This window comes from Ambystoma mexicanum, chromosome 2p, assembly GCF_040938575.1.
Source record: "Ambystoma mexicanum isolate Mex_15411 chromosome 2p, UKY_AmexF1_1, whole genome shotgun sequence".
NCBI classification, from domain to species: domain Eukaryota; kingdom Metazoa; phylum Chordata; class Amphibia; order Caudata; family Ambystomatidae; genus Ambystoma; species Ambystoma mexicanum.
Window position 1 is genome coordinate 921348099 of NC_090923.1, and position 288358 is coordinate 921636456.

The window sequence follows — 288358 nt, forward strand, 5'->3', positions numbered from 1 at the left end:
CCTTCATATGAAAAGTGTCCATCATTTGTTCATATAATTCTAGGTGTTCCCAGACAGAATACTTAGCATTTTTTATGATATGGAGTTATAACACTCCTAATGGCCTTGATCTGCCTAAGCGGATCTTTTTGCATAGCTCTCTTAATTTTGTTTGCCTTCTTGGTCCTAGTCACCCGAGTCCACTCGTCCTTAGACTCAGAGGCACTGCTACTGGAGGTGGCTTCTTAATCCTCCAGGCACTCCCTGATTCTGCGAGCTTGAGAAGGGCTTGCAGAATGTCGGGCCTAGTTCCCCTATTCCTGTGGTGCTCAGAAGAGTCTTCTGACTCTGCCCTGCTCCCAGGACTGGTGGAGTACCATCCCCCCCAACCCAGACTGCCCTAACTGGGTAGAGGTCTTCAGGATACTCTTTTTGGGCTTTATTTCCTGGAGTTCCCCACCAAATATAACCATGTGATCTTTTGGAAGGCAGTATTTCTGTGGACCCAATTCCCTGAATCTCCCCTAATAGGAGTCTTCCTGGTCAGAGATATCAGCCCTAAAATTTGGGGATCTGTACAGGGACACCCGTCCATCAATTTCTGGGGGGCGCTGATCTGTCAATCCCATTTTAACAACCCTATTGAGTTCTACCATCCCCATGGCCCCAGGTTCATATGAGCCAGTAGACATGACAGTGTTCATGGTATTGAAGGGGTTTGAGTCCCTGAGTACAGGTGTCCTTATGTTATGATCAGGAGTTGCTCTGTCCCTCTCTACCTTTTCTTTTTCAGCCCCTATTCCCTGGTGATAAGCACAAATCTGAGCCTTTTGTTCATCTATCAAGGCCTTACTGGTCTCAATGATTCAGTCTTGTATTGCTACTTGCTGGTGGAGACCATCATTCTTTTCAGAGAGAGCCTCATTGTCTCTCTGCAGTTCCTGCATGGTCTGGGAATACTGGGACAATTACTGCTGCAGGAGGCTCACCTCCTGAGTTTTAGCATCTTTGGTCTGGGTGTCCTCTTCCAGAGCATCCTCCACCCGTCTGGCGTGCCCCAGTATCTTCCCATACTCTGTCTTTAATTCATTGAGCCCCTGGAGGGCCAGCTTTCTTCCCTCTAACTCAGTTTTTAATTGGCTTACTTCCTGGCCTAAGGCGTCTCTCTCCTGAATTAGGGTGCTCCTCTGATCAGCCAGGCCGTCCCTTTGTTTTTTGATGGCATTGGATTTCTGGCGCTCCTCATCAAATTCCATTTGAGCATGTAGGTCTCTCATAATTAATGTATTATTTTCCTTTTTCAAGGTTTCCATCTGGTTTTGTAGGGTAACTATCTGTTCTGTGCAGGCTCTATTATAACTTAATTGTTGAACCAGTTTCTGTTGGCTCTGATGCCGAGAGTCAACCCTTTCCTGACACTCCTCTTTTAGTGCCTGGAATTGAGTGTCTTGCTCTGCATTCTCTTCTTCTAGGAGAGCCAGATCTTCTTTTAATTTTGTGACATAATGTTTAGATTCTGCCTCCAATTCTTGGCTCTTCTGTAGCCTTTGTTCTGCCGAGTCTAGATCATTCTGCATTCTGTCTTGTGATTCAATTTGATTCTGTGCCAAAACTATGTTTTCAGCGTGCTTTTCCCGTATCACTCCTATGTGGAGGTATAGTTAGGCCGCAATTCTGGCAATTTTGCTTTGTTCCTCTTTCATTTTTGGGGCCATGTAAAATTCACTAAGAGCTTGGTGTAGTGGGCCATTGTCCTGCCATGTATCCAGGTCCATGGCAGTGACCTGTTCTGTGATTTCCTGCAGCCAGACATGTTCATTCTGTTCTGGCCACTCACCCCTGACAAACAGCGTGTGCAGGTGGTGCTCCCTAGCCATTTTGATTTCCACTGGGCTCACCATTTAGAGAATGTTCTTTGTTTATTAATTATTTTGGGGTTGATTTACTTTTACATACCGGCCTGGTCTTGGAATATTTTTTGGGAGACGCTTGTACAGTGTAGCACAGTACACCAACCAAGCAAGGTGTCAATACCCTGCAGGTTAGTCTGCTGTGCCAGACTGTCACGGGTGGTAATCAAACTCAAAATCATGGCATGAGCCCCCAAATCTGTTAAGTGTTTCAATCAGGCGATTCACTCTTGTCTCAGCCTAGCATGCAGCGCACAACCAAAATGCTTATTTTGAGATATATATATATATATACACACACACACATGTTCAATATTTGAGTGATATACCACTCATATCACATCCCTTTTCAAATACCCTGGGTCACGATGGACCAGGAATCAGGCTGGTCGGTAAAGGTAATATTTATTTATTTAAAATTCAAATCAAACTTATACTTTTTAATAGAAAGCAGCAATCACCTATGTGGTAACAATAACAGATAAAGTAGGTAATGCACTTAAATTCACTCTTTAGCAACAAAGATAGAAAACACCAGAGAATAGAACACTTTTGGCTTGTTTGGAAAGATAGCACTTAAGTTAAAATGTCCCCCTGCAATATTCCTCAACCCACAAATAAGCAATTCTAAAGAGATATAAGGAAGCAGTGGGTAATCAGGAATGAGGAACAATAAACAAAATTCGAATCCAACTTTCCCTCCCCAAACAAGAGAAAAAAACGGATTTGAAACCCTACAGTTTAAAATGACGGAAATGGCTGAATAAAACACTGAAAATGTGCAAACATCCCTAAATCAGTACAAATTCCTATATTAGCAACATTGGAAAGACACTAGCAATCATAAGCAATAGTTTGAGCAAAAGTAAACAATTTGAATTTGAACGGAAGGTTGAAAATAATTCACAATAAAAATAACACATGTAAAACTTTGCAAAAATGTTGATTCCCACCTAAAATTAACTAGACGGTTTTGAATAGTGCGGTTTCTTGGGTTGGGATGTAGCTATAGGTCTTGGGTATAATCCATAGTTGAAATGAGGTCTCTAGCTATTAAATTGAGGGAGCTATGCAATGTAGGCGTTTTTAGAAAAATTGGGTAGTGAAAACAGAAAAGCAACTCAGTTTGGACAAGAAAATATTGACTATAGTTTTACTCTAGACTAGAGCATGCAGGCTAGAATACCAAAGAGGGACACAGTAAGCTCTGCAGTTGATTCATGACTTCAACCCCAGATCCCCAGCGCCCACCCTGGTGGAACCAGTCGGATCACTCAAAATAGGATTGATAATTTAGGATTTGCACAAGATAAAAATGACTAAAGAAATGGCGCTTAGCAAGATAAATCAAGACAGGGTTGCAATAAGCATTCTGACAATGTTACAAGTTATTAAGCTAAGGATAGGATGGTTTAGAGATTGGGATAGGACAAGGCAAGGCAAGGTACACGGATCTGGTCTAACAAAGGACAGCTGGGCAAATCTGGAGGAACAGAATCAGCTGGCCCACTCTGGTCACCGGACTGCACTGGGCTGGCACTTCTGGTTACTGGATACTACAGATCAGCGGGGTGGCAAGTTTCAACAGGCATGTATTTAGTAGCAGCAAGCCAGGCTGGATCAAGATGCCTCCCTTGGGTTTTTGGGATTTTTAAAATTTGAGGCCTAGCTGAAAAGACGTTCAGCAATGCATAGGCCTTGGCTTTGCAATGAAAATCTGGAATCAGGATCAAACAGGATGAAGAAATCTGGAACAGGACGCCACGCAGGAATTCAGGAGGAAAGTCAGGAATCAGTGTGTACCCTGTGTGCTGTCAGGTGCCCTTATTTATCCTGCCAGATGACATCACTACAGTATATGGTAGGGGCAGGCTTACTACCCCCACCCATAATGCAAGGATTGGGCAAGGTAGAAGTCTTCTCCTAGCTCTTCGATGATTGGATCACAGAAAAAGGATGTCATGTTTATGGGGTTATTTTTACAATGTCTAGAAACCTGCCCTAGCTACTGGAAACAAAATCCGATTTTGCCACAAACACCAATTGATGCATTTGCAACCTATGAGAAAATCAGATACACATGTTACATATTTTGTGTGTCACATTTCAATCAAAATCCCAAGTCTGCGGGACCTGGTTTTGCCTTTCTGCTACATTTAGGCAATTTTCACCATGAAAGATTTGGAGTAAAATGTTGTACCCAGATGCGCATTTACCCCTGGGATGTGTGTACAAAATGTTATGTTCGCAACATCAATACTTTCCCTTTAACCTGTCATTCTTTACAACTTCTGTCCCTTATGCAGTAATGAGTTCTACCAAGTTTTTACAGAAAGAGCATAAAATTAGAATTAGAACTACCAACTTGTCATATTTTTCCTAATTCTTGCTGTAAAGTTAAACGTCTTTTAAAGTTCAGTTACAAAATAACCTTTAAAACCAAATGTCACTTGATCAGTTTTTTTTTCCTTTCCCCTCACTGCAGGCAACTGTCAATTCCTTTGAAGCAGGATGAGGGGCCTCTCTCTTGATTGAAGGTTTTATTCCCCTCCTCCCCCACACTTGACAGATGAGAGTCTCAGCCTGCTATCGTCCCAGCCTGGAGCACAGACAAGTGTCTGATGAGCTGGGGAAGTTCCTTTGTCCCAGTGCATTCAAAGTCTTCCAGCTAGCAATTAGCGCTTTCCTGTTCCAGAAGTTTATGAGGTGTGACCCTTTCCCAGGTCTAGCAACTGGCAGAGCAAGTTTTTTTATATAGTTTGCCAACTTAGCCTATAGGTTTTAACATCTTGACTTAAACCTATGGAATCAGAACAGTTTATAGGTGTACATTTACCATCAACAAATCCTTATACATTTCTAAATAAGCAGGCCTTCACACAACAATTTACTTTTAAACAGGCTATTTTCTCTCTTCAGTCAGTAAAAACACATTTTACTATTTCTTTAAATTCGGTTTTCATCTCCAGCAAATACACACTTTCTGCAGCTATATTTCTTTTCTTGAGTACTGGGGTTGTTTTGCAGCAGGGATACATTTAACATGCATCTATTTAGGGTCTCTGAACAGCTGATTCTTGATACTTTTGCAAAGAAAATAGACTAATTTCCCGTGTAAAATGAAAACAAAGCCCCTGGTTCATTCTTCAAAGATACTTTTGACAGGATCTGTCATTGAAATGAGGCCAGGTTCCTCTGAGGCACAAGGGATGATGCTGGGCATTGCAGGGCCTTTTTAATCATGGTGGTTCAGGGTAAATGGATGGATTTAGCACCAAAGAGCACTTTTAAAGGTTGACAAAGGTGTCATTTTAAAGAGGCATTTTGGGTTTTAAGCAAAATAATACTGCCTCTTTCACTTCGCGCCATGTTAAATGTTGCAGAGCACACTGGCACCTTCCTGCAGTGAGTACTCTGTTCCACCCCACCTGAAATGTGTGTGGCAGGGTGGTGCAGCCATTTTCTGTTCATTGCAAAAATGCAGTTTAGAGATCTTGGCGCGCACAGGAGTCAGCGCAGCCATTTTGCTGTTTCTTGCCCAATGCAGCAAAGTGATGTATAATAGCACAGCTGAGTGGGTCAAAATATTCCACAGGTTGAACGAGGAGAACAACAAAGAACCAAGGGGAGGCGAACAACAAGAGGGAGTGTAGAGTACTGGAGAGGTTAGAGGATGAGAACAATGAAGAGAAGGGATGACTACAAGGGAGGTTGGAGAAGAGAGGTGTGGAGGGAGTATAAAAGAGCATGAAGGAGAACACCAAAGAGGAGGAGAAAAATAAGACTATGTTGGAACAGGTGAAGAGCAGGAAGGAGGAGGTGAAGGAAAAGACCAAGAGCAAGAGTGAGAGCACGAGTCAGAACACCAGAGGAGAGGAGTGAAAAGAACTGTTGCGGAAGACAGCTTCTTAGTTAGAGGAGTGGTGGAGCGATTACAAGTAAAACAGGTAAACGGTGGGATGTTCCTTGGAGGTACAAGCCAGTCACATTAAGACAGAGACAACGCAGGTCTATCTGTTGACGGGGAGAAGTTGGTAGAAGAACAAGCATGTTGTGGAAGAGCGAGGTAGTCAGAAGAAAGATAGCCTGAGGGACTGAGTTGGAGACAGATCTCCAGGTGTGAGTGAGCATCAGTTTGGGGGGGTTGTGAGGCGAGCTTGGCTTATAAGATCAGGCCCCTGAGACAGGGAAACACTGTAGGACCTGACGGGATACCTAGAGAACATCCTGGCTGGCCTACCTACTATCTGGGAGATGCTGCGGACTTTAATGTGGCTAAGCCTGGAAGTTGAAGAAAATTGTTTTATATGTGGGAAGCTACCCATACTGTGGCCACAGAAGGAGACCCACTGGGGACGTCATCCAATAGTTTTGCCTAAAAGACTGAGCGCCAATCAACAGACATAGAAAAACGTTTGTGTAAAACTCATCCGAATCAAGAAGAGTTTGTTTTGGTTTAACATTTCAACCCCTACATTTATGCTAGCCATCCTTTGAACATAGTGTTGAATAAAACTCCTTTGAACCAGATCCATGATTTGCAACCTCATTGAGTCCACATGGCTTTGTGGCAAATGAATTGGCTTTCAACCTAGTTGTGGTTCAGCAGTCACTGCCATGTGATTGTCAGCAGGAAAGAATGACTTCTTACTCTCTGAGAGGGCAAACAGATCAATTAATTATATAATATCCATAAGCTGAGCATCTGGGTGCTGCACTGCTTCTTGCTATGTGGCAGTCATTTGCCAACCACATAGAACATACATACCATGCTCGCCAATTGATGCTTGGGCAATTGCAAGTCAAGACTATACGAGTCTTGAAGACACCTCATTTTAACGGAATGCTTACTCTTGATATAGGAACACCTTTAAAGTCTTGTAAACTGTTGCTGTAAGGCTCTACAAACCTCTGCCTTCCCAAAAGAAAACATTACAAGCTCTCAGCTTAAAAATCGAAAAAGGGTCAAAGCCATATCCTATGAAGAAAATACCGGTCTTGGTCTTATAAGACCCACAAGAAGGATTTAACACAAAGAAACACACATTGCAATATTAATAAAGCATTTATTTAAAGTGTATATAGCACAGGCTTAAAAATAAAATATTTCCCGCTCTGGCCTGATTCAATCAGATAATATTTATAACACCAGTTTGCTGTACAGCTCGGTCTCTTCCAGTGCCTAGTCATCTCCTTCTTCTTCATCCTCCTCCTCCTCTTCCTCGAGCTCCTCTGCTGCGGCCAGGGCTTCTTCCTGGGCAGCCTTGAGGGCCTGCTCCTCCTCCACAGTGGGATCACTAGCTTCAGTGATCTCCGGCCCACTTGGGTACTCCAGCTGCACAGGTGGTGGCAAAGGCGGGCTGTAATTTTCTGGGTTGTATTTCAGGCCCCAGCCATAGTAGACATTCTCAAATTTCCTGAGAACACAAGGAGAGAAATGGGAAAAACCATGCGTGTAAGCATATTTAAATAAAGGAATAAGCAGCCAAGAATAATAGTACCAGTTATGTGATGAGTATTCCACACTGGCCATTGAAGTGTCCATCCATGACGAATAATGATATACAAACCGAAGAACAACAGCGCGACCAATGGGTTCTGACTAGATCCCAAAGCACAAGAGCCACACTAGAGATACTAACAACACACAACAAAGATGCATATCTACTGCTAGGGTATGGTTAGGATGCAGGGTTCAAATGCCCATCTTGCGTGATGCAGGAACATTTAAAAAAAATCAAATAATAGTAACTAATGTGACTAAACAAGGCTTAGCATCTAAACTGAGCTTTAAAAGTCATGTAGAGAAAAGAGCTCAGGCTACCCACCTTCAGCTCCATCTACTGATGGCCAGAAGATACACTGCAAGCAGTTGTACAGTAATTGGTTATTTCTCACGTTAATGGGGGTCTAGGGGGATATGCTCTTCTGATGGGTGTTCCTAAATCTGTCCCAGTACCTCTGCAGACGCATACGGCAGAGAAGCTGGTGGCAGGGAATAGGGACGTTCGATCATTCCTTCCCTAGTTTGATTTTGCTGCATTGGCTCCGATTGGAATGATGCATCTACTTCAAGAAAGTAATATGTATTACTCATAAAACAATGAAGAGGAGAACACATCTGTATTTCGCTGAAAAGTTTCCAATCTCTAGCGGCATGTGCACGACTCGCAGTGCGAATATTTTAAGACTGGGGATTCCAAAAGCGAAAAAAAAAACTTGTTAACAAGGTTTGTCCTATTTGGTTGAACTCGCTGCCCTTGCAGAGCACTTTCCTATTCTGGAACAAGAAGTGGCCTCCTGCTATGGTAGATTGTATATCAGTTCATGCATAACATACGTGGATATTGTCTTACGAATAGCTTTTACCTGGGGTAATAGTTTTAAAGCTGTTGACATTTTTTTAAGGTATTGTACGCATTGTGAGATATGTGTCAAGTGAGTTTTAGGGTAGTTTTGCATTTTGCTCGGCACTTGTTTAGCCTTTTGATTACGCTTGTGCCTAGAAAAACTTCTAAAAAATTAACTAGCATTAAAAGGGTACTGCGCAGGCAAGCCGTGTGGGATTCGATTAATAATCCATACTGAGAGGGGTTGGTCTGGGTGGTGGGACTCTGACGCTAGCTCCAAAAGTGTGAAGGGGCACATGGCAGAAACTTGCTTGGTTGCTCAGTGCGATGGCAGGGAGTTGGGTTCACTCTAGGGGAATTGAGGGCAATGTGGAAAACACCATGATTCACAGCACCACATATATATGATGGAATCTATGGGAGCCACAGGTTGCCAAATGCATGAATTTGCTGAAACAAACGTACAATACTAAAGCTATAGTTAAGGTGAGGTCTTTTACATAATGGTTCATAAGTGCACTTAGGCCATGGCATATTAATTTGCACCATGTAAAATACACTTCCTTCCCTGGAACCAATCCCTGCCCAGTGACGCCCCATCCCCCTCCCTTACGTCTAGCCTTTTCAGCCCAACACCTCACCGTTCATCACAGCTGAATGTGCCCCATGAACTGAAAATTGTATGTATTTATTTATTTCATGAAATTCCTATAGCGCTGCACATACACAACATAACATACAATTGTATGAAGCATATAAGTACAATACCAATGAAAGGAAATGGCAAATATGTTGAAATTAATTTTTCACAATATATTAACAGTTGGAAAAGACTGGTCCAGAAGGTGATCTTTCAGACGTTTTGGAATAAGAGTGGAATAAGCTTGTATGTTCAAGAGTAACTCATTCTACAATTTAGGTGCAAATAACAGCGAACGGGAGACATAGCGCAAGGATGATGCAGAGTAAATAACATGGATCAATTAGAAGAGCAGAGTTGTCTAGCAGGCTGATACGGTGAAATAAGGCCTGGCAAATAAACCGGAACAAGACCAATAACACACTTCAAAATGTTAACTAGTCCCTGCTATTCTAAATAGTATGCCAGTGATGAATGGTAGGTTGTAACTACTACTGTTACATCTCCCTCGCCGGCCAGGATCATCTAATGTATTCCTGCAAAACCTACTGGTGTACAGTGTTTCATTGCTTCATTGCTTCCCCAAGCTAAGTCTCTGCTCAAATACCCAAAATAAAAAAAATTAAGTTCTGAAGTAGAGATTAGAGCACAGCTCTTACACAAAAGCTTACAGCGCAACACCATAGTTCTACTGATTTTCTAAAACTGCAATTTAAGAATGTAAGAAATCTGGTTTTAGCATAAAGCAAGTATTTAGAGATGTTTCATTTTGCAGTGTGGGATCAAAGATTGGGCTCATCATAAATTAAAAAAGTGAAATCCAGCCAAGTTTCCACGATAACACAAATTCATTGCATGCACATTTTTTTATCATATATTTGTCCATCTTTAAAATTAGAATTTACTTTTCGGTGGGTAGACAAGCTCGGTGTTAATGTGCTGTTCAAGGCAGAGGCGGCTGCGGCTGCTCCATTAAGGTGGACTACTACAGCCCTGCCACATCCGCATGGCGCTGCTTCAGAAGAGGATTCTTCAGTCACAGGAAGATCATTAAGGAATCATTCTCCTTTGTGCTAGTTGTAAGGAGTCAGCAGCAAGAGTCAGACACAAAGATTGTATGTTTTTGGGTAAAGACTTATTAAATAATAAAAGGGTTGGACAAGTCCTCTCTGTCCTATGTCTAAGAGGGATTTCCCTACGTCAGAAGAAACTAATGGAATTGTCAAGCAGTCCGGACTATAGAGTTAGTCATTGTTGTGAACGCAAACACTACCTTTGTCCCTACAACTAATATTCTAAGATAAATGTGAAGGGATGTATTTTCTCCAAATAAAAAGTATTCATAGTATTTTCACCAAAACAGAAAGGTTCTCAGCTTCACTGATGTTTAAGTCATAAAGAAAATAGTGTTCGAAATACAAAGTTCCAAGGCTAAGGAGTGCACTCCTTTCCATAGACTTCTAATGGGGCCTCATTACGAGTCAGCCGGTCCGGAAATAACGGTGGCGGTAAACCCGCCGCCACTATTGTTTCCGGACCCGCTGATCGAGTTCTGCAGGCGGGAGGTGTCACTCCCGCCAGGTCTGACCTGGCGGGTTTAACACCACCCGCCTGCAGGCGGACGTGGAAACACCGGCACCATCACGAGATAGTGCCGGTGGTTCCACTTCCCCATTCCCATTGAGTCCTATGGAACTCAATGGGAATGGGGATTTACCAAATTCCGCCTCCGGAATTCCCGGGTCACCGGGGTCATAATGCCCCGGTAATTCATTGTCCTTTAGCGCGATGTTTGTTCTATTAGGTTGTGATACGTGTGCCAGCTATAAGCTGCAACTATTGCATTAGAGTACAGATAGCATCTGAGGAAGGACACAAAGCTGGTAGGTGTTCGGTTATTTGACCACCCATTGACTGCTATTAGGGAGAATTCTCATTTCTGTGTTAATTCCTTTCAACCTTAGAGAACCCCAGTTCTTTCGCTGGACTGTAGGACTTTTTGATTTTAACCCTGGAGTGAGTGAGACCTTTTCTCACTCTCTCATGTGTTTTAACCTGATTTGGATTATGTGTTTCTACTGTTCTTGGAGTCTGGCAAACTCCATAGGCATCTACGGTTTGTATGGTGACACACAGCACCTTCAGTGCAGTGTCACTGAGAATTCCTTTAGATTTCTCATAAGGTTTAAATACCTTTTCTTGTGTGAACTACCGTTCCCAAGAATAGTAAAGTGAAATTGACTTTACTTAACTTTTCTCTTTGTGTGTCCAGCACACATCATCTTATGTGGAGTGCTGGGGGGCTACCCAATAGCCCCTTATCCTACATTCTCATGTAACATTTTTATGTTACACTCACTACTTTAAATGGCTAATGGCAGGGGTTTATTTTTCCTACCATTGTGCTTTTCTACCGCAGGCTGAACCCTCAGCTGCAGTACAGGACCCGAAGCTGCCTCTGGCCAACCACTGCCAGAAAACCCCCCAGATGGAAGACAAGAGCCAGATAAGATTCATTGGACTAAAAACGGTGAAGATGGGAGTAAGAGGAGGCAACAGAGTACTAAAGCTACGACAGGAAGAAGCAAGACTCGTCTGTCGTTATAGATGTGTTAAGAATGGCCTTAAAAGTGATCATGACTTTAATGTGTTTTTGTGAAAGTATCTACTTTACCACATGCCCTTCACCCACCTCCTCCTGCGACTTTGCAAACACCATCCGGCAGGACAATGCCACCCTCAACAATACCCAACTGTACAATTAACTTGATTGACACTAGCTTAAGGGTAACTACCCGACTCCCAATGGGACACAGCCACCACATGCCAACATCGGACCCAAACAATAATTTCACATTCTACCCCCAATATGCCCATTTGGCCTTGGAAGATTATGGAGCCATCATGGCTCGCCTCCAGCAGACCGTATTTCCAGTAAAAGGCGCCACGACAGTGCACAAATGCGTGAGAACATTGACTAAAATTGACACACAATTGAATTAAGACTTGACATCCACACATATAGGCACGCCACAGATACTAACGGGCATAAAATTACATTAACACAACTACAAGTCCCAGGTCCACCACACCACACCAGGCGCATGTGCAGAATCCAATATGGTATTCCCTCCGCACATGCGCACCAGGGCACTACTCACCATATGCGCACCCGTATTTGACCTAAAGCTACGGCACACAACCATACGGACAACTACGGAAACAGACCGCACAACACGGAGATCAAGGTAAGATTTAGCACCGGACACTGGAACCTTAGGAGCCCCCTCCGACATCCTCCTCCCCATTTCGGCCAGCAATAGCCGTCAGACTTATTCGAGCTCACTACTCATAAAATAGGCGGACCCCGAGTCACCTTCAGTCTTCTGCTGGACCCCGCTTCTCAAATCCCACTCAACAGAGCCGTAATGGGTTAACGGCGCCGGTAAAGGTGCCAGAGCCATCAACCCCTTACCGCCTCATTACGAGTCTGTTTGCGGGAACCTGCCAAGGATGCCTGGTTTTACCAGGCGGCCTTAGCGAGTCCCGCGAGCAGACCAGGGTGTTAACAACAGGCCCATTATTAACATGCCCGTTGTTAGCACCCTGCCCATTCTAATTGAGCCCTATGGGGGCTCGAATGGGAATGGGTTCCTTGAATGAGGAATTACCGGGCCCTCCAAGGTCGGAATGGCCCGGTAATTCCTCATTCAAGGAACCCGGACCCGGTACCCGGTAAGGGGGTAGCCATGCCGCTAATAGCAGCATGGTTACCTCCTACCTTGTAAGGACCCCCAATGACTGCAACTATGCGTTAGCGTTTTTGTAACCCAAGCCATGCAGCTAGTATCACGCATCAGTCATCTGTGTCCTTTTGAAACTCTGTCAAGTATTTGATTTTTTGGGAATACTACAATAAACCAAATTCCAAACTTGATGTCAAGGAAGCATGGGACCAGTCAGTGAGCCACGGCCAACAGATGCCCGTGCCTCAAGTACTGCAGGAAGGAGCTAGTGTCAGTAAGCACCCAGGAGCACCATGGAGCCAGTGAGCCATATTGCTGTTGACCGCAGACGTACGGAAAGGAAGACCTGAACTGCTTTTCCCAGCTGTACAGAGAGGAGATGTCATGGTGTTACGCAGCATAAATCCACATTACGAGAAAAGTGACTGCGTGCATTCTTAAAGATTCTGAGATGCCTGTGAGTATAGAGCTGCAAGGACCATGTGGGGTACCTGCTATGTAGGATTAAAGCCCTATCACATGAATTCATTTAGTTTATTTTATGGGGCGGTTTAGTGCTTCCCAGTGCACTTGGCAGCCTTTGAAAATGAGTGATGCGTCACATTCTTTTTATTGGCCTACACGAATTGCAACGAGAACTGACCCTACAGTGCCCCATAGTGAAAAGTATGGCACATTTAATATTGTATCATGCCTCCTATGTATGCTTCCTGCACCAGGAGATGCACAACTAATGTGGGGTGCACAACCAAAGAGCGCCAGAGCCGAGACGGATTAGCAGCATGTTATACAAGTGACGAGGAGGTACGAGGAGCAAGCATTTGCAGAAATCCATTTGCAGAATCCCGTTATGGCAATTCGAGGATGTGCAGAAAGTTAATGTGATTATAATGCACTGGCCACAGGAGGTGGGAGTGGCCAATGGGGATCTCCCCGCTAAGATTGCCACTGACTTACTTACCCATTTTGTTTGGGGCTGGCTACTACTCATATCCGACGTCCAGTCCATCCGAGACTCTGACTCTCCATTGACCAACACAGGATCTGTGTTACTGCTCTGCTGCTGGCCTGGCCTGCTGCATCACACTTGCTTGGTTAATTCTTGCACGTGCAATGTCGGTCTTGCAGGGATTTTGAGAGCAGGGACTGAGGCTGAGCAGATCCTCAGCCATAAAAAACACGAGCTGGCTGGCTGCTCCACCCGCTCCATCAACTTTGTTGTGTTTATTTAGTTGCCGAACTGGCGCCAGGGTCTGCTTCCAAGACACACATAGTGAAATTGTGCTCCCAGCCCTTGATTAGTTGCGGCGAGCTGCCGGCAGGGAGGGGGAGCAGTGCCAGTATGACTTGACTTTTTTTATAACGTGTGCCTGTTTCAGCTGAAAAAACACCTTTTTTAAAATATGCAATGTGTTCTGTGTGTGTCCTAGCCAGCTTGTTTCCCCCTCCAGTCTGGGCACCAGACACCCCCCACCCTAAAACCCTCCCCTTAAGTTTCCTGCCACCGGCCCCATTCAGCAAGTTGGGTAACACGTGGGGCTGCCTCCCAGGATGGGGAGGATGGGGAGAATGGGGCCCGGGCCAAATGTCCCATTTGCCCACCCATTAAGATGTCACTGCCCCCAGGGAAAGTGGTTCATTTAAAACCCTACCGGATCCGCAAAGCTAGAAAAAGAATAGTCATAGCAGATGGAGAATATGCTACAATCTCACATCATTGAAACATCTCAGAGCCCTTTATCCTCTCCCATAGTACTTGTTGCCAAGCCAGAGCAATCGTGGAGGTTTATTTCAGAAGGGTGAACGCAGTGCCCCAATTCAACAGTTACCCTATGCCAAGATAAGACAATCTAATTGATTGAACGTGAACTGATGCTTTCCTCTCCACAAATGATCTGACAAAGGGATACTGCCGAGTTCCTGTTAATCCAGAGGACAAAGAGAAAACAACTTTCTCCACCTCTATTGGACTATTCAAGTTCAAAGTATTACCTTTTGGACTACACAGGGCCCCCGGCCACCTTTCAAGGGTTAATGGACCAAGTCCTCTAGCCTTACTCTTCTTTCTGCAGGACTTGTATTCATGATATAATCATTCATAGTAGGACATGGGACGAGCACCTACATCCCCTAAACCTAGTTACCAGCCAGAGACTTGAGAAAAGCCGGGCTCACAACAAATCCCCAAAAATGTCACTTGGCACAATTCGCTGTCAAGTATCTTGTATTTTTTGTGGGTAATGGGCTAGTTCAACCCGAGCGTGAGAAGGTTAAAGCTGTCCAGGAAACTCCAGTGGCCAGAAACAAGAAAGATCTAAGAGCATTTTGGGGTTTATTGCAGTATTATAGACGATTCATCCCCAGTTATTCTTCCATCACGTCTTGCCTCACTGATAAACTTAAGAATGTAGAACCCCAAAAGATAAAATGGGGAGATGAAGACCAACGAGGTTTTGATAAACTCACAAATATTCTGTGCAGTGAACCAGTGTTGAAGGAGGCAGATTTCAACAAAGAGTTAATTTTACAGACAGAAGCTTCACATATTGGTTTGTAGCCTGTCCTTGTACAAGATCATGGTTTTGAACAGACAATTCTTTTTATCAGTAGGAAACTATACACCTGTGAAAATAATTACCCCACCATTGAGCTGGAGGCCCTAGCTATAAAGTGGGCAGTGTCATACGTCAAATACTACCTCACTGGCAGGAAATTTAGATTGGAGGCTCATCCATTAGGATGGATGAGCCTGCGCAAAGACACCATTGCACGGGTCATGCACTGGTTGTTAGATATGCAGCCCTACTGTTTCACGGTAGAACACCACAAAGGAAGAGGACAGGGACATGTAGACTTCCTTTCCCGTTTCTCCAAAAAGTTCTGTGAGAACCAGCAGCATTAGGGGAAGGGGATGTGAGGAATTCAATGGTGTCATCACTCCTTTCCCAGCAGTGACCTCTCCCCATGTGGCCATGGGACGGTAGCCGCCACTTGATCCTCACCCCGGGGTGAATATATGAGGGAGGATCAAATGGGGGGAGACAGCCCTTGGGAGGGAGCCATGACATCATTGGTATCCCCCTTCTTTTGAGGATACCCCTGCCATTCCCCATGCATTGATGGCATGTTGTCCGATCTCCCGTCACCCACCTAGGAAACATCCTGAAAACACCTTACCAAACTCCACATATCAGTCATCAAGAACTAACTTGCCTTTTAAAATCACTAAGAACACTTTTTCAGACTCTGTATTATAATATTAATAATAATATAGCATTTTTATAGCGCTATGAACCCTCAGGTATCTGAGCGCTGCTTCATTCCCCATAGTGTAGGGTGCTGATTTATTGACCTCGGAAGGATGAAAGGCTGAGTTTGGCCCTGCCGGGATTCGAAACTGCATTGGCAGGCTCTGCACAGATGTCAAAGCGAGCGCTCTACTCGCTGTGCTATCTGACCGGCTATGTATATTCATCAAAAACTCATTTGCCTTTTAACATCATTGAGAATACTCTTCCAGACTTTAAACATAAGTTATCAGAAACAGACTAGCATCATAAGTCCAAGAATACTGGGACGAAAAAGATGAACTGAGTAATGAGGATCATGGAAATTCAAGAGCACATGCTGCGCTCTAGTGGTTGGAGGAACAAACGTGAGGCCAGGAAATTTAAACCGGAGAAACAGATGACAAGTGAACGCTGGCTGGAGAACGCTGCTTTTCTCGGTGCTGTCTGAGATACTGTGGGGCTAGAAGAGACTCAGTTGAGCCCACTAGCTCACTGACACAAATGCATGGAGCAGATTGCTGCGGCGAGTATGCGGCGAGGACGTCAGAAGCAGGCGGAAGGCTTCTGGGCGTTTGCCGGTACTTGGAAGCAATCTCCACTTCACATAAACCTGGGAAGACACAGAATAGACGAGCGGGAATCGCGAGACACGGAGAAGCCGAAAACCAGAAACAGCAAGATGGAGTGGAGCACTGCAGGGCTGCCACAGGCTCAAAGCAGAAGAACCAATGTATGCCAACAAGAACCAGTGAGTACACCAAAGAGAAGCAGGGATACAGGGGCGTATAAGCAACGCTGTCAAAAATGAATAATCCGTAACGAAACAAGTAAATAAATACCTTGTCAAAGGCCAAGCGGAACAAGCATAAGAGGCTATGAGGTTTGTGAGTGTATGCAGTACACCTGTGAGAGAATCCCTGGCAGATTCAAGGGAAGACAAAACACAAAGCAAGTCTAAGAGACTGTCGAGTTTGTGAGTGTGCACAGAGCACACATGAGACAAGTCCTAGCAGGAGACTATACCAGGCATATTAAGAGGTGCAAGAATACATATAAGAAAAGCCCTGGCAGGAGAGAACACCAGGTGAATGCAAGTTACAAGTGTGTGTGCATATAAAAGCACTGGCAGCATAGTATACCAGACATTGTCAAGTTTAACCGTGTTTGTAATATACTTTACCCAAGGAAATACTGATAAGGATACATCAGGACTAGCTGTGAGAACATATTAAAGAGGAGAAAAAAACTGGCAGGAGAGTACACCAGATATCCTAACAAGATAAAGAAGAACAGCCAAGTTGATTTGTGTACCAGTTGTGATGTTGATCAAGCAAAACTTAAGGAACTGATATTCTTGAAAATAAAACAGAAGAGAAATCCAGTGGAAGGGAATCGCCCTCTGGAACAATAAACTATCTTCTGAAACTTGCATTGGAGTTAAGCCTTTTCCTTTTTGAACATTTACACACTACTGAAGGCCAAAGACATTTTCCCTTTTCACCTTAGAGTTAATCTTTAGAGTGCAGGGCCAGAATTGTTCTTTGGACACAGGACGGTTTTACTTTGGACATTCTGACATTGACAGACCCTTAGTTTTGGAAACGCCTTTTAGAGCAAGGACAGAGGTATTTTACAATCCCTTTTTAATTTTAATAAAAGTTTTTGATCAAAACCATGACCCCCCTTGTGTCCGAGATCCTCATTACGAGTATGGAGGTAAAAACAGAGTAATTACCGGCATGGTGGTAATAGCGCGTCCGTGCACCCTTGATGCCGCTAACAGCGGCTGATTACGAGTGCGCAAGGAAATGCGAACCTCCATGCCGGTAATGGCTGCACCGCTATGCCGCTAAAGGCCCTCCAACCCGCCGATAGCGCCATCACTGGAACTGCCGATACCGCCTCCGCCAAGAAGCAACCCTTTAATAACGTCCCGGTAATAACATCATGCTAATACCGGGCTCATAATACCGGACCCGGAAGTAACGTCATCGCGTCGAACGGGAAATGCACCAGCGGCCATCTTTAAAAACACAATCCATTGCAATCCTCTCAATCCAGCCGTGCTACGGAGGAGAGAGCAGGGCCATACCATCCAGCATGTCCAAGGCTACCCGCAAAACTACCCCCCGCCTGCGCAAGAAGCACTTCTCCGACGAGGAGCTAAACATGCTGGCTGATACTCTTGCAGCCCATGCAGATGAGGTTTTCGCAAACAACCTCAAAAAGAAATATGGGAGGAGGTTGCGCGTAAGGTGTCAGCGGTTGGCACCACCCTCCGCACAGTCAAAGACTGTAAAAAACGATGGGATGACCTACGTCTCTGGGTCCGTAACATCCTGGCATCCAATCGCAGGGAGGCCATGGCCACAGGCGGGGGTGCCCACTCACCAGTAAAATTGATGCACTGGAAAGAGACCTGCAGCACCACAATACATAAGGAGTACATAGAGGGCTTTGGTGAAATGGAGACGGTGCAGCGACATCGGGAGATGGAGGTGAGTGACCCCGCAAACCCCAGTAGGCCAAACCATGACGTAGTACATCAGATGTGAAAGTGAGCCAAGCCAATGCATGGCCCATTATACAAACATATACAGATCCATGTCCAGATGGAGTCCCAAACCCTGGCACAATGAAATGCATGCTGCGTGCCAATCCCATTACCAACAGACACCCAACACACAGGGACCATTCTCATGTCACACATCACACAAACCACAATACAATGGTATGCCACCTGGTACATATCAGTGCCGAATGGAGAGGCCACGGCTTATGCCAATACGCCCCCCCCCCCCTTTGAAAGTACCCTGGTGACACACCTATAAGAATGCAATGCATGAGAAAATAAATACTGTACAGCACCAACTCATGCATCTTGCATGTAACACCATCACTGATGCCCTGCATCTCTTGTTCCCCCACAGGCACTGATGCAGAAGGTGAAGGGCAGGACCCTGCCCCAAGGGCATCAACATCCAGGGCCAGACTACAGGGCACTGGGCCTACCACCTCCGGGCAGCACCATGTGCCACAGTGCAGCCCAGGGCACCTGTACAGGCCAGGCCATCTGACAAGGCGATAACAGCAGCGGACGAGACTGCTAATACTGAGCTGGCAACAACTGCTGAAGGCGAGGCTGATGGCACGCAGTCCGCTGCCACCAGTTCAGTGGGTGAGGCAGCAGCCACAGCCCCCCTCAGTGATGTGGATGTGCACGCGGAGGAATACAAGGACATTGATGGCACCATCCATGTCGAATGTCCCCACACACCAAGCCCCTCGTCCACCCCCCACGACTCCACACAGGGCACACCATCCAGCCCCATGCAGGAACTAGCGGTTCAACTGCGGAGTCCGCATCTGACAAGCATCTCGGATCCAGCCCTGAAATGGCCCACCCAGCCGCAGCACCCTCCACCTCCACATCCCCCACTGACATGGAGGCACGCCTGTCGAGGGTAGAGGCCCGTCAGGACTCCATGATCGAGCTGGTGCGACAGTATGTGGCCGAGGGTGAGTAAAGACGCCGTGAGATCCAGGCGGTGAATGCTGGAACCATTGTGGCCCTCAATTCGAGTGCCATAATTATACGTGACAGTTTGGGGGCGGTCACACAGGTCCTAAACAGGATGCTGGAACACATGCAGAACCAACAACCTGCATCGGCGGTGCAAAACCCATCCACCTCCACCCCATCGACCACACCTGCAAGCTCGACTCCCTCAATCCCTGTGCGGATGACGAGGTGCACAGAAATACTGCCCCCCGACACAAAAAAGTCCAGAAATAGCCGGTCCAACCACATTGCGTGTGAGATGACAATGGGTGAGGGGGGAGGTGGTGTTGGTGGTGTTGAGGGGATTAAGGGGTGTATAGGATGTTTGGGGAGGGTATGGGGTGTTTAGGGGGTATGGGGTGCTTTGGTGTGTTGGGGAGGGGGGGGGGTGTGTGAGTGGTGGTGGGGGAAGCCCTACATTGTTATTTTTCTTAATACACCTGTTGTATTCAAAATCATTTCATGCCTGGACATTGTTTATTTTGTGCGTGTTCATTCTATTCATGACAGCGCACAGTGCCCAACTCCCCACACACACTGTGTCCATGTCCACACGGTCCCAGTGCTTAGTGTAGTACTGACACATAACCATCAACGTCCCTGTGGTTCAGAAGTAATCGTCAATCAGTGATTGGCGTACAGCACAGCCATCTTGTGCATCACGTACTGCCAGGGGTACTGCTTCTCCTCATTCATCCTCACCCGGTGCATGTATGTCAATGTCAGGTGGCAGTGGTACGTTTCTCTGGATGCACATGTTGTGCAGCATGACACAGACCATGGTGATCTTTGCCACCTTTTCAGGGCCATAAAGGAGTGATCCACCAGACCTGCTTAGGCAGCGGAACTGTGCCTTCAACAGGCCAAAGATCTGCTCAATCACAACACGGGTATGGGTATGAACCCGATTGTAATCCTCTTCGTGCCCGTTATGCGGGTTCCGTCCAGGGCTAAGTAGCCACGGCTTCAAGGGATAGCCTCCATCACCTGCATGGGAGCACAAAGAGGTATGTGTAAGTCAATCTGAGCTGACACCTTTAGGATTAACGGTCATAGCTGCAGCTATTTGGTGTTGACATGCACATGTCCCTGGATGTATGCACACAGGTTCATTTGATGCATTGTGTACCAAACAATGGTCTACTAGTGTGGATTGCGTTGTATAGATGATGCAGGGCGTTCACTTGCATGCTGATGTAATGTCTTGCCACCCATTACTGCAGTGTATGCTACTCTGTACCTAATCACACTAGCGGCATTGGCACAGTTGTAATCATGTTTAGTCATGCTTCGCTTGACATACCCATGGTGGCCTGCTTGTGCGTTTGGCATGTTGTCATTGATGTGCGGCATTGGTCTTATGTATGGCATTGATGTGTCATGTTCAGGTTGGGATGTTCAAGATAACAGTGTTTAGCTCCGAGTGCATTGTCCACTTACCACCCAAACCCACCCAGGTGGAGTATGTACCCCCCCAATCCCACCCAGGTGGAGTATGCATCCTCCCCCCGCATCCCACCCAGGTGGAGTATGCATCCACCACCAATCCCACCCAGGCTGAGTATGCACCCCCACACCTCACAACCTCAATGCACTGCCATGGCCCAGTCAGGCAACTTAACGGGATAGCAGGCACGTCGTCCGGCATGTCGCTCCACGTAGCGGGGAGTTACGCAGCACCATGGCATCATGTGTGGATCCGGGATATCGTGCGCAACTATGTGTGATGCTGGAGTCACATGCCATCTGCACATTGATGGAATGGTATTGCTTGCGATTGGGGTACACCACCTCATTGGCATGAGGGGCCACCAATCCTACATGGGTGCAGTCGAGGGCACCAACGCAATTGGGCATGCCTGCCAGTGCATGGGACCCTACTTTGGTGTCAGCGAGCTCCTGGCCAGTCCGTGGTAGGGAAATGTGGATGCTTGTATGCTTCAGGAGGGCATCAAGCACTTGGGTCAGCATGCAGGCCAGAGTAGTTGTGATATGCCATGCAGCTGCCCCACTGTGTGCTGGTAGGTGCCTGTGGCCAGGAAGTGGGGCACAGGCACCACCTTTAGTAGAGGGGGGATGGCAGTGCGGATTTCTATCAGGCTGACGATGTCGTCGTGAATCATGTCCACTATGGTGGTGATGGTGACACGGTCCAATCGGTACAGGGTGTGGATCTACTCGGGGGTTAGATTGAATGGACTGGGTCTTATGCGAGGGATTGGTGGCTGCCTACGTGGTACCACTGGCTGGGCCTGTCTCACCCTCCTTCTCCTCCTGTATCTCCTCTGTGCTGCCTGTAGTTGTAGTTGTTGTTGTTGCTGTTGTTGTAGCAGTACAGGCATGTCCTCCAGCCCCATGATTGCAACAGCTGGTGGGATCATTTTGGTGTAGGAAGGAGTGTGGTGTGTGGGTATACTCCCTTTGTACTGGGACAGGCTCCATTGACTCCACCTGTGGTGATTGAGTGCACCTGTGGCAGTTTCCTGCACTGCAGGTTGCTATTTACGGGTGGTCCGCGATGCCTGTATTGCCGCCATCGTGCAGGCCCTAATTACCGCCTTCGGGATGCCGGTAAGTGCATGCCCGCGTAACTTGTGATGTCCTCCTGTTAGCGGCATCCCGGTATTGGCGCCGCGAAGGGGCGTGTGTACGCGCGCATGCCGGTAAGAAGGGACACAGTATGGGCGGTGGCGGTATTGGCGGGTTGTCAGCTCGTAATGGCCTGGACCCGTTGAAGACGATGCCGGTAATGCCATTCCGCCTTCCTTTTTTCATTACCTCCATATTCGTAATGAGGCCCTGAGTCTCATTCCTGTCTCCTCACAAAACACGATGACAGTTCCAATCACACCACAGATATTCCATTGATAGCAACCTGTAACAAGTCAAGATGGATCAAATTCAAGATAATTACTCCCGAGAACTTGACCAACACTGACAGGCATTAAAACCCACCAGCTACAAAGACAATGTTCTCCTTCCATTGTGAAGATCATCAGTGGTAAAGCACACTTCTAATCATCAACATATTCCTCAGAGAATAACCCCTTCCCAGATGCTCTGAAAACAGAACAGATTTTTCCCCTGGTGAAGAAACCCATGCTCGACTCGGATGGCCGTGCCAACTTTTGCCCCATAATGAATGTACTCTTCATCAGCAAAGTGACTAAGAAGACCATTACCTTCCAGATCCTGAAAGGCATCACTCAACATAATCTACATGACTGTCAATCTAGTTTCCGACCACAATGCAGCATTCTGACTGCCACCATCCAAGTTATCTAGGAAGCTCTACATATCCTGGAAAAAGGAGACCCCTACTTACTCATTCTATTTTACCTCTGTGAGAAACCTGAGGGTATTCTCCCAAGTAGACCTCGGGAAACCCTTATTCAGGTGGCCAGGGAAGGCTGGAGCTCTCAGATCCCAACCATGGGGTGGACGAGCAAGGGAGGATCTCCTGGGCAGGGGAGCCGAGGGTTATGCTCGGGGAAATTCCCCAGGTATGATATGATAGTTTATTTATATAGCGCCTATACACAATGTGTTTCAAAGCAAGGGAGGGAACAAGGGAAAATACAATTACATTCTTACAGGCCATGAACAGTAAGGATGACAAATTAACTATTGTACTCGGCCTGACAACATTTCAGATAGTGCAAGAGCTAAGACATAGATAAGGAACGAAGGGGGAGAGTGGGAAGGAAATGGAAACAGACAGGTGAATACCGTACTAGGCTTGATGACATTTCTGGTAGAGCCAGAGAAAAACAAGAGGTGAGGGAGAGGGGTGCGGAAAGGTAGGGGAGGAACAAAACAAGCGACTATCATACTAGTCCTGATGACATTTCAGATAGTGCTGGAGGGGTGGGGGGGGAGGGAAAAACCAATAAGGGGAGGGGGGAGGAGACAAACGAGGTTGCTATCATACTAGGTCCAGGAACAATTCTGATAGAGTAAGTGCATAGAAGAAAGTAAGGGGAGGAGATAGGAAAAGGGAGAAGGGAAAGGAGGAGAGAACAGAGAGTTAGCAGTCAAAAGAGTGGAGAAGCAAGAGCGAAGAGTGAATACAATTGCAGAAGTTAGTAGTAATACATAATGTTGCAAGCCAGGATAGAAGATGAAGATGGGAACAGCATGATTCAGGGCCACCATGAGTACAGGATGCAAAGGAAGTCCAGCATGAGAGTTGAGAAAGGGTGACGCGCCGTGAATGAATGAAGTCCATAAAAGTCAAATCCAGCATTGGCCACAAGACGGTGATGGTGAAACCAGAATTTAACAGGACAGACTCCTGCAGAAGTAGGCTTGGGTGGAGTGAGGGGGGAGTGGGGTAGAGAATCAAGCAAAACAGGCAACACCTGTGTGCGAGAATGGTGGGGGCACAAGGGAATATCACAGGGGGACCAGAGGGGGTGGGGATGGCCTGTGGGGACAGAGGGAGTAACACATGTTGGTGCATGCTTACCTGCTGTCTGAGCAGGGTTTGGGCCTTGGGTCCTCCTGGTCCGAACAGGATTTGCCCTTTTATTCTTCTGCCCTTCGCTTCAGATGCCCGGGTGAGAGACGCCCTTGATCTAATATTTAAGAGCAGGAAGGAAGAGGCGGGGCTAAGAATGTGGGTGGTGCTTAGGCCAGGTGACCTAGATCCACTTGCACCTGCTCCCCATCTGCAAAGGAAAAGAGGCTGGAGGGCTCCTTAAGTAGGGAAAAAGAGCGGCAAGCAGGAAGGCACCAGGAGGGCGGGGCTTGCTAAGTGGTGAAAAAGAGCGGCAAGCAGGAAGGCACCAGGTGGGCGGGGCTTGCTAAGTGGTGAAAAAGAGCGGCAGGCGGGAAGGCACTAGGTGGGTGGGGCTTAGGCCAGGTGACCTAGATCCACTTGCACCTGCTCCCCATCTGCAAAGGAAAAGAGGCTGAAGGGCTCCTTAAGCAGGGAAAAAAAGCGACAAGCAGGAAGGCACCAGGTGGGCGGGGCTTGCTAAGTGGTGAAAAAGAGCGGCAAGCAGGAAGGCACCAGGTGGGCGGGGCTTGCTAAGTGGTGAAAAAGAGCGGCAGGCAGGAAGGCACCAGGTGGGCGGGGCTCAGGCCAGGTGACCTAGATCAACTTGCACCTGCTCCCCATCTGCACTGAGACGAGGTACTACATCGCGGAAGACAGAGAGGAGGATGAAGTCCCTGAGATTTTCTTTGGGTATTCTACATCTACCTCCCTTCCACCAGAAGAAGCTCCCATAATAAAACCCAACCACCCCTACACCTCTGGTAAACCAACTATGAGCACAGACCCCATTAGACTTGAAAACTAAATCTCCCAGAATTCGGGTAATTCCCATCTGTCTCATAAATCCTAGCAATCTCACCCTTCTAAGTTCATCAGACCCCTTGGTACAAAAGCTATAATTCCATGCAACACCTTTTCCACATCCTACCACGCAGAACATCTAGAAACTCTACCTCTCCCCTTTTCCGACACCAACACTTTCTCCCAATGTAGAAAACAACGGACTAACCCTAAACCTGTTAACCTGATATGTCCCAACCCAAGGGTCAGGCAAAGTCAAGCAATTGATCTGAATGACACACACCTGACAGCACTTTCCGGTTTATAGTGATTGTTTTGACTACAAAAGTTTCGAATGCAAAAGTTTCAACAAAAAAATGCATCATAAAAATGCATTTTTTGTTGTTTTTTGGTCCCCCTAACCCTTTTTGTACCCCTTAACACCCATTTTAGTAAAAAAAAAAAAAAACAAAAAAAAAAAAAAGTTACCTGCAAAAAATATTTATTTTTTCGATGCATTATTTTTTGAAACTTTTGCATTTGAAACTATTTTTTTCGAAACAATGCCTGGATACCCCCTTTCCTTTACCCACAGGGATAAAAGGTGGAGCACAAGAGCACAGAATGAGCAAAGCAGACCGCACAAGGTAAGAGCTGACTAAACACGGAAGTTCAAGAGGATTAGAAAGACGGCGCAGACCGAGAGAGAGAGAGTAGACCTTGCCCTTTCCGACCAAGGCCTGTGGAACCTCTGCAGAGAGAAAGATAAGTCTGCAAACAATAGCTAACGTGTATTGCAACAGATGTGCCTGGGAAGTGAAACCCTCCTCCGCTGATTATCAAGCTGGGGTGAGGCACTGTTCTCGGTGGTACAAACTTTGACTCCAAGACATCAGACTACCAAGTAGTTCATCACAGCCGGTGAGTCGAGGGAAGTGTCGATAAACTGAACTGTGTTGAATGAAAAGTAACCAAAGGCTAAATTGAACTTTGAAAAATAAGCAATACTAGGAGGTGGAAAACTAGCAGCAGAGAAGTCTGGGACCACGTGTGTGCTTACGCAGGAAACTCTAGGCGATTACCCAACGGTATAGACTACCGTAACCAGAAGGCCTTGGGAAGAGGCGAAGAAAGGTTCAAAGTGGTCATACAGGAGTCTTGTAAAATCCTCTACCGTCGAAGGTCTTTGACCGGCAAATGATTGCGAAAGCTAAGGGAAGAGAATCCCACACGATGAAAATGAGTACATGAACCCTATATCGAAGAGGCTAGCAAGTGTGAACACGGCGGAGGGATGCTAACAAGAGGGGATGAAATCTGAAGTCCCATGAACATCGTGTTGACAGGAGTGAACCCAGCGGAGGGAAGTCCACAGTGCATTGTTTGAAAAGACATTAAGACTTGTGAGTGTAAGAGTCTAAAGTTCTATGAACAGTAAGTTGACAAGAGTGAACTAAAGAGGGATGCTAAAGAGAAGGGCCAAAGTCTAAAGTCCTGTGATGAATTGTCTGTAACAGTCCCAGAAGTGGCAAGCCGACAACGAGGGGCAAAGCCCGAAAACCTGAACTGGTTAAAAAGACATTGAGAAAGCGAGAAGTATTGCAAGACAAGGGGAAGGGAATCATCCCCCCATGTCATCTAGCATCCAAGCCCGGCCAAGGGAGATCCAGGGGTGGAAAACATCACCCAAAGTTCACTGAGAAAGGAACTGTCTTGCTAATTTGTTGAATATGTCTGAGGGGTCAGCGCCCAGAAGAGGGGGTGCCAGGGGTGAAGCCATCACCCAAAGTGTTTGTAGAACAGAACTTTGTATTTGTTTGTTGAGAGTAACAGGCCTCGAAGGCAAGCGACTATTTTATTACTAAGAGACTTAACCATTAGAAAACCTGATAGCTGATACAGTGCTGTTAGCACGTGCTGGGAAGGCTCGAGCATGTGCTGTGCTCCAAAGTCCCACCTTGTCCCATGCAAAAAACGTGGAGGAGGGAGACCTCAAGGCAATTGCATCCTGACTTATTATATGAACACCTTGTCCTTTATTTTGAATACCCTATCCCACACACTTTCTGTAATTAGTTGTAAGGAATTGGCAATAGGTTTTTCTTTGTATATGCTTTTTACTTTGACAAGACACCACAAAGGACTGCCTCAATTTTCATTTGATGGTCGATGCTTGCTCCCATCTTAAATTTAGGTTTAGTTTAGGAGTTTTCTACCCTGCATTTATAGTTCAATGAACACCCTTGAACTGTGATCACTTATTCTGTCTTTAGTGTTGTCACCATGAGTTCCTTACACCTCTCTGCTGCCTTGGATATTGTTCATTAGGAAGCCCTCCAACCTCAACATCCTCGCCATTTGCATGGGCTTCAATGGAACAGCCCTGCAGTGGTACAACTCATACCTTTCCAACAGAGATAAACTTGTCCAGATGGGTCCCAACAGATGTCAGCATTGCAAAATAACCTGTGGCGGTCCACAAGGCTCCATCCTGTCCCCTGTCATCTTCAACCTCTACATGAAATCTCTGGGGTGGGAGTGGGGACTCCTCGACAACACAGATATCAAGATGCACCAATAGGCAGATGACCCACAGCTTTGTCTAAAGACCAGTAGCATCAACGGCATCCATCAACTCAAAACACAGTGTATCCCTTATCCATGCCTGGCTATTAGTCACCTACCCGAAGTTCAACCCGAAAAAGACCAAATTCATTCTCCTTGGAAATCCACCAAGCATGCACAAGCCCAGAACTGGGTGACTAACATGACGCTCAATGGATTCATGCCTCAACTCTCAACCAGTGCAAAATCTCATGGCAGTACAATTGACTGTGATCCCTCATTCATAAAACACATCGGCAAGAAGGCTAAAGGAGCATAGCACAAGCTTGCACAACTCCACAAAGTCAAGCCTTTCATCCCTGCCCAGAGTTTCAGAAATGTTCCCCAAACTCTGGTCCACCTGGATGGTGGCAATGCCCTACTCACAGGAGTCCCAGATGGCACCCCAACCCCACAGAAAGCTGTCCAGCCCACAACAGTAGACCTCATCACAGGATAGAAAATAATTGAATACATCACCCACTGGCTACTTCTTCAAGGATCCATAATGTTCAAGACACCTTGCAACACTTACAAAGCAGTCCCAAAGAAAACACTGCGGCCAGCTCCCACAACCCATCTATCTGTAGAGGTCAGCACACCACCAGACGCACAATATTACCAGATCAGAAACAAAGAACTGCAAGAGGAACAAAACAGGCCTTTTTATGCTACCACCCTGTCTCTGGAACACATTACCAGTAAAGATAAGACTGTCATCCTCCACACTATGCTTCAGGAAGGGCCTGAAGACCCCACTATTCAATGAACATCTTGTCAGTCTCTGCTCACTCTACTGAACTCTAATTCTACCCCTCTCGAGCTCCCTCTAATCTGCTGCCTCTAGCCATCCCAGCTCCTGTGCCACCCCTACAACCGTACTTGTAACCTCCTAGGGGTGCCCCCCACATATAGCGCTCTGTTACTTCCCAGATAGATTTGGGCTTTATAAATGTCATACATACAATAAGTGAAACATTACAATTAAAAAAAAATAAGTGGATTAAAACAAGTTTTTAAAAAGGGTTAAGCTTACTATGAAAGTACAAATCGACAAACTTTGTGAATGCCAAGGTTACAGTACAAAGACTCTAAATGAGTATTCCCCTAATAAAATGTCCATTACACTTCAAATCCAACATCAACTCACACTACATCCCTGCTTCCCAACACTCACTTTGAATATTAGCTAACCATATCAATGCTCTAGTCAAAGTGAGTGTTGCAAAACAGTGATGTGGTGCAAAGAACAAGTTACTTACCCACGATAATGTTCTTTCGACTGGATGTTTCTCTCACGTATTCCTTATCTTTGATATTTCCAATATCCAGCTTGCTGCCTCAGAAACAATTTTCAGCAGAGGGTGCTGTGCATCATTGTCCCTCGGAGGCCTCCGTCTCCACGTCAACGTCACTGCAGGTATATGTAGCACGCGCAGCGCCCGTTGGCCTCAGTTCCGTTTTGACGACTGGAGTTTTACCTTGTGTTTGACAGTTACTCCCCCTGAGAGAGCGTAGACTGCAACCGCAAGGGAAGTTCTACTGTGGGGTAGTTTGGGAGGGGCAATAAGGACTACGTGGGAGGAACATCCAGTTGAAAGAACGTTACCGTGGTAAGTAACTTGTTCTTCGAAATGGATTGTGTCCTCCCACGTAGTCCTCATGTTTGATACACTCCAAAAGCAGTTTACATAATTTGTAGGAGGGAGTAGAAATGAATGTGGTTATGTATGCACAACACTGCTTTTCCAAAAGCAGAATCTTGGCATGTGGAGGAGTCTAAACTGTAGTGTTTAGTAAAGGTGTGCACAGATGACCATGTGGCAGCTGCACATATATCCTTTATCGGAACTCCCCTTTGCAATGCAGACAAAGTTGCATCTTAGATGTTCTGGAGTGTCTTTACCTGCCAGTTTGTAACATTTCTATATAGTTAGTATAATCTGTCTAGATATAGTTTTCTTAGTGATGACCAGTCCCAATTTGTGACCCAATTTGTGCCCTGAATAGCCCATGGATAACTGGTCATCCTGCTGCAATGTTGCCAATCTGGAGATGTAAAAGCTCAGTGCACGTCTAGGGTCAAGCCTGTGAAGTCTTTCTTCCTCCTTCGCCGGATGTGGTGGAGGATAAAAAGATGGTAATGTTATCTTCTGAGTAATGTGAAACTCAGAAACTATTTTGGGGCGAAACATAGGCGTCACTTTTAGTACCACTCTGTCTTTATGAAAGACAGTATGAGGAGGCTTGCAGGATAAAGCCTGTAGCTCACTCACCGTTCGGGCTGATGTAATTGCCACTAAGAAGACCGTTTCCAGAGTTAGAAGTCTTAATGGAAAAGAATGTAGAGGCTCGAAAGGAGCTCCCATCAAGTATTTTAACACTAAGTTGAGATCCCACAGTGGGACTTGAAACGGGATTGGAGGGAAAACATTAGTGAGTCCCTTTAAAAACGGTACTATTAAAGGAATCTTTTTTTTTTGAAAATTTGGTTTTATTGGAGTTTTACAATTATGACATAATTCAGAAAATAATGTAAACATTGATATATATCAAAGTGAGGTCACAACTTTCCCCCCCCCCACCCCACCTCCCACACCCTAAAGTAGGAGACTTTCTCCAAAGTGCGCTTAAAAATAGAAAGCGCTGCCAGATATCCCTTGATGGTACCGATCTGGAGCCCTAGATTTGCCAGACGTAATAGAAAGGATAACACCATTGGTGTATTGCATGTGAAAGGGTCAACATTCTTATCTGTACACCAGCTGCAGAATTTATTCCAGCGGCAGTGGCATAAAGATTTGGTTGCTGGCCTTCTGGTCGAAAGCAAAATCTCAATTACGTCGTCCGGGAGCTCCCAATCCTTGTATCTCAGCCTCTCAGAAACCAAGCGTGAAGGCTGAGAGGCCTGATATCCAGATGGAGAACCAGACCCTCCTCTCGCGAGAGAAGATTCTCTCTTTGTGACAGACGTATCAGAGGGCAGATGGACATGTCCAGAAGGCCCGGGTACCACGTCCTCCTGGCCCAGTCCGGGGCAATTAGGATCATGGATTTCCTGAACCTTCTCAACCTCTGGATTATCTGAGGAATGACAGGGATTGAAGGAAACGCATATAGGAGTGGAAACTCCCAGTCCATCATGAACACATATCCTAGAGCTCTTCTCGGGGGGAACTCGCTTGAGCAGTACAGTTTGCACTTCCAGTTGGAACCAGTCGCAAACAGATCAACTTGAGGGGTTCCCCAAAGGGTAAATATCTCTTGAATGACTTCCTGAGCTAGTTCCCACTCTTGGGAGACTGTGCCTGCTCAGAGCATCCGCCGTCATGTTCTTCTCTCCGGCTAGGTGAACTGCTGACAGAGGGATTCCTTCTTGTACTGCCCAGAACCAGAGCTGCATTGCCTCTCTGCACAGTGGTAGTTACCCTACACCTCCTCTCTTGTTGAGGTAGTACATGGCCACTGTATTGTCTGTCATTATCAGGAGATTCGTTCCCTAAACAGATGGCAGGAAGGCCTTCAGCGCCAGTCTGATTGCCCACAGCTCTAACAGGTTGATATGTAGTTTGAACTCTGATGGAGACCAACGACCGCTGATGATCAAGTCGTTGGTATGGGCTCCTCACCCTGTGAGTGAGGTGTCTGTCACTACTGTTATCTCCGGCCACGGTTGCCAAAAGGTTCTCCTTTCAAGATGTTCTCCCGATAGGCCCACCACTGAAGATCCAGTGAGACTCTCCTCGGGATTTGAAGGAGGTCTGACATCATTCCTGAGATTGTGACCACTGGGTCCTGAGAGCCCATTGGAGCGATCTCATTCTCAGTCGAGCCTCTGGCACCAGAAAAATGCAGGTTTCCATGAGCTCGAGCAACCCTAGAAAATCGAAGGCCGGTAGATGCCAGGCATTCTGGAATTTGGTCACCATCTGCAGAATGTCTTGAGCCCTCACCTCTGGAAATTGAAGAGTGGGATTTAAAGTAGTCTGATCATGGGAGAGGTGTATACGTTTTTTCAATTGAAGTAGGCATTATGGCAGTCATCACAGGAGCCAAAAACGTCAAAATTGTCGATGGCCTCAACAAATGCGTTGATGGCTTTGACGATAGCGTTGATGGCTTCAACAATTGTGCCGAAGGGATTGACAGATGTGGCACCGAGGAGGTTGACACTCGAGGCGTTGATGGCTTCTCAATTGGTATCGCCGCCAATGGCGTTGATGTCGCACTTTTCGGTCCTGTAATAGAGGTTTCCTTCACCGTTGATGATGTCGATTTTTTAGGATTTAAGGAGACTTTTTCTCAACTCGAGGGATGAGATCGCTCTCGAGGAGACTTGTGGCTGGCGCTGAAGATGCACAACTCTTGTGCTTCCAAGGTCTTTCGACTGGAGCACCGCCTCTAGGTGTTGTCGAGGGGGGCAAGGCCGTGTTCTCGAAAACCTTTAGCATACAGAGTTTAAACTCCTCCCACTGTGCCGCGGTACTAGATTTGGAAGTGACCCATTCAGGTGAACTGGACGACGATTTGGATGGCAACCTATGGTGCCTCTTTTTTCAATGCCTCGAAGTCGAGGAGTGGTGCGAACCACTTCTCGATCGGCAACGTTTAGACAACTTTCGACAAGGAGAAGTTGTTCTCGACTCATCTGATGTCTTTTGTCTAGATGGAGTAGAGGGGGATTTTTTAGGCTTACCTGTCGCCATCTTCCCTCTACACGCTCTCAAGGCTTTGGCCATCATAAACAGGCAGTCCTCGCACTCCGAACACAGAGGATTTGACCCCAACACCACAGGCAGATCCTGTGTGGGTCAGTCACGGACATATTTGCACTGCAGTCACAGCATTTCTTGAAGCCGGATCGAGGAGTGGACCACGCCAAAGACAAAGCCATTTTGAGTCGAAACTCCAAGTGATGATGATGAAATTTTGAAGATTTCGAAAGTATTCCTGTCAGGAACTATGCGTTACGCATCCGATTTGAAGCGCGGAAAAACAGAACTGAGGCCAACTGGTGCTACGTGTGCCACATATTCCTGTGGTGACATCGAGAATGAGGCCTCGGAGGGACATCGACTCAACAGGCATTGGTGCACAGCGTCCTCTGCTGAAAATGTTTTCCGAGACAGCAAGGTGGATATTGGAAATATCAAAGATAAGGAATACGTCGGAAGACACAATCCATTTGAAATAAGGTTTAATTGGGGGTTAATGGACTTTGTTCGTATCAGAGAAATACATTACTTAGACTGATTGATTGTACCTTAAAGCTGTCATTCCCAACGTCGACTTCTTTTTATATGCATAACTTTTTCCCACTGATAACTTTTATGAGAAAGTGGTATATTCTTTAGCACAGAACTTCTCATGTTAATAGTGATTTTGATGGCCAATATATATTGCCTTGCATAATGTGTGATGGCGGATGGGTATAATTATTCCAGCAATGGAGTTGTGAAAGGGCAATATGTGTGCAGGGGAATCATTTTACAAATAACCATAACTTCTGTTGTGGCTCGATGTGTTCTGCTGGGCTCTTACAGTTTACACTGGGCAAATAATGCCTTTGATTGGTGCATACATTTGTTTTTCTACGCAGATATATCACACAGCTCTTTTCAGCAGTGAATCGAAAAGCAGAATTTATCCCACAGCATTTAGCGGAGTACACCTTCCACTTTCTCTCCTGTGGTTCGGGTAAAATGCTGCTGTCAGTATGGCAGACCATTTCTCTTTAGTGCCCTCATTAAAATAAGTCATTTCGTTACTTGTATCCAGGATACTGTGATAGAATACTTACTTCCCACTAGAGAAGGCGTAAGCACCAGGCCACAGATTGGATCGGAGAGTCGCTATAGCATATTGAGGAATTAGATGAGTAGAGAGCTGTGTTGTCCATGGAGGAGTGTGGTTAATCTCTGAAAGCAACAAACACATGCTTAAATAATTGTAGAAAAATCAGAGAAAGGCCCAGAAACACACAGTCAGAAGTTAGATGTCCAATTAGCAATTGTTATCTCTACCAACATCAAATGTCTAAGCATTCCTAATTTTGGCAGATAGGAGACCTGGGGGACAATGAGAGGAAAAATGTTCTGTGTGATCTACAACATGGTAACATTGAAAAGATGAGATTAGAGAACATATGGCCTGTGGTTTCATACTCAGAAAGTAGGTCACTTACCCCTCCGACTGAAAAAACAGTGTCACCCAATCCCACAACCAAACAAATATGCAAATGGTCAAACACCGGCAACGACACACACACACACACACACACACCGACACACACACACACACACACACACCGACACACACACACACACACACACCGACACACACACACACACACACAGACACACACACACACACACACACACACACACACACACACACACACAGACACACACACACACACACACACACACTTTATTAATGCATCTTGCACCAGAGATGTGTTTTCCCATATGCCAAGTGTGAGAAGACTGAAGGTGTCTCCCTAGCTAGTCCCCAGGGATCTGTCATTCAGGTGGTCAGGACACGGCCAACGCTATTGGATCCAGTTCCTGGGGGTGGACCAGTGAGGGGGGTAGGTTCTCGGGGAGTGGACGTGGGACACCGACGGGTGAGACGTGGTAACCCCCTTTGTTCAACACCTTTTCCCCATCCTACCATGTAGGACATTCAAAATGCCTGCCACCCCCCCCACCCATTCCGACACAAACACTTTCTCACGACACACCATAGAACAGACTAACACAAAACTGTTTACCCAAAAGGTCCCGATACAAGGGTCAGGCAAATTCAGGTAGTTGATCAGAATCTCACACACCTGACGGTCCTTTCCCTTCCCCAAAGGGCTAAAAGGTGGAGCAATATAGCACAGTATGAGCAAGGCAGACCACACGACAAGACAGCTATCCAGACCCAGCAGTTCAAGAGGAGGAGAAAGGCAGCAAACACCAAGAGGCTGACGAGGAGAGACACGACCTTGTCCTCTTTGACAAAACCCTGCAAAACCTGCCGATTTAACAATCATAAGGCTTAGGACAATAGCCCAAGTGTGCTGCAGCAGATGTCAACGGTACACAAAGCGTGTCAACGCTGATAAGCGGGAGAGGGAAATTCCTGCTACCGTGGTACCGGCCTTGACTCCAGTTAAGAGGATAGCCAAGCGGTTTATCACAGCCGGTGAGTCGAGAGGAAAGCAGATAAGAGCCAGGCTGTGATGAGTGAAAGACACAAAGTGGCAAGTTGAACTAAGTTCAAAGAACTGTAAAAGTGTTAATAAACACCCTTGAACTGTGATCACTTGTGTCTGTCTTTACTGTTGCCACCATGAGTTCCTTAGATAAGACGGTACCCCGTTTGCACTTTGGAAAGCATTTCTGTGGTTCAAAAATGCATTGAATAAGTCTGTTTTTTGGGCTAGGGATCTTTTTGCACTACTGCAAATTCTGTACAAATCTGCACTTGTACTGGGGGTAATACCGACCTAGGTCGTGCTGTGTGGGGACTTCCTGGGGTCTATTTCCAGCCTCTACACTTCGTAGTGACTAGATGAAATAAATCTGCAACCGGTGTTGGAATTTGTGACACAGTACGATCTGTCTAAAATATTCCAAAACACACACACGCTCTCCAGTAGTGAACATCAAACTACACATCCCAGAATCCCAAGAAGCATGTTTCTCCCCTATTCCACCAGGTTCCTGGAGGTGCTATAACTGACCCTGAGAGAGGTAGGCATTAGGGAGCTGCCATGTAGTTTATAGCAGTACTATTCACAGCTTACTTCACTTCTGGAGATTGGGGTAGGTCAGACTTCTGGCCTCATACCCTGAATGGGTTGTTGGAGCTCGTCAGCAGCTTGTCAGAAGCGAAGAGCATCCACATCAGAGTTTCCTTTTTAAGATGGACAGGGGACAATCGTCCTTTAAGCTAGGAGTCATAATCTAGTCTTGATTTTTCTGAAAGGAGCATTCTTTTGTTTTACTGCACATGAATGATGGTAAACATATTTTCAGTTTCTGTTCTATATGGATTGTGCTTGCAATTATCGAGCTGTTATGGAGGGCCATTATAATTTCAACTTAATTGCCATAGAGTGTCTATTGTCTAACTCATCATATTTTCTTTGGTGTGTGGGTGAGGTGGTTGTCTGCTTTCCACATGTCCAATGAGCAGAGCTAGTATGACATTACTCCCAGTTTTCGCACAAAGAGTGAGCGGCAAGGATTTACGGTTGGATGCAACAACCATCCCCTGTGAAGCTTAGCAGTTTATCAGGACTGTGTGCTTCAGTGCCAAGGGCACTGAATGTAGTTGTATTCCATTGCCACCTTGGAGCCTTAGCTTCCACGTGTGCATCGCCTATGTACCACAGGAGGTGGGCCTGACGATTCAAGTCATAGTTGAGCTGGTTGCTCATCAGCTTCTCACCAGATTGTAATCCAATGAAGTACTTCTCTGTTGGGTGTCAACATCTAACTCTGCTCTGAACAAGCTTGGTTGATTGGGTTATATATAAAATTGAGGCATCTTAGCTTTCATGTGAGAGTCTTGATGGTTGCAGGTTGGACCTGGAAAACCGGAATATCGTTTTCCCCATTCTCTACACCTCCTCTACCCACCAATGCTTCCAGTGTCAGTCTTCACTTACGCAGAACAGAACTACGATTATAAGATTGAATGCCATTTCTATAAAGATAGTTTATTTACATGCTTATGATGGAATGAATCGAAAAGGTTACTGTTCTATCCTGCACCATTATGAAACATACATTAAAAAACGGACATTGAATGTAGCTCTGCTTTTTCAAGTCGGTGGTACCCTTTAAGTCCTAGTATTCTTCAACTTTGGCAGTGTACTGATACATGAATTTCCATTCTCCTTCTGTAATAACGTCCTTGCTTGAACATTGGATCTGTGCTGCTGTGCAATGTTCCAAGCGCCTTCATTTCACTCTCGCTGACCCCATAATTCAGTGTGGACTTTCAGTTTCTATGTTGTTCGACTTCGACTCTCACTAATCTTTTTTTATGCCATATTTGCTGCAGCGTGTTTATTTTATTCATTTGTTTTATTCAAATGTTATATAAAGTGCCAGTTTGCAGTGAAAATGCTACAAAGTTTGTTTAGGATAGCACAGTCGGAATTCAATATAATATTTCAGCTCTGTGGATTTCACATGCATTGTCTTGTATGCAGGTTCCATTGGCACTGCTGCTAATAGTGGTGCGTCTTATCTTTAGTGCAAATATCTTTATGTTTTCTTTTGGGTTGCAGTATCGTATCGTAATCCTCCTATAGCGGACTAGGAGGGCTGGCTGAGGTGCTAAAACTCGCAGTATCTAAACGTGCTTACTTACGCTATATGCAGGAGAGGCAGTGAACTCTCAAAAAGCGTTGTTTTTGAAAAATAACGTTTCTTTTGTCTTTCGAAAACTTCAAAACATATCCAATTATCCAGAGATCAGTTGGTAAGTGGTTCCAAAGTTTAATTGCATAGACTGTTCTTGATCTGCCATATACTCTGGATTTGTGTACATGAGGGGCAAACACGGAATACTCATAGGAAGATCGTAATGGGCGACTAGCTGTATACCATTTTAGTTGTTTCTTTAGATAAATGGGGGCATTTCCCTACAGAGCTTTGTGGGCAATGGTAAGCAATTTCAAAGATATTCTAGATTTTATAGGAAGCCAGTAAAGAGGTTTGACAGCTTGAGAAATGTGGCCATGTTTAGTGAGGTTCAAGACTATCTGAGCTGCAGTGTTTTGAAGTAGCTGTAGGGAATATATAGATGGTTTGGTAGCTCCTGCAAAGAGGGCATTGCAGTCATTTAATCCTGATCCCACAATGGCACTAGCAATAGTTGCACAGTGGTGCTATGATAATAAAAGTCTCAGCTGCCTTAGTAGCATAAGATGAAAATTGGTTGATCGCAGGATATGAGACACTTGTGAAGCCACGGGAGCTCAGAATCAAGGAAGACTGCAACAATCTTGTCAGCTTTTGCAGGTTTAATCTTGTGTCTGCCTAAGATGAATTCTGGATAGCATTCCAATATTTTAGGATAGCTTTTAGGTCTACTGACAATCGTGGCTCTTTTCTTTCTTTATTTAGGCCCAGCCAATTATCAAACATCCATGTTTCAATGCTTTTAAAGATATGTTGCATTTTAGTTTGATTGGATTGGAGGTCTCCTTCCAGCTTGATAATGATCCGAGAGTCACCAGCATCATTTTGGAATTCAACACCTAATTCTGATAAAATGTCATGAAGCGGTTTAAGATAAAGGTTAAATAAAATTGGAGAAATACAGGCTCTTTGTGGGACGACTAACTCAACTGGCCTCAACTGTAATTGGGTCAGACGATATATTATCCAGTTTTATCTGAGATGTTCTGTTGCTGAGAAAGGAAGCCAACCAAGAGATGGCTTTATTTGAGGCACCTGTGATTTTTTTAAACCGCTGTAAAAAAATTGAGTGGTCTAAAGTGCTGAATGTTGCTGATAAATCTAACATCATCAGCAGACCTGCAGATCCCTGGTCCATAATATAAAGAAGAGAGTCTTTAATATCTATGTGGGCCTGTTCTCTGCCTCTTTGTCGACGGAATGCAGAATGATGGTCGCCAATATAGGCCTAGATTCCTGGAAGGTCACCTTATCCAGTATTTTAAGCAAGAGTGGGGGCATTCAAGATGGGACGGGTCGTTGTTACAATCCTTGGGATCCATGTTGGTCTTTTTTAATAAGGGGGGGCGTAACTCGCATTTGTTTTAGATTGTCTGAAACCAGTCCATCACACAATGATGCATTAGTAAATCTTGTGATTGATGGGCATATTAAATCTACACAGTATTTTATGACGGTCCATGGGCAAGGGTCTCCTGCGCAGTTAGTAGGGCAAAAACTAAGAATGATTGATTTAGTATCTTATGGGAAAAGTGGGTTAAAATCAAAGGAGTGCTCTAAATTGGGATCAGATTTAGTAAGTGTGAATGTGGGATCTATAATCGTGTCCTGTCTGGTATGACCTTGTGTCAATCTTTTCTGAGATAAAGTTTCTGTTTTTAGTAATTTTACTAGCAAAATTGGCTTAGATCTGATTGTACCAGAGTGAAGAATACCTTCCCATATTCGCATCGGTGGTGGATTTCTGCTGGTTCTCTTAAAGTTGCCAGTTCCATTTTAGAATTTGCTGCAGAGTCATCTCTCTAATTTAAGCATAAGACTGCTTGTTTGATTAGGATTCCTCCTCCATTTTCGTTTCAGTTTGCACACTTCATGTATTAGAAGGTTAGCTGTAAAATATTTGTTTTTTAGGCTTTCCATTTGGACTTTGTTACAAGTGGTGCTGCTTGATTAGTGAGTTGGGAAAGGTATCAAAGTACTTATTTGCAATATTGTGTTGGCTTCATCTTTAATCTGGGTATTAAATTAAAGAAGTCTGTCTCTTAAAGAGTGTGTGTTGTAAAACTCTTTGTGTTTTTGTAGGAAATGTATATGGTACCATTACAAGACGGGGAAGGCAATAGGGCCAGCGCCCGTTGATGGAGAACCAGCGCATAGCCTGATCAATCAACTGGTAATATCTTATAATTAGACAGTGCATTGTGGGTAATCACCCAGTACACGGTCACTGGTAATTACACATTTAACATTTCCTTCTCAAGGTTTCTTCATATACCCACTGCAAGGGAGCCTGTAAAAGTGATAATGACAGACTGCAATCAGAGCCCTTTAATCACAGGGTCCATGCCAACATTAAATTGGCTTGGCCATATTAGATGAACTTACCTAAAATAGAGCACAAAACAATTATCTGAATACCACACATGAGACTAAATCAGGCACCATTGTGTAATTTTGGTTCCAGTGGCCATTAATTAGTGGGTGACAGAAAAGTAGAGTTGTAGAAAAATTCTCAAGACCTACACTGGGAGTTCTTTCGTCAATCAAGATATGGGTCCATGGACTGATCTTCGCTTATGTCATGACCAAGCAACCGATCAATGGATAACTCAAAAATAGGTGGAAGTTCAATTTTCACTATATTTTGGTTATGAGGAGGATCAGGCGTAACTGTAGTCACAGTGATCTGGTTAGGCACTTACAACAAGCACGCTGGTATCTTACCATACTCTTCACCTTTTGTTTAGGACAGTGCTCATCTGTCCTCGCCACTCTCCATTGGTTCAGAACTGCCCCACTGCTCCTCTGGGCAGGCCAAACAGTAACTCTTAGTCACTGGTCTTTTTTAATATCCTAAACACTTTTGTTCTTGGATCTGTGTATTAGATGGCTGCTGTTGAAGTTGTCAGAGTCATGCATTGGTCATTCATGACCAGTCTACCAGGTACCCACAACCTAGATTTGTCAGACAGCAGTCAGGCATCAGACACTGCAGCAAGTGATGGACCCTGGGGTACTTAAGCCATCCGCTTCATCTCAGAGACTGGCCCTTGCAACTTAGGGCTTAAGCAGAGAGCATGCCTGATAATTAAATATATCAAGCTTAGCACAGGACCTTGAGCTTTTCATTGTGCAGGCCAGACGATGGCAGGGTCGGCAACTGGACTGACTCAAAATTACTAAAGCTACCAGTACTTTTTTCTATCGATTAGGGAAACCGCGCCTTTTCTAATTCAGCGTTTTCATTTAGATAGTATAGCGCCAGTTTCCAGCAACCTCACAGCTACAAGAACATGGCACAATTCTGGGCTATTCGACCAGGACACACATGAACATTGGAGATCAAATAATTGCCTTGAAAAAGACCAATGTGGTCAAAACACGTGCCGGCATAGTTTTGGTTTATCAATGACCATGGAATAAATACTGACATTATAACTTACACATGTGGATCAGTACTGATATGTTATATTGCAAATAACAGCACCTGTACATGGAACAATCCTATGATCTGTTTTGCTATACTAGGCAGGGGTAGCCTAGAGTTCCATAGTCTGCTAAAAGATTTCATCCACCATTTTCTCACCGAAGCCACAGCGCCTGGTTTCCCCAAATTTATTTTTCCTTGCGCTATATCCTCTGAACCAGCTTAGAAGAGCCATTCTGGCCCAGTGCTGAAAAGTGTGTACTGTTTGCATCTTCCACCCAGGCTTGCTCCTCTTCTTTCTCCTCTGCTGGTCTTTGCCACCCTCCACGTTTTGTATGTCTGCCTTCTCCTCTTGATAATTCCCCTCTCCTTATTAGTTTCTTTCCCTCTTCTGCTATTCCGTACTCAAGATCTCCACCCCCTAACTCCATATGGTCCCTGTTCAACTCTTTTACTTCTTTTATCTCTAGCCTCCCTTCTCCTTCCTTCCTTCCTTCCTCCCTTCCTTCCTTCCTTCCGCCTGCCCGTATCCTCCTCTTAAGTCTCTCTCCATTGCCAGTTTTCTTGCTTTTCTCTCCCCATGCTCTGAAGCATTCTCCTAACTCCCTCCCCTGCGTTCTGCATTCTGTGGGTACCACTTGTATTTTCTAGGTGTACATGTAATTGGAATCATAAAAGGGAGAGCCTACAGCAGCTGTGTATTATTCAGGAGGTGGTTTTCAGATTAGGAATGCCTGTGACTGCCATAAATTCCACCATGTGAATCTCCTTCTGCTGTGGACCAATGAGAGTCTGAGCCTTGGAATTAGATAGCATCTCCTCTTGGTTTGCTCAACTCCAGGATAGTGACGCAGCAGTACCTGGTTGATCCAATCTTCTCTTGTGATGAGGTGTTGCCTGCTCTCCCTTATTCTTGAGCGGCTAACTCACGAACCCTCCCACTTAACTGGTTTGGTTGTTGCTCAAACTGGTTTCCATAACTGTTGACCCATTGCTTGCAGTGCCCTTTGACCATGGGCTTGCAGAGCCGGGCTAAAGGATTTTGCCTTCTTGTCTGCACCTAACATCTTATATATCCTAGTGGGTATTAAAAGAACTCATGAATGCCACAACAAATTAGGTAAGGGATGAGGCGGAGGCACTGGTGGATCCCCGGTACACAGGGACCATCAACATGGAGGGGATAGCAGTTCCTGGTGCCAGGGTCTCAAACCACACCCCTTGCCTCTTCGATGTGACCTTGTCACAATTGTCTATGATGTTACAATATTTCCTAAACTTCAGGGTTTATCACTTAAAGGAATGTAAGTCAAAGGAACTGATGCAGTAATGTATTGGGAAATTGGAAAACAAGTAGGAATGTGTTACAACCTGTGTGTGGCAGTGCTGTTTAAAGTATTGCAAGCGCATGTCACAGGGTTAATCTCCTTGATGAGCAAGTTACCAAAAGTGTCAGACTGCTGTCAAGATCTATTTCATATGCAAATCTTCCTGTACACCTTCTAAAAGAAGGCAGATCATGTGCAAAGGCAGGCGGCGTTGACACAATTTCCAATATAAAAGTATAAAAAAGGAGCAATGACGATTTACCGTGTTTTTACTTCTTTTTGCCCTTCGTAGTGAAAATGATCAGAATTGCACTGGGACTGGGGCTTTTTTCCCTTAAGTGTATATGAAACTCGTCCCCTCTGTGCAATTTCCAAGGTTTTAGAAAATGACCTCTTACGTTTTCATTAAAATCCAGCCATCTATCTCTACTTTCACATGTGCATTTCTGCTGGCTCATGCTAAGAGCTCCCTGGTTCGTGCCTAGGTTTCCCTTGGTGTCCACATCTAGATCAGCGAATACCATGACCTAGTCTGACAAACAGTATTACAAATCCCCCTAGCGAAGTTGATCACTTACACATTTCTGCTTGCCAACCGTTCTGTCCATGGCCCTGCTCTCATTTTATGGAAACTTATTAAGGGATTACAATAGATCAGGAATATCTTCACATATGGATCAAGAAACGCATACCTGTATCCTAGGAGTGAAAGGCTAGATCAGGTAGATGAATCTTCAGAGAGAGGACCTAGAAGATGGACTAAACTCATGCTCCAAAAAACCAGGCGGCGAGATTGGGGTGTCTGCACCTTCAGAGAGAAAGGCCTGGAAATAGAGTACAGGAAGCATACGAAGAGGCCAGTGGAAGAAGATGCCTGCATCCCCCGGGGCAGAGGCCAGGAAATAAGAGATAGGTTGCATTCACTAAAGGAGAGGGCAATAGATGGGTATATGAAATTTCTGCGAGAGGTGTATCGACATATGTACAACTTGTAGATGGCATATATACATTCTACGATATGCAGGGAAGGAGCCCAAAAGACAAAGTATCTGTATCCTCGAGAGAATGGCACAATGATGGGGGATTTGTATCCCCTGAGGGAAGGGAAAACAGTGTGACGAAGTCACATGTAAGGGACCACTTAGGGAGACCAAGTGTCAGGGGTGCCCAAAAATGCTGTGAGACACTACCCAGTAAAGGTAAAAGGAGGATCTCTTAAGGATCCCCACTCCCAACATCCTGTGCCAGATTAAATTCCAAATAAATTAGGATAGGAGTAGTGGCTGAGGTTGCATTTAGAGGTAAAAAAAAAAAAACAAGTGGAGCAGACACCTGCAGCCACAAGCTGTTCCCTGGCAGAGCATATGCCCTTAATTTCTTTAGACACAGAGGTTTAGTGCTCTCTACTATCTGACAGGCTGCCAAATTGGAGTGGGTGTGCATGGCCATTTAGCCAGCTGATCCCGTAGAACAGCAACAGTGGTACAGAAATGCGGACACATGATTCCCCACATTTCGGTGGCCTAAGTCCCACAAACATCCCTTATATGCTTGCATAGGCAGAGGATGCTTACCAGTGGCATCAAGGCCAGTCACTGTGTGCAGAGACGGAGGATGGGACCACAGTACCTCAACCCCACTCCTACCTTATCATAAGAGATTGGACCAGGGCGTTAAGCTTTCAGTCCGTACCATGAAATCTAATCATCCAGTTAATGGGGTAGATGGATGAATGACACTTAAAGAGAAGGATAGAAGGTAAAATATATGAAAGGGAGGAGTGGAAATCGTGGTAGGGACAATCCCATCAGCTTCAGAGAAAAGGGACATTTGTGAACCAACCAAAGAGAATATGAAGTCATCGATGTCAGGTGTACCCCTATAAAGGGAGATAGAAAGAGCAGTAATTGGTACAGGCAACAAGTCGAGAGCAGGAGAGGAGGCGAATGCACCCAACTGTTTGAGAGAAAAAACATCCAAGGAAGGGGAAAAAGCAGTAGTCTGCTGATGGCTTTAGCTTGGACCCTGACAAAGGACAGAGAACAAGGAGTAGTAGTTGCACCAAGCCTACTTGGATAATTTATCAGACCCTGGCAGGAGCAGGAGATCAGAAGGGAAATGGTAGAGCCTGTTAAGGGTTCAAGCTCAAAAGGGCAACACACATCCGTTGGGTGATGAATTCAGCCCGACAACAACTCTGCAAAGGTGGAAGAAATATTTTCTGGTAAGCTAACGGAAATATCCTGGCAAAGGGGATGGCCTTCTTGTTGGTAAGGTCATTCCCCAAGGCAAAGGGGAGTGGGAAGTACTTGCTTGATACACCAAAGAGCTTTTGAAGACAATCGAAGGCCCCAATCGAGCCAAGAACAGAGCCAAGAGGAAATGAGGAATAAGCATGCCAGGTACTATAACCCTGGGACTGTGAGTAAATCAAGAAGCAAGCTGGGCTCTATATCCCTGAGACTTTGAATTTTAGGGTAGGAAGCCTGGACCTGGCCAATAAATCCTTTAAGGTAGACCCTTGTACATGCTTTGTTCACCACCCTGGCACCTTTGAGGTGATTGCGCACCGCCCCCCCCCCCCTTCCATGAGTTTCAGTACTCACCAAGGTCCCTTGTTAACGTTAATTAATGGACATTAACCTCATCGTAGGACTCATGGGAAACTAAGATCATAAAACAGACTGAAGATGGGGAGAGTCTCAGAAAAATGAACCTGTATCTCAGAAGGACTAGAGAAACTCTGAACGACTATTAACCTACTCACCTTATGTGTGTTCAATCCAGGATTCTGCACTGTTTACATTAGCAAGACATATAAGCCATCCTGTAGTGCTGGGGGAGGGGGTTGGGGGGAGGGGTAGGTTAAACACTCAGAATCATAGATGTTTATCCAACCCAAAGCCCAATAACATTGACCCTAATAAAGATTAACTACAATCTCTGTCACAAGTAAGCTGTTGATCTTACCTTGTCAAATCGGAAAGGAGCCAAGAGATAAGGTATCTTCATGCTTAGAAGTCAAGGCCTGTAGAAGGCCTGTTGCATTCTCAAAGAGCACAAAAAAGGTAGTGATTAAGAGAGAGACGGAGAGAAGAGCAAGAAAAATATGTTTGCGATAGATAGGCTAACTGCATTCTCATAGAAAGGGGTAATGAAATGGGATACCTGCATCCTCAGATAGAGGGGTCAGTAGAGGTGGTCCCACTTCTGGCTCTGGTTCATCAGGCTCTTCCCCTTTCTCTTCTTCTTCTCCCTCCTCTTCTTCTGCCTCCTCTTCAGACTTTTGGGATGGGTTGAACCAGACGCAACGGCCCTACAAACAGTGAATGGCAACTTTCAACAGTATTCAGGACACACCCGTCTTTCTCTTGCATGTTGGTCTTTCTCTAGATTTAGTCAGGGTATCCACATTTATGTTTCTGCCGATACTTTATCTGTTGGTCTACATTTTTCTTTTAAGCAATGTTTTTAACAAATTGTGCTTCATGACAACTCTGTTTAATTCCCTATACCCAATCTTGCAACACTAATAAAAAGATGGAAACCTACTGTCACATATTTCACTAGATGACCACTTTAAGGTTAAGTGCTGTGACAAGGTCAAAGCTAGGGAATAGGGATTGGACTACCCGGGGAGCAAGGGCCTACCACCCAATCCACAATGGCCCAGAAGCAGTATGTGGACCCCGAGCACCTCCATCCCATCGCCAGCCTATGTGGCGAAGACCCCTGCCAGATTATGGGATCTTCTAGTGATGTGACCAAGGAGGTCAGATTATCTCCCCAAGCTAGGGAAGGTTCGCCCCTGGGGTGGCATTGCAGGATCTCCTGGTCACCCTCACTCAGCCCCTGTCCTAAGGCAAAGGTCCGTCACATGGCAAGAAATAAGGAACTATTCCTTTTAGGAAAACGCAGGTTCTGCACCTGGCGACAATAAATTGAAAGGCAATAGTTATTCCCTCATTCTTGATGGTTAGTGCCTCAGATATTCAGGGAATCTCCAACAGATAAGAGCGGCTCACACAAACATAAAAGACATACAGAGAGGGCTGACAGGACCTGGTTCGCAGGCCTCACCAATGTCCAAGACCAAATAGGCTAGGCTGTGTGATGTAACAAAGTCACAGGGCTAACCTTACATCCTGCCCACTGTGGGGCATTGCAGACAAAGCCCACAGGATTCTCCTCAAAGACCCTACCAGAGAATCCCTCCAATTCAGAGCCAGAACTATTCCTGAACCCCCAAAAAGAGAAACTAGTTAGGAACTACCACATCCTAAATAAACAGGAGGGTAGGGACTGCAACTCCCAGGATGCATCACGTTTAGAGCTCAAAAGCAGATTCTGTAATGTCTACCAGGGATTCAGAGGAAGATACGCTATGGGAAAACACTAGCACATTCAGAGAGACCTCTTAAGTAAAAAGTAGCAGATTCTCACAGGGAACTCACTCCATTCTGCCCCTCCAAGCAGCCGTGCTTTTGAATGGAAAAAGTCTTGCTCCCTCCCTTGCGGCTGCAGCATTTAAGGTTAAGGAGAAAAATGTTTCCTTACCGAATCCAAAATGAAAAAAAATTTTGTAATGCCCATGGAAATGACCTTTTAAACACCAGAAACCAACAAAAGGAAGCTCTGTGCATGGGGTATCCAAGAGGCAAGAGGCAAGAGAGGAGCGGAGCAGAGCAGCAGGCAAACACCAGCTCCTGCACTGGAAACAAACTAAAACAAATCCAAAATGGTGGAAAACCTTTTATACGCTTCTTTTTCCTGGCTTGGAATAGGAAACCAATGATCTAATTTATTTAAAGGTTTGTCTCAGCCAGTAGAAGGATGTTGAGGGCTTTACAACTGAGGCTATGATCCAGAGGTAGTGTTTTTAGGAATGGGCGTAGAGGAGATGAGTTTGCTGGGGAAGCTAGAGTGCACCAGAGCAGGGGATCCCCTTGAGCCCAAAACAGGGGTGTGCTCTTTTGAAGGAAAGAAGAATCCCAATAACAGAAGAGAGATGTGCTCCAATGATCGGAGAAGAGCCCCTTCAACCCCACAAGAGGAGTGTGCTCCAGCGAGGGGGTGAAGAGCCCCTGGAACCCCAGAATAGGGATGTGTTACAGTGAGGAAGAGTTGAGGGGGGGAGGAGAGACCCAAAAGCCAAGGGGTGACCAAAATGAAGGGGTGTAGGTTTGGGACAATTGGCCAAGGGAGGAAGCCTTAAATCCTGAGAGAGGTGGAGTGGCCTTGTGGTCCCCACAAGAAAGGATAGGAACTGAGCTCTAGAAATCACTAAGCAAGTGAGCTTCTTGTCTGAAACTTCCTGTAAGCCTTTTTATTTGCTGGCCTTCATATATAATCAAGTTCAAGTGTTTACCAAACAACTTTCATGTAGCTGCCACCTTGAACCAATTTCCATGCAATAGTCTTATGTTTTTCTTTTAATAAAATTCTTTAAATTATTCCTGTATCACTAGTTGTGTGTCCCAGTGACTTGCTCCACAAGCCTGCTCAAAAGGTTTAGACATACAGAGCCAGTCTGCACATTTCGGGCCACAAGCCAGCGTACCTTCCAGTAAACTCCTTGGCTTGACTCCCTCGCTACCCAAGGTCGATCCTGCATATTTGCCCCCCCCCACTACAAAATTCACCAGCCACTGCTGGAGAGACCACAGATGAGGATTATGTTTCGAATACAAAGGGGCTGGGAGTGATTTAGCTCCTGCTTGTGGTCTAGAAGAGCCTGGGTAGTGTATGGGAGCGAGGGGTCCTCAGGCCCCCTCGCGTTGTACGCTCCTCAGTACAAGGCTTGGACCACGTGCCTCTGGTAGTGGGATTGCCCCTTGCCCTTATGTAAAGTTAACCATGGTTGACTGCTGCATAGATGGGACTACTGAGCAGGACACAGGCATCCATCTTTTGTGCCCCCTTTCGACTCCATCTTGGGTTAACAGGCCTCACTGCGATAGTACAGCAATGCTCAGCTCCCCTTCCACCGCAGCAGCCAAGGACAGAGACAGACACACACACACACACACACACACATACATACACACACACACACACACACACACACACACACACACACGAGACGGGCAGGCAGCTGGCTGGCCCCCACCCTTGCACTCCCCCTGCGAAGGAAAGCTCTGTGCTTCTATTCTCACGCTGAAGTTGGTGAAAGTTGCAACAATCAATATGCTACAGTTTTCTTCCTCTGAGATCACTGTTCGTCTGAGAACCGGCATGTGAACCAGGATGAGCTAAGCACTTTCTGCTCGATTCTTCCTCATAAACGTGCAAGCCACCCACCCCCATTAGAACAATTTATTGCCATCCTGACCCTGCACCCCCTGTAAGGTATTTCTTTCAAGTGCCAGACCCTCGCCTGTGCTGCAAAACCCACCCAATACACTCCTTACTGACCTTAAGCATTTTTATTACTATATATGTTTTAATTGTACTAATGAGTTTGAAACCTAGGAAAAGATGCGAAACATAGCCTGATTCTTCTACATGCACAATAAGGTCAAGGCCTCCAATTAACACCACGAAAGACGCAATTGTACTGACAATAATCATTGTGTGTGACTTATATAGAAATGTGACAAGTAGCATAAAATGTTTTAAATAATGTGTTATTTAGTGTGTAACATATTAGCTTAGGTAGTGACCACAGTGACCGGACCCTGACTTGCGTGGAGCACAAGATGTTTGACGTCCGTCATCTCGTCAGCCACTCAGCCAACCAGGAGGAAGAGATGACACCCACACCTACAGCACCACACCGCCTGGCCAATCGGGTCCATTTAGCATTTTTTGTTAGAGTTACTTTAATTAATATAAATATAAGTGTGATGTAATGAGAGGCTGAAGGGTTTTTTGGGTTATTTCCTAGCTGGAGAAATAAACCATCCTTTGAACTCTTGCAGCCGGGTCTCAGTGCCTCTTTCCAGTGTCAGCTATTTTATTTTCTCTCACAAGTAGTAAGCCGGGGAAAGGCACCTACAGTAGTTTGACACCAACAGTACCAAGAGCTACTTTTGGCTCCCAGGCTACCTGATGCTGAACAAACACACCAATGTGAATTTAAATCTGGGCGCTTGAGGCGAGCTATAAACAAACATTAAGACACATCTATACAACATTTAGAGCATAATGGGTAATCCATAATGGACAAAATTATATTTTTGCATTTAATGTGGAAGTTAGATTTGCGGAACGCCATCTACTAGCTCGTGGTTCTCCAGTGGTAGATCCTGGTCACTGGCTAATGCTGGATACACAGGAGCTGCTTTTAGCCCCTGCCTATCAAATCTTGATTTTGATCACTGGAGGAGGAATGTGTAATGGACATAGAAGAGAAAGGCATGAAGAGCAAAGCGAGAGAGTGGAGGGGAAGTTCAAGTACAGATGATGAAGGTGGAGTAACATCAAATAAAGAGAAAGGAGTAACATCAAAGGAGAGGGGAAGAGATTGAGGAGAGGGCATGGTACAAGAAGAGACAGAGAGAAATAAAGTTGGGAGGTGGAACACTGAAGGAAAGTTGAAGGAGAGGAGGTGGGGGAGAAACAACTAAAGAGGAAAGAGAGGAGGTCGAAAAAGGATACCGAGAGAGAAAATTAAGTGGAAGGCCAATCTCCATTTAGAGTGAAGGAGGGGAACCCTACAGAAGAGAAAGTTAGGAATGTTTGAGGAAAAGGAGAGACAGAGAAAAGGTGGTGTACAAAAAATTAATCAAAGGAGGCTGGCGGAAACCTGGAGAAGGAGAGAAGGGAAGCAAGTCTTATATAAAAGGCCCAGGGACTCAAGCTCCTTAAGTCCTGGCCCAGGAGGGTGCTCCAATGCCAGTGAAAAGAGGCCAGATCAAGGCTCAGATTTAATCTAGAGACAAGAGGTTGGGGGAAACAACCACGTGCATAGCTGTAAGATGAAAGGTTGCTTTATTAAGATCAAACAATGGGTGAAAAGGCCGGAGTAAGCTGGGTCCATCTGTGCATGCCTCGTCTGACCCCTTATCCTTGTCATACAATTTAAGAATGATGGTTGGTGATGGCTGGTGGCAAAGTGTCATGCGCCTCTCTGTGGCGCCTGTGGCCCAGATTACGTCTAGGCGACCATTAGCTGTTCCACCACGCTCTGTGCGCAACGTGAGTTGCGGTCTAGTGTTTCACCGCTGCCATTGCCATAGCTCTTAAGCCATGCCTGCACCAGCATTCGGCACGGTGCAATCTATGCAATTAGTTTCCCTGCAGCCTTTTGGTTGGCAAAAGGTAGTTTTCCTTTCAGTTCCACTGTTGGGAACTTTTCTCCCTTTGTCTCTCTCTCGCACGGTGCCCTGCTCCCTGCAGGTGCATCCGTGCCCTTTGTCTTCATTTCCACTCTCTATCCTTTGCTTTGCACTTCGGTGCTGTGGCGCAGTGCTTTCACTTACCTTCTCATTCACCGCAGGATTTCCCGCATCCACTCTTTACACTTCCCTAATCTCACTGCTGTTCTGGCTTACCCCATGTATGCTTTGATCTTTCCGATTGTGGAGTCCCGTCTACTCGCTCTACTCGTATACACTTTCTCTGGATTCTTCACAGTTGAGCCTCAGAGGGGCTTTGGATCTTGTTGTTGCTACAACTCTAAGCCATAGGAGCCCATCTTCCAACAGAACCATTTGGAGGAGTCGTGTCCAGGAGTTATTTCTACCACTCAGAACCTGCTGCTTATTAGGGTTTTTGCGCCTTTGTGAGGCTTTTTCCCCCTGAAATCCCTCCCGGGAAAGGAGTCACAGGTGTGCTGTTGTGGAGGATTTCACTGTGGCTTCCTCTGGGGTTCGACACATTCTTCATAAAAACAATAAATTAAAAAAAAGGATTACCATGCCCTGCGGACCCCAGATACCAACCAGCTCGGAATCCAGTCTCTCAGGTGAGGATGAGGAGAGTTAGGGTTCAGGGGACAAACAGTCCAATGGGGCTGACAGTTTGCAACGCCCAAATCCAGAAATGGCTACTGCAATAACTGGTAGCTACTGTCCAGAATCTATCTCTGGAAGTGCAGAACCTAAAAACGGAAAACATGTTGTGACAAATGGTATCGACTCGAGATCCCCGACACGTCGACCTGCCACCCATGGCTCTACCGACAGGCAAGTTCGATGGAACCCCAAGAAAGCTTAATGAGTTCCTGGATACTTTCAGTATTCATTTCACCTTCCGGGCAAATACCTACACCACCGACCATGTCAGAGTAGGGTTTGCCATCTCAAACATGACAGGAAACGCTCTGGCTTGGGCAACTCCTCTGGTCACCAGTTCCAGCCCGGTGTTACAGGACTATGGGGCTTTCATTGCGCAACATAAGCATGCTTTTGAGAGGCCCGAGATCACATTCAGCCTGCGAAGACCTTTTGGACGTCCGACAGGGGCAGTCGGACGTTCTTTCATACATTACTTCTTTCAAGAGGTTAGCCACTGAGACTGGGTGGCCCGAGCAATCTCGGTTCGTCATATTTCAGCACATACTCAGAGAGGAGATCAAAGAGGAGTTGACCAGGACTACTCCTCTTGCTTCCCTCGCCGAACTACTGTCAGCAGCACTCCAGATTGAATACAGATTGCAAGAAAGACAATACGAAAGGCGACGCCTACAAAACGCTGCTCTGGTTACGGAACCTCCTCCTCCTATGGCCTCTACCTCATCGCAGAGAGATGAACCAATGCAGATAGGAACTGCCCGACCCTCTTTAACACCAGAAGAGCAGAAACGCAGAAGAGAGAAGGGCTTATGCGCTTATTGCGAATCAGACAAACACCTGATTCGGGACTGCACACAGATCCCACCACAACACTTGGGAAATGAGAGCCCTCGGTCCTAGGAAGGACAGGCCACAGAGGGGTCGCATCCAGTCCCTATGTTTCTCTCTCAATCAGTCCAAAACACACCCCGGAGGATTCCAGACTGATGGTGCTTAATGCACTGCTCACCTTAGACCAACGCAAGATTGAAGCCTTGGCCATTTTAGATTGGAGGGCCGCAGTAAACTTTGTGGACACAATCTGGGCAGACAAGATGGGCCTACGCAGAATCAACCGCAAGGAAGACCAAAACGTCAAAGGAGTCGCCAGTAGCCCTCTTAGTTCTGGACCTATAACACAAACCACGGAAGACCTAAAGGTAACCATCCAACATCACGAGGAAAACATTATGTTTGATATAATACATGCAGCACATTTTCCAAAGATACTAGGAATCACATGGTTGCGGATGCACAACCCCCGGATCGACTGGTCCACTAACCAATTAGGTTTGACTCTCCGTTTTGTAAAAAGAACTGTCTCCATGGGATATCCTATCAAGAGGTGCACACTCTTCCGTCCATCATCAATACTACTATTGGGGTGCATACGATCCTGTTTCATCTTTCGAACTTCGATGTAGACTTTTCAGACAAAACACAGTTGGAGTTACCTCCCCAACGACCAGAAGACTGCTCAATCGACCTGGCACCAAACGCCTTGGTGCCCTTTTGGAGGATGTTTTCATTGTATCAGGTCGAGAAGAAAGCCCTCCGATCCCATCTGGACGACAACTTGTACAACTGACTCATTCAACCCTCTAAGTCCCCAGCAGGTGCTCCCCTTTTCTTCATACTAAAAAAGGGATTCACTCGATCTCAGGCCTTCTATCGATTTTCGAGGGTTAAACAAGGTTACCATCAGGGATCTCTACCCGATGCCTCATCACGGACATCCTCGAGGCAGTGCAGGGAGACAAAATATTCTCCAAGTTAGATCTTCGCAGTGCATACCACCTGTTAAGGCTCCGTTCTGGCGATGAGTGGAAAACGGCATTTAGAACACCTTTTAGGTTGTACGAATACAGTGTGATGCCGTTCGGCTTAGTGAGTGTCCCAGCCGTTTTTCAACGGTTTATGGACCGCATCTTTTCAGACCTTATGTACATCTCGGTCATAATCTGTCTGGATGACATCCTAGTATTCTCTCGGAATCTCCAAGACCACAAACACCATCTCACCGAGGTCCTGAATTGGCTGAAGACCCAACATCTCCTAGCTAAGAAAGAAAGGTGCATTTTCACAGTAGATACCATACCCTCCCTTGGCCTCATACTGTCTCAAGGCGACGTACAGATGGAAAACAAGAAAACCGAGGTGATACTCAACTGGACCGCTCCCACCTCGGTAAAAGAAGTGCAGAGGTTTCTGGGACTATCCAAATTTATAGGCGTTTTATTCCCATGTTCTGAGGTGGTCCTGCCCATAAAACACTTGTTAAAGAAATCCTCTATGCCCTTCCTCTGGAGCCTTCAAGCGCTTCAACAGCCTGAAGGAGCTGTTCTACAGCGCTCCTATTTTAGAGCATCCCGATCAAAGGAAACCATTCATTCTTGAGACCGACGCCTCTGCCACCACAATAGAAGCAGTCCTGTTGCAAGAACAAGACCAGGAGGAACATCCCATTGCCTATCTCTCGCGTACTCTCACAGAGAGCAAACGGAATTACTCTGTGATAGAAAGGGAACGCTTAGCTATGAAGCTAGCCTGTGAGGAGTGGCAGCATTTGTTGCAAGGAGGTCTGCACCCTTTCACCATACGGACTGAACATAAGAATTTCCCGTTGCTACAATCAATGGACTGTGTCAATTCACGTCAGCCCCGATGAGCCCATTTTTCGTGCAATAGGACTTCTGGATTACATACTTCCCTGGCAGTCAAAACACATTAGCAGACGCTCTGTCTCGTAAAACAGTCCTTCAGTCGCAATCCTCCCTCCAACCAGAAAGGTTCTTCGCTAGGAACAAAATCATTGCTCACATTTCATCATTTCTACAAGTTAAGGAGGTACCTCCAGATGCAGGAACAACACTCATCAAGTGGGAAGGCCTCTTGTTTCATGAACATCGGCTTTACGTATCCACAGTCTCCCTCCGAAAAAAATAGTATTGGCATGGTGTCACGACCACAAGACGGCTGGACACAGAGGTCAAGCCGGTACCCTGGACTTGCTTAGGCGATCATTTTATTGGCCTGGACTAATGGCAGATGTCAAAAGACATGTGCAGTCTTGTAAAGTGTGTGCTAGGAGTAAACATGTCACATCCAGACACATCGGTCTGCTCGAACAGGGACCCGTGCCTACTCGCCCTTGGAGTCGCATAACAACAGACTTTATTGTCGACCTACCAAAGTCCCAATAATGCACATGCATCATGGTAACAGTGGATACTCTGTCCAAGTTAGCACACTTCTAACCCCTACCTGGACTCCCCACGGCCGCAAGCATGGCGGAGGTGTTCATTAAAGATGTGTTCTGCCTCCAAGGCATGCCGAATAAGATTAAATCTGACAGGGTAGCCAATACCCAAATAGGCTTTAGAAATCGATGTGTACCAACCTGTGTATCGAACAAGCCCCATCATCTGGGTTCCACCCCCAAATCAATGGGCAAACTGAACGATTGAACAGCACTTTGGAGCAGTATCGCTGATGCTACATCAACTGGGAACAAGACAACTGGGTGGCTCTGTTACCCACAGCAGAGTTCGCTTTTAATAACTCCTGCAATACAGCCACCGGTCTTACCCCATTCTACTGTACATACAGACAACATCCCAACACTGTGCTTCTGTTGACCTCAGTACAGTCCAATCTACCGGCCATCGAAGGCACCCTATCCCAATTGTCAGAAGCACACAAGACCACCAAGCTTTGCCAAGAAGACAGCCAGAAGGCATATAAGATCCAAGCCGACCGACACCGCCGGAAGGTACCTGAATGGAACGTGGGCTCCAGGGTATGGCTCTCTACCAAGTACTAGCAGCGCTGGGCGCGTTCCGTCCAAATGATACCCCCCCCCGGTACATCGGACCTTACACCATTCTTGCCAAGATCAATCCTGTGATGTTTCGGCTGAAATTGCCCCTAGCCTTCAACACATCCATCCAGTATTTCATTCCTCTCTCCTCAAGGAGGCAGCCCAAGACCATGGTCATCGACCTTACCTGTTGTGAACACCGACCTTTCCTGAAGTGGAGCATGAGGTATCCCAGATCTGCGATTCCCGCTAGGTCGCTTGAAGTATCTGGTCCATTGAAAAGGGTACTCTAGATCAGAGGATTCATGGGAACCTACATCACATATTTTGGCACCAGACCTCCTTAGGAAATTCCATCGGGCACATCCGGGGAAGCCGGGTGGCACCCGATATGGGAGGGGGCATACTGTCATGCATACTGTCATGCGCCTCTCTCCGTGGTGCCTGTGGCCCATAGTACCTCTAGGCGGCTATTAGCCATTCCACCACGCTCTGTGCGCAACGTGAGTTGCGGTCTAGTGTTTCACTGCTGCCATTGCCATAACTCTTGAGCCACACCTGCACCAGCGTTCGGCGCGTTGCAACCTATGCGGTTAGTTTCCCTGCAGCCTTTTGGTTACCAAATGCTAGTTTTCCTTTCAGTTCCACTGTTGGGAACTTTTCTCCCTTCTGTCTCTCTAGCACAGCGCCTGCTCCCTGCAGATGCGTCTGTGCCCTTTGTCTTAATTTCCGACTCTCTCTCCTTTGCTTTGCGCTTCGGTGCTATGCCGCAGTGCTTTCACTTACCTTCTCATTCGCCGCAAGATTTCCTGCGGTCCTCTCTTTACACTTCCCTAATCTCAGTGCAGTTCTGGCTTACCCCGTGTATGCTTTGATCTTTCTGATTGTGGAGTCCCATCTCCTCGCTCTACTCTTATGGATACACTCTCTGGATTCTTCACAGTTGAGCCTCAGAGGGGCTTTCGATCTCTTTTTTGCTACAACGCTAAACCATAGGAGCCCATCTTCCAACGGAACCATTTGGAGGAGTCATGTCCAGGAGTTATACCTACCACTCAGAACCTGCTATAATATGGTTTCTAATTCCATCACTGTTGATTCTTGGAAAAATAATCACCGTTGAGATCAGACTATAAACAAAAAGAGACCTTCACGTTTCTCTTGGCCTTGACAGTTCCTATGTCGACCATTCCTGATGCTACAGTTTGTTTCTGACACTGAGGGACAAGTTACATGCCACTGTGTGACGGTGCTATGGCTTAATAAACGTTCAGCTAAGATGTATACTAGTATATTTTAGAAGAACTTCAATATGCTGTGAAACAGAAGATAGACAATGTGTCCGAGGCTATGTGCATACTTCAGACCACAGCACAGGATACCGGCTGACTTGACACAGCTGATCATCCTTCATATTCTTGTGGGAGGAGTACCACTGAGAAGGGAAATGGTGTCAAATTCCATTTGTGACAAACCTCATTGTAGAATGAAACATGCAAAGTATTAACAGTAGAAAGGTACATTTTCTAAATGCACCAAGTGAGTGCCATTATTTACATGTGCCTCTATTGTTATGCTTTTGTGGTCTTTTGTAACTAATGGCCATAATGTCAGTAGACTATGTTTTAATAATAACACATGTATAAACATTCTTTTATTGGTAAATTCGTGTTGCCATGGCATAGGTGGCTTGTGACTCATTTGTCTTGTGAAGACACAAGGGCTGACTAACTTTGATACCACAATCATCAGCTGCACCAACCAATCCAAGCTCTATTTTGGTCTTGCATGCCTTGAGGTTTCTCCTGGATTGTCCTACCGAGGACCTGATAGAGCCAAATAAAAGGATTTCAAATAATGGAAACTGTTGATTCCTTCTTTGTTCACCCCCTACCTCTTTGAGTACCTAAACGATGGATTTTTATGTTGACGATACCCGTCTTGCTGACCAAGGCACAGGGTACATTAGGGTGCTAACTGTTCAGTTTTTGGTTTGGTCATCAACTTCTCAGACATGATTTGGTGTCATCAACCCTATCTGGACACTACTGTCATCAGGCTGTGCTGTCCCGTACCAAGAAAGTAAACCATTTGCAGAGCCATAATTATAGCCTAAATCAGAGATACAACCAAAGAGGTTTGCCTGGCCTATTGACAGGGAACATAGGCTCTGCTCACAAACCTGATAAGAGGAGAAAATGTATGCAGGCATGGAATTTTCCTGTAGGAAACGTTGGCCACAGAGGTGGTGAATGTGGACCTGCTGGGTCTTGTGCACAGTAAGTCACTGATTAGCTCCAACTGTAAACACTGGTTCTGCTTCACTGCCAAAAATGAAAGCCTGCTCCCGCATTAGACGTCCGAGACTGTACAGGCTTATTTTGAACCCACTTCTTGAAGGGATACATTACAAAAACGGTAGCATTTATGCTCACCTTCAATTACATAAGACCCTTTTCTATCAAGGGAGTCTCTGAATTTAGGATGGCAACGACAATATTGTATTTGCAAGCCAGCAACAGTGCCATATATTAGTTCTCTGGTTGAAACACTGAAGTGAAAACCCCTATTCAAGAGTGAAAACAATTCACTGTGGAAAGCTAGATGTTAAAATAGGTCTTTTGAAAAATATAAAGACTTGGCATTTACTGGTTCGTAGAGGTCAGATGCAGCACAGAAAACAGCTACCATCTGGGTGATCGATCCTTACAATCCTTCATGATGGCCATCCCTTGCCTCCAGATTCTCCTTGACCTCTCAGCTGTATTTAACATAGTAGACCACCAGACATTCACCGATAATCTACATCACTGCATGAGTACCAGTGAGATCATCCTCAGCTGGTTCAAATCCCACCTTTGTAATTGCCAGCAGTCTGTAGAAATGGATTCCTCCAGATCACCAACTCTACCCATCACGTGTGGAATCCTGCAATGATCCATCCTCTCTTTAGTGATCATCAATATTTACATGTAACGACTTGGCCCTCTTTGTATCAGGGGTCCTCCGTTCCCCCTGTATAAAAATTGTAACCAAAAAGGAGCACATCGGGCAACAACGCTGTTTATTACAGCTGGGAGAGGGCAAATCAAACAAAACAGTAGACTGGAACTGATTGATGAGAGCCGACATCTGGGCATATAGTGAACATTAGTTTTATACTACAAATACAAGACATTTGAAACAGTTGTAGTTCAGAATGTTCACATTTTTCATGTTTCCCAAGAAACTCATTGGGTAAACTACATCATATCCTTAGGGCTTAACGTATGTTAGTAGAATGTGATTGGAGCAAATAGATAAACCGTATACCGACTCATCGCCTCCCCATGTGGCGCCATTGCTTCTCACCCTTCCCGGGAACAGTTTGCAATTAGTAAAATAACATTTGTGCTGACTGCCAGGACATTATTATTCTGCCATTGGTCAGCACCATTGTGAGAGGAACACAAGACACCCAGCTTCTGGTGGGAAGGAAGACATTCACATGGCTCCTTGCTGGATAACAGCCTTTGCAAACCTTGTGGTGGATACTCTGAAGGCTGGCCACCTTTCAGGGACATGAGGAAACTTACGTTTGATTGATCCTCCCAGGAACGCCACTCTGTTCAGCTTCCCATACCCATATCCACCTGCTGACAGGCACTCGTAGCTATGTGAATGATTCTCTGGCTTAGGTCCACTTCCCCGCTACCCCCAAGTGCCCGTAGGCTTGGCTTGCCGCCCTGTCATTACATCACTCAGTGTTGTCTTAGCTGCTTCAGTCTGCCCGTGACGCACAGCAGGAGCCCCGTCCTCCTCCTCCCCGACCCATAGAGGGCAGAGCAGGTTTCCCGGGCGAGGCCCAACCTGGGGGCATCCCTGCTAAATGTGTTTACCTGGTATTTTTTCCACATCTCGTAATAATATACAAAAGCTCTCTGGGCTGATAGCATACACAATGCAACCCTACCCCCGCATTTCCCTGTGTGGCCTTCTTTCATGGCGTAACTGCAGTTCATGTCTCTCCCCCCTTGGCGGTGCCCCATTCCTTCATGCTTACTTCATTAAGTAGCATGTCTCCCCCCCAATCTGGCAATGAATTAGCACCTTTAATACACCATCCTCGCTCCAGACAACATCCACATCCATCAATACGCAGATTACACACATCTCTACCTCCAAGATAACCTCCATCAAAGATATCCACAGAGTCCAGGCCTGCCTCCCATTGATCCAGTCGTGGATGTCCAGCGCTTGCCTGAAGGTCACCCCATCCAAGAATGAATTCCTACTCATGACAACAACACAGACATCAAGACCCGACTCTCTGCTATGCACGTCTAGGGCTTCACACCTCAGCTAGCCACACGTGGCAAGTCCATTGGGTTTGCTATCAACCGATACTTCTTCTTCAAACAGCACATAGCAAGGAAGACACAAGCAGCTTGGTACAAACTCTCTCTCCTGCAGAAAATCAAGCCCTTTATCCCAATAAACAACTTCAGATCTGCTGTCAATGCCTTGGTACTCTTACCGGAATGGTGGAAAGGCGACTTGCGGCGACTACTGTGGCACCCCTGAGATGTGTCCTGCATGCTGCAGCCCGACTCAAAGGATTCCTCAAAATCGACCACAAAACCCCCACACTAATTTGGTACTATTTTATTGGGCATGAGATATTTTGCCATGCAACTTTTCTAGGAAACTCGTATAATATGCAATCTGAATTTGTAAAGCATGCGACCACCTCCAAAGAGTCATAGTGGTGTACAGTTTCAGCTCACCACCCAACAATGTTAAGCAGGGAAGAGCAGAAACTGACGTTATTGTGACAAACATGCTATCATTTGGGGCCAGGAGCAGACTTGTAATAAATGGTGGGCTTTGGAGAGAAAACGCACCAACCATAAACAACCATCACCTAAGGTTCGCAGAAATAAATCTGGTGCAGGGTGGAAGGAGCAAAAGGTTTTTTTAAAATATATTTTTTAAAACTTTTTAAAAGGTGGGCCCATCTGACAAAACACCCAGTGGACTATGCACAGAGATTGAAAGGTTAAGGCTTCACAGACCAGAGGAGATACAGACCCATCGATTCAAATGAAAGAAAGTTTGAGCTGCCACCTTCTATACAAATTGGAGCCATCGTGATAAACGACTGAAGGAGGAAATAATATACTCCTTTAAAGTAGTGTAGAAGGGATGAGAAGATGGCATCTACCAAGGAGACATTGTGGCTACATACAACCGAGATCAAATTTCAGTGGAGAAGCCGGAGCTGATAAAAACATGATTTCAAAACAGCCCAGACCAGGGGCCACTTATCTAGAGCGTGTCTAGAATAACACCCAAGTAATGGACTTGGGTCACAGAGGGTTAGGGTGACAGTCAATACCATAGAACCATAGCAGGCAAATGGGTCGCCCAAATGGATGCATTTGAAAGTTTTTATATATCCATTTTGTCTTCATACACAGGGAAATATGTAAAACTGAAGGTTTGCATATTTAAGTACAATAGCATCCATCCATCCATCCCTTCCCCTATTTTTACCCACACTGTGGCCTTAATTCATGCATTATTTGTGCCAAAAAAAACGGGATTTTTTGTGCCATTCTGCCTGCAAATCCCCATTTGTTAAACAGGGATTTGCGGGCAGAATGGCATACAAATCCCGTTTTTTCGGCGCAAATAATCCATGAATCAGGGCTCATATGTCTTCCAGCAGCCCATTATCCCCGTTTTCCTTGCTCCCATCAATGACTAAGCTGAACCTGCACTGGTTACCTGGCTACCCTCTGATCTCGAGCCCGGGTCCCCTCCCCGCCAGTTGCACACCTACACTGCCCCCCTGGCAACCCTTGCACTCAGGGACTGTTTCTGTATCCTTACAGCCCCTACCAGCACTTGGCACCAGCTGGCTGCACTTTTATTTATTGTCTTTATTTCTTTTATTGTTATCTTATGTATTGCACTCCCCCTTTCCCACTCCCCTGAACTTGTGCGATCTCAATGTCACCTGGCCTAGTAAGATCGTTGTCTCAGTCTTCCCTCTGTCCCCCCTCCCTTGCCTCGCTGTGCCTTGAAACACTAGTGTATAGGCGCGTTATAAATATCATACTACTTGCAGTAATTCTTGAATATTTTCCTGCACCAAGTTAGTGGTACAGGTCGTGAGTCCACCGCCTTTGCCATGTGGTCTTTTTGTGCGCACCAACTGCAAGGCGCTTTTTTTTTTTTCTCCTTTTTTTTATCTCTCTCTCTCTCTCTCCCTCTCTCTCTCTCTTCCACATTTTTAGAATCTGCTTCTCAACAACTACCAAAGCGCTGTCAATCCATCGTCCATGACCATAGGTTATCTCGCTCCCATTTATTTTTGACAAAATTATAACCTGGATAAGGTCTCTAGGGAAGTTTACATTAGATATCATATTCAGTCTATCCAATAGCTCTGACCAAAAGTCTGCGACTCTTGAACAACTCCCTAACAAATATGCTAGTGTTCCTTTTTCTGGACCACACCCCCAACAGATAACGCTATCCAATAAACCAAGTTTATGCATTCTAACTAGAGTCCAATCTAGATATCCCAATATCTTTTTTTCTTATAAGTCACGTTAAATGCATTTCTCAATACTCTCCCATTGCGCTATAGAAATATCACATTCCAGCTCTGTTGACCAAAAAGACTGCAGCCTATCCTGTGTTTTAAACATCATTGCCTCACCCCATTGCTTGTAGTCCATCTCCCAAAATAAGCCACTCAAGGAGTCTTTTTAGAACAGCCAGACAAGTATAGAGTCTGTGGCTCAGTGGACCAATGCATCCACTACAGGGGTCTTTCTTGGACCTCATGGTCACATGTTCAAATCCCGGCGGCAAGTCCACTCAGCCTTCATCCTTCCGAGGTCAGCAAAATGAGTACCATTAAGTTGGGTAAGAATAAACATCTGTTATTAGCACCAAGATGCCTCTTAGAGGGTGAATGTGCCCTTGCTTATAGAAAGGCGTACAAACAGGGTGGAGAGCAGTTTATGTCCTGCTATACACCTCTGGGAGATTGTACAAATGTCTTGGTTGGGGGGGGGGGGGGCATATCTCGCAACACAAACATAGGGAAGATTATTTGAATCATTAACGGTGCCTATGTCACTAGCACTTTCCCTCTGGAAGAACTAAGCTTTCCCTTCCTTAGACAGTGGTGGTGTGTCACAGTTATATGACTGCCCAACAAGGCTATGAACCTTAGATGATGTTTCCCTACATGATTGTATATTTAAAAAATATAGTTGGGGATAGATATATATATATAGATATATAGATATATATATATATATATATATATATATATATATACACACACTGCGGCTTGACCCTCAGCTGAAGGGACTTCATCAAGGTTTCTAAATAAACGGAGGGGGGGGTTACTTTCAGACTGGGATTTACCCAGAATATTCTTTATTCCACCCTCAACTGAATACATGTACCAAAAGATATAAAACTCTAGTTTGAGAAGAGAACTTAATCAACTGTTATTCTGTCTAACAAATGCTAATAAAAAGATGTTACAAAAAAAACCCTCTAGTTTGGCTGGGTATGATAGGATCTAGATTGTCAGTTTCTATAAACATAGCTCACAAAGGTACTGCTCGTTTTCATTCACTCTAAGATTAATTATTTGTTCTCTCTCGCTCTTAAGGAAAGTAAATGGTAAATGAGGATATTGCTCATTGGGTTTTTGCTCAGGGGCGGTTCCATTTTCAGGGCTACACCTTTTACACCAATGTTAACAATAACAAGCGTGTACCCATTACAAAGGGTTAATGGGTGGCAACTAGCTTGTAAAGGTATTTCAGATATTCCTATTAACTAACACTATACTAACTTAGATTAAAGGGCACCCTAGAAAAGTAAGGAACTAGGCCAATGGATTTAATTGAAGCATGTTTCCTTTGGCATAACCTCTGAAGGGCATATAGGAGCTCTACCTAAAAACATCAGGTGGCACCCAAAAGGATCACAGGGCTGCCCAATGGCTAACACCTTCCAGCTACCCATGATCTTTAAAAGAAATGACTCGCAAAGCGCGCTCTTCCATGAATTAGCAGTTACTATGATAAGTGAGGTGTCAGGCTGACACTGTGTGATAATAAATAACTGATACTCATTGCCTCTGTTTGTTCACATTCATGTGTATTTACACCTCACTTCTCACAGTAACTTTGCTAATTCATGGAAGAGCGCGCTTTGCGAGTCATTTCTTTTAAAGATTTTTAAAGACATTACCGGGTACGAGTAGACATGGTTTTTGACCTCTGCAGCACAGCCCAATTCCAACAATTATTCCAAGACGTGCAGAGCGCACACATAGGGTCTTTGCCTACTCCTTTCTTTTGTGCAGCTACCCATGATGACTGTTTTCCTCCTAATGAACCTAAGAGCTCAGAATATATCGCTTGTCCAAGATCACAAGGTGCTGCTTGCTGCATTTAAGAACAATGTACGCACATATGCGAGCACCAGTACATCACTTGTACGTAAAATGCAACACGAAGCAATACATTTTGTCATAATGTTGTTGTAAAAGAGTCGAGGATTGACGGATATTGTTCTGTGGCCTAGATCAACTGCTACATGTTTAGTTATTCGTGTTTTTCGAGGTTTCTTGAATTAATGATGCAGTACTCCACTTTGCATTGCATTTTTACTCAATCGCTGCCATGTTTCATGTCAACATTGTGTCAGGCAGTACCATAATTACCAAACCATAAGTGACATGTGCTTTAGGGTTTTGGAGATGCTTATTCTTATTGCTGCTGTAACCTATGAAATGCACAGTTTATTTTGATCAAGTTTCCAACCAATTGTCGTACATTTTTGCCCAAGATCAAAGGACTGCTTCAGAATACTTGTCTTGATCAAAACTTTGTGGGCAATGCTAAAATATTGTGGCTAAATATAAAATCATTTTGCTGACTTCGTTTTCGATAAATATTTAAGAAATGGTGCAGAGGAATAGTGAAACATGGATTGAATGATATTTATACCAATTTTGAAAAAAAATATTACTGCTTGTGATTGGATAATACAGGAGCCACACTTTAAATTCAAGTTAGAACGTGAAGGAGAACGGAGAGCAAGAGCAGATGGAAGACGAAGAACCAGAGAGAAAACTGAGGAGGAGGGGGTGCAGGAGTAAAAGGCAAAGTATGAGGAGGTGGAGAAGCAAGAACAGGAGGAGGATGAGGGCAAAAGCGGGCAGTGGCATGGACCAGGAACTGGTCACCTTCAGTGCATCACAGTGATCCAGTGCCCAGCGAGAGAATCCAGGCCATGGTAGAGGGTCTGTTGAGTAGAGTAACCCCCTCCCACTCCCTACCTGTTCCCTTAAATTGTTCCATGCACAGTTTACAGCAACTATGCCTGTTTTGTTCCCTGATATGTAGTATGCTCATTCTCTGTAACAAGCGCCAGGATCTCTCTGGGCTGATGTGCGCTCTACAGATATGAATAAATAAATAACTGAGCACAGCGGTTGGTAGGGACCAGTTGGAGGTATTAGGGAGGTGTTGGGGCAAGTGGGCCGCTCTATGCCCTTCGCTATCCATACCAAAAAGAGTGGGGTTCACACTCGCATCACAGCGGGCAAGCAAGTATCCAAAAGGTGGATATTACATGATTTTTTAATTGAGCAACATGCCGCGACTCTAAAAATAATGCATATGTAAGGAATCCTAAACAAGTGCACAAGCAAGGATTCCAAAATGGTGGCCTAGAATGAAACAGCGGACGTTACATCACTCTGAAACGGAGGACATGCCATGATTTAGTGCCTCAATAACATGATCGGTTTCTGAAATTGGTACCGATACAGTGGTTGTGAAAAGCGGCGACATGCAATGGTTCTGAAACTGGGGTACATGGAATGATCCAGAAACTGGGACAACATGGATTTCTTTCAAAACTGGAAGGCATGCCATCTTTCTTAAACTAGTGAACGGGCCATGATTCTGAAATTGCGGGAACATGAAATGATCCTCGGAATAGGGACTAAGCAATCATTCTAAAACTGCAGGGCATCTCTAGAATGAAGCCAGTAGCTATGCTACGATACAAATGAGCCTGCTGTCATTCCGAAGATAAGCTGCACAGGTGGGAACTGGCACACGTGCGAGGGCTCCAACACAGGAGCGCGTGTCACACTTCTGAAACTAGGAGACATGCCATGTTTAATCAGATTCATGCTGCTGTGCACCAACATGTATCCAATCATCTTTCTTTTGTGAGGTAATGGTTGCATGTAAAACATGTAAAAGAAGGTTTCTTATTCCTGGACATTTTGGATTGGCTGCTAGAGAACTAGAGTCCCAGACGACTACAACTGCAAGTTAAAGAGTTAGGCCTCCGCCTTTACTGCCAGAAATTTCCCAAAGAAAACTCAGTTGGCAGCATGTCTAGTGCACTCTAAATGGAGGTATAGGTCTGCAGTATTGCAGACTATACATATTAACTAGATGTAGCTGATTACCTTTAGCTAATTATCTTAGTAAGACTGGGAAAGGTCCATCAGAACTGCGTGCTGAATGGAGCACCTTTAAAACAGATGGCAGTGAGCCATGTTAATTAAGTGCTCACCTGGTTTATTAATCTTAGGAGAAATGCAGACTGTCATACTTTCTTTAATTATGGTTCAGGTCATTTTTATTACAGTTTAACCCTGATAAATTCACTTGTTTTTTGCTTTATGTGTGTAATTTTATTTTATGGTAAGTTATGTTCTTCGATGTATTATTATTATTTTTTTTTTAAAACAACAAAAAATATATGGAGGTATTGAAACAAAGTCTTGGGTTCGTCTGTTAGTTAGGGGGGAAAAAGGTCCCCCACTTGGAAAAGTAATAAACGTCTCAAAGCCCCCTTCCACGGGTAAGGTTGTCGACTTCCCTTAGTGGTGGAGCGAATATGGTAACCCTTAACTATTTCTAAAGAACAAAGGGTTTCAGATTTTCCCGCCAGATTCAAGGCTCATAGGCCGCAAAGGGCAACCTCTACCAGGCCTCGTGAGATGCATAAAGCTGGGTGATAAGAAAAACGAGGAGAGCCATGTAAGGTGTGCCCTAAAGCGCACCCCGTGAAAGGTAATGCAGCCCCTATGCGTGACACTTTTAGTGCTTTCTACTTAGCAGACATCTGTAGAGTAGCAACGTGAAAATCATTCCTACTTTTTATGTTGCTTTTCATTTTGTTTAAGGACATACAATGATATAGTTCAAATCGATCCATCTTAATAAATCATTAACGGGAAAACATTCGAACAAACCGAGGAAGACATGTACATGAGGGGCAAGATCGAAGCTACACAGCATCACAATAATAGCAATTATTTGTGTCTCTCGCACTTAATCCACCTGCGCCCATTCGCTTTCCTTCCTGGAGCAGTTAAACTTCACAATCCGGCTCTATGCATGTCCCCCATAGCGCACGAGGGCTTACAGGTGTACAGGGCGGAGGCAAGTTTGTTCCTACTTTTTGCAACCATTACTACTTGACTTCGATGATAATACTCATACCCAAGCGGGTTAGCCCACACTAGGCAATCACCATTTAAGTTTCCCCCTCGTATACCACTCTTCTGCTGAGGATACTCCTGTGCACTCTGTTCTAAGCTTATTGCATTTCTGACAGGATTTCATTGACCAATGGTTGTGCACCACTAATGGCTGTGTCCCACTGTGTAAGGATGCTAGATTGGACGACTGGTCTGTTGGACTCTGTGTTGTATGGAGTGACTCGCTAATGTACAAAATAGGCTGGGGTCACAGGGAGGTAGAGGGGCTTTGCATTCAGTCACCCATGGGTCCTTGCAGGAGTGTCTTTACTGGGGTTGGAGAAAAAGAAAAAGCATGGTATTGCAGGAGATGGTTTTAAAATACATGACATTATAATGATTTCTTACAACTATAGCCCTTACCTGCGGGTGGATATGCTGCACATGATGCACCCAGTTGGAAAGTCCATCTATCATCTCCACGGGAGGGATACCCTCGAATTCTGTATTTTCTTCGTAGCTGTCCCGGGCAGCTCCTTCCTCCTCTTCTGCTTCCTCTTCACCAAACTGATAGAATCCCAGCGGGCTGACCTGAGTGCCAGCAGAGATCCGAGCAATTTGAGCCCGCAGGTAGTTACTCTCGTTTCCTGGGAAAGGAGGATAACTCACGATGGGGGCATCAAGCCGACCAGTGAAAAACTTCTTTATTTTCCTTGCCGTGGTGATGTGGGCTGGCAACACTAGCGGGAGTCTCACCCAGGGTTTCCCTGGCTCGCTGCAGACCATATAGGTATACTTGTTCGCACCTGTCCGATTGTCCTCCTTCGGGATGGCTGGCGGGGGTTTGAATGTGGATTTGGGGGGGCCCGGGTCGTGCTCCTCCCCCTCTTCCTCCTCTTCCTCCTTGATGTCCATGGTGTCCTGTTCATTCTCTTCGGTCTCTTCCTCCTGATCCAGATCGTCCTCGCCCTCCCGGAACTCCACCTCAGCGACAATGTAGTTGGCTTCAATACCGAAGATCTTTCCCCAAAACCTGCACTTTTGGATGGGTTGAGTGTCAATAAGCTGCTTAAGGGCAAGGAATATGTGGTATGTCTCTTCCCTGCTTAGGCCCACTCCACCTTGCTCAAAGAAGAAGGCTAGCTCCATCACGTTTGGGAGGGGCGTCTCCAGCTGCCAAGAGAAACATAGCGAGTTAGCAATGCACTACAGACAGATAAGATTGAAGAGCCTAAGGCGTCATAGTTTAGTAGTAAAAAATATTCTGTCATGAGATGCGCCTTCTATAATTTATGGGAAGCTACATTTATTACTTTTACACAATCTGGGGACCTGGACAAAAACCATCACTCCACCTATTGTTTGGGGGACGTTGCCACGTTGTAAACTACTTCAGGAGAAGCACCTATGATTGCACCTCAAAGAAGTCTCAATGTTTTATTGGCCAATTCAGAAATCAAAGCAGGCTTGTGACTGACGGCTAAAGCAGACCACTACAAAGTACAGAAAAGCAGCACAGGTTAGTTGTTTTAGGGCCTTGGACTGAAAAGGTTTGGTGAATAACAACATTTTGCAGAAAGATTCAGAAGGACAGAGATACTATGTTGAAATACATTCATCACTTTTAAAACAAAAAATTCAAGCAGGATAGACAATTTTAAAACATGTACGGGGCTGCAACACGCAGTTCACCAGATGTTTTGGAGTACAACTGCCATAATCCCTTACCATGGACTTTAATAGATATGGCTGGTTAGAATTGCAGTCCAAACCATTTGAGGAGGCAAAGGCTGCAGACCCCTGCTCTACACAAACCTCTTTTCTTTCCGATTCGAACAGATGGGGACAGGGACTGTTCCTAAATGGTCAATTTTGTCCACAAAAAGGACAGGTGCAGTACCCTCCAAAACAGAAAAAGAAAGAAAAAAAATACACGCTACCAATCCTCATTAAGTCACTGGAACCATGAGCCTTTATCACTGGCCTCTCCAGGACATCCGGCTCAGCTTGAGATGCCCTGCAACCACAGCAGAGATATTTTCAATAGGATTAATGATTAGAGGGGTTGCACACAGTGTATGAGATCACCTGAAGGGTGAAACACTTAATTGGCCTTTGTATCCTCTCCAACTAAATTGCAGTACTAAATGTTCCAGCAAAGTAATGGTGGTTTTAAAGAGGCTTGAAAAAACCTGTTCGCCTGAAATGTGAAAGTAGATTAGGCCATTTGAGCCAAGTCTCACATGCCGTCACTGGAAGTTCACCACCAGTTCAGAGTCACATGAGCAAGGGATTGTGGGTATGAAAATCAGCACAAATGCAACCCATTTGCTACAGAAAATTGTATTTGTCTTACAGGGCACTGCTATTTTAAACATAGTTTAATCAATCTAAGACAGACATTTCTCGAGGCTGCAGATGCCGCAAATACCGATTTTATTTAACATGTTTAAAAAATCTCAAACTTGCCAGTCCGAGGGGAAAAGGAAAATAACCAAATATGTTTACACTTGCACGCGTTTTCATGGGTTGGATGTTAGCATCATTCTGCTTCCTATTTGTAAAATGCAATCCTAAAGAGAACGTGATCATGCTCTTACAATAGGGCGGCCATTTTTGAATGGTTTAGATATCATCTTTCCAATCCATTCTATTTCTACCTTTAAGATATGATGTGCATTTCCCTCATTTTTCAATGCGTACATTTTACATACATTTATCATATTAAAAATACCGGCAGCTTTTGTTCAAGATACAAATTCTAATCTAAATGAATATGAATCTGCCATGTAATCAATTCAAAAAGAATTTTTATTACATTATTCGTGTGTCCCCTGCCAGAATGTCGCCATCACATGGAGGGGGTGTTTTTGTACAGGAATGGCAAGGGGGATGCAGATAAGCTCTGCGGGGATAGTAGGATTTTTACAGACTTAGTAAGAGACCAAAGGACCAGGCTGCAGGGTTCACATCCATTTGTTATTTTCTGTGTGTATTGTGTAAGGGTACTCACAGAAGAAAAAGATAATTGGATTTAATCCGAGTGCACTCCTTTCCAAGAAGGACATTTTGAAAGACAAAACAGTGCATATTCTCGGTCAAAGGAACTATAAAAAAGGCAATTATTTAATTGTGCTAACTTGGTAAAACGCATCTTTAAATGTTGCCATAGTCACTTCTAATGATCACTTGGGAGTATATACTGTAGCCAGAATACGAATGTTGTGATTGGCTTTCTGAGCAAAGCCCATTATCAAAACATAGACTAACCATGTAAATGATTTCCTAATAGGTTATCATTCTAAGATGGACATTCTGGAACACTAAGTCTCAAGGTTCGGCCTGGGTTCAAGAAGGGTGCCAGGACATATGTTGAACTTTATTGGTGGATTTGTTACGAGAAGGGCCTATGTAAAGGAAAATGGGCTCTTCCCTAACAAAACAATGGTCAGGATGTGTTTTCCCCTGATGGGATTGGGTCCCTTTTCCTTCTTCAGGTTTCAGTTACTTCCAGGTCTCTTGTGCAAGTGTCCAGTTGCATAACCCTTCAAGGTGACCTGAACTCTCCTTCTTGATATGATCTAGATGCAAGGTGTCCGGAGACCCGTACCACATGACTCACTCTGGCGTCAGGTTGGGTAAGTTGTTATTCCTTCCTCCACCTCCCTGATGATTTTACCATAATATCCCTAGGGCTGACCAGGCCCACCAAAACCTTCCTTCTAGGCTATCTTAGACAAGGTTCACTCTCTTCACTCTGACCTACTTTCACAACTTGCTGTTCTTATATCTGGCCACCTCTCAGGATGTTACCACCTCGCCTACACCAGTCTCTCTGCCTGCCATCACTACCGCCATCTCCCTTATGGAGTTTTTCTCCTCTGGTGTATTCTCTCCTCTGCTTCTCTCCTTAATGTTACGCTTCCAACATCCTCTGTCCCCTTCACCTCGATCTTGTTCTGTTCTGTTCCTTCCTCTACCTAATCTGGGTCATCACACATTCAAAACATGACTTCAGATAATATCACCACCACAAAAGCAATTCTTCAGGACAATGAAAACTCTCACCCCATCAAGATTAAATAGTGTTCTGGTCAAAACACCAAAAACTATAAAACTATCCCAACAATTGTTATCCCCCACTCATGATCCTACATCTTGTGAGTCAAGTTTGTACGTTTTGGCCATCCTTACATTTGCACTACTCCCCTTTCCTGCTCTCCTTCGCTCCGTTTGCTTTTCACAACACAGATAACGACCTGGCTCCCCACCCTGCGTGGGGTCATACATCTCCTCTAAATGGACAACGCTTAGTGTTTTAAGAGCACTCATGTGGTGATATGCATAGTATAAATAAATAATTACACAACATAATTTCCAGTCTTTGATGTTACCTCCTCCTGCACTCCGATTCCTACCACCACCTGTTTAATTTCATCCAGTGTTAAGATGTTATCACCTCCTCCTGCAACTGTCCTACTGCTGATATTACCACCTCCTCTTTGGCTCTCTCCACCTCCTGCTGTCCACTCTTTCTCTCTGATGTTACCCACTCCTACTTTACCCTCTCAGCACATCCTTCTGCTCTCCACTACTGCTAGCTCTCCACTCTCCTCCATCTAACCTGTTTCTGCTTCTTCCACCACTCTGCAGTCTTCTCCCTCCATCTCTCCCTCTCCCTCTCCCTCTCCCTCTCTCTCCCTCTCTCTCCTTCTCTCTCCTTCTCTCTCCTTCTCTCTCCCTCTCATATATATATTGCCCCCGAAACTCACACTGAGCAATTGAGGCTGCGTGCTTATGTACTATGCCCTCACGCCTCTCTGGGTGGAACTTTCAGTGAGGATCTGCACCTGTGTCTTGCAAGTGGGTGAATGATGGGTTTGGCTGTCGTCCCCGAGAGCACCTGTGATGTTGGACCAAACCTTTAATTGGCCCGTCCCCCATTTTGAAAGTTAGTTTTCCTCTCTGATCTTACCTTGTGCTACCTATGCCGAGCCAAAGTCTCCTGTGCTTTCAGCGTGTGGATTACGGACTGAAAACACACTGGAAAAACTTTGTAACCACTATGTTTGTGTTCCCACCTTAAGAATAGAGTGAAGCTGAAACACTGAATTCCCAACTGAGACTCTTTTGCCCAGTAACAATGCTCCTGTAACTTCACTTGTGTAATAAAGATGCAAGTTCAACGCAGTATAATGGAACACACTTATCAGCTGCAAGAGTAGCCCTGTAAAAGGGGAGGTGGCTCTCTCATCAGATCTATTAAATAAAATCCTTAATAAAACAAATGCAGGAGCATAGGCAAGTATAACCAAATGTAGTGGTAGAACAAGAACGCAGTAACTAATCCTTAAAAACTTGCTTTTTCTTAAAAATGTGTTAGCATTTTATGTGCGGCAAAGGCCACTCTGGCTAGTGATTTAGTGCAGAGTCTGCATTCCGAGGCCAGCGCTGTCAGAAGAACACAGTGGTTGTTATTTTTCAAGGTCACAGATTAAAGCTCACAGGTTTCGCCAACGAATGGGTACTGCATGACCATTTTATAATTCAAAATCATTTATGAAATACAATTTTCTAACGTAGACAATAAGAACGACAGCTGTTTCAGATTGCCCCGTAGGACATCTTCGCTGGTTACAGTGTTCCCGATATGCAACAATTGTATGGTAATATGTCCATGGTTCAAGACTCTGATGGTGTCATGCTGGAAGCCCATTCTCATGGGAAACAGGATGAGGCGACCAAGGCAGTTGAAGTTCTACTGCTCATCTCAAATGTTTCAATTCCTTAAATGTGCTGTGGGAATTGTGGATGGATTGTGATGTCACAGGGTATAATTAAGGGCGGTGTGGGAAGGTATGTAGACCCAATGATTGATCGCATGCATGTTTTTCTATAAGGGTTAGAAGTGTGAAGTCCATTCAGTTCTGTGCCGGGAAAATTTTTCATGTTGCACGATGGCAAATGCAAATTACTTTGTTTTTGTATAAAAGTTCTTAGTTAGGGACGTTTCTTTGACAGTGCATTTTCATGCAGTTCTGTTCCACAATCTGCTTGAATTTGCTGTCCCAGCTGCGTCTGGAGCCCTGAATAAAACTGTGTTACTTTTTGCACCGGCATACACTCCTTTATTGATTGCTTTTGTAATGTTCTCATGATTTTTACGATACACTTCCATAAGGTTTTCTTAGCATTTGGTAAGTTGTGGATATTCAACACTTTATATGCATTTTGCATGTCCTATGAACTCTTTAAAATAACGTATGTGAAGCTGCAACAGTATCCAAATAAACCCATTCTACCCTCTTCGAGTTAAGAGAAATGATTTCACTTAGAGGGAAATTTGTCTTTTTCCATGTTGTAACCGTGGGCCTGCTCAGAGGGAGCTTCTCTCTCTCTTAATTGAGGATGAAGTGTAATATGACCCCCCTACAACATTTCACAAAGGGTTTGGCCAGGATCAAGAATGACCTGCTTTAATTCTCTGACAGACTGGGAGGACTCCAGGCCCTCAGGACTGGCCTGTACCCTGGCACTGTGATTGTTCCCTGCTATGTGACAAGAACCAAGGTAGGGTAACCATGGTCCTCCCTAAACCACCTCAGAATCAATATCCACAAGCCCACCTGGAACCTGGCTCCCAGAGTCACTACCTTGGAGAGACAGGGGACTTCATCACAACTCCTAGTTTACTCTTTTGAAAAAAACTCTATAATAAAGGAGAAGGGTGGCCAAATGCACCAATGATGTTTTCTGGCTGCTTTGCATAAAATCCAAGTGCATTTTAGCAACATAATATAACAGATCAGATTAGGGTTGTATGCTTAAATTACTAATAACATAATGCACATTGAGATTGGTGCTCATTTATTTTTTCACAATACTCACACTTACATTAAAGTGTGAACCATACATACTCATTCAGTCAGCCTCAGGTGTTGAATGTAAGAATAAAATGGCGGCAAGGTGTTATAGGGCTATACTGCTTCTCAATGTATATGTGCTTGGAAGCCTTGTACATTTTTGGGAGAGGGGTAGAGAATGGAATTAAGGGTGTCTGGTGTTGGTATCCCACAGGGTCCCCTTTGCTGCCCAGGAAGACCCAGGACGAATTCAGCTGCTGTTCGTTCTTTGGCCACGCCCCCACTAAATTAAATCTTGTGGAGACTCCCGCCAGGGCTGAAGTCTGCCAGGGGATTAAGGGCGCTGGTGGTATTGGCGTACCGCAAGGTGTTCACGGCCTAAGGGGTTGCCCAAGGAGCATCGGACTGGCTCGGTGGGAATTCTGACATAGAGCCAAGAACGCACAGAGATTGGGTATTGTTAGGGGCTGGGGTGTTTGCCGCCTCGAAGTTTGGCCCGGTCCCTGCTGAAGAACTGCCAGAGGCTCTAAAATGGAGGAAGCGACGGAGCTTCCATCTACCCCCCTCCCCTTACCCCCTCTTACTCAGCAAGTCTTCTCTCCTCTCCAACCTCCTAGCCCACTCAGGCCCAAAGCAACCCAAAAGATTGGAGCCAAGATGAAAAGGGGGTGGCAGTGCTCCTTGCTCCCGTGGCCGCTGTGGACACTACTTTTCCTCTGGGAGGAATTACCAAGGAAATAACCTTCGAGAATTCCAGAGACCCATTGCCTCACTGCTCTGATGGGGGCTCCAATAGGCACGGTTGTCCAGGCTGATATTTATGGGGTGTGTGGGGGACCCTTAACATCATGGTTAACCCCACCAACGCGAGATTTGGGTAAAATGGGGAATGCACCAATCTAGTCGAAATTGCGTCTAATATGAGTTTGCCTACCATGGCAGGGATTCCAGCCTGCATAGACATGGTTGCCAGTCCTGATATATTGGGAATCAGAACTGAGAAGTTGCCCCCTGGCATAGCCACACCTTTTGGGCCCTGTGATCTACTGGCTCCCCGTTTGGAACTTACTGTGTTTGCTGGCATGTCATTAAGGCCTTTGCTTGGGACCACTTGCCTGGCTCCTGACTCAGTTTGTCCTGGCCCCCACTGTAGCCCATCTCCCTTCTACTCTCACACTCCATGCCTCGGGAACTAATGGTTGTAGACACTCAAGAGATCAATGAGGAAAAGCTTTCCCCCGGCTCCACTTGGAGCAAGACCATGTTCGAAGTGCACTCGGGTGCCAGTTCTTTTCTTCGTCTAACTCCCCTCTGGGCTCCCAAGCCTTTGATCCAAGGGACTCTGACTCCCCCCCCCCCCAAATCACCACTTACGGAGGCCCATACTGTTAGGGGTTGCTCTTGTGAACATGTTCTTTCTGAACTGGCAGTTACAAATAAAAAATTCTTCTAGATCTAATTGAGGCCCAGGGGAGGGGAGAAGTTGGGAGGTACGGAGGGAGAGGGTCCATCAGGGTATCTCATGGGCATTGCTACTGTTGTTGTGGAGCCTCATTCTTTGTGTCCTCGTCCGATCATTTCTCTTGGTGCCCCCATTGTTCCAACGCAAACGAGGCAGCCCCAGGCTGAACAGCCACCAAAACCAAATGCACCTCGAGAGCTTCCTAGGGCCTACTCACCAGGGTTTAAGTCCCCTTCACTGTGGCCCATGCCCCTAGCATTGGGAGTATTAATTGCCCCATTGAGAGGGCAGCCACAGTCCGAAAGTACCACTCTGGGAAGCGTTCGCCTAAGGATGGGGGGGGCGTAAAGGTCCACCGTGTTTCTTCATGGGGTGCCCCTAGATAGGCGAGAACAGAAGGACGCCCTTTTGAATAAACGTCTCTACTGGTTCCATTCTTCTGGGCATAATGCATTTGTGACTAGGGATGCCATGGTGGGGTGTCTTAGATTGACCAGCATCAGCTGCATCCTCAGTGAACTAGTGGACATAAATGTCACTTGGGGGATATTTTAAATGACCCAGCAAAGTTGGCAAATTCTAACCAACTGGAGGAGACAAGCTGTTCACCTGTAAATTACAATGTGTGCCATGTTCATGCATTTGCAGTACAGAGCTGGGGTTTGGAGCATAAAGGGCCCTCCTGCCTGCCGAGCAGGTCCAAGCTGCAAATCTGCAAATCTGCCTGCATTCAATTTTCATCTGGGTGGAGATGCTGGAATGCCTATGGGTTCCACCTGTGTTTTGCACCAGTGCAAACCAGGCGAAATCCATACAGATTCATCTTAATGCAGTCCACCATGCACGGACCGGATAGGTAGTATTAATAATTGTTGCTGGGAAAGAGTGTAAAAGAAAGCACAGAAACTAGGGTTTGCCCTGACTTCCATGCCTTAAGTACAAGCACACCCCTTCCCAAAAAAATAATTAAAATTGCACAGCGAGAATGGCGGACATGCAAGTGTTAGCAGTACAGTAGGTCAGACGGAGGAGATGCAACAAGAGGTGACATTTGTGCAAGATTCTTTTATTCAAATATAAGAAAAGGCATAGATATCCATAACTCTAAGGGAAACTCTGAGGGAAATCCCTACCCAACAAACAAACTAACTATGGTGCTCATCGTCAGGGATGTCCAAAGCAAAAGTCTATCTCCCGTCCAGAACTATCCTACACTATCCCTACTACTAGTTTATGCAAACCTAAACGAAAAAGAGGTCCAGGAGAATGACTTTCTTCTCCTGAATGGGCTCCTAGAGCCTTAATAGTACTATTCATAGGATGACTTCTAGTTCTGTCTTGTATCAGTTTTCTTAGTTCTCCAACCCTCTTTGCTTTCCTTTGTTGTCTTTTCTGAAACGTTCCAGGTTTCCAAAAACAACAAGTTATCCCGTGTTCCTCCTCTGGGTCTAGCACCAGTTCTTAAAGTCTCTATGTTTTAGACTATGGACAGGATGACTCTTACAAGGTGTTAATGCTCGGGTTTTATTGTTCTGTGAAGGCATTATTCTGATCTCTGCTAAGTTTCCAACAAGTCCTAATATCAGGTTTCTTACTTTCACTTGTTCGACAAGTGTTATCACTTATGTAATGTACATAAGCCCTCTCTGTTGTGGGCGTGGATGGTCTTGCCGGTATTCACAATGCTCAAAAGTAACAGTCTGATAGTTGTTTTTACAATCCTCACTCGCTTCTTTCTCTCAAGAGTATACATGGCTGCTGAGACAAGTATGATTACTCCTGTCACAATCTTCCTTCTCTGGAACCACTGGGACGGGTAGGATTAGTCCATTCACAATCTTCTTTTTCTTGATAGTATTCGTAATGACTAGGACAAGTATGATTAGTCTTGTCACAAACTTTCTTCCTCTGGATAGTATTTCTAGCTACTGGGATGAGTACGATAAGTCCCTTCACAATGGTTGCCCTTATGCCGGCCTGCCTTCCACCTGGGTCTCCCGCCATTCCTGTTACATTTTACTTCAGGGGCAGACATTGTCGGTTGCTACATAGGGGCCGGGCTTCCCTCTGCTGGCTGCAGCCTGCTCCAGTGGTTTCTTCTTCTCTGCGTGTGCGGCTCCACTGAGCCTTTCGTGGTATGGTCTTGGCACTGTTGCTGGACGGCTTGGTCCACCCCTCCTGGGTTGTGCCTCTGCCTCCAGGGCCTCTCGGTACGGCCTTGGCACAGTTTCTGGACGGGCTGGTCCACCCCACCTGGGTTGTGCCACCACCACTAAAACCTCCCTGTAAGGTCTCAGCACTGTTGCTGGACTGCCTGGTCCACCCAACCTTGGTCGTGGCACCACTCTGGGACCTCCTTCCGCACATCAGATGCCTCCTTGCAGTGGCTGCGTCTCCATCTGCTGGCTCCCAGCATCTCGCCTCTCCGACTTGCATCCTCTAATGTAGCTTTCCCAGGTCCTGGGTCTCACTTTCATCAGTCCGTCTTCTCTTTTTATGTCAGAATGCTCGGTCCTCCCCAGCGTGACAGAGTAGTCTTCATTCTCGTTCTCATGAGAACTAGTAACTCTGTACATACTCTTCTTCAGCCCAGTATGGTTGGCTGCCAACAACTGCGTCTTCTTTATGCTTCCCAGACGCTTATTCTTCACTGTATGATTGTTACATAAAGGCGTGTTTTTAGGTATGACACAATAGCAAATAGAAACAGATTTAATCAAACTAGGATGCTTAGTGGAGGATGTGATTAATCCCTCAAGAGGGGTTTTAGGGAGTTCTGTGACAAACCAGGAGTCCTTTGCCCCAAAAGGAGAGTCTCTCCCTGTGAGATCACGCTTTCTGCCACTCCTAGGGGGATTGCTGCGTAGCAGGCAAACCTCCCTAGTCTCACAGGGAAGGGCTCCCCTCTGAGGAAAAGTGACGAGAACCTGTGAATCGTCACAACAGTCACGCTCCTGGCAGTAAATGACCACTTGCTTTTTATAATAAACTCTACAGTAGAAAAGTCTTTATACAAAAGGATAAAGAGGAAACACTATTAAAGATTCACAATCAAGAAGAAAAGGAAACACTTTGAGCTGGAATTCGACCACGTAAACGACTGACAGTAAATCAGAAAGCCAGTCTATTTGATTATTTTAGAGTGTAAAAAGTAGACAGTATGAGCATTATTTGCAGTCCAGAACAAAAAGTCCTTTTAACGTCTCATCTCTTATATATGAAAGGTTTTGTTTACTTCAAAACAAAATGTTTACTTCCAAAGCTTTACCCATTAGAAATGTGCTGCTAAAAAAAAAAAAGAATCTTTGTGAAACCCTGTTTTCACCCCTAGAGCTGATGTTGTTCAGGAAAAGGATACTTGCATTGTTCCGAGGACTAACTATTCATTTATTTACCTTTCTTTACATTTTTAAGCAGCCTTTCAGTCACTTTTCCTTAGCAATTGGTCAGCTGGTGCAGGTGGATCTGGGTCAGGTTAACTCTGCCCCACTCAATCACTGTTGGCGCCTACTTGTTTTGTCAAACTTTTTACTGAATCTTTCTGTGAATACCTTCCAGCCTTCTTTTGCAATTGGTCAGCTGGTGCAAATGGATCTAAGTAACGTGACCGCTGCCTCACTCACCTGTTTAGTTAGCCCTTTCCCTTCATTTTCTAGATCAGCAGGTGTCCCTCACCCATGTTGTGTCTGAAGGATAGAGCTGATGAAGAAAATGGCAAATCCTGTTTGGTCCCGTCAGGGTCTGGAAAGGGCCAAAGGCCAGTTATCTTGCCCATTGTAGACCAGGTAATGATCATCATGTGTCTCCTCTCACTGCAAGCCATTCCTCTCCTCTCCAGGCATTGCACAGCCAAAAACCCAAAGCAGTCACAGACAACTACCTTTGCAAACCTCGTCAATACGCCCTTGCATCACACACCTACTATTCGCATCCACCCTGTTTTGATGGTTAACGCTCTCTCAGCAGTCACACATGCCACTGACATCGTCCATCTCATAACCAACAATGAACTTGATGCACTATTTATTAGCAAAATGTGGTTTACACCTCCCCGCTAGATCTTCGACATCACCTACCCCACGGCTACTGTATCAAACATACTGACCACACAGGAACAACTGGAGGTGGGCAGTCATCCAGAAGACTGACTGGCTCTGCATCGTACTCCTGACACCCACACACAGCCCCTTAGAATTCCTCTCATGCCAGTTGCCCATCTTAAACAATGACTGAATTACATTCCACCTTATTTAAAGGCCACCCCAGGTCAGTGATGACTTCATCTGTGGTCTCTCCTACCTTCTCGCCTCGCCTACTCTAATAACATCCTCCTCGGAGACGTCAACATCTCTGAGTCTCAACCAGCAAAACATCTACCTGACTGACATCATGGACCTTAAAACAGATAGTACTATCCCCCAAGCATGTTAACTGATGCACTCTGTACTTCGTCTCATGTTTGAACCACCTCCCCCTCGACTGTACCAACCATGTCTCAACCCACTTTGTAATATCACACACAAAGCTGCCACACAAAGGCAAAACCAAATGACCCATTGAGAGCCACTCCTTCAAGAATTACATGCTAGACCCACAAGAGGTAACCTTTACATTCTCCCCTCTGTCCCCAACAGGGAATGCCTCAGCCCTTTTGGATACATTCACAAACTTCCCCAAAGAACTAGTGAACACCCACGATCCCCTAAAGTTTAGGTGTGCCATAATCAATCTGTCTGAACCCTGGTAGACACGCGAGTTTCCCGCCAACATATGCTCAATCGGCTCCCTTAAACAATGGTGGCGCAAGGACAGCAGCCCAGGGGATATCTCATCCCTCAAATCCCTCTGCAGCTAACTAAGAACTAAGACACAGGATCTCTGAGGCCAAGTCGACTTATTACACCTCCACCATTGAGGCAGCATCTAACAGGAGTAAAGCCGTATTCAAAGTAGTCAAGCACTGCGCCATGCCCACACCTGTACTTGATGTGCCAACTTGATAGTGGAAATGTGATGGAATCAATACCTTCTTAATTGACAAAATTGATGAGATCGGGGGCCTCAAAGGGAAAAATACTTTTACAAAAAGGCCTTCTAGTGGCTGGGGGGATAACTTGAAGGTGAAGTAGCAGTAGTAGTAGTAGTGCGTCATTAGTATAGCGCCTTACACCATTAGTATGGTCACAACGCTGTAGGTTGAACTCCCTTGGGGGACTGGAGGCTGGGTATGGGAAGAAATTCGAGGAGGTGCTAGTATGCATGTGTGCATATGCGCCAGTGCTTAAGATAGGAGTGATCGCCAATTCCCTGCTAGCCACCCATGTCGAGCTGACATGTGGATCGGTGGTTATAAGTGGTGTAGAGTGGGTATGCGATGGCGGGATAGAAGTTGTGTGCATCTTCGTATCAGATTGTTGTTGACGGTAGCTGCATTCTTATGGCAGAGGTGCTGTGCAAAGTGCTTCAAGTGGTGTATGATGGCAGAAGCATGCGGGTCTGCGACCATGCCTTCGGGTAGTTTCTCTACGCATGGAGAGTAGGAGGTTAAACGCATGGTCTACATTTTAAGCAGTGATCCAGAATTAGTATGATGGTTAAACTCTAAATCAACATGCTTTAATGTAAGGCCAACATGCTCCTACGATCAATGGGAAGGTTACCATCAACATTCTTCTAGATTCAATATCTGGCTATATTCTACATTCAAGATTCCAACCTTAGCTAATCTTCTTCATTTTACCTAGCATCAATATCCATATTAGATTGTACAATTAACTTAGATTCCATAAAGGACTATTTTGCATTCACCTAATTCAATGTAATGGCTACATTATGAGTTCACCTAGAAGTAATATAGTGGCTGCATTCCACAAGGATCTTGTATGAAGTGATGGCTACTTTACACAGGTATCTAAAATCAATGCCTTGGCCGTATTCCTCATTCACCTCGATTCGAGCCTGGCTGCCTTCTGCAATCTGCAAAGACCTGGGAACAGAGACGCCTTTTTTTTTCATTTTATTTTATTTTTTATTTAAAGCACTTGCCCCGGGCCCCCACAAGACTGTTTGACCTGAATTTACCGCCTTCCAGCTTTTCTATGGACTGGTGTCCTCCGGCCCTCCTAGCCGAGTGCTTCCTATAAGTATAAGTCCAAATACCACGCAGGCAGCCAAGATGAGAGCAGCTCCCTGGGGGGTGCTGTCTGATGGAGAACACTGTTAGAATGTCCTTGGTGAGTCCATTTAAATATTTGTTCCTCACCTTGGCGAGGTTTAGGCAATATGTTTCTCCCAAACTTCTCTTTGCTTGTTCGAACTTGCATTGATTTAATTTACATTTTTGTGAATAGTATTACTTAATGCCTTTTAGCATCCGTGAAGGAAACACAGAACTAAAGAGGGATCCCTTTCTTTTATAGGGGTCATTTATTTCACCCTGATGAAGGCGGCTATCACGAACACTTACAAGTGGCATTTATCGACTGAAATTGTGTTACATTTCTGCCGCCGAAACGCATATTGAGCAAGGGGGTATTCATGAAATAATATTAAGGTTGACAAGTTTGGATTCTTGAAAAGACTGTCAACATTCACCTATTTGTTTCACCCTGCAGCGTTGGCACCAAGGGTTTTTTGGTGTAAATAACCAATAAATACCATTGCTTACTAGCAAGCATACAACATAGGATGTTCATGCCAACCAGTTTGTAGGACCTTTGCGAGTTGGACTACATGGTGGCATATCCGGTCTATAGAATTTCTATTCCAATGAGTAGATGTAAAACTAAATCACACTCCAGATTCTATGTATACTCTCTGTGATTTGTGCAACAGTGGATTTTTCTTCCTGGTGAAGCCCTATGAGTAAAACTAGGGTTTTCTTGTGATTGAACGTTTGAAAACTTTAATTGTCATGTTTTCGGAATCGTGTCTAATCAGAGACCGTTTCTTTCACATATGTCCAAAAAATGTTTTATTTATTATTTTTTGGTTTATGCATTATGTTTACTTGTGTATAGTAATTTTCTGTCACAACAACAATTCCTTGGTACACTAGATTCAATTTAGAAATTATTTCACCTTCGCGGTACCTATACATACCTTTGATTGTTCTTTGTCTTATATGGGAATGAACCTTGCTCAGAAGCAATCACACCTCTAGGAGTGTTAATAATAGATTTCTTCTCAACTATGTATTATATTTTCAAATATATGTATATCTGCCCCTCCCTGTGTGTTTCTTTTTGGATGAATTTTCTGGCTGTCTTTGATTCATTCAATAGGTAATACTGAGGGTCCCCAATTTGGTCTGGAAAAAATATGACCAACACAGGGAAGACCTCCCCGGTAGCAGTACTCCCCTCTCTTTGGTTTGCTTAATCTAAAGAAGCCAGTTCTCATTGTTCAACAAACTTAAATGGCACATGTTAGGATATTTTACGGGCTGCTGCTGAGGCTCTAACACTTTCGGAAGATTGCTCAATGTGTTAAGCACTCACTGCAGAGGTCTGTGTTCATATGCAAGATTACAAATTCCAGCAAGTTGATAAACCAACCCTTTGTTTTGTAGCACAACCGGTGCTATTATCAGCAATAGAAGTGCACCAGAAAGCAGTTGCTATAAAAAGTAACATAACATCAGCGCAGAGAAGGTCTAGAAATTGGTATGTCCAAATTTGGAGTTGTAAAACCTAGGAAGCCACCTCCATTGATGAGCACAAAGTTTCAGTCCGAGAGGCGATTAGGTGGAATCAAAGCGTTCATGCATGTATCCTGGCTTTGCCAGCAGACAATACAGTTATCCTAGACTAATCATCTTACAGCACTAACATTACTGTGCTGTCTTCTGTGAAAAGGGTTGCCATCTCACATGCTGGTGGCATGGTTACGCCCATTACCTGATCTTTCCGTTTATGCGGGCCATTTCAGTAGAAAGGGTTCTAGACAAAAGAGAACGGTCCAGATATTGCAGGCCTCTGGAAAGCATATTCTAAGGTCTGCTCATTTGACACAAAAAATCGTTTTGCTTTTCTGTATGCACATTTATGACTGACAATTTGACAAGCCTGTATTTTTTTTAAAGCTTTCAAATACAAAAGAGAACCCAAGATGGAATCTTTTAAGATGACATCAATTAGTATGGTGGTACTTATATACGTCCCTTGACGATGGAGACAATGAAGCTAGAATCATTCCCATTTTGCATAATAAACTTTTTATAACATTTTGTTTTTAAAAATTGTCTTGTTGTCTTATGTGATTTGTGTACTTTCCAAGTCAGTTCTATAAAATGGGATTATTTTGGTTAATGGTAAAAACAGGAAAAGAAAGTTGTAAAGTACAAAAATTAAACAGTGGGCACATATCTCAACTTCGTCTCTTTACCAATGTGTGACCCTGGGCATCACATTTCATTGCGTGTTGCCCAATTTGTCAAAATTGCCCATCCATCCGTAAACCTTTCAAAATTGTTGCCCTTCAGAGTGATGTCGTTCTTAGAGTATGATCTTCAAAAAACCCTCACTCATGGCTTCACTGGCTGTAGTGTAGCTTCCTCTATAATGCTAGTGAGCATTGATATATTGCGCACCACAGCCACTCGTTTCTTTGCTCTCTAATGGCAACACTACTTGAAAACCATGTCCCTCTAGATACAGACACCTTCCTGGCAGCTTCTAATCTTCATCCGCAATCTATGCCATGGTATGTTTAGTTTTCTCCTTGCTTCCAATTGGTCTCCAGTATTCATACTTGTGCGCTTGCGTATTCCGTGAGGCTACTAATCTGAATCCTCTGTCTATTCTGGATTATGTGCACCTTTTTAGAAGATGTGTCTCGTATTTATAAAATGGCTGGTATACCTTCCTCGTTTCTGCTATTGATGACCATTGTCCTGTAGCTATGCTAGAACACAAGTACCCTTGCTGTGGGCTGCTAATGTTGGCCTTGAAATGCTACCTGTTTATCATTATAATTACAAGAATGAAGACGGTAAGAGGACTGAAAGGAACTACCCGTGCTTATGGGTTGTGATTGCAATGAGAAGGGCGCAACCAGATATTCTGGACCCATTCATTCCTTTGGTTCTGTGGAGGTGGCCCCCAAAGGTGTGTGTGCCCTGGGCCTCACAAAAGTGCTTAAGATTGCCCTGCCTGGGAATGATTGATGGCTACTTTAGACAGGTACCTAGAAACACTTCATGTATTCTTCATCCACCTAGGTATGTGCCTGGCTGCATTCTGCAATCATATAATGTCGGTACACTGGTTGCACTAGGACACTCATTTTTGAAGTACGTAGTGTATAATCCTTAACAGTCGCCTTGCCGCATGCAACCACTTACAATGAGAGTTAGGGCGTTGTATCTTACGTGGCCATTGCTGTCGATTGATTTCAAAGCCTGGATGGGGCCTCCCAAGGGAGAAGGGACAAGCTGTGGATGGGAGTTGTCTCTAATAACCTCCTCCACCCCCCTATTGGTCTCTCGGGTGGGAACGTCCTGGTTGAGCTATTGAGTACGAGTGTTCTGTGGTCACAAGACTCGAGTCAGGGAAAGAACAGAAGGGGAAGTCAAGTTGCAGGAGGGAAAAGCCAAGTGTTTAGGGCATTCCTGAAGGCAGAGGCTGAAGGGGAGGAGGTTTCAGATTGTGGGTGCTTGAACAGAGACAGATGATCCTCCTACTCTGGTGAAATCGAATGGGGGAACCACCAGGAGGTGTGCAGAGCCAGATGTGAGGATTCCTGTGTTGGTATGGAGAGAGTTTGAGGAATTCAGGGCATTCCTTGTGGAGGGCACGTTGGGTGATGCATGCACATGGCTTTAAAAAGGGGCCCTTTGGCTGATTGGGGGCCAGTGGAGCACCCCAGCTGCAGGGGATATGTGTTTCCTTGGGGGGTAGGGAGGGCAAAGAGGAGCCTTGCTGCAGAGATTTGGATCCATTGGAGCATTCTGAGCTCAGAGGCAGGGGGCTCCTAGGTAGAGGGAGTTGCTGTAATCTAGCCGAGAGAGGATGATGGCCAGGATAGGAGAGAAAGGGGAAGATTTGCCTGAGAACGAAGACGTGATAGTGGAAAGATCTGGAAATGGCATTGATGTGGCAAGAGAGAGTAAGTTCCAAGCTGAGGGTGCATCTCAAGTTCTTCACTGAGGTGGATGCTGTGACAGGCGAGCCTAGGGAGGGAGTTCAGGAGGTGGGATGGGGGAGGAGTGCTGTCTTGTCGCAGATCAGGATTTCGGTTTTGCCCTGATTGAGGTGGAGGTGGTTGCCCATCATCCAGTGGTCGATGTCCGTGAGGCAGGAGGCAAGGTTTGGGGGCGCGCAGGCCGGGAAGTTGTGAATCATTAAAATGCCAGAAGTGTCGTCGGCGTAGTTGTAGCAGATAAGGTTGTGGGAGTGGATTAGTGTGGGGAAGTGGCTTAGGTAGAGGTTGAAGTAGAGGGGGGAGAGGGAATGCGCCCTGAGATTCCTCCCTGCTGTCACTAGGAGCAATTTATTTTTATTTATTTATATTTATATAGCACGCAGACAGCCCAGGGGCATTGTGGCGCTGTTACTTGCAGGAACTTAGTTACACGGGGTACAGGATTGGTAGCAGTCGTTGGCATATTATGATTGCTACAAACAGATTAGTCATTACAGCTCATGCATCTTTGGTTATTACATTACAGACAGTTTATTGGCAAACATGGTGCTGCGAGAGACCTTATGTGAAGAGGATGGTTTTCATAGCTTTCCGGAAGGCAATGAGGGAGGGCTCACCTCGGATTGTGGGAGATAGGGCATTCCAGTGTGATGGTGCGAGATAAGGGAAGCTGGATCCTCCAGCTCTGGCTCTTTTTACTAGTGGCACACAGAGCATGTTGGTATATGGTGACCTGGTTGGCCTTGTGGAGGAGACGGGGTGGATTCTTAGTGAGCGGTAGACCGGGGCGGTGAGGTGGATGCACTTGTGGGTCAGTGTCAGAGCTTTGAAGATGATTATTTCCCTTATTGGCAGCCAGTGGGCTAGTTATCTGGCCTCAGAGATGTGTTCTCTTTTCGTGATACCTTGGGCAGCGCGGAGGGCATTGTTCTGTATGATTTGTAGCCTTTCCAGGTTTTTGTTGCAAGTTCCTAGGAAGAGTACATTGCAGTAATCTAGCCTGGAGCCGGTGATTGCTCTGGCTATGTTTGTGCAATTCTCTTTGGAGAGGAAGGGTCTGACTGCGTTGATCAGTTTGGCATGGTACGCAGCTGAGGAGGCTATTGCATTGACTTGTCTGTCCATGGAGATGTGGAATCCGTGGAATCCAAATAGACACCAAGAGTTTTGACCGAGTCGGAGACAGGTATTTTAATGGAGTCAATGGTGAAATGACTGAATTGGGAGTCTAGATTTTTTTAGCGTGTCGGGGGAGCCTACCAGTAGGAGTTTGGTCTTGTTCGAGTTGAGGCATAGTCCATTGTCTACCATCCAGGCTTGGATGGTGTTGTAGAGGTTGTTGAGGGTCAGTGAGTCAGTGTCATAGTTGCCAGTGAGGGTGAGGAGGATCTGGGTATCGTCAGCGTAGTTGGTGTAGGAGATGCCCATGGCATCGAGGATGAGGAAGAGGGGTCATGTGAAGATGTTGTAGAGAGTGGGGGAGAGGCAGGAGCCTTGGGGCACACCACAGAGGATGATGGTGGGTGAGGTGGAGGCTAAGTCAGAGAATACTTGCATGGTTCTGTCTTGTAGGAAGGACGTGATCCATGCTGTGGCCTCAGGGGAGAATTTAGCGGTGGCAGAGAGGTGGTGGCATAGGACGTCATGGTCTACGAGGTGGAAGGCCGCTGATAGGTCGAGAAGTAGGAGAAGTTCTGGTTTGCCCATGTCCCTGGTATCGTCCATCTGGTTTTTCAAGTCAAGTAGCGCGGTTTCAGTCCCGTGTTTGGGGCGGAAGCCAGATTGTCAGAGACCTAAGAGTTTATTCTCTTCAATGAAATGCTGAACCTGCAGATAGGCTGCTTTGTCCAGTATTTTGAGGAGGAATGGGACAGTGGTGATGGGTCTATAGTTGTTAGGGGAGGTGGGATCAAGAGTTGGTTTTTTTAATAGAGGGCGGACCCAGGCTTCCTTGAGGGAGGCGGGGACTTTCCCCGTGGCAAAGGAAGCATTGACAAAGGCTGTCGGGAAAGGAGCTAGTGCTTCAGTGCAGTCCTTGATGAGGGTAGCTGGGCATGCATCACCTTTACAGTTAGAGGGTTTGATATTCCTCATTATGTTGATGATGTCTTTTTGCTGTATGGGTTTGAAAGAGAAAGGTTGGGAGGGGGGGGGTCGGAGGCTGGCGGGGGGACAGGGATGTGTGTGTTAGGCAATTGTAGACCACTTGTCTTTTCGACATACCCTAAAGACCTTCCTGTTCTCAGCTTGAGTTTTTTTCTGTCTGACTATCATGATGCCTACCCCCGGGCATCCGGATCAAGCCCATCAGCCCCGGGAGCAGGCATCCAGACATTTACAAAAACCCCAGCAGCCCCAGCTAGGGGCTGTCTGGGTTCAGTCCTGGCGCCGTAGGCACCAGGCTCATAATAAAAATCAGTCCTGGCGCCATAGGCGCCAGGCTCATAGACATTACTTACCTCATGCAGACCATGCTGCAAATAAATCCAAGCCAACGTGAGGCCTGGATGGGACTATTTTACTACAGGGACTATTTTTTACTCGGGTGCGGTCCTGGGGAACTTCTTTCCTGGGACTACTTTGGAGGCTATTTAAACCATGCCCGAACAGCAGCACATGCTTTGTGTTATTCTGCATCCAGCAGCGTGACTCTCACCATGCCTGCAGCCAGCATACAGTCTTCTGCCACGCCCGCAGCCAGCATCCAGTCTTCTGCCACGCCCGCCTCGAATTCGGAGCTCCTAGAATAAAGAGGAAGAAAAGGACAAGGTTAGAAAACGAACTTATTTCAAATTCCTCACCTGATTCCGGATCCATTTCATCTCCCGACCTGGAAAGTACATCAGTCCTGCACGCGTCGCTTCGCCAGCTCCAGCATGGCGCCATACTCACCAGTTCTCACAGCATCTTTCGATCCGGCACTGTCTCCATCATTTCTTCGCCGTACTTCGGCACCTAGGGGCACAAGAATAACAAGGTGAGCCAAGGGAATCAACAAATACCTCTTAACACCATAGACTTACCTGATTTACCACCGGCGGTATTATTCTCCATATCTTCATATGCCGCATCTGTAAAGAGGGAGGAAAAACAACACGTTAACGCACGCAATAGTTACCGGACAGCGTTGGGTAACAGACTCTTACCTGAACGCCAGCAGCAGCTACGAGACCTTCTTCTCACAAACTCAGTTGCAACTTAAGGAAGGAAGGGGACAAGAGTGAACATCGGGCACATTGAACTCTTTGAACTTGATACTTACCAATCCCGCCTGGGACTTCAGAGTCAATACTTACCAGAACTCTCCCAACGCCTTCAAACCAGTGAAGTAACTGGTATCTACGCGCCCCTGCAAGACACGCAGGATGGAAAGCTCATCTTTTACAAACATAAGGTGAGGTTACTAAGGGGATATCGAAGGTGATTAGTGGGGGAGAGCGAGAACAGTTGGGAGGCCATCACTAAAACCCACAGGTGGCTAATCCCTGTCTCCACTTGCAGGAAAATACTTCTTCGGGTCCAGCAGACAAGACTAGGCGGGCCAGTCCAGACAGTCATCTCTGCACTACGCATCACGTTGACGGAGACCGCAGCTGTCCGGGTCCGATCGACACCCCTGTGGGGTCCAGGTGAGCGTAACACTGACCCCTTCTTTGGCCTGCACGGTCACGATGCCCTAGCTGGTGAAGCTAGCGCTCTACAAATGCAGATAACATAACAGATAACATAACCCCCTGAGAGACATGGCAGGTGGGTGAGGAGAAGGGAGGGAGGATGGTGATTTGTGAGTGGTGTAAGAGGAAAGAGGAGATCCACCTTAAAGCAGAGTCCCTCATGCCTATGGAGTGGAGTTTGTCTATGAGTGTGGCGTGGTCGATTGCTTTGAATGCTGTCGACAGGTCGAGGAGGATGAGGGCAGCACATTTTTCTGAGTCTGCTGTTCTTTGCAGGCCATCCCAGATAGAGACAAGGGAGGATTCGGTTCCATGGAGTGGTCTGAGCCAGATTGGGTAGGGTCAAGGATGCCGTGGGATTCTGTGTAAAGGAAGAGTTGGGAGTATACCGTGGGATCTAAGCGTTTGGCAATGAAGCGGTTGTTGAAGAATGGGCAGTAGTTAGTGGGGAGGAGGGGGTGAAGGGTGGGCTTTTTGAGTAAAGGTTTCACATGAGAGGTTTTGAAAGCTGCTAGGAAAATGCCTGATGTTACAGAAATGTTCATTATTGATGAAGCAATGCTGTCCGCGCAAGTGGAGAAGAGAACGTTTTTAGGAGCGAACAGGAGCAGGGGTCTCCAGGGTATCCCGAGGGGCGAGTAGCTTCAGGAATTTCGGATGGGACATGATGGAGAAGGAGAAGAGGGGGGATAAAGCGGGGGCTGGAGAGGGAAGAGGGTGAGCAGGGGGAATGTTGCTAATATGGTGGCGATGGTGAGGTTTCTTTTGATGGCGATGTTATTTATTTATAGGACATTTGTATGGCGTCTATATACAAGTATTTCCAGGTGCCACAAGACAAATGGGGGGTAGGGGGACATGGGCACCACAAAAGAAGAACCATACAGTTACATTGGCCTTGTGACAATCCTACCGTGCAAGCGCATGACAAGGTGATAAGATGTAGGGGTGAGGGGGTAGAGGTAGAAGTGCAGGAATGGGGTGCCCCAAGTGTGGGGACGGGCAAGTGCTAGGTGGGCCAAGGCAGCAAGTGCAAGGGGAAAGAAGAGGGGAAGGGAGGATGAGTGCAGTGGACAGGAAGGACCAGGTTGGGTAAGTCCTGCTAGGGAAGCCCAAAAGTAAGTGCTGGCAGGGAATGCTGGGGGGGACTGGTAGGGGGTGGTCTGGCCCCTGTATGACTCTAAGGCAGTGGTCTTCAAACTTTTTATGCCATGGCCCCCCCTGAGCAGAAAATAAATTGTTCGGGACCCCCCTGCCCCGCCCCTCTGTGTTGGGTTTATTTTTTTTATATAGAGAGGGCTGCAGAATGCGTGGTGCCATAATTATGAAAGGATATGCTGTTGGGGAGACATTCCAAGACACTAGGACAATCACATCCAATCCAAACATAGAAACTGTTCAAGTAAACACAAAATTCTCCAGTAGGGCTTTTATTTTCTCAAAATACATTCCTATTAGTATATTCAGCAGAAGGCAATTTGATTTTACAGAGCAAGCACTAATGGGAAGGGTGGGCCTGTCTCTCTGCAGAAAGTGAACCAATGTGTGGCTTTATTTTTGAGACCGCCACTCTGAGGTTGTCCTCCACTTCCAGCCTTGTGTACAGCCAATGCTGAAAAGCCTATTTCGCACAAGTAGGAAGACCCAAAAGGTAAGAGAGACTGTATAGCAGACCTTGCCAATGTACGATACTCCAGGATTACCTTCAGTCAAAAGTCACCCACTGCAATGTTCCTAAATTCAGATTGCAGAATAGTGTCCGACTGAACCTCAATCAGCTCCTCCTGGGCATCAAATGGAAGACGCACCACCTCCTCTGCCAGAAAAGGCTGCATCACCCAGTCATTAAAGCCAGCATTTTCTCTCAGGGAAAGTTTTTAATCAAAGCTAGACCTTAATGTTGTTCGGTGACTTGTGATTAGTTCTAGGACATGCAGCAGGTTGTACTCTATTTCCTCAATTGCTTCTGCAAGCAATGGGAACTGAACTGCTACCCCAGTTCCAATTGTTCATTTCCAGAGGTCTAGCTTCCTCTTGAAGGCAAATACATTTTTATTCATTGTAAATGAATTGGCATTGGCTACTTGTAAAGACATATTGAGGGTATTTAGCTTATCGAAAATATCAGCAAGGAATGCCAAGAGCACAAGCTAGCTGGGATCACACAGGTGGTTTGCTTTGCCAGTGTCCACATCCAAAAGGAATTGCTGCACTTCATTTCGGAGTTCAAACACACGTTGCAGCACTCTTCCCCTGGACAGCCATCTGACTTCTGTGTGAAAGTGCAACCCATCATGTTCTGATCCCATTTCTGCACACAGAATTGCAAAGAGACATGCTCTTGTTGGCTGTGCTTTGATGGCATTAACTATTTTTACAGCTGAACTGAGTACATCAGACAGTTCATTGTCCATATTCCGAGCAGCAAGAGCTTAATGAATTATGCAGTGTGTCCATGCAACATGTGGAGCGACTGCCAACACTTTGGCCTTCAACCCCGATCTATCTCCACACATTGAAGGGGCACCATCTGTGCAGATTCCTACGCAGGCTTCCCATCTCAAACAGTGGCTGCTCATAAAATCATTTAAAATGTCAAACAGTTCCGATGCTGTTGCCCTGGTTTTAATGGCCTTACAAAACAAAAAGTCTTATTATTGTGGTTGCCCCACAGTACCTTACATAGGCTATTAAATGAGCCTCTCGGGGATATATCTGTTGCCTCACCCAACTGTAAGGCAAAGAGACTGGTTTGCAACTGTGTGATTAATTGAGCAGTCATATTTTCTGCCATCTCAGACACACGTCGGCGGATGGTGGTGTCTGACAGAGGAATCATTTTTAGCTTGTCTGCTACACTTTCAGCACCCATTCGCCTGCACATTGCTATGGCTGCTGGTAGAACGACTTTCTCAGCATCGGTGAATGGTTTTTTATTTTTGGCAAGGAGGTAGGCAACATCATAAGATGCCTTCAGTGCACTGGCTGGAGTAGAAGCAATATTTTGCCCTGCACTTTTATGCTGACTGATGACTTGTAACTTGCGAGCAAAGAAGTCTCTGCTCTTGCCAATGAGATCCCCATGTTTTGTTTCCAAGTGGCGTCTTAATTTAGTTGGTTTCATGCTCTCATTGGCTAAAATTGCTCCACACACCACACACTGAGGCCTTGTTTCACCTCCGATCACAAAGGAAGTAAATCCAAGGTCAAGATATGTGCCATCATACTTCCTGGCTTTTGCAGGTTTTTTTCCTGTGTCAATGTCTGCGTCTGCCTTCCTTTTCACGCTACCGTTTTTGGCCAAAAAGAAGTGCTCCATTTCAAAACGGGTTCCTCACCTATGAAAAAATGTAAACTCCCATATTAATGCCTTTTCATATGCTTTGTTGATTACCTCATTCAATACGTAAATGAAGTTGAGTAGGATTTGAAAACGATAATTCAAAAACAAAAATTCAAAACATGTAGCTGTGACAAAATCACACATGCACCAGAAGGCTTTTGAGCAAAAATTAGGGGCTGAAAAAAACATGGTCCTCCAACAGTGCACCACATGTGTTGTGGTGTTCTACATGTCCTATGGGTCCCGGTTTGAAGATCTGGTTAGTTTGCAGAATCCAAAGAAAGGCAAGGGACATTGCTAACTGCTTGTGCTAGCCACAAACCATTGGGGCATTACGTGGTTGTCCTCCAAGAAAGACATTCTACCTTTGCCTCCAATAAGCCTTCAGCCAACCATAGCACTTTACCCATCCCTTCACAATTCACTATTCACTTGTACAGAGACCTCATTTCTCCCCCGCTTAGAGTGGAACCAGCCTGCGGCATACAGCTTGTAATGCAAAGCGCACATTTTAAGCACCAGCACAAAAAAAACCTGAGAACTGAATATGTCACTGAGCTAAATGAATTCTGACTGGAAAACATGGGGGCAGTTGCTCCCTCTGCCTCCAAGACTCAGTGGAGGCCCCTCTCAAGTGAAAAGTTTGAAATTCCCCGGCGCCTCTGATTTGAAAAGGATAACATGTTCTGTCCCTGGCCACTGCTACTGCAGGAGAAATGAGGACCTCTGTTCTATCAACTAGAACAGAGGCCCCCATACCTCGATTTTCCTTGTGTTTCTGGGCACTTTATTTATTGGTCATGTATGTAAATACCACTTACCTTTTGAAAGTACAAGAATTGAAAAGCAGGAACAACGTGACAGCAGGCAACTCCGGAGTTGACGGATGCAATCTGAAGCAGGATCACTGAAGCTGCAGGTGAGTACTATTTATTGTTGGAAGAAGTGGCGCCTTCCATCCCCATTGGCTGTCAGTAAGCCAGACTGAGCTAGCAGCACAGCTGGACACCCTTGACAAATGCAAGTTTAGAGAAGCTGGCTGCCATGAATTGGTCCACTCACCCTACCACTGTGATGCTGGAAATGCATCGGAGGGACAGGGCCTCCGTATCCTTGTCTTTTACTGCTTTTTATCGTGTGTTCTGTCATGTTTTCCGCACAGGAGTTCATGTGGGACTCCTGGCGGTGCAGCTCTCTTTCTTTTGGTTTGGTGAACGGACCCGTGGGATACCCTTATGGCACCCATGGGTGGGGGTACAACCCTGTGCCCCTAGTGTATGTTTTTGGGCACCTGTGGGTGGCCCGCAGAGCAGGGTATGGGCTGGTGGCAGCTCCATGCTGAATGTTACAGGTGCGCGCGTATCCTTCATTTTGGGATACCCCGGCCCTGCCATTGGGATCCGTTCATTCCAGATGGAAAACAAGATGGCCCCTGTGGCCTTTTACTTTCTATTCCCCAATACCTTGTTTTCCCAAAGTCCTGGGAAGCCCTGACTCTGTCCCTTCCCCCTGACTGGCTGTTGGGTGGGAATGCCGTATATGGTGTTGTTGTGAAGGCCCGGCCAAACTAGCTGGAGCCTTCCCGGTGAAGTATGTTGTGCGTACCTCCTGTGGGTGGGACCTGGGTGAATAGAGTGTGTGACGAATATGCATTCTGTGTTGTGGGTGTCTAGTATCTGGTGGTTGACACAATGACTGAGACAACCCTGCCCGAAACCGGTATGAATGCAGCTTGGAGTGTTGAATGGCTCGGTACTTGTCCCAATACACATAACTTGTTGTGAGTGTCTGGAGAGAAGTGAATGGCCTGAATACCTCGTGTGCCTGATTGGCTGCCTGCCTGCATGAATGCCCGTAGTCGTGATTGGATGCTTGAGTGTGACCCAGCGGAATGAACGGGAGATCAACAGTATATCTGGGGACCTCTCACTGCTAGGAATCGTGTTCAGAAGCTGAAGTCCACTACGACGAGTAATTGGAGTAACTGACGCTTGACCTTGAAACCCCCGCTGGACGAGAAGGAGTGCTGTGGCTCTCCCTCGCAATCTGAAGGCAGCTGTGTTTCCAAGGACTGACCCAGAGAGGACCTGATAAGGCGCCCTCTTCCCGAGCTACGAGGGACCATCGTGCACAGCTGATCTTTGACAACGCTCCCTGGTAGACAGACCTTCGACAGGCTGCCGACCCGATACGGGGACTGCTGCGGAACTCCAAGGAGAAGCACCCGGACTGTTGTCCGCCACTGTCGACGACCGCCGTCGCTGACCGGAGCCGCCGTGCTCCCGTTTGCCTAAGAACTTTAATTGATCATCGGACGCTCTCGTCTGCATCGTCATCCGCTTGTCTCCCGCTGGAGAAGGCCCTACCGTCGACGTGCCGAGGAGCATCCACCGGTGGGTTTCCCGCCACCTAAAGACCGCAGAGACGCCGACGACTTGACGCCCTTGCTGGGCCACCGTTCTTCATCAATCTCTTTGCGTTCCAGAACTATCGTCACCGAGGTGCCCCGCACACCTCTTCCTTGCAGGACGCCAATGCTCTGTCGTCGACAAGCACCGCTAGGAACGAAGCTGCCACTTCCCTGCCGTAGTTCACCCTGTTCACCGTCGGACGTTCGACGACCCGTGACTCCTGCCTTAAAGGGAGGGCACTCAAGAAGGATCGGTCGACGCATCGTCGGAGAACTCTACTCCACCAGGTACATTGGGGGGGGAGGGGTAAAAACCTTAATAGGAAGAAGTGAGACTATTGAACATATGGACTGGGCTTGTGCGATATAGCTTATTTTACAGGTTGCCCAGGTGGGGGGGGGATCTCCACACAGAACTGTGTCTAGGGTACGGGGCCAGTATTCTGCCTACTGTTTCAACCATCTTGCGTTCCTTCCTATCTCTATTGCTGGTTTCCTCATTATTAATCTGTGTGACATTTTAACCGTACAGTTGATGCACTTTAATGAGATTTGATAACATTGGTGGTACCACTTTAGAATTGTATATATTTATCATTATTGACTTCCGAGTACAAAGTGCGCTATTGTGTTCGTGTACATACCTTTGAATATTAATTATATAAAGACTGTGTTTTCAGTAATACAGTGTGTGGACATTCCTTTGTGGGGGTTCGGGGACTACACTGTACTTAAGAAGCAGCCTGAATCACCTCCTGAGAAGCTAGGCCTTGACTGCTCGACCATTGCTACTTTATAAAGAATCTTGGCTGGGGTCCGCTGGGCCTCTCCTCTACCATATAGAGAGCGGAAGTACAGACACCCACTACTAGTCTTTACAACCACCCCCTCCCATCTGAAAGTAGAGCAGTATGTCACTAATGAGCCATCATTAGTGGTTTCCTGCTCTGCATTCATATGTGAGGGGCTGGTCATCCCTGCAAAAGAAGTGTCCACTTTTCCTTGTTTCATGAATAGGCTCCTAATGGAGCCTGCAGGGCCTCACAAAGGCCCGGCCCCTGTGCTTAGTTAGTGTGACAGGGGTCGGGCCTTTGTGCAGCATCAGGCTCCATAAGGAGCCTATTCATGAAGACAAAAGAAAAAAGTACACACCTTCTTTTGCCACGATGACTTGTCATCACGGCAAACAAAGTGTGTGCCTTTTTTTTGTCTTCCTAAATAGGCTTCGAATGCGAGCCTGAGACCTGACAAAGTCCGGCCCCTGTCGCACTAAGCATGTGTGGCAGGGGCCATGGATCTGTCATGATCTCTGCTTCCAAAAGGTCAGGACTTACCCAACTCACTTGGAAGCAGACCCATAACCCAGGTTCCGAGTGCCAATCAGTCCCAATTGGGACCTTTTGGACCCTGTCCTGGCGCCAGTGGCGCCAGGCTCATAAATATGCCCAGTCCCAGCGCTGCAAGCGCCGGGCTCATAATGCTTGGGTGGACTTACCTGCAGCAGACCATGCTGCTTACTGACCTGCCAGTATGAGCCTCTGATCCTCTTCTGTTTGGGACTACTTTTCCTGTTGGGTGGGGCAGGACCCACTCCCTAGGTTCAGAACACTGGAACTCTTCTGGAAAGCAGGAACTCTTTTCTTACCTAGGCAAGGCTGTGGAAGAAGACACCTAAGCACTACAGGAGGCTATTTAAACCACACCCGATGGATGAATCTTGTTTTGCGTTATTCTGCATCCTCTGCAGCAGAACGCTCATCGTGTCTTCTGCATCTGATCCTGGGCCTAAAGGAAAAAGGCTTACCATCCTGAATCCAGTCTTCAGCAACATCTATAAAGACAAGAAAGAACAGGTTAGCACTACGGTCTTCAGTGACAGCGCATCTCTTACCTGGTCCATCGGCTGTCACCAACGCCTCGCGCTGCATTCCGGCATCTGAAAGACAAAGGCTTACCTACTCTTCGCACGCTCCGGAGGCCTTCGGCGCTGCATCCCGCATCTGAAAGACAAAAGAAGGTGCGTTTAAAGACATTGGGTAACTTTAATACTCACGTGCCATTACTCCATCCACGCCGAACCCAGTGGGTATTCCGGCATCCTTCAGCAGCTCCGAACTGGTACCTGCAACATAAAAGGACAGTTAGTGTGCATCGTGAAGTAAGCAACAAGCGCTTACTTACGCGCTTCCAGGCGCTTCTATTCCGCATATGGGTCCATCCTCAACTCACTTCAGCCCGTCATCCGCCATCGCCGGAACCCTGCAAAATAAGAGACATCATTACAAAAGACTTTTAAAGACATTTGAAATACTCGGAACTCACCGTTCGTGCAGTAAACGACGGACAGCAGTCATCTGAAGTCAAGAGGCCTGCGCACCCTATCCAGAGAAGAAACTGGTTACGGCACCCTGCCCCGAGGCAGATGGAGAGCTCGGCGTTCACTTACCTAAGGTGAGAGCGTTAACCTTTGGGGTTCTACAGGAGAGGAGAAAAGGAAGGAGAGAGGGACACCCAATAACCCCAGTTCATTAATCCCATATTTTCTATCTGCAGACATCTTACTCTTCGAGTCAGGCATACAGTGCACAGAGGTCCAGCCCAAAGAGCCAACCGTGTGTTACACATCACCTTTGAAGATACGGTAGTCGCCCAGTCAAGACCGGCGCCTCTGCGAGAATCAGGTGAGCGTTACAGAACGCAAAGCCTACCGCAAAACTCTCGCCCAGGCGCTATGGAAACCTCGGATACCGACCACCTAGCCCGGTTACTTGGGGAACTAAGAGCAGAAGTGCATGCAGCTCGTCAGGAAACGAATGCTCTAAGAAGGGAACTAATTATTTCCAAGGAGCGAACAGACGATCTCGCTAGACAATTGCTACAGTCACAAGCCGGACAGACCCCATTACCCGCATCAGGGGCAAATCTTCCTTCAACATCCTCTATGAATCCAGTGCAGATCAACCTACCTGGGAATGTACCTCTGGCTCCGCCCGAACGATTTTCTGGTGACCCAAAGAGGTTTGCAGTATTTATCAATCAGTGCCGGTTGCATTTTTTATGCCGGCCAGCAGCCTTTCCAACTGATCAAGCTAAAGTAGCTTTTGTGCTTTCGTACCTTAGTGGCAATGCGGCAGACTGGTCGATCCCTCTAGTTAATCAAGATGATCCGGTTCTCCATGATTTTCAAGCCTTTCAGCTTAGTATGGAAAAACTGTTCGCAAGACATTCACAGGGGCAGGCCTTGGAGAATGAGCTTCTTTCGTTGCGACAGGGTAATCAAGACCTTTTGGCTTATATTGCGTCTTTCAACAGACTAATAGTGGAAACTCAATGGCCTGAGGACAAAAGGATTACGCTGTTTTATAGAGGTCTACGTGGAGAGCTCAAAGACGTTTTAGCCCAAGTAGTGAATCCCCCGCAAGACTGTTCGGACTATATAGACTTAGTCGTTCAAATAGATCACAGACTGCAGAACAGGAAGACCGATCGTTCCAAGTTTGATGCTCGAGTATTTTCCAAACCACCAACTCCTTCCAAAGGAGTAGACTCCGGGGAACCCATGCAAATAGGGGGCCTGAAAGGACCACTAACACAAAAGGGGCGGGAAAGGAGAAAACAGTTGCAATTATGCCTCTATTGCGGAAACTCAGGGCACTTTCTTCGAGACTGTCCGGTGAAACCAGCCAAGAAGGCGGTAGGAGCTACAGTTACCAAGGTCACAAACTCTGAGCAGGGAAACGACCTCGCCCGACAAGAATAGAGGTCCTCTTGCCGAGCGTTAAAACCAGTTCCGTGACCTCGCATTTCGTGATACCTATGGTCCTCATTAGCCCTGATCATCCGGATCGATTACATGCGATTGAAGCTTACGTCGACAGCGGTGCCATCGGCAATTATGTGGATCATGAAATGGTTTTGAGGATGAATCTAACTCTTTGTCCCAAGGCTGTAAAGGACGTCATTACTACGGTGGATGGTACGGAGATAGCCTCCGGACCAGTAACGCATACCACTCAAGAAGTGACGCTAGTAAGTCAAGATGGACACCATGAGAAGATCGTGTTCGATGTGATCAAGGCCCCTCAGTTCCAGATTATTCTAGGGATACCTTGGTTAGAGAAACACAATCCTCGGATCGATTGGCGAGCAAGAACGGTTCAGTTCCCAGAATGTGTCTCTACTTGTCACCCTCCACCTGGTGTTGCACTGGCAGCAATTTCTTCGGAGACTCCCCAGTTACCTCCCGAATACCTAGAATTCCAAGATGTTTTCCGGAAGGATCAGGCTAACTCTCTACCTCCTCATAGGTCCTATGACTGCCAGATAGACCTGATACCTGGATCTACTCCTCCTTGTAGTAGAATTTATGCCCTAACCGAGCCTGAGAACCTTCACCTCCGACAATACCTGGATCAATACCTAGCGAATGGGTTTATTCGTCCTTCCAAGTCCCCTGCTTCTTCAGCTTTGTTCTTCGTTCCAAAAAAAGAAGGGAACCTTAGAACTTGTATAGATTATCGCTCCCTGAACCAGATCACCGTCAAGAATAGATATCCGTTACCTTTGATCCCTGAACTCCTGGACCAAGTCAGAAAAGCATGCATATATACAAAGCTGGATCTTAGAGGAGCCTACCACTTGGTACGAGTAAAAGAGGGCGATGAATGGAAGACGGCCTTCCGCACCAAGAATGTGCTATTTGAATATCAGGTCATGCCCTTCGGACTTTGCAATGCCCCGGCCACCTTTCAATATTTTATGAACGATGTCCTCAGAGAGCTCATAGATGTATGTGTTGTCGTTTACATTGACGACATCCTCGTTTATTCTTCATCGGAATCTGAACATCGGAAACACGTGAAAATGGTCCTCGAGAGGTTGCGTCAACACAAACTTTTCGCTAAGTTGGAAAAATGTGTTTTCAACGTGACTGAAGTTGAATTCTTGGGATTCATATTATCACCTAGCGGAGTGCGTATGGATTCAAGGAAGGTCGATGCAATTCTCAAATGGCCATCACCATCCTCTCTAAAAGGTGTTCAAAGCATGTTAGGCTTCGCTAACTTTTACCGCAGGTTTATCCCCGAATTCTCTCGAATAGTCCAGCCCATCACCGCCTTGTTAAAGAAAAACAAACGTTTTGAATGGTCTACCGAGGCGGAACAAGCTTTCCAGAATTTGAAGACAAAATTTATCTCTGCACCAATTCTAAAACATCCTCGCCCCAAACTCCCCTACATCGTTGAAACTGATGCTTCGAGCCTTGCCATGGGGGCAGTTCTATCACAGAAGGACCCAGTAACCAATCAGTTACATCCCGTGGCATTCTGGTCCCGCAAATTCTCGCCTCCTGAGATCAATTACACTATTACTGATAAGGAACTTCTGGCTATCAAGTCTGCCTTTAAGGCTTGGCGGCATTATCTTCTGGGGGCCCGACACACCGTTACTGTGATTACGGATCACCGAAACCTGCAATATTTGGAAACCGCAAAAGCCCAATCCTCTAGACAACTCCGTTGGGCACTATTCTTTGCCGAGTTTGACTTCATCATTACCTATCGACCTGGTACAAAAAAGGGTAAAGCTGATGCCCTTTCTCGGATAGGAGTGGAAGAACACTTGACCAACCCTAAACCTGTACCTATCATTCCCGAACAAAGAATTCTGGGTGTAATAACCACACAATCCATAGAGGAAATTAAAGATAAAGCCAGGCAACTTGTAACTCCAGCAGAAATACAGAATTGGCATCTGCAGGGAAAGGACTTTGCAGTGAAGGACAACTTATTGTATTTCCAAGAACGATTATACCTGCCCAGCACAGATTTACAGAGAAAGGTAATCTCTTGTTATCACGAGTCTTTAATGGAAGGACATCCCGGTATGGCCAAAACCTCAGAAAAGATCAAGCGCTACTTCTGGTGGCCGTCTTGGAAAAAAAGATATCAGATACTTTATAATGTCCTGTGGAGTATGCGCCCAAAACAAGAGTCAAAAGGAAAGACCAGCAGGCCTCTTACGCCCTATTGACATCCCACCTCGCCCTTGGCATACGCTTTCTATGGACTTTATCACCGATCTACCTCCATGCTCCGCATGCAATACGATCCTGGTAATCGTGGACTTATTCTCCAAGATGGCGCATTTCATTCCACTCAAAGGCTTGCCAACAACAACAACTCTGGCCCGAGAATTTCTCGAAAACATCGTCCGACTGCCGTCCGACTGCACGGTTTTCCTTCAGTTCTAATTTCGGATCGAGGTAGTCAATTTATTTCTCATTTTTGGCGAAGTTGTTGTCGGTCGGCTCAAATTGATGTGAGATTATCGACCAGTCACCACCCTCAAACCGACGGACAAACCGAGAGGACCAATCAAACTCTGGAACAGTATTTACGCTGCATGCTGCAACAAACTGAAAAAACTTGGAAAGATATCCTTTGGATAGCCGAATATGCCTACAACAACTCTGTCCACTCAGGAACTGGGAAAACCCCGTTTTTTCTTTTATACGGCTGTCGCCCTCGAACCTCAGAGTTGGATCCACCCCAAGATCTTGGAACACCAGCAGTAGACTACCTGCATTCTACCATCACCCAAGCTTTTAAGGAAGCCGTTTCTCACCTTCAAAGGGCTAAGGAACAATACAAGAAAGGAGCAGATCAACATCGGAAGGAAGCCCCCAAATATCAAGTAGGAGACCAAGTCTGGTTATCCACCAAATATCTACCTCTAAAAGGACCACGCACATTCAACCCAAGATACCTTGGTCCCTATTCCATCACTACCATAGTAAACCCAGTAGCGGTCAAGTTGGACTTGCCCCCTCACATGAAGATACATCCGGTCTTCCACGTCTCTCTTTTGAAACCCGTGCAACCTCAAACCCGACTAACTAAATCTCCAAAACCTATCCTAGTTGATGGAGAACTCGAGTTTGAAGTCAAAAGCATCCTGGACTCCAAGATCTCCAAATCTAAGCTATTTTACCTAATTGACTGGAAAGGCTACGGCCCCCAAGAAAGATCCTGGGAACCTGCGGAATATGTCCACGCTCCTCGTCTAATCAAAAGATTTCATCGAACATTTCCTGACAAGCCCAAACCCCCGGGGAAGCCCGGTTTGGGAGGGGCCTTGAGGGGGGGGGTGCTGTCATGATCTCTGCTTCCAAAAGGTCAGGACTTACCCAACTCCCTTGGAAGCAGACCCATAACCCAGGTTCCGAGTGCCAATCAGTCCCAATTGGGACCTTTTGGACCCTGTCCTGGCGCCAGTGGCGCCAGGCTCATAAATATGCCCAGTCCCAGCGCTGCAAGCGCCGGGCTCATAATGCTTGGGTGGACTTACCTGCAGCAGACCATGCTGCTTACTGACCTGCCAGTATGAGCCTCTGATCCTCTTCTGTTTGGGACTACTTTTCCTGTTGGGTGGGGCAGGACCCACTCCCTAGGTTCAGAACACTGGAACTCTTCTGGAAAGCAGGAACTCTTTTCTTACCTAGGCAAGGCTGTGGAAGAAGACACTAAGCACTACAGGAGGCTATTTAAACCACACCCGATGGATGAATCTTGCTTTGCGTTATTCTGCATCCTCTGCAGCAGAACGCTCATCGTGTCTTCTGCATCTGATCCTGGGCCTAAAGGAAAAAGGCTTACCATCCTGAATCCAGTCTTCAGCAACATCTATAAAGACAAGAAAGAACAGGTTAGCACTACGGTCTTCAGTGACAGCGCATCTCTTACCTGGTCCATCGGCTGTCACCAACGCCTCGCGCTGCATTCCGGCATCTGAAAGACAAAGGCTTACCTACTCTTCACGTGCTCCGGAGGTCTTCGCACTGCATTCCGGCATCTGAAAGACAAAAGCTTACCAACTCTTCGCACGCTCCGGAGGCCTTCGGCGCTGCATCCCGCATCTGAAAGACAAAAGAAGGTGCGTTTAAAGACATTGGGTAACTTCAATACTCACGTGCCATTACTCCATCCACGCCGAACCCAGTGGGTATTCCGGCATCCTTCAGCAGCTCCGAACTGGTACCTGCAACATAAAAGGACAGTTAGTGTGCATCGTGAAGTAAGCAACAAGCGCTTACTTACGCGCTTCCAGGCGCTTCTATTCCGCATACGGGTCCATCCTCAACTCACTTCAGCCCGTCATCCGCCATCGCCGGAACCCTGCAAAATAAGAGACATCATTACAAAAGACTTTTAAAGACATTTGAAATACTCGGAACTCACCGTTCGTGCAGTAAACGACGGACAGCAGTCCTCTGAAGTCAAGAGGCCTGCGCACCCTATCCAGTGAAGAAACTGGTTACGGCACCCTGCCCCGAGGCAGATGGAGAGCTCGGCGTTCACTTACCTAAGGTGAGAGCGTTAACCTTTGGGGTTCTACAGGAGAGGAGAAAAGGAAGGAGAGAGGGACACCCAATAACCCCAGTTCATTAATCCCATATTTTCTATCTGCAGACATCTTACTCTTCGAGTCAGGCATACAGTGCACAGAGGTCCAGCCCAAAGAGCCAACCGTGTGTTACACATCACCTTTGAAGATACGGTAGTCGCCCAGTCAAGACCGGCGCCTCTGCGAGAATCAGGTGAGCGTTACAGGATCAGGCTGTTGCTTGTTGATGAAGCAACAGCCCGATCCTTTTGTAATGGATGCTGAGGTCTACTTTCAAGCTGTGGATGTGCGGCCCCCTGTGCATGAGGCTGCGATCCACCAGAGGGCCGCGCCCCACAGTTTGAATAACGCTGCTCTAAGGGGACAAGGCCCCAGTTGCAGAGGGAGAAGGAGAGTTAGCACAGAGGTGGGAGAGGGAAAGAAGAGGAGAAAAGGTCTTGAGAATTTTCCAGAACTTAAAAAGATCCGGCTCATGTTTGAGGGGGGCAGGGAGGCTGTTCCAGAGGGGGGAGAACCAGCCGAGGAAAGGGATCTACCTCCCGCTCTCTTCTTGGAGAAATGTTTGACTTGCAGACAGTTGGAGCCAGAGGGCCGAAGAACTCTGGCCGAGAGGTATTCAGAGAGGGAAAGCTGGATGTAGAGAGGTCCCAGGCCCCAGACAGCCTTGTGGATGATGCAACCGGTCTTGAATGTGATCCTTGCGGTCACCGGGAGCCAGTGGCAAGATTTTAGGGCTGGAAAGATACGATCTCAGGGCTTGAGGCCAAGGTTAAGTCTTGCAGTCCTATTCTGGATTAGTTGAAGGGGGCAAAGGCAGAAAAGAGGTAGATTGAGGAAGAGGTTTTTGCAGTAGTCTGGGGGAAGGTGAGGAAAGGTAGAATGCCCCTGAGGAGGTGCAGCTGAAAGTTGAACTTCTTGGCGAGGTCCATGATGTGTGGAGGAAAAGAGAGAGAGGTGTCAAAGATGATCACAAGGTTTTTTGCCTCACAGGTGAGGGAGGGGAACGGACCCAAGGAGTCAGGCCAGCGAGTGGGGAGGAAACAAGGAGCAGGTATCCCCATGAGAAGGATCTCTATCTTACTGGCATTAAGCCAGAGATCATTGTCAGAGCACCGTGCAGTCAGGTTGAGGGTGGAGGCAGAGGGGGTAGAGGATGGCAGCTTGAAAGAGAGCGGTATGTCATCTGCATAACACTGGAAAGGAGGGGAGAAGGTAGAGATCAGGTGGGCCAGGTAGATGTTGAAGAGCCATGGCGATAGGATGGAGCCATGAGGGACGCCACAGGTAGAGAGTGAGGTGGAAGAGAGAAAAGGGCCCATTTGCACTTGGGATGGTCTGTTTGAAAGGAAGGAGGTAAGCCACGCCAGTGCCCTGTCCGCGATGCCATGGGTATCATGTAGATGGTTTAGGAGGATGGAGTGGTTGACTGTGTCGAAGGCGGAAGAAAGATCGAAGAGAATTAGACCAGAGGGAGGGTTAGAGTCCAGATTATAGATTAGGTCCTCACAGGTGTTCACAAGAGCAGTTTCCATGCCTCTGGATGCCCTGAAATTGGACTGGTGGTCATGGAGGTAGCCAGCCACATCGATGGGGAGGGTGAGATGGAGGATGACTAGCTTCTCCATGGGTTTGCCCAAAGAAGGGTGATGGGGATAGAGCGATAGTTAGCTGGGCAAGATGGGTCGGCAGACAGCTTTTTTGGGAGAGGGTGCACAAAAGGGTGCTTAAAGGGTTGTCAGAAGGAGCCAGTGGCAAATGAGTGGTTGCAGAAGTCAGCCAAGGCTGGGGCCAGAGAGGCAAGGTTGTCATTGATGGGTCTGGAGGAGCAGGGGAGCACCTGTTTGCAGGAGACTTTCATAGAGCGGATAACTCTAGAGATCTTATCTGGTGCAATGGGAGAAGAAGGAGAGTATGGGGGGAAGGGGTGCCAAGGGAGGCAAGAGAAGGGGCGGGTGGGGGTTTGCGGGGAATGGATGACAGAGAGGACAGGACATCCAGAGTTTGAGGAGAAGTGGGTGGCCAGGGCAGAGCAGAGGGCCTGAGAGGGAGGAGGAGAAGAGGAGGAGACTGTGGCAGGATTGGAAAGTTCCTTGCATATTTTAAAGAGTTAAGCCTTGTTATTGGTGGCTCTAGAGATGCAGCCTTGGACAGGATCCCTATTCTTGGAGCAGATGGCAGGACAATATTGCCTTTGGAGCAGGCGGCAGGCCAGTTTGTCAGAGGATGAGCTAGAGGCCTGCCACTTCCACTCTGCAGCTTTGCACTTGCATTTCAAATCTGCCAAGTCGGCGTCACATCAAGAGTTGCATTTGGAGGCAGTTGTATAAAGCTGGTCTGACAGGGATTCGCAGAGTGATTGGGATTGAGGGGGGCTGGGGGAAGAGCAGAGTGGGGCCTTGAATTCCACAATGACCTTGAGGGCATTGGATATTTGGGAACCACACAAAGATCTTTTGGCTTTCCTTACTTCTGCGCTGTAGGCCCTGATCTGACTGGATAGGTTGGCTTTGTTAAGCTTTGTTAGGGGCGGCGGCTCAGCCTGCCATTTACGTTCCAGGCAGTGGTTGAGGGTTTTTAGGGATAGTGTGAACCACTTTGGAGAAGGGCCTGCTGTGTGGGAGGGGGATCTGAAAGGGGTGAAGGGAGAGAGGGCATCAGAGAGCCATTGGTCGAAGAGGCTGACGGATGGTGTTCCTCCTAGGATAGCGAGAGTGGAAAGGGAGAGGAGCATGTCATTAGTTAGGTCCAAGGAAACAATGACCTTGTTCCAGAGGGATACAGGGGGGGTGAGTTGGAGGAAGTGGGGCGCCAGGGCAGGGGAAGGGGGCAGTAAGAGAGAAGAAGATGGAGGAGTGATCTGTCCATATTAGGGGACAGGTGGAGGGTGGGGAGATTGAATCGGTGGAGCTGAATACAGCATCAAGGGTGTGCCCTGCTATGTCGGTGGGACCTGATACAAGTTCGGTCATGTTGAGGGCTTCCAAGTTGTCGATAATCAAAGGGGACATGGGCCTTGAGGGGGTAATCAAACCAGATGTTGAGGTCTCCTAGTAGGGTAAACGAAGGGTGTGAGAGCAGGATGGCCACAAGGAAGTCACTAAGGGAGTCTGCAAAGTCTCTATTATAGCCATGGGGTGATAAAGTGGTAGAAAGCCGTGGGTCATGGAGGGGGAAGAGCGGTTTTCCCCTTCATCTTTAAATGACTGCTCCAGCCACGAGAAGTCATTTTGTATCTGGTTTGTTTCTTTTGGGATTTATACTTGATCCATGACCACGATCAAAGCTGCAAACAGTGCCAAAAACATTATCATTTCATCCCGAGTGCCTTTCGGTACACCATTTTTGTGAATACAGATAAGAGGTCCCATTGATGCCTCAAAACCAGAGAGAACGCTGCTATCCATCACCAAATTGGGAACTGCCCTCCTGGACCAACGTTACCCTCCTCTCTGCTAAGGATCCCCCCAAACTCACTTGCTTCCCTGAAGTCTACCACTTACAGAGGCAACTTCCTCAAGGCCTCCCCAATTGAACAACTCAGTGGCCCAGCACTTGGTGCACTCCTCAGTAATGTGAGCACCTCCCTCAATCAAGGGGAATTCCCAGGCACATTAAAATACAGGCCCCATATTAACCCTTCTGAAAAATCCCCTACTTGAAGAGATAACCAACTACAGACCCATCACAAGTCTCCTATTCATCTGAAACATTGAGAAAGTAGTTGCAACCCAGCTTCTTGCCAAATTGTATCATCTTGGCCACCTCTGCGATTAGCAGTATGACGGCTGCGGACTCAAATGCAGTACAGAGTCTGCAACCATCCAAGTGGTGGACTATGAGCTGGAAATCACCAACACGGAACTTGTACCTCCTAGTACTTTTACGCCGCTCAGCTGTCTTCGACACAGTCAACCACCTAACACTCTTCTACCTCTTTGCCAAACCAACAAGCTTCTCTGGATCCCAAAATGGTGCACGTTCTGCCTATGCTGCAGGCCCAAGGCTGTACAGACAGGCTCATTCACATCAAACTGACATCCAGTCATGTGTGGGGACCCCTATTGTTCCACCTTCTAGCCAATTGCCTTCCATCTATAAATGGAACCCTTGAAAACTCTGCTTTGGGACACCAGCATAGCCATTCATCAGTAGGTTGTGGCCCTCAGGGTATTGCTTGCCTCTGTGAATGCCTGGCCAGAATCCAAACATGAATGCCAAATGCCTCTCTCAAACTATAATCCCTCCAAAACACAATTTGTCCTCATCAGACAACCTACCAAACAACTTCTGCAACAATGGCTAGATGGCATGCGCCTGGAAGGATTCACCCCACAGCTATCCAAACTCAGCCAAATCCTTGGGCTTCTTTGTTGAAAGTAGCCTTTCCTTCAAAATGTATGCAGGCAAAAATGTGCAAACTGCATGGCTAAAGGTCTCCACACTATACAGAATCAAACCATTCATCCCTCTGCATGACCTCCGCATGGTGGTCCAAGCCGTCATGATCTCACGCAATGACGGGGGAAATGCCCTAATTACTGGGATTCCAGCCGTGCACCTGCCCTCCTTTGAGAAAGCCCATCACACTGCAGCACGCCTCATTACAGGTGCTCGCAATTTCGACTGGATCACTCGTACACTGTACAAGGCTTCATGGGCTCCCACTCCCCACCATGACCATATTTAAAACTGCATGTAACACCTGCAAAGCAGTCTCAAATGGAACACCAACATACATTCGAGCTAAACTTCACACCTCTGGAGGCTCTCATGCCCCATGTAGCAAAACCATCAAAAGATTGTAGTGTAAGATAGAACATGAAGGAAAGACTAGCAAGAAGTCCTCCTCCTGCCATGCCCCAACCATTTGGAACTCAAACCCGGCAGAGGCCTGAAATGCCCCCATCATTCTCCAGTTCAGCAAAAAACTAAAAACGTACCTCCTTCAACAATACCTGCCGGCAAATAAAAATTCTGCCCTCTCTTCACTAACAGCACTACGTTACTGTATAAAATGCCAAGCCCAGTGCTGCCACTCTCCCATTTTAAAGCACTACTCTGCTCTCTAACTAGGTTTGAGCCTCAAGCAACAACAAATACTTAATTCAAAAAGGGCATTGTAGCAGAACAGTGATAATGTATGCAGTAAAATAAGATAACATGTGCTATGATCAGAAATGTCCAATTTAGAGCAGAATGAAGGACCAGGGTTGTATTGAACGACTGTGAAAAAACAGGCATTATCCTTTTAATCTCAAATTGGTATTCTTAGCACAGTGAAGATTATTTGAAATCCTATGTTTATCAGTTACCACTCACCATTTCTTCTTCTGCTGCTTCTTCTGAGCCTTCTCCAGCTCCTTTCGAGAAAAGCACCTTGAGCTTCTCTGCCATCTCATAGGTTGGAAGCATGTCATAGTCATCCCGCAGTGTGTCCAGCTTCTTGTGAAACCTTGACCACTTGATGTCCTTGCTAAGGTCCTCAAAGGTGTCGAGTACATTTTCAGGGCGCTCATCCAGAATCCTGGTCAGAACTCTGGCTAGGTGGTCATACCTGCAAGAAGGAGAATAGTCAATAAAGGCTAACTGCAAACACAAATATCTGCCCCTGGTTGGAATTCTTCTATGGGGCCCAAAATGCAGCAACTCTCCTTCAGCCATCTGATTCCCTTCCTATGCAGCCCAGGGGTCTGCTCGTCAAAGAAAAAACCTTTCACCCCATCACGCAAAAGAGCGACAGCAAAATGGTTTACCCCGCCACTCTGCGCCATGAAAAGGAAAAATAGCAAACCTGAAACTCCAGCGACAAATCCACTCATACAAGAAGGAAATCCATAGGCCAAAAAGAAAGGTATTACCCGAATTGTTCGTTTGCAATTGTTCGAATGACACAATTGTTCGAATAATAGGGGTCCTAATTGACCTTCTGCACAATTGACCGTATGGTCATTTTGATATATATTATGGGTTGGGTTGGCGTAATAATAATAATATAAGGGGATTGGGAGGGGGGTTGGGGTGGGGGTTGGATTGGGTGGGGGGTTCCGGGGGGTTTCCCCCGCATATATATCCTAATTGACCATTTAAATTCGGTCAATTGTGCAGAAGGTCAATTGTTATTCGAACAATTGGTATACAACCAAAAGAAATACTACGACAACAGAATCACAAAAGCCACCAACACCCAAAAGGAATTGTTTAAAATCGTACACGAAATAAGAAACCCTCTTGGATGCAACAACGCTCCGATACCTTCACTGAAGCTATGCAATGACCTTGCAGACCACTTCAAAGACAAAATCACCACCATCCAACAAATCATACAAAGCAGACCAATCGACTATAACATGCAACCCACCCAGCCATCCCACCTCCAGAACAAACTCTGAAGCTTCCCCCAATTATCAGCAGAGACATTAGTCAAGCTGGTAAGCAACAGCAACAAAGCAGGCTCCCCCATGGATCCATGCCTCCTAGACATACACAAATCAATCCTCACACAAGGAACGCCCATGGAATACTACAGAAAACTTTTCAATCAATCACTATCAACAGTGAAAGTACCACAATCATTCAAAGCGGCATACATCAAGCCACTCCTCAAGTACACAGCAGGAAACGTGGAAGACCTATCAAACTATAGGCCCATATCCAACATCCCTTACCCAGCTAAACTATTCGAGACATACGTCTACAGAATAACACAAGAATTCATAGAGAAGCACCAACTGTTGGACAAAGCACAAGTAGGCTTCAGACCAATAAAGAGAACGGAAACAGCACTGCTCTCAATCTAGGACAATCTAAAGACTAATGCAGACTCAGACGACAAAAGCACAGCTCTAATCCTTCTGGACCTCTCTGCAGCATTTCACACAGTCAACCATGAAATCCTCATTAGTAGACTAGAGGAAATAGGAATCACTGACACAGCCCTACTATGGATCAAATCCTTCCTAACAAACAGGAAACAAACCATCTGGATCAAACCTTTCAAATCTACTACAAGGGAATCCAACTGCAGAGTACCACAAGGATCATCCTTCTCCCCATTGCTCTTCAATATGTACCTGATGCCACTAATCAAACTCATCAAAAAACACGGCCTCACATGCTACAACTACGCAGATGACACTCAGATCATCTACAAAATGCACGATACACAGGAAGAAAACAAAACGCTGAACAACTGCCAACAAGAGCTCTACAGTCGAGTGAACACAAACAACCTCAAACTCAACCCAGGCAAAACTGAAATAATGATCATAGCTAAAAGCGAGGAAAACAACCACTACATCTCATGGCCAACGGAACTGGGTACAGCACCAACTCCATCAACGATAGTAAAAAACCTGGGAGTCTTGATGATCAACAAACTAACACTTGAACCACAGGTAAACGCCATAATCAAGAAATGTTTCTTCCTGCTACACGCAGTAAAAGGATCCTACCATTCCTCTCTTTCACCCACAAAACACTCACCATCATCGCACTCGTGTCCAGAGTAGACTATGCCAACAGCCTATACCTAGGAATGCCAGAACAACTGATTAAAAAACATCAGCGCGTCCAGAACGCTGCGCCGAGACTCCTGCTCAGACTACCATGATGGGAACACATTACCCCAGCCCTGAAAATGCTACACTGGCTGCCAATAAAAGAGAATAAAGTTCACAACGATGTGCATAACACACAGGGCAGTCCACGGAGCAGAGTTCCTAAAGAAAAAAAATAACCGTCTAACACTCGACAAGATCACTTAGATCAAGCAACAACATTTGCCTAGTACCAAAAGCATACAACAAAAGAAAACTCAGAGGATCATCTTTCACTTCTCTGGCAACCTCGACCTTGAATAACCCACCAAAAAACATATGCAACACAAGGGATCATTTGGAGTTCAGAAGACTACTCAAAACCTGGCTCTTTGCTCCAGATTCAGGAGGAATCAACTAGGAAGAAAGGTCCACAACAGAACTTGTGAAAAACCTTGTAGAAAAAAAACCCTTTAACCTATCCATCCATTATAAAAGCGGGGGTAGGCGCGCACCGCCCACCCAGCCCCACACGCCACCAATCCGAAAGGATACTTGGATGGGGGGGGGACAACCAAGATGATGGACAATAAAAGACAAGTGCTGTGACAAAAACTACACCTGCCACAGTGCTGGGAAGTAGCGGATAGAAGCTAGATACACAACCCACTGAGGCCACACAAAGAGAGCTCCCACTAGGCGGTCAAAGTAGAATACCAAACACACAGGATAACCATAAATGTTGAGCGCAGAAACGCGAAGACAAAATGATATGAAATCGACAACTACTAGAAAATCATTATAACCATTCCTTAAAATGTTAAACATTCCACATATTCAACATACATAAACTCACACAACCACCTCTCTGCAAAGCAATCCACATGCACTTCACCACATTGTTACAACAGACTAACAACACATAACCTGCCACAACAGCACATGGGAACTCTGGCACTGATCGAAAACCACACTTAAGCTCAGCTTATAGTGCAAACCGAACTGAAGAGGCCAACAGTCACAATCACTTTCCTATTCCCACTGCACCCTGCTCCCCCCACCCCCTCTTGACACCCTCCTTTTCAGATTCGCCAGAGAGCCTGGGGACCACAGCAGTGGTGAGGGTGCGCAGTCTAATACCTTTAATATTAACTGTGCCAGTGCACTATTGAACAGAGTATGTAAAGCTCGATGCCACTAAACTAAAGCATCCCTGGATGGCTTCTGATATAAACATGTAACTGGGCCCTAAACAAGGGTCAAAGCATCAGTTACAGAATAAGGGGCGTTTGGTGCGACATTCTGAAGGCATATGTCAGTCCCAAGGATAGCTAAGCAGCAACGTGTTCGCCTTCGGAAGCAAATGACACGAAGCAACACAGGTTCGATCCCGGGTCCGCACGTAGAAACCTCTGGGTATTTAAGCGGGTTATAAATATGCAACTAAGACAAAAAAACAAAACAATTACGCAATAAAAAAATAAAAAACAATTCCTGTAACAGCGCCTCGATGCCCGCGGGCTGTGTGAGCGCTTTAAAAATGCAAATAAATAAATAAATACATTTGTTATTGGGAGAGTGCCAGATAAATGGGCTGACTAATGCATGATTGCCATCTTTTAGCACTGTGTACCAGGATATGCGAGAGTGTTCAGTATACTAGAAAACTACTCAGAGAGGGTGGCCAAGCAGGATGTTAACAAGCGATGCACGAGGTGCTGAGAGAATAAAGAGGCCCGTAGAGACGGAAGTAGTTGGTTAGCTAAGAATGGGAAGAGACTAACCCCCTGAGTAGTCACCCCTCTTGGGGCATTACCATCAGGAGACCCTCTTCTTTTACGAGCACAATGTCCCAAAGATGCATGTTAAACAGTAGCTACCGAGTCGCATTGGTCTGAGCAGGAAGCAGGAAGCTAAACAAGAGTGGCAGGTGTATGATAGTGTGAGAGCCCTGTAAAAAACGACATCAAAAGAAAAAGACATGCATGTCTGCTAAGAGAGAGCTAAAGGCCCTTTGTAATGGTAGTCTGGTTCAAAGATAGCTCGTCTGCCTTGTAATATGTATTAAGCCACAGGACATGCGGACCCTCCTTTTGATGCCTTGCTGCTCTGAAATTGGACTATGTGGCTCGGTTCAAACCTCGTTTTGGGGCTGCTCCATCAAGCAGTTTTGGACTGCGTTTTCATGGATGGTCTTCTTAGAAAAATTAAACTTGCTGCTCATTGGCGATCTGGTCCTTTTATGGAGTTATGAAGTGAGGCGATGTCTGTGGAAAGCCTCACGGTTTATATGTTTCAGGGGACAATGGTAAATACGCTCACACTTGATGTTCGGGTGCTTATACGTATTGTCTTTTGGTAGTCTGCTTCCCTTATCCTGTTTAACCATAAAACAAGCATTTAGGTAGTAATGTGATTTCGTATGACAGATTCAAATGCATTTATACTAGAGTGGCCGGTGAATGAGGACATTTGAACACAACATTAATTTAACTTTGTTGTCATGTACATTTGTCTGGTCAATGTTGTGAAACTTTTTTTAAATTCATATCTTATATATGGTTAACAATAAACCTTTACATGTATTAAAAAAATAGTAACATTAAGTACAGAAGTCCCGATCATTTTATTCAGCACATCATTAAAATCATCTTCCAAGAATCATAGACAAAATACAGAATGATGTGTTGTATCTCCAAGACTTCTCTCTTTGATAGCTAATATAGCTCAGCGGGTTGTGCAGGGAGCACCGACATGGTTTGTTCGCAGATGGGAGGTACGGGTTGAGCGTCTGAACAGGTTTTTTTTTGCGGCAAAAGGGAACGTGATGATGTTGCAAAGAAGTCAATGTTATTATTCTTCGCTGATGGAGCAATGCATAGAATTGCTAAGCGCTCCAGGCAAGAGAGGGATCACACGATGCCACGAAAAATGCCCTCGTGGAGTACTTTGGGTCGGCTATGTGCAACCTGCAACTCTCAGTCTGTTTAGACCAGTGGTTCAGAGCAGAGGTGGACAGCAACAACCGACAACGATCACAGGCAGCCTCTCGTACACGTGCAAACACTGCAGTAGTCCATCACTGCATAGAACGAGTTGCCCGGCTGTAGGGCAAACATGTGGGCGATGCTTGAAAAACAAAACGTTTGTTGTGCTGAAAAACCCCGCGAAACCTAGTGCACAGAGATAACGCAGTAGCAAGTTTCCATCAGAGGATGCACAGCTATGGAGAAACACTTGCACCTGCCCACTGAGGAGGGGGAGGATGTTGAAGTCTTCTTCATCTCCACGATCTCCAGTGCTCACACATGCAGAGACAACCACACTGCCAGGTGATAACCGAATACACAAATGTTGCAGTGCTCATTGACACTCATGGGACAGCAAACGTTACAGCTCTTGACAGACGCCCTTAGCTGAGGCACCAAAAGTTAAAATGTCCACCTACAGAGGTTGTGCACCTCTACTTCTGGGTGGTGTATCCATCACAGGCGTCCAACACGACTTGGATAGTATCGGAACAAAATGATAGATAACTCCGGTGACCAGAGACACTCTTCTTAGCTGGGCATAGCAGTGGCATATGGCCTGGGTGATGTTGCCAAGGTGCTGATGGAAGAATACAGCAACTTATTGCAGGGCAGTTATAGTCTACAGGGCCAACAGCTGCGACTCCCCATAGACCCCATAGTTCCGCCTGACCCACAGACACTTACCACTGCACATTAGAAAGAAAGGGGAGGTGGACCTGGCACAGCTTGCATCAGAAGGTTGAAAGGGTTGTCGGCCCAACACCATGAGTTTCACTAGCAGTGGTGGTAGCCGTGCCAAAACATCCAGGTGAGAAACGTGAGTGCCATCCAACACCTACAACTGATGACATTGTGGCAGACTTACAGGATGCAAATGTTTTCTTCAAGGATCCAGATAAGTTTCTCCAAGACTTCAGATACAACAGGACATTTTCATACCACAGTTGTCTCTTTCAATATAAGGGACTGAATTTTGGGATTTCTTTGGCGGCGATAGTGTTTAAACACACCATTCGGGGTGATGGGAGGGAGTATTGGAAGGTGTACTGGGGTGGTCAACATCAGAGATGACATCCCGATATGTTCATCGTATGTACAAAACCACTTGGTGAGGTTAACAGGTGATTGCTTATGCAAGCGGAGCCCTCACTGCCATCGAGCAAAGGTATTGCGATATTGAGAAAGAGGCCCAGACTGTGTTGTGGGATTGCAAGCAAAGTCACTTGTATGATTTTGGACATCTCTTGCAGGTGCCACACGCTGACCACAAGTCACTACATCCAATTATGCTGAGCATTGCCCCGGGACCGCCGGCGAGGATAGAATGCTAGCTCCTCCACCTCCAAGAGTTTGGTGTAACATTAGCATACACAGCAGTGCTGACAATCTCTTTCTAGGCATCCAGTGGAGCCCTCAGGCCCGACAGGTGTGAAAGACGTGGGGGCTGCAGAACATCACGCAGGTGACAGTGCCTTTATCCATGTCCCTAGAGCATATGATATCAGCTACCAGGGACAATGACTGTTTTCAGCTCATCATAAACCATCTTCAAGTGTACAAATGGAACAACTTCATAACACGACAAGCTCAGCGCACAGAAGAGTCTACGGCAATACTGCACGTTTGTGGAGGGTTCTCCATGACCCTTCCACATCAGAGGATAGAACTGTAAATGCATAACTCAATTGTATCATGATGTTGTATTCTTTTCTATTTCTCCTTTGTAGGCTTGGATATTTCACTGTTTTATATTTCTTCTATCTCATTCCCTAATTTTGTAATCTTTTCAGATTGGAAATTTAAAGTAGAAGTAAAATTAAATAAGCAGTATTATGATATACCTCAATTATGGGTACTCGTGCATGTCACATTAGGCCAGTTATTAGATCTGATGGTACATTGCTATGAAGCCAGAGTGCATTACTGCATCTGGCCTTTGCGCTGGGAAACAGCCACGGAATTTAACTCCAGGACAATGAAGAACTGTATTATGGATGCGATGTAATGGAAATCTCCTGACTGTTTAGAATGGTAGGAAGGTGATAGGTAGCCCCAAGATTACTGTTGAGCCTGCATGCATCAAGAAGGGCCGTTGTCACATGATCGGCCATCAGAGGACAACAATGGACTAATTAAGCAATAAGCCCGGAGCAGGGGGCACATTACCACTTCAGGTAATGCCCCGGGGCCCATAGTTACAGGCTCAAGCAAAGCAGGGGCCTTAATGAAGGCCCCCCGGGCATTACCCTGGCCCGTAAGACTGGGGTACTAAACGCATTTTTCTTTTGACAGACACAATAAGATAAGTTTATTGAATGTTGAATATTTTTCAGGTTTCCCTATCTTTTTTATGTACATAATTTTTATTAATATTTCTAAACATTACAATTATTTAAAGAATAAATAGGTTGGTTACATAGAAGATTTCATAAAACATGTTACTACAATAGAACACCATTTTTTTGGGGGGATAAAATAAATTGTAGTTAACTAACCAATTTTTATATTTCACAGCAATGCTTATAAGATTGAAAATATTAGCAAAATGGGATAAGGCTGACGGAGACGAACAAGACAAACTTAGATACAAAAAAGGAAAGAAGAGGGATAGGGGCTAGCACAATTCGAAGTAAGATTAGTATTTTACATTAAGTAGGATGTAAAGATATTCTATTTGCCATTACATTTGGGTAGATTTTAACAAGACAAAGCATACGTGTTTCAATTCTATGGAAAGAACACATGGAATTTCACCAAAGATTGTATACGTTTTTGTGAATTTTTCCAGTTTAAAGCAATAGGATGAAAGGCAATATAAATAAAAAGACTAAACAAATCTGGTGATGGGGATAGAAGTCATAAAAGGATTCACTAAAACGCCAATCATTAAATTGGATAATGTTAATGGTTCTTGAAATGAAAACAATTCCAAATTTTTTCACCAAACAGAGAAGACAAATTTGCACTTGAATATAGTATGAATGAAATCAGTGGATGGGGATTGCAAAGACCAGCATACATTTGGGATAGTATTGGAAATATTTGATATCCCGAGTGGTGTTAGGTAAGCTCTATGTAGAATGACATAGTGTGATTGCGTTAAGTTAGCGGCAACAGACGTGGAAAAACATTGCTCCCATATCTTTACCCAAATAGCTGATGAAATTTGCATATCCCAATCTAATTCCCATTGTGTAGTAGTTTTAGAGGTTGGACAGTTACTTTGTTTGGGTTGATTGATAATAGAATATAATTCTTTAGTGGAAGGAGAACATAATATTAATTCTATATCTTTAGAAGGGGCGTTTTGGCAATAAGGAGGAATAGCTTTAATAATTAAGTTCACAAAGGAGGTATAAGACTTGGGTCAAAATGATTGAGCTTGAAACGAGCACATACTTGGGGGAAAAGATATAGGCAAATCATTTAGAAAAAGGTGTGTAACCAGGAAGGTTCCAGCAGAAAACCTGCTTTGCAGCACATCATGTTTAAGTCTGAACAGAAAGCATTTGTTGAAACATAAGAAGTCATTGGAGGCATCCTGAACAACGAACAAGCAAGATAATAGGCTATCCCAACCATTTTTTAAGGAAGGAAAAAGAGGGAGTTTTAAAAACCAGGCCATGAAGATGTCTGAACGAAATGAGACAAAGAGAGAAGGGCTATACATTTAGATTCTAATTTGATCTAGGTAGGGGCATCTGTCAAATTAGGTTAGTTGAATTAAAATTGATGAGGGCACTAGTCAGTCACCTGAGAGAGTGGGGCATCAGGCTGATAGCATGTATAGATGACTTCTGTCTGATGGGGTAGGACAAGGTAATGCTAGAACAACAGACAAAGGTACCAATCCAGCTGTTGCAGAGCTTGGGGTTTTTGATAAATTAGGAGAAGTCTGAATTGGAGCCATCTCAATAGCTAAAATTCCTGGGTTTCGTGATAGACACAAAGGCGGCCATGTCCAGCTTGCCAATAGCAAAGGTGAATCTGATCAAGAAGCAAATCAGGACACTATTAGCGAGAGAAGAGACATCACTGATAGAGCTGTCCAGATTGGTAGGCAGACTATCATCATCCATTCGGGCGATCTTCCCGGGGCCCTTACATTAAATGGCAGGGATTGTCATACGAACAAAGAGTACTGATCTCCACAGAAGAGAGGACACAACTATGGTGGTGGTTCAGACACATGGAGGCCTGGAATGTGAGAGCGATATTTGGCAAATCCCCAGATCTCATCACAGAATCCTAAGCCAGCCGATGGGGCGGGGGAGCCCGTTGGGGAGAAATTACAACCGGAGGCAAGTGGTCAGCTAGAGCTCCACATCAATTGCCTAGATCTAATGGCAGGGTCATTCGCGGTAAAGTGTTGGACCCAAGACAAAGCAAACTGTTGTGTGTTACTGAAAATGGACATTTCCACAATACGTCACATAAACAGGTTTGGCGGAACGAAGTCCAGAATGCCAGCAGAACTTTTATCAAAAGATTTCCTGCACATGTGCCTATAGAACAGGATCAGCGTTGCAGCGGAATATCTCCCAGGACTGCAGAACGAGGTGGCAGACTGGAACTCGAGACTTTTGAGGGATGCCAGCAATTGGCACATCTAGACAAGACAGTTTTGCAGACCCTAATGGAACGGATGGGTCCTCGAGATGGACCTATTCACATCCAGGTTAAATGCTCAGTTAACTCGTTTCTTCAGCTGGAGACCGGACCCAGCAGCAGAAACGACGGATGCCTTTCTACAGAAGTGGGGTCTGGAGAGAGAATAAGCATTCCCTCCATTCGCAATGATTCTGGGAATGGTAGCTCCAGTCAGAAGACAGCAGGCAACTTTAATTCTGATAAAGACGGACTGGTGTGGTTCCCAGGCCTTCTGGAGTTATCAATTGACAAGCCGCTGTTTCTCTCGCAATGCAGAGAGATAATTCAGTGTCCAGTGGGAGAGATTCATCCCCTTCTAGAAGAAGGCAACCTGAGACTAATAGCATGGGTGATTTCCAGGGAGCCTGGCAGGGGTCAGAACTTTCGGGTGACGCTGAAAAATTCATTGAAGAGGTTTGGGCACCAAGTAGGCTCACAGATCGGCTTGGTCACGTTGGAATGGCACATACATCCCACTAGAGCAAATACAATACAAATAGTGAATTTTCTAGCAGCTTTGGCGGCTCAAGGCAATGCCTACAGGACAGTGAATACTTGTAGATCGGCCATATCAGTGGGTCACCCCAAAATAGAAAAGCATAATCAAAAGGGGGGGCTTATTGCTATTAGTACCCCGGCCAGTAAAACCGGGGTACTAAAAGCATTTTTTTTTCTGTTCCAAAAAGCTCTGGCGTTTCGGAACAGAAAAAAAAACGTTTAAAAAATGCAAACCAGGTGAAGGGAACGAAGTCCATTTTCCCTTTCCATTGTGGGCATTTTTTGTTAACTTTTTTTTTATTGTATTGCAATGTAACAAACTCTTTTTGAGGGGGTCAAGAATAGTTCTTCCAGCGCTTGAATCAGGGCATCTCTCAGGTGCATGCGGGTCATCAAGGGGCTGTTAAGATAAAGGCCCATCTTCTTGTGAGAAAATATGGTTTACAGATTTGGAACAAAAAGTGGATAACATGATAATGCAGTCCAAAATACCTTCAGCTATCCCTCCGCAAATACCTCCCCTCTCGAGCTCTTCACTCCTCTACCTCCAACTCACTCAGGGTCAGTCGTTTTTCTAAGAAACGAGCTTGGGGTAGATCTCTGTCTTCGGTTGGGGCCTCCCTCTGGAACAGCCTCCTTGCAACTCTAAAACTTGAGGAGAACCATCTCCGGTTCCGGAAGCACCTCAAGACCTTCCTCTTTTCTTCTGCCTTTGCTCCCCCTCTCCCCTGCTGATCTGTTCTCTCTTGTCACTGTGCACCTGGCAACCCCCTGTCTTTTGGGCCCAGGTACCTGCTCATCCTGTCACCCTCCGCACTGCCTCCGGGCCACCCCTTGCACTGGGGTCTGTATCTGTACCCATACAGCCCCCCCCCTTTTTCTTCCTGCACTTTTCGGACCTACCCTGTCTGCTGCCTTAAACCTAGCACTTGCAAATTGCTGGCTGCATTACCACTGTTTGTTGCCTTTATTATTTATTTATTGTTATTTATCTGTTTCTCCTCTGCTTCGCACTTTCCACCTCTCCCCCCTTCCATGCACTTTTCCCCTCCCCCCTCTCACATGCACTTCCGCGTTCTCAATGTCACTGGGCCTAGTAAGATCGCTGTTTTGTTCTCCCCTGTTCCCCTCCCTTGCCTTGTCGCGCTCTGAAACACTTGTGTACGAGCGCAATAGAAATAAAATATCAATCAATCAATGTACATGGCGTGAAGCTGCTACTAACAAGAACAAGAAGTCCCCCCGCCGCCCCGCCCATTTAATCCACTTTGTGGAGTGATAGGCGATGCAGGTCATAGACATGGACTTTGGCAAAACAACGAAATGATCGACATGTTGAACAGTTCTTGTCGAATACTCAAGGCACCCTGAAATGTTATTTAATTCATCAACGGCAGCCAGTGTGGTCATACTCCTGTCGGAACGAATTTTTGAAGCTCACGGATTGCTCGACTCTCTTGTATAGACAATGGGCCGCCATTCCAGAGGGTGAAGTTCAAGCTGTTCATGGACAACTTTGGCAATGTTCATAAGTGCATCACCCTATGGCCTATGCTGACCAAGAGCCATATACTATCTTACTGGGATTGAAACCTCTGACAGTCCCATCACACGAACAACCCAGTAGCAAGTGAATTAACTCCTTAACAACTGACAGTGGATTTTCTGACCTACATGCAACATAATATTTGGTATTTTATATAGCACAAGCTACAAAATCCTGCAGGTTTGTAGCGCTGTAAATAACAGTATTATTACCCAATTTATGGTACTCAGTATATCAAACTCGGAAGACTGAAGGGCTGAGTCGGCCCTGCCATGAGAATCGAACCCGTGAAGTGCATGTTGGCCCATGTGTGTGGTTAGAACTTTACTCTATGCGCTAACCGCCTGGGTATTTTACTGACAAATCCAAGCAGGGGGGCACCCATACCCACGAGGCTATTTCACTGGTATTGAGAATATGATCTACTGGCTACACACAGATCTCTGCAACAAGTACGTTAAACTGCTGGGCTATCTTATTGGGACTGGAATCTGTGATCTACAGGTGGCATGCATCACTGCAGGGTGTACTCAAGTATTATTATCTTATCCAAGTCCCTTTTCATAAAACAGAGATTTCCTCCATCAGGGCCGGCTGAAGGTTTGCCAGGGCTCGAGGGGCCCCATTAAAAGTTTGGGTGTGCCCTTCTCTGCAGCTGGGAAAAACAGGGTAAGGCACCTGATGGGTGCATAGATTATAATTGAGAAATAAAGGAACCAAAGGGGCTGTAATGGCTGCAAATGATCACAGAACAAGCAGTGAAGTACTAAGAAGGGCATTAAACATTTTTTTAAAAAGGTAATTGCATGCATGGTCCATCGACGCTAATACTTGCATGTTGCTGGCACCCTGCATGTAATTTTTAACATTCCCTAAGAGGAGTGTAAAAGTAAAGAGAAAATTAAGGCAAAATCGTCTTTACTCTTCACTTTAACTCTCCGATTTGGGAGAAATAAAAACACTGCACAAACTCTTTGCGGACCACGTTTCATAATGGATTTCAAGGGAATCTGCCTGCTCATTCATTACGAGGAGCTAATGAGAGGCGTATTCCATCGTAACCCATTCGTTTTATGTCGTCATCAAAATCTTATGCAGGCATAAAACCAAATGCTCTCTCAAAAATGCGGAGGAAAGCAAAGCGGACATGTTATCTACGCTTTGCTGCCCTCTTACGCCTCAGAAGGGAAGCAAAATGTACTGGTACATTAAACAAAAGCGTAAAAGCATTTTACGATTTACTTTTACCCTCTGGGACAGTGTAAAATGACCTTGTAAATGTCCACTGAAAAGCTATTAACTTCTTTATGTCAGCAAGATGCTAATGTTGTCAAAGCCAGAGTAAAATGGCAACACAGTTATGAGAATGCTACTGGTTACTGAAAGGTCTGAATGAGGTGATGGTATGAGGGCATCAGCAAAGGCTTGCTGCTAACTGCCAGGCTATTAAGCAAGTCTATGCAAAAAGGACGAACATACTCATCCTTGGCACTTAACGGGTTGAAGAAGTATTTTGTTTTGTGATAAAACTGCCAATGCTAGGCTGCTAGGTGGAGACGCCTGAGGTTCAAGTCCATGTCAAATGAAAAGGGTGAAAGGCCCGGGCGCCATCCCTACACTCCTCTTTTAATAATACTGGGCGTTTTCCTTTCCACAATACTACAGAGTGCCTTGGGGTGGCTTACAAGGGGGTAAGAGGGTGGGGCCGTGCTTTAAATTGGTCTATGTACCCTGGATCCGTGTTGGGTCACGCGCCCCCCGCCCCATTGCACATAGCCATCCTACTCCGCTCCTTCATAAACAGTGCAATCCTCGTCACACCGTCACAGATTAACCTTCTAGTCACAGTTCGCACATTCATTCTTTTAATTGAGCCCCTCCCAAGCAATCCCTCCATAGTCCCCAAACAGTGGAACCTCACAGCCACCGCAGACATACACAGTCCCCTGCACTCAAGCTAAGTAACCCACGCCGGCGCGTCCCAATCCTTACAGGCTGACGCCTTTGCTCCCATCCGTCTTCAGTAGGAAGGCCTTGGCATTCTGTATTGCAAGTTCGCGGGGGTCAGGAGGAATCTCCAATTGATCCTCCGACATCTTCGCTCGTATTCCGTGCTTCTCTCTGCCACTCTGTCTCTTTGGCAACGGACAGACGCGGGGGAGTGGCGTGGCGTCGCTAGGGTAAACGCTAGAGTAACCAAGTGACGACACCACCTAGCGCCACGGGTTATAAGCTTCAGTCAAAGTAACTGCATGTTACGAATCGCCTGGAACACTAGACCTGCCGCTGACGTGAAAGTCGCGCAGGCGACCGCCTAAGCATAACCCGACTCTGAATCCTCCTAACAAGATGGCCGGCATCGTAAAAAAAGCTCATCAACACTAACGTATAGTGTTTTTAGTTACTTTGGGCTATTAGGCATACCTCTCAACTCACACGCCTTTGGCGGGTATTACCCGCCCCTTTGGCAGCTCTCACCCACCAGGCTCCCTACACGCCCATAGGAACCAATGGGCGTTCACCCGCCAAATACAAAATCGGGTGTTTTTACCCGCACAGGTGCCATGAAAGGTTGAGAGCTATGTATTAGGTGGCATAAATCGAAACTATTACATTAGAGTACAGATAGGGAGAAATGGCATATGAGGAGGGCCACATTGCTTGAAGGTGTTGTTTGGTTATTTCCTCATATGTCCGTTCCCACCCAGTTCCAGAATGTTGGCATGTCTGTATTAGATGCCCAGGTACTCACACCATTTTGCACATGCTGCCATCATTGGCCAGTTAATAGCACTATGGCAATTCCTGGCAAGTACCTTTCCCATGATTACACTAAAAGCCCCAACTTCATAGCTCTCAACCATTTGTGTTGCAAAAGCGGGTGAAATCACTCGATTTTGTTTTTGTCAAAGGCGGGTGAAATCATTCGATTTGGTTTTTGGCGGGTGAGACGCCCATTGGAATGAATGGGCCTGCAGGAGGCTTGGCGGGTGAGTCAGCCCTTTACAAGGCGGGTGACACCCGCAAAAAGCGTGTGAGTTGAGAACTATGCAACTTTTGTCATTGCCAATGCTTATTTTACTGTCCTCCTTTACAGTAGCCACGCTAGAATGCAGATCATGCAAACCCGATGCTTATTTTACTGTTGTCCTTTACAGTAGCCACTCTAGAATGCAGATCATGCAAACCCAGCCGATTACAGAAATGTTGCAGTGGTGCAAGTGCAAAATTGCATGATGTTGGCACTAGGGCAAAGTTTGCCCTAGTGCAAAAAAAAACAATGGGTGCATATCAGAAAACCTTTGAACCGTGACAAGTGCAATTTTGCATGCTATAAGCACTAGAGCAAACATTGCCCTTTTGCACACAAAAAAATGCACCTTTAATGCATTTTTGTTCCAGGGCAAAGTTAGCCCTAGTGTTAATACCGTGCACAGTTGCACTTGCACCGGTGCAAAGTTTCTGGAATCTGGCCCCACGGGGTTAGGGAGAGTAGTGTGTGCGCACTTTCAGTCTTTGCTGCGCTTGCAGAGAGGCCTGAACATGCCCTGTATTTTAAAAATGGCACCACCTGATGCAAACCGCAGAACGCACCATATAATTGACAAATTTATAAGGTGTACTTCTGGTGCAGGCCAACAGGGGATAGCAGAGAGCAATTGCTGACTGACAGCCAACACATTCCCAGCTCTCTTCCTTTAATAAAAAGAAAATGTTCCATTAAAATACATCAAAAGTGTACTACACTGGCCCTGCACAGCGGCCTGTTCGAGTATAATTAAAATGTAATTGAAAACTTTATTACCTCCATTATTGAACATTAATTATCCCTTTTTTCCCTATGCGAGAGACTTTAAAAAAAAAAAAAGAACTATGTGCTTGATGTTTTTATCACTGTGCCTCAATTTCTGTGCCATGAAAACAGTGGTGTAAGTGCACACTCCTATTATTTTTTTCAAAATGTTCTGCAGCGCTCCCTGTCGTACGTGAAGTAAGGACCATTACACGTGAGTGGTTTGCTTCTTCACTGTATTGGAAGGTATGTTCCTTGCGGTATGAACACTTTGGACACCTCTCCGCCAGCTCTCCCTGCGGTACAACTGTTTGTAGCTGCTTATCCATTTTCTCTCCTCCAACCGTCTCCCAGGGACGTCATTTCGCCAAAATGCCAGGGGTAGCGGACGTGAAATCACATGACCATTGAACCCTGATGACATCACAGGAAGTGATGCCATTTGACCCCACCCGAAAGTGATATCCCGGGAAGCAATGGAACACGACCTTTCACCCGTTGACAAAACAGGAAGTGGCATCACATAGCATTGTACACTACGAAAAATATGGTTACGATGTCACTATAATGTGATGTACATTTCATACAAGAATGGATCGCCAAATGTATCGTTAAGATCAGTGTGTAAAGACCCATATTACCAAATTACTGTGAATGCAAGCTGACGTCCATGGCAAAATGATAATGATGTGTTATTATATAGCACTTAACACTTAAGCGCTTTATATAGAAAAAAATATACACCCAATATCACCCAACCTGTGTTGGTACTCATTTATCAACCTCAGAATGATGAAAGGCTTTGTTGAGGCATTTAAGAACAGATTAAATCAGTGACTCACCCCCTGAAGTGTGCATGAAATAAACCTTTAATGAGTCTAGCAATTATTGTATAGAATTCCAGAAAGACACATGATTTGGTATTCCTATTCTTTCTTATTTAGGGTCAGTGCTGAAAGTGTTAGACTTATGGCACTCCTATTCTTGTTTTCCTTCTTTTTTTTTAAGGGGCCTGAACAAGAAAGCCAGCCACTCCAGAAGTAAAGAGCCACATGGTGCTGGCCAGAGCACAGGAGCTTGCATACAAAAAAACCCCAGGAAACCCCCGCCCCCTCTTTTTTTTTTTTGAGATCGCAAGGGAGACCACAGAGGTGCGACCCCTAAATGACTTCCCTGCCGTCTCCCTTCGAATCCACCTTCTGCAAACTCTAGATCCAATCATTATGCTACATACTACACATTCCCTCCCTTATATCTAAAGAAACATGAAAGAACAATAAAAGGGGTAAAAGGGCGTAAGAGTTATTCCCTACAACACACAGAAACATTGTCCTTATCACCCAAAACATAAAGGAACATTGTTTTATATACTCCATACCTTACCTATCTATCTAAGTATCTATTACATTTTTATATTGCGCCATACGCCCATGGGCCTCATGGCGCTCACAAGACAATAACAACACAGAACAAAGGTTGCCAATTACAGTGGAAAAAGTCAGTCTGGAAGCAGAAAGAGCTTAGCCTGTACACACTTACACAGTCCATACTTTTATTTTACTAATAGATCACATACTCTCTTAATTTGTTCGGAGCTCTTTGACTCCTTACACTCCTCCTCACATTTGCGTCATCAAGACTTTGAATCACAATTTGCAATTCCCTCTCCCCTTCTTCAATAATTTCTCCTACTATTTCTTCACTCACTTGTATCGTGCCCATTCTCGCATTACCTACATCTCCTGCTTGATCCTACACTATCATTGGCCCTACTCTAATCCTTACTTCTGCTCTTGACCACCCTGTTGAGATTCCACACTGTCCCATCTTCTACTCTCACAACATTTTGTAAACACTTGATTACTTTCATGGGACCAGTATATCCAATACTTTGATACCCCCTTCACCCTTTGTCTTTTTTTAAATGTATTTATTGTTTTGGTTTATATAACCTTTACACATTTCTCTTTCACAATTTACAAAGAATTTTAATTTTACTTTCACTATTAAAATAGACATTTACACCATACATATATTTGATCATAGACATACAAATCCTAAAGAAAAACTGTTTTAATTTTTTACCATATGACCAATCTAGTACCTAAAACAATTCACAAACATTTTAAAAAAAGATTTACCATGCATAATATTCATCCAAACAAGTACAAAAACACCCCTTCAGGGTCCGCAAAATACCCAATTAAATATTTAATTCTTTGGGTCAGTAAGGCAGGACAATTGAGCAATAGATGTGGTAAGGTTCCTTCAGGTTCAGACAATGTCTGCATGCGAGTTTTCCATTTCTCCCTTTTTGACGCAGGCCAAGTATTTCATTTGTTGGCAAGACATTCAACCTAAAACGCATACATTTGTTTCATACTTTTTTACATGGGAATCTATTTAGATAACGTTACAATGCACCTATCTCTTTGTATCTCTTTGTGGGGCGAAATCACCAATGCATAGAGTCGATGCACTAAGACTTCATTTATTGGTCCTGCACAGTCTTGTCCTTTGATATTTCTTTTACCTTAACTGCCTTATTTATTAGTGTATCAATTGAGGAGCCCATCAAAGGTAAGCTTCTTGAATAAAATGTCCCATTTTGAGTCCCTTTCTCAATTCATTGGCCAACATTTGATAAGAATTACAGTCTGTATTTAACTTGCATTTCCTCAGCAAATTGAGTCTTTTTCATAATACTATACTTTTAATAGATTGTAGTCCCAATTCATAGCGTAATATTTCAAAAGGGACACATTTCGGTATGCAATAGAGGGTCGCATGCCATAATATAGCTTCAAAATAGTTCAGTTCCAAGAATAACCATGTGAGGAAAAACTCTAAACCGTAACAAAGTCTTGGGATTACCTTCATTTAAAAAAAAATAAAGTTTTGGCAGTATAGAGAATTGTGCATACTTCCTATCCACTACTTTCATTTGTGATACAAGTTTTAAGCACTTCTCCTTAATGTCATTTCTAAAAAAAACACATTTGGTGTATCTTGCCACAACAGGGAAACCCAAATATATCATATTTGATTTCTTCATCAATTCGTTATGATCAAGCCACCAGGAAAAACTAATTGTATTCTTACTACTTTTTTTGCCCCTTTTGCAAGTTTTATTATCACTGTTTTATCAGGATTTATGACAAGTTTGTGAGCACCCATATCATTTTCAGACCACACATTTTCGGAGGGGCGAACAATGCTTCCATTAAAGACCTACCAACATCCGCGACATAAAGATTAAATAGAATCAGAGCTAACATACACCCTTGTCTCAGACCGTTTCTAGTACAAATGGGTTTTGTTAGTAAACCTTCTGAGTTTAGTCTAATCTGAATTTGAGTGTTCTTATGCAGATGGACCAAGATACTCAGTAAACCCCTCGCAATTCCAAATGAGTCCAGCTTTCTTCACAGGGCAAACAGCATGTATAGATCTATTGAGGCCTCATAAACAGACTTGCTCTGATCAGCCCAAGCTTGTCTTTGGAGAGTACATAGTAGGAGGCCCCAAGAATCTGTACCCCGGCGCTTCCTGAAACCCATTTGTCTATGGTCTAGGATGTCATTTTCTCTACACCAGACCTCGAGGTGTTCCCTAACTATAGTGGCAAAAATGTTTGAATCCACATCCATAATTGCTATGGGTCTGTAATTAGAAGGTGATGATCGTAAGCCTTTCTTGAAGATGGGCATTACATGGCAGGTTTCCCACTTTGGGGTGTCCTCCTACTGCTTAATATATCCATGAATAATATATATCACGTTTTGGGCCAGAGAACTGAGTTCTGTTTTAGTAATAGATTTGTCAATTGGTTCGGGCCTCCCGCTCTCGATGGGCTGGATTTCTTTCAATATAATCCACGAAATAACAATTTCTCATTTACATTCCTGGGATTTTACCCATACCTCTTTTTTTGTATCACTCGTATACACATTCATAAAGTAGTTTATCCAGATCTGTTCAGTTATGTTGTTAGTCTGAAGTAAGACCTGTTTCACTTCTGTCTGATTGATCAGAGCCCAGAACCCACTAGAGTTGTTATCCTTGAGGGAGCTGAGTATACTTTCACCGCCTCTTTGGTCCAAGCCAGCTCTATAAAATTTCATCTTATTCCTCAAATTTCGTTTCAATTTACGTATACTTTCTTCCATCTCCCATCTTTCCACTACAGGTTTCTTAATTTCACTGATGCTTTTGTGATGCTGTCTCTTCATTTCTTGAACTTGTACATCGTATTTGTGCTTATGGGTTTGGTGTACGATCTTCTTTCCAGTCTTTTTTTTACTACTCATACAGGTCATCATTAAGGTCTCCATCTATTCGGTTATATGCATAGTAGAATAGATGGACAACTTTGCTTCCAGTTCTGAGCTATTATAGTGTCTCAGCATGATACTGTTTAATCTTTCAGATGTTTTATTATTCCATCTAATTATGTTACCCTTTACATTCACTTGAAGTGGGTTCTTTATAACATTTAGGGGTATTTTCTCCCTTTCCCAATACAAAGTCAGATTCAGCCACGTGTGATCACTATAGTTGTTAGCCACTACATCAAGTCCCACTGTTTTATTAAATATATTCTTGCTCACGAAGAAATAGTCTATAATTGAATGAGACCCTTTGGATGACCAAGTCGGGACTTTATTGCTTACTTTCTGGAATCACCAATTTTAAAGTGATTGGAGCCATCATCTTCCTTTTGGTATGACCCACTATTCGATCATCATGGGCTAGATAGTCACAATCCTTTGTGTAATCAATGGTGTAGTCTGCATTGAAATCACCCGCTATAATTATTTCCCCACCCGGCTAATTGACAAACCAATCTTCCAGCTTAACACTAAGCATATTCTGAACATCCTTAAGGTCATACACATGATCCCAATATACACGAATCAGCAAAACATTCACTTTACCTCCTTGTGCGTCAGACACTATTACAATAGCCATTATACCCTAAGAGATTGGCCAATCTCCAATCTTATGCAATCCACCACCATTTCGAACGGATATTGCTATTCCACCCTTCGGTCTGCCCAGGTTCACTTTCAATGCATTTTGACTTCATATGTCATAACCATCAAAAATTGGCGCCTCAGCCAAGTCTCCTGTAAAAAGATTATATCAAAGGCCCTCAGGATTCTATTCAGGTAGCCATCACCAGATAGACCAGAGAGGCCCCTGGCATTCCAGGACATTAGGGTGAGACGAGGCCCTACACTAAAGTGGTTGCTGGTTCATGTTCTTTAGCTGGGAGATCCCTTAAAGTCATTGCTAGCCAGTGCCAATTTGTATTTTCATTATCAGAGGTTTCATTCTCTAGCCCTTTAATTTCTCTTGTATTTATATCGGAAGAAAACATCCTATCCTGCATGATTGGGCTCCCATATTTCTGTTTCCGCAAGCCCATTTCCCTTGCAAAAGGTTCTAGATCATATCCTAATCTCAAGAAGTCAGCCGCCTCTTCTAGTAGCATATCACATACTGGTACAGATGTTATTATTAGTCTAACATAATTGTAGCGGTATGGATGCATACAATCAACTAGCTTAATGTCCCTTTATATGATTAGACAAAGGGACGGGAGTTCACCTAGCAGAGCCGTGATTCTGGTCCTGCACAGCGACTCCGGCCCACCCTCCTTAAAAATATAATTCAGGGCAAGAAAAACCAGATCGCTTAGTTGCATATAATGCCAGTGATCCTCTTCAAGAAAGGCCCCTCTCTACTGATACACTCTCTGATTTCCCCTTGAATGAATTTCATTCTAACCCCTCACTTCGGGTTGGATTCCCAGATAGGCAATTAGACCAGTCCCTCTAATGTCATCTAAGTTAATGGATGAAGCCATTTCAGAGATATTTTTAATCCTCTCTCCCTCTTGGCCGTCCTTAGCTACATCTCATTGCCCCCACTATTAAGCAGTATGTGCTCAGAGATGTTAACATTTTCTGTTAAGGTTCTCTTCTTGCTCTATGATTGTTCAGAATGATCTGTAGAAATTCTATCCTCTTTTCCATCTTGCAACCCTTCTGACCCAGATGCTCCCAAACCTAGCTGAGAGCACCCTTGAGATATTATGGTCTTGACCAAATGTATTACTTCGGATTCAATCATAGATTGGGTATTACCCTCTTCTATAGGATTGAGGGAGTTAGACACAACTAGCACATTCATGTTTTTAGCATTTTGTTTGGTTAAATAGACTCTCTAGACTCCTTCCGTCCTCATTTGGCCCTACCCCTCTCCTTGCAAAACACGGTTTCGGATGTTTGTCAGATGATTCATCCTTGCCCTTTCCCTTCTGTAATCTGTACATGTCCTCTGACACAGATTTCGTATTTTTCAACGCTCCAACCTCCTGCCGGGTACCTTTGAATAAGTCATAGATCGGTTATCCCAGGTTTTGTTTTTTTCCCTGTTTTTGTTTTTCAGTTGTTCTTTTGTTTTGTTTAAGAGAGTCCACGAGTCTGTCCTCCGCTTCTACATACATGGGTTGAGGGTCTCTTAGATATATCACTTCTAACTCTCCCTCCCCCCTTGTACACTCAGAACTGCATCAGAACTGCATCAGGTCTCTCAGTTGATCCCCCCTCTTGATAGTCCTGTAATTCATGCAAAGCTATATTCCGTAAATATTTTCTAGAAGTTGTTTTGGACGATTTTAAGTCCATCAGCTGTTTCCTTGTATTCCTTTTCCCCTTTTTAATTTTTTTTTAGTATGTAGTTCCCATTCTCAGAGGTAGAACTCTCAGGCATCGTTATCTCTCTATCGTCTATCCCTTGCAGGATTTCGATCAAGTCTATCTTTTGATTTTCTGTGATGATGCTCTTATCTAATAAAATACTCTGCCTTAAATTGGGCAAAGCAACTTGGTTTCCACCTACCTTCACTGGGACCTCTGTTTCCATCTGTGTAATTACCCCCTGTTTTGTGTTCAATAATTTAAATGTTGCAGAGATTTCAGTTATGTGGATAGTGTGGGTTTTTAATTCACCGAGCAACTGATAACGCGTGTTTGGAATAACACAAAGTAATAGGTATGCATTAACTTCCATGGTCGGGGGCTGTTCTTTCTAATTGGTTGCTGAGGCTTCTCCCGCACCCTGCTCTGTCCCCTCCTCATTGTGCTCGGTCAAGGCCAACATGGTGATTTCCCCCGTTTGAAATATCTGAGGAGTGTCTATTGGGGAACAGTTATGATGACTGAATTCCCCCCTAAAGTTTCTGCCCTTTATTTGGTCGAAGATGGTTTGAGGCAGAGAATCTGCATCCCCCATATAGAGGGATTGTGAGGGGTTATGAGTCAATGGGAATTGGAATAAATCTCCACCCCCTTGTTTCTTCTCCAAAGCCTCATTACTGCCTTCCCCCACATCCTGGGGGGATGGTGGTAAAGGCAGTGCTTGTGCTCTAGAAAGACTGTCTCTTCTAATAAGGAAAACCAGTGGCACTTTAAGTATATCGCGTCAACTGGATGGCGTTTTTCTTTTTTTCTCAAGTTTTCCTGCATAGTGTCTAGGATATACTACCAGTGCCTCAAAGCACTTTGTTATGAAGTCAATAGTAACAAGACTATAACCAGAGGCCCCGTTCATATGTTTACTGGGGTAACGCCTTGGCTAAGTCTTAAATTATCCATAGGGTTCCGTTACTACAAGCTTCAATCCAACTTTCACAGTGTTCCTCCCTACCGTTTAGTAAAGTTGAAGAGGAACAAACATATCGGTTAGAGTGAAAAGACAATTCCCAGTATGGTCCGCACAGATCAATACATTTCCGGACTTTACAAGTAGTTCGTACCGCCTGAAATATGCAAACTTATATGTAGCCAATCCCTGTAATCCATTTACAGAGTCTTCATAAGAGCTTCACCGTTACTCCCAGCTAGCCAAGCACGGCACATAGAGAAAACCCTTTCTCCTACGTCTCAAACAACCCAACAGCTAACAGCACTCGCAAATCACATTCCGAAATGCCCGCATGCAAATGCGCATGCTCCCGCTGTAAAGTAGTGTTTCCCATCAGAGGGACGGGGCTTAATCCACTTGTGTGTATTTTCCTTTACATCTGCAAGCATAAAATGATACAGGTACCATGAATGTCCGTATAGTCTCTTAAGTCCCAGGGCAAGTCCCTCCTCAGTTAGAAGTATTATTTTAGAGTCAATGGAAGTAAGAAGGTTTCTGATTACCAAGGCCTGTTCTCCAGACTGCACGCAGGATCCCAACAGCTAACAGAACTCTTAAAGCACTCAGAAAATGCGCGTGCTTCCACTGTAAAGTAGTGTTTCCAGTCAGAGGAGCGGGGCTTAATCCACTTGTGTGAATTTTCCCTTAAATCTGAAAGCATAAAATGATACTGGTTGCCATACATATCTGTATAGCCTCTGAAGTCCCGGCGTAAGTCCCTCCTCAGTTAGAAGTAGTATTTTAGAGTCAATGGAAGTAAGAATGTTCTGATTACCAACCCGTGTTCTCCAGACTGCACGGCAGGATCCCAACAGCTAACAGCACTCGTGAAGCACTCCGAAAAGGCTCAAGCGTGCGCAAATGCACATGCTCCCGCTCTAAAATAGTCTTTCCAGTCAGAGGGGCAGGGCTTAATGCACTTGTGTGTATTTTCCCTTAAATCAAGGTGTGTTCTCCAGACTGCACGGCAGGATGCCAACAGCTAATAGCACTCATAAAGCACTCCGAAAATCTGTTGTCTTCCCCACCACACCTTAACATAATGTCCCAATTCAATCTCACAATCCTTCCTTTTTAGACTCCCCATGAATTTCCTATCATGGCATCCTTTGTACCTCCTTTCAGTTGTCAACATTTTGCAAGCAATAAAACTCTCATCTATCTTTTTGAGCCCATCCTTTTCATTTAACCATGCAAGAGAAAACCTGCCATTTGCAAAGTTACTATTTGGTTCCCTGCCCCTCATCAAACACAAAGGTGAAACCCCTGTCGCACTATGTGGCATCACCCTCGTATTCCATACCAAATCACTTAAAGCTCTTTTCCACTCTAGTCCATTAGCTATAGCATGCTTAATGCAATCTCCTATCACCCTGTTCATCCTTTCCACCATGCCATTGTCTCGGGGTGATACACCAATGAGAATGTCCACTTAAATCCTAATTGACCACAACATTCTTTAATTTCCTTAGCCATAACTTGAGAGTCATTATCACTGAGTACACATTTAGAACTTCCTTCACTCCTAAACACTTTATCCAGCATTCCTTGAAGTTATCCTGCCCATTATAGCCACTTCAGGCCAACATATCGATCCACCAAAACCAAGAGAAATCTATTTCCTTGCCCTACATTTTCATACAGACCTAAAATAACAATTCCTAATTCCCCCGAGGGTCCTTTGCGTACCGAAAGTGGACCCAGTGGTTACCTGTTCATTATAAGATTATCGTCAAAGTATGCACAAAGTGCTGTGGTGGGTCGGAAGAACTGAAAGAGTCGAACACTTTGAGGACATTCTGTGCTCTATTTAAATTTAAAGAATTAGCACTATCTTTCCCTATGGTTAAAGGGAATAGCCTACCTATCTAAAGAAACTAAAGGTGCTCATCAGATGTCAGGAAGGCCAAAGTAAATATGTACTCCATCCAATCTAACGCTATCTGACCCTACCACTAAATAGAAGTAAAGTAAATAGGCCAAGAGAATGCCTCTTCTTCCGTTGGTCTTCTCTTCGCTTTGGATAGTCCTTTTATATCCAAATTTCATTTTGGATTTCATACTTCTTGGCATAATCCCCTTTGATGGTCCTTTTCTATCAACTCTTGTAGTTCTTCAAGATAATTCATGGGCCTTGTACTTTCTGTGATCCTCTCTTTGTAGTGCTTTTCCTTATAATAGTTCCTCACACGTGTGTCACCCCATATATGCGCTACAGAGTTTTTTTTTGCGTAGCCTTTTCCAAATTATATTGACTTTTATTTCCTTTTAGGCATTCCTTCTCTCTCTCTCTCTCTGAGGTTCAAAGGTCTTTTATCTTGTTCAATTGCATGCCTTAATTCCTCTTTCTCGTTATAGGTTTCAGGGTTACATTTTCTTGAGGCTTCATATTTGAATATATAGGGTTCTTGCCTTTCCTCCCAGGGGTTTTCTTCCCAGTCTCTGTTGGCTTCCCACCTGGGCTGTTTAAATCACTCTCTAATATCTAATTCACTTCCTTGTTAACTGGAGTTTTCAATAATACTTTGTCCTCACGACTGGTACCAGTTTCTCTTTTCATATACCCCTGGTCTTTCGATACCGGCTTATTTGTTATTTGTTTGCTTAGATTTTTACAGTTCCAATCATTCAACTTTCTGGTTATTCTTTCATCCTTAGTACTGGGACAAGTTCTTTCATGTTGGTAATGATTCCATGGCAGCCTTCACTTGTTCCCAATTCCATCGGTACCTATCGTTATGCCAGGAAAGGTTGCAGGGCTCGGCTCTCGCTCGGGTTCCTCTTTGGACTTCTGCTGACACTGGTGCTCGGAAGGTGTTCAAACATCCCGCCATGGCAGTCTCTGCGCTGATCTTCAGGCTTCCTGCCGACCACTCTGCATGCGTGGTCGCGCCACTACTGGTATCGTTTCCTTCTCTTTGTACTGCTTCCTTTACGGTCCTGCACACAGAGGCTTCAGTGTCTCACACTCTGCTGCTCTGGCCCTTCAAAACTCAAGGGACTTCCCCTACCCATAGCACTCTCCTTCTCCCCATCCGCTCCAACTCGTCACAGTTAAATACATGTCTCTGTTTAAAGAGACATTTTCCTTATTTTCTCCACATGGATTTCTTTTTACATTGATTTCAGCCAAACATGAAGTAGCCACAGTATTCTTCATAGAAGATAGTCCCAAGCTCATTGGCTGCCCATAGAAGCCAGAATCTTATTCAAAGCCCTATGCTTCACTCACAAGTGCCTCGATACAAAGGCACCTATTTAACTCAACAATACTGTCTCCCTGAACAAGTAAGCAAGAACTCTCAGGTCCAATAAATACGCCCACCTTTCTGTCCCTCGCCATAATATGCCAGAGCAGGGCAGCGGTTTTCCAGTAATGGCTGCAAAAACCTGGAACACGCTCCCGTTACTCACCAGAAACGAGTCCTCCCACCAATGCTTCAAAAATGCACGAAAAACCTGGTTATTTAACAAATACTAGACACAGGTCGATTGCACCCGCTCTGGCACAAGCCTGCCCGCACTGCATTACACAGATGCCAACTGTTAAGTTTCTACTCTAACTTTAATAATTGCTACCAAACGTAATGTTATTTGATTGTTAAGTCAGACGTTAACTGTAGTAAATGCCACCAAATGTAAGGTTAGCTGGATGCAACTGTATTGAATGATGCCAAAATGTCTGTAACTACGCTGTGACACCCAATGGTTTGGGCGTATAATAAATGCAATAAATAAATAAATATATGCTGCTATGGTAGTGGCCTTAGGGAGTTCCTCACAGGTACAGGAGTCCTTGTCCCCAAAGGGGGGGGGGTCTCTCCCAGAGAGGTCCCACTTGCCTTGACCCCTAGCGAGGGTCTTGTAGAGCAGACTCACCTCCCTATCCTCATAGAGGGAGTCTCCCCTTAGGGGAGAAGGGACAACTACCTGCGATTCATCACATATCGTTCCCCTTATGTTGGTGGCTTCCCCATCTATACTGAGAGGAAATCTACTTTCCCTTGTTCTTTCAGTGTTCTACGGTGAAGCAAAATGGTTGTAGATCAAGAAACCATCTCATTACTCTTGGATTAGTGTCTTTTCATAGGCTCATCAAGGTTAATGGAGAGTGGTCAGTAATCAGTCTGAACATTCTTCCTGTTTAGTAGTATTTCAGGTGTACCACAGCCTACTAAATTGCCAGGGTTTCAAGCTCTACCATTGCATAGGATTGCACTCGGGAGAAGAGCTTCCTGCTGGTATTCAGAATTAGATGTCCCACCCTGTCATTCTCTTGATAGAGTACTACTCCCAAGCACACTTTTGATGCATCGGTTTAGAACTCTTTGTTTAAATCCAGCATCTTAAGAACAGGTTTCTGACACAGGATGCTTTTCAGGCCTTCAAAGCTGGTTTGGTCTTGTTTACCCCATATTAATTTCTGTGGCTGCACATTTTTTAGTTTGTCCATCAGATTAGTGGCCTGGGTGGACTATTTGGGAATAAACCTCCTGTAATATCCGTATAGACCCAGGAAGGCTCAAAGATCGTGCTTGGTTTTAGGGGTTGGTGTTTGTTGCCCCGCTTTGACTTTCTCAGTTTGAGGTTGTATTAAGTCATTGCCCAGAACTTATTTGAGATATTTTATGTCGGTCTGTGCCAAGTGACATTTTCAAGAATTTGCCCTTAGACTAGCCTTCCTAAGAGCCCAGGCGATGGAGTAAAGATGGTGTAAATGCTCGGGCCAACCATAATGTTGTTCCAATAGGCCCCACAGAAAGCAGTGTGTGGTCTCAATACTCTATCCATGAGGTGTTGAAAAGTGGCAGGAGCTCCGTGTAGTCCAAAGAGTAAGACTTTGAACTCAAAAAGGCCTTATGGTGTTAAAAAAGGCAGTCTTCTCCGTATCTGCTAGATTTAAAGAAACCTGCCAATATCCTTGTGTTAAATTGAGAGTAGGAATGTATTTGACCATCCCTACCTTCTCGATTAAATCATCAATGCGGGGCATTGGATAATTTATTTATTGATTTTTATTTATTGAGCATTTGTATGGTGCCCATACAGCAGGAAGTGTTTCCAGGCACCACAAGACAAAAAAGGGGGACAGGGGAGAAAACAAACATTGTTCAGCTTCCTGAATTCTGTGCAGAATCGCCATGAGTTATCAGGTTTAGAAACTAGGAAAATAGGGAGGACCAAGGGCTTTCAAATGGCTCGATAATATTCACCTTGAGCATTTCCTCTACCTCCTGCTCAATGATTTTTCTTCTGACTTTAGGGATTCTATAAGGTGTTAGATTGACAGTTTTCCCTGGTGGTGTATGGCTGTAGTGGAAGAAATGTGAGACTCTTCTGGGTTTTTCTGAAAATACTTTGGGAAATTGAGCCAGTAAGTCACCCTGATCTTCCTGGTGGGATAGTGGTTATTCAGGGGAAATCAATTGATTTTCAATTGCAGGGTCAACAAGGAGGGCAGCCACAGTGACCATAGTTGTTTCACTGGGATCTACCTTCCATTCCTTCAGTAAGTCAACATGATAGACTTGGGTTTTCTAATGTCTATCAGGATGAGAGATCAAATAGTTTTGGGGTACTTTTTTTCAGAGTACTTTATATGGTCCATGACACTTGGAAATCATCTTATAATCAAATGTTAGAAGCAGCACTAAAACAAATTGTATAACAGAAAAGGACTAGGTCACTGCATACTTATTTTATGTTGTCTTTTGCTGTTCTTGTGCTTGATCTAGATCTCTTTTTATGATCTTCCTTACTGCTGCCATGTGTGCTTTACATTTTTGGGCTGTTTAGGAAATGGGCAAAATAGCCCCCTCTCTCTCTTCCTAGGTTTCTTTTAACATATCCAAAATATCACAAGGTTCCCTACCATATAGTAATTCAAAGGGAGAATATACCACAGAAGTCTGAGGGGTCTTCCATACTGTGAACAGGGCCAAGGCTATTTTTATATCCCAATATTCCCCGTCAATTTCCACCAACTTTTGTAACATTCTCTTTAGAGTCTGGTTAAACCGTTCTACTAAACCATCGGTCTGGGGGTGGTAGTCGGATGTTCAGACCATTTTGATGTTAAGCAATTCCTTTACCTCTTTCATTAAACTGAACACAAAGGTAGTACCTTGATCTGTAATGATCTCCTTTGGAAACCCAACCCTGGACTATAAGGGCTGCAGATGTTTCAATATCTGTTGGATAGTGTTGTTACGAAATGGAAATGCCTCTGGATATCGAGTGGCATAGTCCACAATCACTAGAATGTAACGGTTGCCCAATACGGATGTTTCTAGTGAACCTATTATGTTCATTGCTATCCTCGAGAAAGGGACCTCAATGATCTGTAAAGGTTTTAGGGGTGCATTCGGGATGGGAGTGGTTGTCAGGGGCTTGAGGGCAGAGACGTGCCCACAAAGCCTTGGGAGAAAATTGCACACGATGCAGGAGTGTAAGGAATCCTGCAGACATGAAAGGATAGGCAAGTACTACAGGCAAGCAACAAAGGCAGTGAGCAGAAAGGGTCAGGGAATAGACGTAAGACAAACACTTTAGGTTCCTACTTGAGGTGCACACAGATTTCCCACAGGGTCTGGTGAAACTCTAGCCTTCTGAGCTGGTTACTGTCACAGGACCCCACTCTGAATGCTCATGGAAAGGAGCAGCATGAGTGGGTGTCTGTGTCTGGACTCGAAGGCACAAACAAGGGGACAGTACTCCCAAGACAGAAGCCTATAAATGTCCAGCAGGAACTGAACAATGACTGCCTCCTGAAGCAGAAAGCAGCACACTGTTAACAATAGGGCACATGGTACAATACTGAAACGTGATAAAGAAAAGGGGCAGAGTTTGCCTGCTGGGAAACCCAGCAGCCAAACTCTGAACAAAGGAATTACACAAGCACAAGTGAGGACAAGAACAGTAACAGAAATATCCAGGGAAGAATAGAAAGTAAAAGTAAGCAAGGTTCAGGGCAGAGACCAGGAATGAAAGAGGAAAAGCAAGAAGAAAATAATCTAAGTGCAATGGTACAGGAGACTGGAACTGCTGACTAGAAACCATAGACCAGAATCAAGAAGCAGTGGAGTAAACTATAGATCAGTAACAAGAAAACCCGGGACTGAAACACTGGACTAGTAAAAGAAGGACTGAAATGCAGACTGATAACAAGGAATTCAAAGAACTGTAAATCTGGACTGGAATAACAAAGGCAGGATTGCAGGCAGATAACAAGGACACTCAGGGCTGGAATCATGGAAGCTAAAGCTAGGTAACTTGGACTATGGGCATAGAACTATGAACTGCAGGCAAGGAACAAGATAATATGTGGAGGAGAGCAAGGGGCTGCAGATAGGAAACAGAAGACTGCAAGCAGGGGATCAGGGCTGCAGTGCAGGAAGCACAGAAGTGCAGGGGAGTGTAGGTAGAGTAGCAAGGCTGCAAGGCAGAGAGCACAGGGCACTGGACCCGAACAGGAGCAGGTTCGGGAAGCAACAGGACACAGCAGAAATCCAAGTGTCAAAGCACAAAGGGCTGGTAGTGAACTCAATGCAAGAGCACTGTGCTGCAGGCAGCTGCTTACACACGGAACTGCGCTCTGCAGAAGCAGGCTCATTGGCAGCACCTGGAGCAGCACCCCTGAGGGTAATCTGCCTCCTCCCTCTTTGGTCCTGGGAAAGTGAAAGCAGCACTGATCTCTAAGGCCTCTGGGGATTGTGGTTCTAAGACTGCTGCATAGGAATAGCCAGGGAATGATAACTGCCACAAGGTGCATTGTGGGATATGTAGTTTGTGAAATTAAATAAGGACGTACCAAAGTATTCCACAATGGGTGCCTATTGGTGCTCCAGTGGCACAGTCGTGACAGTGGTGGCTGTTTTCTGGCAGATGTCACACGCCAAAAACTCCTGCCTAGTAGAACTGGGGAATAACTTGACTCTGGGTTTTACCTATCCCCTGATAGGTGGCCGTCAAGTGTGCATGTTGTGACAAATCCCTCAATGTTGTCGCATCTTCCTGGGAGGGGGACTCTTCCTATGGGGCCCGGGAGGTGAGGCCACTACCCGATAGTCCCCCTGGGGGTGTTACTCAGTGGAAGTATCCCATGGGTGGGGACCCCTTTTGTGGGAGAAGTGAGGAATGTCGAGGGAGAATACAGTATATATGCCATCATGCTGTGAGACATGAGGCCTCTAGCCTTTTCTGTAAGACTCAGGTACCCCCACCCTCTCTTTCTCCTCTTGCTTCCACTAATTTCCTTATACATGGTAATTTTATTAAGCAGGCAAATAACGCTCTGACGAGGAAGAGTGAGGGAAGAGTAAATATGGATAACTTCCAAGTACTGCCACGAGGAAGAGCAGCGTAATGCAGAGCACTACGTGGAACGGACACAAACATGCTAGCTATTGGAAGCTAGAAAGAAGTCAGGACATATAAATTGATAAGGGACGCCCCTCGTAGTCTTTCCTGCCCCAAAGCAGCGTCCCATCGGGCAGCGGAACGCCGAGGGGAGGTCCCACGGCAGACCCGACCGCCTGGAACAGAGAGATGAAGAAAGGCCAGGCTCGGCTATGTTTGTGAGGAGGTGCAGAGCCATCTTCCTCGTCCCAGTGGGACTGAAGAGAGAGACAGATTGAGAATGGAGGGGGTGAGAATGCACCCCAAAGAGACTGAAAGAGAGGCCTGGCAGGAGAGTGAACCTACCCTAGTTAACAAGATTGCAAAGCTGAAAGAGGGGACAAGGACCCAAACACAGAGAGAAACAAGTTGAGAACAGAGGGGGTGAAAGAACGCCCCAGAGAGACTGAAAGAAAGGCTTGGCAGGTTAGTGAACTTGGGCCTAGTTAAGAGACATTACAGAGTTGAACAAGGGGCCTGGGACCCACAGAATGAAACGAGAAGACAAGGGGCAGAGAATATTTAGCACAGAGTACGAGAAGTCCAGGGGCAAAGAACCTTTGGCACAAGTTGCGAGAAGTCCAAGGGAAGAGACCCTTTGGCACCGGACACCGAAAACCCAAGGAGGAAAGAAAGATCTTTTTTGGCACAAATCAAGAGAAGACAAGAGGAAAGGAGTAATTTTCTTTGCCAGGAGACAGAACCATGATAATGAGACTATTGATAAAGAGCACCTAAGGAACACTTGGGGAAGTGAGACCCCTTCCCAATATTGTTTTGTAACTTGGAACTTTGAACTGCCTAAAGCATCCCAAATAAGGGAGTCATCCTGGTCTATCCATGGTGTAGTTTAGTTATAGGTTTCTGCTGAAGTGAGGATGGAAATAGGTTTAGGGCATAAGACAGTGGACTTTATACTTTTGACTGGAATTCTGACAGTTTGGTTGAGGCAGGGAAACCTCATAATCCAGGGAAACCCCTATTAGTCATAGGAACAGGTAGGGTTCTTTCTAATTTTCAGTTCAATAGAAGTCTATACCAACAAGCATGACACCTTTGTGTCCTGAGCCTACTACTGCACCCTTACAATGTGCTCATTCTAACATCACTCTTCTATGTGTTCAGGCTGAGCCATCTTTTGTCAACTCTCCCCTGTATAACAAGACCTTCTTGAGGAAGAAGAAAGGTCCTGCTTGGCTGTGTTCATCTTCCTCGGTAGTTACTCTGCCGAAGGCTTTGGTAAGAGCCAGTACATTCCGTTGGGCAAAGGCTAGGTCCGGTAGAGGTGCAACGTCCTCCATTTCCTCCCAAGAGGTTTCTACTGGTGGGAATGTCGGCTTACCCAAAACCACTCACACCCCTTTCTGTTTCTCCTAACTCTCTTGTCTCCCGGGGAACTGGAAACAAGGTTTTTTTTCTAGAATTCCTTGGTCTATTTTCTCCATCTCTTTAACAATATAGGGATTATGACCGTGATTGTGCAGTAGAAATATGATGTCTCCCATAAAGTCAGGGTCTATGACCACAGCCATAACATCTAAACCACATCACTACACTAATCCTTACTTTTAGGCTAGCCTAATGTAGGTACCCCGAGTTGGGGCAAGAGTAAGTCCTGTAGGCATCAATCGTCTCTCATTTGGATGGATGACAAATTATTCAGTGCTTTGTAAATCAAAGCCTATGGACTCTTCAGTGGCTACAGTAGGGGCTCTGCTTTATTGCTTATTTTAGTAAACTGCACAGGTCCCCCACTTCTATAAGTTGGTTGACATCCCACTTCTGGCAGCAGCAGTCCTCTCTGCCATCTGCGCTCCAATTTGCCCACGTTGCTATCAGCTTCACGTGTGTGCAGCACCAACTCTGTGGGCACATTTACTTTTTCAACATGGCCGCTCTCTTCCACGGCACAACAGTATCTCAAAGGAGTCGCACTGCTCCCGATTGGCTGACTCTCTGCTTTCTGGGCCAACCGGGAGGCGGTAGGCGAGAAAGCCGGCCCCCAGCACCAAGGACCGAACAAAGGCCCCTGTCTGTGCCTGGACACCCTGGAACACAAGGCACATCAGAACCTCTACCTCTTGGTAAGCACCATTTTACCCATCAACCTCAGAGATGAGCTTATGCCCCTTGTCATATGTTATTCCTTCTGTATGCAATAGCCAACTGGCCGTGTTCTGTGCCCTCACCCCTGACTTGAGCACACACTACAATGCTACTCCTCACAAATGCTCTCCAGCTCTACTTTTGGCCTCCTTCACATGACTTGCATCCAGATCCCAAGTGGCTAACCCACCCTCTTTCTACAAATTCTACCAGGACCATGCGCCTTTTACAACATAACTATTGAAGCCATTATCACTTTTGTCTCTTTCCTTGCTGTGTCACTCTCCTATACACATTCACCTCTTAGGCCTATTTCTTCTGCCTGCTCCTGTTTACTCGAGTGATGATGCCTCTCTTTTGCATCGCACATTGATCTGCTTTTCTTCTCTCTCCCCAACTAATGTGCATCCTCCACTTTTCTGCTGCATTCAAGTGTGCTGGATAATTCAAATCAAGCTGTGTTTTCACAAATGTGCATACTCCACCTTTCTGCTCCATTCAGGTGTGCTGTAAAATTCGAATCTAGGTGTATTTTGTCCCAACTCTGCACCCTACACTTTTCTGCTGCATTCAAGTGTGCTATAAAATTCTAGTGTGCCTCCACCTTTTTTCGGCTGCTAGGCCGCCTGCTAAGCTTGTGCTGGTGCCATGCAGTCTCTCTTTCTATCCTCCATCTTACCTTTCCTTCAACCCTTATGGGAAGAAGAAGAAGAAGAAGAAGAAGAAGAAGAAGAAGAAGAAGAAGAAGAAGAAGAAGAAGAAGAAGAAGAAGAAGAAGAAGAAGAAGAAGAAGAAGAAGAAGAAGAAGAAGAAGAAGAAGAAGAAGAAGAAGAAGAAGAAGAAGAAGAAGAAGAAGAAGAAGAAGAAGAAGAAGAAGAAGAAGAAGAAGAAGAAGAAGAAGAAGAAGAAGAAGAAGAAGAAGAAGAAGAAGGTATAAAAAAAGATTTCCTGGCCACTAACCCTAGTCTACCCATCGCAGACACCTAAATCAGTGCAACTTCCAGACAGATTGTCACGAATATCCTCTTCTGTGTCCCATCTCCAGATCTTTATATTCCTCACCTGACCTCTACTCTCTCTCCGTTCTCATCCTCACCCATTAATGGTGGCACTAGATGGGAAGTACTCTTGGCAGGCTTCTCATTATCCAGGTGTATCATTTATGTCTATCGCAATGGCACTATCATGGCTCAGGGTCCTCAAAGCAACCTCCTCCTCTTTGACCAGTGCCTGCCATCCCTGATCAACTTCCTTCCTACACCTGCTACTCCTTCTTCCTCTCTCTCTCTCTGTCCCTCCTCCTCAGACTGGTGTACCATGCCCTGTACCCCTCCTCAGAAAACCTTTAAAGGCAGAGACCTACTTCATCTAGTCACACTCAACACTTGATCTGCCATCAAACACTCCAGTGACATCTGAGCTCAGTCACTGCTTTTGACTCCCTACTCGCTGATGGCTACAAGAACATCTCTAAGCCTCACCCTATCCGTGCTGGTGGTGAGGTTGCCCTGTTATTTCCTGAGTGGGTTCCCCCCTTCCCTCATACCCACCCAGTCTTACTCCTCCTTCGAGAGCCTGGTATGCAGGCTGGTCATCTCTCCTTCCTCCTCCCTGATCACTGCCACTATCTACAGGCCACCTGGCTCTACCTCCCTGTTCCTCTCATAATTGGAAGATTTCTCCTTTCTTATGTCATCTACCTCTAGACTCGTCCTCTTGTGTGAATTCCACATCCACCTTAAATTCTCAATCACAGCTTCTACTCTTTCCCATGACCTCTGCACCTTGCTTTCCCTCTCGATTCTCCCCTCTGAACCTACCCACTTGGTTGGATACACTCTTGATGCCTTTATCCATACTGATAGTTTGCTCTCCATACCACATATCACCCCACTCTCCTGGGCAGACCACTCCCTACTCTCCTCTTGCCTTGGCCCTATCAGCCCTCTGATCGCACCTCTCCCAGCTCTGCCAACCTCATTCACGGACCTCCGCCCGATGAAACAAGTGTCAATTGCTGTCTTCGCATCCACCTTCATCCCCACTCTCCTCCCGCTGCAGACTCTACCTCTGACTTTGCTCTCAGCAGCCTCCATCTCGCCATCACTAATATTCTCGACATTCTTGTCCCAGTCATGAGGATCCGCATGAAACATGCCACTAAGCGTAACACCTCATATGACTCCGATCTAGCGGACCTGAAATGCAAATGCAGAGCAGCAGAGCGGAAGTGTCAGACCTTGTGTGCACCGTCTGACAAACTGGCCTGTCGCCTTCTTCAAAGGCAATACCGTCTCTCCATTCGTTCCAAGAAGAGGGCCCACATCCAGGCTCATGTCTCTGGAGCATCCAACAACAAGGCTGAACTCTAAAATCTGCAAGGAACTAGCCAATCCTTCTGCAGTCTTCACCTCACCTCCTACCTCCCAGGCCCTCTGCACTGCACTGGCCACACACTTCTCTGCAAAAACTCAGGCTATTCTGAGCACTCTTTCTTCATTCCTTTCCCCCTTCCCTCCTCTCCTCTCCTCTCACCCCCTGCTACCCTTGGCCTCTCACCCTCCCCCAGCCATTCTCTCCTCCTTCTCTCCCATCACATCTGATGAGGTCTCTAGGGTTGTTCACTGTATGAAGGTCTCCTCCAAACAGATCACCCCCTGCTCTCCCTGAGCCCATAAGGACAACATTGGCATCCTTGCCCCTGCACTTGCTGATTTCTGGAATCACTCTCTGGCATCTGGGTCCTTCCTCTCTTCCCTCAAGCACTTCCATGTGCGCCCCTCCTGAAAAAACCTTCTGCCGACCCCTTGTGTCCGAGTAACTATTGCACTCTCTATCACTCCTTTCCTGGGTAAACGTCTGGAGAAGCTGGTCTTCCCCCAACTCTCCCAGCATACTGAGCTTGTTGGTTGTCTACACAACCATCAATATGGATTCCGAGCATCCAGAGGCACGGAAACTGCTCTCCTGAACACCCATGAAGAACTGCTTGCATCCCTTGACTCTAACTCACTTACTGTTCTCATTCTACTTGATCTCTCCTCTGCATTTGACACTCCATCCTCCTAAAACGGCTCCACGATACCTTTGGTATCTCGGAGCGGGCACTGGACTGGCTGACATCCTTCCTCACTTACCGCCCCTCCCAGGTTATCCTGAGCACTTTTGCCTCTCCCACCTCTTTTTTCCACCTGCAGCGTTCCCCAGGGCTCCAACTGTTCACTCTGGCTCTTTAACGTCTATCTCGCCCCTCTTGCTCACCTTATTTCCACATTCTCCCTTCTCTTCCATTGTTATACAGATGACACCCAACTCTTCATGAAACTGCTGTCTGATCTTCTCTCTACTTCCTCTACCCTTCCGGACTCCCTAGCTGCCATCCAGTCCTGGTGTACCACTAATGATCTCTGCCTCAATGCCAGCAGGACTGAGATCCTTCCTATTGGGACTCCTGCTCCCTCTTTCTTCCCCTCACCCTAGCCACCCTGTATGGGCTCTCCCCCTTCTGCTTCATCTGAAGCCAGAAACCTTGGAGTCATCTTCGACTCCTTGCCCTCCTTCCTCCCTCGTGACCTGGACCTTGCCAAGAAGGCGCACTTTGAACTCCACCTCCTCAGAAGTATTTTCCCCAGAAGCTCAATGTAGCCAGAGCTCTGGTACTCTTTAGGCTGGACTACTGCAACTGCCTCTTCCTTAATCTGCCCTCTTCCTTTCTCCGCACCCTCCATCTTATCCAGAATTGGACTGCAAGACTTTTCTTTGGCCTCAAGCCCACGGACCGTATCTATCCAGCCCTAAAATCTCTCCACAGGCTCCCGGTTGATGCAAGGATCAAATTCAAATCTCTCTGCATCATCCATAAGGTTGTTGTGGGCCGGGGATCACGCTATCTTCAACCTGCTTTCACCACATACTCTCCTTCCAGATATTTACGTTCTTCCAGCTCCAATTCCCTGAGTATCAAGTGCTTTGCTAAGCAGCGAGCTGGTGGCCGATTTATTTCCTCAGCAGGCTCCCTCCTCTGGAACAGCCTCCCCCTTCCTGTCAGACTTGAGCCGGATCTCCTCAAATTACGGAAACTCCTCCAGACATTCCTCTTCACCTGCTCCTTCCCCCTCTCACTCCTGTGCTAAACGCCACAGTCCCTGAGATTGGTGGCCTGAGCCCCTTATGTGTCCTTCTGGGTCCTGGCCATCCGTCCAATCATTACAGCCTCGGCACCCTGCCCCCCCAGCACTTCTCTCTGGGCACCCACTAGTCTGCATTACCCTACAGACCTACACTTATTCATTGGCAGTGACCACTGTGAGAAACCAGAGGGTGTCTCACCCGCTAGTTCCTGGACATCTCTCTCAGGTGGCCAGGGCACGGCCATCGCTTTTGGATCCAGACCCTGGGAGTGCACCAGTGCAGGAAGATCACCTGGGTGAGGGGTCTTCAGTGAGTTGGGTTGAGATAGCCGATGGTGAGATGTGGTATTCCCCCCTTTTCTGTTCATCTACCCTGTCCTATTCTTTAGGATTTTCTGAAGTGCCAACTCCCCCCACCCCTTTTTACACAAAAACTGGGCCAAGGAAGAGGGTGACTGAGATTAACCCGACTAACACTCTCACATCGTACTGGACATGTCCCGTTAATCGAGTCAGGAAAAGTCAGCACTTATCCTAAGTGCATACACCTGATACCAATTAGCGCTCCTTGCACCAATAAAAGGCAACACCTAAAGACACACTCTGAGCAAGGCGGAACACCAGAACGAGCAGAACTTCCAGGATGAAGGAACACGTGGGGGAGCAGAGCAACAGACCCAGGCATGAGAGCAGCGGGCCAAACACCCCAAGACTTCCCTACTGAGGTCGTTGCCTCCGACAGACCACGAAAGACACGTGGAGAAGACCAGAGCCCACAAGTGAAGATTGCATTGTGTTTCAAGAATACCAGCGATCCTCCCGGATGAACGGCAGAGTTGGGGAGGCGAGGTCAGGCCTGTGGTACGAACCTTGACTCAAAAACTGGAAAACGCAAATCAAGAAAGAAACACACACAGCCGGTGAGTTGGCAAGTGACCTGAGAGACAAGAGTGTGTTAAAGTAAATGAAGTAGCAACATCATATCACAAGTGAAGGCTGCATGCGTGTGGATGAGACACGAAGAAAGGCAGAATCCTGAATGAACTTTAAAGTAAAATACAGATGCAAGATCAGTAAGTAGCGGAGCGGTCCGGTTAAAGGAAGTAGCCCATTCGAAAGTCTCAGTGAAAGGTGCATTGTTTGAAGCTAAAGAATGAACAAACAAGAGGGAAAGTAAATAGTGAACATTGAGTCAAAGTGGTCCTGCGGTGGTCTTTAACAAAAGCCACACACATTCGAAAGACATTGACATCCGAAAGTGGTCCGAGCCCGACAGAGGGAGACCCAAATTATATTAAACTTGGGGAATGGAGCCCCCTTTCAACTTTGTGTGAACTGTATCATGAGAGGTCTGAGCCTGGCAGAGGGGGACCTATGAGAACAGTGTGGTAAAAGGTCTGAGCCTGGCGGTAAAGTCAGAGAAAGGAATTGTAAATGTGGAAGGCCAGGTGGGTCTCGATCCAAGGTTTTGAACTGTGTACTGTGTTGGAAGCCAAAACAGAGTGCAGCATTCTGCTAGCAAGGATCACCTTAGCCCGTGAGGCCTAACGTGGGAATAAGAGCTGGTTGGTTCAGCCACATTATCATTTGAACACTGACTTTTCCTTTTGCATACATTTTCTGCTTTTTACAATTTATTTTTAACAAGAGATATGGCAGTGTGAGAAACCTGAAAGTGTTCTGTCATCCAGGTGGCCAGGACATGGACATTGCTATTGGATCCAGTTCCAGGGGGTGCAGTGAGGGGGATCACCTGTATGAGGGGTCCTCGGGAGTGGAAGCGGGACACCGACGTGTAAGATGCGGTATCCCCCTTCTTATAACATATTTTCCCCAGCCTGCCATATATGATGCTCAGACCTGAACCCCCCCTTTTCTGACAAAAACACTTTTATACACCACGAAAGACAACAGACTAACACTAGACATGTGCCAACAAAAGGGCCAGGCAGAGCCAGGCAATTAACCAGAACCACACACACCTAATGGCCCTTTCCCTTCCTCCAGAGGGATAAAAGGTGGAGCACGAGAGCACACGAGGAGCAAGGCAAACCGCACGACGAGACAGCTATCCAAGCACGGCAGTTCAAGAGGAGGAGAAAGGTGTCGAGAAGCGAAAGGATGACAAGGAGAGGAGCGACCTTGCCCTTTCCGATCCAGACCTGTGAAACCTCCCTGAAAGGAATCGTAAGACCGCGAGCAATACCAAGCGTGTGTTGCAGCAGATGTCAACGGTTCCTGGAGCACACCTACACTGATAATCAGAACAGGAAGCAACGCTTGCTACCGTGGTACCGGCCTTGACTCCAGAGACAAGAAAAGCCAAGTTTTTCATCACAGCCCGTGAGTCGAGGGGAGAGCTGATAAGAAACTGAACTGTGTTGAACAAACGTCGCAAAGGGCAAATTAAGGAAAGTTCAAAGAACTGATAACATTAACATAAAACCAACTGCAGTGGGGCCGACACCACATGGGTGCTCATTTAAGAGACTCTGGCTGATCCCGGGTTTGTTGAAACTTCCGATACCAGTAGGCCCTATGAGAGCCAGAAGATAAAGGTCAAACTGGCCATACAGAATATAGAAAAAAAACTCTTTTTGTATTTAGTTGTAAGGATTGGCAATAGTTTTTGTTTTTAGTATAGGCCCATTTATTTGACAAGACGCCACTAGGACTGCCTTATTATTATTTGATGGCTGTAGCTTGTACCCATCTTAGATTTAGATGAGGTGTTTTCCACCCTGCACATACTGTTTACTAAACACCCTTGAACTGTGATCACTTGTGTCTGTCTTTACTGTTCCCACCATGGGTTCCTTACAGCAGGCATTAAGATTTTGTTAGCATAGACCATTTTGATTTGACAAACTCCACTAGGACTGCTTTGTTTATTGTTTGGTCGAGACTACTCCCATTTTAGTTATAGGCCAGAATAGGAGTTTCCCCAACCCCATCCGTACTTGTGAGCTACACAAAGTCCTCTTTTTAGGGACTGGGTGGGTGAGGACGGTTAAACACCAAAGCTACAAATTCCCACAAACCAGCTTCCTATCCTCTTTGCTAGGAGTGAGTATTCACAGATTCAAACGCATTATGTCATGTTCACCCCCTAGTCAAAAAGGAGCGATTAACCATGTGATTTATCAAAAATATACATATTTTAATTTTTTTCAAAAAACCTTACACTTAACAATCATATTCTAAAAAATGTTTAGCAAAGACACCATCTAGAATTCATTCCTATGCTTGTATGTGTATTATCTACCTGGAACAACAATTCCTATACCAGACCCCTTCTATACCACACTGCAGGGTATATATCTTAGCCCTCAGTGATGTGATTAATGCCCCTCCTGATTTCTACGGGCTATGAGGCTGTGCCAACACTATAAACATGTGTTTCTAGAACCAGCATTCATCTCAATTTCAACACAAACATATACATGAATTCATCCCTAGTATATATTCTGCTGGTTCTGTCTTCAGGGCACTTAAATCTTTCTTGTATTCTTCCAGATGTCACGCATAACGTTACGTGAACACTATAAACATGTGTTTCTAGAACCAGCATTCATCTCAATTTCAACACAAACATATACATGAATTCATCCCTAGTATATATTCTGCTGGTTCTGTCTTCAGGGCACTTAAATCTTTCTTGTATTCTTCCAGTTGTCACGCATAACGTTATGTGCTACCAGCCATAGTTCCGATATCTCTAAAAAATACAAAATAAAACATAGACAGTCTAAAACACATGGTTGTGTAATTTAAAACATGACATTTCATACATTGAATCTGTACCAACTTCATCTCTATTCTCTAATATCAGCAGAGGGATATATTGCATCGGGATCTCTTTGTACACCACTAGATTTTCATTTCTTAACATACATTTTTACAATACTTAGCATATCCCAGTCTTTCTCTGGGTGCCATTGTCTATATTTGTTATCCAGTACTTTTATCACAACAACATTTCACAAACAAATTTTTTACAGAAATGTACTCTCTTCCCTAACCCCCCTGTCACCAGATACTATGTGTAGGGGGTGTACCTAGCCCGAAATGGTTCGTGGCGTGAAATAAGTACAGGTGCTACAACGAAGTTTACCTAAACTTGTCTTGGTCTACCAAAACGCTAGGCAGCTTGTGTGTTGAGTCCGCCGTCAGCGGAAAAACATTTCTCTCAATGTCTCCAAAACGACTGTTCCTACTGCCTATTTTTTGTCTCCAGCCGTGTGATTTCTAAAAGGAGAAAAAAGCACAAATGTGTTTCCCTGAGTTTTGTTACTACCTCATGGTAAAACTTCAAAGTTACACCCTGTCTTATTGCCGGCTTACCGGTTCGGGAGATTCCAAAGACAAGTTTAGGTAAACTTCGTTGTAGCACCTGTACTTATTTCACGCCACGAACCATTTCGGGCTAGGTACACCCCCTACACATAGTATCTGGTGACAGGGGGGTTAGGGAAGAGAGTACATTTCTGTAAAAAATTTGTTTGTGAAATGTTGTTGTGATAAAAGTACTGGATAACAAATATAGACAATGGCACCCAGAGAAAGACTGGGATATGCTAAGTATTGTAAAAATGTATGTTAAGAAATGAAAATCTAGTGGTGTACAAAGAGATCCCGATGCAATATATCCCTCTGCTGATGTTAGAGAATAGAGATGAAGTTGGTACAGATTCAATGTATGAAATGTCATGTTCTAAATTACACAACCATGTTTTTTAGACTGTCTATGTTTTATTTTGTATTTTTTAGAGATATCGGAACTATGGCTGGTAGCACGTAACGTTATGCGTGACAACTGGAAGAATACAAGAAAGATTTAAGTGCCCTGAAGACAGAACCAGCAGAATATATACTAGGGATGAATTTATGTATATGTTTGCGTTGAAATTGAGATGAATGCTGGTTCTAGAAACACATGTTTATAGTGTTCACGTAACGTTATGCGTGACAACTGGAAGAATACAAGAAAGATTTAAGTGCCCTGAAGACAGAACCAGCAGAATATATACTAGGGATGAATTCATGTATATGTTTGTGTTGAAATTGAGATGAATGCTGGTTCTAGAAACACATGTTTATAGTGTTGGCACAGCCTCATAGCCTGTAGAAATCAGGAGGGGCATTAATCACATCACTGAGGGTTAAGATATATACCCTGCAGTGTGGTATAGAAGGGGTCTGGTATAAGAATTGTTGTTCCAGGTAGATAATACACATACAAGCATAGGAATGAATTCTAGATGGTGTCTTTGCTAAACATTTTTTAGAATATGATTGTTAAGTGTAATGTTTTTTGAAAAAATTAAAATATGTATATTTTTGATAAATCACATGATTAATCGCTCCTTTTTGAGTAGGGGGTGAACATGACATAATGCGTTTGAATCTGCGAATACTCACTCCTAGCAAAGAGGATAGGAAGCTGGTTTGTGGGAATTTGTAGCTTTGGTGTTTCCCCAACCCCAACATTTTCTATAAAGGTTTTACAAATTGTATCCATTGTGTCAGTGTCAATACTTGCGATGCCATGCCTTCCTTTCACCACAATCCAAGAGATCTCTACCAGGCACTTATCGTTGCTTGCAACTGACACTAAGCACTCCCTCTTCTGTGGAACCCCCAGTACTCCCCCCCCCCTTCCCGGTCCCTTTTCTCTCTCTGCACTTGCACGATCCAAATGCTCACAAGGCCTATTAGGACCGCCTCTGTCTTTGTTCATCAGTGTTATTTGCCTTTTTTCCCCTGTTCCCTCCCCTTTGCCCTGTGGATGCTTTGAAACATAATTTCATGATGTATAAGCACCTTACAAATGCAAAGGGCTTGGCTCTCACTCAGATACAGCTTCTCACTCCCTTTGCTGTTCATTCGGTTTCCCATTCTCAGTTTCTCTTTGGACGTCTACAGATGCTGGTGCTCGGAAGGCGTTCAATGGTGGTCTCTGTGCTGTTATTCGGGCCTCCTGCCCACCAGTCTATATGTGTGGTCGCGCCACTGCCAGGTACCTTGTTGGGGACAAACTCCCAGGCCGGTTCGAGAGCTACTACGGTTTATTACAACCAAAACCAACAGGGATCAGTACAAGGATATAAGAAATCCAAAGACATCTCAACATCTCCTGGCTCGCAGGCCAGTTTTTTATCCTGATTGCATCATAGTGACATCACAACCTGGGCCCTACTCCAGAAAACCTATCACAATCTGGGATTGGCCGTCAGAAGCCTAATAACCTATATATTCCACTGGCTCTCGCATGTCAGGTGGCTGGCCTGGTCCATACCCAAATTACTAACTCTAAACAATGTTACAGTGTGAGGGTCTTACCATTGGTTCTTGCCTGTTGCTACCCACCCCTAGGAGCCCGAACTGTGATTGGCTAAGGCTGCTCTCCCCAGGCCTGGGATCCACAATGGTTCTCAGATCTTGGTGTACCTTCTCGAGGTAATAAGAATGACTATGTGTCTGCATTGTAACTTGTGTGCACCACCTTAGACTAGGGGAGTGCTCGTTCATCTTTTGCAACACTTGTCTCACGTTGTTACATCTTTGTTGCAAGCTTCTGTCTGGCGGCATGAGATTGACTCTCTTTCCCAGCTCTGGTTTCGATTCATCATCTGAGTCGGTCGGGTCACGTGTTCGGAGACCGTGATTTGGAGCTTCTGCAGCTCTGAATTATGAGGAATTATTTGCATTTATTGCAGCTGGTGTTACTGTCATTCAGGGAATGGAATGTCGTTCATATCTGGTGACCTTGGCAGCGGGTCCGGTCTCGCACGTTTGCTCTCATCCAGCCTGAATTCGCCTTGTGGCCTGCTGTAATTTTCCTAAGCCATAACGTGGCTTCTACATGCTTGTGCCATTCCATATTCTCCATATATTAGTCACTCACACTGGACTCTGTCAGGTCCCATAGGTGCTCCCACAGTTACATAAGGTTAATTGCACATAAACATCTGCAAGCTTTATTTAGGATTTCTTGCCTCTTGCGGTTTCTGCATTGCTGCATTAAGCTAATGACAAAATAATAAAAACAATGACTATATGTATCTGTCCTCTAATTATAGAAATGTACGCTCGTGTTCTTCGTGTATTAGAGTGCGTGTTTGTGTCTCAATGTGAGGATGGCATGTGTGCTTCCTGTCTAACACTGCTATGTTGTGGTGTCTCTAATGACGTTAGTGGCTTTGGCTTCTCAGCACTTTAGTCAGTACTGTCAATTGAGCTCTCTTTAGTTGCAGCCTGGGGCGCTTTGTCCACTCTGGGTAAGGCTTGTACCACACCTGGTCTGTAGGGCTGGCTGAGTGGGTACCTCATGACATACTTATTGATTATTGGAGCACTAAGAATTGGTCCGAAATAGTATGGGCGTTCACAATATCTTCTGGTCTTCTTCCGCATCATGTACCTTTATAGAAGGGGGAAGAGGGGTGAATTTGCCCATCCCGCTTCAGTCCCCCTTCTGGTCAACTTGTTTACCACATACTTCTATGAAAGTCCATTTGCTCAGGGCTGCCATATCTTCGTTATTCCTCTGAGGTGTCCATAATAGTTTGTGCGGTCATCAAATGACCAGTGCATGTAAGAGCATAGTCCTTTGGGGTTGCACCAAACCCACTTCCCTCCATAGAACTTTGGATCATGTGGATTGTCCAGTTTTATTGTTCCTGCTGGAAATAGTTCACACTGAGATCTTTTCTCTTAGCTTGTCTCATTCTGAAACAATCTCATCTCTTGTTCCTCCTATGTTTACATCCATCAGGATCGCCATTCTGATAGCCTCTTTTGCTGTTTTCCTGCACCTTGCCATGCAGCTCTTGATCCCACACACTGATGCTGCTCCCAGCACAAATGTTTCAGCTATCACCTTCAGTCCATCTGACAGCCATGATGGCATCTATGACCATATGTATGCTAGCCAGCTCTTGTCCTTCCCTGTTCCTCATGCTTCATCCTCCTTTTTTGCGTGCATCTGTGCCAACTGTGCTACTGCATCTGAGAGAGTTCGGTTATCTTCATTGTTAGCTGGTGTGAATGTGCAACATGAACACCCTATCTTTGTGCAAACACCTCCTTCCATAGCTGTGAGGAGATCCAGAACATATCTCTACTGGAGCGCCAGCAACCTTATCACTCTGATCTCTTCTTTTATGGTGTTGAACCCATTCACTGTAGAGTTAATCGTCACCATCAACTCCCAACGAGTGATCCGTAACCACTTAGCATTTGTGTATGTCTGTATTCCTGGTATTATTGATGCAAAGAACATCTGTGTTCCGCTAAACAGTCTGTGTTCATCTGGGATCTTGTCCATTGACGTTTCTGATGCCCCCGAGAAGTAATTCCCCCCTCGTCTCACTCTGCTCAATCGGGCCTTTTTTCTGCCTTCTCTATCTGGGCTGTTGGTGCCATCTTGACCGATCTCTTCCTTAGTCTGTTGTTACCCTTCTTTGGGAACTCATCAAGCTTCATATTCTTTTTGGGTACCACCAACGCAGGCATGTTGATGTGTACCAATGAGTATACCTCTCACCACTCAGGTGGCAGCTCCTCATAAGCATTTAATCTGCATGCCCAGTAGTGATCCATCAGCAATGCCGTTCCTGCCCTCATTGCTGCAAGTAGTTCGATTGTCTTGCATCCAACATTCTCACCAACTTCGACATCACCATTGTTCTGATAGCACTTCAGTGGAATTATTGGCATCGGTACAGCTTTGTTCTCCAACCATGTCAGCAACTTTGTGCTTGCATCCCATTCCTTTAGGCACTTGTCATTTTCTTCCTACACCTTGTTCACTGCCGACTGTGCTAATGTCAGCACCTTGCTTCCCACCAATCCATCTCGCCATCCTTCGTTAGTGTACACTTGTCCTTACACTAATATCTGTGGCCTTTCCCAACATCCAGGCTCTCCTCCTATCTCCTTCACTCTTGTCCAGGGACATGGCAACTCGTTCAGTGTGATAGTCTTTGTCTCTCTCTTCTCGGGTACATAAGTTATGTACTGCAAGCCTTCGTCTAGCTAGCAGTAATTGTTCATCATGTCTAATGTCTTTATGTAATTGTCTTCATGTGGGAAGGTTCTCCCTAGGAATCTTCCTCGCGAATGCACCATTGCGAGATACATCAGGCACTGTGCTCTTGCTATGGGTATTTCAGTTGCTATGAACGTTCCGGAGCACTCATGGCGGAGGGGATTAAAGAGCAGACATAACGGCTCCCTCCGGTGGTTTACTTACCTACTTTGGTCATATGTTTATACCACATGTTGTTAGATACTCGTGCTGTGTCAGTGAGATACATGTCAACTCCCTTTATGTCTGTGTGAACACTGCGCTTACCTCTCCTTACCTTATCAGCAGTGTCTTCTCATCCACTGGACATGGTCGTCCCTCCTGTTTGGGTCGGGGTAATGTTAGTAGAGGGTACAGCGCTAGTACTAACAGCAACATACAACTGCCAAAATACAAATCCCATCAAGTCACTGGGAATTAATAGACACACCATGATAATAATGTTCTTTATTGTTTCTTTTATACCCACTTACACTGCTGGATCCTTGCAGCCTGAAGATAAAGTTGCCCGCCTGAAATTCACAAAGAAAGGCGGTATCGCATTAGTGTTTATCAATACCCTCAAGCCCTGCAAACTAAATAGTCACTAATGGCAAAGGCAAAGACCTCCTCCCAGAACTTTCTTACTGAGGGGACTCTCAATGTAGGCAGAACTGGGTATTCGCTGTGTTCAAGTTGTGGGTATGCTTGGGCCAAGTATTCTACAAAAACAACGAAATATACTTCTTTTTTTTTCTTTTTTTTATTAGTTTTATATGGTTTATAAGGAAAACCTTTAAAACAGATAACAAGATACACTTATTCCTACTTCTTTCACCAAACATATGTTATTAGACGCTTTGTCAATCGTCCCATCCTACTGTCGGAATCGGCTCTTTTAGACGGGTTTTCAATTCCTTCAAAAATGGAACTAAACCAAACATAATTTTTCGGTCAGCAACTTCAAATATAACTTTCCACCAATCATCAGCCGTATAGGTACTTAGTGCCTCAAAAAGCGGTCTGAATAACTTTGTTCGCAAAGAGCGAAATTCTGGGCAGAACAACGTCAAGTGTTTTAGTGTCTCTATCGAATGTTTACAAAAGCGACAGATTAAATCGACAGGTTCCTTACGTAACCAAGTACCTGTACGGTCTTTTGTCATGAAAAGATTAAGTCGAAAGTGCAGATATAGTAATCTTGAGTTCTGATCAGGAAATTGCGTCAGATACGGTTGTAGTTTGTCTAGCTCTCTTGCTTCTGGTGGTACTTCTCTTAAGAGACTCTCGAAGCTAGATCTGTCAGTACAGGTTTGATGCCAGTCCGCACTCCATAGTTTACGTTTGGCCTTATCAGGATTTTCAAGTAAAGTAGTAATGTCAATGTCATTTGCGTCCAAAATTTCAGAACATTGCCGATTCCATTTAGCAAGCATTGTGTATTCGGGCTCTGAGTCCGGCTTATGTATTATTTTGAATGGAGGGGCTGCATTGGAGAGCTGTCACTTCCTGTATAAAGTTAAAGCATTCCAACAAACTCTCGCTTGTATGGAAGTCAGTCCCAGTTCAAATCTTATGTTGCTAGTCAGACATCCTTTAGAGATGTGTAACGCTCTGGTCCAAAAGTTGTTTTCAAGTGTGTTCCATAGCTCATGTGAGCAGCCGAACATATTTTCAGCACCACAGATCAGGGTCGGTATTACTTTTTGTCTGTAAAAATTGATCACAGGTTTTATAGAAAATTTCCCAAATTTTTTGTTTATGATCGCGGCCTGGCAAGCCAGTTGTTGACATTTCCTTTTGGTGGCCTCAACCCAAGGATTGTCATTTATGTGTGCACTTATTATGGATCCCACGTATTTTATGTGAGTAGAGATCCAGAGCGGTATTTTTTCCAGGTACCACACATATTGGGTTGATCTCTTTTTATAGGCTGGCAAGTTGCGCAATATCAAGATCTCGCATTTCTTCTTATTTAAACAAAGCTTGTTTTCCATTACATATCTTTCTAAGGCATCTAGTTTTCGTTGTAGGCCGACCGGTGTGACATCCAAGAGTAATAGGTCATCAGCATACAACAAGTAACCCAACTGCGAGCCATGAATTTTAGGTGGAAATGCTGTTGCCTCGTTTAATGCGTCGCCTATGTCGGAAATAAAGAGGTTGAACACAATTGCAGCCAAGGGGCATCCTTGTTTCACTCCTTTATAAGTTGGAATCAAAGGAGATAAGGATCCTCCTTGGTCGAGTCTGACTTGCAAAGTGGTATTAGAGTGGAGCTCTTTTATTGCGTCTATAAGATCCACTGGACACTTCCAAGCTTTGAGTTTCTCCCACAGAATGTGGCGATCAACACTATCGAAAGCGTGTGAGAAGTCAATAGATGCGACATAGATGGCAGTGTTAGTTCGTATTGACTCCATTTTTAAGAGATTCAGCAGAAGGGTGTTAAGACCGCAACCTACGCCTTTAACAAAACCCGCTTGTCGTGGGTCATTACGATGACTTTTAAATGCCCACGATTTTAAGGTTTGATGTAGTTGAGTTGCATAGATTTTTCCTATTACATCTAACAAGGCGATAGGTCGATAGTCTCTCGGGTCCAGTCTGTTCCCCTTTTTGAAAATCGGCACAATTATGGCATTTTTCCAAGATCTTGGGGTAGCTCGTTTTGTTTTTATTCTTTCGAAGAGGAGTAAACAGAGCTTTGCCCATTCTTACGGGTTTTGTTTCATTGCGTAGTTCGTGAGGCCATCCGGCCCTGGAGCTCTTGATGCATTGGAGTTCTTAATTGAGTTTGTGATGTCGTTTATGTCGAACTCCAGTGTCCACGGGAGTTTGTGCTCTGTTGTACTTTTGTTTTCCACTTCAAATGTGTTAAACAAGTTCGTATAATGTTTTACCCAAGTTTCTTGACAAATTGGAGATACTTGTAATGCTATTTGTGGGGCGGCAAGATTGTTTATTACACGGCAAAATTCAGCTGAGTTTTTATTTTTGAGATTGCGCATCATCTCTTCGGAGTCATTCTGCAAGATTGTAACATAGTGATTATTTCTCCAGTTTCTGTATTTTTGCGTTATACGTTTTTCAGCTGCGTCGTATAATTCTTTGTTACTTCTAGGTATCATCCTTAATTCTTTACGTAGAGTTCGTTTTTGTTGCAATACCTGTAGATCAAACTTATGTATATGCTGTGTTTTTTGTTGTTTGAGGCCTTGTTTGCGTTCCACAAATTGAATCAACAGGTGTTGATATTCAATCTCACCTGGAGTGTCCACCAAAGCAAATGTTACCGAGTTTATATCTTTGGTTTTAAAGTTAAGGCGAATTCTTCCGGATCTATACGTGGTGTCGTGGAGCCATAATTGTTGGGATGTCTGAGTATAGGCATTGAACGACATCTTTAGCATGTCGTGATCACTATGTTTCATTCTGGTGATCTCAAGCTGATGTACTTTGGCTGCAAGGTCTTCAGACACGAAGAGATAGTCTATAGTTGAAGATTGATTTTCACGTCTCCATGTGGGCTGTGCCGGGATATCACCCGGTGTATTCCCATTCAAAAGTGTAAGGTTTCTCAAATTCATTTCGTTCATCCAAAGCTGTCCCGTTTTTTCGTTGACCTTGTGAGTCAAGGAGTTTATTTCTGACGCAGTATTCAGATTCAAGCAGTCTATGTTAAGATCACCGCAAAGAAGAATCGATGGTCTGCTTGAGTTTTCCATTAGGTTGTCCAATATAGCGGTCACCTGGTCTATAAACTTAACAGCGCCAGTTGTAGTATGATTCCAATAGAGATTAATTATGTACATGGACTCTGATTTGTCGAGGGAGGTAATACTCACTTTGGTAATTTGTATATATGATGAAACATTTTCTGTCTCAATAATTCTGAGTCCGCGATCTTTTTTGACCGCTATCAAAAGGCCAGACATCGGCCTACCTTTGGGTGGTCTTATCGCTGGATTTACCACTATCTCAAAGGCAGGCGACAACGGCAGGTTGTCAGCCAAGTTTCTTGTAGACAAATCAGATCTAAGTTGTTCATCCAAGGGGAGTTGAATAAGTGAACAAAACCCTGTGTGTTCCACGATCCGCGAATATACTTCAGTCGATCGTGCTCTGAATCGACTTGGTCTCCTTATATAATGCACAAACTGGTTAGAGAAACTTTCAGGGTGATGAATGGGAGGCAACATCAGGACAACAACCTATACAATATTTACAACATTCACGTCAACCTGCGTGTGCGAATGGAAAAATAACAGACAGACTGAATTTCATTAATCAATCAGTGCAAGTGTTTCGGTTGCTGCTTCTGCTGCTTGGGATCGTCGAACTATGGGGTGATCTTCTCTCTCGCTAACTCAGTGAGGTCCACTCGTACTTGTAGTTCATCAAAGTCCTGAACGTTGGCACTGCCGGTCACGGAACCTCTGTTGCTAGGTTAGGCCACTGCTTTGTAGCGATTGACGTCTTGAAGATGATTCCAAACTGACTTTCCTACTAATTTAACAGCTCTGTCTGCAACCACTTCCACAACATGAGGTCCTGTAAATCTAGGCGCATTCCAGTGCCTGACAAAGGTACGTAGGAGGACAACGTCTCCCACTTTCAATAAATGCTTTAGTTCATTGTCTTGTGCTGTGTCATCGCAGTTGATCTCTTCGTTGTCTTATGGGCCCCCTTGGATCCGCTGCATCTGGCGAGAGATAAAAGAAGCACTAGAAACCAGAAAAGTGACGTATTCATACATTTCCTGTCCTTACACATCTGCACTGTTCTCACAATCGTTCAATGCCCTTGTGGCAGGAGCCAGGGGAAGATGCATGCGCCGTCCTGTCACCACCTCGTGGGGTGTTAAGTAATGGTTGGACCCTGGTTTATTGCGCAACCCAAACAAGGTCAATAGTAAACAATGAAGCCAGTTTTTCTTGGTGCTCTGCTGAGTTTTGGCTATGCACTCCTATAGGAGTCCATTCAGGCGTTCACACACCATTTGCTTGCGGGTGGTGTGCCTAGGCAAATTTGTGCTTAATGGCTAGCAGGGTTGTGATGTGCTGAAACAGTTCATTGGCAAAGTGGGAGCCGTTTTGTCAGACCGCAGGACTTCACACATGACCCATCTTGGGAAAACTTCCCTGACCAGAAACTTAGCTGCTCTAAAGGCATCGGCGTGGGAACAAGGCCCAGCCTCTATCCATCTAGAGAACTGGAAGACCACCACGATCATGTAGCGGTAACCTTGGCAAACTTGGACCATGTCCACGTAGTCCACATGGAGATTCAGAAATGGGCCTATGGGTGTTGGTATGGCTCCTCTCACAACTCTCAAAGTATGCCCTGCTGTAAATTGTTGACATGTCAAGCAATTGCTTATAAAATCAGCTACATGTTCATTCAAATTTGGGCAAAATCACGTTTCTCCAATCCATGTAGCAGTGACCTCTTTCCCTGTGTATATTGCATAATGCAATTGTGCTAATTCTGTTTTCAGCAACGCCAGTGGCATAACCTCTTTTCCTGTGTGGTTTTGTTAAGGCATCTGTTGGAGACATGGAGCATCCTCTCTTTATCCATAGCTCCTTCTCCTCTTGGGGTGCAGCTCCCTGCAGTTCCATAATATGTGTCTCTGGTAGTGCATTGTAACCTTCCCTCATCACTAAGTTCCTCACTCCTCCCTGAGCCCTTGGTCTCTCCTCCAGCTCCCACAGTTGCCCAAACGATGCTGCACACTTTGCCACTAATATGCTGCTTCGTTCCCTCTTGAGATAGGGTCTTCCCCTTTCATGTGGGCCTTGCACTTCACTAGTGCTGCCTGTTTTGGATATGTAATCACTTTAATCAATTTGCCCAAGAGAAGCACATGCTGCACTGGGGTTCCATCTGCTCTCCTGAACCCTCTCCTGAGCCATCGCGCCACTCCAACAGTGTACTGTTGACGTCACGTATACGGAGTCAGAATACATTGTCACATACTTCTCTACGCTGTGTTCCAGTGCTAATATAAGAGCCACTAGTTCTGCTGCCTGTGCTGAATAATGGGATGGTAGCCGTGCACTCGCAACCACCTCGCTTGTCCCATCCTCCTTCAGTCTTACCACTGCAGTCCCAGTCTGTCTGATTCCATCGGTTTGATCAATTGTCAACAAACCTTCAATGTACAGCATGTCTCCCCATTCAAGTGCGTCCTCCTCCACTTTGCGTGTCTCACTGAACATCTTTATGTTCTTTGTGCAGTCATGTGCATAGTCTCCTGCCTCAAGAACATCTGCCAAGAATAGTGCTGGGTTTACAGTCTTGCATCTTACTATCTTCAGTCCTACATTTCATAGTATCACCTGTGTGGTCAGTGTGCTCTTTGGTTTATGCAGTATCGCAAAGAGGGCATGCTCCACGCGTGGTGGTGCTCCCCATTTCCACTGGGAAGGCTGTAGTTGCCAATGATTGTTCGCACAGATATTGTTCTTTCATCACTGGGTCACGTTGTCCACTGTAATAAGCAATTGGCTTATTGCCCATGCTTGTCTTCTGTGTCAGTACCACTACATCGTCAGTGTGTGAAACCAAGAAAAACTCCTTTTTGTAGACTGTGGTCCCTAAGACTGGAACTGTGTGTAGGGTTTCCTTCAGTTCCTCAAAGGCCTCAGTCATGTCTGTGGTTCATGCCAGTGTCTTTGTTCACCTTTGTGCTTCTTTCAGTGCACCCAATAGTGGCCTTGTGTATGTTCTGTAGTCAAAGACCCATGCTCTGCAATAATTGCACAACCCCAAGAACTGCTGCATTTCCTTACTGCCGTGGGCTGGGGTGTGTTACGCATTGTCTCTGCTCTCTTTGGGGCATTGTGTCGGTCGTCCTTAGATATCATTTTTCCAATGTATAGCACCTCCTTCTGACAGTACTATAGTTTGGCCTTGCCCTCTTTCTACCCTTTGTCAGCTAACACTGTCAGCATGTGCACCGAGTCCTCTCTGCACTGATCTTCTGTCTCGCCACAAATCAAAATGTTGTCTACATACTGCAAAACTGTGCTTTCTGTCTCTATGTTGCTTAGATCCATCTGTATGACTCTGTTAAAGATGGATGGTGACTCACAGTACCCCTGTGGCAAGCAAGTGGTTTTGGTAAATAAAACTGGTTAGATCTTGTGAGTCTGGTTGTAGTGGCACTGAAAAGAATGCATTATTTAAATAAATGACAGTGAAACATGTGGCTGCTGCTGGAATGCCGCACAGAATTGTCGCTGGGTTTGTTGCTACAGGATACTCTGCTTCTACAATGTGGTTAGGAGGTCTTAAATCCTGAATAAAATGCCATGACCCCCTGTTGGCCTTGCCCACAGGTTACACTGCTGTGTTGCATGGAGATTTGGATGGTACCAGAATGCCTCTCAATGAGGGCGTTAATTGTCTCATACATGCCTTCATCTTCCTCCTTGGTTAGGGGATACTGCTTTACTCTTAACAAAATTGCTCCTGGTTTTAGTTTAATCTTCACCCCTCCTATGCTCTTTATGCACCCCATGTCATGAGGATTTGTGGTCCGTAAACTGTCCGGTACCTTGGCCTTGACCTCCAGCGCCATTGCCATTCTCTATGGCACCTCTCTGTAATGGATCTGTAACCAAAACCTTACACTCATTTTGAACACCATCTCCAATTCCTGTCCCTCTTCTCCAAATAGTTAATCATCTGTCACTGTTGTCAGCCTGCACCACTCTGCAACTGCATTTATTGCTCTCCAGGTCCTCCCTGTGTCATCCATTGCATGTACTGCAATCCAATCCTCTCTTGCCAACACTGCCTCAATTTCTATATGTCTCTGGCCTGAACAGGTATTCGTTTGTAACTCGCCACACCTTTCCTGCAATGCCTGGTATCCATGCGATGGCAATGTCAGTCCCATATTTAAACATCTCTGGGTCCACTGGAACCCCCCTCTGTCCCGTGCGTCCACAATATGCTTGGACGATCTGCTTTACATTTAACATGTGTATGCCTGGTGTTGAGCGCACTATGCCCTGGTCTGTGAATGAAATAGTCATGTTTATTCTGCTCATGATGTCTCGGCCCAGTATGTTTACAGGTGTCTGTCGAGGGTAAAGTAAAGGTAGTGATAAGTTGTGATCTCCTCTAGATAGTGAGATGTTATCAGTAAAAGGAACCACTTCTCGAGCCCCAGAGAATCAGTGAGTGTTCATGGCATCGCCTGATAGCTGAAACGTTCCTTCCCTAATACATGACCTAGTCACCCCAGTTTCAACAAGAAAGGAAACAGTTTTGTCACATATCGATACCCCTATGCAAGGTTCCTCTGCAGGTTTGGGTGTGATCGACAGGATGGGACACATCAAGTTCGTCTGTGGGCTGTCCTATTGGGGGTACATGTATAGTCCGTTCCCTGTAAAGGGGTTGGTCCCCACCATTAACTCCTCTCAGTCGTCGAACTGGTACTGTCACCATTGTGTCCACGTGTTCTGGTGTGTCATCGTCCTGTATTTGTGCTAGCTGTTGTGTGCTCCCCCTGATCTGTAGTGCTTGTAAATACTGCGATAGTGGTGCTGCCATCTGTGGTATCTGGGTCTGTACCTGTGGCTGTGCTGGTTCTCGTGTTTGGGGTTGTGGCATTTGCTGATATGTACCTTGCATCTGCCCTTGCGGCTGTTGATCCTACATATAGTAGTCTTCTTGGCCTTCTTGATATTGCTGCTGGCCTTGCTTTCCCCAATTTTTTGTGTCCCTCTAAATCGGCATGCTCTTGAAATGTGTCCTAGCTGCCCGCAGGTCCAGCACTGTTGTGGCTACCTTCCCTGTCATAGAAAACCCAATAAAAAATCCCCTTGATTTTGCTGCATCTGCTGTCCATATCCCCGAAATCCTCCTGAAAATCCCCCTGGGTTATGATACATCTGTAGCCCAAGGCCACGCCCCCTTGGTAAACCTCCCCTTCTTCGGAATCTTTGAAGTGGGCTGCCCGTCCCATGTACCCTCCTCCCATGGGCGGTGCAAACTGTTGTGGCTGCTGATGCTGCTGCTGCTGTGTCTGTGGGGTGGGGCTGGTTATAACCGCCCCTTCCATTGCGCACTTTGATAGCTTCGGCTGCACTAGTTTGGCCTCATCTGCCTTCCTATCTTGCGCCTTTTGCTTAACCTTCTCCTGCCACAATCAACAATGGTGTACTATTGTGAGCTCTGTTTCTGGCCATCCCTTCGCTTCCATCCCCACAATTTCTTTAAACTCTTCTGTAGTGGCTCTGGTAGTCCCTGCACTAAAATACGTTAAAATATTGCTATTGTTTTGTCCCAAGGCTCTCGAGTTTCGAGGCCCCAAAGCTCTTGAATCTCCCGAATGTACTGCACAGGGTCTTCATCTTCTCTCATTTTGCATGACGTTATCGCCCCAATGTCCGACGTGTCTGGGTATTGTGTTTGTAATACTTGCCATACTGTTGCTCTGCAGTTTGCAAATGACACTCAATTGTGCTTTGTGTCTTCACCCCTTGGAAACCCACCCTCTTCCCTATGTCATCAGCTGCATCTCCTAATAGTCCCTTTATGTCACCCACTGCTAGCCTGTGACTAGCAGTCATCGTTTCCATCTCATGAATCCATTTCCCCGCTCCCACGCTCAATGATGGTAACCTACACTTCACATTCTCCTTGTCTGTGTGCTTCGATGGAACATACTGAGGTCTCGACCCTCCTCTCTCTAATAAAGGCATCTGTGAATATTCCACCCTCTCCTCCGGTGTCCTTGGTACAGTCTAATTTGTCATGGCCCTCTCTCGTCCTCAATGTCTGTGCATATATTGGCTGGTTCCAATGTGGGTACTCTTCTGTTATCGTCATAAACTCTGGACAATCGTCCTCTCGAGCAGGCTATGGTTGTCTCTCCCTCCTTCGTCCTGGGAGATCCCCTAGTCTATTAACATGTGTTGTGTGTGTGGTGCACATGTCGTTCATCTGCTGTGATTGCTCTTCTGAATTGACGCCTCCTTTCCTTGTCTGTGGGTCCTACATTCCCATGATGCTCATTTGTCTGTCCCGTGGACTGTGACTGGCTTTGCTTCCCCTCTCGTCCCCACTGTGTTTGTCGTCATTGTCGTATCCTGTGTCCATGTTACCACAGAAATCATCGGCAAAGCTTAGTCTCCTCGATGTCAAGTCTGTGTTAGGTTTCATGTATTGATCGATGTCTACTAAATCAAATCTGCTGCCTCCTGCCAAGGCCCCTAGGCCTGCTCCACCTCTTTCTGTCACGCTCCTGCCCCGTGAATTTGTGCTATCTGGTTCAGCTCGTCTATCCTCCTCGCGCCTATTCTTTTCCCTACCCAACCCTGTCTGTGCCCTCACTGCCCTGATTGCTCATTCATCTTCCTCCCTGCGTGCTCGTCCTCTTGCCAGTCTGTCCAACTGCAACTTACTCTGTTCCCTCTCTGCTAACTTGCATTTTTCTTGCTCTGCTATCGCTCTCCGCCTCTCTGCCTTGCCCAGTTCCCTCTCCCTTTCCTCCCTCATCTCGCTTTCCGCTCTCTTCCTTTCCTTCAGATCCTTTTCTATCCTTTCTTCTAGTTCCCTTTCCAAATGCTCCTTCTCTTTTTCCCTTCTTCGCTCCCTATCTTCTCACTCTAGTTTCTCCTCTCTCCTTCTCTCTCTGTCCTTGCGCTCTAACCTCACTTCCCTGTCCTTCTCCCTTCTGTCTTCCTCGTCCATCAGTTCTGCCCAGTCTGTCATGCCGCTGTCCCTTTTCAGGTTTTATATTGCCTCAGTCACTCCTTCTGCTTCCTCATCTGCTTCCTGCGCTGCTATCCATTAGTTCGTGGTTATGCCCTCAAACTCCTCCTTCGCACAGTGCTTCGCCTCACTGCTTGTCCCTGCATCACTAGCTGGCTGTCCTGCACATTTCTGCTAATCCTCTTCAATATATGGTAGTGGCTTATATGTCGGATTTGAATACCCCTCTGCTGCCCTTAGTTCCCTTATTGGATACTTTCCCTGTTCATCGTCTCTGTCATCACTTGGAGGGGCAGGGAGAGGTGCAGAGGGATGGGTCCCTTGGTCCTACACCTCCTGCTGGCTTAGCATCCACTGACGCCTCGCAGTGTCCCCCTCTCCCTCCTGAAACATGTGTCACAACCCGAATATTGCCATAGGTTTGGTCAATTTCTTCCCCTTGTAAGCACCCTGTATGTGTGTCAATAGCAATTGCTGCATGTCTTTGGAGAAACTTCCACAGGGTGGTCATTGTTCTGTTAATTTACCTTCTGCTACGCTACATTTGCCAATTTTTTCCTTATAAGGTGGAAATGTATTAAACAACTGCTGATGGGCAGTCCCGCCTCCCCCCGCCCCACTGTTACCTTGATACATTTCAATACCTCTTACCTGACCTCAAGTTGAGGGTTTCGATAATCCAATGTTCAGGGATAAAAGTCACAATGCAATAATAATATTTTTCAGTTTCTACGAACCTCTATGGCTCTGCACCTTATCAGGTGTGCTCTGTGCACCGCCCCTCCTTCACAATCGCTGCCTCCTCAGGCGCACAACCACAATCCTGCGCATGCGCCTTCCGTGCACCGCCACTGGTTCATCTCGTCTGTCAATCCCAAGTTCTCAATGCTAGCTCCTCACCGTCTCAAACTCTCTGTGTCCTATATGCAAACCTAAGGGTGACGTCACCAAGCTACCAATACAATATAGGTAAATCAAATATCGCGTGCACACAATAACAGCCTGTTATCCCCACAAACCCCCACAGCTGTCTTCCTGCTCTCCAGGCAGAGTATACCAATATTCTCTTGTGATCAAAGTGCACTTGTTGCATCGCCTAATGGGTGAAATGCCTCTCTCCAGGAGACTTAACCAGCCAACTCACTTTCCGCAATCTAAGCTAGCTCCCTTGCAAACCCTCATGGGAATACCATCATCTATGACCCGCGCTAAAATGCCCAACCCACAGGAATACCTTACTTACATAACTTTTGTCATCCAAGCCTTTAAGTCAATAGTCTAGGTTATTCACCAGCAACTTTTACCAAATGTGCCCAAAAAACAGAAAAGGGACTTCTACCTCTGCTCCTGTTCCTACTCACTACAACAGTGCAAAACAATGCTATGACACTACTAAACAATACTTCACTACTACTCGACAATACTCAATACCCTCCATCGCACCCACAATTGCTGTTGGTCTGGATCAATACTTATGTTCCATGCTGTGCTGGCGCTGCTCGGCTGCCGGCTCCCCATCTAGGTGCTTGCCTCCCCGTCCTGGTCTGCCTGGACAACTCGCTGATCTCGGGCAGGATGATTTCCAAAGGACTCCTGACGACCATTAAATGGGCATGCGTTTTCCTGTCCCTCTCGAAATATGCGAGGGTCCCGCAGCCTCTCAGGTTCGGAGGCGAAGCAGTCGACTTAGTGCCAGGCTGGCGCAGGCGAGCATCCTCAAGCTACCAACTTGTTGGGGACAAGCTCCCAGGTGGGTCAGAGGGCTACTAGGAGTTTGCGGACTCTTGGAAGGCCCAACACCTTCCCCAAAATGGAGCGCAGACCCAGCCAGACAGCAAGGTCAAACTGCAGTTTATTACAGACAAAACCAATAGGGATCAGTATAAGGGTAGAAAAAATCCAGAGACATCTCAACGACTCCTGGCTCGCAGGTCAGTTTTGTAGCCTGATTGCATCATAGTGACATCACAACCTGGGCCCTACTCCAGAAAACCTATCGACATCTTGGATTGGCCGTTAGGAGCCTAATAACCTATATATTCCCTTATGTGAGTTATTCTACTGGCTCTCGCATGTCAGGTGGCTAGCCTGGTCCATCCCCAAATTACTAACTTTAAACAATGTTGCAGTGTGAGGGTCTTACCATTGGTTCTTGTCGGTTGCTACCCACCCCTAGGAGCCCGAACTGTGATTGGCTAAAGCTGATCTCCCCAGGCCTGGGATCTGCAATGGTTCTCAGCTCTTGGTGTACCCTGTCAAGGTAATGAGAATGACTATGTTTCTGCATTGTTACTTGTGTGCACCACCTTAGACTACGAGAGTGCTCGTTCATCTCGTGCAACACTTGTCTCATGTTGTAACATCTTTGTTGCAAGCTTCTGTCCGGTGGCATGAGATTGACTCTCTTTCCCAGCTCTGCTTTTGATTTATTATATGAGTCGGTCAGGTCACGTGTTCGGAGACCGTGATTTGGAGTCTGCAGCTCTGAATTATGAGGGATTATTCGCATTAATTGCAGCTGGTGTTACTGTTGTTCAGGGAATGGCATGTCGTTCGTATCTGGTGGCCTTGGCAGCAGCTCCTGTCTCACACGCTTGCTCTTGTCCAGCCTGAATTCGCCTCAACTCAGCTCTTGCTGAGAGGCATGTGGCCTGCTGTAATTTTCCTAAGCCATAATGTGGCTTCTACATGTTCGTGCTATTCTATATTCTCCATAAGTTAGTCACACTGGACTCTTTCAGGTCTTATAGGTGCTCCTACAGTTTTATAAGGTTAATTGCACATAAGCATCTGCAAGCTTTATTCAGGATCTCTTGCTTCTTGCGGTTTCTGCGTTAAGCTAATGACAAAATAATAAAAGCAATGACAGTATGTATATCTATCTGTCCTCTAAATATAGAACTGTACGCTCGGGTGCTTCATGTATTCGAGTGCGTGTTTGTGTCCGGATGTGCAGATGGCATGTGTGCTTCTTGTCTAACGCTACTATGTCGTGGTGTCTCTAACAACGTCATTGGCTTTGGCTTCTCAGCTCTTTAGTCAATACCGCCAATTGAGCTCCCTTTAGTTGCAGCCTGAGGCTCTTTGTCCACCCTGGGTAAGGCTTGTACCGCACCTGGTCTGTAGGGCTGGCGGAGTGGGTACCTCTTGACATACTTATTGATTATTGGAGCACTAGGAATTTGTTCGAAATAGTATGGGCGTTCACGATATCTTCTGGTCTTCTTCCGCATCATAAACCTTATAGGAGGGGGTGAATTTGCCCATCCCTCTTCAACCTCTTTCTTTTCCTCCTGTTCATACTGTTTTCTTTGCAGTCCTGCACACGGTGGCTTCGGCTTCCCAGACTCTGTTGTTCTGGCTCTACGAAACGCTCAGGCTCTGAGATTTGCCTTGAGTCCACCTCCACAAGGCGTGATGAGGTCAGGTGGTTCCCCTGCACATAGCATTCTCCTTCTCTCCACCTGCTCTGACTTGTTGCAGTTACATATCTTTATTTTCTCCACATGGATTTCTTTTTACATTGCCTTCAGCAAAACATGAAGTGGCCATAGTATTCCTTATCGAAGACAGTCCCATTTATGCGGCTATGGTAGAGGCTTTAGGGAGTTCGTCACAGGAACAGGAGTCCTTTTTCCTAAAGATGGAGTCTCTCCTGGTGAGGTCCAACTTGCTCGTCCCCTAGGGAGGGTCTTGCAGAGTGAGCTCACCTCCCTAGCCTCACAGGGGGAGTCTCCCTAATGGGGATAAGGGACAAATACCCGTGAGTCGTCACATTGCACATGATCATACAATTATTTCTATTTGCGTGCCCATCGCTGGCCACCAATACCTTTCTTGTACCTTCGTCTTGGTTATAATAATAATAATAATAATAATAATAATAATAATAATAATAATAATAATTAGGCATTTATATAGCGCTACGAACCCTCAGGTATCTGAGCGCTGCTTATTATTACCCACGGTGTGTGGTGCTCATTTATCGACCTCGGAAGGATGAAAGGCTGAGTTTGGCCCTGCCGGGATTCGAACCTGCGTTAACAGGCTCTGCACGGATGTCAAAGCTGTGCCACTTGACCGGCTATAGTGATACCGGGATGGCCTTCGTGTGCTAATTGAATTATTTGTCCTCTTAAGAGCTCAGGAGGGATAACTTTGCTCCCTCTCATAAGCCAACCATTTTAACAGTTAACTCTTCTTAACTACAAAATATCCTTTGTATTTCTCTTCTAAAGTGCTTTTTTCTGGCCATCCCTTTCTAATCCGTTCTATCACTCTGTTTAACAATCCTTCTCAATACATTCCTCCCAGTTTTCTCTACATATGGCTTCTATAACCTTACATACTTGTTCTTCAACCTACTGTTCAATTTGTTCTGACCTTGGCAAGGCATCCTGGACAAGAAAATCAGCCCTGCAATTCCTTTTCCCTGGTAAGTATTCCACTTGACAACTGCATTCCAGCAATCTTAATCCCAATCTAGAAATTCTGGGAGTGGCTTTTGTATGGGGGCAGGAGAGAGACGAGACACAGGTGGCATATTTATTTTAGACTATAAACTTTTACTTGTATTGATGATAGAAAAAGGGGGTTGGGAAAAGGAGAAAGGCCTAACTATCTTTAACCACTAAGAGGATTTGTTCTACCTCAACAAAATGAATACTATGGACCCGGTCAGGATATCCATCAACCAAAAATGTCCACCATCCTGTGTCTAATCCTATTTCTGTCTCTTACACTTTCAATCTAAACTAGAGGAAACGCAGGTGTCTTCTTAATGCCAGAGGAAGGGCTCTCCTATTCTGGATGCTGACACCAAGTGCAGTTATTCTGCAAAAGAATGTATATAGTTCACTGTTCACTATTCATTCAACTTAAAGATAACCCAGTTCCCTGCTCTCCTGGGGGTTATGGGGCCGGGGACATATTCCTGGGTTCCTGGTTCCACTCAAAATAATGTTCCTTAACAATCCTCTAGGGAATTCTTCTCCCCCAGTCCGTAGCACACAAAATGATCCCTTTCAGTCTCTTGTCAGATCTGGTTCACTAACCTTCCAGACCTCATTGTATTCTTTTCAAATAATGTATCAAGTTTGGTTTACTCACCTACCAGACTTGATTTCCACAACCTTCAGCTTCAATGATCTTAGTGTATTGGGCTCCAGCCCTTTGGTTATAATTCTCCTTGACTTGTGGTGGGTCCTTGACCCTTATGCACTCAACTGGTGGGCTTTGCCCGCTCTCATCTGGGTCCCAGACCCTGTTCCCTTGCCTTGGTGGAATCGTTGCCCCTTCGTTATCTAGTTTCCACTTGGACAGACCTGGTATACTTCCCTGCCAGGTACTGTCCCACCTAGGTGTACTCTCAATGTTTGTCTTTGATCGTATGCCTCATCTCCTATTTCCTTATGTCCCTTGGGACGTGGCTATTTGCTACACATAGCTTGGGTTATATTCTCTTTCTCACCCCCTTGTGCTCTTCGCGATGTTATGATTGTGTTTATAAAGCTTGTACCCATTTGTCTGCCTTCTTCATCATTCCCTTGTAATCTTCAGGGTGTTTTTATTCTATGTGCACAGCACCCCTTTTTATCCCCTTTTGATCTTCACGATGTTCTTTTGTGATTTATAAAGTTTGTGTTATATTGGTCAGGATTCCTTTCACCCCCTTGCAATAGTTAGGATGTCCTCATTGGACGTATAACTTTTATATTATATTGCTTAGGATCCCTTTCACCCTCTTGGGCTTCTCTGTATATTTTCATGAGCTTCCTCAGCTCCTTCAATGCCCCCCTGACCAGTCCAGCCCATTCCCTACCTTTGGGAACTCTCACGGTGGCCTCCGGTCTCTTCAGGAGCTGGAACGAAGCTTCTCCGCTTCTGTCACGCTTAGCGTCCGCCTTCTCCTGGCTCTGCAGCTCCGGCGTCTCTCCTTCGCCTGCCCACTTTGCTGTTCTTGGTTGGTCTTTGCTGGTCTGGCTTCCCGTGTCTCTGCCACTGATCAGGTCCACCTCGCTGAGACCTCTCAGGCACCTGTGACAGTCTGCATCCCGGCCTCCAGTCTTCGGGTTCCACATAACGGGACCAGTGTCTCCTTCCCTGCTCTTGCAAAGCAGGTTACTCGACGATGACCCTCGAGTGAGTCCTTCTTCCCTTTTAACCATGTGCTTTGCCTTTGGGCAGCTGTACTGCTGGTGTTGGTTCCACGGTGGGCCTTTGCCTCCTTGCTTCATTTTCCCCGTCCTAGTGATACTTTACATCAGGTTTGTGTGAGTCTCCTTCTTCCTCATCCTTTTAAGGGTGTCCTCTACTAAACCATAACAAATAGTGGCATGGGGGACCAGAGGGACTTCAGTGTGGGTTAAGGACAGTGAGGACAGCAAAGAGGTGTATGAAAAAAACTGCCTTCTCCGAGGGCCACTGTCAAAATCCATGAAGGATTTCCCCTCCCATGAGGTCCAGCCGCTGAGTACCACCACAAGGCGGGCTGTCGGGTAGTGGCCTCACCTCCCTGGCATCATGGAAAGGTGCCACCTCCATGGAAGATGTGGCAATACCCTGGGATTCGTCACACCTTGGACAGCCCTTGTACCGTCAAAACGTCTATTAATGGTTCGTGACCTGTTCTCATAACAGACTCTTCTCCCTAAATGTATTGCCTAAAATGCTCTGTTCTACAACAGAATAGTGTGTTTCCATATCTGTCACTGCTCTTGATGCAAACATTGTTATCCTTTCACAATCCCCCATCTTTCTGGGATAGAACTGCACTTAACTCATTACAACTCGCACAAACAGTCACTATTGATTTTCTCCCAGGTATAAACTCTCCTACTAAAGGTGCCTCTGTTATATATATATATATATATATATAAAAATGTCTTATTGCCGTGTCTTGAGCCTCCGTCCACTCAAATTTTAAGTTTTTCTTCATAAGTTCTCTTAACGGTTGTGTGATTTCTGCAAACCCTTGGATAAATGTATTATAATATTCAGCTAGACCCAAAAAAAGAATATAATTCATCCTTATTACTGGGTGGGGGGCTTTTTCTACTGGCCTTATAGTGTTCTGTTTGGGTGTATACCCTCCGTTAGATAGCGTGTGGGCTAAATAAAATACTTCTTTCTTACCAAATTTGGACTTACTATGCTCTACTGCAAGTGCCCTTTCTTCAAACTCCTCCAGTGCTTTATACAATCGCTCATTTTGTTATTTCCCTTGCCAATACACTAATATAATGTCTTAGAAAACTTGCACTCCAAACATGTGAGACATTGCTCGCTGAAAAACTACTGCTGCAGATGCCAATCCAAAAGGCATCCTTAAGTAATGAGACATTCCAAATGGGGTAATACATGTAGTATAATTCCTGGACTCTTGGTGCAATTGGATTTGGCTATATGGCTATATGCCACAGATAGGTAAATGGTTAAAAACATATCTGCATCACCCACCAAATTCAACGTTCTGATATTACTGGCAAAAGGTACTTTCCCCAGTTATATCTTTGTTCATACCTCTCAGGTCTATACATATATTCTCACTATTTCAACTTTCCAGCAACTACTATAGGAAACTCCCATTATGACACTTCCTCAATTGTCCCTACTTACGTCTTTCTAAATTCTTCTCTGCTTCTTCTCTTAAAGAGATAGGAATATGCCTCACAGAATGCGATATGGGGCTTGCTCCTGATTTAGCTCAATTTTGTAACAATATCCTCTAAGGTTCGCTGTACCTTCCCTAAATACACTCAGAAACAACTCTTACCCATTCCCACCAGAAATGTCCATAATGCCTTTCTTTTGCCTAACATTAGCTACTACAACTGACGCAGGCTCATCACTTCCTGGGTTGAGTTTAATCTTGAGCTCCACTTAATCCTCCAAACCACATATACTTTGACATCTGCCATTAATGCTTTGAATGCCATGAAGGCCATTCTGTACCCAATCATTTTGATTACTGAACCCTCGAATGCTCCAGGATTCCAAATATCTATTTTCTTCAACTCTGGGTTATAACCTTTCCTGCACAGTTCGACCCATTTATCTTTTGTGATTAAGGTGTAGGGAGATGCCGAATCCACCGGTAGTTTTGAAGATATTCCATCTATTTTAAATATACTTTTCAGAGCCTTTTTCCATTGCCTTGTACAATGGTTACTACTTCCACTTCTTGTTCTTCTTCATCACCTTGCACCCATCGCACATTTGTTGGAATTGAATTGGCTTCCTTGCATTTTGTTTCTACATATGATCATAAAATGTCCTTTCATTGCACAACTCAAACATTTTTGATTCAAGGCCAGACAGTTCTTGGAGTTGGCATAATGACCTTTCTTATCACAGCGGTCATCCTTCCATTATAAAAAATAAAAAAATTAAAAAAAAAAACGTTTATTTTCTTCTCCTAATTCATGTCTTTGAACATGCTTCCAATCCGACATGCTTCCAATCCAACATACCCACCAACTTCAGACCCATAACCACTGTCCCATTTTTGCTCAAGATCCTAGACCACGCAGCATACCTCCAGATCCAAGACTACCTGGAATCCAACAATCTACTAGGTCTACGACAATCGGGATTACGGACCAGACACGGGACCGAAACGGCTCTGATAGACTTAAAAACCCAAACTGAGGTACTGAAGGACAAGGGTAAATTAGCACTGTTACGTCTCCTCGACCTTTCTGCAGCATTCGATCTAGTCAACCACCAGATCCTATGCAGTCACCTCCACTCTGCTGCCCTCTTCTCCACTTCAGCCACGGCCTGGATCAAATCATTTCTGAGCAATAGATTCATGAGGGTCTTTGCTCCGGCTGCCTCCGCAGATCCATCTCCCATTCATTACGGCGTTCCGCAGGGATCATGCGTGTCACCCACACTCTATAACATTTTAACGAAACCTCTCTTCGATGTGCTTGACTATCTGGGTGTCTCCTACACTAACTATGCAGACGACACCCAGATAATCATTCCCATCACAGGTGACTATCTAGCTGACTCTAAGGCCCTCAACGACGTCTTCCTGGTCACCCAAGCTTGGATGGCCCAACACCAGTTATGCCTAAATGACGACAAGACTGAGCTCCTCATTTTGGGCACGTTGCAACGCCTTAGCAAACTAGAGCCTGCCTACAAATCTTTTGCCATTGACGGCAACACCATCCAAGTCTCGAAGGACACCAAAACTTTAGGTTTCTACCTAGACGCCACCTTATCCCTATCTCGACAAACAAACGCAGTCAGATCAGCCTCTGCATACACATGTAAACGCATTGCAGCCTGCAGACCGTTTCTGACCACCCCCAACACTGTCACACTAGCTAGAACCCTGGTCATTGCCAAAATTGACTATTGTAGTGCCCTCTACTTAGGAACCAGCCAAGAGAACCTGAATAAACTTCAAACAACCCAAAACAACGCTATTAGAGCTGCCCTAAACATCCCTCGAAACCATCACATTTCCGAATCCAGAACCAATCTAAAGTGGCTACCTGTGAAACAGAGAATCTCACTGAAAGCACTGGCCCTCTCACACAAATGCTTGGCGAACAAGGCCCCCCTCTACCTCTGCTGCCGGTGGTCCGGCCACTCGACATCCAGACCTCTAAGAACCACCCAGACCCCCTGTCTCGCGATCCCGAGGTTCAAACTCCAAAGTGCGGGGGCACAAGCTTCCCTGTTTTAGCTTCCAAGCTATGGAACGCCCTCCCCGTTGCAATCAGATCTGAAGACTCTTTCAATACTTCCAAAGCCAAAACCAAATCCTGGCTCTTCAACCAGCACTAGACTTGCTCCTCACACCTTGCCGTCACACTCCTTTTATCTACATAGACATTTATATGCGCTGAAATGTAACCTTGTACATTCTCGTAAATCTTTTATGTATATCTTTATGCTCTGTATGTAACCTGTGCTTAAATTGCGCCCTGATGCCTCTGGGCCTGATGGTTTGCACGTTATAAATAAACAAATACAAATACAATCCTCTCGAGTTTTGTTTGAACCCCCTTGTATCTCCTTTCGTTTAAAAGTAGAGATTTATTTTTGTTTAATTGCAACAATTTGTGTTTGCATTAAACATTTCTTTCTACTTAATAGCCTTGGAACAAATCGCATGTTCAGCCTTTTTTGCAATCACCGTGATTTCTTCCAGAGAAGAATCACCACACATTCACAGTTTTTCCTGTAAGGTATCACTGATTGTGATGATTATAATCTGTTCCCTCTCGTTGATCTACTCTAGTGCTGATTAAGCAAGTTGTGCAGTTCACAAAACCCTGTACTGTGCATTTGCCGTCTATCTAATGCTGCCACTGCATTTACTTCTAAATGGATCAAAGTTTAGTCCCCAGATAGTAGCCTATACTTATCCCATCTGAGACATTTGGCCGTTTCTAGATTAAAGTAGACCTGTAAAGGTGTACACTCTTTTTTTTTTGTTTCTTGCCCCTTCACTCTAGAACTCAAAACCCACTTGAGCTAAGACATTAACGTTTGAACGTTAACTCTGACCTTCCCTCTGAACCAAGCACCAAGGAACCACACAGTGGTATATGTGTGGTTTGCAAGGGGTAATAGACTAGAATAAAATAGAATATCATTGAAGGACTGCCTGCCATCGATTGGAAGCAGCATAGAGGCAGGCAACAGGAACTCGAACTGTATGTATACACTTGGGCAAGTGCAGGGGTACCTGTATCCTTAAGGGAAATGAAGTTGGAATATTGTGAGAACAGTGGCAATGGGATTGTTACATTTATCCCTCCAACAACTCTTCTGGAGGATAGATATGTTATGGCTTCTGGGTCCAACGTAGTTCCTGGGATCCCAGGAATACACAGTTTGACATGCAGGAAGGAAAAGTGTGGTGTGGTGTGTGTGGTGTGTGGTGTGTGTGTGTGTGTGTGTGCGTTTTTCTGTATACAATCTCACACACTGGGAGTACAGTGGGATTCTATCCAGAGCAGGCAGCCTCAGTCGGGGTCACAGGCAGAGGGGAACATCTGCAAGTCTAGGGCCAAGAAGGCATACAAAATGGTGGCTGGACTTGATATAACATAGCATATAACCTCATGCCAGCTTTTCTGCAGACCACATGACAAAATCAGGAGAGAGCACAGTCCATTTCACATAGGTGCAAGCCATGTTCTCAAACACCACCCATGGGGAGGAGGGAACCGGCGTTAAAAGGATACCAGCACAGTGCGACTTTGTCACACCTGGGTAGAGCTTGTCGGAGGAGAGCAGCAAAACCTAGGAGGCCAGAAATGATCCTTGAAAGTGCTGGCAACAAGAGAGCAGCAAATCCTGGGAGACCCATTCCCTGAAAACTTGGGTAAAGTGCATGGGCAAAGATCTTTGATGGCAGTTCGAAAGCTCTCCAGCTTTGTCCTGCCTCCCGTGCTTGGTGACTGATGCGGGCACGTTATCCCATGTAACTGCTATATCAGGAAGTGCGTCTAGGTCTCAGGCTTGACAGCTGATAGAGCTTAACCCTCTAAGTCTCCCACCTCCTCCTCCTCACCTGTGGATACTTCGTTGGATGAGCTCTCTGAAGGTATATGTCTTTGTTCTCGCCAGGAGTTGTTAGGCTTTTCTTCGTAGGTTTTAGGATAAGCTCCTCTGGAAGCCACACTACCTATTGGCAATAAGCCGGCAGTAGGGGCTCCCAGTGAGTCCACCCCACTTCAGGCAAAAGCTTTGCTGAAAAACCCTGATGTAGACCTTCTAATGGTTGTTGAATTCCGAAATCTCCAGGTAAATATGTTCTTCCTTCTCTGTTGGTTGCCTTTATGAGCGTGGAAACTACAATTCCCAGAATGCACTGGAACAGGTAGCTTGGCGGACTGGATGCAGAAGATCCAACAAGACGGAACAAGAGTCGCCGTGACTGATGGAAGGAAATCCAAAGGTAAGTGGAATGACAGAGGTAGGAAAAGGAAATAAGGAGGACGGCACCAAACTACTGTAAATACTGCAGCCGCTGAGCCGGGAGAAGCGTTACGAGTAACGCGGGAGGAGAGGCTTGGAAGCACAATGCACAGGAGGGACGAAAGAGGGAAAGCAGAGTAAGAACGGAGGGAAAGCGAAAGTAATCAGAATGCGGAACACTCGAGCAGTGTGTTAACCCGTAGGAATGAGCAGGGTTGCAACGCGCCGAGTGCAAGTTCCAACGCATTTTAAAACACGTCATTGCGAAGTCAGAACAAAACACTAGAATGCTACACTGACTTCACAGGAAACGTAGTTGGCTCATCTCTTCCTCCATTGTTCCCACAACTTCCAGGGAGGTCGAATCACGACAGTATGACCCCTTTTCGATAGTACTCCTCCTGGTTTCCCAGGGTGCAACCTATGAAAAAGACGTAGGAGCCGAGGGGCCGTAAGATTCCCTGCTAGTTCCCAGGTCCTTTCAGACCATGGATATCCCTTCCAGAGGATAAGGTATTGTAACGTTCCCTGCTTCTATCTGGAATCAAGAATACGGGATGCTTCATATTCTTGTGGAAGGATCATTCTTGTGACCTCCTTCTTGTATCTCCTATGATAGGGATCAGGAATGTATTTCTTGAGTAGTGATGAATGGAACACAGGATGGATTCTTCATAAGGACTGTGGCAATGATGACTTGAATGCTACTGGATTGATGCATTCTGTTATGGTAAACGGACCAATGTATCTTGGAGCAAACTTTCCTGGATGAACCCACCTGGGCAGGAATTTGGTAGAAAGCCAAACCTTGGTTCCGACCTGCCTTTCTGGGTTAGATCTTCTTCCAGGATCGGCCCATCTTTTGTATCTTTGTCAACTGTTCCTCAGAGGTTTTTGTGCCTTTTTATGGGTGTCCTTTAGGATGCTCAATACCTGATCAAGTGTGGGTACCTTAGTAGGTTGTATCTCGGAGAAGGGTAAGTGTCTGGGGTGATACCCATAGGTACAGTTGAACGGGCTCATGCCTATGGCTGAGTGAAAGGTGTTGTTGTACGGGAATTCTGCGACTGGCAGGAGTTGGTGCCAGTTGTCTTGAGCTTGATTACAGAAGCATTTCAGGTATTGTTCAATGGTAGCGTTGAGGCGCTCTGTTTGACCATTGCTTTCTGGATGAAATCCAGAAGACATAGCCCGCTGAATACTTAGTTGTTTACAAAGAGAAGTCCAGAATTTAGAAGTGAATTGAGTTCCCCTATCAGACACAATAGTAAAGCGTACTCCGTGTAGTCGGACCACTTCTCGAAGGAACACTTCTGCAGTAACCGAGGCAGAGGGTGTTCCTTTTAAAGCGGTGAAATGAGCCAGCTTACTGAATGAATGCACTACTACCATAATGGCCGTATGACCCATAGAATTAGGTAGTTCCACAATGAAGTCCATTGAAATACGTTGCCAGGGCCCGGTTGGAGGTTTCTCTTGTTGTAAAAGGCCCAGTGGTTTGGCTGTGCTGTATTTGTTCTGGGCACACGTAGGACAGGAAGAAACGTAATCCTTGGTATCACTGACTACAGTAGGACACCAAAAATGTCTTCTGATTAGCTCCAAGGAGGCGGCTTGACCCTTGTGTTCTGCCGTGGGTGTATCATGACACCATGATAAAACCCTGGACTCGAGTTCTTGTGTTGGTAGGTACAGCTGGTTCTCTTCAAACCAGTATTTCCCTTTCTTGTTTAATGATCCTTCCTGTGGAATAGAAGTGTCCTTTTGAGCGTCATACACCTGTTGAAGAAACAAGTTAATGGTGCCAATAAATCTCTTCCCGGATAACAGAAGCTCTTGTCCGGTGTATTTCCCTGATTCTTCTCCATAACTTCTGGATAGAGCATCTGCCAGTTGATTGGCCCTCCCAGGTACATAGGTGAGTTCAAAGTCGAACTGAGAAAAGAAATAGGCCCACCTTGCGTGACGTGAATTTCGGCATTCCATTTGTTGTAATATACTCAGATTTCTGTGATCAGTACGTACACAAAAGGAATGTTGGGCCCCCTGTAACAAATGCCTCCATTCCTCACAAGCTCTTTTGATAGCGAGAAGCTCCTTTTCGAGTACTGAATAGTTTCTTTCACTGGGATTTAAAGTCTTTGAATAGTATGCAATGGGGTGTTCTAAGTGGTCTTCCTTTTTCTGTAAAAGAGCAGCACCTATAGCTCCATGTGAGGCATCGGTCTCTAGAATGAAAGGCACTGTTTGGTCAGGTTGTCTAAGTACTGGTGCCGTGGTAAAGGCTTCTTTCAGTTGGTTGAATGCTCGATCAGCTTCTGGGCTCCATGTAAACTTTACTCCTTTTTTCAATAACGCAGTAATGGGTAAAACCATTCCTGAGAACCTGCTGATAAACTTTCTGTAAAAGTTTGCTAAACCTAGAAAACGTTGTACATCCTTGACTGACCCAGGAATGGGCCATTTGGTTATAGCTTCGGTTTTGTGTGGGTCCATCTCAATTAGATTTGCGCTTGGGATAAAGCCTAAATATGGAACGGTGGTGCCTTCAAATATGCATTTTTCGCGTTTGGCTAGAATATTGTTTTGGCGGAGTCTTTGTAGCACCTCTCTGGCATGTTGACAATGTGTTTCCAGGGTGTTTGAGTAAATCAGGATATCGTCTAAATACACAATAACAGATGTGAAAAGTAGATCTACAAAGACTTTGTCCATGAATCGTTGGAACTGAGCAGGAGCGTTGACCAAACCGAAGGGCATAACACGATACTCATAATGCCCTAGAGGTGTCCTAAACGCTGCCTTCCACTCGTCCCCTTCTTTTATTCTGAGCAGGTGATACGCACCCCTCAGATCCAGTTTGGTGAACCATTTGGCCCCCTGTACAGCTTCCATGATATCCTTAATGAGAGGCATAGGATATGTATCTCTGATGGTAGAGCTGTTGAGGCCTCTGTAATCTATACAGGGTCTAAGTTCTGTGGTCCCCTTGTTGGGAATGAAGAACAGCGATGCTCCCGCTGAGGAGGTGGATGCTTGAATCAATCCTTTTTGGCGGTTTGTGTTTAGGTAATCCCTTAAGGCTTCTTTTTCTGGGAGGGATAAGGGGAACATACGCTCACATGGAAGCACTGCCCCTGGCAGCAAATCTATTTTACAGTCTTCTGATCTGTGAGGAGGCAAAGGCCGAGGTTGCATGTGTAAAAAGACATCAGTGTATTCTCTGTATTGACGGGGAACGAGGTTCACACTAAGTATAGGTACCAGGTTTTCTTGAGGTAATGGTTTTTCCGTTTGTGAGAAACAAGAGCCAGAACAATATTCAGATCGGAATTCCACTGTATTATCCTTCCAGTCTATAAACGGATTGTGCTTTCTAAGCCAAGGGATACCCAGTATGACTGGAAAATGTGCAGCCTTTATCAGATCAAAACCCAATTGTTCTTGATGAAAACGCATTTGTACCGATAATTCATGGGTTTCTTCAATGATGGGTCCTGAAGTCAAGGGAGTGCCGTCTACACATTTGACTGGAATAGGCTGGGTCTTTACTTTCCTCCGTATTGATTGAGTTCTTGCCCATTGGTCGTCCATAAAGTTGCCGGCAGTCCCACAGTCTAGCATAGCAAGACATTCCACTCCGGGGTAGTTCACCCACTTGAGAACTACCTTAAATACCATTAAATGATAGTAGACAACTAAGGTGACCGAAGGGGAAGGTAGACAGGGATTAGCAGTTTGAACCCCTTCCTTGTCCCTGCTCAGGGCCGGGGTCTGTTGTTTCCCGCTTTCCGGGGAGGAACTTCAGGGCAGTGTCAGAGCAAGTGTCTCTCCGAGCCACAATACAGAGACTCTGGTCTTTCCTTCGCTTTCTTTCCGCTGCTGTCAAAGGTCCTCTAGTTGAGCCGATCTGCATAGGTTCTTCAGAACTGGACGTTACGGGTGCCTTCTCAGAAGGGATCGGAAGGATAGGAGGCAACAGAGGGTAAGACTTGGGTCTTTTCTTCTCTGTTCGCCTTTCTGAAAGACGATACTCAATCTGCAGGGCCAGTGTAACCATGTCCTGAAATGTGGACGGTCTGGCAATTCTGGCCAGTTCGTCTTTGATCTCCTTGTGTAATCCTCTCTGGAATAATGTTTGTTTAGCAGAATCCGGCCATCCGGTTTTTTGCGCCAGTCTTTGGAATGTTGACACATATGTTTGTACGTCAGAAGTTCCTTGTCTGGTGTCCAACAAATTCTCATAAGAAGAATATTGCACTTCGGGCCTCTCAAACCGAGTACAGAACAGCTGTATAAACTGTCCGTAATCATTTAGTACAGCATCTGAGCCTGTCACCAGCGGAGTGGCCCATGCTAGTGCATTACCCACCATGTTGGATATAAGAAAGCCGACCTTAGCTTTATCAAGTTCAAATGCTTTAGGTCGGAACGTAAAGTATACCAAACAAGCATCCAAGTACTCTTTGATTTTCTTTGGGTTACCATCATATTTGCCACATGATAGTGGTAATGAAGGGAGGTCTCCTCTGACTTCCTCTCTCTGAAGTAACTGTTGTCTCAAGACGGTATTATCTGCCCTGAGAGCAGCGTTGTCTGTCTTGAGGTTCTGTACTTCAACATTGATCCCTTGTATAACGTTTACCAACTCCTGATACTGTTCCAGGCTAGCCATCTTTGGGCGTTGCAAACTCTCAGGCTTGACAGCTGTTAGAGCTTCACCCTCTAAGTCTCCCACCTCCTCCGCCTCCTCACCTGTGGTTACTTCGTCGGATGAGCACTCTGAAGGTATATGTCTTTGTTCTCGCCAGGAGTTGTTAGGCTTTTCTTTGTAGGTTTTAGGATAAGCTCCTCTGGAAGCCACACTGCCTATTGGCAATAAGCCAGCAGTAGGGGCTCCCAGTGAGTCCACCCCACTTCAGGCAAAAGCTTTGCTGAAAAACCCTGATGTAGACCTTCTAATGGTTGTTGAATTCCGAAATCCCCAGGTAAAAATGTTCTTCCTTCTCTGTTGGTTGCCTTTATGAGCGTGGAAACTACAATTCCCAGAATGCACTGGAACAGGTAGCTTGGCGGACCGGATGCAGAGGATCCAACAAGACGGAACAAGAGTCGCCGTGACTGATGGAAGGAAATCCGAAGGTAAGTGGAGTGACAGAGGTAGGAATAGGAAACAAGGAGGACGGCACCGAACTGCAGGAGAGGCTCAGAAGCACAATACCCAGGAGGGGCAAAAGTAAGCAGAATGCGGAACACTCGAGCAGCATGTTAACCCGTAGGAATGAGCAGGGTTGCAACGTCATCGTGAAGCCAGAACAAAACACTAGAATGCTACACTGACTTCACATGAAAAGTAGTTGGCTCATCTCTTCCTCCATTGTTCCCACAACTTCCAGGGAGGTCGAATCATGACACTAGGTCATCTTTAGCCCTGGGCGCCCCACTCAAAGGGTAACCTTTTAAAAGGCTTTGGGCCTAATTACACGGTAGGCGGTAAGGGTTTACCGGTACCGGTATTTTACCGGTACCGGTAAACCCTTACCACCTTACTACGAGGTCCCTTTGCAGGTTGGTACATTAACGCCTGCTTTTAGCAGGCGTTTAAAAACGAACCCGCAAAGGGACCGGGGTGCTAATTACGGTACCGCAATTTGCGGTACCGTAATTAGCGCCTTCCCCATTCCCATTATGCCCTATGAGGCAAAAATGGGAATGGGGAAGGGCAATGGAGGAAGGAGGAATTACCGCCTTCCCAACCTTAGAATAGGGTATTAATTCCCCTTTCCTCCAAGGCGCTACCGGTAAATTACCGGCATGAACCATGCTATTAGCGCCATGGTTTACCGCCTACCGTGTAATGAGGCCCTTTGACTTTTGCCATTTACCCCTGCTCGTGGCAGATCATGTGCCGACTAGCCATTTACTCATCTATTTATTATATTCTTCTCTGTCTTCATGCCCTGTCCTATCCCATCAAGCATATCCCATCAAGCGTAGCCCATCGCACCTTTCCCCTGCTATCCTCTGCTCGCATACGGCATGATTCTATTTTTTTTGTCCCTTCCTTTCTTTAGATACTCTCCCCCAATTTCATTTTGGTCTTCTAAATGTTCGCTCTGTTTGCAATAAATCTGATTCTATTCTAGATTTATTTCTTTGCTCTAATTTTCATTTTCTCTGTCTAACTGAAACCTGGATTACCCCCGACAACTACTTTACTCCAGCCTCCCTTCATACTGCTTCTGATCTTGATCTTCTCTTATCCCACCTTCTGCCATCCTCTCCCCATCTCTTTCTCCTTGGGGATTTAAACCTCGCCTCTTCCAATTCATTATTCCCTTTGCTGCTTTCACTTGCTTACCATTTGCATTTTCTTTCTTCCCTCTTTCGCATCAGTCTGGTTCCTGCCTAGACTTAATTTTTTCCGCCTTCTCCGGTCTCTTCCTGCCCCTTTTATGCTGCTGATCACTTACTACTTTCTTTCTCGGTTTCCCCTCCTGATCTGCTTACTACTTTCTCGACTATCTTTACTCGCTGTAATCTTTCTTCTCTAGATCCCTTATCTTTTCTTTCCTCTTTGCACTTTTCTCTTCCTTTTCTACTGATTGAGCTGCTGGCACTCTACATTCTTCTGTGCTGTCGGGGCTTGAATCAATTTTTCATTTGCACCTTTTTTTCTCAGACTCGTAAAACTCCACAGCCCTCGCTCACTCCAGATCTTGTCTCCCTTGGCTGCAGTCTGCGTGAAGCCGAACGGTAATGGAAACATTCTCATTCTACCTTTCTCATTATGCTCTCAATGTTGCATTGCTCCTTTGACTCTGCTCTACTTATTGCTAAAACATGTTATTTTTTGGAACTCACACTCTCACCATCCTACCACCCTCGCCAGCTCTATCAGCTTCTTCACAATATTCTGTCTCCTAAAGCGCCTGATCTATCTGTTTTCTCGTCCCTCTCTTCTTCTGACTTAGCAAACTATTTCACATCTAAAGTAGCAAACCTCTGCTCAGCCTTCATTAATTCTATTACTTCCTCCCCTTCTCCCTGTCCCTTCTGCCACTACCTTCTTTTTCATCATTCTCTCCTCTTGCGGACTCTGATATTTTTGTCCTTTTAGCTTGTGCTCACCCTACTGCTTCTCCTTCTGATCCTCTTCCCTCTTCTCCTATCCCTCAAATATATCCTCATCTTCTTCCCCATCTCACCTCTCAACTCCGCCTTTGCAAATTCCTGCCTTCCAGCCACCTTTAAGCATGCACTTATTCTTCCCAAACTGAAAAACCTTCCCTTGACTCATCTATTCCTGCTAACTTCCGCTCTATTTCTCTTCTGCATTTCCTGAACCGGCTGCCTATGCTCAGGTAACCCACTATCAGAATCTCCATCCTTTTCTCCCCTCTACAGTCTGGCTTTCCCCCTTCTCACTCTACTGAGAGTGATCTACACAGCTCAAACTCTCTCCTCACAGCTCATCACTCTAAACTCTCCTCCAGTGTTATTCCTTTTAACTTGTCTGCAGGGTTTGACACTGTTGACCACTCTTCTTATTTCCACACTTTCTACCATGGGTATCTCAGCGCCTGCTCTTGAATGGTTCTGTTCCTATCTTTCCCTACAGTCCTACTTCGCAAATTGGGCTGAGCACTCATCTCCTTCACTCCCTCTTTTGTATGGTGTCCCTCAAGGCATGGTACTCAGTCCTCTTCTTTTCTCTCTTTATAGTGCTCCTCTTTCTACTCTTATCTCTGCCTTACATCTTTCTTTTCATTTGTATGTTCATGACACCCAGACCTTTTTCTCTTTTTCATCCTTTGATCTGCTGTACACTCTACTGTTTCAAACTTTCTGTTGTTCAAAACTGGATGTCCTCTCATTTTCTACACCTCAATCCCTCTAAAACTGAGGTCCCGTTCTTTTCTGTCTCTATTTGTCCCAGTCGTTCCCCTCCCTCTCTCTCCTTTCCTCCATCTTATCTTCCTTTCTTGCCATCTGCGCGCAACCTAGGAGTTATCTTTAACCCTTCTCTCTCATTTTACCTTCATATTTCTTCTATTGTCCTCTCTTGTCGTTATGCACTTTTCAATATCTGTCGTGCTCGCCCCTATCTTTCCTTTCATGCCATGAAACCTCTTCTCTCTTGTCTTTTCCTGTATTGACTATTGCTCATCTCTATTGCTTGGTCTTCCTGCTTCCCATATTCCTCTTTGTTCTGTTTATAATTCCTCCATTCGGCTCCTCTTCTCTTTACCCCTGTGGTCCTCCAATATACACTCCATAGTTTCGATTTAATTACTCCCTTTTGAAGCTCATCTCCTTTACCACTTTCTCTCGATTGTTTTCAAATGTACTCATGGTCTGGCCACCCTTTATCGCTCAGTTTTACTCTCGTTCTATGTCCCCTCTCGCCCCCTAAAACAGCCTGCCTCATCTCTTGTTATCTTTCAATCAAACCTCAAAACCCATCTCTTAATGTCTCTTGTCTCTTAATTCCCTGGCTCCCCCCTCTTCTGTTTTTACTTGTGCTATTTTATCATGACAATTGTACTGCTTTTGATATATTTTGTTCAGCACCTTTGAAATGAATGAAAATAAAATGACCAGAGTCTGTTGTCGCAGAAGCAGGATACACAGTGGAAGGGGCGATTATCTTGAAGGTAGAATGTACAACATTAAAGGCGTGGAGTGGTAGGAGTGCCAAGCAGGAATTTCAGGGTTGGCCTGAGATAGATGAGGAATTTGTTGTGGACCATAGATAGAGGGGTATCACCCTGTAGGAGACAGAAAGGGTTACTATATGGAAGGGGAGGAGACACTAAGGCAAGACAGCAACTTAAAGAGAAGGAGACATTTGAGGGTATTGTTGAGTTAAAGGAGGTATTAGACTGGAGAGGAAGGAGACTGATATGGCTAGAAGTGGAAAGGAACAAGAAACCATATTGAAGAAAGATTGGAGATACATTTGTTGGCAAGAGACAAGTAAGTGTGGCTGTTTGGAAGCAGACTGGGGATCAGGAGAATGGGCTTCGGGTTGACCCTAGAGCCTGAAAAGAATTCTGGCACAGAAGAGAGGCACAGTCTGGAAAGGTTGGGCTACTAGAGAGGGATACAGCTATACCATCTTAGACTGAAGAAAAAAAGGTGAGACCATCTACATATTTAGAACATACAGAGAGATTACGTGGACCATGTTGAGCCTGGGAAATGGGTGCAGGTGGAGAGAGGAGTGGAGCAACAATGCTATGCCAGCGAGCAGGGAGGCCAGCATAGACTTAGGCAGGAGGGAGAAGAAACCCAGGAAGATCACCAAAATGGGAGGCGAGTAGGGCTGAGCTTTTCTGGTAAAACCCAACAGAGTGCTGCAAGTCAGCTGGTGTGTGCCCCACTTGGCAGAAGGAAGACTGAACTTCTACACCAAAACCCAGAAAAGCACTCCAAACCATCTCACAAGTGGCTATCACAAGACATCTGGTTTTAAAGGGGCCACTGCTTCATCAACAGAGGACCCTGAGAAAAAGGCCTCAGAGGTCCAGTGGACCTTGAAAACATATTGTCCACCAAGGAGCCATTGAACTTGTATCTTGGGCAGTTCACAGCCCAAGAGGGTGTGCCAGGGCCCAAATGAACTGTTCCTTTAAAGTCTCAAATAGTCGAACGGACACCACGCGTGACTTTGATGAAAACCTCTTTGGGTTTCAGACACAGAAAGATTTGTGATCACATTTGTATTGATAGCTACTAGATTTGATTTGCATAGGACTTTGAACCCCTTTGATATAGAGGTAATGGCCCCATCCTCGAAGTACATCTTGACCTTCAAAGCTATTATTCTGACCCCTTGTTCTTATCATGAGTTGGCAAGCTTCTGAAAACCTTATGTCAATTTGAAGTTTAAACATATTATTAAATAAAAATACTCAAAGTCTGGGTCTCCGTGCTGGGAACTCATTGATGGGCAGTCGTTCAAGCGGCTGCAACACTGAAAAAAATGGTTGCTAGTATTTATTGTTATTAGGCATATGCTATGTATTTTGTAAAGAAAATAGTGATGTGGGATGGAAATTCAAATTTGTAAGTGGTCTATGATGGTATGCTTTTTCAGCACTGCAGAGGAAATATCTAACAATGTACAAAGCCGAATTGTAGGGACTTCTGTACAATCAAGCCTCTTTATATTGCTCCATTACCTTCACTGCACAAACACAAACTCACCACACTTGCAATCAAGGCTTCTTCAAAACCACTTCCTTGCTTTTCTTCCAACATAATCCTAGTCATTTCCACATAAAGCACTCTGCTGTGATAATATACAAGAGAGAAATGGAAATGTTCTCAGAGTGGAGAGTAATATTTCCATCAATTAGGTCCTTTGTCAATTAAACGTGGCTCACCACTTGAAGAAAAAACTGTTCTACATGTACAAAGTAAGGGACAAAATCTGCACCATGTATGTTGTCTTTTAACTTGGATCTCCTTACCCCCGTCTTCCAATGGTGGAATAGTAAGATGGTGCATAATTGGTGGCAAAGCTGGGAGAGAGGGGACTCAGAACTAGTAAGGGCTATGTATGTGTAGTATTAGCCTTGCATGACACTGGGTCATGAGAGCCATGGAATACCACAGTAATCTGGAATGGTGTATCCCTGAGAGTTCCAGGGATGTCCGTTGGTTACTTCAGGATGGGAGATGCAAAGTGAAGGATGCCTGTTCCATGGCTCTCCCCTTTTACCTATAGCAGTTGACCTGTTGCCTTAATAAAGAATCTAATTCTACTACTTGCTGACTCTCGCCTCCTTCATGTTTCATAGCTTCTATTACGGACCCAACATTACAGTATGGAAATCCCAGGCGGGCTCATTTGAGAATAGCCGTATACTTGGGACGGGCACCTTGTGAGAGCGTGAACCTCTGTGGCAATGGGATTGTACCGCTAGGTGGTGGTAACTGTGGCTATGCATCACTTACCGCAGATGAGGGAGACAGGCATGCACGTTAAGGTTCGTGGTTGGAGTAGGAAAACACACATACTTCCGTAACGATGTCAAGTATGGCAGTATGGTCTTAGGTAGACATTAGGGGCTGATAACATTGCCTAATATGCACAATAACTTGCTGGAACAACATGCTAAGGAGTTGATCACCTGGGACCTGTGTTAAGTCATATCGCCAGCAAAGGAAGACCACTGGTAAAAACGTTGTCGCATCATTCCCTTAAACTTTACAGGTGGCATGAGGTCAAGGCATAGATTCTGAGGGACTAGGAGGATAAAAAGGATTCCTTATATTAAAAATAAAAAAAAAACAGCAGCCGTCTAATGGTCCCGCGCATGTGGTACTGGCCTGGACTCCAGAAAGAGAAAAGCCAAACGGTTCATCACAGCGGGTGAGTCGAGAGGAAAACCACAAAGAACTGGGCTATGTTGAGTGAGAATTGCAAAAGTGGCAAGTTGAACCAAGATTACTGAATAAACTGTAAAGTGTTAAGGGGAGGCCAGTGGCAGAGGGAAACCGGCACCACGTGGGTGCTAAACTCAAGAGACTCTGGTCAATCCCCAATGAGGAAAGTACAAGAAGGCCATAGGAGAGTCAGCGAAATAGGTCAAAGTGGACATAGCAAAATCCGTACATTCGAAAGACTTTCATCTACAAGTAGTGTTATAGAAAGGGAAGTGAATCCCGAAAACATTGAATGGTGTAAAAAGGGAACAGTGAAAGTAAAGAAGGGTCAGCGCCCAGAAGAAAGGGACCAGGGATGAGCCACTATCACCCTGGTTGAGAGCCACAGTAAACCTGATGAGGGGAGGCCAAGAATCAAGAGGGGTCAGAGCCCGGCAGAGGGGGATCCAGGGGTGAAAAGTTGTCACCCCAAGATTGAGAAAAGTAAAAGTAAAAGGTAAGAAACAGCAAGAATGAACCAGAAGGAGAGATAAAGATATCACCCAAGTACTAGCAGTCGAAAGAGGTCCGAGCCCAGCCGAGGGAGATCCAGGGGGGGGAAGCTATCATCCAAACTTTAAGTAAGAAAAGAACTGGCATATAAATTAAGGCATGCGATATGAGAAGGGTCAGCGCCCAGAAGAAGGGGACCGAGGGGTGAATCATTATCACCCCAACAAACTTTCATTTGGTTAAAGGAACTTTTTGTTATTTGAGCACATCAGGCCCGAAGGCAAGAGACCTTCTAAGGAAACAAGACTTGGCCATGAGAACTGCCATTGGAACAGTCGTCTCGTGTTGGAGCAGCCTGAGAGTGTACTGTGCTCCAAGCTCCCATTTTACCTGTGTACTTAAAATGTGGGAAAGGGAGACCCAGGCTACCGCATCCTGACACATTATTTAAGAACATGTCTCTTTTCTTCAGAACTATCCCACATCCGTTTTTGTATTCGTTGTGACGTTTGGCAATAGGTTTCTTAGTATAGGCTTTTTTGTTTTGACAACGCCACTAGGACTGCCTTATTTTTCATTTGATGGTTAACGCTTGCTCCCATTTTAGATTTAGGTGTATATTAGGCATTTTTCCAACTTGCATACAGCATTTATTGTTCAAGAAACAACCCTAAACTGTGATCACTTGTGTCTGTCTTACTTGTCACCATGAGTTTCTCCCACCTCCCACCAGCAGTATCTAACTATAATAGATCTCTTTTGGTCTGTCTCCTTTCGGTTTCCATAGTACCTACTCAAGGTTTTACCTTATTACTGCCTTAGCCATTGCCCTCCATATCTTTTCACAATCATCTTTCAGCCAGTCACTCATCACCCAAGAGACTGCATTTTTTTATCCATTCTGGGTAAAACATTTCGAACAAACTTAATCACCAGAACATCACACCTTTTTGATGCATTAATTGTATATATTATCAATAAAATGATTTGGGTGGTTTGCGTTAAAATAGTATCAGTCGGGCAGGTGTGGTGCTATTTTGGGTTCAGTCTTGTTAGAGGATGAGGCAAGAGGATGCTAGTGCATTTGAGGAAATAGGTTGTGGAGGAGGGAGAGATAGAACATTAAAATAGTCTTTACTTGAGAGACAGATAGAAAATGAAAGTAAGCTTTAGTTGAGATACAAGTTGGACATTGAAATGGACTAGCTATCTTTTTATCACTTCACTACTTCTGATTTTACCACATCCCTGGGACCAGTCATCCTTGTATGACAAATAGGAGAACATTACAAGACTGTTTGGAGACAGGCAAGACATTACATTTTATTCATTCAGTTCACTTAGTGACTGCACCATCTTTTAGTGGCCATACCAAGAAATTGAAATCTTGGTCAGAAAGATATTCTATTCAGTGGCTATAATTCAGTGAGCCAGCCTTCTGTGGCCTGACCAAATACTAGTTAGTAGAAGTTGGAGAGAAGGAGAAATGACTTACCGTAATGTTCTTTCTATGGATTCTTCTCCCGCAGATTACTCGTCAGATAGATATCCATTCCAGCCTCATCTGCTTGGAAAACATTTAAACAGGGGCATAGTGCACCTCGACTCGGGTGTCGAACCGTCTTACCTTGATGCCGCGGTCGTCGAACATGACATCTGTCATCGCACATATACTGCGTCACTATGCCCCAGCACCTCAGTTCCCCACTTCTCCCCTGCCCCCCACAAGCTCATCCGCTGTAGAGGAAGAATAAACGAGTAGGCTAAAGCAACCTGTAACTTTCAAGAAAAAAGAAACCCTCGCCGTTTTTTAAAAAAGAAATAAAAAAAGGTTTCCTATTGTGAGGAAAACAGGACCGCAGAAGAAATGCGGCGTCCAACAGGAAGTGTATGGCAGTCCTCGAAACAAAAGAGAGAAGCAACCACTGGCCGCAGGCACTTTCATATCAGGGATGGATGGGAGGGTGATGCGGGAGAAGAATCGATAGAAAGAACATTATGGTAAGTCATTTCTCCTTCAATGGATTGCCTTTCTCACACAGATTCCTCATCAGATAGACTCCCCAAGCAGCATTTATGAAGGAGGAGGGATGAAAGTCCCTTAGAGTAGGACATTTTGCAAAACCGCTCTCCCAAATTGAGCATCAGCTCCACTGGCCACATCGAGGCTGTAGTGTTTGGTAAAAGTATGCAGCAAGGACCTGGTTGCCGCCCTGCCAATATCCCTCACCGGTGCTCCTTTTTGCGTGGGCCATTGAGGCAGCCACCCCTCTAGTGGAGTGGGCTCCGATGCCTGGACGTAGTACTTTCTGGAGGAAGGTCACAAACAACTGATACTCCTTCCTGAACTCCACCGTTCTGGCAACAGTGCCCTCGGTGCCCTTTTCAGGTTCAAACTGTGGGGCAAGAGATAGGGTTGATCTCACGTTCCTTGCACCACACCTGAAATCTCCACCTGCACGCATACTGCATACAGCGATCTTGTTGATGGTCTTTGTGAAGCCAGTAGCACATCAAGTACCTCCTCCACAAGGTCCCAGTCATCATATCTCATCCTCTCAAGAGCCAAACATGCAGGTTGAGGGACTCTGGGTTTGGGTGGAGAACCCGAACTTGCGACTGGGATAGGAGATCTGGCCGATGATGCAACCGGAGAGGTAGGCAGATGGGCAATTCCAGAAGGTCAGAGTACCATGTTCTCCTCGCACAATCTGAGGGCGATCAAGATCACGGTTGCTTGATACCGCCTGAGAACCCACGGAATGACGCATATCAGAGGGAGGGCATAGTGGAGAGCGAAACTCCACTCTGCGAGAAACGCACCCCCCAGAGCCCGTTTGCTGGGAATTCCTGCGAGCAAAACTGTCAGCACTTCCTGTTGGACTCCATGGCAAACAGACCTCCTCTAGGACTTCTTGGAACACTTCCCACTCAAGTGAGACCGTGCTCTGCCCTCTCCGAGAACTCACCAAACGGTTCTGATGTGCAACCGGACCTACATCCCTGACCAAAGGCCGCTCACCTGCAAATCCTCACAATGAACACCCCAAGCTTTCAAGAACACATCCGTGACCACCCTGGCCTGGGGCCACAGAGTCCAGAAAGGTTCCCCCGCCAACATGTTGTCGCTGCTGTCCCACCAAGAGAGATTGTTGGCCACTGACCTGTACACTTCGAGAACGTCCCTTAAAGGGCCCAAGTACTGGGACCACTGACCCAACAGGAGCCATTGCCGAGACCACATTCACAGTCTGGTCTCTGGCACTAGAAAAATGCAGGAGAGGCCATGAGACCTAAGAGGCGGAGGAAGGAAGCCACTGGCAAGGCAGCTTGGTTCTGAAAGAGCTGGACCATCTGTCTGACACTGGCAACTCTCTTCTCGGGGGGAGGATGGGGGGTGAGGCCTTCCCCACGCAAGTGCCCAGAACTGCTCCGATGAACTGGAGCCTCTGTGTTAATGTTGTGTAGGAATTCTGCTGCAAGTTCAGGGAGAAGACCCGCTTGTGGAGTACCGAGCGCAGGTGTCTTCGATATGGGACAAATCTTGCTCCGCAGACGTCCCTTGGATCAGCCAGTCGTCCAGGTAAGGGAACACATGGACGCCTGATCTCCTGAGGTGAGCCGCAACTACCGCCATGAGCTTGGTGAAGACCCTCAGGGCAGAGGTCAACCCAAAGGGGAGCACCTTGTACTGGTAGTGCTTGTCCCCTATGAGGAATCTCAGGAATATCCTGTGCCTCTGGTCTTTCGGCCTGTAGAAATATGCGTCCTGGAAATCCATTGTCCTGAAACTTGGGAGCATGGAGAATTTACTCAACGTCACCATCTTGAACTTGTCCTTCCTCAGGCACTTGTTGAAGCCCATGATGTCCAAGATGGGACGGGTTCCTCCCCCATTCTTGGGTTCCAAGAAATACCGGGAACACCAACCCGATCCTCTCTGCTCGGGAGGTACGGCACCCTTCAAAACCAGGGCTTGCAGTTCTTCCTGGAGCCCCTGTTCCCGTTGTTGAGGGGGTGGGGAGGCAGTGGTGTGTCCGGTGGCCTTTTTAAGAAAGGCAGACAGTAACCCTACTGAACAAGCTTAAGAGCCCAGGCATCAGAGGTAATCTCCTGCTATTGGGCCCAATGCTCTCCTTTACGCCCTCCAATCGGGGAATCGCGGGAAGAGAAATCAAAGCGTTTTTTACGGTGGAGCCATCGTTGCTGCCGCTGTTTGCTGGCTCCTGGAGGCCCCCTGCCCCTTCTGCAGCACAAGAAATGCCTCTGCCTGGGTTCGGGAGCTGAGCCTTCCTGCCAAAAGGGAGCCCTACCCCTTGAGGCGAAGCTAAAGGCAGGTTTGGTCGGCTGTTGGACAGCTAGGCCTAGCAACTTAGCGGCCAGCTTCGACTCCTTAAATTTCTCCAGGGAGTCGTCGGCCTTGGGGCCAAAGAGATTCCTGCAGTCAAAGCCAATGTCCAGTAGCTTGTTCTGAACATTTGAGGAGAACCCAGATGTATGCAGCTAAGCCTGCCTCCTGAATACAGTTGCTGACCCCATGGATCTGCCGATGCAGTCCATGACATCCAGGCCCGTCTGCAATGATTGTCATGCCACCTCCTTGCAGTTATCTACCAGCCTCTGAAAGCCCTCTCTCATTGTCCCTTCGCAAATATACTGGGCAGCTTCACCCATGGCAGTCCATAAACCAAATGCATACTTGGCAAAACCACAAGAGCTGTTAACCGCTTTCAGAGCTATGCTGCCGGAACAAAACATCTTGACCAAAACGTCCACTTTCTTCCCTTCCCTATTGATTGGGAGGATTGATGTGGATGAGACTGATCTGGAACGGACTGTGGCCTCCTGCACTACAAAACCCTCCGGTGTCGGATGGGTGGAGGGATAAGGTGAGTCTTCCCATGCCAACTCCAACACAGCCACCTACCTTATTGGACATCCAGCCCATGAAACATGCGTCAGTTGAGGCTTTCGCCGCCACCTTCTCTCTTCACCCTACCCCCGCACCTCTGGCTGACTCACATCCTGACACAGCCCTGTCTATGCTCTACTCTTCCATTTACAACACTCTTGATGCTCTTGGCCCTGTTATGAGGATCCATTTGAAGCCCAAAGCCAAGTGCACTGCCTGGTATGACTCCGACCTAGCTACACTTAAACGTAAGAATAGGGTGGCTGAGAGGAAATGGAGGGCTTCTTGTTCATCCTCTGACAAACTGGCCTGTCGCCTGCTCCAAAGGCAATACCGACTCTCTGTCCACACTAAGAAAGCCTACATCCAAGACTGTCTCTCTGCGGCATCTAACAACTCGGCCAAACTCTTTAAAATCTGCAAGGAGCTGGCCAACCCTGCTGCAGTCTTTACCTCTCCTGTCACCTCCCAGGCCCTTTGCACGGCCCTTGCCTCTCTGTTCATCTCAAACCCAGGACATCCTGTCCACCCTCTAGTCCCCTCCCCTTCTTCTCCCCTCTTCTTCTGTGAACTCTGGCCCTCCTACAGCCACCCCCACCCTCTTCTCTCCCGTGACAAGGTCTCTAGACAAGTCTGATCCATGAAAGTCTCGTCAAAACAGGTCCCTCCCTGTTCTTCCAAAATCATCAAGGACCACATGGACATCCTCGCTCCTGCCCTGGCTGATTTCTGCAAACACTACTTCACCTCAGGAGCCTCGCCCTCCCCTCTGAAGCACTCTCTTGTGCACCTTCATCTCAAGAAACCCACAGCTGACTCTTCTTGCCCGGCTAACTATCGCCCAATCTCCATCACTCCTTTTCTGGGCTAACTCCTGGAAAAGCTGGTCATCTCTCAGCTTAACCTTCACTCTGATTCTGTTGGTTGTCTCCATGACCATCAGTCTGGCTTTAGAGCTGGCAGTAGCACAGAATTTGCTCTCCTGAACATCTGTGAAGATCTGCTCTCCAACCTTGACTCTAACATCCCCTCTGTCCTCATCCTACTCTCTCGCTTCCGCTTTCGACACGGTCAACCATACCATCCTGCTCAACCGTCTTCGTGACAACCTGGGTATCACCGTTCAGGCTATGGCCTGGCTGAGCTCTTTCCTCTCTGATCGACCCTCCCAGGTCCAACTCATCTATCTCCCTTCCTACTTGCGGTGCTCCCGAGGGGTCTAACCTCTCACCCTGGCTCTTCAACCAATACCTGGCAACTCTCACCCACCGCATTGCCATTTTCTGCTCCAATTTTCAGTGCTATTCTGATGACACTCAACTCATTTTCAGGCTTCCCTCGGCCACCTCTTCTCCTTCTCTCATCTCGGATTGCCTATCTGCCATTCAGGATTGGTGTGCAGTCAACAATCTCTGCCTGAATGCCAGCAAGACGGAGATCCTCCTCATCGTCAGACCTCCACCCTCCTTTCCTACAACTCTCTGGCCGGCCTCCCTTGGCCCTCCTCCCACCACTACCTGCGAAGTTTATAACCTCAGGGTCATCTTTGACTCCACGCTCTCCTTCTCTGCCCACATCTCTGATGTCTCTAGAAAGTCAAACTTCCTACTGCACCTCCTCAGAGGTATTCTGCCTTTCCTTTCCTCCTCCCCAGAAGCTCACTGTCTCTTGAGCCCTGGTTCTCTCTAGGCTGGATTATTGCAACATCCTCTTTCTAATTCTACCTGCTGCTACTCTCCGCACTTTGCAACTTATCCAGAATAGGACTGCGAGACTTGTCATTGGCCTCAAGCCCTGGGATTGCATTTCTCCAGCCCTGACATTTCTCCACTGGCTCCCAGTGGCTGCAGGGATTACATTCAAAACCCTTTGCATTGTCCACAAGACTTTCTGGGGCCTGGGTCCAAAATACCTTCAGCTGTCCCTCTGTAAATACCTTCCCTCCCGAGCTCTTCGCTCTTCCACCTCTAACTCCCTCAGGGTCAGTCGTTTTGAAAAGAAACGAGCTTGGGGTAGAACTCTGTCTTCAGCTAGGGCCTCCCTCTGGAACAGCCTCCCTGCCACTCTGAAACTCCGGTTCTGGAAGCACCTCAAGACCTTCCTCTTTGCTGCTGCCTTCTCTCCTCCTCTCCCCTGTTGATCGGTTCTGTCTCAGCATCGTGCACCTGGTCACCCTCTGACTTTCGGGCCCAGGTACCTGCTCACCCTGCCACTCACCCACACTGCCTCCTGGCAATCACTTGCACTGGAGTCCATCTGTAACCCTAAACCCCCCCCACCCTCATTTCTCTGCACTTCTCTGCACTTCGCAGACACACCCTGTCTGTTGCCTTAAACCTAGCACTTGCCACCTGCACTACCACGGTTTGTTGCTTTTTATTATTATTTCTTTTCATCCACCCCCCCTTTTACTTTCCCCTTTCCCTCTTCTATGCACTTGCACGTTCTCAATGTCACTGGGCTTAGTAAGATTGTTGTTTTGTTCTCCCTAGTTCCTCTCCCTTGCCTCGTCGTGCTCTGAAACACTTGTGTACGAGCGCGATACAAATAAAATATCAATATCATGCCAGCCTGTACTTCTTGTTAGGTTATGCAACTTGGCATTTATATAGCGCTCTATATATATCATTACTATGACCTCAAAGCGCTGGTAGGTTGAATGCCCTCGGGAACCGTAGTTACGGTCAGTAGAGCGGGATAGTGTAGTAGGGTGCGTGGGTGCACCAGATGTGTGCAGCTGATGTAATTGCCGGATGGTAGCTGCATACTAACGTTAGGTGTGGTGATGAGGCTATCAGATAGATGTGTGCAGTCTGGTGGGTGGACACCCAGACTGGGCTTTGGCTGCGTTAGGCCTGAAGGACGCATATGTGAGCAATTATCCGGAATGTGCTCAGCTAGCTGCGTTTTATAGGGTGATGAGGTGATCATGGGGTCGAGTTTGTATGTGGACAGCTAGGCCGAATTAGTCCGGGGTATAGCTGTGCTCTAGTTGAATGATGGTGCATAGTAGAGAGTAAGCGTAGGTATGTGATGGTTATATTTAAGGTGCACAAGACCAGGCACGTGAGCAGGAAGGCAGGGAGCAGAGCGACATACGGACACAGAGACCGGAGGCTGGGTTTATAGCGACAGAAGGGGGATACGGATATAAAGCAACAGGAAGGGAACTGGGAAGCAGGTTAACATTTACATTTGTGTTTCATCCGCTCTGTCAGTTCCGTCCACTCTGTCCACTCCGTCCGGTCTGTCCACTCCATCCACTCTATCCATTCAGTGCACTCTGTCCATTCCAGCTACTCTTATTCATTCTATCTATTCTGTCCGTTCCCTCCCTTCAGTCCTCTCCAACCAATCCATCCACTCAATCCATTCTGTCCACTCTATCCATTCTGTACACTTTTATATATTCCATGCATTTCATCCACTCCATAAATTCCATCCATTCCTTCCGTCCATTCTATCCATTCCTTCCGTCCACTCTATTCATTCCACCCTCTCTGTCCACTCTATCCATTCCCTCTACTATATCCACTCCGTCCCTTCCGTCCACTCTTATTTATTCCATCCGTTTCATCCACTCTTACCGATCTGTCCACTCTTTTCGTTCCGTCCATTCTGTCCATTCCGTCCAACTTTATCCATTTGAACATTTCATACATTTAATCTGTTATATCGATTTCATGTATTTATCCACTCTATCCGTTTCGTCCATTCTGTCCATTTCATTCATTCCACCTGCGCTATCCATTTCATCATTCCATCCACCCCTTGTGCCGCCCGCAGCTGAATGGTACATAGTGATGAACGTGTGGGGCATGTTAATATTTACATTCGCATTTCTGAAAAGATGTGCTAACATTCACAATCCCGTCTGGGTCCAGCACAGGCCAATGTTCACAAATAAATGAAGTGTGGCATAGCTAACATTCACAATCCTGTCCGGGTCTAGCGTAGGCTAATATTCACAACTCTATGTGAGGCAGGCTACTGTATAGAAATCCAGCTAGGTGTGGCATCGCTAACAGTCACAATCCTATCCAGATGCAGCGCAGGCCAATGTCTACAAATTTAGCTAAGTGTGGCATTGCTAACATTCACAATCCGATCTAGATGCAACGCAGGCCAATGTCTACAAATTTAGCTAAGTGTGGCATTGCTAACATTCACAATCCTATCTAGATGCAATGCAGGCTAGTTTTCCCAATTCTAATCGATTCCAACATTCACCATTCTATCCAAGAGAGGCACATGCTACTGTCCACAGTTTCATCTAGGTGTGGCACATGCTGTCATTACAATTCCGTCTAATATGTGTGCACTGTCTCGATGCGACTCAGTCAGAGTAGAGCATTACTCATTTGACTTTGCAGTGATCTTTGGGCTATCTAGATGTGACAGTAGCTATCATTGGCGAATCTGTCTGGGTCTTGTGCAGACAAATTTCACAATTATATCCAAATGTGCCGTAGATGTAGACTAATGTCACTGACTACCTCCAGGTATGGCAAAAGCTAACATTTAAAGGTCAGTCTAAGTGTGGAACATGTAAGCATTTACAGTTACAATGATAATGTAGATTGGTGGGGTTTTCTGGAGTAAAGTAATTGCTCTAGTGCCTACCCGTGTCTTAGTGGAGTCTAAGTTAACCAGGGATGCAGTGCATGGCCTTTGCTATAAGGTGGTGATGGGTTCTGCAATACCTGCACTAAAGGGCATCGACCTCTCAGTAGAAGGACCTTCGTCCAATATATTTGTACGGTCATTGCCTGAAAAAGGCTTGGCTGGCACGCTCCATCCCACAGTGTCTACTACACTGTCCACCAGAGCTCTATATTTGGCATTAGCATGGCCATAAGGGTGGGCCTGCTGTGTCTCCACATCCGAGGAAGTGTCTAGACCACTGGCATCATGAAGGCCCTCAGCCAGGGCTACCAAATCTATGTGGTCGACAAAGAAATCTGCCTCTCCGGCCCCTGCATAAGTAGGGTCGAAAATATCGGCCCTGGTGCCGAAGAACTCAGTCCTCAATTTAGGCACATAAGACTGCTCGACAGTGGCTGATGACATCGATGGATTTGGGATCAGTGCCAAAAGGTGCTTCAACGATAGGGGTGCACTGGCTAATATTGGCACAAGGTGGGATAGTGAGTATCAGCACTTAACCCGACGGCTCCGCTGACGACACCAACGTCGTAATGGTGGTCACTTTAGGGCCAGGGTTACGGGACACCACTGGAGCCAGCTGCATCAAGGGATCACCCGTACCGGCAGCTGCCTTTTGGAACATATCCAACATTTGTTCCTTGAAAGCCTCCCACTTGGCCCTGGATTTCGGCCCGCTGCTGAATTATCAGGGTCGTCTGAAGAATCAGACCTGTGTTGGTGCCTATGGCGTTGTTTTTTCTTGTGGGAGGAAGAGGAGCGACTATGGAAGTGTGACCTCTACTTGGTCTTTTCTCTGCGTCTGTCCTCCTTCTCAGGAGTAGGCCCCTCCGTCATGGCTCCTGACGAACAGTCGACCACTCTGAAGATTTCGAAGGCGGTCGGCCCACCGTGAGTTTCGCCGCCTGTTCCCTGAGGGATGTTGGGTTCATTTTTCTGCAGAAGGCACAGCCGTCAGTGTTGTGACCGGCACTGAGGCACCCCACGCTGATGTTGCGCCGGTCCGTAAGGGGCATCTTGGAGCTGCAGTCCCTGCAGCGCTTGAACCTCGATACCTTGGGCACGGACATGTCTCAAAATCACGTTGAAAACATAGAGACTCGTTTGTTGAATGGAAACTCTATCGAGAGCAGTGTTCCTCGAGCAGCATGCTGAGCGCGTGGAAAAAAGGCACTGAATTACAGGGGCATAGTGACCCAGTATATGTACGATGACCGACATCACGTCCAGAGCTGACGACCAAAGCATTGAGGCAAGACGAATCGACGGCTGAGTCGAGGTGCACTACGCCCCCTGTCGAAAAGTTTTCTAAGCAGCTGACGCTGGAATGGATATCTATATGAGGGATCTGCGGGAGAAAAGCAATCCATTGAAAAAGTCTCATATTTCCTGGTAGGCAGGAGGAGATTATATTCAGTGGCTGTAAAGAAGTGTGCCAGAAGTGTGCTAAGAAGTCACGTCTTATTCGCCACCAGAGAACAAATACATGTGAGAAACATTATGAGTGCACTAAATGGGTTTGCTCAGACGGGACATCTTATTGACCCCCAGAGAACACATACAGGTGAGAAATCTTATGAGTGCATTGAATGTGGGAAAGGGTTTGCTGGGAAAGTACGTTTCATTAAACACCAGAGAACCCATACGGGAGAGAAACCTTATTAGTGCATTGAATGTGGGAAAGGGTTTGCTGCAAAGGGAGTGCTTACTATACACCAGAGAACACATACAGGTGGGAAACCTTATGAGTGCACTGAATGTGGGAAAGGGTTTGCTTGGAAGGGAAAGCTTATTATCCACCAGAGAACACATACGGGTGGAAGACCTTATGAGTGCATTCAATGTGGGAAAGGGTTTGCTACAAAGGGAAAGATTACTATCCACTAGAAAACACATACAGGTGAGAAACCTTATGAGTGCATTGAATTGGGAAAGGGTTTGCTGAGAAGCGCCATCTTATTATCCACAAGAGAACACAAACAGGTGAGAAACCTTATCGGTGCACTGAATGTGGAAAATGCTTCAGTCGAAACAGTCGCCTTATTAGGCACCAGAAAAAACATGCATGTCTGGGTCCATCTCAGTTTAGTGAACATGGCGAATACTTCAGTACACAGGATGTTCTTATATGCCATGAGACAGGACATGTAGGTGGTGAAATCTCTTCTGCAATTGAAGGTTCTTCTGAGAGGAGGTGCCTCTACAATGCTATGGAGCTTGGCATGGCTTTTTAATACTGTGAACAACCTGCCTCCACAGGGACAAAGAGCCCAGCTGCTGGAGGCCGTGGCCATCTCCCTCTGCCATCAGGAGACCGTCTCAGCTCCACCACATCATTTGACTATCAAGGTAAGCCCTGAGGGCTTCTTGATTCATTGCGTGATCGAGCTCCAACATTTGAATTTTCACACAACTAAAATGTCATTGCCATGCTACTGGCACTTTGCTACGAGCAGTGTTCACCCGCTGCACCAGTCTCATGTCTCTTCACGTCGTGCTACCTGGAGGCCGCATACAATTTCATACCACGCTATGTGAGGCCAGCAACTCCATCGCTGCCCGCACCACATGCACCAGAGGACACAGCGCCTTTGCTTCTACTGTTGCCCCTGATTGGCTGGGGTCCTGGTTGTATAGTCCAATCAGAGAGCCGGCAGACTTGGCTGGCCCTCCTCCTAAGGCCTGATCCAAAGCCCCGATCCGAAGTCCCCTGTCTGTTCCCTGTCCACTGTAGGGATGCTGACATGCTGATGTGTGTGCCCACCCCTTGGTCGCCCATGATGTTGTGTGCCCCCCCATGGCACCCCCTTGGTCACCTGTGAGGTTGTGTGAACCCCCCCATGGTCACCTGTGATGTTGTGTGTGCCCCCCACACCCTCATGGTTGCCTTGTGATGTGTGGACCCCCCCATGGTCACCTGTGAGGTTGTGTATGCCCCCCACACCCTCATGGTTGCCTTGTGATGTGTGTACACCCCATGGTCACCTGTGAGGTTGTGTGTGCGCCAAAACCATGCCTGCCTCTTTGACCTCTGCATTTGTATGCTGCTGCTGCCGCCGCCCTACAACATGGGGTTGAGAAATAGGTTTGTGCCACCTAAACTTACTGCATATGTATGCTGCTGCCATCCTGCAACATGGGGTTGGGCAACATGTTTGTGCCTCCTTAACTGTCATTTGCATTTGTATGCTGCTGCCGCCCTGCAATATGGGGTTGGGCAACATGTTCATGCCACCTAAACTGACTTTCTGCATTTTTATGTTGCTGCCGCCCTGCAACATGGGGTTAGACAACATGTATGTTTTTCCAAGCACTTATGTAACTAAGTAAGCCTTCTGTAACAGCGCCACGATGCCCAAGGGCTGTTGTGCGCTTTACAAATGCAAATAAATAAAAAATGAAAATAAAAAAAGTTGTATCATATACTAGTTATTTGAAGCTGCAAAGAAAAATTCTTAGAATTCTTGTTAGGCAGGGAGGAGTAGAAAAGGACCATGATTGAGTGGAGGGAGAGATAGAACATTACAGTAGACTTTACTTGAGGGACAGGTAGAACATGAAAGTAAGCTTTAGTTGAGCGACAAGTCAGACAATTAAATGGACTAGCCATCTTTTTGTCACAGACCTACATCCCCGGGAACAGTTCACCTTGTATGACAAACTAGCATGACTTTTTTTGTCAGTGTGAGGAAAACATTACAACACTGTTTGGAGGCAAGTGAAGGCGAGCGTCCCCAGATAGCACGACCCTCCCCGCAATGAGAGGCAAGAATGGACTCTCCCACGAATGGGAATAAGGCTAGGACCAAGTGCGGGTGAGCTTAAGGGAAGCTTTATCTAAGTCAAAAAAGGGCATGCAAAGAACTCTGCAAACTCCGAGAGCGCTCTGTCTGACAATAGCAAAGACAGGCGTTTTTATTTACAAAAAGTGTCATAGGCACCTACACACTATAGGGGGCACATGTACATGGGGATTGGGTGGCGTCGACTAACTATATGTGCAGCCGTGATGCGTCTCTCCGTGGTTGGTGGACACCGCCGGGTGCCAACGTGGGGTGGGCAGGTCAGTTGGGCTCATCCAGGAGGCGCTGTCCGGTCAGGCGTGGTCAGTGTCATTGATGGACGTCTTTCTTGGCTTTCTGCCCTAAGGGCCAGGCACACCCCATTCATTCAATGCTGCAATGTCAGTTGTCCTGTAAATCCTACAATAGGTTATTCTACAGGTTAATATAACACAGGAGGAATTCGCATTAGGTGGGGTACTTTGACGATACATCAATACAGGGTTGCTGTTATCCTGTTGACTAGGTATCATAGGCCACGGGGTCGGGTCTCAGGGCATGGGGTAAGCTGTCCAGGCTTTAGGTCTTGTTAGACGTCATGACGGATGCTTTTACACAATGTTGGTGCAATATTAGGTGTCTTCTTTTACAAGTGTCATTAATCTGGGGTGAGCTGATGGGTCGTGGGACCTATGAGGGGGCACCTCTGGCCTCTGGTTATGGCCAGATTTGGCTGCTGGGCTGTAAATAATTCAGGTGGCTGTTCGTGGCCATGTGAGCTGTGGGGGAATCATGAATGCCTGAAACGGCTCCAGCCGAATTGGGGGAGGTGAGGAGGTGTCGCTCGGGCCTTGCTTTCTCTGGCTGGCTTCAATGGGAAGGGAGGAGAGGTGGCCTTGGACATGCCCACAATGAAAGTCTTCTCGCAAGCTGCAAATTGTAAAACGAAGGGATTCGCATAATGTAAAATGGCTAAGGGGTTACACATCTATAGTATTTACATTAGTACATATTCATTTCAGAATTTGTTAACTACATTTACAGCTCCATTAGTCACTATAGGGTAAGTATTCACAATATTGGCAGTTTTAGTATCACACTGTAAACACGATACGTGAGGTAGCATTAGGGTTGGTGGAGCACGCAGGAGCAACAGACCAATACGGTTGCTCAAGGATCAAGGATGCTGCCAGAGACCTAGTTTAGTTTGTTACTAAACTTATCAATGCATACTTCTCATCCAGCACCGTCCCAAGCAGCCTAAAAGAGTCCTGGGTACTCCCCCTGCTTACAAACAAACCTTAGACCCCTCTGTTCCCACCAACTATAGGCCCATCACCACTGTCCCCTTCCTCCTGAAGATAATTGACAGAGTGGCCTATCTCCAAATCCAAAAATACCTAGAGACTAACCAACTCCTCGGCACACGTCAATCAGGCTTCAGACCGCAGCACGGCACTGAGACCGCTCTCATAGATCTCAAGGCCCAAATCGACGAGCTTAATGATAAAGGAAACACAGCTATGCTACTCCTCCTTGACATGTCGGTGGCTTTTGACCTAGTGGACCACGCAGTACTCTGCAAACACCTAGCGTCAGCCGCCCACTTCTCAAGTGAAGCTATAGCCTGGGTCCAATCCTTTCTGGATAACAGAAGCATGCGAGTCTTCTCCACCTCAAACTCCGCAGACCCTATCCAGACAACTTGTGGAGTCCCACAGGGCTCCTGTGTCTCGCCAACGATGTACAACATATTTACTAAACCTCCATTCGACAAATTGGACAGACTGGGTGTCACCTACACAAATTATGCAGACGACACCCAGATACTCATCCCCCTTTTGGGCAATTTCACTACGGATACAGCTTTAGTAAATAAAATCTACACCCTCATTCAGGCATGGATGGCAAACCATGGCCTCTGCCTGAACGACGAAAAAACAGAGATCCTCATTCTAGGCTCACCCAATAACCTAAAAAAACTTGGCCCCAACTACAGCTCCTTCAACATCGATGGTAACACAATCCCCGTCGCCAAAGAGGTGATAACTCTTGGTTTCTATTTGGATTCCACTTTGTCCCTAAGGAAACAAGTGAATTCTCTGGCCTCATCCACTGCCTACACTGGCAAACTTATCAAAGCATGCAGACCATTCCTCTCACCAGCCAGCTGCATTATCCTAGCCAACGTACTAATCCTCTCAAAATTGGATTACTGCAATGCACTTTATGCAGGCGCAAATAAACATATCATCAATAAACTCCAAACCCTGCAAAATAACACGCTCAGAATGGCCCTGAACCTCCCAGCTAGAGAGCATATTTCGAATGTGCGGAGAAACTACAATTGGCTAAAAATTAGCGATAGGATCACCTTCAAAATTGTCACACTGACATTCAAATGTCTGCACAATGCCGCCCCCCCCATACCTTAGGGATATAATAACTAGAAGAACTGCTGCACGACCAACTAGAACAGCCAACTCCTTCTGCCTCCAAACCCCTAGATTCCGACTAAAGAAAACAGGAGGCAATAGCTTCTCTGTGCAAGCAGCTCAGTACTGGAACGCCCTACCAGTGGAACTTAGAAGGGATCAGCCCTACAACAGCTTCAGGCACCACACCCGCACCTGGCTTCAATGTAATGACTCCTGAAACCTATGACCCTGTGCACTGCAACCTTGATGATATTACTCTTTATTGTATATAAGATGCTACCTCACTTGTAAAGAATGTATATAAGAATGTATATAATGTAATTACTGTACACAATTTATGCTACTTGCATTGCTGCAACATGTAACCAAGCTCTAAGTATTCTTATTACTCTGTGCGCCCAGCTACCTAAGGGTTCTCTGGCGCCCTATAAATAAACAAACAAAACAAACCCGTATATTTGCACTTGATGGCATTCTATGTATCTTATTTACATGAGCTCACAATACTGTCGCGCTTGTGTTCCTTTGCACTCTGTAAAATGTATCCAGTACCTCAGCCCTTTAACCTTGACTGCTGTGGGAGTACAAAAAACGACCTCGTATGGGCCATGAAATCTTGGGGCACTCCATCTGCGCACAAAGCTTCTAACATATATAAAATCCCCTGGCATTAATTGTCCTTGGGGGCCCTGTTCCACAAATGACACAGTTTGGTTTCCCTCTTCTCTTGTAAATGGCGGTGACAATTGTCTTGAGATTGCACGTGCTGCTCTAGTCAGTTTTTTCAGATAATCAGTGAATTCATCTCCTAATATCGTGGCGCTTCTGTGTGCATCTGAGTGTCTACGCAGCGGGGAATGTGCTGTGTGCATTCGTCTCCCCATCACGATCTTGTGCGGGGACAAGTGGTGGTCCTTACTTGGCTGGTTCCTCAGTTCGAATAGTGCAAGGGGTAAACAATACACCCAGTTCTTTTTGAGTGAGAAGCATAGTTTGGACAATCTTCCTTTTAATAGGCCGTTGATCTTCTCGACAATGCCATTGCATTGAGGGTGATAAATCGAGCAAAGCTTGTGTTTGATCCCCAATAATGCAGTAACTTCCTTGAAGAGTTCATTCACAAAATGAGTGCCATTGTCTGAGCGAATCACGTCGCAAATTCCCCAGCGCGGGAATACTTCCCTCACTAGGTACTTTGCTGCGCACTTAGCATCTGGACGTGCACATGGACCAGCCTCAACCCATCTTGAAAATGGACATACAACTACTATCATGTAGCGTGCCCCATTACACCTTTCCCCCATGTCTGCGTAGTCAATATGTAGTTCCCGGAACGGCCCTGTTGGCTTTGGAATTGTCCCTCTGAGTGTCCGTAATGTCATCCCAGAATTGTATATTTGACACGTTGTGCACTCCATTGCTAACCTTGATATATGTTCCTGGAGCCCTGGCACGAACCAATCTTCTTGTATCTCTGCTGCTATGTGTTGTTTGGCATTGTGTGCTGGAAAGTGCAATTGCTGGAACGCTATCTCCATCAATTTAATGGGCATCACCACTTTACCGGTGTTATTTTGGCGCCATAGTAAATCTGTTGCCGACTGGCTGCAACCCCTTTTTTTCACACAATGCCTTTTCTTCATTACTTGCTTCTTCCTGTAACTCTAGTATTTGTGATATGGGTGGGGCATTGTACCCTTCTGGTAATCCCTCACTTGCATGTTGCTGCAACATGTACTCACCTGCAATTTCCTTTTGGAAATATGACACCTCCTTGGCCGCAGAGTCCGCTGCTGCGTTTCCCAAAGATACAATATCTGTATTGGACGTATGTGCTTGGTACTTGACGATGGCCACCATTGTAGGTTCTTCAAGTGCCTCAATTAATTCCTGTAACAACTCGGCATGTTGTACTGGGGCCCCATCCGCCCTGCGAAACCCTCTCCGCCCCCACCGGGCCAGACCACCATGTACCGTTGTAGTCATGTATGCAGAATCTGTGTATATTGTGACTGTGCATCCCTTGGCTGCACGTAAGGCTTCAATTAGGGCAACAAGCTCTGCTGCTTGTGCGGAAAAGTGTGATGGTAGGCGATATTGTACTAGCACTTCGTACTCACCTTCCTCTAGTCTCACTACCGCCATTCCTACATGTTTTTCACCTGTATCCACGTCAATTGATGCTGATCCATCTACAAAGTACACTTCTCCTTCTGTTAGGGCATTTTCACTTACCACCGGGCCCTCACCCTCTTCTCCTGTGTATGTTGCACAATCGTGTTTTTGCATGTCTTCTACTGTACACGGCTCTGTGATAAATGTCACTGGATTTACTCTTCTACACCTCACTATGTGAATGTTGGCGCTGGATGATAATATCTCGTACGCTGTTGCTCGCTGTGTTGTTAGTGTGCTTTTTGATCTTTCCAGTATCGCGAAAAGGGAGTGTTCCACATATAATGTAACGGAGCATCCCATTACTATTGTGGCACTTTTCTCAATGGCGAACACGGCGGCAGCGAGAGACTGTTCGTACGCAAAGTGTCCTTGCATAACTGCGTCTAGTGTGCCACTGTAGTAAGCCAATGGCTTGTGTCCCATGGATGTCTTTTGTGTCAGAACAGCTGTCATTAGTGTTCCCTTGCAGTGAGAAAACAGGTAAAATTTGCGCTCATAGTCTGGGTTGGCGAGCACTGGAGCGCTTGAAATTAGTTGTTGGAGTGACGCAAATGAGTCACTCATCTCTTTTGACCATTTTATTTCTTTATTCTCCCGCTGGGCCTCTTTGAATGCTTGTAGTAAAGGTCTTGTGTATTCTGCGTAGTCTAGTATCCATGCTCTGCATTAGTTGCACATTCCTAAAAACTTCTGCATTTCTTTTACCATTTTTGGCTCTTTTACTGCTGTGACTGCTTCTACTCTGTCAGGTATTATCTTTTTGCCATCCTTTGATATCAGCTGGCCCAGGTATAATACTTCTTGTTGGCAGTATTGCAGTTTCCCTTTATCCACTTTGTACCCCTTGTGGGCTAACAGTGTTAGGAGTGTAACTGAGTCCTTCCTGCACTCTTCCTCATTCTGTGCGCATATGAGCAAGTCATCCACGTACTGAATGATTGCACTCTCAGCTGTCAAATTTCCCAAGTTTTCATGGAGGATACGATTGAATATACTGGGGCTCTCACAGTAACCCTGTAGTAACCTGCAATGCTCATATCTTTTCCCCCCTAGTGTAAATGCTGTCAAGTATCTGCTCTCTTCTGCCAGGGGAATGGAGAAAAATGCATTTTTCAAATCCACTACTGTGAAATATGATGCGTTCTTTGGGATACTGCAAAGTATTGATGCAGGGTTCGGGACTAGGGGAAACTCTTTTTGTATGACGTCATTTAGTGGGCGTATGTCTTGGATCATCCTCCATGCCCCTCCCTTTGCTTTTTTGATCGGGTAAATGCAAGTATTACATGGGGAATTTAAGGGTACTATTATTCCCTGGGCCAATAAGGCACTTATCGTTTCTTCTATCCCTTCCTCAGCTTCACGGGACAATGGGTACTGTTTGACTCGGGGCAGGATTGCTCCTCGTTTTAGTTTTATCGTGACTGGGGTAACTCCGTGCAACAACCCTACATCATGGGGACCTGTAGTCCACATGTTGCTTGGCACTAATTTCATGTCATCATCAAAGAATGAAGGTGGTGCTCCCACCACAGCCATTAACTTTACAGGCACTTGTCTCATTTGTATCAAGATATCACATGGTATTGCTATTTCCATTATTATTTCTCCGTCACTTTCTGAGTCTGAGAAGAGATCCTCATCTGATAGATCACGTAAGGCAATGTCAGCATTGATGCACAACACAGTGCGCCATTCACACCCGTCTATGTCCATACCAATGACTGCAATTCTTTTAGCTGATATCTGTACTGCGTGCAAATCCAGAGATATCACTGACCCCGGTGTAATGTCTGTACGTACTATTGGGCGGAAGATGAATTCTGCTGGTACCCTCCATTCTAACCTTTTTAGCTCAGGTACTACTCGTGCTAGAGTTTTCAACCCTTCAATTAACACACTTTCATCTACCGGCATGCCACGTATCTCTAGTGCTGTTGCTCACGCATGTACCACTAGCATTACACGCAGCGAGCATATTCCTGGGGTTGAGCAAACTATCCCTCTTTCTGTGAAGGATATAGTCATATTGAGCTTGCTGAGAAGGTCCCTTCCGAGCAGGTTTATTGGGGAATGTTCGTAATAGAGTAGGGGTGTCCTCACTGTCTTACTCCCCACGGTCACATCCAACTCTTCTGTGTAAGGAACTTCGATGACAGCCCCAGAGAACCCCCGCGTCTCCAATCTACGGTTAGAAAGCAGAAACCGACCCTCACGTATGCATTACTTTTCGGCTCCCGAATCCACCATAAATATGAACTGCTTGTCTCCTATCTGCGCCCCCACTAATGGTTCCTCCGCTGCATTGTAGGTGGTAGATAGGATGGGACACGCAAGTGTTCCCTGTGGGCTGTCCTATGCTGGCTGCCTCGTTGCTCCCCCCTGACTAAAAACATTGCTCGACACAACCGCCACACCGCTATAGGGGGCTGGGGCAGGTGCCCCGTTCGCAACTGTGGCAAAGGGGTTTCCTGGTGTGTAGTGCATAGGTTCGTCGTTCTGTGGGTGACCCTGTGTTGAACATGTCTTTGGTCCACATACCCTTGTTCCTCTGGCCTCTGTTGTCTTCTCATTGGGAGGCCATATGGGCTCCCTGGGTGGAGGTTACCGTATTGCTCCACATCCTGAAAACCGTTGTTTGGTCTGTTTGTACATTCTCGTGAGAAGTGCCCCCCACCTCTCCCAATTCCAGCAGCTCCCTTGTGCACCTCTGGGGCCTTGCCCCCCATATCCTCCATTACCACTGTACCCCTGCCCCCCTCCTCTGCGACCCCTGTTCCCACCTCGTCCCCCGCCTCGTCCGTACTGCTCCTGTCCGTTCCACTGTGGTTGTCCCGCTCCTGCCCAATTCGCTGCCCTCCTCCCCTGTATTGCTACCTGCCCCTCCTCCTCCTCGTCTCCCTCCCTGCTATGTGGGAGCGCCGCTACTGCTGCAGCGACCTTCACCAGTTTCGTTTGTACTAACTTGGCTTCATCTGCCAATCTTTTTTGTGCTATTTCCTTTTCTCGTTCCTTTATTCGTTTGCAGTGGTGTACTATTATACTCTGTATCTCGGGCCACCGCTTCGATTCCTGCAATTTTGTCAAGCGCTTTTTGTACCTCTTTTGGCAATCCTCTCTTGATTATGAAATAAAATAATGATGTTGACTGGTACCAGGGCGTGCCCGTTTCCGCTCTCCACATCTCCTGTACCCGAAAAATGTAATCCATAGCATCCTCCCCCTCGTTCATTGTACATTGCATAACCAACTGTAAGTCTGATGTGTCTGGAAATGTTTCTCTTAATGCGTCCCACACTCATGCTCGTACTGTGTTAAAGGAAGCACCATCATGACGGTCACAATCTAATGTTATCCCCGGAAAACCGGCTTTTATCCACACTCTATCTGCTTGGTCCCCAACCGCTGATACTAGTAGGCTTTTTACATCCCCTACCGACAGTGGGACCCCCGCTGTGTGTTTCTTGAATGCATATATCCACTTACTTGCCCCTCCGGACAGTGGTGGTAATAGTTTTAACAGATTGGCCTTATCCATTTGAGCCCAGGGTATGTAGTTTGGTCTCCCTCCTCCCCTGTGTATCAATGGGAGTTTAACTTCCCCTTTGTTGCTTTGCTTGTACTCACCTTCGTTCCCTTCCTTCCTAGCGGGGATATTCTCCCTAGCCTGTTTCTTAGTCGCCCAGTCCATTCCTCATCCATTGTTCTCCCCAGATGTGCACTATCCATTCTCCCACTCTCTCCTCCCATTGCCACACTTAATCTCCCACCTTCTTCTTCATCGTCCTCCACATCACACCACAATTCCTCTCTTCCCCCTGTAACCAAAAGCTCATCATCTGCATGCTCACTTGCCCCGTCTATTTCTATTATTCGCGTGGGCTCTTCTTGTATTCTGAACAATATTTCCCCCTTCCGCCACCCCTCCTCAATCGTCCTGTCATTGTTTTGTGCCCTTGGTGTTTGCTCTAGTCGGGCAGCGTTCGTCCCACTTTGCTCGCAGATATTTTTAATTCTAGATAATTCATCTCTTGCTAATGAGAGCCTTGAATCTAGATCCTCCGTTAACTTCTCTATATCTACTGTGGGTGTACATATCTGTCCACGCTGTCTATGACCCTCGTGCAGTCGGGCCATGTGTTGTTGTAGCTTGAGTTGGGGGCACATATGTGTGGTCACTATATCCTTCTGCGGGCACCGGTTTTTTAAGTATAGGGTACAACCCTGTCACTTCACCTGGTTTTTCTTTCTCAGTCAGTTCTTTATCACCTTTGGGTATCAGTAACGGGTTGTCTGTGGTAGATGGCAAATTGGTAATCGGCTCTGTCTTTTTGATGGGAGGCGCCTCTTCAAACAATCGCCAGAGATCTAATATCTCCCTCCTATTGTGGAACTGTTTCCCCTTATATTTCATGAAAATGCATGTAGCCACCATGTCTAGAAGGTTTTTATCAAAAGATCCTCCTTCGGGCCATATTTGGGGCAGACCTTCTCCCTTTAACTCTGTGACCCACTGATCGTGGTACTTTGTAATGCATTCAGCATATCCAGGTAAACTCTTACAGATATGAGCCAGGGGTGTCTCTGTCCCCATTGTATGTGTGTGGCTTCTGTAACAATATATGTATGGATATGTATCTCTAAAATTCTATGCTTTTCTGACACCTTGGCAATAACAGGGTCTGTGGTTGTGTACTTTACACTAGAAATTACTTAGGGGGCACATACAAGAGCAAGCCACCTTCTGCACACTACCAATATTTCCAGCACAAATATTAAAAAGAAACATCTTAATTCCTTGGGCTTACCACCTTATAATGTTTCCTGGTCACAATCATGCACATTTTATAATCCACTAAAATTATCATAACATGGGTTTGTGTCAACACATATAATGCATATACAATGATAGTTGGTACCCTGTTGGAAGGTTAACCTTTAATCTCTTTCCCCCCCTCCCTTCTTTCCCCTAACCTTTCTTTATTTGTTATGAGGTCCCCCTTTTTCACGCGAATCTCTTTTTTGTCTTTACTAAGTATTTCACCTATTTTCATTTATAGACCCAGAAAGAATCGAAGAAAAGCGTTTACTAATATATTCACTGTGTCTCCTTTTTCTACCAGACACCTTTATCTTATTCTCCACTTATTCATTTATTCCCAGTACTAGTCAAGATAGCACTATGCGGCGCCGCCGTCTACCCCGTTGCAGAGCTAGGTTCCCGTCTCTATCTCTTTTCACCTTTTGATCCTAATGGCCATATACAAAGAAAAAGGAAAGAAAGGATAGTATTGATTCTAGTGATCCCCAACGCGTCCCCCTTTTAAATGACGTCGTTTTTATTTTTTAAATCCTGTTCCCTTCCCCTACTCCCCGTATCCCTTATGATCACTCGCACTTAATACTCACGTGCCCGTCTTGAACCGAGAGTCTGCGAACTAGGTTCGTCTAGGCGGCGCTGCCTCACGCTCAACGTCCAGCCCCAGCTCCGGCGAGCGGTACTCAAAGGGGATTTTTTGAAATGGGATCGCGTACCCTTTCTCTAATGAGTGCGCACTTCTGAGCGTACCAGTCGCCGTAGGCGGGTAGCTTTCCGGAGCAGGTGTACCGTGCGTCTCCCCTTTCGACCAGAGATTTTCGTGCCAGAGGGGACGGAAAGGACGTACCAGGAGATGTTATCACGCAATCGGGGTCACCACTGAAGGCGAGCGTCCCCAGATAGCACGACCCTCCCCGCAATGAGAGGCAAGAATGGACTCTCCCACGAATGGGAATAAGGATAGGACCAAGTGCGGGTGAGCTTAAGGGAAGCTTTATCCAAGTCAAAATAGGGCATACAAAGAACTCTGCAAACTCCGAGAGCGCTCTGTCTGACAATAGCAAAGACAGGCGTTTTTATTTACAAAAAGTGTCATAGGCACCTACACACTATAGGGGGCACATGTACATGGGGATTGGGTGGCGTCGACTAACTATATGTGCAGCCGTGATGCGTCTCTCTGTGGTTGGTGGACACCGCCGGGTGCCAATGTGGGGTGGGCAGGTCAGCTGGGCTCATCCGGGAGGCGCTGTCCGGTCAGGCGTGGTCAGTGTCATTGATGGACGTCTTTCTTGGCTTTCTGCCCTAAGGGCCAGGCACACCCCATTCATTCAATGCTGCAATGTCAGTTGTCCTGTAAATCCTACAATAGGTTATTCTACAGGTTAATATAACACAGGAGGAATGTGCATTAGGTGGGGTACTTTGGCGATACATCAATACAGGGTTGCTGTTATCCTGTTGACTAGGTATCATAGGGCACGGGTTCGGGTCTCAGGGCATGGGGTAAGCTGTCCAGGCTTTAGGTCTCGTTAGAAGTCATGACGGATGCTTTTACACAATGTTGGTGCAACATTAGGTGTCTTCTTTTACAAGCGTCATTAATCTGGGGTGAGCTGATGGGTCGTGGGACCTATGAGGGGGCACCTCTGGCCTCTGGTTATGGCCGGATTTTGCTGCTGGGCTGTAAATAATTCAGGTGGCTGTTCGTGGCCATGTGAGCTGCGGGGGAATCATGAATGCCTGAAACGGCTCCAGCCGAATTGGGGGAGATGAGGCGGTGTCGCGCGGGCCTTGCTTTCTCTGGCAGGCTTCAATGGGAAGGGAGGAGAGGTGGCCTTGGACATGCCCACAATGATAGTCTTCTCGCAAGCTGCACATTGTAAAACAAAGGGATTTGCATAATGTAAAATGGCTAAGGGGGTACACAGCTATAGTATTTACATCAGTACATATTCATTTCAGAATTCGTTAACTACATCTACAGCTCCATTAGTCACTATAGGGTAAGTATTCGCAATATTGGCAGTTTTAGTATCACACTGTAAACACGATATGTGAGGTAGCATTAGGGTTGATGGAGCACGCAGGAGCAACAGACCAATACGGTTGACAGCAGTAATACACATTAAACCTGTACATTTGCACTTGATGGCATTCTATGCATCTTATTTACATGAGCTCACAATACTGTCGCGCTTGTGTTCCTTTGCGCTCTAGCAGCATCAGGGTAGTCATGGCATAAGCATTTGGTATCACTCAGTTTACATTACCCCTAGAGAAGCACGTAGTAGGAGGCTGGGGGCCCTGAGTGTGCGTGCATACTGAGGGGGTTTGAGTATTGTGGCCATGTGGTCGCACAATGACACATTCTTCGGTTCGTGCAGGGTTTGTAGATTATTAACACGGAAGTCGTGCACGAGGGATATCATTGGAATGCAATATATACATATATGTATATATGTATTGAGCAGTTTCTTGGTGTGGGGTTAAGGCTTTTGTTCCATCGAGGATGATTTACAGTTATTTTCCAAGCCAGCCCCGCTGCCCGGGTCACGCTGAGGATAATGATGCACTGCGGAAGGTGAAAGATACAGTGTTTGCTCTAACACTAGCTCATGTCCGACTGGTCGTGGGAACAGGCTTTCAGTGGATCTGCCAGGGAGCGGAGGCAACAGGGTAGATGAGGACTCTCTAAAGGTGGGGGTCGTGCTGCAGCGCACAAGGAGTCATGTCTTAAAATGGCGTTCTGGTTTTCAAAAATGGTTTCCTGGGCCCAGCCTAATACAGTATGTTTAGTCGATGTGTCGGCCAGTGGTCCACCCACCACCTGGGCCCTGGTGGCAGGGGGGCCCCCGATGAGTCATGGACATCACAAGGAGGGGACTGCAGGGGAGGGGGGGGTCTCTTTGACCTGTCCTCCCATACACAAGCAAGAGGTTAAATTACATTGTCACTTCAGTAAGTGACTGCACCATCTTTTAGTGGCCATAACAAATAGTTATAGAGCAAATGTTTCAGAATTCTTGGTCAGCAAGATATTATACTCAGTGGCTATAAATCAGAGAGAAAAAGTCTTACATTTCTTGGTAGGCAGGCGATTATATTCAGTGGCTGTAAATATGTGTGCACGCTTTCAGTTGTTATATCATATACTAGTTATTTGAAGCTGCAAAGTCAAATTCTTATAATTCTTGCAAGGCAGAAGGAGACTATATTCACTTGCTGTAAATCAATGCCCCAGATTTCACTGACCTGATCAAATATTAGTAGTTGCAGAGCAAATCTCTTCTATTTCTTGTTAGGTTACTGAGGGGAGGCATGGTATCACAGAGACTGACACAATGGATACAATTTGTAAAACCTTTATTTAAATGGTTGGGATTGGAAAAACTCCTATTCTGCCCTATAAATAAGATGGGAGTGGTCTCGGCCATCAAATAATAAATAGCAGTCCTAGTGGAGACTGTTAAATCAAAATGGCTTATGCTAACAAGAATCTAATACCTGCCCTATCTCTTGTACAAAAAGCGTGAAAAGGAAAAATGTCTTACAAAAGGAAAAATCGATGTTCAAATGATAATGTGGTTGACCGCTCTCCTCCCCACGTTAGGCCTCATGGAGTAAGGTGCTCCTTCTTGTAGGCAGGATGACACACTCTGGTTCGGCTTTCGACACAATATGCACAGTTAAAAAAGCTGTGGATTGAGGGCCATCTGCCTTCCACGCTCGAAACTCTCTCTTTCTTCCAAAATAATGTCTTATCCAAAACTTTCCCAAATGATACTCCTCTGCTGGGCTCAGACCTTTCAGCACACAGTTCTTTTAGATCTCCCTCTGTCGGGCTCAGATCTCCTACAATAAAGTTCAACACAAGTTGCAAGGGGCGCTCCCTTCCCCAAGCTTATTTCAGTTCGGGTCTGCATCTGTTGGGCTCGGACCATTCACAATAACTTTCAACAAGAAATTCGTGTCTCTCTCCGTCAGGCTTGGACCTATTTCGCATGCCGAAGATTTTCGAATGTGCGTGGCTTATTTGTCAGACCACTGCAGGACCACTTTGACTCAAAGCTCACTGTGTTACTTTCATTCCTAGAGAAGGGAAGAGCGAATCTACTTCCTTTTACTGTTCATTCGATTTCTCGCTTTAAACAAAGTACCTTTCACAGAGACTTGAGTGGGTTACTTCCTTTCACCGGACCACTCCGTTACCTAGTATCGCTGATTTCCCAGCAGTTCTTTACATCAAAGTTCATTCACAGGTCTGTCTTTCTTTGTGTCTCATCCACACACGTGCAGCCTTCAATTGTGATATGATGTTGCTACTTCATTCACCTTAACACACACCGGTCTCTCAGGACGCTTGCCAACTCACCGGCTGTGTACGCTTCTTTCTTGTTTGGCGTTTTCCGATTTTCGAGTAAAGGTTAGTACCACCAGCTTCATCATGTCACCCCCCCCCCCCCCACAACTCTGCTGTTCACCCAGGAGGGTTGCTGGCATCTTTGAAACACAATGCAATCTTCACTTGCGGGATCTGGCCTTCTCCACGTGTCTTTTGTGAGGCAACAACCTCCAATAGGGAAGCCTTGGGGTTTTCGGACTGCTGCTCTCATCCTTTGGTCTGTTGCTCTGCTCCAGTAGGTGTGCTTTTGTCCTGGAAGTTCTGCTTGTTCTCGTGTTCCTCCTTGTTCAGAGTGTGCCTTTGTTTTCTGCCTTTTATTCATGTGAGGTGAGCTAATTAGTATCAGGTTTATGCACTTAGGGTTAAGTGCCTGACTTTGCCTGACCCGATTAGCACGACATGGCCAGTACGATGTAATGCAAGTCAGTGTTGTTATTCTCAGTCATCCTCTTCCACGGCTCAGTGTTTGTGTAAAAAAGGGGGGGGGTTCTGATCTCGGAGCATCCTAAAACATAGGATGGGTTCGATGAACAAAATAAGAGTAAATACTGCATCTCGCCATCGGCTATCTCACCCCCACTCCCTGGAGTCCCCTCACTCAGGTGATCCTCCCACACTAGTCCACCCCCAGGGAATGGATGCAAGGGCGATGGCCATGCCCTGGCCACCACAGAGAGAGAGAGATCCCCAGAAACTAGCGGGTGAGAACCCCGCAGGTTTGTTAGTTAGGAAGGAGAAGATTATATTCAGTGGCTGTAAGTCAACGTGCCATATTTCAGTGGCCAAATCAAACACTAGTTATTAGCAGTTACAGAAAAAGTCTTAAAATTCTTGCTAATTAGGTGATTTTCTTTTTATGAGGACATATTTAGTGACTGTCTCAGAGTTAGTTAAGTTGTTTTATATTTCTTGCTGGGCAGGAGGAGAAACTATTCAGTGGCTGTAATGCAGCACAGTGACTTGTCATAGCAAATACTACCTGCTTTATATTTTTTGGCTGCAACTGAGCCTCCAATATGCCATCAAGAATGTTTGGAACATCTTCATACTGCAGAACAGCAGCATCTCACGACCTACACTCTGTACAATACGACTGTGGTTGGGGAATGTCTGGGGCCAAGTTGGGTACCACATCTTTGATGTGCCAAATGCTGCAACGCTATGCACAGGACTGGCATGAACCCACTATAGTCCTCTCACCGCTAGTATCCCATTACCATGCCACTTCCATGATGTACTATCATCACAACATGTTTCTGCTGTTCTGCTATAGTTGTAGTGCATGACTGCAGCAGGGCTGCTGACTAGTTGTAGATCCCATTAGTAATTGTGCTGCTACTGTTACATTCTTGAGACCGGCTTCTGCTGTTTTACAGCCACGGTAATGCGCAGAGGGTCACATTCCAAAGGACACACAGTGGCAGCCCTGGCATTATTTTCAGTTTTCCTTGTGAAACAAGAGCTGAATAAGTGAATATTTATGATCTTCTCTCTTCCATGCTGGTCATTAGAGCACATAGAACTGGTGGAACATAATACATTGGAGTTTTGCCATCCGAAGATTTGATGGCAGTGTCCCAGCAACTTACGTTTGCAGATTGCAACTATGTGGGCTAACATTTTCTCTATTAGTTTAATGCCTGTCTAGACTAGCTTATTTAATGCCAATTAAATTCTTAACTTTTGTCACTCCCTTTCAACTCATTAGACAGTGGTGCACCTAAGCTCTAACTGGGGACCATGATTCCAGCTCTGCAGGCAGTCACTTCACCTAGCCTTTTTCTACCCTCCCTTCTCAATATTCAGTCAGCCACCTACAAGAGAGTAGGGTGGTGCCAGAGCATGTGCCTACTCATGGCATCCACCACTGACATTTCGTTCAGCTCCTGCCCAACTGATGGTCATCTGGCAATACAGGCAGTATGTTCCAGCACTAATTTGCACCATCAATCCCCACTGCTGGAATGTGTGTGGCTGGGTGGGACCAGCACTGCAAAGGTATGTACCCCATACACCAAGCAGGATGATGTATCGGTTTTCTACATATGCTGCTACTATAAGGTATTACCTCTAGGTTAAACTCTGTAGTAACCATGGCATCATTTGAAGGTGTGGTGCAACTGAGAACTCTTAGGAAGGAATATTGGAGACCAGATTCCCACCTATGTTGTGCACATGATAGTATATTATCATGCAGCATGCTGGTTCCGTGGCCGAGTTCAGACCTGCATGATACACTAGATGCAACATCACTACCTGTTGTGGTAGTAGTGTTGATTAAACCTGTTTAAGTGCATTAATACTTCCATATACAATGCTGAGGTAAATTCGAGTGCCCATACAAGCCAATGATGCTCAGCTTCTGGGATTTTATTGCAGAGAGGGGAGGCGTGCTCAGGACTACTGGTCAGAATCTAGGAATGTCCCAAACATCGGCTTGACCGCAAAGGAAGATCAGCTAGCATCATCCGTTCTTTAAGGAGGCTGAACGCAAGTTCAGATATTGGAGAATCAAGTGAGTCTGTTATCGAGGTTGTCAGCGCAGATATTACGTTTGAAGTGATCTAGGAGTACAGCCAGGATGTTGCTGATAGAGGCTCCCAGCCCAGATCCTGTATGATGATAATACGATAGTGTGCACCTGATTATAGACGACAGATGAGACGGAGTACTCTTTGGGGAATTCAAAAATTCTGGTGACGGAGTTCGGAGCCCCAGAGACATGCGACTGTGAACCTTAGCCTCGACCCGTGGATGCTGGGCGAGGCTCCAAGATGTCAGACTGCTCTATGTCGTAGAGACATCCGACATCAGAGCTGGCAGATGGCAGACAAGACCCTGTGTGAGCAGCAGTACTGAGACCGGGCTCCCAACGCATAAAGGCCGGTATGGCATATGGGGGAGAACGACAGTTGGTGCGGTGGGCGGCGGGGACTGGAGGTGTACGTAGCCCTGGGGCGATCACTGAAGAAGTGTCACAGGCCCCACACAGATCAGTGCATTCACCGGGAGGCAATCCTAGAGACAAGCGGTGGGGGACAGGCTACTCGGCCTGCTGCAAGCAAGGAGCCTTGCCCTATTCCCGTGTGGGCTGGATTGGAGCCCATCCGCAGCTGATAATGGGCGGCTACCGACACACTTTCCCTGGATATAAGCCGAGGCTTGATTTGCTACACTACAAGCCTCCTTAACGCTTCTCCACTTATGCTTCCCCATGATATGGGACACGCAGATCAGCCACAAGCTCATTCCATTTACACCCGACCACACGTACACTACACAGTAGCTGGAACTATCCTTAGTTTCTGGAAGTCTCCCTCCACGTTGGGACCCTGCATTAGATAAGTGAGTGCCCGTGCTCTGGCAGATGGAGTGGTGAATACTGAGACGAATCTGTCTGATACAATGGATGCCAAAGAGAAATTGAAAAGCGATGTGGAAAAGCTCAAGGCGATAAATATAATCTTGGAGTACAGAGTTGAAGATGCTGCAGGGAGGTTGCACCACATTAATGTCCGCAAATTAGGTCTGTGGAAGGAGAAGGACGAGACCCGACTGAATACATAGAAAACATGCTGCTTCAGGAAATAGGCACCAGTAAACTATTTCAGGGATTCACATTAGAAAGTGCACATCGCTCACTAACATGGAGGCCTCCACCAGGTGCTCCTCCAAGGCCTATGATAGTGCAGTGCTTAACCACAAGTACAGAGAACGGATCCTCAATTTTTCCATGGAGGAGGCAACATTAAGAGAGGATCTTCCATGTTGACGTTTTATCCTGACTACACGATGCAGGCACGGAAGAAATGCAACATGTTCACTCCCACTAAAGAGAGGATGTGCCAAATAGGACTGAAATACATGCAGATTTAACCAATTAAATTAAAGGTGCTTTATAAAGGGAACGCCCTCTTTTTCAAAAACCTGGAGCAGGTGAATCACTGGCCGGACAGCAATGGAATGGCGGCCTTATGCTCACATTCAGCTAGGGACTTCTAGGCAGCTGCGAAGGGGCTGATCTCTTACAGAGAAGCTGTTGTGAGCACTGCTTCCGTTCAGCAAAGGATATCTCAAATGGCTGACGCTGTCAAACTTGCAGATCCTGAAATAGTGTCTGGACTCTGACAGCTTAGAAGTCCTTTAGACTGCAGATGTTAGCAACTGGTAACCCCCAGCCAACTTTGTGTTCTTATGGGATACCTGCGTTTTGGTTATCCTATTACCTGCAGGTTTTTCTGTTCCATGTTGAATGTAATTGGCAGGTTAGCTTGAATTGCAATTGTAATGGGTTATTTACAATGCTCTCAATACCCAGAGGTTTCTAAGCGTGGACCCGGGGATCAAACCTGTGTTGCTCCGCGTCGTCTTGCTTCCAAGGCGAGTGTGTTGCCCCTGAGCTATCCTCTAAATAGGATAGCTCAGGGGGATACTATACTGTTGTGTGTGTTGGTTTTCTAAGTATTGTGTTTTCTTGGTTTATACAGATTGTCTGAACGTAATGTAATTGTACTGGAGGGTGGAGCAACCTCTGACGGGCCCATGGGTCAGAGTTCACCCTCAAGTACTTTTAAGACACGATAGCTGCACCTTAAGGTGGATGGGGTGCTGGATTCACATACCCCAACACCAATAAATGGAGACAACTGAAGGATTTGGCAAAGAGACTGTAAAGTTCATTAAGTTTTATGTAATGCCATGCTGACACATAGCACAACCAGCGTCGTGGTCAAATACTCGGACTCAACCACCTCTAGGCTCAAAACGGAGCTCCTTCTTATAGCTCTCAGAGGGAGCATCCTGCCCCCACCTACCTACACAGTCTAGGCAAACTCATCGTTAAGCATTAGCTCACCGGGCAATTATTTTTTTATTGAACTAAACCTTCAAAATGAAATACAATCTGCACACAATGTTGCTTTTTCCCCCCGTGCTCTGCCCAATTATGGTTGGTGCAGCTGGAATCTTCAGCTAAATTTACAGACAAGGCCCAATTATATGTCTGGTTTCTGCCCATTCGTCAAATTTCTGAAAGCATGCTATCTTTGACTGTTTCAACTTTGGAACTACCTCATTCTACACACTCTGAATCATTGCTCAATTTCTACCACATTTTCAGTTACATGCATTTTCAGTAAAAGGTATTGTCAGAGCACTTTTCTGTCTGTGTACAGAAAAGCTTATTTATCCATTCTGTGCCTTACCACCTTACCACATCATGATAATGACATTTTCGACCTTATAAACACGACGCCCTTTTGATTACTAGTTTGTACTAACATTATGAATACCATTTTCACATAATTATACAACCAAATGAGTCCATACGAATTTCTCTGCTTAGGTTTAAGTGGGGGGAGGGGGGGCGCCCCCTACTGCATTCAGTTGTTTGTACCCGATTTTCATCTTAGCTCCTCCATTACATTCCCTCGTCCTAAAAGTTGTTTGTAAAAACAATAACTATTAACCACATCCATGTCTACTCTCCTTAATACTTATTTTAAAAACATCTTAACACAATCTTACAATTGGCACATACTACCGTATTGTTATTCTTAAAACAAACGTGTGCGTCATCTTCTTCCATTTAAGCCCCACTTCCTGTAATCATTTGCTTTTAAACTAACGGTATGCCTTAAACAATTCACAGCCATTGTGAGACTCGAGAGGTTTGGTCAAGCTTTGAGGTAACCCATTAGCCCATTGTCTCTTCGTATGCCAGACCTTGTCTGCAACTCCCACCCCAACAATATACAATCATTCCTTGATCTTCTTTTCTGCCCATACAATAAATATTGTTCTCACTGTCTTTCCCTCCTTTTCACACTCTTCCTTTTTCCACATTACTCGTCTTTAGTTTGGCTTTGGTGGCCCGTCTGTGTCCTGTCGCCTTTGTCCTTTCCTTTGAACAGCTTTCACCGTCGATCTCCCAGGTTTCTTTGCTGCTTAGACCAGGAGTCCATTCCTTTTTCTTTTCCTTTTACAAGAAGTTCAATTTTACTAGAGTGCCTCTCTTTCAAAAGGGTTCATTGTCCACTGAGTCCAAAAGAGGGGACATTTCAGCAGGGGGACACAGGGGTTGGGGGGGGAGGGGAGTCTTTTTGCAGACAATTCAGTGTCAGGCTTCACTGGGTTTCTCTACGACCTCCCTCTTTCCACACACGATTCGACGTTAATTTTCCAAGGCATACAGGTCCCTCAACGCATACCTGTAATATAAAACGGAATGAGTTTCTTTTGTAAATTAAATAGGTCTTCTATTTTAACACATTTTCTACCAACCCATTACCTTAACCTCTCTTTTTCGCATTGGCTCTTATACCTTATTCCCTAGGAATTATGAGACACTTCCTCTTATTTGACACCCCTTCCTCCTAGACAAACTACAAAACATTTTCATTTAAATATTGCCTTTTTGTGGGACATTTTCACATTTTCACATTACAAACAAAATACCCCCATTCCTAGCTCTGTGTCAGCCGGCTACAACCAGAATTTGTTTTCAATAATATTTACACGCTGTCCTTCATGGGACACATTTTTTCCCTTCAAGGTGCCACATGCAACCCTAAGGAGACAAAAACACTTAAAGAAAGAAGTCTTCTTCTTTTCTGGTCTTCTAGGCACATCCGTAGTAGATGATGGAAATGTCCTTGGGGATCCTCGTCGTCTGTAGAAAGTCAAAATAGAGACAAAAGTCATTTGGGCACTGGCGAGGGGTCAGGTATTCTTTCCAACTTCAACCCCCTTCCTCCTTTTCTGCTATCAAAAAATACTCTCTGGATCATTTTCCCCTATTAGATGGTGCACATAAACAACTATTTTCCAACCATCCCGCGGGATACTTAGTTTCAGCTTGGTTCTTTGCTCAGTTTGGACATTGAGAAAATGTCTCATTCTTGCTGGTTAGCTGCATATTCTTGCTGGTAAGCTGCACATTCTTCCTCAGCAGCCATTCTTCCTATTCTTTCTTGTTGTTAGTTGGACCATGGTCTATGCTTGTGCTTTGTGTTCATCCTATGGAGATAAAACAGAGGCGTTTCGCTGCACACCGTCCCTATCTAACTTGATCTAGCCTACCCCTGTCTTCCAAGACTATGGCACAAATTCTTACTACGTGCCTCAATTTTTATCATTCCCATTAATGTTTGCCTCTTCTATTGATTGCATACCCCCATCATAACAATCCTTTTGACATTATGAACATGAAAATGATTACTCACCTTCAATTTTACTTCTGTTTTCTGTGGTTGTCTGAAATGGCCATGTCGTCATCTATTTTCTACTCTTTCCATACCTGTTTGTACCTATCTTGAGAAAAACAGCTAACCTTTGAAGACATTGTGTCTCTTACTACCTTTTTCATGTTACTCACCTGGATCCTCTTACCTTTAGTGATGATCAATTGTGTGTCCACACCCTTTTAGCGTGAACTCACCTTCTTTTTCTCCCTATTATTAATGCCATGCAGACAATTTCTTGTGCTTCCACGCAAGAGGTCCATAGCTTTATCTGTAAAATAAATCAAAATCGTTACAGGCAATCAAAAGTTGTTTTTTACTTACCTCACTATATTTTCTTAAAATGGATTGTGTGATTTTCCTTTGTTTAACTGACCCAATTTTTTGTCAGCCATACTCCTTTTCTTGGTTTTCATGGTCTCTGATGCCTTTTATTGCCCAATGCTCCTTTTTGCTGTTGGCCAGGAAACCTCATAAGTGCCATTTGTTTTCCACTTGTTTGCTTTTTTGTCCGTTTTATGCTTTTGAGTTTATCACTTATCCTTTTATTCATTTGCCCAATTGTTCCCTTTCTCAATTTTCTCCTTTATTCATCTGTTATTTAAGATAACCACTCACTTTCATCCTTTCCCGATTTATTTATTTATTCCTGTATCCAACCCTTTGCGCTTCCTCGCCTCTTCTCTGACCCCATCTTCTTCCTTTTCCCTTTATTTCTACGTTCATCTGTCCTTCGAACTTCCTCATCCCTTCTTTCACGTATCTTTTGCTTTTCTTCTAACCCTTGCTGTTTCTATCTGTCTTGTTCATAGGCTGCTCTCTGGTTTGCGATCAAGCTGCTTTTCTTGCTCTTCGCGATATATCTGTTCTCGCCTTATCCTATCTTTCCTTCTTATCCTTCCGTCCCTTAACTCCTTCTCTTTCTTCTTTCTCTGTGCCTCATCTAACTTCTGTCTCGGTCACACATTATCATTTCCTTTACCATCGAGTTTCAACAATATCTGTCCTCCCATCCATTCGTCCTTTGCGAATGCTATTTCACCAGTTCTGTCTTCACTTCCTTTTAACTTCTTTCCCTCTCTCTCCTTATCGAGAGAGGAACTTGTATGTGCTTGATCCCTTCCTTCATCATCGCATCATCGCGTCTCCCCTTGCCCCTTGGGGCTAGGGATGTGAGATTCTTGTCCTTATCCTTTCGTTGATTTTTGTTACTACTGTATGTAGGCGACTCATAAGCGGGGTTGCTATACCCTGTGGCTGCTTTACCTCTCTTAATGAGTAGAGTCCTTCAGGCTTACTTCCCTCGGTTCCTGTTTCAGGCGGGGCAGGTGTCACGGTAGGTGTCTCACCCCCTCAGTGCATCTATTTAGTATCCAAGCTACTGGAGGCTCTTCCTCCTTTCCATGTTCTTATATTTTTCACAATTTGAGAACAGCACAGTGTTTTCTAATTTTTGCTAGTATATGTGGCATGCAAGTAAGTTGCCACGTGTTGTAAGACGGCTTTAGATAAAGACCCATGTTGTGGCCACGGCATAAACATCTTGTGGGCGGTACCTTTAACCTACTTGGTGCTATGTTTCTTAAGCTTGGGTGCATGTTTAGGCAGTTGCTTACGTAAGTGGGCAAGTGGGGTAATCTCCTCCATGTTTGAACTCTGTTTCCAACAATACTTTCATGCAATTTCACCACTCCCAACAATATGAGTGAGCACCAAATACCGCAAGCTCCAATCCAATCTTTCCCGCCAAAATTTTACATCATCAATTTTTACTCAAGTACATCAATTCATGTGCGATTCCCTCTTAATTATGGAATCGCGCAAAACCCAAACTTTGTTTCAATCAATCAATGATACACAATTCTTTACATGTGACATACAACAAAACACATACAATAGACACTTGACAGACTAGACAGACACCAGCTGGATACATAGATCTCTGCCTTCTAATCAATACCCGACATGGAGTTTAAACAAACTCCTTTTATGATGTCTTTAATCGTCATAGTAGCCTAATTTTTCCCTATTATGTGGGACTATGAGTTCACGTTTCTTCTGACTGCTATATTAAAGCGCAGGAACAAGGCAAATCCTCTTACTTTTTTATCTCAGGTGTCCTTCCTGGTATCCTATTTTCTCTAGAGTGCCCCTCCCGGTAACCACTGTTTTCTCTCGGGTGTCCTCCCGGTAACCACTGTTTTCTCTCGGGTGTCCTCCTGGTAACCACTATTTTCTCTCGGGTGTCCTCCTGGTAACCACTATTTTCTCTCGGGTGTCCTCCCGGTAACCACTATTTTTCTCTCAGGTATCCTCCGGGTAACCACTGTTATTTTCTCTCGGGTGTCCTCCTGGTATCCTTTCACTTGAACCACTACTGTCTTTCACGATCCTCATTTCATTCTGCTTGTTTCTTAATCATTTGCCATATTTCCCTATGTTATGGCTGCCTTTACTTTATTTTTTTTCGTTATTCCTTCACCAGGTCAGACAGCTAGCTATATTTTACCATGCCGCCACAATAATAAAATCTTTCACTTTTCACCCAACCAATCTCATTGGCCTTCTGCCGCTTTCATGCCTTCGAAATAGTGCTGGTGTCTAACTAGGGCATGTCCTATGTAAAACATGCTTTCCTTGGTAACAAACACTAACATCATGTTTTCATGTTTTGTCATTCAAACTTTTCTTCATCCATCCAAATCCCATAATACCTGAATCACAACTGATCATCTCAAATCACGAAGGGTTTTCCCGAATTATTAAAAAATGTTCTCCACTCTGGCCGACATGGCCTCAAAAATTATAAAATACCACCCCTGGTATGACTCCATTCAAACTGTCCTACCACTCACGGTGGAGCTCCTGGAAAAAGGCTTTTAGGAGCACCCCAAAAAAAACCTTCTCTATATTTGTGCTATCCTCGAAATTCCCCCAAAGCAGGTCACAGATGACCCAGTAACCTCCTTCAGTTTCAGGGGGCATTCCAAGTCAAAATAATAGAAAACATGAATGGCAATGGACCATTCAGCTACAGGGCAATGCCTGCTCCTGCCCGCACGTTCATTTTAAAACCCCATGTAAAATCACTTGCTTCTCATCTCATGAAGTTCATCAATACCTCTTTTAATTCTAACACTATTTCTGTAGCTGTAAAATAACCCTTGTTCATGTCATGCCAGGTTACATGCTACACTCTGTTTTGTTGCACTTATCGTTTGAGTGCAATTGCAGGGACGTCATTTGGGGTTGCAGCTGCAACCCTTGAGGTATCTCTTGTTGCCCCGCAGTCTCCCTTGCTACCCTAAAATAATAAAATGTTTAAAAACTCTTTTCTACAGTGATGCCATCAGAGGTCAAGGGTCATGTGATGTCACTTCCGCTACCTCTATCATTTTGGTGAAATGACGTTCCTGTGCCATTGCTTCCTTTTCACTACCACATATGCTAATGCTATCGGCCCTTTCCTTTCCCCGCCATACTTACAAAACCTGCTCATTCATTTCCAGTGTCATTATCAGTGTTAAATTGTATTACTACACTGCCATCCTTGCAGGCATCTTCCAAAATCCTCACAGGCTCTAAAAGTGTGGAGTGCTGCTATGTGCAACTCTCAGTATTCTTTGAAAGAATACACATGACTTCACGCCAGACAAGCTGCTCACTGGCTACCCGTGGAGGAAAGGCTAATTTTAAAATCACGAATGTATGTCTCACACAGCACCAGTATATTTAACTGATGCTGTTACTAGGGTCAGTTCCGCCTGACCCAAGCAAAGTCATCTTGTCACTCAACTACAAGTCCCATTAACCAAAGGAGCTAATGCCACAGGGCTAAGCTCCCCCCTCTTGTCCCTAAACCATGGAATGCTTTCTCTAGCGAGCTTAGCGCAGAACCATCCCTCCTCATTTTTCACAAAACCCTCAACCCTACCTTGGTTACCTACCCTTAACAGTTCCCCTTGTGGTGTCTATACTGATCCCCCTGTTGCTAAATTAACCTCTATGCTGTGTTTTACTCAATCTCTACTCTATCCCGTGCGAGCTAAGCATGAAGCTCATTCATTGTAAATATATATTTGTTTGTCCTATAACTACAGGCGAAGCCTTGCCATGCAACCTCTTGTGTATGCCAATTCATTGTAATCTGCAAACCCCTTCTTTGTAATAGCACCACGATGTCTAGGGGCGTCTGTGTGCACCGTGAATTCTAATACATGAATAAGTAAAAGTTTTTTTTTTTCAAGCATTCAACCCTTTCCTTTCTTACTGAGAATCGCTCATTTCTTGCCAGACTACAGTAGGCACCAGAGACTTTTTTTTTTATGGGATGGCAACCAGGGCTCCTGCCCAGAGCCCCATCAAGGCTGCCTGATCTAAAGTAAGATTCCATTGTTCACCAGGCTTAAATGGCACACGCCAGGAGATTTTATTGCATGCTGCTGAGGCTCTAAACCTATTGCCTGTCTGTTTTGACAAGTACATTCTGCCTTGATTAATTAATCATGTCGTGCTTTCTATTTTCACTGTGGAATACATAGTTTGTGTAGCACAATTTTGTAGCATTATTTCCTTCCTATGGGAAAGTTGCTGATCACGTGCAATAGCCAAAGTTGAAATCCATATTCATCCATGCTGGTTCAGAAGTTAGCTCAGTATGTTCAGCACTCATTGCAGAGATATGTGTTCATATGAAAGATTAGAAGGGCACATTCCAGTAAGGCTGACTAAACCGTCCCTCAGTGTGAAGTTGATAAACATACCTGCATATTTACTTGGTTTTGCAGCACAAGAGGTGCAATTAACAGCACTGTTCCTGCACCAGATGGGGGTTGAAATTAGTTTGTTCAGATGGGGCATTCTTAGAACCTAAGCAATCCCTTCCAAAGATGTGCATAAACTATTAGTCCAAGAGGTAAATAAGTATGCAAATTCAAGACTGTGCAGCTAAAGTGTTCATGCTTGTATCTTGGCTTTGCCAGCAGACGATACAGTGATACTGGTCAAATCATATAGGATCCCTTGCATTACTGTCCTGCCTTCTGTGAGGTTTACCTCTTTGCATACTGGTACTTATCTTGCTAATGGAGAAAATGATGCTAGAATCATTCCCACGTTGTGTAACATCTTTCTGTAACATTTCGGTTTTTAAAATAACCAGGTTTAGAAATGTGATTTGCGTACTTTGCAAGTTAGTTTTATGAAATCAGATTGTTTTAGTACATGTTAAGAGCTGGAAGAAAAAGTGTTCAAATGAAGGAATTGCAATATTGGCCCAAATCCCAGCTTCACCCCTTAAATACTGTGATCCTGGGCATCTCATTTAATCTTTTGTTGAATTGCCAGTCCTTAAACCTTTCAAAACCGTCAGCCCTTCAGGGTGATTTTCTTCGCAGGGTATGTTCTTCATAAAAGCATCGCTCATAGTTTCACTGGCTATAGGGTTGCTCCACTATGATAGTGAGCATTGATATACTGCACACCAAAGGCACTCGTTCCCTTGATCTCTAACGGCAACACTATTTGAAAACCATGTCCCACTCCTACTCTCAGTTTGTCTGGGTAGAGACGCCTTCCTGACAGCTTCTAATCTGCATTCACTATCTATGCTATGTGCAGCTTTCTCAATCCTTACGGTCTACTCTATCCATGCTTGAGCACTTTTGCCTTCTCTGAGGCAGCTAATGTGAGTTCTCCGCTTATTCTGGGTTACATGCATCTTTTCACATACAGTCCTACATTAATACTGCAGGCTGCATACCTTCCCGGATGCGATAATAAGTATCTTGTTTCTATACTAGAAGAGAAGTAACCTCTTTGTAGATTTCTAATGATGGCCTTCAAATGCTACTTGTTTATTATTCTGATTAGGGCAGGAATGGAGAGGATTGGGGACTCAAAGGGTGTAAGCATGCTTATCTTGAATGCTGCAAGGCAGCATAAGTATGTATCACAGAGAATAAAGCCTCTAGGCAATACTGAATATTCCCATACAGATGCCTCTCATAAGACAGGAAAAAAGCGCATAGGTTATCAGTGAAATAATGCATTTCTTTGTTAAACTCACTGGCAGCACGCAAAAGATGTCTTTTTTTCTGCGCTCTTTCATCCTTATCAGAATGAATCACTCTTGTTGGTCCTTCCGACCAATATATACATTTGCCTATCTTTAAAACTCCACAACTGTGGGCCCTGGCTTTAGTCATCCGGCTCCTAAAGCTGGAATGCCCGCCCACCAGTACTAAAATGACAAATCTTGCATTGCTTTCCTCAACAGGCTGAAAGCATTAATATGCAATCAAGCCCCTTCCTAATCTCATGATAAATGGCTAGGCTGGTTGCAACAATGCCGTATACATATGTAACATGTCAATACAAACAATTTTTCTAAACTCACGTGCCAATTAACGTTTTAGGCACATCCGGACAATCTCTGGGGCCGTCCTACCGTGAAACACATTCATTTTGCATGTAATGCACCTTACTTTAAAAAAAAAAAATGCAATATATAAGACACATTCACTCGAGCATTTTCCTGATCACTGAACTAGCCTAACACTTTGTAGAAATCAGGACAGTAGGCGATGTGGAGTTTTGTAGACCTTTATTACACTCTGGTTAAATGTAATGTCTTAACCACGGTAGTTGAACTCCAGGATTGACCCCACAGTTACTTCACTGTGAGTAAAAGGCACCAGGAGTTCCTCTTCTCTTGTAGTGTCTCCTACTTTCCCGGACCCGGATAGGCCCACCAGTTGCTCTCACTCTCCTCCTCCCTGCAAAAAGCAACCAAAATGCCATTAGGCCAGTCCCTTTTATACCTGGTGCTTGGAGGGAAAAAGGGCCAATCAGGGACAACTGCCCTCCCCCCCTTTCCGATTGGTGGGGACTCTAGGCACCCACCCTCTATAAATAGAGCTGCCTCCTCCTCTCCTCCTCCTCCCTTACTCTGGCTGCCTGGTTCCGGCTCCCCCTCCCCTTTGTCAGCCACGCCCTCTCCTTTGGCCCCGCCCCCTCCCCATGGCGTCTCCCCTGAGGCATGCCTCCCGGAGGCCCGTCCTGCTCGAGGCCCCCGGTTGCTGTTAGGGGTCTGCCCTGCTTGAGGTAAGGAGGGGGCTCTACTCTGTTCCCCTTGTTGTGCTCCTGCCCAGCTGTCTGGCGCACCTCCGACGCCGAGCGGTTGGCACAAGCCGGGCTCTCCAATTCCCGAGCCTCGCCGCCGCTTGCCGCCGGAGGCCGCCGAGGCCTGTCGTGTTCGCGGGTCTCCCAGCCGCAGCGCCAGTGTACCAGGTCCTCGTGGACACACGCGGCGCTGCGGCTGTGGGGACCCGCGGTGCCGCGGCCGCCACGCCGGCACTGTCGCGGGCCGCCGACAAGGCTCTCCCTTCAACAGGGACGCCTCCCCGGCGGCCGCCCCCAGCGTTGCACACGCCCGCGGCATAGCGGGCTCCTCTAGCCGTGCGTCCCGCTCCTCCCCGTCTACCCCGTCCACCCTCACCTCCTCACATACCCCCACCACGGATCCAGGCCGGTCGGGCCGGATCGAACTCCTGGATAAGCAATCCGCCACCAGCTGGAAGCTGGCAGGTCTATGTAAGGTAACGAAGTCGAAGGGCTGGAGGGACAGGAACCATCGCAGAACTCGTTGGTTGGAGTCCTTGTGTCTCGCCAACCACTGCAGTGGTGCATGGTCGGTATATAACATAAACTTCCTCCCCAGTAGGTAGTATCGCAAAGAGTCCACCGCCCATTTAATGGCGAGACATTCCTTTTCAATAGTGGAATATGCTAACTCATGTGGAAGGAGCTTCCGACTCACAAAACAGATCGGTCTTAGGAACCCGACTACCTCCTGCGTCAGGACCGCCCCCAACCCCATGCCAGAGGCATCCGTCTGCAGGAAGAAGTGCTTCCGGAAGTCCGGGCATACCAACACCGGGTGGGACGATATACTGCGCTTCAACCCTTCGACGGCCAGTATGGCTGCGTGATTGGTTGACAGGTCCGGGGAACCCCCGATTTTCAATGCCTCGGTCAGTGGCGTAGCCAGGGAAGAAAAACCAGGAATAAAGCGCCTATAGTACCCTATAAACCCCAAGAAGGCCCTGATTTGTTTTCTGTTAGTTGGTACTGGGATCCCCTGAATAGCCTCGATTTTGGACACCTGTGGCCGAATCACGCCGCCACCGACTATATGTCCGAGGTACTTAGTTTCCTGGGTCCCTAGTACCGATTTCGCTGGGTTGATGTGGAGTCCGGCCCGGGTCAGGGTGCCGACCACCTCGCGCAGATGGGTCAGGTGGTCATTCCATGATGCGCTGTATATCACGATGTCGTCCAGGTAGGCTGCAGCGTACTGGTCGTGGGGCTGTAGGAGGACGTCCATCAGCCTCTGAAAGGTGGCCGGAGCCCCATGCAACCCGAATGGTAGTACTTTATACTGAAAGAGCCCCTGGGGTGTAGCAAATGCGGTTTTGTCTTTGTCAGCTTCCCGTAGGGGGATCTGCCAGTATCCCTTGGTGAGGTCCAAGGTACTGAGGTACCGGGCAGCACCCAGCCTTTCCAGTAGTTCATCCATCCTGGCCATGGGATAGGCTTCGTAGTGGGATATCATGTTGAGCTGCCTAAAGTCCATACAAAATCGTACAGCCCCGTCTGGCTTTGGTACGAGTACGATCGGAGAACACCACGCACTGGTTGATGGTTCAATAATATCCAACCTAATCATTTCTTCGATCTCCTTCTTAATGATCAACCTTCGGGCCTCTGGGATCCTGTAGGGTCTCAGCCGGACTGTCTGTCCGTTTAGGGTTTCGATACGATGCTCCATTAGGCCGGTCCTTCCAGGTAAATGGGAAAAGGTGTTGCTATGTGGTTTGACGGTCTCCAGGATCTCGTTCTTCATGTGTTCAGTGAGTGTTTCACCCCATTGTACCGCATCCAATTGGCCGGTTGCGTGGATCAACCCCGTATCCTGGGTGGCTAGAATATCGACCGGGGCAGGCTCAGTCCATTTCTTCAGCAGGTTTATGTGGTAGACCTTATGTGATGGGCTCCGGTCAGGTTGGTGTATCCGGTAATTCACTGGCCCCACCACGTCCTTCACTACATAAGGACCTCTCCACCGAGCCAACATTTTGTTCGTACTGGTGGGTAGTAACACCAGTACCTTATCCCCTGTTTCTAGTTTTCTTAGGCAACAGCCCTTGTTGTATGTCTTCTCCTGACGGTCTTGGGCTATACTTAGATGGGATTCTGCTAGTCCCCTCAAAGTAGACAGATGGTTCTTAAGGTCCTCAGCGTACTCGGTGAGAGACGTTTCCTTAGTGTTTTCCCAGTCCTCCTTAACCAGATCTAGGATTGTTCTGGGGTGTCTTCCAAACAGCAGCTCGAATGGGGAGAATCCTGTCGAGGACTGGGGGGGTGTCCCTTAATACCATCAGGATCAGGGGTATGACTCTGTCCCAGTCCTTCCCCTCCGGACCTGTTACCCTTTTCATCATTTTCTTTATCGTTTGGTTGTACCGCTCCACCAACCCATCCGTTTGGGGGTGGTAGACTGAGGTACGCAGCCGTCTGATTTGTAGTCTTTCACAGACTTGTCGCATAACCGCCGACATGAAGTTTGTACCCTGATCGGTGAGGATTTCGGTGGGTAGGCCTACCCGTGCGAAGTAGGGGATGAGTCTGTCACATATTTGGTTAGCCGACGTCCCCTTTAGGGGAAAGGCCTCGGGGTACCGGGTGGCATAATCCACAATGACTAGCAGGTATCGATATCCACGACTGACTGGCTCGAGCGGGCCTACCAGATCTATACCTATCCTTTGAAAGGGTATGGTGATCAAGGGCATCCGCTGAAGAGGCGCCTTGGCTGGCTTTTCCCCACTCGTCAACTGACAGATTTTGCATTCCTTACAGAATTTCGCCACCTCCCCATAGACCCCTGGCCAGTAGAAACATTTTAGAATGTTTTGCTGTGTCTTTAGGGAGGCCATGTGGCCGCCACACGGGTGGTTATGTGCCAACTGGAGGACGATGCCCCTGTGCGTTTTGGGCAGGAGTAGCTGTTCCCTCCGTGCTCCTCCCTCCTCTTGGTAGACCCGATAGAGCAGGCCCTGTCTAGATGTAAAACCAGCTCCCTTGGTCAGGTCGGGGTCCCCATTTGTGATGGCCCTTTCGCGGGCCAATGTTAAGGTAGGGTCCGTCAAGGTCTCTCCCCGGATGGAATCCTCATGGTCCTCCGGGTTCCAGGCTATCCGTTGGGTGGCATACATGGATGGGCATTGAGCAAGGCGAGCTTCCCTTCTTTTTCTGGCGGGTTTCTCTCGTCCCTGGGTGTTCGGGGGGATGGGCTCCCTGGCAAAGGGTGCTTCTTCCCACCATCCCTGGTCTAGGGCTTTGATAGTCTGGTGGAAGTGGGGCAGATCGGTCCCAATCACCACTGGGGCGGGTAAGGAGGGGAGGACGGCAGCTCTCATCTCTGCAATGTTAGGGCCCACCTCTACTGTTATGGATTTCATGTACATCAAATTGGGATACTAACATTGGTGAGATAAGGAGAATCACTTACGGTTGGTAGCACCGCTGTCTGCCTGCTTCCACTGTCGAGTAGGGCCCTGGCTTGGTTCCCGTCTACCCGGACGTCCATCTCGTAGAGACCTTGGCATCGTGGTCCTTGCTCGGTGCGCATTAATCCGATCTCCATCGGCTCAGTGCCTCTCTTCCGGGGACAGAACCGGGCTATATGGCCCCACTCACCACAGTCATAACATTGCGGTTGCCGGTACCCCGTGGACAACGGGGTGAACCGTGGGTCGGGTCCGCTCCTCTTCTCCTCGGATCCAGAAGGGCGTCCTTCCATTGCTCTCCATTTGGGAGGCCCTACTCGCAGGCTCTTGGTTGTGAGGGGTTCCAAAGGTGGTATCGGGTTGCGAAGGGGAGATCCGACTCCAAAAGGTTTACCCGTTCCCCCTGCCTTTTGGTAGGCCGACGCGATGTCCACAGCCTCAGATAAGGTGGGCCTGTGATGTTGTCGGACCCATCTTTGCATCGGAGGCGGTAGGGCCTCAATGAATTGCTCGAGGGTGACCTTTTCTAAGACTTCTGGGAGGCCTGTTCCCGGTACTTGTAACCACTTCTCGGTGAGGTCCTTAACCCGGTAGAAGAGTTGTCGTGGGTTCTCCCCTGGTCTGAGTTTAGTGTCGCGCAGCCTCATTCTGTAGGCCTCTTCATCAAGTCCCAACCGGTCCAATACAGCCTTTTTGATTTCAGCGTAAGGCGTGGTTCCGTTTGGGTTAACGGCCTGGTAGGCACCTTGCATGATGCCAGACAAAAGGGGAGCAGCATACTGGCCCCAGCGGTCCACCGGCCACTGAGCGTTTCGGGCGATCCTCTCGAATGTGGTAAAAAAGAAAGCCGAGTCTTCGCCTTCCTTGAACTTCTGCAACACTGCGGAAGGGACCATGGGCTGGTTTCGGGTGCCGGTGACAGCATCCGTCAGGTGTTTTATCGTCTCTTGATGTTGGTCCTGAGAGGTGGACTGCAGGTTACCCTGCAATTGTATTGCCTGCTGAAAGGCTTGGCGATCAGCGGCCGCCTGCTGGGCCTGAAGTTGGAAGAGCTGCTGTAACTGTTGTTGCCCCTCGGACAGTGTCTGTATTATTTTCTCCATTGCGTTCTCTTGATCCTGCCGACTACGCCAGTTGTAGAAATCAGGACAGTAGCCGATGTGGAGTTTTGTAGACCTTTATTACACTCTGGTTAAATGTAATGTCTTAACCACGGTAGTTGAACTCCAGGATTGACCCCACAGTTACTTCACTGTGAGTAAAAGGCACCAGGAGTTCCTCTTCTCTTGTAGTGTCTCCTACTTTCCCGGACCCGGATAGGCCCACCAGTTGCTCTCACTCTCCTCTCCTTCTCCCTGCAAAAAGCAACCAAAATGCCATTAGGCCAGTCCCTTTTATACCTGGTGCTTGGAGGGGAAAAAGGGCCAATCAGGGACAACTACCCTCCCCCCCTTTCCGATTGGTGGGGACTCTAGGCACCCACCCTCTATAAATAGAGCTGCCTCCTCCTCTCCTCCTCCTCCCTTACTCTGGCTGCCTGGTTCCGGCTCCCCCTCCCCTTTGTCAGCCACGCCCTCTCCTTTGGCCCCGTCCCCTCCCCATGGCGTCTCCCCTGAGGCATGCCTCCTGGAGGCCCGTCCTGCTCGAGGCCCCCGGTTGCTGTTAGGGGTCTGCCCTGCTTGAGGTAAGGAGGGGGCTCTACTCTGTTCCCCTTGTTGTGCTCCTGCCCAGCTGTCTGGCGCACCTCCGACGCCGAGCGGTCGGCACAAGCCGGGCTCTCCAATTCCCGAGCCTCGCCGCCGCCCGCCGCCGGAGGCCGCCGAGGCCTGTCGTGTTCGCGGGTCTCCCAGCCGCAGCGCCAGTGTACCAGGTCCTCGTGGACACACGCGGCGCTGCGGCTGCGGGGACCCGCGGCCGCCACGCTGGCACTGTCGCGGGCCGCCGACAAGGCTCTCCCTTCAACAGGGACGCCTCCCCGGCGGCCGCCCCCAGCGTCGCACACGCCCGCGGCATAGCGGGCTCCTCTAGCCGTGCGTCCCGCTCCTCCCCGTCTACCCCGTCCACCCTCACCTCCTCACACACTTACATCGGTTGTTAGCGTGTCTCCTTGCCACATAGGAATAATGTATGTATTGACAACCACGAGTCATAATGAAAATATAATGACCCAACCAGATCTGAGCCCTGCGTTTACCAGCCTTCCCACTGCAATATCTAGCTGCTGCCCTCATTAATAAATATCCCCATACCGTTGGGTTATTACATGGTTAAACTGCAACTACACTTGTGAAGTTTTCTAAATTCCATAATTTGCAACAATGCTCAGAATGATTTTTTGCATTCTGCAATCGTTTTTTTTCACCTTGTTTCTACATGAAAAAAAAAAAGAACAAGTTACTTTCTTACCTGGTAACGTTCTTTCGATGGGATGGTCCGACGACGTATTCCATATCTATGACATGTAATCACCACAGCTGTGCTGCTTCGGAAACTTTTTCGGCGTCTGCGTCCTGCGTCGATGACGTTGATACGCCGTCGTCGAGGACCTCCTCCGACGTCCGACGTCATCCGATGTGATAAGTAGGACGCACGACGCCCATAGCCTCAGTTGTAGTTTTTTCCCCCCAGAACGTGTGACATAAGTCAACTGCCGGTCAGACACAAAGCCTTGCGGAATGTAAGCTGCAATTGCAAAAGAAATTCTGCAGCGGGGAAGGCCGGGCGGGAGCGATATGGAATACGTCGTCGGACCATCCCATCGAAAGAACGTTACCAGGTAAGAAAGTAACTTGTTCTTCGAGGGGATTGGGTCCTCCGACGTATTCCATATCTATGACAGACTCCCAAAGCAGTACCAAAGCAAGGAGGAGGGAAAGAATTTAGAATAGCCAATCAAATAGCAGAGCAAAGGACCGCCTTGCCAAAGGCCAGATCCTGTGCCCGGATGGAATCAAGGGAATAGCGACGTACAAATGTATGTACTGAAGCCCAGGTGGCTGCATCACAGATGTTGCGAATAGGAACACCCCTCTGCAGGGCAGTAGACGCAGCCATACCCCTGGTAGAATGGGCCCGCGAGCCAGCCGGTGGGTCCTTACCCGCCAAACGGTAGCACTCCGAGATGGCCAAAACAATCCAGCGAGACAAAGTCTGTTTCGTCACAGCTTGCCCCAAACGCTTTCCAGCGTAACCAATAAAGAGTTGATCATCCACTCTGACCCGGGACATGCGTGAAACATAAAAGCTCAAAGCTCTCCTAGGATCAAGCCTATGGAGCCTCTCCTCTTCCTTACCAGGATGCGGAGGAGGATAGAATGCCGGAAGAACAACCTTCTGGGCCAAATGAAATTCCGTCACTACCTTCGGAAGAAAAGAAGGACGAACTCTAAGGACAACCCTGTCCTTGTGAAATACAGTGAAGGGAGGCTTAACTGAAAGTGCCTGTAACTCACTCACTCTGCGAGCGGATGTAACCGCAACTAAAAACACAGTTTTCAGAGTAAACAGCCTCAAAGGGCAAGAATGCAAAGGCTCAAACGGAGCACCCATAAGAAACTTAAGAACCAAGTTTAAATCCCAACCGGGCACCAGGAAAGGTGACGGAGGGAACACATTAGTGAGCCCTTACAGGAACTGTGAAATCAAAGGGATTTTAAAGTAAGAACACTCCTCAGACGAGCGCTTAAAGATGGACAGCGCCGCCAGGTAACCCTTAACGGTACCCACTTGCAAGCCCCTGTGGGCCAAAGAAAGCAAAAAGGACAGAACCATGGGGATGTCACATGCAAAAGGAACCACATACTGAACTCTGCACCAGTCGCAGAACTTACGCCAACGGCAACGGTACAGAGACTTTGTTGCCGGCCTTCGGGCCGAAAGCAACACCTCCATCACGTCCTCAGGGAGGTCCCAATCCTTATACCTCAACCCTTCAGAAGCCAAGCGTGAAGGTTGAGGGATCTGACCTCTGGATGGAGAACCAGACCCCCCTCCCGTGAGAGCAGATCGTCTCGGTAGGGAAGACGACGTGGAGGGCAGATGGATAAGTCGAGAAGGTCCGGGTACCACATCCTCCGAGCCCACGCCGGGGCAATGAGGATCATCCGGGAACCGAACTTCCGTAACCTCCGCAGCACTTGCGGGATGACGGGGACTGGAGGAAACGCGTACAGCAGCGGGAATGACCACTCCACCACAAACGCGTCTCCTAAGGCTCCTTCTGGAGGAAATTCCCGCGAGCAAAACCTTTCGCACTTCCGGTTGACACTGGAGGCGAAGAGGTCCACGTGAGGGGTCCCCCAAAGGGCGAAGATCTCCAGGAGAATCTCCTGAGCCAACTCCCACTCGTGAGAGATTGCGCACTGCCTGCTCAGAGCGTCCGCCGTCACGTTTTCGGCACCGGCCAGATGAACTGCCGAGATCGAAACTTCCTGCTGGATGGCCCAGAACTCGAGCTGCATCGCCTCTCTGCACAGAGGAAGTGACCCTGCCCCCCCCTTTTTGTTGAGGTAGTGCATGGCCACTGTGATGTCCGTCAGGATCAGGACAGTCTTCCCTCGCACAGACGGCAGAAAAGCCATCAGGGCTAGCCTGACGGCCCTCAGCTCCAACAGATTGATATGGAGTCTGGACTCCGACGGAGACCAACGACCGCTGACTGTCAGCCCGTTGGCATGAGCTCCCCATCCCGTGAGGGATGCATCCGTCACAACCGTCACCTCCGGCCAGGGAAGCCAAAACGGAGCCCCCTTCATCAAGTTGCCTTCGATGGCCCACCACAGAAGGTCCCGGGCGACCGAGGACGGCACCTGAACCGAGTCCGACATCCTGCCGGAGGACTGCGACCATTGCGTCTTGAGTGCCCACTGCAAAGATCTCATCCGCAGGCGAGCCTCTGGCACCAGAAGAATGCAGGATGCCATGAGGCCGAGCAACCTCAAGAACTCGAACGCTGGGAGCGTCTGGGCATGCTGAAACTTGTGCACCATCTGCTGAATGTGAAGAGCCCTCACCTGGGGAGGAAAACACTGCCCCAGGGAAGTGTCGAGCACTGCTCCGATGTACTGGAGCCGCTGTGTTGGTGTCAAATGGGACTTCCTTAAATTGAGGGAGAAGCCCAGCCTGTGAAGGGAGCGACAGGCGATCGATAGATGATCCAGGACTTGCTCGGGAGAGCTCCCCCTGATCAACCAATCGTCCAGGTAGGGGTAGACGCGAATCCCCCCTTGCCCGAGATGCGCTGCCACCACCACCATGAGCTTGGTGAAAACCCTCGGGGCGGAGGCCAATCCGAACGGCAGGACCCGAAACTGAAAGAGCGAGTCGCCAACCGCGAACCTCAGGTACTTCTTGTGCTTGGGATGGATCGGCACATGGAAGTAAGCATCCTTGAGGTCGAGTGACACCAACCAGTCCTGAAGCTGAAGGGCCTGGAGGACTTGAGAGAGAGTAACCATCTTGAACATGTCCTTCCTGAGGAGTTTGTTCAAACCGCGCAAGTCCATGATGGGTCTCAATCCCCCGTCTTTCTTCGAAACCAAAAAATAAGGGGAATACCATCCCTTGTACCTCTCCGCCACAGGCACCAGTTCTATGGCGCCTTTCTCCAGCAGGGCTTGAATTTCCTGCGCAAGGAGCGGATCCGGACTCTGCAAAGAGAGGTTCCCCGGTGGATTGTCGCGAGGCCTGTGCCGAAAAGGAAGACAGTAGCCGTGGGTAATGATCTCCAGAACCCACACATCTGAAGTAATGGCTTGCCACTCTACAAGATGCTGCGCCAGCCTACCCCCAACCGGCGAACCATGGGACATGGCCTCACGACTGAGTGGGAGCGGCTGCGGCGTTACCTGAGGGCAAAGAGGCAACTGCCCGAGCGGCCTTGGCACCACGGGCACCCTGTCGTCCACCTCTGGTACCCCTGCGTTGGCCTCTTTGACTGCCAGCTCCTCTCGCTTTACTGAAGGATGAGTAATAGCGAAAGGAACCACCCCTCCACTGCCGTCCCCTAGGACGAAAAGGCGGAGGTTGGCGAACTGCAGCGCCCAACGACTTCGCTGCAGCTTTTGAGGTCTGCAACCTCTCAAGGCTCTCGTCAGCCTTGCTGCCAAAAAGGTGTTCACCATCAAAGGGCATGTTGAGGAGCCGGGACTGCACATCAGGAGCAAACCCCGACTTCCGCAACCACGCAAACCTGCGTATCACGGTGCTCACCGCCATGGACCTACTGACGCATTCAGCCAAGTCCAGACCCGACTGAACGGACTCACACATGGCATCCTTACCATCCTGGACCATAGAAAGGAAACCATCCCGTTCATCCCCTTCGGGAATACGTTCAGCCGCTAACGCAACACAGTTCCACAGAGTGTGCGTGAAACGAGACAAGGCACAAATGGAGTTGGCCGCCTGAAGCGCCATACCACCAGAAGAAAACACTTTCTTCGCCCAGCCATCAAAACGTTTGTCGTCCCTATCAGGAGGGATGGTAGGGTACGACGCCTGCTTTGCCGGGGCCGTGGCCGCCTGCACCACCAAACTTTCCGGAGTGGGGTGCCTGGTCAAGTAGCAGGGGTCGCTACTGGCTGGACGGTATTTACGCGACAAGGATCTGCCCACCGCCGGGAGACTCTCCGGAGCAGTCCAAGCCGCCGCCACCCTTCTCTGTAAAGCCATATGGAACGGCAGTACCGGGTCAGTTGGGGGACCAACATCAAGGATGTCCGTCAGATCATCCTGCACAAACTCCCCTGAGGGAGCAGACCATCCCAGATACTCAGACACCCTAGCCATAAGGCGCCGGTACGAGGAATCGGCATGGGAGCCAGGCTCAGGCCTACAAAATTCCACCTCCGGAGAGGTGTCCAGTCCACTGGCATCATGCAGTGACTGCCTCAAATCGTCAAACTGACTAAGGCCCGAGACAATTTCATCTGGCACCAGACTAGGAACCAGGCCATCAGAATCCTCATCCGCCTCCGAAATATATTCCAGGTGGCGAAAAGGCACCCGAGAGTGCCTGCTCTTAACCAGAGCCTTCCTAGGGGGCACACCCGTGACACGGGGCACCTCCGACACGAAAGGCGTCGATGGCGTCGAGCGAATCGGCGCCGACGCCGAGAAAACCGGCAACGGCGCCGGGAGGATCGGCGTCGAGGAAATCGGCGTCGACGTCAGATGCAGCGCCTCCAGTATCGGCGGCGTCGACACAGCCCTCGAGGCCGGAGCCCCGAGCGTGTCCCTCGACGACCTGATCGTCGACGGCCTCGACGACGTCCTCGAAGCCGGAGCCTCGAGAAAGCCTGTCGACGCCCTCGACGCCTCAGACGTCGATGTCTTCCTCGAAGACTTCACAGGAGCACACGGTCTCGAACGCGTCGAGGACCGGGACCTGGAACGGGTACGGCGAGAACGAGCCTCCTTGTCCGAACGGGACCGCTCCCGTGACTCGTGCCGACCACTCTTGCGAGCGGTGTCTCTCGACCTCACACTGCCGACCCCACTCGGGGGCGCGGACGGCTGAGTACCCTGCGACTCAAGAATCGCCAACATTTTCTTCCCGAAGGAAGCCCATTCCTCCGGCGTCGCACGGCTGGTGGGGTAACCGACGTGCCGTGCAGAATCCCCGGAAGAGGACCTGGAAGGCGACCGGTGACGGCGCTTCCGAGAATGCCTCGAAGAGGCTGAGGAGTGGCGAGACCCACTCCTAGAAGACCGACGAGACTTCCGACGATGACGCGGAGAGTCACCCCTCGAATCATCCGTCGAAAGCCCCGCCGACTTCGACTTCCGGGGCTTGGACACCCGACCTACCGACAACTTCTTCTTACGTTCGCGTAAGGCCTTGGACGTGAGCGACTGGCAGTCGATACAGACATCCGTGTCGTGGGCCTCCCCGAGGCACCAGAGGCAGGCGTCGTGCGAGTCAGTCACCGACATCTTGGACCCACACTCCCCGCACTTCTTAAAGCCCGGACGCGGGGTTGAAGACGAAGTGGAAGACATCGTCCGAAGGAAATTCACAAACGAACAGGTTCGAAGAACCAGAAAGAACAGAACTCCAAAGAGTCGAGGCTTAGAACCGAGAAACACGAAGCAACACGTTCGCGGAAAAAACAGAACTGAGGCTATGGGCGTCGTGCGTCCTACTTATCACATCGGATGACGTCGGACGTCGGAGGAGGTCCTCGACGACGGCGTATCGACGCAGGACGCAGAAAAAGTTTCCGAAGCAGCACAGCTGTGGTGATTACATGTCATAGATATGGAATACGTCGGAGGACCCAATCCCCTCGAAACATCTTTTACAGTACTTGTTTGGGTGCGATAAATACAACCTTGCAAGGCATGATAATTTTTTTTTCTCAACTTGGTGCGATCATTAAAACTTGGCAGAGCTTATCTTACAGACCTGCCAACGCACATTCCATTCATCATAAATCACTGCATTCCTTCTCGTGGGCCATAATTAAAGCATGCTCCCATTCTCTTGTCATCCCACTTACCTTTAGTTTGAGGCTCTGTTTTTCTTTTTTTAAAACCCATTCAAAAGGGATACTTCTGTACAGTGCCTTCCTGGCCAGAAGCCCACTCATTTACGTTCTCGCCTTGCTTAAAACGAAAACCACAATTGCTATTTGTGTGCTAGACTGCCCACTTCAATTTGCACATAGCCTTAGTTTCAACCTCACACACAGACTGAGATTCCACAATACTGCCCTTCTTATATCTCCTCATAAAATCCTTTTTGCACAGGCACTGTTCTTCATTAATCACTGTAACTAAATGCGATTTTCTGTTCTCTGAACTCTGTGCAGTTTCAGTGCCCACACACAATGAGCAGCTCCTTTAAATCACTTATAATTTTGTCATTTAAATGCGAAAAACTATTGTTCTTAGCACAATTCATCAGTTACCTTGTCTACTACGAGGACATCACAAATTTAACTCCATAGCTGCTGGTTTGAATTTTTTTGTGATTGCTTACAGTGCAACAGCTTTTTACACTCATCTCGGAACTGTTTCACTCTTGAGATGAAATTACCACGAATTTGCCAAATCATAGCATCTGATCATCTATCTTAATGTAATTTTTTTGCAATTTCAAAATCTTGGCTTCACGCCAATTTTTTAATTTGGCTTAAAATATCCCTTTTATACTAATTCCAATGTTTTTACAGTGCACACACAGTTTTGCCATAAAATGAACCACATGAACAGCCATAACATACAACAAATAGACACACAACATAACGATGTGACAAAGTCAGACACGATTCTGGTCGACTGCATGCATGTCTGCCACTCATGAATATTTTACTCTTGTTATTGATTTTTAAATGCTGTTAATGTTTTTGGTTTGTTCCCAAATCTGGACTGCCATATTGTTCTTCCTCCCCGTGTCCCTGTCTCTATCGGCTAGGACAGTTACAGTCTGCCCCATCCCTATCTTATTTTCTATCCCCTTTACTCCAATTTTATCTTGGGCAAACCAGTATGGCTCACCTTAGTCTCTTAGTCTTGATCGTCCTGTCGTGGCTCTTTTAAGATGCTGTAAATCATAGCAACTTTTCTGTTTCTTCACTCACCTTTCCCACCGTTCGTCTCCTGACCCTCGCGATCACCGCCTTCTTCAGGTTTTCGTCTGGTCAGCTGCCCGCAGGAATGAGAAGGGATATGTTTATAAAAATGGGTCCCTTCAGGCCCCGACTGCAGTCTCAATTACACTACCATTGTCTACGGGGAGCTTCACAGTCTACTCAGCCCAAAATGTCGAAGGACTACACTTATTTTGTGTCAACGGCCATTAGGTGCCTTATTTTAATCAATAATTGATGGTCAAAAACCATCCTCTTGCTACTAAGTGTACTGGAGGGCGGAGCGACCTCTGACAGGCCCATGGGTCAGAGCTCACCCTCAAGTACTTTTAAGACGAGATAGCTGCACCTTAAGGTGGATGGGGTGCTGGATTCACATACTCCAACACCAATAAATAGAGCCAACTCAAGGATTTGGCAAAGAGACTGTAAAGTTAATTAAGTTTTATTTCATGCCGTGCTGACACAAAGCACAACCAGCGTCGTGGTCAAATACTCGGACTCAACCAACTCTAGGCTCAAAACGGAGCTCCTTCTTATAGCTCTCAGAGGGAGTATCCTGCCCCCACCCTACCTACACAGTCTAGGCAAACTCATTGTTAAACGTTAGCTCACCGGGCAATTATTTTTTAATTGAACTAAATCTTCAAAATGAAATATAATCTGCGCACAATCTTGCTTTTTCCCCCCGGTGCTCTGCCCAATTATGGTTGGTGCAGCTGGAACCTTCAGATACATTTCCAGACAAGGCCCAATTATATGTCTGGTTTCTGCCCATTCGTCAAATTTCTGAAAGCATGCTATCTTTGACTGTTTCAACTTTGGAACTACCTCATTCTACACACTCTGAATCATTGCTCAATTTCTCTCATTTCAGCCACATTTTCAGTTACATGCATTTTCAGTAAAAGGTATTGTCAGAGCACTTTTCTGTCTGTGTACAGAAAAGCCTATTTATCCATTCTGTGCCTTACCACCTTACACATCATGATAATGACATTTTTGACCTTATAAACACCTTTTTGAATACTAGTATATACTAACATTATGAATACCATTTTCACATAATTATACCACCAAATTAGTCCATACGAATTTCTCTGCTTAGGTTTATGTGGGGGGGGGCTGCCCCCTACTGCATTCAGTTGTTTGTACCCTATTTTCGTCTCAGCTCCTCCATTACATTATCAATTGTTTTGATTTTGATATACCGTCTAAATCCTATGGCCAACACATTGGGATTGAGGTTTATCTTCATGGGATGGCCTGGACATTTGTGGTGTTTTCTGGTAGACGTGCAGCCCGTAGAAATGTGGGCATATGGGGTGGGATGGGAGGATGGAGGATGGGAGGATTTTGCAACAATGGCACATCTTAATATTATGATGTGAAATGTCCATGGCTGAATAGCTTTCATAAACGTAATAGTCCATTCCTATTTGCGTATGAAAAATGTACCTATATTGCGTTGTTACAAGAAACATATCATGAAAACTAGGCAACCCAATATATCAAAATGGGGTAATGAGGGCTATGGGTCTCATTATTCTGCGTATGCTAGAGGTGTACTGGTCTAGATTGCTGGTTATGTCCCGTTTAAGCTAATGGACGTACATTCAGATAAGGCAGGTTGACTGGTGATGGTGCGTGAGTATATTGAAAACAGTAGTGTGCATTGTCAATATGTACTCCCGGAATCATGCTGCTTCAAGCTTTCTCCATTCATTGTATGGTAAATTAACTCACGCGCATGATGCGTTTTAGATCAGAGTGCGGGGGGGGGGGCAATTGACAATTTCAACTGCACATTGAACCCCAAGTTAGATAGATCGGATGATGCACATTCGGTGCCTTCAGCATCAGCTAAGACCCTTAACAGTATACTGAATTACTTATGTCTAGTAGATGTTTGGAGAACTATCAATATAGATACCCAGGGATATTCATATTATTCCAGTCTGCATAAGGTGTACCCTCGTATTGATTATTTTCTGGTCTAGAACGTGCATACAAGTTCATTGCTGTGGAATACCTTGGTAGATTAATACATGATCATACGCCACTGCTAGCTACATGGAATGTGAAATGGACAATACCCCCTGTGCCGACATGGCGTATGCTGAAACAATAACAAATGGGGCATTTAAAGATTATTTGGATGAGCCAATTATTGAATTCTTTGAGCATCATGTAGGAAGCGTGGACAAATGGGGGACCCACTGGGATGCCTTTAAAGTGGTGGTAGAAGGGGGAGTCATTGCCAAAGCAGGTGGCATCAGGAATTCTATGCTGAGGGAACTAGAAGAGATTGCAACAAATATTAGACTTCTGGAGTCCTCGCTGCATTTGTGTGACTCTAATGAACGCAAATTGGTAACTCTTGGACAAAAATGTATGTTTGTGTGGGAAAAACTCTGGAAGTTTGATTTTGGTGTATATATAAGAAAGATGCATGGTGAGGGAGACAAGACAGGTAGATTACTGGCATGCTTGTGCCATAAAGAGAACCCTAGGCACATCATTACGTCTATGAAGGATGTGTGGAGAAACCTCCAGGTCCCAAGGAGAGATTAATGAAACCTTTGGTAGATACTATAGTTCGCTATATTGGAAAACGGGGGATGTGGACAGGAAAGAAATTGAATTTACCTTGTCCCAGATTGCGTTGCCTAGATTATCATTGGAGCATGCTGCGATGTTAGATGCCCACTGACGGAAATGGAACTCTCAGCAGTTATCACTTCCTTGAAAACTGGGAAAACGCCAGGGGAAGACAGGCTTCCATCAGAATTGCATAAAACTTATGGGGAATGCTTGGTTCTGAAATTGTTAAGAGTGTTTGAAGAAGCATCAGGAATTACCAACAAGCATGCGTGATTCCGTAATTGCACCGATTCTTAAGCCTAGGAAACAAGACAACCTCTGTGAATCTATGCCAAACTGTCAATGCTAAATCAGGATGTGAAAATTGATCAAACTAATTCCAGTCTCTAATGCGCCACTTTCTAACTATATTTTAAAAAGGTGTCTTGTAAATGAATGCAAATACACAAATGCCCACGGTTCATGTATATAGGAACCCCTTTAATGATAAACAAAGAATAGGCTGGGTAAACCGTGAAATCAAGTAAACTTAAAGAGCTGACACGTGCTTCGAGAATTGATTCTCCTCAGGGCTCGCAAGATCATAATGACAAACTTATTTCTTAATAAATCCTTTTCAAACAATGAAAGCATAGCACATGACATACAGCATGTTATGTGATCTTGGTATTGTGATCAAATAATCCACAATCGGGTAGCTGCTTGTGGGAAGGGAATAGGTGCCTCTACTGTTTCTTCCCAGGTCACCCAGAGCATGTCTAGGAAATCTCTTGGTTCTCTACCATAAAGTAGTTGGAAAGGAGAGAATCCGGTGGACGCCTAAGTCTTTCCGACTGCAAATAGGACCCAGGAAATCATGCAATTCCAGTCCTTCCCGTCCTTGTATACCAACTTCCTTAGAATCAACTTAAGTGTTTTGTTAAATATTTCTACCAATCTGTCTGTTTTGGGGTGGTGAACTGAGGTTCTTAAGGTGGAAATATGGAGCATTTCCTTGACTTCACCCATGAGTTTGCTCATAAAACTGGATCCCTGATCCATTAGAATTTCCTTGGGGAAATCAACCCTGGAATAATATGGCATTGGATGCTTTAAAATCTGCTGGGTTGTGTTGTTACGCATGGGGAATGCCTCAACAATTACGAAGACATATTTGTTACTGAGTCTAGAGGTTTCCAACCGTCCAATGATATGCATCCCAATTCTTGGAAAAGGGACTTCTATTATTGGTAAAGGGTGCAGAGGGGCAGGCAAGGGAATATGCGTACTGGTTTTCTGACATATTTCACATGTCTGAATGAATTTCTTTATATCAGCATGGATACATGGCCAGTAAAACTTCCTGCTGATGTGCGGCTGGATCTTAGATTGTCCATATGTCCCTCTGTCAAATGAGAATGTGCAATCTGTAGCACAATCTTCCGATGGATTTTGGGGATTATTAACTGAGTTTTACTTAGACCTTGTCTGGGGAAGTTTTCCTTTCTATACAGTAATCCTTGCCTTAGCAAGAAAAAGGGACTTCCCTTCTCTAATCCTTCCACTTCAGGAATCACCTGCAAGACAGCCTCTGCAAGTGCTGGATCATTTCGCAGGGTGAAGGCTAGGTCAGGAAAGATGGTAGGTTCTTCCCTTTTTGCCTCAGTGCTAGATGGTTCCGTAAAGCCTAAGGTACCTCTCAGTTTCTTCTGGTTCACTCTTTATAAAATGGGGAAATAGAGCCCTTTCAAGAATTCCCTGTGCAATTTTATCCCCACACTGTACTTCAAATGGAATTTCACCATGGTTCTGTAGGAGAACCATTATTTCTCCCTGCATGTCGGGATCTATGACGCCCGCTAGGACATCAAGACTGAACTACCAGGCCAGGCCAGATTTTCGAGCCAATATAACAACCAGGAGGGGGTATTAGGACTATGTCCGTGGGGATCAGCCCTCTTTTCTGTGGAGGGATAGTAGCCTCTCTGCTGCTACATATATGAAAGCCTATGGATTCTTTCGTGGCAATAGAGGCTCTATGACTAAGCTACTGGAATGTTAGGGTTCTCCAATTTGTCTCAATTGAGTTGTATCCCGCTTTTAACACCATATGTAAGGAAGGCATCCGGTCTCCCATTCCCACTCACTGAAGACGCCTCAACCAGGTGATCCTCCCACACTGGTCCACTCCCAGGAACTGGATCCAAAAGCGATGGCCTTGTCCTAACCACCTGGATGACAGATCCCCAGGGACTAGTGGGTGAGACACCACCTGGTTTCTCACAGAAGTCCTCCGAAAATTCTTTGTTCGTGCCACGTAGAATGCAAGGCCCCATCCCCTCGCGACAATGGATTCAGAAAGAAGACAGGTAACACCAAAGGTTCGTTAAGGTCAAATTCCAATGGTACCTTTGGCATAAAAGGTGGGGATATCCATGCAGTACCACCTTTGAAGCACGGAAAGACAAGTGAGGCTGCTTGCAAGACGGCCTGCATCTCCCTGACCCACCTGGCTGAGGTGATAGCCATGAGGAAAGCCGTCTTCCACGAGAGAAACTTGAGTGGAGCCTGATGCATAGGTTTGAAGGGCGCTCCCATGAGCTTAGTTAGCACAACATTGAGCTTGCAAGCAAGGACAGGGGCTTTCACCAGAAGTTCTGAAGAGTCCCTAGAGAAACTCCTTGATGAGCCTGTGAGAACACAGCAAAGGTCTGCCCAGAGACCTGGTGTACCTGAATACGGCAGCGAGATGAACCTTGATAGAGGTGTGAGCCAGTCCCGCTTTGGCCAAGGAAAGTAAGTATGGTAGAAGCTGCAGAGCCGTGACATGCAGAGGGGTTATCTTCTGAGTCAGGCACCACACAGACAAGCGTTTCCATTTATGTCCGTTCCGTAACACTTCAACGTTGACGAGGCTCTGGCCGTGGCTAGGGTGTTCTTACATTCAATGGGTAAAGCATAACCTCCAATGTCTAGGGCTGCAGGGGCCATGCCCTCAGGTTCAGACACTCTGGGTCATGATGCAGAATGGCCGCCGCCCCCCCCTTCTCTGGTGAGAAGGTCTGGGGTCAGCGGCAGCCAGGTGAACAGGGCCAGTGACAGACGTAGTAAGCCAGGATACCAGATTTGCCTCTGCCACGCCAGAGCGATAAGTATTACCCTGCAGTGGCACTGTCTGACAGTGTTGATCACACGTAATAGGAGTAGAAGCGGAGGGAAGGCGTATAGGAACCGTCCCTCCCACAGAAATGAGAACACATTCCCCATGCTCCTCGGTTGTGGGAACCTGTTGGCAAACCTTTGGCACTTGGTGTTCACTGCTATCGCAAACAGATCGATCTGGGGCTGATCCCATTTGCCAGACAGAAAATCCACCTGGTCCTGGTGAAGTTCCCACTCGTGGCACGAACGCAGTTCCCTGCCAAGCGAGTCCGCAATGGTGTTCTTGACTCCCGTTAGGTGAAACGGGACAAGGAACATTCCTTGACAAACGGCCCAGTGCCACAGGTCCTTGGCCTCCTTGGATAGCTGTTAAGCAGGTCCACCCTTATTTCCAGATGTAGAACATGGTGGTGGTGTGGTTTGAAGATCCTCACCACCTTGCCCTTCAACGATGGTAGAAAAGACTTCAAGGCCCAGAGCACAGCCTGAAGTTCCAGGAGGTTGATGTGGAGGTCCTTCTCCTCCGGTTGCCAGAGGCCTCTGGCGTGCAACTGTCCGGTGTGGGCTGCCCCCCCCTCTAGAGAGGCATCTGTGGAGACCATCTTCTGGTAAAATGGAACCTGAAACAGAGCTCCTTTGACAAGATGTGGCTGAACTCCTCGTTGAGCGAGATCTTGTATGCGAAGTTCCCTGACACCTGCATCCACCTCACATCCAGGAACTCCTGGAGAGGTCTCATGTGAAGTTTGCACAGGCGAACGAGGTGGATGCAGGACGATATCATGCCCAGCAGCGACTTGATGAACCGAACCGTCGGTGTCTGCACAAGCGCTGTACTTTGCCTTGTATGGCTCTCTCCCTCTCCTCCGAGGGCGATGCCAAACATGTCACACTGTTGCGTCGGGCACCTAGAAACAACGCATCCTGAGATGGCATAAATCAAGTCCGTCGGCATACGGTCTTCCATGTCCGTTCGCCTGTCAGAGCGTGTGAGCGGGAACGCACCAGCCAGTCTAGGTAGGGCATACGTGGATGCCTAGTAGATGAAGATATGCTGCCACCGGGGCTAGGCTCTTTGTAAACACCCTCAGGACCGATTTCAGGCCAAAAGGCAGAGCCTTGAACTGTGAATCGTAGGAACTTGCAGTGTTTCTTGTTGAGATGTCCTCAAACCCAGGTGGCACATCCCATTTCCTTTCGAACCAGAAAGTATCTTGAGTATACTGCGGGGACGCTGGGGGATGGGTTATAATTGCTCCCTTCTGCATGCTGGCCTGCAACTCCTGCAGAAGATGTGGTCTGTGTTGTTCTTGTCGCTGAATCGGCAGAATACCTACGTTAGAACTCCAAGGTGTGCCCCTGTCCAAGAGCGTCCAGCACCCATCTCTTTGTGGTGATCTTTTCCCACATGATGACGAACTTCGCCAGTTAGCCTTCCAACAGGGTGCATAAGTGGGGCCCGAGACTACGGGCAGTTCAGGTCTGCTTGGAAGTCAGAGCTCTGCCCTGCAAGCGGCATAGCTGCTGTCCTCCGCTGCCTTGAGAGCGACCCCTGTTCGCTTGGGTGGAGGAGCGTGGAGGTTGTCGATACAGTGTATTATAACCCCTGGAAGATCGTCCTAGTTTTCCTCTGGAGGAGCGAAAGGACGAAGGCCGTTGCTGCTGCAAAGTTCCCAGGGAGCGTGCCATCACTGTGTTGGTGTTTATTGCTTGCAAAGACTATTCAACTGCTTTTCCGAAGAGATTCTCCCTGTCTAACGTCATATCCAGCACCTTCATCTGAACGTCTGGGCGAAGGTTTGTTGCCTTCAACCAACCTTTGCGATGCAGGGACACCCTGTTCCCCATCTGAGGGTGGCCCGTGTCCACGATGTCCACTGCCACCGTGATGGAGTCACCCGAGGCCACTTCCCCTTCCTGAAAGAGTTCTAGTGCCTCAACCTTCTTGTTTTCGGGCAGGAAGTCCAGAATAGGACCCAACTTGAACCATAGTTCCTGTTCATATCGAGACAAAATGGCTAGGGTGTTAGCTGCCTTGATGGTAGAGGCTGCTGTATAAATAATCCTCTTCCCCACTGCATCCAGCTTCTTCCCCTCCTGGTCTGGAGGTACCATGGCTGCCGATGATGGATTTGCCAAGAGCTTCCTGGCTGCGGCCGAGACCACTGAATCGGGCGAGTGCTGAGATCCTAAGTAGCTGGGGGCTGGATCGGGAACCCTGCACTTCTCCAACCTGTCTCGCTTGGTCAGGCCATACTCTGGTTTCTCATTAGAGCCAGGCCTTCCTCCCAGATGTCATCCAGGAAGGGAACTGGCATAATAGTCTTTCTTCTCAACTCGTGCCGTTGGCACAGGAAACCACCTTTCTTGGTCTCCTCAGGGACTAACTCAAACAGTTCAGAGGCCCTTGATATGATGGAATGAAGGGATCCCACTTTGCAGGTGGGGAAGCCCTATGGGGCTCAACTGCGTGTGACGTTGCAACCTGTCAGCCGCAATGAAGTAGTTTTCGTCAGTGCCTGCAGACGTGGTAGCTGTGTCCATGCCCATGCCTGTGTCCATGTGCGGGGCTTGGGCTCCGGGTGGGGATCTTTTCGCAACGAGGTGGAGTCGGAGTCGGATGATGGCAAGGACCAGCACTCCCTTTGGCCTTTTGCTTTCACGGAGGAGAGCTTAGCCTCAGAGGCTCTGGCATGTCCCGTGAAGGCATAGGTCCTGGAGGCATCCTCTGCTAGATTTCAGTGACCAGTGTGTGCAGGGTCATTAGAATGTCCAGCCACACGTCCCTGGGTTTAGAGGTGAACAGAGCCAGCTGTGTAGGGTTTGAGCTGATGCACCTCCTCTTGCGAGCAGGGGACCCTTTGTGATCTGTATAGCCATAATTCTGCAGATCATTGTCCTCCGGTACTCGAGTAGATCTGCTCCATAATTTCTCCATTTCTGAAGCATTCCTCAGGTCCACGTGCCTGGGGAAGGTGCACTGGGGGAACCGTATATCTCTCTATCTGACCCCGGTGTGGCCGCTGTCTTTGTCGCTACCCCGGCAGCCGTATCTCGCCTCAGGGGTAAGTACAGCCGTGTAGCGGTCAGGACATCCTTCGCTGACCCACTCTCCTTCATCAATGATGTCCTTGCTGCTGCTTTCGTCAACAGTGCCTGTTAGGAAAGATTTCCATGTATGGGTAATTTTCCCTCAAGTGGTGAATCCCCCAACTTTTTGCTTTTGTTTGACCATCCTAACCTGACTTTTATCAGTGGAGCCCAGCCTTCTGCTGTACTCCGGTGGGCTTTTGCTCATTTTGTTAGGGGGAAACTGGCATGCCCTTCAAACTGTCAGTACTGGGAGACTTTGTTTCCTTTAGTCTTTCACTTTGTTGCTATTTCTTAGCAACATGTTACCAGTGCACAATGTACCTTCCAGTACAGTGCGTTGGGGTCTCGCTTTCTTTTTTAAGGCCCTAGACACCCTCAGAGGATTTTCGTGAATGTACTAGTGTGTCCAGGACAGAGCTGGTGGCAGCAGTTACTTTTAAAGCATTTTTGACTCTTTTCTATGGTCCAAACAGTGTTTACTGTGTTTGGCCCAGGACAGTGGCTAGTGCCAAAATGGCCATGCCACAAGGTCCTTTGTTCTGTCCTTTGGCCATTTTGTCCCTTTGCCTTCCCCAGCTCGAGCAGACCTGGGAAATTCCTTATTTGGTCATACAGACCTATGCACAAACTGAAGCGTTTTGCAGGCTTTTGCATGCCTTGTGTGTGCGCGCCCACAATGTGGGCTGGAGATGTCTAGTTCCAGTACATATCCTGGGTGCTAGGATGTCTGGTGTGCTGGAATAACCAAGACCACCATGGTCTGTGATTGGTCCACATCTGGGATGGCTGAATGTGAGCAGATTTCTCATTGGTTTCTCTTCATTTTGGTGCAAAGAAGATTTTGGATAAGAGAAGGCACACTCCCATTCCAGGTCGATCTTCTGAGTTCACACCAAACTGTCATGATCTCTGCTTCCAAAAGATCAGGACTTGCCCGACTCCCTTGGAAGCAGACCCATAACCCCGGTTCCGAGTGCCAGCCAGTCCCAATTGGGACCTTTTGGACCCTGTCCTGGCGCCAGTGGCACCAGGCTCATAAAGATGCCCAGTCCCAGCGCTGGAAGCGCCGGGCTTATAATGCTTGGGTGGACTTACCTGCAGCAGACCATGCTGCTTACTTACCTGCCAGTTGAACCCCTGATCCTCTTCTGTTTGGGACTACTTTTCCTGTTGGGTGGGGCAGGAGCCACTCCCTAGGTTCAGAACACTGGAACTCTTCTGGAAAGCAGGAACTCTTTTCTTACCTAGGCGTGGCTGTGGAAGGAGACACCTAAGCACTACAGGAGGCTATTTAAACCACACCCGATGGATGAATCTTGCTTTGCGTTATTCTGCATTCTCTGCAGCAGAACGCTCATCGTGTCTTCTGCTTCTGATCCTGGGCCTAAGGGAACAAAGGCTTACCATCCTGGAATCCAGTCTTCAGCAGCACCTGTAAAGACAAAGAAAGAACAGGTTAGCACTACGGTCTTCAGTGGCAGCGCATCTCTTACCTGGTCCATCGGCTGTCACCAACGCCTCGCGCTGCATTCCGGCATCTGAACGACAAAAGCTTACCAGCTCTTCGCACGCTCCGGAGTTCTTCGGCGCTGCATCCCGCATCTGAAAGACAAAAGAAGGTGCGTTTGAAGACATTGGGCAACTTTATTACTCACGTGCCATTACTCCTTCCCACGCCGAATCCAGTGGGTATTCCAGCACCCTTCAGCTTCTCTAAAGCTCCGAACTTGTACCTGCAAGATAAAAGGGACAGTTAGTGCGCATCGTGAAGCAGGCTACAAGCGCTTACTTACGTGCTTCCAGGCGCTTCTATTCCTCACGCGGGTTCGATCCTCAACTCTCAGCAGCCCGCCATCCGCCATCGCCGGAACCCTGCAAAACAAGAGATATCATTACAAAAGACTTTTAAGACATTTGAAGTGCCCAGAACTTACCGTTCGTGCAGTTAACGACGGACAGCAGTCCTCTGAGGTCAAGAGGCCTGCACCCTTATCCAGTGAAGAAACTGGTTACGGCACCCTGCCCCGAGGCAGATGGAGAGCTCGGCGTTCACTTACCTAAGGTGAGGGCGTTAACCTTTGGGGTTCTACAGGAGAAGAGAAAGGGAAGAGGAGAGAGGCACCCAATAACCCCAGTTCATTAATCCCATATTTTCTATCTGCAGACATCTTACTCTTCGAGTCAGGCATACAGTGCACAGAGGTCCAGCCCAAAGAGCCAACCGTGTGTTACACATCACCTTTGAAGATACGGCATTCACCCAGTCAAGACCGGCGCCTCTGCGGGAATCAGGTGAGCGTTACACAAACTTAGTAAAGGAGCCAAGTATCCTGAACCAAAGTAGCAGATCCTTGGAACCGCTGGTGACCTGCTGGAAGGTTTGGCACCCTGACCCTGCTGTTTTACAGTCAGAGCTCCTGTTTCTCATCGATCATAGAAGGCCTGTAAGGGCATTTCGACCCGTTGGAGCAGTGGGACTAACTACTCTCTGCACCTCCTGCTTAACCTGCAAATGAGCCTGCTCGGAAGTGTTCCTGGACCGCCCAGTGAACTGAAGCTTGTACAGGACCTTTGCCCTGGAACCGCCGCTGTCTCGAGTTTGGACTTGAGCCTTTGAGAACTGTAAGCTCTTGGCAGAAGGCACTCTCCTGGCGAGATTCATACACCTAGCATTCCTAGGTCTGGAATTAGGAGAGTCCGTCTGAACCCTAGCATATGCGGTTCTTGTGTCGCCCCCCCTGTGGTGACTAACTTTGTGGGTGCCTTGCTGCTGTGCAGAGAAATTGTAACTGTGCCGCCACAGACTGAGGGCCCGGAACGCAGCCCCTGAAAGCCGGAGAGATGTGCAACTGAGGGATTCGAACCTGCAAGTGAACTGGACTTGACTGGCGAAGTTTGGTGGGGAGGGTCGGTAAGTACTTGCAACCCTTAGCTGTGGCCCCTGGTGCATCCATATACTTTTACACATGAATGTCCCCCAAGGGCCACTCTCCTTTGTTAAGGTAACCTGTGTTTTCATCCTATTCCCAATTCCTGGTAATCGCTCTGCCCTCTTGCGGAGACCCTCCTTGAATAGTGGGACCTTATTCTTCATCACCTCATCCACCTTCTTGAGCCACTACGGCCCCTTGAAGAGACCAGTTTTGAACTTAACCGCACGATTGAGTGCTCCAGCACTGAATGTACCTTTGAGCACAAGGCTCCACACTTTGTAGGGACTGGACTGCCTATTAGTTAGGGTTTGAGTTGTTTAAGGACTGCCTAAAGTATACTTGCACTGTATGACCCCTTTCTGTTGCAGGTTGTGGATGTCTACTTGTTGAATAATATTTTAGACTAAGAGTTACTGTAGAAAGGATTCGATCCCTCACGATCAATTCCGAACCAAACCTATCTTTCCTCAAACCCAGGTGGCTCATCAGGTGGTAACTAATCTCCTCACCCAAGTAAGAGAACAGTCAGGGTTGTTAACCAAAGGACAAATCACCAAGCTAGACCAGCACTCCTTGGTAGAAGAGGAGGGGTGTTATTTTAATGTTCAACAGGTGTTCATTCCTAATGAACAATTACGAAGTGAGGTCCTGAAAATGTGTCACAACTCCAAGGTTTCCGGACATCGCGGTACTGAAAATACTCAAGAGTTGGTATCACATTATTTCTGGTGGCCCTCATGGAAGAAGGATGTAAAAGAATATGTAGGTTCATGCCCTAAGTGTCTCCAATCTAAAATCCCACGTCGATCCCCCTTAGGGGTACTGGTAAAAATGCCTTTAACATCACGTCCTTTGCAGATAATTTCCACTGACTTTGTGGTGGAGATACCTCCCTCGGGGGGTTGTTCGACCATTATGGGCACTACTGACTCTTTTTCCAAAATGGCTCATTTCATACCATTAGCCAACCTTCCTTCTGCAGCTCAGATGGCGAGAGTATTTATCAGGAGAATCTTCGCTTTACATGGTCTACCAGAAACAATTATCTCTGACAGAGGTCCCAAGTATACCTCCCACTATTGGAGACAGGTTTGTCAGTTCCTTGGCATCTCTGGAGCCCTCAGTCCTGGTTTACATCCACAGTCGAATGGGCAGACGGAACGACTGAATCAGACTCTTGAAGGATAACTAAGGAATTATGTAGCGGCTGCCCAAGACGACTGGAAGGACCTGTTGCCAACAGCGGAGTACGCTTATAATAATTCTTACCATTCCACCATCAAGATGAGTCCCTTTTACTGCACTTATGGGCTTCATCCCTCCCCCTTTCCCATTCTTAAATCATCGGCATCTCAATTCCCTGACATAGATCATCTGATGAAACAACTCCAACAGTGTCATACTGCAGCCAGAACAGCGCTCCAGGACTCTCAAGATCGAGTGAAGCAATTTGCTGACAGGCATCGAACACCCACTCCAGTCATAAAGCCTGGTGATTCAGTGTGGCTGTCCTCACGTTTTCTCCCAAGCCATCTGGTACCAACCAAGCTATCCTCAAGGTTTTTTGGCCCCTTTAGGGTCCTAGCATTAATAGGGTCCACAGCTTTCCGACTACGTCTCCCAATTTCATGGGCTCGGATTCATTCGGTTTTTCATATTTCCCAGTTGAAACCAGATCAAAGCAGCAGATTCCATCCATAGGCCACAGCAAGTCCTCCACCTATCCTTACGGCTTTAGGTCCAGAATTCGAAGTGGCAGGTATTTGTGACTCTCAATACCATAGTGGAAAACTACAGTACCTGGTGGACTGGAAGGGGTACTCCCCTGCGGAACGGTCTTGGGAACCTACAGCTGCAGTACATGCACCACCTCTGGTGAACAAGTTTCACCGGGTTCATCTGGATAAACCAGGAGGGACTCCCTCTAAGAGGGGGCATACTGTGATGATCTCACCGGCGGTGAGCCGTGTTGTAAGCAATTTGCGGGCATTTACTCCCACCAACATGGAGTTCCAGCATGCCCAGAGTGACAGTCTAGTTCATTCAGACTGTGGAGCAGGACGACTTCTGGATTATGACACGCCACCTGGGCTTGCCAAAGCGGGTATACACATCCAGAGGAAGAAAGACTCCTTGCGTAGCTTCTCTAAAGGAGTTGCCACACGCTCCGTAATTTCGCCGTAGGCTATTTTAATGTATGGACTTTAACCTCCATCTACCTTCCCTCGTAATTATAACTTTCTCTCCTTCCTTGCTCAGACGTACCGTCGCTCGGGTTTCCTGGTCTCCGACACACATCGGTCTGCGTCGGAGCGCCCCTGCGGCATGGCGGCTCTCAGCTTGATCCGCATTTCACTTCATTTCCCGCGGGTAGGTGTTCAGATCTACAACTATATACGCTTACTCAGCAGCCGCACTCTATCGATTGATCCTTCCCATTATTTGTTGTTCCATTTCGATAGACTCCAGGACTGGTCTACATTATAGGGACTCCATATCCCAAGATCCTCCACTTCGGATCAGAAAGACTCTTCTTTACAGGTTAGCCCCTGTCTTCCCCACAGATCCTGTGTCCCTTCTTTTTTCATTCGATGATTCTTATCCATCTATAATTATTTCCTCTTAGCAGTAACCCAGAAGGGTATTATCTTCAGATCAGCTTCTTTTGACAACGGAATTCTGAGGAAAGGCTTACCTTCATTCACCTTGTGGTAGGACATTCTGGGATAGGCAGGTCCCTTCCTCTTTCCCTGTTGTGGTTTACTCCAGACCTAATAATAATCTCCTCCTTTTTAGTTCTGCTAGAAGGGATACCAGCTCCAAACCTTAACCTGCTGCACAGATCCACAATGGCTGCAGCATCTTCCATCTCCGGTACAAAGTGACATCTAATCAGCGCTCCCCAGCCGCTCTACCCAGGGTTTTCTCCCCCAAGAGGGTTTCCCTGGGTTTCTCTCTGTGATCAAGCCCTTAGGTGCCGGATCGCACAGGGATTCACAGGGGCATTACTATTAGCAACAGCGGCAGTATCCACCGCAAAGGATCAAGGTAAGGTGATCTTCTGTGCCTTAATTGTCATCCAGTGGATATTATATAACCCTAGCATAACAGTTTCATAGTTAGTGTTTTAGTATTGTTAATATTGCTCAGTTTCATCTTGTATTTGAGTTAAAGGGCCTTTAATAAATGTATTTGTATATTTGATATATACACCTGACAGTAATTTGTGGTGTCGTTTGCTGCGTGTGCTCATTGTGGACTTTCGATCACCTTCACCCCTCCTGAGACCTAGTCTTGACCGCCGCCAATGCTACCTTAATTGGTCTGGCTTGTCCAGAAGGCTACCCTGTTCCAAGAAACTAGGCTGACCTTCTGTACCTCTGCCCACCAGGTCAGAGTTCAGAAATCCATCTCAACAAATTGGTGTACAGCAGTGGAAAAGGATCCAAGGTACCCAGTGCTGCGCACTGGTAAAGGTACCCAGATTACACTTGCCCAGGATACATAGTGACCTTAGTAGAAACTTAGCTGTAAAGGCTAACAACCTATCTTAAAACATGGAAGCAATAACCTTGAATGCTTCCAAATTAGAGACACTTAGAATGCTGTGTACCGAGAGAGGCTTATCTGCTCAAGGTACCAAAGGTGAAATGATCCCAAGGATCATGGATTGACAAGAGGCTCAGCTGGATGCCATTACTTCAGATGAGAGTGCAGCAGATGGTGGGGCTGCTCCCACTGACAGCTCTAGCAGAGCTGTCGCTGCCCTCATCCATGGGGTCCATGAAGACAGGGATGATGAAGAGTCCCAAGTTTTATCCGTTGTCTCTGATGCTGAAGCCATGCTTGAATTCAAGAAGCAAGAACTGCTGTTTAAGCAGCATGAGCTTGAGTTCAACAATGCAAAGCTGAGAGTTGAGCAAGCAGAAAAACAGAAGGCCAGGGATCACCAGTTGGAACTGGTCAGGATTTAGGCTACAGCTGGCTCCTCCAAAGTATCTGACAATGGGACTGGGTCATCCTCTCATCCACGGTTTCCTAAAGATCTGCTCATTATGTATGGTGAAAAGGAGGACATCATAAACTGGTTAACTGCATTTGAGTATGCATGTGAAGTACAAGAGTTTGTGGATGCTGACAAGATTGCATGGTTGCTCAGTCGCCTACCTCATTCTGGCTGCAATGCCATTATGGAAATGTCAAAGGTTGACAGAAAAGACTTTGTCAGATTGAAGCAAACTCATTTTAAAGTTTGGGATGATATGTTGAGTCATGCTTGAACATATTTTTGCATCTTGTTCCCGGAGCTTAAGCAGCACTTGGCTGATTCAAAGGTGATCAATCCTAAGAAGCTGGCCAGTGCAGCAGATTTGTGGGTGTCCCATAAGGACACTACTCCAGATAAGCAGGAGGAGGGGAAAAAGATGATAAGGAGGGTGGGAGTTCTGATAAAACGTCCTCCCATAAGAGTCACAAAAAGAAAAACAAGGTTAGATCCAAAGAGAATGTTCAGGGTAATGGGAGTTATACTCCCAGACAGAACTCTGGTTATAGTTAGCCTCCCTATGTCCCAAGATCCAGTGGATCTTGTGTGGCTTGTGGAGCAAATGACCATGTGAACGGGGGACCCCCAGATGTAAGGTCAAAACTTGGGAGTCTGGGGTGGGATCTCGAGAGCCCGAGCAAGATAGCGGTGTGGAGATGGTGGTCAAGTGAAAGTGGGTGAAAATTCGCAATTATACACCGTTTATCCCGCAGGGTTTGGAATTGAACTGCTAGTGATGGCAAGTGTAACCCACAGACAGACTAGCACTGACCCCAACCACTCAGCTGGCTGGGGAATTGCACATGCGATAATGACACGCTGAGTGCTGCTCGGTGTCGGGAGAGGGACGGCGGCTCTGATACACGAGGCCGGGGAGGAGCCTGCACACGGGGCAGGCCAAAGGCGACAACAAAACCAATGGGCTCTTCCAGGCAGAGCGACATAATGATGGAGGAACTGGCCCCTGACACTGTAGTAGGACCCTGGGGTGGACCAGCAGCATCCCCCGCCCCCCAAGTGATGCTCCTGTTCGTACCTGTGCTGCTGGTCCACGCGGACAAAGGGAATGTTGCAGGCTCTTTGCGGCGCATATCCGCTGTGGACCCAGCGGTACTCTAATAACATGGACACGGTGGCAAATGCATTGAAAAAGCAACGGGGGCAGGTCGCCCCTCCTCCCTGCAGCACCAACGGGCTGGCCCACATGGCGCTGGGCCGCTAAATCAGCAAGTGCCCTCCAGGGGGGACCAGATGGGAGCTGGGCACCTTTAATTGACAACAGACTGCACAGACAAGGATACCTGAGCCATACAGACCTTCCCCCCAACACAATAACACAGCCAGAAACAGAGGTGCAACAGTTCAGTCAACAGACCGCACCGGGTAAGGTGTGGGCAGCATGAACAACAATTAAATAATGTGTCAAATTAATCTGTAAGGCCTCAGGGACCCCCCCCCCCCAGCCTCTTATACCAGCAAACTCACTTCCAAGTAGATGCATGGGGATTTGGGGATTCCCCCCCCCCCAGCACTAGGGCCACGGAGTACCAGCAATCTATCCTGCCCTGCCCTTTCATATCTCAAGATCTTACGGACTTGTCCAATCCCGCTAAAGATCCCTCAGAAACAGGATGATGTGCCTTCTACCACTGATCAGTTGTCTATACTGAAGGGCTGAGGCCCAGATACAGCGAAGCACCCCAATCAACCTAAAAATATTTGAGAGTCAATACCCCAGCATGGCCAAATGCTCAGCGCAGATGGCAGGATAAACGAAAGCACACCCATGTACTGGATGTATCCAATCAACCTCTCAGTCTTAGGGGGCGATTTGAACGATACCACCACCCCTGCATGTCCCAACTCCACAGGCTTTGTCCTAGGGATCACCGGATGCGCCTCTGTAGAGGAGGGCGCCGGAGTTCCAACCGCACCAAGCAACTGCAGGAAACATCTGTGAGCGGCAACAGAGTAAAAGGTACAGTGTACCCGTCCATTTGGTCGCCGGCCCACCATTGGGGCATGGCAAAGAACCCAACATCTAATAACACCAGCAAAAACAGTGCCCCGAACTCAACAAAGCTACCCACGCGGCGATCTACACGCCGGCACATCAAGATGGATGTACAAAATCAGCTACAAGCAATCCTAACGGAAATGAGGGCAATTGGCCACAGCACTCAGGAAACAAATGTCACAGTCCTGGAAATCAAGCGCGACATCCAAGAATTGCATAGAACTTATGGGGAATGCTTGGTTCTGAAATTGTTAAGAGTGTTTGAAGAAGCATCAGGAATTACCAACAAGCATGCGTGATTCCGTAATTGCAACGATTCTTAAGCCTAGGAAACAAGACAACCTCTGTGAATCTATGCCAAACTGTCAATGCTAAATCAGGATGTGAAAATTGATCAAACTAATTCCAGTCTCTAATGCGCCACTTTCTAACTATATTTTAAAAAGGTGTCTTGTAAATGAATGCAAATACACAAATGCCCACGGTTCATGTATATAGGAACCCCTTTAATGATAAACAAAGAATAGGCTGGGTAAACCGTGAAATCAAGTAAACTTAAAGAGCTGACACGTGCTTCGAGAATTGATTCTCCTCAGGGCTCGCAAGATCATAATGACAAACTTATTTCTTAATAAATCCTTTTCAAACAATGAAAGCATAGCACATGACATACAGCATGTTATGTGATCTTGGTATTGTGATCAAATAATCCACAATCGGGTAGCTGCTTGTGAGAAGGGAATAGGTGCCTCTACTGTTTCTTCCCAACTCACCCAGAGCATGTCTAGGAAATCTCTTGGTTCTCTACCATAAAGTAGTTGGAAAGGAGAGAATCCGGTGGACGCCTAAGTCTTTCCGACTGCAAATAGGACCCAGGAAATCATGCAATTCCAGTCCTTCCCGTCCTTGTATACCAACTTCCTTAGAATCATCTTAAGTGTTTTGTTAAATCTTTCTACCAATCTGTCTGTTTCAGGGTGGTGAACTGAGGTTCTTAAGGTGGAAATATGGAGCAATTCCTTGACTTCACCCATGAGTTTGCTCATAAAACTGGATCCCTGATCCATTAGAATTTCTTTGGGGAAATCAACCCTGGAATAATATGGCATTGGATGCTTTAAAATCTGCTGGGTTGTGTTGTTACGCATGGGGAATGCCTCAACAATTACGAGGACATATTTGTTACTGAGTCTGGAGGTTTCCAATCGTCCAATGATATGCATCTCAATTCTTGGAAAAGGGACTTCTATTATTGGTAAAGGGTGCAGAGGGGCAGGCAAGGGAATATGCGTACTGGTTTTCTGACATATTTCACATGTCTGAATGAATTTCTTTATATCAGCATGGATACATGGCCAGTAAAACCTCCTGCTGATGTGCAGCTGGGTCTTAGATTGTCCATATGTCCCTCTGTCAAATGAGAATGTGCAATCTGTAGCACAATCTTCCGATGGATTTTGGGGATTATTAACTGAGTTTTACTTAGACCTTGTCTGGGGAAGTTTTCCTTTCTATACAGTAATCCTTGCCTTAGCAAGAAAAAGGGACTTCCCTTCTCTAATCCTTCCCCTTCAGGAATCACCTGCAAGAAAGCCTCTGCAAATGCTGGATCATTACGCTGGGTGAAGGCTAGGTCAGGAAAGATGGTAGGTTCTTCCCTTTTTGCCTCAGTGCTAGATGGTTCCGTAAAGCCTAAGGTACCTCTCAATTTCTTCTGGTTCACTCTTTATAAAATGGGGAAATAGAGCCCTTTCAAGAATTCCCTGTGCAATTTTATCCCCACACTGTACTTCAAATGGAATTTCACCATGGTTCTGTAGGAGAACCATTATTTCTCCCTGCATGTCGGGATCTATGACGCCCACTAGGACATCAAGACTGAACTACCAGGCCAGATTTTGGAGCCAATATAACAACCAGGAGGGGGTATTAGGGCTATGTCCGTGGGGATCAGCCCTCTTTTCTGTGGAGGGATAGTAGCCTCTCTGCTGCTACATATATGAAAGCCTATGGATTCTTTTGTGGCAATAGAGGCTCTATGACTAAGCTACTGGAATGTTAGGGTTCTCCAATTTGTCTCAATTGAGTCGTATCCCACTTTTAACACCATATGTAAGGAAGGCATCCGGTCTCCCATTCCCACTCCCACTCACTCAAGACGCCTCAACCAGGTGATCCTCCCACACTGGTCCACTCCCAGGAACTGGATCCAAAAGCGATGGCCTTGTCCTAACCACCTGGATGACAGATCCCCAGGGACTAGTGGGTGAGACACCACCTGGTTTCTCACAGAAGTCGTCCGAAATTTCTTTGTTCGTGCCACGTTGAATGCAAGGCCCCATCCCCTCGCGACGATGGATTCGGAAAGAAGACAGGTAACACCAAAGGTTCGTTAAGGTCAAATTCCAATGGTACCTTTGGCATAAAAGGTGGGGATATCCATGCAGTACCACCTTTGAAGCATGGAAAGACAAGTGAGGCTGCTTGCAAGACGGCCTGCATCTCCCTGACCCACCTGGCTGAGTTGATAGCCATGAGGAAAGCCGTCTTCCACGAGAGAAACTTGAGTGGAGCCTGATGCATAGGTTTGAAGGGCGCTCCCATGAGCTTAGTTAGCACAACATTGAGCTCGCAAGCAAGGACAGGGGCTTTCACCAGAAGTTCTGAAGAGTCCCTAGAGAAACTCCTTGATGAGCCTGTGAGAACACAGCAAAGGTCTGCCTAGAGACCTGGTGTACCTGAATACGGCAGCGAGATGAACCTTGATAGAGGTGTGAGCCAGTCCCGCTTTGGCCAAGGAAAGTAAGTATGGTAGAAGCTGCAGAGCCGTGACATGCAGAGGGGTTATCTTCTGAGTCTGGCACCACACAGTGGTAACACTTCAACGTTGACGAGGCTCTGGCCGTGGCTAGGGTGTTCTTACATTCAATAGGTAAAGCATAACCTCCAATGTCTAGGGCTGCAGGGGCCATGCCCTCAGGTTCAGACACTCTGGGTCGTGATGCAGAATTGCCGCCGCCCCCCCCTTCTCTGGTGAGAAGGTCTGGGGTCAGCGGCAGCCGGGTGAACAGGGCCAGTGACAGACGTAGTAAGTCAGGATACCAGATTTGCCTCTGCCACGCCAGAGCGATAAGTATTATCCTGCAGTGGCACTGTCTGACAGTGTCGATCACACGTAATAGGAGTAGAAGCGGAGGGAAGGCGTATAGGAACCGTCCCTCCCACAGAAATGAGAACACATTCCCCATGCTCCTCGGTTGTGGGAACCTGTTGGCAAACCTTTGGCACTTGGTGTTCGCTGCTATCGCAAACAGATCAATCTGGGGCTGATCCCATTTGCCAGACAGAAAATCCACCTGGTCCTGGTGAAGTTCCCACTCGTGGCACGAATGCAGTTCCCTGCCAAGCGAGTCCGCAATGGTGTTCTTGACTCCCGTTAGGTGAAACGGGACAAGGAACATTCCTTGATAAACGGCCCAGTGCCACAGGTCCTGGGCCTCCTTGGATAGCTGTTAAGCAGGTCCCCCCTTATTTCCAGATGTAGAACATGGTGGTGGTGTGGTTTGAAGATCCTCACCACCTTGCCCTTCAACGATGGTAGAAAAGACTTCAAGGCCCAGAGCACAGCCTGAAGTTCCAGGAGGTTGATGTGGAGGTCCTTCTCCTCCGGTTGCCAGAGGCCTCTGGCGTGCAACTGTCCGGTGTGGGCTCCCCATCCCTCTAGAGAGGCATCTGTGGAGACCATCTTCTGGTAAAATGGAACCTGAAACAGAGCTCCTTTGACAAGATGTGGCTGAACTCCTCATTGAGCGAGATCTTGTATGCGAAGTTCCCTGACACCTGCATCCACCTCACATCCAGGAACTCCTGGAGAGGTCTCATGTGAAGTTTGCACAGGCGAACGAGGTGGATGCAGGACGCATCATGCCCAGCAGCGACTTGATGAACCGAACCGTCGGTGTCTGCACAAGCGCTGTACTTTGCCTTGTATGGCTCTCTCCCTCTCCTCCGAGGGCGATGCCAAACATGTCACACTGTTGAGTCGGGCACCTAGAAACAACGCATCCTGAGATGGCATAAATCAAGTCCGTCGGCATACGGTCTTCCATGTCCGTTCACCTGTCAGAGCGTGTGAGCGGGAACGCACCAGCCAGTCTAGGTAGGGCATACGTGGATGCCTAGTAGATGAAGATGTGCCGCCACCGGGGCCAGGCTCTTTGTAAACACCCTCAGGACCGATTTCAGGCCAAAAGGCAGAGCCTTGAACTGTGAATCGTAGGAATTTGCAGTGTTTCTTGTTGAGATGACGAAGATCCAGGATCGGCCTCCACATCCCATTTTCTTTCGAACCAGAAAGTATCTTGAGTATACTACAGGGACGCTGGGGGATGGGTTATAATTGCTCCCTTCTGCATCCTGGCCTGCAACTCCTGCAGAAGATGTGGTCTGTGTTGTTCTTGTCGCTGAATCGGCAGAATACCTACGTTAGAACTCCAAGGTGTGCCCCTGTCCAAGAGCGTCCAGCACCCATCTCTTTGTGGTGATCTTTTCCCACATGATGACGAACTTCGCCAGTTAGCCTTCCAACAGGGTGCATAAGTGGGGTCCGAGACTACGGGCAGTTCAGGTCTGCTTGGGAGTCAGAGCTCTGCCCTGCAAGCGGCATAGCTGCTGTCCTCCGCTGCCTTGAGAGCGACCCCTGTCCGCTTGGGTGGAGGAGCGTGGAGGTTGTCGATACAGTGTATTATAACCCCTGGAAGATCGTCCTAGTTTTCCTCTGGAGGAGCGAAAGGACGAAGGCCGTTGCTGCTGCAAAGTTCCCAGGGAGCGTGCCATCACTGTGTTGGTGTTTATTGCTTGAAAAGACTATTCAACTGCTTTTCCGAAGAGATTCTCCCTGTCGAACGTCATATCCAGCACCTTCATCTGAACGTCTGGGCGGAGGTTTGTTGCCTTCAACCAACCTTTGCGATGCAGGGACACCCTGTTCCCCATCTGGGGGTGGCTCGTGTCCACGATGTCCACTGCCACCGTGATGGAGTCACCCGAGGCCACTTCCCCTTCCTGAAAGAGTTCTAGTGCCTCAACCTTCTTGTTTTCGGGCAGGAAGTCCAGAATAGGACCCAACTTGAACCATAGTTCCTGTTCATATCGAGACAAAATGGCTAGGGTGTTAGCTGCCTTGATGGTAGAGGCTGCTGTATAAATAATCCTCTTCCCCACTGCATCCAGCTTCTTCCCCTCCTGGTCTGGAGGTACCATGGCTGCCGATGATGGATTTGCCAAGAGCTTCCTGGCTGCGGCCAAGACCACTGAATCGGGCGAGTGCTGAGATCCTAAGTAGCTGGGGGCTGGATCGGGAACCTTGCACTTCTCCAACCTGTCTCGCTTGGTCAGGCCATACTCTGGTTTCTCATTAGAGCCAGGCCTTCCTTCCAGATGTCATCCAGGAAGGGAACTGGCATGATAGTCTTTCTTCTCAACTCGTGCCGTTGGCACAGGAAACCACCTTTCTTGGTCTCCTCAGGGACTAACTCAAACAGTTCAGAGGCCCTCGATATGATGGAATGAAGGGATCCCACTTTGCAGGTGGGGAGGCCCTATGGGGCTCAACTGCGTGTGACGTTGCAACCTGTCGGCCGCAATGAAGTAGTTTTCGTCAGTGCCTGCAGACGTGGTAGCTGTGTCCATGCCCATGCCTGTGTCCATGTGCGGGGCTTGGGCTCCGGGTGGGGATCTTTTCGCAACGAGGTGGAGTCGGATGATGGCAAGGACCAGCACTCCCTTTGGCATTCTGCTTTCACGGAGGAGAGCTTAGCCTCAGAGGCTCTGGCATGTCCCGTGAAGGCATAGGTCCTGGAGGCATCCTCTGCTAGATTTCAGTGACCAGTGTGTGCAGGGTCATTAGAATGTCCAGCCACACGTCCCTGGGTTTAGAGGTGAACAGAGCCAGCTGTGTAGGGTTTGAGCTGATGCACCTCCTCTTGCGAGCAGGGGACCCTTTGTGATCTGTATAGCCATAATTCTGCAGATCATTGTCCTCCGGTACTCGAGTAGATCTGCTCCATAATTTCTCCATTTCTGAAGCATTCCTCAGGTCCACGTGCCTGGGGAAGGTGCACTGGGGGAACCGTATATCTCTCTACCTGACCCCGGTGTGGCTGCTGTCTTTGTCGCTACCCCGACAGCCGTATCTCGCCTCAGGGGTAAGTACAGCCGTGTAGCGGTCAGGACATCCTTCGCTGACCCACTCTCCTTCATCAATGATGTCCTTGCTGCTTCATTCGTCAACAGTGCCTGTTAGGAAAGATTTCCATGTATGGGTAATTTTCCCTCAAGTGGTGAATCCCCCAACTTTTTGCTTTTGTCTGACCATCCTAACCTGACTTTTATCAGTGGAGCCCAGCCTTCTGCTGTACTCCGCTGGGCTTTTGCTCATTTTGTTAGGGGGAAACTGGCATGCCCTTCAAACTGTCAGTACTGGGAGACTTTGTTTCCTTTAGTCTTTCACTTTGTTGCTATTTCTTAGCAACATGTTACCAGTGCACAATGTACCTTCCAGTACAGTGCGTTGGGGTCTCGCTTTCTTTTTTAAGGCCCTAGACACCCTCAGAGGATTTTCGTGAATGTACTAGTGTGTCCAGGACAGAGCTGGTGGCAGCAGTTACTTTTAAAGCATTTTTGACTCGTTTCTATGGTCCAAACAGTGTTTACTGTGTTTGGCCCAGGACAGTGGCTAGTGCCAAAATGGCCATGCCACAAGGTCCTTTGTTCTGTCCTTTGGCCATTTTGTCCCTTTGCCTTCCCCAGCTCGAGCAGACCTGGGAAATTCCTTATTTGGTCATACAGACCTATGCACAAACTGAAGCGTTTTGCAGACTTTTGCATGTCTTGTGTGTGCGCGCCCACAATGTGGGCTGGAGATGTCTAGTTCCAGTACATATCCTGGGTGCTAGGATGTCTGGTGTGCTGGAATAACCAAGACCACCATGGTCTGTGATTGGTCCACATCTGGGATGGCTGAATGTGAGCAGATTTCCCATTGGTTTCTCTTCATTTTGGTGCAAAGAAGATTTTGGATAAGAGAAGGCACACTATACCCATTCCAGGTCGATCTTCTGAGTTCACACCAAACTTAGTAAAGGAGCCAAGTATCCTGAACCAAAGTAGCAGATCCTTGGAACCGCTGGTGACCTGCTGGAAGGTTTGGCACACTGACCCTGCTGTTTTACAGTCAGAGCTCCTGTTTCTCATCGATCATAAAAGGCCTGTAAGGGCATTTCGACCCGTTGGAGCAGTGGGACTAACTACTCTCTGCACCTCCTGCTTAACCTGCAAATGAGCCTGCTCGGAAGTGTTCCTGGACCGCCCAGTGAACTGAAGCTTGTACAGGACCTTTGCCCTGGAACCGCCGCTGTCTCGAGTTTGGACTTGAGCCTTTGAGAACTGTAAGCTCTTGGCAGAAGGCACTCTCCTGGCGAGATTCATACACCTAGCATTCCTAGGTCTGGAATTAGGAGAGTCCGTCTGAACCCGAGCATATGCGGTTCTTGTGTCGCCCCCCCTGTGGTGACTAACTTTGTGGGTGCCTTGCTGCTGTGCAGAGAAATCGTAACTGTGCCGCCACAGACTGAGGGCCCGGAACGCAGCCCCTGAAAGCCGGAGAGATGTGCAACTGCGGGATTCGAACCTGCAAGTGAACTGGACTTGACTGGCGAAGTTTGGTGCGGAGGGTCGGTAAGTACTTGCAACCCTTAGCTGTGGCCCCTGGTGCATCCATATACTTTTACACATGAATGTCCCCCAAGGGCCACTCTCCTTTGTTAGGGTAACCTGTGTTTCCATCCTATTCCCGATTCCTGGTAATCGCTCTGCCCTCTTGCGGAGACCCTCCTTGAATAGTGGGACCTTATTCTTCATCACCTCACCCACCTTCTTGAGCCACTACGGCCCCTTGAAGAGACCAGTTTTGAACTTAACCGCACGATTGAGTGCTCCAGCACTGAATGTACCTTTGAGCACAAGGCTCCACACTTTGTAGGGACTGGACTGCCTATTAGTTAGGGTTTGAGTTGTTTAAGGACTGCCTAAAGTATACTTGCACTGTATGACCCCTTTCTGTTGCAGGTTGTTGATGTCTACTTGTTGAATAATATTTTAGACTAAGAGTTACTGTAGAAAGGATTCGATTCCTCACGATCAATTCCGAACCGAACCTATCTTTCCTCAAACCCAGGTGGCTCATCAGGTGGTAACTAATCTCCTCACCCAAGTAAGAGAACAGTCAGGGTTGTTAACCAAAGGACAAATCACCAAGCTAGACCAGCACTCCTTGGTAGAAGAGGAGGGGTGTTATTTTAATGTTCAACAGGTGTTCATTCCTAATGAACAATTACGAAGTGAGGTCCTGAAAATGTGTCACAACTCCAAGGTTTCCGGACATCGCGGTACTGAAAATACTCAAGAGTTGGTATCACATTATTTCTGGTGGCCCTCATGAAAGAAGGATGTAAAAGAATATGTAGGTTCATGCCCTAAGTGTCTCCAATCTAAAATCCCACGTCGATCCCCCTTAGGGGTACTGGTAAAAATGCCTTTAACATCACGTCCTTGGCAGATAATTTCCACTGACTTTGTGGTGGAGTTACCTCCCTCGGGGGGGTTGTTCGACCATTATGGGCACTACTGACTCTTTTTCCAAAATGGCTCATTTCATACCATTAGCCAACCTTCCTTCTGCAGCTCAGATGGCGAGAGTATTTATCAGGAGAATCTTCGCTTTACATGGTCTACCAGAAACAATTATCTCTGACAGAGGTCCCAAGTATACCTCCCACTATTGGAGACAGGTTTGTCAGTTCCTTGGCATCTCTGGAGCCCTCAGTCCTGGTTTACATCCACAGTCGAATGGGCAGACGGAACGACTGAATCAGACTCTTGAAGGATACCCAAGGAATTATGTAGCGGCTGCCCAAGATGACTGGAAGGACCTGTTGTCAACAGCGGAGTACGCTTATAATAATTCTTACCATTCCACCATCAAGATGAGTCCCTTTTACTGCACTTATGGGCTTCATCCCTCCCCCTTTCCCATTCTTAAATCATCGGCATCTCAATTCCCTGACATAGATCATCTGATGAAACAACTCCAACAGTGTCATACCGCAGCCAGAACAGCGCTCAAGGACTCTCAAGATCGAGTGAAGCAATTTGCTGACAGGCATCAAACACCCACTCCAGTCATAAAGCCTGGTGATTCAGTGTGGTTGTCCTCACGTTTTCTCCCAAGACATCTAGTACCAACCAAGCTATCCTCAAGGTTTTTTGGCCCCTTTAGGGTCCTAGCATTAATAGGGTCCGCAGCTTCCGACTACGTCTACCTAATTTCATGGGCTCGGATTCATTCGGTTTTTCATATTTCCCAGTTGAAACCAGATCAAAGCAGCAGATTCCATCCATAGGCCACAGCAAGTCCTCCACCTATCCTTACGGCTTTAGGTCCAGAATTCGAAGTGGCAGGTATTTGTGACTCTCAATACCATAGTGGAAAACTACAGTACTTGGTGGACTGGAAGGGGTACTCCCCTGCGGAACGGTCTTGGGAACCTACAGCTGCAGTACATGCACCACCTCTGGTGAACAAGTTTCACCGGGTTCATCTGGATAAACCAGGAGGGACTCCCTCTAAGAGGGGGCATACTGTGATCTCACCGGCGGTGAGCCGTGTTGTAAGCAATTCGCGGGCATTTTCTCCCACCAACATGGAGTTCCAGCATGCCCAGAGTGACAGTCTAGTTCATTCAGCCTGTGGAGCAGGACGACTTCCGGATTATGACACGCCCCCTGGGCTTGCCACAGCGGGTATACACATCCAGAGGAAGAAAGACTCCTTGCATAGCTTCTCTCAAAGGAGTTGCCACACGCTCCGTAATTTCGCCGTAGGCTATTTTAATGTATGGACTTTAACCTCCATCTACCTTCCCTCGTAATTATAACTTTCTCTCCTTCCTTGCTCAGACGTACCGTCGCTCGGGTTTCCTGGTCTCCGACACACAGCGGTCTGCGTCGGAGTGCCCCTGCGGCATGGCGGCTCTCAGCTTGATCCGCATTTCACTTCATTTCCCGCGGGTAGGTGTTCAGATCTACAACTATATACGCTTACTCAGCAGCCGCACTCTATCGATTGATCCTTCCCATTATTTGTTGTTCCATTTCGATAGACTCCAGGACTGGTCTACATTATAGGGACTCCATATCCCAAGATCCTCCACTTCGGATCAGAAAGACTCTTCTTTACATGTTAGCCCCTGTCTTCCCCACAGATCCTGTGTCCCTTCTTTTTTCATTCGATGATTCTTATCCATCTATAATTATTTCCTCTTAGCAGTAACCCAGAAGGGTATTATCTTCAGATCAGCTTCTTTTGACAACGGCATTTTGAGGAAAGGCTCACCTTCATTCACCTTGTGGTAGGACATTCTGGGATAGGCAGGTCCCTTCCTCTTTCCCTGTTGTGGTTTACTCCAGACCTAATAATAATCTCCTCCTTTTTAGTTCTGCTAGAAGGGATACCAGCTCCAAACCTTAACCTGCTGCACAGATCCACAATGGCTGCAGCATCTTCCATCTCCGGTACAAAGTGACATCTAATCAGCGCTCCCCAGCCGCTCTACCCAGGGTTTTCTCCCCCAAGAGGGTTTCCCTGGGTTTCTCTCTGTGATCAAGCCCTTAGGTGCCGGATCGCACAGGGATTCACAGGGGCATTACTATTAGCAACAGCGGCAGTAACCACCGCAAAGGATCAAGGTAAGGTGATCTTCTGTGCCTTGTCATCCAGTGGATATTATATAACCCTAGCATAACAGTTTCATAGTTAGTGTTTTAGTATTGTTAATATTGCTCAGTTTCATCTTGTATTTGAGTTAAAGGGCCTTTAATAAATGTATTTGTATATTTGATATATACACCTGACAGTAATTTGTGGTGTCGTGTGCTGCGTGTGCTCATTGTGGACTTTCGATCACCTTCACCCCTCCTGAGACCTAGTCTTGACCGCCGCCAATGCTACCTTAATTGGTCTGGCTTGTCCAGAAGGCTACCCTGTTCCAAGAAACTAGGCTGACCTTCTGTACCTCTGCCCACCAGGTCAGAGTTCAGAAATCCATCTCAACAAATTGGTGTACAGCAGTGGAAAAGGATCCAAGGTACCCAGTGCTGCGCACTGGTAAAGGTACCCAGATTACACTTGCCCAGGATACATAGTGACCTTAGTAGAAACTTAGCTGTAAAGGCTAACAACCTATCTTAAAACATGGAAGCAATAACCTTGAATGCTTCCAAATTAGAGACACTTAGAATGCTGTGTACCGAGAGAGGCTTATCTGCTCAAGGTACCAAAGGTGAAATGATCCCAAGGATCATGGATTGACAAGAGGCTCAGCTGGATGCCATTACTTCAGATGAGAGTGCAGCAGATGGTGGGGCTGCTCCCACTGACAGCTCTAGCAGAGCTGTCGCTGCCCTCATCCATGGGGTCCATGAAGACAGGGATGATGAAGAGTCCCAAGTTTTATCCGTTGTCTCTGATGCTGAGGCCATGCTTGAATTCAAGAAGCAAGAACTGCTGTTTAAGCAGCATGAGCTTGAGTTCAACAATGCAAAGCTGAGAGTTGAGCAAGCAGAAAAACAGAAGGCCAGGGATCACCAGTTGGAACTGGTCAGGATTTAGGCTACAGCTGGCTCCTCCAAAGTATCTGACAATGGGACTGGGTCCTCCTCTCATCCACGGTTTCCTAAAGATCTGCTCATTATGTATGGTGAAAAGGAGGACATCATAAACTGGTTAACTGCATTTGAGTATGCATGTGAAGTACAAGAGTTTGTGGATGCTGACAAGATTGCATGGTTGCTCAGTCGCCTACCTCATTCTGGCTGCAATGCCATTATGGAAATGTCAAAGGTTGACAGAAAAGACTTTGTCAGATTGAAGCAAACTCATCTTAAAGTTTGGGATGATATGTTGAGTCATGCTTGAACATATTTTTGCATCTTGTTCCCGGAGCTTAAGCAGCACTTGGCTGATTCAAAGGTGATCAATCCTAAGAAGCTGGCCAGTGCAGCAGATTTGTGGGTGTCCCATAAGGACACTACTCCAGATAAGCAGGAGGAGGGTAAAAAGATGATAAGGAGGGTGGGAGTTCTGATAAAACGTCCTCCCATAAGAGTCACAAAAAGAAAAACAAGGTTAGATCCCAAGAGAATGTTCAGGGTAATGGGAGTTATACTCCCAGACAGAACTCTGGTTATAGTAAGCCTCCCTATGTCCCAAGATCCAGTGGATCTTGTGTGGCTTGTGGAGCAAATGACCATGTGAAGGGGGACCCCCAGATGTAAGGTCAATCTTGGGAGTCTGGGGTGGGATCTCGAGAGCCCGAGCAAGATAGCGGTGTGGAGATGGTGGTCAAGTGAAAGTGGGTGAAAATTCGCAATTATACACCGTTTATCCCGCAGGGTTTGGAATTGAACTGCTAGTGATGGCAAGTGTAACCCACAGACAGACTAGCACTGACCCCAACCACTCAGCTGGCCGGGGAATTGCACATGCGATAATGACACGCTGAGTGCTGCTCGGTGTCGGGAGAGGGACGGCGGCTCTGATACACGAGGCCGGGGAGGAGCCTGCACACGGGGCAGGCCAAAGGCGACAACAAAACCAATGGGCTCTTCCAGGCAGAGCGACATAATGATGGAGGAACTGGCCCCTGACACTGTAGTAGGACCCTGGGGTGGACCAGCAGCATCCCCCCCCCCCCCCCCAAGTGATGCTCCTGTTCGTACCTGTGCTGCTGGTCCACGCGGACAAAGGGAATGTTGCAGGCTCTTTGCGGCGCATATCCGCTGTGGACCCAGCGGTACTCTAATAACATGGACACGGTGGCAAATGCATTGAAAAAGCAACGGGGGCAGGTCGCCCCTCCCCCCTGCAGCACCAACGGGCTGGCCCACATGGCGCTGGGCCGCTAAATCAGCAAGTGCCCTCCAGGGGGGACCAGATGGGAGCTGGGCACCTTTAATTGACACCAGACTGCACAGACAAGAATACCTGAGCCATACAGACCTCCCCCCCCCCCAACACAATACCACAGCCAGAAACAGAGGTGCAACAGTTCAGTCAACAGACCGCACCGGGTAAGGTGTGGGCAGCATGAACAACAATTAAATAATGTGTCAAGGGACTAAATTGAGCAAATTAATCTGTAAGGCCCCAGGGACCCCCCCAGCCTCTTATACCAGCAAACTCACTTCCAAGTAGATGCATGGGGATTTGGGGATTCCCCCCCCAGCACTAGGGCCACGGAGTACCAGCGATCTATCCTGCCCTGCCCTTTCATATCTCAAGATCTTACGGACTTGTCCAATCCCGCTAAAGATCCCTCAGAAACAGGATGATGTGCCTTCTACCACTGATCACTTGTCTATACTGAAGGGCTGAAGCCCAGATACAGCGAAGCACCCCAATCAACCTAAAAATATTTGTGAGTCAATACCCCAGCATGGCCAAATGCTCAGCGCAAATGGCAGGATAAACGAAAGCACACCCATGTACTGGATGTATCCAATCTACCTCTCAGTCTTAGGGGGCGATTTGAACGATACCACCACCCCTGCATGTCCCAACTCCACAGGCTTTGTCCTAGGAATCACCGGATGCGCCTCTGTAGAGGAGGGCGCCGGAGTTCCAACCGCACCAAGCAACTGCAGGAAACATCTGTGAGCGGCAACGGAGTAAAAGGTACAGTGTACCCGTCCATTTGGTCGTCGGCCCACCATTGGGGCATGGCAAAGAACCCAACATCTAATAACACCAGCAAAAACAGTGCCCCGAACTCAACAAAGCTACCCAGGCAGCGATCTACACGCCAGCACATCAAGATGGATGTACAAAATCAGCTACAAACAATCCTAACGGAAATGAGGGCAATTGGCCACAGCACTCAGGAAACAAATGTCACAGTCCTGGAAATCAAGCGCGACATCCAAGACATGCAGACCCGCCTAAATGCACATGCAGAACGCACAACCGACAACAAACAATGGATTAGTGCACTCAGGGATAATAGCGCAGTGGCTGCCACAGATCCTGACCGCCTCATCAAGGAAGTACAGCGCCTCGGGGCGAAGGTTGAAGATCAGGAAAATCGTTCATGGCGCAACAACCATTGCCTTGTCGGCCTCCCTGAAGAGGCAGAAGGCTCAGACCTTGAGGCTTATGCATACCGCCTCTTTCAGGACCACCTACATACTCAAGACCCAAGATCACATGCCTATAGAGCCGCCCGCACAATCTGTGAGGAGGGGTCAGAAGTCTGTATCTTCAACTATTATTCTGCGAAGTATCCTGACAAAGGAAAAGATTTGCCCCACTATTTACTGCACTTCAAGGCACAAACCTGCGGTCTGATGCATCCAACTGGATAAAAAAATGGCATTCTTTTGATGATCCAGAGAAGGCCTGGAGACTACTACGACAACAGGATCTTGTCTCTACAGACTTCCCCGCCAAAACGGAAGACGAAAGACCAATCCATCAAATTGACGCCTCGCAATGGCACCTTCAGCCACACCAACGATCACGGGGCAAGCGACAACGCTCCAACAGATGCCTAAATAGACCCAGCTGCAAAGACTCTTGCCTACCAACGTGATTGTCCAGGTCCAATTCTGCTCTCCTTCAATCAACACCACCATACAAATCCTACTATAACCTTTCCCTGTGCATGAAACTGGGATACTCGGGTAAAGAACATGCAACCAATGATACCATGCCTGGATGCCCAGAATGAGCCAACCCATGCAGATGACAACAAGCCACCCACCTTCTAAGGCGAACCATCCAGAACCCCCCGGGCTCCCAAGGATACCCGCTATCACTGGTTGTCCCGACAAATTCCACCAGCATGTCAATGAGGCGGATGAGAATTGTATTGTTTCTTCCATCTCCCCATGGCATGGGCTATTAGGAAGTTGTATTGGGATGCCATTGGCTCAATCCAAGGTTATAGTTACGGCCTACAGGTTTGAGGCCATGTTTGTTTCAATTAAGTTCTTAACCACACACACACACGCAGACTATTTGGCCAACACAGCTATCTCAAGTACTATCGTACCCATGCTCATCCAACCCCACTCGCACAACAACATAGGTCCCAAAGCAATGACCGAACTGCGACTATGGACAATGTACAAGGACTAGGTCACCCAATCAAATAACGGCGAGTTCACAATTACCTGCGAGAGAGAGAGAGCGATATCGCTTTTTTACAAGAAACGCACCTTGATGCGCATGAATCAGGGAAATTGAACCGAGGCTCGGTCGGGAACATTAGCTCACCCGGCGCATAGAGGTAAAAGATGAGTCTCAATCCTAATTCACAAACGTCTCCCTTTCCATGTACTCCACACCCTCTTAGATAAATACGGTAGATATGCTCTAATTTATGGCCTGATCCACCAACACCCCCTAACTCTCCTGGACATATACGCCCCAACCAAAGACACACCTACAATTTTTACACAGGTTTTCGTAAAATGTGCACAATACATGGGGTATCTTACACTTATTGGAGGGAACTGGAACATGATTTTAGATGCGACACTAAACCGCCAGGGTTCTCCCCTATTACAACCCCTGACCAATGCAAACGTGCTGCCCTACTAAACCTCATGTTTAACTTCGGCATATCAGACATATGGCGGTTTCTACACCCGCAACGCCACAATTATAAATATTTTACTCAAATTGTCATAAATCATACTCTAGGCTAGACTACTGGGTGGCCCCCAGGAAAGCCCTATTGCAGATTAAACAGTGTACAATACTCCTCATGATGGTATCAGACCATGCACCGGTACTTCTTCATGTTGATCTCCCAGAAACACCACCCGATAAGCCACCATGGCGCCTACATTTAAGAGCACTGGCATACCCCGATTTTCTCAAACATCTCAGTGAAGACACAGACCTGATCTGGCAAAACAACCTGACCCCCAGACTTCTCCCCAGTCACCTGCTGGGATGCATTTAAAGCCTTCCTCTGAGGGCAATGCATTTTGCGATGGCCCTACAAGCTCAAGAAATTGAGGTAACGGGAAAATTGGATCACTGCTGACATTACACTTGCAGAATCCCAACATAAACGGACCAGAGATCCCACCACATACGCTTAACTTAAATTGAGAACGGAGCTTAAACAAATCACTACCCAATGGGTGCAAAAATCGATCACTAGCTGGTCGCAGACCTACTACTAAGAACCCGACAGACCCCTCCATCTGATGGCGCTCACCCTCTGCACTAGACAATCCTCCCAATGCATAACGGCCATTCAGGATCGGCCTGGAAGGCTAACAAACGAAAGGGACATTAATAATCGCTTTGCAGAATATTACAGCAAACTATATTCTAAACCGAGCCCAATTACGCCTGATTACATTGATACATTCCTTGCCACTCTTCAACTAAAGTTAATGAACGACTCGCAAAAACTAGAACTCGGGACACTAATCACAAAAGTGGAAATTACCCAAGCCATCTCCTATCAGTGGGAAAGGCGTCCGGACCAGATGGTATACCCATAGATTTGTATAAAGCAATGTTAGACCGCCAAGCCCTATAGCTGGAAACAGTATTCGCCAAGGCATTGACTCGGGGTCATCTGCAAGAAAGATGCTGGTGGCCAATATAATTGTTTTCCACAAAGAAGGCTGCGACCAAGAGGATTGCGGTTCATAACACCCAATATCGCTAATTAAAGCGGACGCCAAGATATTGGCTAAATGCCTAGCTTGCAGAATCGAGAAAACCCTCCCACAACTCATCCATAAATACCAGACAGGCTTTATCACGGGTCACCACTCAGTAGACAATGTTAGACATTTGCTACATGTACTCACCGGACGGGATGATCCCGATGAAATAGTACTTGCGGTCTATACTGAAAAAGCATTTGATAAAGTCCAATGGGATTTTATGTCTAGGGCACTGACAGCTTATGGTTTCCCACCAATACTTCTAGGGCCAATAAGATTACTATATATTAACCCGCAAGCCTCAGTGACCACTAATGGAACAGCCTCAAACATGTTTAATCTATATTCAGGCACCAGACAAGGGTTCCCCCTCTCCTTTTATATGCACTGTCCATTGAACCACTAGCTGAAAAAAGACATACGAACCCCAAGGGAGAGGTGTGATGAGTCAGAAGAACACCTAATATCCCTGTTTGCGGATGACCTTTTGGTCTATGTTGGCAACTCCTCAATCTTGCTTGCACCAACTGCTTCACGAATATGGTCCTATGACAGGGTACAAAGTAAACTGGACAAAATCAGAGGTTCTTCACCAATTTACCCAATACACCAAGGGACTCCTTTTCGCCTCCAGCTGCATTCCATCAAATACCTGGGGGTTCATATTGTCACGTCATCCAAGAAATAGCAGATCTGAACTACGCACCTACTCTGACATAGATTAAAACGGACCTTCTTAGATGGAACACACTCCCGCTCTCACTGGTAGGCTGCATCAACACCTTTAAGATTAACTCTCTCCCAAAACTCATATACCTAGCTATGATGATACCCTGTGCCTCATCACAACAAATTTAAAAGGATCTAGACTCACAACTGTCCAAATTCATCTGGAGAGGCAAAAAAGGCAAGGGTCCGGCTAGACATTTTACAGGCCTCCAAAAATGACAGGGGACTAGCAGGACCAGCATGGCGACCTATTATCAGTCAGACTAATTATGTTGGGCCAAGAGATGGTATGATGCCTCAGACACATCCAGTTGGAGATCAATGGAGCTCTCCCGGATTACACCATATACCGCAGCAGAAACCCTGGCCACCCCTTTAAATAAATTACCTAAGCAAATCAGCTCACACCCAATTATAGGCCCAAATCTGACACAATGGCATAGGATGAAACCACTATTGGGCTCAGATGTCTGGGCGGCTCCAGCCCGGATCAGCATACGAGCAATTCTCTCGATCGGCCTAGACCATAAGCTACACAAGAACTAAGACTCCTATTGGCCTGAGATCAGAGTACAAGACTTGTACGACGGGAATACTCCCATGGGGTTCCAAGATGCTAGCAAAATACTCCGGCTTCAACACACAGAGTGGATACATTACCTCACTATACGAGAGGTGATTCGGTCCAACACAACCAACCAGACACTACAGAATACCCCAACGGTGGGCGTACTAGAAATGGAACACAAGCCAACTAAATTCCTACGCATATGCTCATTCTACACCATATGTACCCCAAACAATATCAAACGCAACATAATCCTGGCAGCACAATGGTCCGATAAGCTAGACATTCCAATAGACGTGGGCAATTTATACGATTACTTTGAAAACCTATCAACATCACACAACATCTGCAACAGAGAAATTCAGTATAAGATGATCCAAACATTTTAATACACGCCCAGTAATCTTCACCGGATGGGCCTTATTCGGGCTCCTGCATGCTGGCAACAATGCAAAGGGATGGGCACGATAGACCATATTATGTGGTCATGACTGCTGATCAAAGCATACTGGGAAACAATCCACAAGGTGATCTCCCAAATCTCCAACTTGACAATCGACTTGGCCCCTGGACCAATGCTGTTTGGCGTTGATGATGCAGACTGGCATTCAGACCCAATTATAAGTAAACTAGCACACACAATCCTCTTCATAATAACCCAAGATCCTAATCATGCAATGGAGAACAGTCATGGCCCCTACCAAACACGCATATAAAACAATGATCTCCAAAATGTGCTTACTAGAATGCTCCGTTATGAGACAGCGAGGAAGAACAGGCAGATCACTTTAGAGATCTATTGGACCCCTACATCGAATAAAATAGACCGACGAGCAGGCCCTCCTCAATCATATATGTCTAGCAATGGAACTATTCTCCGAGTTGCTAACTCAAACGTTCTTAGTCCCTCCCCACATAATACTCTCCCTCACAGGCTGCAGACAACAGAGAAGTGAAACTTTGTGCTCTTGCGGATGACCCCCATCATAGTATCTGATGATAGTAAAAAAATGCTACAATATGTGTTTATTATTTTTATTATTTTTTTTCATGTGTATTGTTACAAACATGGTTACTATTTGTGTTTAGGGTGGGGGTGGGTGTATTGTTATTAAAATGCTTGTTTAATATTTAAGTGGGAGGGAGTGGAGTGGGGGTGAGGGGTATGGATCGCTGATACTAGTACCCGGCATATGTTCTATGCAGACAGGTCAAGGAAAATTGTCAATTACATGCTTTGCAAATACTTAATAAAAACAAGTTAAAAAAAATAAACTTGGGGGTCCCCTCTGAGCCTGTGTGGACTACAGGGCTCGGAATGGTGTCACCAAGACAAATGCACACTCCTCGCCTAGAAATGATGAGCTGGTGGATACCTTGGGTGGTTCTATGTCCTTTCAAAGCCTGCAATTTAAATGTATGAAATAATAAAAAAAGTTCATCACATTTTTTTTTAAATTATTTTTATTTTGTGGGGTCCCCCGCACCTATTTTTAACTATACCTGACCCCCCAACCATTTATCTGCCCTTTCCCAAACCCCCCAGAAAATGTGATGAACTTTCACGTTATTTTGCACACGATGAAAGGACGTTGTACTCCTTATGTACCTACAAGTACCTCAGCACATTTGACCTCACTGCAGGGTATTGGCGAATAGCCCTAGCAGAACATGCCAAGGAGAAGACAGCATTCTCAACTCCAGAAGGCCTTTAGCAGTTCAGGGTAATGCCATTTGGACTGAAAAATGCACCTGTCACTTTTCAGAGGCACGTGAATCATATCCTTGGGTTGGATGAATTCTGTCTTACATATCTGGATGATATAACAGTTTTCAGTGCCACCTGGGAGGATCATGTGAAACACCTCAGAATTGTGTTGCAGGCCCTTCAGAAGGCCCACTTGACCATAAAGGCCAGCAAGTGCCAGATTGGTCAAGGTTCAGTGCTCTACCTTGGGCATTAAGTAGGTGGAGGGTGGATTCAGCCTCTACCCAATAAAGTACATGTAGTACAAGACTGGCCTACCCCCACTACTCAAACCCAGATGAGAGCCTTTTTAGGTATCATTGGGTATTACAAAAAAACTTCATGGCAACTATGGTACCATCGCTGCCCCTCTGACTGCTCTCACAACTCCAAAGAAACCCAAGAAGGTCTCTTGGTCTGAGGAGTGTGGGAAGGCCTTCAATGGCTTCAAAGACTCCTTGTGCCCTGACTACAAAAGACCTTTTATTGTGCAGACAGACGCGACAAGTCCTCTCCGGACTTCTCCCTTTTTGGCTTATCCGCGGACACAGAGTTTGGACGAGGTAAGGGACTTTCTCTTCGAAGAGGCCCCCGTCGTTGGCAGGCTCACCGTTAGGACGACAGTGATGGCGATCGCCTTCTCCCCAACTCGGGACCTGCATCAGCGGCGAACCCAGCGGTGCTAGCGTCACAGAGCTTGGCCTTCTCTCAGAACCCCGCGAATGGGGCATCCTCAAAGGATCTCGACCTCCTTCCGGAGGGATTTACTCCTCGGACCAACCTGTCTTAGATGAGGCTTGACCCTGCCACACAGCTGAGTCAGTGGCCTTGCTCGACTTGAGCCATGCTGACAGTCTGCTTTAGCTGTCTTTTTTAGTTTTCTTTGAGAAACCACGGCACACCTTGCATTCCTCTTCATCGTGGTCCGGATGCAGGCAATATAAGCATTTATGATGCTGACCCTCCACAAAGACATTTCTTAATCCCCACTCCGCACAGAGTTTGAAGAGGCTTCAACTTTCCTTCTTCTCTTCAGTCATGGCTGAAAGGTGCAAAGTAGGCCCAAGGCCGGGTCTTCTCAAAACTGATGACGATCCGACGGTGGATGAAGATTTTCACCGATATAGGATCCCCGCTTCTGGTCTCTGTCCTTCGTTGAAGATGATCAAGAAAAAGAAAGAAAAAAGAAAAAGAAATCAGTCAAAGTTTGTAAAAAACAAGAAATTAGCTCAGAGAGCAACTTGATGACTCCCAACACTGAAGCGTGCGGTAAAAATTTAAGATGACCACCAAGGGTGGAGCTAAGGGAGAGGCCTGTCATTGGATGGGGGGAGTGTGACCCAAAGGACATTGATTGGTTTAGAGGAGAAAAACTGTTTTAAGGTGAAAGTGAAACTTTTTTCTCTTACCGAGGATTCACAGCTTAACGACAGGGAATATTCATGAGCATGTGAATCCATGCCAGACACCATGCTGGAGAACTAGATTTAAATTGACCCTGGGCAAATGTTTGCTAGGTATATTCCCCAGAACAAGGAGGGCTGCGCATGAAGTAAAGCTAATGGACCTGGCTTGCAGATCAGCTAAACGCAGAATGGCCATTCTCTGGAAGAGGAAAGGGGGGCCACTGCTTTTGAATTGGTTGCAAGATTTGCAGAGATGTTCTGCCGCTGAGACTGCCGAGTGGTATAGGGCCCTACAGAGGGGATTAAGGGAAACCACGGACAATAGAGAGGCTTGCAATGCTCTCCTACTGGGATTATTCTGTGCATCAGATGATAAAACCACATGAATGTACCAAAATGATAAATGGCAATTCAATGTTAGTATTGTAACAATGGTTGGAAAGGCAAGAGACTTGGGGGGAATGCTGCCTACCTAGATGTACGAGATGGAACTGATGTCACTATCAGGAGCATGTCGCCACTGACATAGGGAGTAACCTACTCGTCATTTTTTAGTTAACAGTATACCTGAGTAAGACAAGCTGTTTTAGTTTTCTTTTTTCTGTTCTCTTGTTATTGGTCATTAGTACTCGGTGAGAGGGGTGTGGTAGCCTCCCAGCCAGCGAAGAGGCTCAGACTGAGGTCTTTACCACGCTGGGAAAGACTCTGCTTGGAGCCTCCTGAGAGCAGGAGACCCGCCATCTTCTCTCGCGGGGTAGCAGGTGTGTACTCTCATCTTCAACCCCCCCCACCCCACTTAACTTTTCCTGCCTCGTCCCTCTTCCATGCAGGCCCGCGAATGGCAACCATGGAAAGGGAGAAGGGGCTACCTGTAGTTCCCTTCTCCCTGATCCATGGCGGCCATCTCTTTTTTGTAGTTTTTTTCTCGAGTTGAGAAACGGTCAACACACCATTTCTCAACTTGAGAAAAATAAACTATTAGTACCCCGGTACAACGTGCTGGGGTACTAATAGCAATAGAACCCTCAGAGGAGGGGTGGTTACTGGTCTGGTAATACCCCAGGGCTATCATAATTGAAGCCCTGGGGCATTACCAGACCGGTAATGTTACCCCCCCTCCGGGGGTCCTATTGCCCAATTATGAAACTGTTCTGCTTATGCATATATTTTGTGATTTTGAATGTAGACATGTTTTATTGATTACTTCTGAATGTCAATTCCATTCATTGAGTTGTACGATGTTTCATACGAAATAAACAGATTTGTTCAAATAAATACATTTAAAAAAAGGATCCCACTGAACAAAAGAAAAACTGGGCTGTAGCTTTAGAAACAAAGGGGTCCATTCACAGATGTACAGCCCAGTTAGTCAGCCACTTCAGGGCAGTTCCTTCCATTGGCACACAGGCAAGTGGGAAGAATTGTTTGGTTAACTGTGGCATATGCTGCTGTGAGATAAAGACTGCTAGGGTCATGGACAAGGCAGAAGCTGCGAGGCAGTGCCACTTGCAAGCTCCAGGGAGGCCCATTTTCTATAGGGGTAAAACAAGAAGTGAGGCTTTACCTGTGAACCAAAGGTGGCCCAACTTGGTGACCCACATCCCTCAAGAAAATGGAGAGCCATTCAACCGGATGATTCATCCAGGAGTCCTTGGCAAGCCCAGCCCTGTAGCAGCATGGTTAATGAGGAAATGGAGCAGGGATTGGGAGGCATAGAGGTGGAGCTGCTGTGTGGATGGAGAGGTGGCATGTGGCCATTGGAGCCTGGCAATGAGGAATTGAGGCCTGGGTGCCCCGGCTTAAATCCCTGATTTTGCTGATAGATTGAGAATTCTATGCCCCAGAAACAAGAAGCCATCACTGCTCTGCGCGGTCATGCTGAGGTGGGAAGTCGACCTGTGTGAGCTAAATCTAGGATAGGGCGTGTGGAGCGCCGGGGCAGTGGCAGATTTAAGGCAAAGGGCACCGTAAGCAAGAGTGACATATCACAAGTGTGACGTTAAAGAACTTTAGGGACAAATGTGTCATGGTTGTAACCTGTTAACATCACTAATCGCCTCCCGTTTTAAATTGTGTGCTTGCTGAACCTCTTAAAAGGATACGATCTCAGTGGGGGGTCATGTGCACCCTGGCTGTTTGACTTTGTGGTGAGAAAGGCAGAGCAAGGTGGCCCCACATTTGAGAGCACTACGGACAGCAGGCGGTCTGGCTGCTGGACTGCCCCACTCATGCCCCCCCCACTCCCCACGCACAGCTTTCTTCCTCCACAGGCTTGTTCAGGTGCCCTGCCACCAGATCTGGGCCAACTCCCAAGAGACCCGGGAGTCCCCTTTCTCTCCTCTGCCATTGTAACATTGATGGGTGGACTGAGCAAGCTATGGGCTCCGAAGTTTCCCGACATGTTTTCATATAGGCATCAACAACTAATTTAGCACCTCGAGCCTGCAAGGTCGCCTTTTTCTAGAGGTAAGGAAGCCCACCGAGTACAGACATAATTGAACAAGTAGAGTTGCAGCACACGTTTATAGAATTTCCTTGGACGTTGAAATCAAGAAATCAGCAGCTAGCTCCAAAACACTGGCCATACTTTCTCAATGAGGTCTGCTAAGGGAAAAGAACTGAAAGACAAAAGAAACTGGCAACAACAGCACAAGTCTGTGTCTATTGAATGCATGCAAATCCCACTGAAAGACAAAACCACCGTTGTGTGATTGAGAGGGTGTGAGAGCGAGTGCGTGTGATGGAAGGAAGGACAGTGGTTGTGGTGTGTTGGTCAGTGAGGGATGTTTGCATGGTGTGTGTGTGTGCGCGCATGATGTGGACGCGGGGAAGGTGGCTGAGAATAGGCTGTCTGGGAGAGAGGGGAGCAGAGGCCATAATGGGCTGTGCAGCAGTGATCGAGGCGTTGTTGCCAACCGTGGGGACTGTGGTCTTTTCTGGGTTCCAAGGGTGCTGGCCAGTTACAGTAACCCCAGGAGTCACTTGGAAGAAGTAACACTGGCAACAAAAAAGGCCCTTGTTCTCCTAGTAAAGGAGTTGAAACCTGACAGTCACAAGCACGGGACGCCTGTCTAAAGTGATTCATGACCTGGGCAGCAATATTTCTTATTGAAAAAAGGATAATGATGAAACTTCAATCTGTTAACAAACCTAACAACAAGAGGTTTTCCCGCATCAAGTTCAACAACTGGAGGACACAGTCCAACTTCGGAAAAGGAGGACAGTGAAAACGGATCCCTTCGCATTAACATCAGTATTCGGGGGTGTTCGGGTCGGGGGATTCCCCTCCAAATCACCTCCTTCAGCCTAGAAATGTATGTGCCGGCCTGTTCTCTAAACTCCTGGGCAAAGCTTCAGAAGTGATTGCACCCACAAGTTTACTCTAAATTTTAACAGTCCAAGAAACACTGACGTGCTCTGCTTACTCGTATCTGCTTTTTAAAAAATCCATACATAATTTGAAGGCAGTCAAACCCATCACATTCCAGTCAGCACCTCTTCAATTATTTCAGGATTTGGCCTTTCCCCATTGTTGCAAAAGAAGGGAAATGTGCTCCATGACAAGTTGCTCACATCCATCCAAGCATACACATCCATCTTTGAAGCTGCAAAAGAATAAAGACATGCTTCCCCTAATGTTCCGGCTCGTGATGCTCGAAAAGCAGTGGTGCACATGCAAAATGTGATCAACATTACAAGGAGAGTTCCACAAATGTTTTATAATAAAGATGCAAAAAAAAATCACCGAACCTAATGTTGTTCAAGTATACCCAAAACACAGTGGAAAGTCTCACAACCGAGCGTCTGCACACTCATACGTGGTCATGAAATCAAACCACTAGCAATTTCTAAAATACATTTAGCCATAGCCAGTAGAAACAATTGAATGTTTTATAGAATAAATGTTCCTTATTGCATGATGTTCAAAACTTGACAGCACAAATCAGTGTCGTAGAAAATCATCACTTTGTGAATTGCTCGATGCGTTTCAGGCTCCAGTTCTTTATCAAGAGCACACAACAATACCATATAAAGTAAAACATAAATTGGTATATCTCAACTAATTAATACAACTAATACATCTGATGGAGTTATGCACAGACATAGTTGCAGAATTAAACTTCTATAAAAAAAACTCCTCTTTTTGTGTCTAATAATATAAGAATTATTCCTAACAATTCAAACGTTTCCTCCAATAATGGTATTGAGGTTGTATCTCTTAAATCCACACATAGTACTAACCAGGAAAAAAAAGAATAAAAGGGTGGATTTGAGTCACCCACAAACTAGTGACTACTAGGCTAACTAAAGCATACTATTGGAAAGTTCTAAGTGCTCCTCCAATTCAGACATGGTAGGCCAATTTATGGAACAAATTGGCCATGGACAATTCCACATTCTGAACTCTGCACCAGTCGCAGAACTTATGCCAACGGCAACGGTACAGAGACTTTGTTGCCGGCCTTCGGGCCGAAAGCAACACCTCCAGCACGTCCTCAGGGAGGTCCCAATCCTTATACCTCAACCTTTCAGAAGCCAAGCGTGAAGGTTGAGGGATCTGACCTCTGGAAGGAGAACCAGACCCCCCTCCCGTGAGAGCAGATCGTCTCGGTAGGGAAGACGACGTGGAGGGCAGATGGATAAGTCGAGAAGGTCCGGGTACCACGTCCTCCGAGCCCACGCCGGGGCAATGAGGATCATCCGGGAACCGAACTTCCGTAACCTCCGCAGCACTTGCGGGATGACGGGGACTGGAGGAAACGCGTACAGCAGCGGGAATGACCACTCCACCACGAACGCGTCTCCTAAGGCTCCTTCTGGAGGAAATTCCTGCGAGCAAAACCTTCCGCACTTCCGGTTGACACTGGAGGCGAAGAGGTCCACTTGAGGGGTCCCCCAAAGGGCGAAGATCTCCAGGAGAATCTCCTGAGCCAACTCCCACTCATGAGAGATAGCGCTCTGCCTGCTCAGAGCGTCCGCCGTCACGTTTTCGGCCCCGGCCAGATGAACTGCAGAGATCGAAACTTCCTGCTGGATGGCCCAGAACTCGAGCTGCATCGCCTCTCTGCACAGAGGAAGTGACCCTGCCCCCCCCCCCTTTTTGTTGAGGTAGCGCATGGCCACTGCGTCGTCCGTCAGGATCAGGACAGTCTTCCCTCGCACAGACGGCAGAAAAGCCCTCAGGGCTAGCCTGACGGCCCTCAGCTCCAACAGATTGATATGGAGTCTGGACTCCGACGGAGACCAACGACCGCTGACTGACAGCCCGTTGGCATGAGCTCCCCATCCCGTGAGGGATGCATCCGTCACCTCCGGCCAGGGAAGCCAAAATGGAGCCCCCATCATCAAGTTGCCTTCGACGGCCCACCACAGAAGGACCCGGGCGACTGAGGACGGCACCTGAACCGAGTCCGACATCCTGCCGAAG

At 46.4% G+C, this 288358-nt stretch overlaps 1 protein-coding gene across 1 annotated transcript; it reads right to left on the reverse strand.

Annotated features, from left to right (window-relative positions):
• Positions 1-6941: 6941 nt before the first annotated feature.
• On the reverse strand, positions 6942-121646 carry RSPH6A (radial spoke head 6 homolog A). The gene is made up of 6 exons (XM_069644646.1): positions 121443-121646; positions 107509-107743; positions 66312-67061; positions 44711-44858; positions 33163-33280; positions 6942-7306 (listed from the first exon to the last, which is right to left on the reverse strand). The coding sequence occupies exons 1-6, from the start codon at positions 121544-121546 to the stop codon at positions 7072-7074; spliced, it is 1590 nt and encodes a 529-aa protein (XP_069500747.1). The 5' UTR covers positions 121547-121646; the 3' UTR covers positions 6942-7071.
• Positions 121647-288358: the final 166712 nt, after the last annotated feature.

What these genes read in the sequence shown, in the direction of transcription:
- RSPH6A (XM_069644646.1), bottom strand. Translation starts at nt 121,546, where the DNA reads ATGTCGGAGGATCAATTGGAGATTCCTCCTGACCCCCGCGAACTTGCA. An exon ending in AAGCAGCAGAAGAAGAAATG is followed by an intron (nt 67,062 to 107,508) that starts GTGAGTGGTAAC and finishes TTCTCTTGGCAG; the next exon opens with CTGGAGACGCCCCTCCCAAA. An exon ending in CCCTCTATCTGAGGATGCAG is followed by an intron (nt 33,281 to 44,710) that starts GTATCCCATTTC and finishes TGTTGCTTTCAG; the next exon opens with AGATTAACCACACTCCTCCA.